General features: G+C 49.7%; 6 protein-coding genes and 1 long non-coding RNA gene across 11 annotated transcripts; 3 read left to right on the top strand and 4 right to left on the bottom strand.

Annotated features, from left to right (window-relative positions):
• Positions 1 to 9,492: 9,492 nt before the first annotated feature.
• Positions 9,493 to 12,095, bottom strand: Tff2 (trefoil factor 2). 2 transcript variants are annotated; one of them, XM_085680168.1, is made up of 4 exons: positions 11,963 to 12,095; positions 11,258 to 11,407; positions 10,186 to 10,374; positions 9,493 to 9,666 (listed from the first exon to the last, which is right to left on the bottom strand). In XM_085680168.1, exons 1-4 carry the CDS (start codon positions 12,039 to 12,041, stop codon positions 9,560 to 9,562), a joined length of 525 nt encoding a protein of 174 aa, XP_085536294.1. In that variant the 5' UTR covers positions 12,042 to 12,095; the 3' UTR covers positions 9,493 to 9,559. The 2 variants fall into 2 exon arrangements, with proteins under 2 accessions (XP_085536294.1, XP_048307030.1); XM_048451073.2 differs by having other exon boundaries at positions 9,493 to 9,683; positions 10,228 to 10,374.
• A 15,312-nt stretch (positions 12,096 to 27,407) lies between these two features.
• Tff1 (trefoil factor 1) lies at positions 27,408 to 30,742 on the bottom strand. Its single transcript, XM_048451092.3, has 3 exons — positions 30,578 to 30,742; positions 28,306 to 28,458; positions 27,408 to 27,611 (listed from the first exon to the last, which is right to left on the bottom strand). The coding sequence occupies exons 1-3, from the start codon at positions 30,651 to 30,653 to the stop codon at positions 27,595 to 27,597; spliced, it is 246 nt and encodes an 81-aa protein (XP_048307049.3). The 5' UTR covers positions 30,654 to 30,742; the 3' UTR covers positions 27,408 to 27,594.
• A 10,030-nt stretch (positions 30,743 to 40,772) lies between these two features.
• Tmprss3 (transmembrane serine protease 3) lies at positions 40,773 to 58,563 on the bottom strand. The gene is made up of 12 exons (XM_048451281.3): positions 58,361 to 58,563; positions 56,180 to 56,290; positions 55,191 to 55,307; positions 54,771 to 54,894; positions 51,758 to 51,883; positions 50,938 to 50,981; positions 50,485 to 50,650; positions 49,567 to 49,736; positions 47,244 to 47,339; positions 45,200 to 45,342; positions 44,413 to 44,565; positions 40,773 to 41,004 (listed from the first exon to the last, which is right to left on the bottom strand). The coding sequence occupies exons 1-12, from the start codon at positions 58,452 to 58,454 to the stop codon at positions 40,987 to 40,989; spliced, it is 1,362 nt and encodes a 453-aa protein (XP_048307238.1). The 5' UTR covers positions 58,455 to 58,563; the 3' UTR covers positions 40,773 to 40,986.
• An 8,215-nt stretch (positions 58,564 to 66,778) lies between these two features.
• Ubash3a (ubiquitin associated and SH3 domain containing A) lies at positions 66,779 to 102,412 on the top strand. Its single transcript, XM_048451282.3, has 14 exons — positions 66,779 to 66,962; positions 68,651 to 68,704; positions 72,549 to 72,735; positions 73,969 to 74,167; positions 76,864 to 77,033; positions 78,290 to 78,498; positions 89,146 to 89,272; positions 92,198 to 92,297; positions 93,097 to 93,219; positions 95,973 to 96,065; positions 97,594 to 97,738; positions 98,334 to 98,440; positions 99,308 to 99,417; positions 101,294 to 102,412. Exons 1-14 carry the CDS (start codon positions 66,850 to 66,852, stop codon positions 101,429 to 101,431), a joined length of 1,875 nt encoding a protein of 624 aa, XP_048307239.3. The 5' UTR covers positions 66,779 to 66,849; the 3' UTR covers positions 101,432 to 102,412.
• A 6,552-nt stretch (positions 102,413 to 108,964) lies between these two features.
• On the top strand, positions 108,965 to 111,602 carry LOC148119186 (uncharacterized). Its single transcript, XR_015735496.1, has 3 exons — positions 108,965 to 109,016; positions 110,075 to 110,270; positions 110,915 to 111,602. It is a non-coding gene; the product is annotated as an uncharacterized LOC148119186 (long non-coding RNA).
• A 1,431-nt stretch (positions 111,603 to 113,033) lies between these two features.
• On the bottom strand, positions 113,034 to 131,772 carry Rsph1 (radial spoke head component 1). The gene is made up of 9 exons (XM_048451289.3): positions 131,634 to 131,772; positions 128,108 to 128,221; positions 127,900 to 128,005; positions 122,718 to 122,808; positions 122,116 to 122,251; positions 118,518 to 118,589; positions 115,122 to 115,281; positions 114,332 to 114,466; positions 113,034 to 113,225 (listed from the first exon to the last, which is right to left on the bottom strand). Exons 1-9 carry the CDS (start codon positions 131,685 to 131,687, stop codon positions 113,182 to 113,184), a joined length of 912 nt encoding a protein of 303 aa, XP_048307246.1. The 5' UTR covers positions 131,688 to 131,772; the 3' UTR covers positions 113,034 to 113,181.
• Slc37a1 (solute carrier family 37 member 1) lies at positions 131,595 to 196,260 on the top strand. Of its 4 annotated transcripts, none has more exons than XM_048451285.3 (20): positions 131,595 to 131,734; positions 151,200 to 151,445; positions 158,068 to 158,149; positions 164,241 to 164,373; positions 164,961 to 165,039; positions 167,840 to 167,975; positions 169,856 to 169,932; positions 171,029 to 171,195; positions 174,562 to 174,599; positions 176,359 to 176,439; positions 180,450 to 180,581; positions 182,395 to 182,485; positions 183,927 to 183,989; positions 184,714 to 184,799; positions 185,846 to 185,894; positions 186,726 to 186,799; positions 187,470 to 187,548; positions 192,724 to 192,821; positions 194,798 to 194,862; positions 195,295 to 196,260. In XM_048451285.3, the coding sequence occupies exons 2-20, from the start codon at positions 151,390 to 151,392 to the stop codon at positions 195,308 to 195,310; spliced, it is 1,602 nt and encodes a 533-aa protein (XP_048307242.2). In that variant the 5' UTR covers positions 131,595 to 131,734; positions 151,200 to 151,389; the 3' UTR covers positions 195,311 to 196,260. The 4 variants fall into 4 exon arrangements, with proteins under 4 accessions (XP_048307242.2, XP_048307245.2, XP_048307244.2 ...); XM_048451288.3 differs by having other exon boundaries at positions 131,602 to 131,734; positions 151,270 to 151,445; XM_048451287.3 differs by lacking the exon at positions 131,595 to 131,734 and adding an exon at positions 147,143 to 147,813 and having other exon boundaries at positions 151,270 to 151,445.
• The last annotated feature ends 19,177 nt before the right edge of the window (positions 196,261 to 215,437 follow it).

Below are 215,437 nucleotides of genomic sequence, written 5' to 3'. Positions count from 1 at the left end.
AATACACAAATTAATAGAAATGGGTTAATTTAAGATGTAAGAGTTACTTAATAAAAAGCCTAAGCTAACAGGTCAAGCAGTGTTGTAATTAATATAGTTTCTGTGTAATTATTTCAGGTCTGGATAGCAAATGAACAAGCAGCCTCCATCTAAAAAATGGCACCCATCACGGGGCATAAATACACATAAGACCTAAAAAAAAAGCTTAGAAAAAAGAGGGTTTCTAGACCCAAGAAATGGGAACCAGCACAACCAGCATTGTTTCTTGGTAGCCACACTTTTTTTTCAGATTTTTTTTTCTTTTTTTTTTTTTTTTTGCTGGTGATGAGTAGGGGTGCTGTAGTCCATTAAGAGAGATCTTCCTGACTCAGCATTGGCAGTGAAGGTCATACAGCTTCTCTAGGGGAGGGCTTCCTGGTTCATGCTAGTTGCACAAACAGCTCTGGCTCTTTAAGGAGGCCAAGCACTTAAATGAGGTCTGAGAGCAGTGTGTTATAAGTTGTTTAATGGTAACAGACCCGATGAGACCCTGGAGCTGGGGCAGTATGCATGACTCTCAGAGGTGGTGAACATGCCTCCACCATGTTGAACTTGGCAGAGCCAACAGGCAGGGCTTCAGAGTTGGTCTTAGCCATGCCCGCTTAGCCTTAAAAAATAAAAGCGCTCCTGGTCAAAAAATAATTACAAATACACACATGATAAAGACAAATTCAAATAAAAAGACCTCTAAATGGGTTACAGCATTAAATAAATGTATGTAGGTTTGGGAGAGAGAGGAAAAAGAATATAGACAGTTATAAAAGAGTACAGACAGTCATAGATTAAAGGAGTAAAAATAAGAAAATAAATATTAAACTTGTAAAAAATAGTAATAGAAAAAGAAAAATAAGCCACATAAAGATGGAAAATCCACAGAGAGTCTGGATTATGTATATTATTGTGTTTTCTTTTAATTTTTTGACTGTGAATGAACTAAGTACAGAGAACCATTTCATCATACGTACTGCCAAGCTAAACCAACACATATATTTTAAAGATATCTTGACTTCAAAATTTGGGTCTAAGGATATGTTGCTTTGAAAAATAGGTTCTGCTTATGTTTCCACAGAGGATAAAAAGCTGTGGATTCCTTACCGGCTAATATGGTTTGATCAAACAAGATCCCCTAAAGCAATGGCCTAGATGGTTCAACATCCATGACAGGACTGGTGGCTGAGATGGACCAGCCACACAGGATACCCCATGAAAGACCTGATTGACAGAGCTCCAATCAGCAGGAAGTAGTCTTGAGAACAATGCCTAAGTTCCCTAAATGATTATCTATAAATGTTTGTTTACATTTAAAGGAGGATATGCTATAGAGATGAATGCTTTGCATTGGTATGGATCTTGGTTTATTGATACAAATTTAAGGTAAATTTCATTATCTGTATATTTCTGCTCTTGATTAAGGTATTATGTTTGTGCAACTCATTTAAAAATGTAATGTAAAATTAAAAAATACAGGTTAATAGATAGTCATTTATAATAATCAAGCTTGTAGTCATGTTAGTTAAGTTTTCTAGATGTACAGAGATATATTTCAGATGGTTATATATTCTTCAAATATTTCAAAGATGTACAAAATATGGCATTTTGATGTTTTAAAAACTTAAGACTTTTTATGACAGTGACACATGTCTGCTTCTGGCAGCACCAATTACTTCAGAGAGGTTGACAGGCATTGAAAAAAACCTCATGAAGTTTGCCCTCAATATGACAAGGCTAGCCATTTGGGCAAGAAACTACTCTCACCTGAACTGCTTGATGGTATGCTGTATGAACTGGACATGCAGGACCCACAGAGAAATGACTGCTGAAGTTGCCTAAAGAAGGTGAGACCGTCCTTCAAGGTTCCTGCTTCATGGAAGAGTCTGCCAGACATTCTGCAGGACACAGAAGAAAGTGACTGACAAACTGCCAATATCGGCAGAACTGTCTTTGAAATTTCCTGCTTCATAAAAAAGTCTGCCAGATACTATAGACTTGTGGGCTGAAGATGGGTGCCCGCAATGTTACAGACGAAATTTGGGTGACTGTCCAGGCAACAAGATATCACTGTCAATTCTAGAGTTTTAAAAGTTGCTTACAATGCACTTCCTGTTTACTTAGGTAATATTATATCCTTCTGGAGTCTTTAATAGAGTTTTAAAAAGATAGTTATAATTATAAAAAATAAATTAAATATAAAACTTTAGACTCACAAAGACAGGATAAATGATGAGTATTTTACTTAATTTGCCAAATGTAAATGGATGAAATATTGTAACTAATTCTTGCTTAATAAGTTGATTCCATGTAGTCAGATAAAATGTAATGGTGGTAGGCTGTGTAGAAAAGCCACGTGGTGGACAGGAGACCAGTACGCCACTGGCATTTGTCATGGTTATGGTCACCCTGTATAGCAAACTCCACATGGACTTAACACTAGGGCCAGTTAGACTTGCCTCACCATGCTGGTAAAGGTCCTCTCTTCCCGCCACAGTGACCTCCTTCTGTGGGCAAAGCTTTGGCCTCAGTTGTCCTTGAGTTCTCTCCCGAGCATCATCTACTGGGGAAGGGTGGAGCTGCTCCCGGTTCACCTCCCTAGTGACCCACAAGACAGAGGGTAGTCTTTGCAGAGGGTACAGTAAATAGAATAAATAAACATTGATGCCCTGGCCCAAAGCACACACATCAGAATTGTGTGCCCCCGTGGTACTGTCAAGGCAGACATTAGCTATCGGCGATTGCCTGCCTCTGGGCAGCCGTTGGGCTCCTGGGGATTAGAAAGTTGTCTCCAAGGCTGTGCAGTTGCCTGCTTCTCTGTCTTGACAGCCCCCGGCAAGCAGCAGCAGGCAGGATCCTGGACCAGCTCCCTCTGCTGCTATGAGGGCCATTTAGATTATAGTTGATACTCTTGTGTGCCCAGGCACATGGCAAACAATGCGACCATAAAGCAGAAGAGTTGATAAGTAACTCATGGGCCATTAGGAAGCTTCTGAGTGATAAGGACCGGGGAGCATGAGGAGCCGGGGTGTCCACCCTTCCTGACCTGGCATGCCTCCCACAAATGATCTTCAAACCCTGGCAGGAATCCCCTAAAGTCACATACAGGGACTTGTGCCACAGCATAAAGTGGAACAAAAAGAGTTCTGAGGTATTTCATCAAAAATGTGTTAGAACAGGGCCCTATGTTTCCTCCTGGAGACACTGTGTTGTGCTGTATAAGAGTTTTAAGTCAGTTCGTTGGAGTATGGGCCTGCTGGAAAATTCTAGGCGTCTCTTCGGTTTGACTAACAGAATGGTTACTGTCGTTCTCCTCACTGGGTCTTGTGTGTTTCCTGCCCTCTCTGTTCCTCCCAAGTTACGCTGATTGAATGGCATTCAGTGGGTTACTGAGCAAGTTTTGTAAAACATCCAATGACTAGTGGTGGCTTAGCTTCCAGGCCTCAGAGCTGGGAGTAGAGGCTGTGATTTTAATAGCAGACAAGACAGAAGTCAAGCAAACACAGCATGAAACATGACAAAGAGGCCGCTATGTGTTACTGTCTACAGTGATGGTGGGGCAGCAATAAGCATCCTGCAGTGGGGGCTGGAGAAAGCCCATCTGCCCCGTAGTCCAGGAACAATGGGGTTGAAGCAGAAATGGTCCAAGAGCACCCATCAACAGAGGAAGCACCACTGAGATAAGAGAGGCTGAGTGGACCAAACCTATTTACATATTTACAGAGTAGAATCAGAAAGCTGAGCGTATGGTTATGTGGATGAGGCTCTAATCCAGAAAGAACACAACCTCTTCATTAGCAGCATTTAATGGTGTATTTGTTTCCAAAGAAAACAGCAAATTCTGTAAAGTGGAAATGTTACAGTCACTTTATGATCAACCTTGACAAAACCAGGAAATGTTGACATTTAAAAGAACAACAGATCACTAAGATGGCTCAGCGGGTAAAGGCACTTACCACTCAAGCCGGGTAATCTGAGTTCGACCCCTGGAATCTGTATGTAAGGTGGAGGAAGAGGCAGGACTCCATAGTCTTGCCCTCTGACCTCTTGTCCATGCCATGACACACGTGACCCCACCCAATACGACAGTAGTAACCCCGAAAACAAAAGAATTGGGTGAGATGGACACATTCCTCAGAAGACAACGGCTCCATGGGATCATCCCAGCAGAGACTCAGGCTGAAGGAAGCCGGGCAGATATTCTGAGGAGCGAGCCCGTCAGAGTCCCCATGCTTAGAGTGTCCAAGAGTCCCGAAAGGGCTCCATACACCAAACAGTCCTCACGCCACAATGGCTGCTCTGGAGGAAATGACAGAAAAACCCACAGGTCTCCCCAAGTGGTGTCACACGGGAGATGCGGGCCTTGAAGTCATGGATCTCCCGGAAGAAATTTTAACAGAAGTGTTTGTGCCTTGGGTTAGGCAGATGTTTTTAGGCAGGACACAGAAAGTGAGACGCACACACACACACACACACACACCTGGATTTCATCAAAATTGTGATTTACTCTTTGTCAGAGAGTGCCAAAGTAAACAGAAGGACCAGGCATAGACCAGAAGAAAATGTCTGCTCAGCACACAGCGATAGGGGACTTGTTTGTTTCGCGGGTATAGACCTGCCTGGCCTGGCACTTGCTCTGCAGCCACCTCCCATCCTCATCCTCTCAGGTACAGGGATTACAGGGTGAACCACCACACGCAGCTCTGAGAGAGGAGCTGTGTGCGGGATGTAAGAACACGGACAGCCGGGCTGGAGAGATGGCTCAGAGGTTAAGAGCACTGACTGCTCTTCCAGAGGTCCTGAGTTCAATTCCCAGCAACCACATGGTGGCTCACAGCCATCTATAATGAGATCTGGTGCCCTCTTCTGGCATGCAAGCATACATGGAAGGAATGTTGTGTACATAATAAATAAATAAATCTTAAAAAAAAAAAAAAGAACACGGACAGCAAAGCAACAAAGCACCTGATTACAAAGCTGGGCCTGGCAAGACAGCTCAGTGAGGAAAGGCGCTTGCTGCCAAGCCTGAGGACCTGAGTTCAATCCCCCGGACCCACATGACGGAAGGCAAGATATGCCCCTCTGAACTCCACATACCTGCCCTGGTATATGCATGACCAAATAAAAATAAAAGTTTTTAATGTTAAGAAAGTAAAAATGAGCTATCTAGACTACCAGACTACTGCTAAACAGAAACCCCCTAAAAACAAACAAACAAAATAAGGTCATGTGATGCTCAACAGTATTTGCTAATTGAGAAAAGTGTATTAAGATAAAAGGGGGCTGTCCTGTCACATGCACTGATAACACCAAGGACTGGATGAACTCAGAGAGCATCCGGTCCCCTCACCCACTGCTAGTGGGCAGGAGAAACGGCCCAACTTCCCCCGGTCCTGACTGTTAAAGTTCAACATACCCTAAGAAAGGATGGGCGTTTATCCTAGAGATTAATTACCAAAGTAAGTCCAAAGATTAGACCAGGGAATCCTGGCAGCCTCCTATCTAACGAGGGAACAACTGGAAAGCCCATCCAAACACCACACCGCGAGAGTGCTACTCAGCTCAAAGCTCCCTTACACGTAAATGTGGGGGGAAGGGGGAAGAAGGCTCTGTGAGAAAGAGCAGTCACACAGCAGAATACACTGACAGGAAACTCTGAAAGAGGTGGAGCCAGGGAGAAAGCAAGTTGATTATTTGGTTCTTGGAGGGGTAGGCAGCAGACAAAGGTCATCAAGATATTTGGAGCAGAGTTGGGGGGGGGGCAAAATGATAGTCTACGCTTGACTAAAATAATATTTACGCAGTTGTGTGCATTTGTAGAACTTGTTGAATTCACTTAATTTTTATTAGTTTTGTTTATGAGACAAGGTTTCTTTCCGTAGCCTTGGCTGTCTTAGAACTCCCTCTGTAGACCAGACTTGGTCTCGAACTCAGAGATCTGCCTGCCTCTGCCTCTCGAGTGGTGGGGATTAAAGAGATGTGCCACCCCACCCCACCACTGGTGCTTACTTAAATGCGTATGACTCACATATCCAAACGTCTGATTTTAGATAAAACTATATGGTGTAACCCTTATGAGTTCCCCTAGTAAAAAGGCCCTGAGTTGGAGGCAGGCTGCTCCCTGAATTGGCCAGCAGAGGGCACCAAAGAACGGTGGCTGCGAAGTGGGACAGACCAGGCAGGAATGACCAGCCCTTCAGCTCGTTTTTTTTTTTTTTTTTAAATTGTGCTCCATGAATATCAAACAATTACTGAGTACTGAGCAATAAATAAATAAATGTGGGCGTAATTGGCCATGACTCTTTGGGGGAAAACCTGGCAGTTGTGACTGCGAACTGTGTCCTGTCCTCAGAGCCTTCAGGAGACCCAGTGGGGGTGGGGCGGGTCCTTCCAGCACAGCTCCGCAGCAAGGTAACCCTCCTTTCCCAATCTTTATGACTAACCTGTAAGTCGGAGTTGTCCTGTGGACAGCGAGGACTCCTTCCTAGGGCTGTTTCCACAGGCACGGGGGTCTGGGAAGTGGGAGGGGCCAGAAAGGGTGACAACCGACAGTATTGAAGGGCAAAGGCGGCGAGGGAGGGCTGTGACCAGGGAGAGGGATCACATGGGCAAATCCAAGACCCACAGAGCCAGGGCAGGGGAACTGAGGCTCTCAAACCCCTTGTTCATTTGCTTCTTAACAGATTGACGGCTGTGAGACCTTCCCACCAGGCCCTGCCTTCTTTGCTGCTTCTCAGAGATAGCCCTGCAATCTCAGACACAGTGGAGACCTCTGAAGGCAGGTGACACAGAACATGCAGAGAAGGCAGATGCCACTGAGGGATCGAGAATATTTGAGGGGGCGGAGTTAAAGGGAAAGAGAGGCCATTGTTTGTTTTTGTTTTTTTGTGTGTTTGTTTGTTTGTTTTTTAATAGTCACTATTGCTCCAGAGCCAGGAGGAACCTGTTGGTGGCCTGTCTGGGACAGGCAGAGGGTGGAACAATCTGAATACTGCAAGATGCCTCACAATCAGCTAAGTCATGGTGTAGGGCAAGCAAGCATGAGAGACCGAGCAGGCTCCAAGCCCGTGACTGACAAGCACTGCCCAGAGCTGGGAAGACGGCTGTGCTGTGTTTTGTCAACTTGACACAGGTCAGGGTCATTTTGGGAGCAGAACCTCATTTGATAAAATGTCACTACCAGATTGGCCTGTGGGCAACGCTGTGGGGCATTTTCTTGATTGGTGATTGGCACTGGAGCGCCCAGCTCAGCGTGTGTGCTGCCACACCTGGGCAGATGGTCCAGGCTGTATAAGAAAGCAGGAGAAGCAAGCCAGCACCTCCACATCAGTTTCTACCTCCAAGTTCCTGCTTTGAGTTCCTGCCCTGGCTTCTTTTCATGATGGACCATGATAGGGATGTATAAACCAAATAAAAACCCTTTCTTCCTAAGTTGTTTTTGGCCAGTGTTCTCTCGGAGCTACAGAAAAGCAAACTCTCACACAGTACTTACGGTCCCGCGGCTGAGTATGCCGGCTCCGAAGATGGTGCAAACATTTCACCAAAGATTTTCCCCAAAAGGATGAGGGGTTGGAGTGGGGCAAACCAGTGGTTCAGGCCTTAGTCCTGGAACTCAGGATTTCCCCCCATGCAGCAAAAATAGACTGCTGGGCGATGCTAACCAGTCGGCTTGGACTGGGGAGAAAAGAGATGAAAATTTTACCAGAAAGCCAGCCTCAGGCCAGCACTGCGTCCTCCTGGGCCCCAGCTGGGTACCACCAACAGCCCCTAGACCAGTGGTCCTCAACAATCCTAACGCTGTGACCCTTTAACACAGTTCCTCCTGTTGTGCTGACCCCCAACCATAAAACTATTTTCTCTGCTACTTTGTAACTGTAATTTTGCTATTGTTATGCGTTGTCATGTAAATGTCTTTTGGAGATAGAGGTTTGGCAATGGGATCGTGACCCACAAGTTGAGAACCAATGCCTTAGACAATGCAGTGAAGAAACGGTCCCTGATGGAGCCTCTCTGCCCTCAGCTGCCTCATTGAAACACTGTTTCAGCAACCATGCTCTCAGACCAAGAAACACAGTTCAGGGAGCACCCCCATGACCTAGGCCCTCCCTGCTGTCTGGGCCAAGACAAAGCGCTCTCCAGTCAATGCCAACACCTGTACCAGCTCCTGGGACTTCACCTTTGGTACCAACCCTATTGGATCAAGGACACCTACCCACTAAAATCTGGTTTTATCTGCTCTTGTGTCCCACTTATACACCCGAGTCTCACCTGCACAACCGGGGCACTTCTCTGTCCCATTCTTTCTGGCAGTTAATGACTCTTCCCATGACTGGCCCCATTCATAGGGCCAATAATATCAATATTTTTTTCTCCTAGCCACCTGCCTTCTCATCTCCCTCAGAAACAGCTGCCTGAGGTCTCCAGGATGACAGTTAACCGGATGCCATTCCAGCCACACCTCTCACTGAGCAGGAGCCCACCAACTCCCAGTGTTCCCGTCTCCCATGTTGTCCCATTGCCCACAGAAAGTAGCCAGACTTGAGTTAGCGCCCCTTTATCCAAGGAGTCAAAAATGTTTGGTTGAGGGGCTTCACCTCAGCTCCTGGCATAAGCTCCCTCCCGAGGGAGTTGCCTCAGTCCAAACTCCACCTCCAAGAAAGCCTGCCAAATGGTGACCCCTCCCCAGGGAGGGTCAAGACCACTCCCACAGGCTGTTTAAACTGCCCCCCCAGAGAATGAACACGTGGTCTCTGGGTTACCCATGATCTCTGGGTTACCCGTGGTCTCTCCTCTCTCCTCCCCTCTCCATAGTTTTCCCGGGCCACCCGGCAGTATTGTCATTCATTAAACATGGACATCTTTTAATTCGGTCTGATCTGCATCAGCAGAGAGGTTTGTTGGCCAGAAGAAAAATACTTAGCACACATCAGGAAGAGGAGGCAGTCAGTGGACAGTGACCCATGTCAAAAGTGAGCACCTTGCTGAGCATTTGGTAAAAGTGAGGGGTTTAGGGAACTGTAATCAGAGATCACATGTTACTCCTATAGGGTCTGACGTCAGAGTCCACTGAGCTCTGTAAAGAGACCTGAGTGTGGAGAACCATAGCGCGGTGGATTCTGACGTCTGCATGGGCAGGTCCCTGTCATTACTGGAGAGCCCTAAGAGTGTCCAGTGGCTTGCTGCTCTCAGAGGGCATGAAAAGGTGTTAAAAACGATACCTCTAACACGTGTGCCTATGCACACCTTCACACACTGTCGCTCACACATGCACATACCAACGTATTTGCAAACATACACACTTGTGCACACACATAAGCACATGCATGGATGGTGTATATGCATACCCATGTACACACCGTGTATTCACACCCAAGCACACACACACACACACACACTCCTGCACATACTCACACACGCACATACACACTGCCATCATATATCTTCCTCGATGAAACCCAAATACAATTTGCCGGGTTTAAAAGGTTTTCTTTATTGGGAAAAATGCTGTACCTAGCCATGGCTAGGCACAGGGTCAGGATGGTTTAAGAAAACCCAGAAATCGATGGAGTCCGATTGAGACTTTCTTCTTCTGGCTTGTAGCTCCCAGGGAAGCAGCGGATGGGCAGCAGTACCTCTCAGCTCTTAGTAATGACAGTCTAGAGGTGGAAAAGGAGGAGGGGAGTAAGCATGCCAAGGGACCCCGAGCGCCTGCGCTCAGAAGTGTGGCCGGCTCTGAACCGACAGAATGGGACAAGGATGACCCCCAAGCCTCAGCGTTCTCTGAGGACCTGTTCTCCCCAAACCACGAGCGATTTCTCAGGAGGACCTGCTGACCAGTGTGTTTGGCCACACAACCAACCGCTGGGGGATGGCTCGATCAGTGAAACGCCGACTGCACGTGCCTGAGTGTCTGAGTTCGGATCCCCAGAACCCACAAAAACAGGCCGGTGTGGTGGGCGTGTCTATAACTCTCGTGTTGGGAGTGGGCGGGGTGGAGAAGATAGACAGTGCTTGGAGCTCACTGCCTCAGCGAACTCTAAAGAGAGACCCGTCTCAAAGGCTATTGCGGAGAGGGGCTAACTCTGGCCTCCATACACCTGTGAACGCACGCACATACACGGGAGGGGCTCCCAGCAGGTGGGAGTGAGTGGGAGCAGCTCATGCCAGATCCCGAGTAGGCCCCCACCTGCAACCATTTACCTTCCACAGACTGTGGGAAGAAACACCAGGGCACCTCGAAGACCAGGTTGGAGAAGCAGCACTGTCGAGAGGCACACTCCTCGGGGCTGATACCCGGGAACCCACAGTTCTTGCGGGCTGACACTTCCATGACACACTGCTCCTCTGCTGCTCACGGGAGAGAACGGCATGCAAGGCTCTGTCAGGCTGGCTGCTCACTGAGGGCCACCAGTCCCGGCTTCCCCGAGACATTGGATTTGCAGCCTCAGTGGGTCCCGAGAAGCTCCTTGGGTTGGTATCTCTCAGGACAGTAATAGCTAGGGACTGGCTGTCCTTCCCACAGGAGGACGCTAAGGTTGGGAGGTCATCACAGGTGGGAACATCTGCAGAACCGGAACCTCGGAAAAAAACCATGTCACCCTTTCCGGACTCAGTGTTCAGCTCTGTGAATTGTGAGCAGCCCACTGAACGAAGCCCAGAAGGAGGCTTGAGGACACTGATCCCGAAAGGGCCCTTGCGCATAGCCACCCACCTACCTGGTTTTCCTTTAAAGTGCACTGAACACTGGGGGCAGATTCCACCCCGTGAGTGTGTCCTAACAGCAAAGGCCGCGCCTGTGGCGGGCACACACACCGCTAGCCTCGTGCATACTGTATTCAGTGTGGCTTGGCTTGGAACACATTCCAAAAAAAGCTGCCAGAAGCCTCAACGCCCTTCTTAACGTCTGAAGTCTGTTTGCAGGGATGGTACTGCCATCTCAGCGGATGCCTTTGTTTCCCTTCGGAAGTTTCTTTAGAATTATGGTTTTAAATCTGGCAGGGTGGGGGCACTTGGGTCTGCTCACAGGCAAGTGTAGATGCAGGGCAGGGTGTGGGGTGGGGGAGGGGGAGGGGGAGGGGGAGAGGTACAGAAGAGATGCTACAGCTTCCTTTTGGTAAGCCTGGGCTAGTCTAGACAAACAGCCTGACTTCCAAGTACTTGCTCTAGACTTTGCCCAGGGTCCGGTGCTAAGCTGACAGCTGGCAAGAGGTCCCAGATCACCAAAGTTTACCTTGGTTTGGAAGTGGCTGGAAACACCAGGGGACCCCACCGACGCTGGAGTCAAAGCAACAACCATTTTCAAAGCACTCGTCGCTGGTGATGCCTGGGAAGCCACAGTTTGTTCTATTCTTCGGTGTCATCCTGGAGCACCGACAGGGAGCTATGGACAGATCCATTCACGGTTAGTCCTACCCGGGGTGCTATATGCTTGCCCCAACCTGCTCTGGGACCTCAGGGACCTTCCAAACTCTAATGTCCAAAGGAGTGACATGGAGTCTTATTTTTCCCATGGTAGAGTTGTCTGATGTCCTCCTGAGGAAACCACAGACTTTTGTTGAAACAGCTTCATTTGTTAAAAACAACAACAACAACAACAAAACAAGGCCACATAAACCTTCTCTAAAAATGATGACCTTGTGGACCGGAGCAAAGATCAAGGTAGAATGTGACCAAGATGGCCCAGGGCAGCACCAGGCTGGCACCTGTTGACATGGCCCTTCTGAATAAGGGTCGCTGGGTGCATCTCACACAGCAGCACCCAGACTGTAGGGTGCCATTTAGCTCCTTGCAAGCTGCCACCCTGCCTGTGTCCTTTGAGCGAACACATAGAAAACCCCACCTAGTACAGGTGATGGATGAACCACAGCCCATCACTCACGCGGACTCATGCGGATTCACCTCCCACCCGCGGGGTCACCCACAGGCTTCTACTTACAAGGTTTCTGGCCCTCCACCAGAGCACACAGCCCCAAGACAAGGACCACTGCCAGGAGAGGAATACCTTGAGGTCTCATGTCTACGCCACTGTTCCTGGGCAGTCTGCAGAATGCCCAGTTGCCACTGGCTGGTGTTTTATTAGCTCCTGTCTGTTTGCTCAATGGGCCCTGATAACCACCCCCCCCACCAGTGGCCCCAGCCCGCTGGATCCTTTGTGCAGAAGAGCTGACAGCGCCACGTGGAGGCCCAGAGCCACACAAGGCTTTCATGTTGGGTCAGGCTGGGCTCCACAAGCACAGCTGTCTCTGGCCTGTGGCAGGAAGCAGGGTCTTGCCAGACTACTGACGTGGGGGAATGGGCCACGTGTGCAGCTGGAGCTGAACACCCTCAGGGTCACACCCAGGAAGGGATTAGCCATGGGTTACCCTGGATAAAGTTTGTGACTATCATACAGACATCTGATTTAAAATATATATATGTATTTGGAGTAAGGCTATTGGGAAAAGAACATTACATCCAAGAGCCTTTGGGGGAGGGAGCATGGAACATCTCACAGGACTGTGGGAGGCACCTCCAGGGTTCCTAGCTTGCAATCCTGATGCAGGGCACACCCTGCCTCACCTTGTCTCCTGCCAGCCTCAAAAACTGTGCTTCATAGAGACCAGTTGGCAGGGCTCAAAGGAGTAGTCGGAACAGGCAGGTTTTTTTATCAGCCCTGAAGATGGACATTCTCTCCCATGGGACTATTTTGCATTCCCTCAGATGGTGCCCAGCACTGAGATGCCCACAGTGAGCTACCCTGAAGAAGGACTCTGTAAATTGGACACAGAGAACAGAAGCCAGGGAATCGTGGCAACGCATAAGAGAAATGGCAGGGTGACGGAGAGAGGGCCCGTGGATGTATTCCTTGAGGCTGGAGGGACCTACCTAACTGTGGGTGGTAGGCTGCAGGGTCAGGGACCACAATACGGAACCTGAAAGTCTTGGCCTCATCCCAGGCCTACATCCTCAGTGCCTGGCCTGGATCTTACCCCTCGGTCCCGAAAACCCGGCAGAAGTCACTTCTCTGTAGCACACCCCGGCCACTCTTTGTCATTCTGCTTGTTAGGTTTTGTTGTTATTGTTGTTGTTGTTGTTGTTGTTGTTGTTGTTGTTGTTGTTGTTGTTTTGTTGTCAACTGGACACAAGTCAGGGTCACCCCATGAGAGGAAACTGTGGTCCTGGGTCCTGGTTGTATAAGACAGCAGGCTGAGCAAGCCATGGGGAGCAAGCCAGTGGGCAGCCTTTCTCCACGGTCTCTGCTTCAGTTCCTGCCTCCAGGCTCACTGCTTGGACGTCCTGCCCTGACTTCCCCCAATCACTGACGGCGGTGGGATGTGTCAGCCAAGTAATCCCTTTTCTGTCCAAGTGTCTTCAGGCAACAAACTAGAACTGTCATCAAATTCGCAAGCTTATCCATCACCCATTATCCAGAACGTTCCCATTCCTTCCTCCTCTCTGGCCCACACCTAACCCGACTCCCCTGGCCCTGTTGGGACTTCTGCTGAAGTCACCTACCCTGCTCTTCTGCTCCCCTTGAGCACCCCCCCCCATGCCCGTCTAGAAGCTCGTGCTCTGCCGATAACAACTTGCATCCGTTGTGATGGAGAGGGTACCGTGTAACAATAGATGGCCGTGTCTATGGAATCAGACCATGGTCCCACCACAGAGGCTCAGAATGGTCTCAAGGCTGCAGTTTCCACTTATGCAAAAGCTGGTGTGTGTGTGTGAGGGGGTACTGGACCACATCTATGGCACCTGCCCCACTGGGGTCCCTTGACCTGTCTCCCATGTCATGAACTCATTCCCGAGGTCGCTGGTTCAAAGCTTGGGACCGTCTTAAATGACTGCTCCAGGCATGTCACACCCAGCCTCATGGCTGCTCAGCTCTGTATCTTCCGTGCCTTCTGCCAGACTCTGGCACTTTCCCCTACCCTCTCACTTAGAACTTGAACTCCACAAGGACAAAACACGGGTGTCTTTTCAGTTCCACATGTTCTCACTTCTAGCACTTTTTCTGTGGCTACCGCAGCGGTTACTCCCTCTAAACTGGAGAAGCTCAACTATCCCTCTGTCTGCACCCCTCTAGCCTGGCTTTCACGGGACTCACATCGCTCTTCTGCCCTGGATGCCTCCCACCTTGGGGTTCACACCTGCTCTAGAACTTGGTTGTGCAAACCTCAAGCTGCTGCTTCCACGCATGCTCTCAGACCAGCCATGACTCTGCAGCGAGGTGATTCCTCTCTACTCTTCTCTTTCCCCTTCATCCCCCTGCACACCTTAGGGGTGATGGTGTCTTATCTATTCAGGAATAGCAGCTCCTTGGATCAGCCAGGCATCTCCTTCTGACCACACAGAAAGGGATCCAGGCCAGCCTCTCTGGTACAAGACTCTAAAACACTGTCAAACGACAGGGAGGCAGAGGAGGGGAGCAACAAGGCAAATCCCCCAGGTCCCCTGTTTGCTTCCTGGAGGTGGGGAGGCCAAATTTGTCACAGCTCTCCAGTTAAGCTGCAGAGATGGCCAGAACCAGGGTAGCTGGGTGGGAGGAGGAAGAAAATGAAGTCCCAGAACATGAACGGGAGTCCCGTGAGTTCTTGGTCATACCCTTAACTGCCTTGATGGGAAGACCAGACAAGGCGGATATTGAAGAAGGAATGGTTGCCAGGGGCTGAACTGAGCATGTACCATGGTCCTTACAGGCTGGAATCACGTGGCATCTACCCTGCCTGAGGAAGAAGGCTATGAGCTACCCAAGGATGGGTTAGAGACACGGAGGCACACCATAGGAACAGGCTGGCCCATTCCAGAGTGGGGTTGCTCCCGGCCTATGCTAATAGAACTTGAAAGACATGTCTGAGTTAGCTCGCTATGGCTGCCAGGACAAATGACCACAGACCCAGACTTTGACGACAGACATGTGTCTCTTTAAGCTCCTGGAGGCTAGAAGCTCGAGATCAAGGTTTCAGCAAGGCCAGTAACTTGTGAGGCCCTTCTTCAACAGGAAAGAGACAATGTCTCCCTGTGTTTCACAAGGCTGTCCCTTTGTAGATTATAACTGATACAACTTTACCTTCGGCAGTCCCCCCTAATAGTCCACCTCCACATGTAGTCACATTCAGAGATCACAGAGTTCAGGGGACAGAGTTTGACCAATATGTAGCCTGACTGAGCAAAACAAAATGCAGACACAACACAGTGACTATATGATGTGTGTGCTGTTATTTGTCTCATGGCTGTGACACAGTGTCCCACAGAAGCAGCTGAAGAGAAGGAAGTTTATTTGGCTCACAGTCTCAGAGGCATTTCAAGCCCTCATCGCAAGGTCCCACAGTGGCAGGAATGTGGGCAGAGCTCCTCACACGGTGATCAAAGAGCTCAGGACGGAGCCAGAAACAGTTTAACATTGAAGGTCTGCCCCTAGAAACCCACCTCTGCCAGCTAGGCTGCAAAATCCAAAGGCTCTGTGCCCTGCACCCCCACCCACAACAATGATGCCAACTGGGGACCCAGTGTTCCAACACATGAACCTGTGAGGAACGTTTCAAACCCAAGCCCTACATTCCACCTCTGGCCTCCCATAGGCCTAAGGCCGCCACATAATGAAAAACGCGTTCAGTCCAGCTCCAAAATGTCCCCAGAGAAGAGTTCCAACACTGTCTAAAAATCCAAAGCGTCTGCCAAGACTCAAGGTCCTTAGTTATGAGCCTCTGAAAAATTAAAAGAACATCACATACTTCCAATATACAGTTCCAGAGACTTAATACTTTCATTCTAAAATGGTGAAAGGGATATAGTCAAGAAAAAGTGGGCAAAGAAAACCCTAAAACTAGCATGTGGAGCATCTTTGTGCCTGGCACCAAGGTACCTGGTGTCATCACTGGGGCTCTAATAGGATTGGGCAGCCCATCTCATGGCCTTACTACTTAAAGCACACATATGTTCTTTCTTGGCCAACAGCGCTTCTTGGTAGACAGCCCACGTCACTAACGTTTCCAACCTTGAGGTTCTCCACTGTGACTTACATTACCCTGTCACCAGCCCCCTTTATAGCCCCTTGGGGGCCTCTCTTCAGAGACACCTGCCTGGCCTCATGGGCTTTTCCCTTGTAAACTTGGAGCAAGCCTCCGCGGCCCCATGACTCTTACATGCTGTGCTTTATAATAGTGACCAAGGCATTGGTCTTCTGCCAGAATATGTAGCCATGATCTCTGGGACCATTGCTACCATGAGCCCCAAGTGCCGGCACAGCTGAACCTGGGAACTGTTTTCTAGCACGGCTCTGTCTGAGCAGCAGGGCCTGGGACTCTGCTTCAGCTACTCCCTTTGTAGGGACTCTTCTTTCTAAAGAAAGTCTTTCAGGTGGGTTTTCAGTTTCACACCCAGCAATATTTGGAAGGTGGGATCCTGCCTGTCGGTCACCTTCTCTATTGTTCCAGGGCCGAGTGGGAGGGCTTTTTGGAATGGCACTAAACTCCTTGACAATGAGATGTTTCCTCCAACCTTGTCATGCGTAAAACTTTAAATATTATTGCATTCCTTCCTTTGCCAAACTTCACATTATTCTTACCCTTTGCTTTGCTTTTTGTTCTGGACTCTTGCCATAAATTTGGGTAAAAGCATTCAGGAACAGGCACGCCATAACCTGATTATTATCTTGTCTTGAGATTTCTTCCACCAAAGAAAATTAGTCCATGCTTTTGAACTCAGATTCACTTGATTGATTAGGACAGGGGCAGAATGTGTCCAGATTCTTTAGCAGAATAGAAACAAACGAGCTCTGGATTGATTCCAATACGGTTTCTTCTCAGCTGAACTCTCACGAGCATGTCTTGGCTGTTATCATTTCTATCTATCTTCTGGCAGGGATTCTGAACTCCTGCCAGAATGTCCCTTTCGTTTCTGCTGGTGGCATCCTAGCATTTGTCTAACGTTGTCTACAAATGCCTCTACGCTGTTTTCAGACAAGTGGCCAAGGCTGTGACCCATGAGGTCAAGTTTAATCACAATACTTATCTCCATATTAAGTCTCACAGGAGTTAATCTCCCCTTTGGAGTGATAACAAATTGACAGAAGCAACCCCAGAGAGTAAATGTTAATTTTGACTCACAGTTTGAGGAAGGTTTCAGTCCATGATAGCAGAGAAGACAAATGCAATGGAGTGGGTCCATGGGCGTAAGAGTGTGTGACAGAATTCTTCAGGTGACTTCCAGACCAGGGATCAGAGGGCTCAGACTAAAATAGAAGATGCCATTGCCATATGTTCTAGAGCCTCCAAAGCCAGATGTCCATTAAGTGTCCAAACGCTTGAGCCTGTGGGAAACATTTCAGACTCAAACCATGACACTGTGTAACACAGAACATCAAAGTCTACTATACACACAATGAAGCAAGGAAATGTACCCAAAAAATACACAAATATCAGAAACTCAAATAACTTTGAAGAAGATAAATTCAAAGAAAAAAAACCCCATCAAATTCCTGGAAAACAATAATTAAGAAAATTCTTAAACTGGCCGGGAAAACCATCACATAAATAATGGCTGACTTTTTCCTGAAGCAATGAAAACTAGAAGCGATGGAACCGTGTAAAGGGCTGGACACTCCGTGAAAACATCCCTCAAAACAGAGTGTTGTTTTTTGATGTGAAGAAGAAGTTGCTCTTTGCAAATCTGTCCTCCAAGGTATTTCACAGGGAATCCAGGCCGAAGTGTCTCCACGTGGCCCGACCCAGCCCTTCTCCCAACCCTCATGCTGGGCTGGCTCAGTGATGGCACCCGCTTGACTCTGTTAGCTTTCAATATACAGCTTAAGCTTAATTGAGTCCGTAAAGTTTCTTATTTGGGTTGTACATTGTGGAAAGCCAGACTGACCCATGACTTTCTCAGAGGGACAAAGGCAACTTAAGTTCTGTGTCCTTGTCCAGGAGTCAGTGCCTCGGAGAACTCAAGGCGTTAGTTTATCTCTCTGGGTTGTGGTTATCAGTCCTAAGGCAGCTATGTCTGGGGTATCCTGTGTTGTCTTTGCCAAAGTTATTTGAATTAGCTCTCTGCTGGTCTTAACCATCCCCCCACCCCTCACCACTGCAAATAATATATAGGCTGCTGTGTTTCTTAATAAACATGCTTGGCGTAAGTCATCAACTCAGGAGGCCCCTGTTACTGCTTTTGTTTCCTGTATCTCTTGTCCTCTTTATTTCTCATCTCCCTTTGACACCTTTGCCTCCCACTTGACACCTTGCTATTCAGGGCCCTGAGTACTGTGGGTTCAGGTCAGCGAGTAATGACTTGCCATGTCGCTGCAACCAAGCAGCTGGTAAAAGCAGTTTCCAGCTGGCAGGGTTTACCCGGCTCACGGTTCCAGGTCTTGCATAAGAAGGGCCTCCCGCGTGGCATAAGTCCTAAGATCAGTGCTCAGTGTTGAAGGATTCCATGATTCCAGGTTGGATTGGGGAGTTTTGACGGCTCAGACACAAGTGCCCCTGCCTCCTTCCTCACAGGCTCTTCCCTTCAAAGGACCGGTCACCTGTCCCTACTCATCCAGAGGTAGCTGGTTGGGTCTCCAGCCCACTGCTCACCCCCAGAACAGCTTACAGACATAATCCAGGCTGTTGACAGAAATGTTGGCCATCACCCCTTGACATTGTAGAGCCTGACCCCCATTCACAGCAGCATGCACGGCTCCCCGTGTGTGCTGTGTCATTCTCTCCCTACCATGAGTGTGAGTCACAAACTCATTGTTCTCACTCCCACTTTGGGTGAAAGGTTGTCTGACCAAGCCTGTACTCTGGGAAGGGTGTCCCCTCCCTCTCCAGAGAGCTACACAGTCTTATCTTTGGGCTATCTTCAAGGATGTCTGGGGAGCAGATAACCTTGGAAGGTAGATAAGACGTCTCTCTAAAGTGTTCCCAAGGGCAGGGTTCCAACCCACGACACAGTGCATTATGTATGGGGGTGCTCCCTGAGCCTGTCCTGTCATCTTAGGGAGGTGGTTTCAGGACCAAGGGGGCATCCCAAGCATTGTGCTGTTTGTGTGCTCGTTTGACAACAAGTAGCAAAGCCTTTGCCTCCAGCCCAGGAACAGCCCGGCTCCCACGGGGCTCTCAAGACTCTGACATGCAGATCCCACCATGCTGTCTTGTCAGCATACAAGACAGCCCAGAATATTGGCTCTTCTCAGGCTGAAAGGGTTCAGGTATGCCTTCTATGCTGTCTACTAACTCCGGTGTGGGGTTCACACCCTGCCCAGTACGTGTGCACGTGAGTGTGATGGCCTTGCCTAATTGAATCTGTCTGCCGCTCAGAAAAGTCCAGCTTGCTGTTAAGGACTGAGAAAAGAGGTTAAGACACACCTATTCCTTGTCCTTAGGCCCCAGACCACAATCGGCCTGGTGGCTGTCAAAACCTTCCAGGAAACTCCCTTGCCAGGTTGATGTCGTCCTCCTTAAGTTAAACTTTCCACCAGGCTCCCGAGCAGTAAACAGTTCGACATGTGGCCCCTCTCCAGCTCCACACAGCCACGGATGTTTTCTTAAGTGAGCGCTATCACTCTCCAGCGGTCCAAATGACCCTACAAGCATGATCAAAAGCCACAACTTGACTTCAGCGCTGGTTCCTGGTCTGACCCCCAGTTCAACACTGAATAGAAGCCCAGGCTTGTGTGGGGTGTTATCTGGATTCAGTGCTCCAGAGCAGCAGGGCTCACAGACCAAGCAAGGATAGAAGCCACCAGTGTGTTGTGTCTTCCTCAGTGCCCAGTGGGAATTGAGGGGACGAAGATGTTAACAGCCCTCTCTGGGGCCCAGGTGCCTGGAAGGGAACACCTGAACCCTTAACCGTGGGATCCTCATGGGTCCTTCCCTGCCACAGGGTTGTGATCTCAAGCACTGGAGTAGAGACTCAAGTCAAAGGTCCAAGCTGGAACACGAGCTATGCTCTCAGCTGACCTCTGCCTCAGGGGTGAGGATCACAGTGAACCACAAACACCGGATTTTACTCTGGACGTTAGGGTGAGCACATGTGGCCCTAATGCTGCCTCAGTGGATCCCAGGTGAGGTGGCCACAGGCAAGGCAAAGCTGTGATCCATTCCCTTCCCCACCCCTGTCCCCGTGCTGGAGATTCTAGGGCCCATCTATGTACCAGCCAAGCTCTCCACCACTGACCGTATCACAGTCTATGTTTTAGGTTTTATTTTGAGACAAGTCTCAGCAAGTTAGTTGGTCTGGTCTTGAACTCATTCTGTAGCCCAGATTAGTTGGTCTGGTCTTGAACTCACTCTGTAGCCCAGATTAGTTGGTCTGGTCTTGAACTCACTCTGTAGCCCAGACAGGACTCGAACTCATGATTCTCCTGCCTCAGTTTCCAGAACCGCAGTGATTACTGACATGGACCACCGGGCCTGACTTTTTGCATCATTTCTGTTTTTTCTGACTCCTTCCTTCCTTCCTGCTCCTTGACATTTGGCAACTCTTAGAGATGACCAACTCACTTGCCGTCCACAAGGGTCAAGTCTTGGGAGTGTCACTCAAGCCTCACGCACGTCCCTGGGTGCCCACTCTCTACACTGATTCGTCTTCCGTTCTACAGACTTCCCATTTACAGGAGAGTTAGCCAGCATAAAATAACAGCAAACAACCGTGACACCAAACCTTTGATGAGCGTATTGATCAGGGCCCAAGGGCTTCAACATTAAATTTCCTCGAATAGCCTTGCACTGGTGATCCTCCTGCCTCAGGCTCCTGAATAGCTGTGATTTCAGTTTTGAACCACCAGGCTGGATCAGTAAGGGCTGGGTTTGTCCTCTGTGGCCCAGATCCACGATCTAAAGTCCAACCCCAGTGCCTTTGAGCTGCCTGCATTTGGAGACAGTGTCTTTTTCTCGTTTATTGTTGTTTCCAAAGCAATTTACTCATGAAACTGTCCACGGAACCAGCCACCATCTCCCACGTGTGAGAGGCTTCAAGAAGACATAAGTTCTTGGCCTTTGGTTAAGATGAAGTCTCTGGGTCTGAGCTTATTCCACCATTGGGGTTCATATTTTCTGGCATTGGAGGTGTTTTATTTTGAACAGATCTTGGGCTTTTGAAAGTCCTAGATCCTGAGAATTCTGCATGAGTTGAATTGTCTTGTCGGAGTATGAATTAACCTCCCAGGGCAGGAGTCACTCCCCTCCACCAGGACCGCTGCTGTGGTATCTATTTAATTAAAGCATGCTGTCCCACCTTCCACGCACTTAATAAAAAAGTGGTATTACAGCCATTCTTTCCAACACAGTGACTTGCGTCTAAAGGCAGAATTTCCATTGGCATATGCAGCGACACACCCGTAAGTGCAAGGTGGCCGTGACCCACAGAGCACCGGGCTTCTACTCTGAACGTTAGAGTGAGCACACATGGCCTTAATGCCACCTCAGTGGGTCCCTCGTTCTATTCATAAGCTCGGCTTCCTTACAAAGTAGGGAACAGAAGCCAAAAGAACAGAGGGGCCACGAGTACAGGGCAGAGCTCTGTCCACAAAGGATGGGTGGGCCCCAGGATCGATCCAGCTACAGAGATTAATGACAGGGTGACGTGGCGATTGCACAAGGCGCTATTAGCTCTCATCATTAATAGCTTAAACAGCCCGGTGGCACTAATTGCTGTTTAAAGTCAGAGGATCTCATTTCTGCATCCCCGAGGAGGTGGCCTGTGTGTACACAGCCATGCCACCCTGTACTTAAGGGTGTGTCGCTGCATATGCCAACGGAAACTCTGCCTTTAAGAGAGAGTCACCGTGTTGGAAAGAACGACTGTAATACCGCTTTTTTTATTAAGTGCATGGAAGGTGGGACAGCGAGGTTTAATTAACTAGATATCGCAGCAGTGGTCCTGGCAGAAGGGGAGTGACTCCTGCCATGAGAAGCTAATTCATACTCTGACAAGACAATGAGCCCAAAGAGCAACTTCACTGAAGTGGGATTTTAAAATAAAAACCATTCCCAGGGCTTTGCATTAATGTGTGCGTTTATGCCAGTAATTCGCACAGGCACAGAGCACCTTAGGGCTCTATAGATCCTAAAGAAAATCAGCTAGGCCTGGAGAGCTGGGTGAGCAATAGGAAATGCTTGCTACTCTTGCAAAAGCTCCAAATCCGGTGCCCAGGAATCCAGTGCCCAGGACCCACAGCAGACAACTTATAACCACCTGTCACTCTAGCTCCTCTTCTGGCCTCCGCGTGCGTGTGTGTGCGCGCGTGCGTGCACACACACACACACACACACACACACACACACACACGCACTAACATCTTTTAGAAAAGAATCATAAGCATTTGTATTATTCATGGTCTTCACTAAATTTAGAAAGCTATCAAGCCCACATTTACCCCTCAGATGGGACACTGGCCTGCAGTGTGACTTTAACACCATCAATCACGTTGTTTGTACAAGGAATAGGAAATTCAAAAGCAAAATCCTAACACTGTTTCTTGGGAGTAGAGACTCTCACATCAGCCTTGGAAGGAGGACTCCGCATAGCACAGGTCCCATGAGCAGGCAGACCAGGATGCAAACAGTGCATTCCAGCCTCTCAAATGAGGGTCTGTACTGAGTGTGTCCAGTCCTAAGGAATCAGAGTGTCGAATGCCATCAGCTGCTCAGCTTGCTGTGTGATTGTGCCTTTCGAAGGTGTGGTGGCTCCAGCTTAGGTCAGTTTCAGCTTCCTTTTCTGCACAAGCTCTACAGTCTAAAAAAAAAACCCCAAAGTCTTCTCCCACGTTCACCCTGAGTCTGCACCATCAGACCCTTCAAGGTGCTTGAGTGTAGGAAGCCGACACACTGGCCCTATGCAAAAGAAAACACAATCCCATCTATTTTGCAACAGCTCAGAGAAGGTCAGGCTGTAGCTCTGGACTCTTCCTCATTATCACAGAATGGCTGCCTACAACATATTATACCTTCATGCCATAGCAGCCAAAGGCAGGCTTCAGGGCTGTCCAGGGAGCCAGAGGTGGGAAATTCTTGGAAATTCTCTCTCTCTCTCTCTCTCTCTCTCTCTCTCTCTCTCTCTCTCTCTCTCTCTCTCTCCCCAACAAGGTAGAAAATTCCAAAGTTCCTTCCCCACAGCCTTCACACAGACACCCCCTTGGATCAGGACTCCCTCTAGCTGAGAGGGTTTGGAAAGGGGGTGTTTTTCCTCATTCTCCATGAGTGAGAGCTAGGTGAGAACGGAGGGGAGGTGTGGGACATGAGCACCCAGGGACCAGACCAACTGCGAGACGTCATGGGGAGCCCCTTCTCGCCACTGAAGCGTGGCTGGAGGAGACAGCACGAGGCGTACCTGCTGGCTGGGCCTTAGACGACACTGGAGCTGTCACCTCATGCACGGCTCAGCAAAATATGGGAGGTAGGGACATGGTGCAGACCCTCAGCACTTTGTCCCAGGACTGTGCCCCAAAGAAGCTGGGCAGATTATTCCCAATCTGAGGTTTATGGGATCCTACCGAAGACAGTTCACCTCTCGCCAGCAGCAGAGGCTGCGGTGACTTGAATGAGATGTCCCCCTTTTGGATGTTAGGACACTTGGTCCCTAGTTGGTGTCAGTCTTTGGGGAGGTTTAGGAGGTGGGCACAGCTTTGCTGAAGGAAGCACAACACTTGAAATTAAAAGCCTGGGGCCACTTCCGGTTTGTTCCCTCTGTTTCTCGCTTGCCTTTGAAGATGGGAGCCCCGGACACCAAGCCGGCAGCTTGCTGCTATGCCAACCTGCCGTGGTAGACACATCCCTCTGGAAACGTAAGCCCAACAAACTTTTCCTTCTATAAATTGCCTTGGTCAGACAGCAATAAAAAAGTAATTGTCAACTTGACAGGATTTAGAATCACCATGGAAACAAGTCTCTGGGCACGCCCGTGAGGAAGTTTCAAGATTAGGTTAACCAACGTGGGAAGACCTACTATAACTGTGAGAGACACCATTCTCCAGGCAAGTCCTGGACTGAATAGGAAGAAAAAAGCTGGGTGGGCAGCAGCATGCAGTCTCTCTGCTTCCTGACTGTGCGTGCTACACGACTCCTCAAGCTTGCACCCCTGTGCCTTTTCCACCATAACGGGCTGTGTGCCCCGCAACTGCTAGCCCAAACAAAGCTCTCCTTTCCTTAAGTGGCTTTTGTTAGGTGTTTTGCTAACAGCAACAAGATAAATAGCTAATGCGGACATACTAGACAGAGAAGGAGCATCTCTCTGATCCTAATGGCAAGGAATATCTCTCTGATCCTAACGGCACACGCACAATACGGAACACACGATTTCAGAGCATGGGTGCTGTCGGCTGCCAGGATCCACGAGCGCTGAGTCTGCGCATGCGCAGAAGCCTTTTCTTCTGGTTTCCCCAGAAGACGTGGTGATACTGTTGTTTAGGACACACTTCCACTGTTGCTATTTTGAGTGACAGGTGATCTCATCCGTGTAAGAGGACTATGTAGGCTGCGTGCAGTTTACCCCACCATCTCACCTAAGCGTATTGAGAGTTCACAGACTGTGTTGTCTTTGGAAGCTTCTAGAGCTTGTCTCCCAGAGACACTGAAGGATGACTGTGTGCACTTGTTAAAGGGGACAGGCTCCAGTCCCAAGTACTTCTCCTGGCTGTTCTCATTTCTGCGCTCCTCATCCTGATGTTTGACTAACATGGGGTGGGGGGCACAACACCCAGTCCTCCTTTCTTCTTTCTGGGAATCATGTACAATAAACACTTAAGAGTCCTATGGGAAGATGGACCCAGAGCCCCAGCCTCCTTAGCTGTGCTCCCTGGAGGGGGCTGGCTGCCTTCAAAAGGCTCCTTCCCTCACTCCATGAAAGCCCTTAGAACTAGTGGCCCTGTGGTCCCTCCTCCATGAGGCTACTTATCTCTCAGGGCCATACTAGGCTGGCAGTGGCATTGGCAGCTATGGATGGCATTGTGTTCCATTATTTGCACTGTGTTGAAACTAAGGTGAGAAGGGACTTGAGCTGATGTGGGATGTCCTTCTGTATATGTGTTGCCTTTATTGGTTGGTGAATAAAACTGTTTCAGCCAATGGCTTAGCAGAGTAAAGCCAGGTGGGAAATCTGAGTAGAGAAATATATATATGCCACGGACCGGCTCAGGGGAACCACTCAGACCGTGGGGAATCAGGGCGAAGGCACAGAAGAAATCAGGATACGGCGAGGAAATTGACAGACAGTCACTCTTAATGAGATATACTGCTACAAGTTTATTCTTTCAGTGTGAGGTTTTTATATCTTAATCAAACAAAGAACTTGGTAAAGGCATACATCATCAGATTATAAAATAGAAAGGATCAGCACAAAACAGTTCTACAAAGAGAATCTTTGAAGATGCTTTGGCATGGGTACAAGGACTTTTGCTCCCTCATATTCTGTTAAGTCAGCCCTTTTTTCTTGTTATTAGAGAGGCCACTGTTCTTGAGTTAGGCCATCTTTATCAGCTTACACCAGGTGGCCGGCTTGTCTGAGCTAGGTGACCTTGTGCGCCTGGGTGGGAAAGAAGAAGGCTACTATCTTTCTGAGAAAACTTTCTGCTAGGAAATTTCTAAGACATGATCTCAACTCTCCTCCCTGATGCTCAGGTGTTGTTATCAGCCTAGGTTTTCTGGCCATAAGGAAGGCTGCATAGGCCTCCTGTTGAATTGCAGTAAATGTCTATTACTGTTTTTCTGTAGAAGGCTTCTAAGGTTTTTCCTAGTAAAATTAACTCCTTTTATTCCACATCATCAAGGAATTGTCCTAATGATGATTCTGGCAATTCCCAGAACTGGCTACTTTTTTAAGGCTTTAATTAATAGTGGAGCAGAATTCAAAAATGTCCTTAGCAGTCTTGTTTGTATCCGCAACTGCCTGAAATAGTCTGATCTGTTAGCAATATGCAAGAATCACAAAGAACACACAGACAAGGGGAAAAGACAGACATATGGCTCCAAGGACAGCCAGGTCGAGTCAGTACTAATGGCGACTCAGGTAGCATTACACCACAACTGATTGCCAAGGGACCGCCTGGAACACACAGCTCCGAAAAGCACAAATCCCACTCCTGCCGGCAATATTTGCCCATCCAGTCAGCATTTCTGCTACACTGGCGAGACAGCCGTGGATGTAGCATATATATATATATATATATATATATATATATATATATATATATGAGAGAGAGAGAGAGAGAGAAAGAAAGCAGAACCAAAGAGATGCTGTGTAGCTGCCAAAGGAGGCAGACGCCAGAACCTTACCTGGTAAGTCACAGTCTTGCAGTCTTGTGATGATACAGAGATTAATAGAAGTGGGTTAGTTTAAGATGGACGAGCTAGCTAAAAATATGCCTTAGTCAAACAGTGTTGTAATTAATATAGTTTCTCTGTGATTATTCAGATCTGGGCGGCCGGGAGTGAATGTGCAATCTCTGTTTACAGAGTCTCTGTATCTTTTGACTCTTATTCTAATTTCCAGTTCATTTGTTTGCTGGGAGTGGGTTTGATGCGTGACCACACCATCCTTTCCTTAACTCATTCAGACATGTGGCTGTGGGCTCACATCCTAAGCCAGCTTCTGTTAGAGGTAGTAAAGGCATTAGTGTGGCTGCCCTCTCAGAAGCGAAGATATTGGAAAGAGACAACTATGCCCTTTCATTTGGTGTAGATTAAGAAATACACCCCCAAGAAATTGGAATTCCCCCCAGGAACCTCATGTGGGGGAAGGAAAGGCTGAAGCTGACACTAGCCAAGCCAGGGTCTTGTCTCCTTGGAGGAGATTTACAACCTGACAGACCACCTTGGAGCCCAGACAAGATGGCGGATGGAATCACACTTTGACCATATTGCTTAGCTATGTCTACTTCTTGCCCTCTATTTAAGCCTAAGCTTCCTGTCAGGGTTCCAAAGATAGACTAGGGATGGAGGGCCACTAGATCTCCTTGTTCTTCTTCCCAGTGTGGCTACACTAAATGAACCTCTTTCTTCTGCTTTTTTCGTTGTTGTGGCTTTAGCGCTCCTCCCGAGGACCAGAGACTGATCCTGGTTTGTCAGAGTTTACAATATCTCTAGTGGCATTGGAAGATGGGTCTCAGTCCTTGATCAGTCCCTCCTCCCCTGGATGTCTGAGGACCACTCATGGTGGAGCACTCATGGAGCGCTTGTGCTGGAAGCTTGTGAGGCCCCTCAGCCTCTGCCCTTGGTCTCGACACCAATGATAACCAGCAAACCTGCACCAGCTATAGGATATGTCATTTCACCCTCCCAGCTACCCAGTCCTGCCTCCTCTGGACAGTTCCAGCTAAGAGTTGGTCCATGACAAAGCGTCATCAAGCAGAATATTGCATTTGACTATCAAAGAGAGGAAAATGGCTTGTTTTTTTTTAAAAAAAAAAAATGAAGAACACAGAATAGCGTTCATGTCTTTTAATTCTCAGGCCAAATTTGAGTTCTAAAGGTCAGAGAGGTTGAACTATGTCACCAGGCCAGATCCAGCCACAGAACAGGTGTATATCCAGTGGCTGGGCCAGATGGCTTCAGTGTCCAGATATGGGTGGTGGTGCCAAGTCTTGATGTAACCAGCTCTCTCGGATGGACTCTAGAAGGCACATTCCTCTAAAGGGAGAAGAACAGACAAAGGTACTCATGAGTGATGTCTTTCTCTTTCAACAACTGTAGGAAACTTTGACTCGAAGTATTAATAGGAAATTTCTTCGTGAAACACAAACTGTCAGGACTGGGGAAATGGCTCAGTTGGCCAAGTGCTCACCTTGCAAGCAAGAGGACCTGAGTTCAATTCCCAGGTCCACATAAGACCACTGTGGTAAATGCTTATAATCCCTGTACTGAGGAGACGGAGACAGGAGGGTCCCCAAGGCTTGCTGGCTAGCCCATCTGCTTATCCCAATGAGAGATCCCATCTTAAGAAGGAAGGCAGATGGCTCCTGAGTAATAATGACATATGAGGTTGACCTCTGGCCTCCACACATGCATACATGTGTACACGTGCCCCTGTGTGCACATGGCCACTTACACAAGTGCACACAGAGAAGCTGTCTTGGGGCATTGTCTTGCCATCCCCTTCACTCCTGCTCCAATAAGCCTTCCCAAGGATGTAGTTTGGGTTCAGACAAACTGTTAAGTAAAAGCAGGTCCCTCCCTTGCCAGACTTTCAGCCCTGACCTTTCACCCATAGACCAGGATTCAGCCATGTCACAGGCATCCAGGAACCGTCAGTAACACCTAGTCTCATTTAGTCCTCCCTACTAACTAACCCCTCATCCTCTACTGCGTTGAGAAGCGACTGTACCTTCTGGAGGGTTTTCGATGGCCATAGGATGGAAGCACCATGGAAATCCCCGGATACTGTCATCAAAACAGCAACCTCTTTCCTTGCACTGTGTGGCGGTGACGCCAGGGAAGCCACAATTTTTTCTTTCCCGAGGGCTCACAGTACATGTTTCTACGGTAAAGGTAAAAAGCAGAGGAAAATTATGGGCTAGATTCCTGAAGTTGTCCACATAGCTTCCTCCTCAGAGGAAACGGGACCTGACCTACTAGTAGCCAGGTTTGAATATACAAGAGGATATGGTCCTCGTTTGCAGATGCGGGAGGACTGGACCTGGGGGACAGTTCCAGGGCCCAGCTTTGCACAGCTGCACCTGCTAGGTGATAGATGTACCGTCCACTTACTAATGTCTGCGCTTGGTCAGTGAACTGTACTCGCCTAATGAATAAGCATTTGCTGAGCGGTATGTATCCTGGCTACATGTAGGAACTGGCTGGGCAAAAGCCAGGCACTGCCTGGTGACAGAATACATAAATGAAAGCAGGGGTCCTGCTGTCTCCTTCCTTTTGTGCCAAGAAGCTGGTGAACATTCCCAAGGATGTATGTATCTTTGCTTCAGATTCGACAAACAGCCAAGTAAAAGAGGACCCCTTGCCAGACGTTCAGGTCCAACCCTCTACCCCTAGACCTGGATTCAGAGGCTAACAGCCCCATGGAGGATGTGAACCACACAGCACAATCATCCCAGAGTGTGGAGAATTAACCCCGGGGATGGTGGTAGCACTTGTGCTGGGGTGGGGAGGGGGAGCAGGTGAGGAGTGGCGGAGGACCATAAGACTGAACAAAGCAGGGACAGCTTCCCATTAGAGGAGGCTGAGCAGATGACATAGGTGTCCCAGGCACAGATCAGAGTCCAGAGGCCTGGGCGTCCATCAGAGCCCACTCCCAGGGCTGTTAGCTTGTGTGGGGATCTACTGAAGCGTTCCTGGAGAACCAGTTCCTGTCTTTCAGAATAAGAGCAGGACCTACCATCCACTTGCTGGTGGCCTGTTATAAAGTGTTATAAAGCTAAGGTGACTACTGGACAATAGAGGTCCCGGTCCTTAAGCCATGGAGAATCAGCAGCCAGGAGCAGGAGGGATGTTTCTCCTCACCTGTGGCTTCCAACTCCCTTTCTTCCCCAGCAGGATTTACAGATCTCTGTCTGGCTCACACATTTGTGGTCACAAGAGAAAATTATTGAAAGCAAGCTCCCTATAGGATTGGCACAGACAGCCACTCTATTCTATAGGATATCTTTATATATCTACAGATCTGTCTCTATGGAAACAGGGTCAAGGACACCATGTGACCCTGGTCCAGGGAATGGGGCAGAGGTAAGCAGGGAGATTGCATGACAGATGGAAGTGGGGGGCTGGAGGGAGCAAAAGCAGCAGAGAGAGGCACCCCTCGCCCTTCACCATCTACTGCAGTCTTTTCTCCCTCAGGATCACCCCTGCTGGCTCCTTGTTCCTGGCCACAGGTTGGTACCAACAGAGGGGTCTAGGTACCCCTGCCTCCCTGTTCTCCCAACGATCGGTTCCCACTCAAGAGGCACAGAAGATGCTGGAAGGTGAGCAGAGTGCCCTTAACTCTTTTCTCATGTCCATAGAAATCCTTGACTTGAAAACTGTCCTGTTCCCTCTCCCTTAATGCTGTGTCTAAGAACCAAGACCTTTACAGCCAGGGAAGCACAGCTCCCACGTGGCCACTGTCACATATCTGGGCCACTGTCACACACCTGGGCCACTGTCACACACCTGTTGTTGAAACCCACGAATCAGGCAAAGCAGCTGAGACAAAGTCACGGGTCACAAGGAGGGATGAAAGCCAGGTGGATGAAACAGGACTTCAGGAGTGAGTTGGATTCTGGAGTTGGGTGCATCCTAGGGACCCAGGGGGCCAGGATATGGATAGATCTCTAGAAGGCCCAGTCCCAAGGACTTGGGCAGGGCTACCTGCCAGGGAGAGGCTGGCAGGGGCATCTGGAAGTGATGGGCTCACTCTAAACCACACCAAATGTTGCATTTGGAGCTAAGACTCTAAGAACAATGCAACACTGACATCGACAGGGGAAGAGGGAGCTCAGTGCAGAGGCTCCATTCTCCCGACACTCTCGGAGGCCCTGGGGCCCCACTCCACTGCTCCCTACTTCCCTGCTTTGGGGAATCTTATAAACAGGGTAATGACCTTCAAGGCCCTGGGCCCAGTGTCTATGGCTGTGGCCAACAGAAAGCAAGAGGAGTCAACTTACCTTCCTGGTCCTGGGCGAGGCTGCTGAGGGCCAGCATGAGGACCACAGCGAGGACACAGGTCACCTTGTGCTCCATGCCAGCTTCACAGGAAGACCACGAGTGACCAATGAGCCTCTGCCCAAGTTCTTGGCTTTATACCTCCAGCCTATTTGCTGAGAGTGAGAAAGCATTTGCCAAAGGAGGCTCCACGCTGAGTAAGATTACAAGGTGTTTCTGAGATGTAGTCACGGGCTGAGAGTGCTGATAGAGGAAGGCCAGTCCCTCTCATGAGATACACTGGGGAGTAGCCAGTGTGTCTCCCCCGACATGGCCTTGATCCAGATCCAGGTGGTATTAGTAAAGCCCTCCTTCTGGACTAACATTGCTTCCTCAGACTCACAGCAAGAGACCGCAGGAAGGGCCTATTGCCGCAATACCCCTTCCAAGGGATCCAGGAAGAGCTTCTTCTGAGAGACTTCTGCAAGCTTTCTGGAAGAAGGAAGAAACAGCTCTAAGAAGGTCCCCAAGAACAAGGCAAATCGTCGGCAAGGGGTCACAGGCAGGACAGCCATGGGCAGGGAGACGGGGGCCAGGGGTATACATCATATCCAGTTCACTCACCCCAAGATCTCAACTTTAGTGAGGAGGACATGAAACTGGGAGTCAAAGATGGGGTGTTAGAGCCTAAGCTTAGATTCACACCCCAGAAACCGCCCCCTACCCCAGACTGAAGTGGAGCAGCCTTCATCTACAGAAGTCTCCAGACGACGCTGTGAAATAGTCTTGTTGTGCTCCACGAAATGAGTCAGGCACGGACGGTCACACAGAGACACTGCACGCTCTCACAGATCTGCAAAATATCACAGATCTGTGGAGTGGCCAAAGGCTGGACTCTGGGGCAGAGGATAGAATGATGGTTCTGAGGGCCGGGGGGTGGGGAGGAGGGGGTGTGCGGAATTGAGGCCATGCTGGTCAAAGCAGGAGAAGCCTAAGCTGAAGAGATCATTGGAGCAGTGCTTATGATAAAATTAGCATGGGAAATTCTACATCAAAACCTAAGTCTGTCTGCCGATACGTATGTTAAATAACTTGGCGTGAGCCAGCAGGATGATTCCAGTGGGTAAAGGGTTCTGCCCCCAAGCCCAATGGCCTCAGCTTCAGTTCCAGAACCCACATACTGGAGGGAGAGAGGTGACTCCTGTAAGTTGTCTTCCGACCTCACACAGGCACCGTGGCGCACGAGCAGCCCTGCAAAAATATAAATACATGTATAAAAGAGCAGTTTGGCTTACTTGTCTGACAGGGTACACGTTTGTTTTGTATGTGTTTGAGGTAGCATATGTGTTGAGGTAGCGTAGGAGGTAGTGTTTGAGGTTGTGTATGTGTAGAGGGCACGAGGTCCTTGTGCGCACAGGCGAGCACTAGGGAAGCCAGGAATGTTAACCGCGCAGGCTTGTCCCTTCAGCAGAAGGGATGCGTACTGTTTTCCAGCTGGAGAGCGGGCCTGGGATGTCGTTAAAAGCCTGGTGACCTGTGTTATCTGTAGCGCCAGGCCTCGCCTGATTCCCCAGAACTATTATACTGATCCCTGACTCTTCCTGCCCAGGCCTCTATCCTGAGCATTGTGTCTCTGTCAGTAGAAGGCCTCCACGTGGAAAAGGTCAAATGTACTTTGCCAAAGACTTATCCTGTGTGAGGAGTTTTAATGTAAGCAAAACCTGACACTTTATTATGACAATTGTTCCTCGGAAACCTTCAAAGTAGTACTGTGTTTAAATGTGTCAAAAATAAACTCCCTGGGGTCAGACTCTTAAAACTCTGAAACAACACCACCTAACTAAGTCAGACAGTACTGGATTTTCTTCTTGCCTCACATGGACCATTTGTTACTCTGCTGGCTTTGGGGTTTGCCGAGACCCACACACAGCAGGGCTTGCACGTGGAGCTCACACTGACCTTGAACTTGTGGTCCTTGTAACTTGTTCTCCCTGGTGCTGGGATGACCGCCAGGTCTAGCTGTACATGGGTATTTTGAAATATTGTATTAGATATCATAAATGTATATAATTTTAATTCCTATATTTTAAAATTAGTAAACAAACTAAGATTTATCTATTTAAAAAGAAATGACTTAGGAAGGGGCCCACGACAGCTTTCTGAAGTCTTAAGGCTCCAGGCAGATTTGATGTGGGATCCTGAGTTCATCAGCTAGAATGGGGGCTAGGTTCCTGAGAAAGGGCCCTAGAGCAGTGGTTCTCATCCTGTGGGTCGTGACCCCTTTGAGCGTCAAGCGAGCCCCTTACAAAGGTTGACTAAGACCATCCCAAAACAAAGATATTAATATTATGATTCATAACAGTAGCAAAATTACACCTATGAAGTAGCAACAAAAATAATGTTATGGCTGGGGGTCAGCACTACATGAGAAACTATAAGGTTGAGAACCACTCCCTAGAGCGAAGCTGTCAGCCTGAAGCCTTAACCACCAGCAGCTGACACAGCGCCCTCATTTGAAAACAGGTCTTCACAGGTGATGGAGTTCAGGTGGAGGCATAAGGGTGGCTGTGAATGTTTCCCCATAAAACAAGAAACCTGGACACAGACCCATCCTGGGACTTTGTGGTGGCAACCCAAAACCAGTGCAATCTAAATCCTAGTGAAGAAAATTGTGCTGCCCTTCTGAGACCACCAGCGCTCCATCCAGATCCTCCAGACATGGACTGGAGCTGACTCTGGTCTCCCCGTGTGGGCAGTGAGGTCCCGTGCCCTCCTGCATTGTAATCCTCACTTGCAGATCTTGGAGGATTATCATCATACATGGAGACTCATCATACTACTGTGTTACATCTTAAGGAACTAACAGGTCACTGAGGTTTAAAACAACCCCAGAGGAAAGGAGAAGACTCAGCACAGGTGTTAGCCGACAGGATGAGAGAAAGAAGGTCTGTGGCCCTTTCTGGCTTCTGCTTCCCTAGTATCCGGAAGTGAAGGATTGACAGTCATCACAGAAAAGGCAGTATTTTATGATGCAATTCAACAATTTTGTTCTCCCCAAATCAAAAGGAGAGAAGCTACCTTCCTCTCCTGGCAGCTGAGTCAGAAGGCAAGATTCGGGGCTAGGGTTTGACTTTGGGGGGTTCCTTGGGCCCACACCCCGCTGATGTGCTTACATGGCAGCCATTTCCACACACCTTCCCTGAAGTCAAACACAGGCCTGAGGTGAGAGGTGAGCTCCTGTAATCTCTCAGATATCGGGTGCGGGTGAGTGGAACCACCCAGTCCTGCCCCGTGAGTCCTCCTTGCCCCACCCCATAAATCCCAGAGCCTCACTCCACCTGGGCCAATGAGGGGACAGAAGCTATCCAGGCCTACCAGCGGTAAAATGGGGCCTCGAAACCCCATGTCTTGTCCTTGCTGCCTCTTGTCAGCCTCCTCCTCTGCTTCCTATACCACCAGGCTTCATTAGACAAACAAGACAGGCCTCAGAGCCCAAAGACGGACACAGTCAGGATGTAGAGCAGGAGTCAACTAACTCTAGGACTTCAGTGCTGGCCCCGGCTTGGCCACCATCGCGGTACACGGGGGACTCCATGATTGTAATGTGTTTTAGTGGGAAGTGCGGATAGTTTCTCTGCAGCCTTCTTTGCAACTTTTGGTCTTTTTTTTTTTTCCAATGAAGAACGGATTTTACACCCACACAGAACAAACGACCATGAGAGGGAGAGCTAGTTTCTGAGACCAGAGCTCCAGGGACCCCGACTTTCCTCCCACACTCTATACTAAGTATCGTGAGGCAGTTGAATGTGGTCCAAATGGGGCAGGGGAAATGGGTATATATTCCATTGAGGACTTCAGGGTCCCTTCCCAGCAGCTGATAACAACAATGTGACTGGGTAGAGGATCAGCAGAAAAAAAATCAAAGAGCTGAATTGCCTGATGAAACCTAAGTGGTGTGTATTGGACACTTCAGCCAACAACTGCTGAATTCAGCTCTCCAAGACAGACCCTACAGAGATGAGACCACAGAACACACGTCAACAAAATAAAAATAACATAAATTTCCCAGACTAGTAGGGTCAAACTGGGAATTAGAATCAAACAACATGGGGGGAAGGGCTAATAAACACGTGGTACATTAAGTACTCAACTTCTAAACAACCCATGAAGTGTAAAGGGTGTTTCAAAAAAAACCTGAAAAAATATATAGAACTAAATATACATGAAAACACATTTCATTTCAAAACTCATGGGGCTCAGCTGAAGTAGGAGTGAGATAGTATAATAGCATTAATATATATTAGAAATTAGGACATTCTCAAATCAATAACTGATTCACTGATAAAAGATCAATAGGGCCAGACTTGGTTGCACACACTTTTAATCCCAGTGCTCAGGAGACAGAGGCAGGCAGGTCTCTGGGAGTTTGAGATGGACATTCTGGACTGCATAGTGAGTTCCAAGCCAGCCAGAGCTACAAAGTGAGACCTTGCTTAAAACAAACAAAAAGATCAATAATATCGACAAGTCTATATTAAAATTGACAAAATTTAAAAGAGATTAAGACATAAGTAGCTGATACCACTAATACAGCAACAGACATCACTACAGACCCTGCAGCCATCTAAAGAATCAGAGAAAATTACTTGTTTTGGCTCATGATGAAGTCAGATAAAAAAGAACAAACCAATTCTTCAAAAATTACAAACTACTAAACTCAGCAAATATGAAAAGTTTGCTCTAAATAATCCTATAATCTTCAGAGAAATTGAATTCATAGTTGGATTTCTAGGTTCATGTTTTAAAGTTAATGCTAATTTTATATGATTTCTCTGGAAAACAGAGAATGGTAAATCCAGTTCTCCCTCTCTTTCTCTCTCTCTCTCTCTCTCTCTCTCTCTCTCTCTCTCTCTCTCTGCTTTATACTGCATTTGAAGATGTGAGTTCTCAGCATCCGCTCCTGCTGCCCTGCCTGTGTTTCCTGCCACGCGTTCCTCCCATGATGGACTCTTATCCCTCTAGAACCGTAATCCAAAATAAACCCTTATTCCCCAAGTCGCCTTGGTCGTGGCGTTCTACCACAGCAGCAAATAAGTAACTGATGTGGAGGAGGTGTGTGCGTTTCGAGAAAAACCTAGTCTACGTAATCTCACAGAAGGCACAACTAAGCTAGAAAACACCCCAATTCAGGAAGGTGCTGCAGGACAGCATGTCTCTGCGTGCTGAGCACCCCACAGGCTGTGCTTGCACACAGTGGGGTCTGTGCTAAGCTGCAACCTGAAGCAAGCTAAGTAAAGCGTTCTTTTCTATGATGTGGGTGAGGACGAGGCCCAGCGAGGGAGTCTCTCTGAAGAGATTTGAGTTTACATCATTTGAAGGTTTATGTAACAGAGGGGTTGAGCAGATGGCTGGGTGGGTGTGGTGGTTTGAACAAAATGGCCCTCGTAGGCTCCTAGAGAGTGACACTATTAGGACCTGTGGCTTTGTTAGAGGAAGTGTGTCACAGTGGGGTGGGCTTTGAGGTCTCAAATGCTCATCAAGTCAGGTCATATAACAATCCCTTCAAACTGCCTGCCAACTGGGATGTAGAACTCTCAGTTCCTTCTCCAGCACCATGTCGGTCTGCACACTGCCTTGCTTCCCACCATGATGATAATGGACTAAACCTCGGAAACTGTAAGCCAGCCCCAAATAAAATTTCCTTCATAAGAGTTGCCGTGGTGATGGTGTCTCCTCACAGCAATAGAACACTAACTAAGACTGTGGCTAAGAATGCTTACCATACAAGTGTGAGGACCTAAGTTCAGATCCCCAGAACCTGTGTTAAAACAAACAAAAAAAGTTGGACATGGACACACATACTCGTAACTCCAGAGTTGGGCAGGGCAGAAACAGGAATGAATCGCTAGGACTTGCTGAACAACCAAACAGCAAACTCCAGATTCACTGACAAAGCTTGTCTTTAGAGAACGGGTAAGAGAGGGACAGAGAAAGACACTTGACATCAATTCCTAGAAAGGAAAGAACATGGCTACCCTGTTGAACTCTGCCCAGAGCCAGCCCATATTTTGGGGAAGACCAAGTCTTTTCCCAGAGCAGAGGTTCTCAGCCTTCCTAATGCTGCAACCCTTAAAATACAGTTCCTCATGCTGCGGTGACCCCCAACCACAAACTTATTTTTGTTGCTACTTTATAACTGTGATTTTGCTACCGTTATGAACTGTAATATAAATATCTGATATGCAAGATATCTGATATGTGACCCCTCTGGGGTCACAACCCACAGGTCAGGAACCACTACTCTATTACGAAAGCAACAGCTCCGTGGTTCTCAGCCTATGGTCCACTGCCCTGGAGGAAGGTGAAGTCAGTCAGGACCTGGGATCATGGGTGTCTCTCATGACTTTGACTGGGTGGCAGAATGTCAAAATGCCCAGTTCCACACTGCTTTCATTGCTTCTGGTATGGTGAGCCATTCTGAGGCCATACATTGCTGAACCAATGTGTGGTCTTGGGAAAGTGTATCCCTTCTCAGACCCTAGACTCCCCATCACAGAAGAGGGATCCCAGTAGTCCTGCCTCTTAGTATCCCTAGACAAACATCTGGGCATCTCACTTGAAAGCCAATATTTGGGAGACAAGAGCTGGTGGGATGCAATCAGGTTTACTCAAGGATCACCACCGCAGCCAACAGATAAAGCTGTCCTCAGAGGTCTGCTTTGGTGAAGCCAGGGACGCAGCTGATGGTTTACAAGGAGGAGGAGAGCAGCAGAGAGGCTGCCTCCCAGGGCAGTCTTGACATCAGCTGTTTCCTTCTGACCTGAGCACTGCAGTGGAGTGCTCCTGGGAGGAGTCCTGCACTCCCTTCACAGGGTACTGTGAGCCAAACCTCACAGAAATTCTCATGCTTCTTGTGAACGACTATGGAAAGGTGCGTGTTTTATGCTATATGAAGACGGCTAGATGTTCTAGATTCTGTGCATCTAAAGAAATATGATTTAGTAGTTACCATATTGATCTGTTAGGCAGGTTTCTTCTTTAGAATTTTGAGTGCCAGGCAAAAGGGAAGGGACCTAAGGCTTGAAGGGGGTTAGGGAGGGGAAGCAGACCTTGCAGTGGGGCAGATTTGGGGAGGGGAGCAGGCCTGGAGAGGGGCAAGAGGAGGGAAGCAAAGGTGACTCTGCCAAGAATGGCTCCCAGGGAGCAGCCAGACATCACTGTAGAAATCCAGTGACAAAAGGTGAGCATGCTGAAATGTGCAGGACTTGGGCCAGGCACCCAGTCTGTGCTGGTCAGCTGGGTGCTGTCTTATTATCCAAGACCTGAGTCTGTAAACACCAAAACAGCAGTGACCAGAGAAGGATGAGGTCACAGTAGGCTGGAAACGTCCTTCCGCCAACCTCACAGTCCGACAGTCTCAAGTGAGGTGGCCACTTAGGAAAACTCCTCATTCCACAGCTTGAATATGTCACGTGGAAACTAGCAGCATTTTCAAAGAGAATTTGGCGAAAGCCCACCTGAAATGAAAACATCCTCAGCACTTACCTAAGGTTTCTCTTTCCAGAGTTTCAGTTACAAGCCAATTGTTTGTAACCCAAAGATATTAAAAAATTCCAGAAATAAACTCCTGGTAAGTCTTTGGCTACACACTGGTCTGAGGAATACGAGGAGGTCTTGAGTCTTTCCACTCTCTCCCCCAGGACATAAATCACGCCTTCACCCAGTGTGTCCACACCGTATTCGCTACCCACCCACTTGTCAGTCTGTAGTTACTTCATTTATTGGGTAGAGTCTTGGTAGAGCAATGCTTGTATTCAAATGTCCCTTTCTTTACTTCATAACTGTTTCAGGTATAAAAATAAAATAAAGATAGTACAAGATTGCGCCTAGGAGCTGAGACAAATTACCCTTCCAAGGAGGCTTGCTAAGATAGTCAAGGCAGCAGGCAAGGTTCTGAAGGGACAGAGCCTCCAGTTTCAGAGATCAGAGGGAGTTTCTGGCTCCTAAATGTTGGGAGGAGGCAGGGTTTCATACCACCCTGGTGACCTAGCCCGAGTTTAGGAATCGGGCAAGAAATCGTTAGGTAGGAAGGTGAGGTTGTAGCATAAAGAACCTGTGGCTGCAAAGAGGAGAGAGAGAGAGACGCAAGTAGACCTCACCTGTCTGCTCTCTGCCTGGAGGGGAAAGGCTGTAAAGGACATGGCTTGACTTACCCACGGTTGTGATGTCTGCTTTCTTTATTATCCTGCCTAGCTTATGTCAATTTGACACAAGCCAGAGTCATCAGAGAGGACGGAGCCTCAGCTGAGAAAATGCCTCCATAAGATCTGTCTGTAAGGCATTTTCTTAAAGAGTGGTTGATTGGGGTGGGCCCAGCTCATTGTGGGTGGTGCCACCCCTGGGCTCAGGTTCCTGGGTTCTATAAGAGAGTGGGCTGAGCAAGCCATGAGGAGCAAGCCAGGAAACAGTGCCCTTACCCTCCTACCCCACCCATCTCGTGGCCCCCGCATCAGCTCCTACCTCCAGGTTCCTACCCTGTTTGAGTTCTTGCCTCCACTGCCTTTGATAATGAACTTTTATATGGAACGGTGAATGAAATAAACCCTCCCTAAGATGCTTTTGGACATGGTGTTTCACACAGCAATAAATCCCTAAATAAGATGTCTATTTTTTAAGATCAATTTTATGTTTATTTATGTGTATGTCTCTGTAAGTACATATAAGTACATGTGTGTCTTGAAGGGAAAAGAGGGTGTCAGATACGCTGAAACTGGGGTTCTAGGCAGTTGTGAGCTGGGAACAGGACTCTGTCCCTGCAAGAGTAGCCAGTGCTCTTAACTGCTGAGCTGTCTATGCGGCCCGGACATCTGGTTTGTTGGAGCCACAGCATGTAAGGGCTGCCATTGATGATAAAGACCTCCAAATACAAAACACAGTGTGGTGTCGTCTACAACTGGGGCAAAGCAGAGAAAAGCCCCATACCACCTCACTGAAGTGTGGTGGGATATTCAGGAGGCAGGAAGTCACTTGCACTCAGTATTGATCACCATATGTTTTCATGACTGCTGTGCTGTATTATTAGTTATGACTGTCCATCTCCTCCTGTGACTGATAGATGAACTACACTACAGGGGTGTGTGCTTAGGGTAAAAAGCATCAGCATAGGGCTAAGAGTTACCTGAAGATTCGGGCACTCACAATGGCTCTTGGGGCATTTATTCTATTCATGGAAATCTGAGTGGGGGCTCTGATCTGGACAGGGTTAAGTTCAAGCACAAGGGCTATGCGGCAGTTTGTTTCGGCGATGCCCCCCCAGCACCCCTACTCATTCTTTGTCTCTGTCTCTGTCTCTGTCTCTGTCTCTCTCTCTCTCACACACACACACACACACATTTATTTTCTGTTGCAGTCACAAAACAACTGATTCGTATTCTTCTGAAGACTTAATCTATGATAAGCTCAAATGACCAATGGCTACTTCCCATGTAACCCTCCTCTGTTAACTAGGTAATGTGGGGGCATTGGATTGTGGGTCACGCAGGAGAGGCCCAGACGCTGTCAACAATGGTACATTAGCAGAGTGCGTGGAGGGATGAGGCAGCCTCCAGTGACTTAGGACCTCCTATTCGACTTGTTTTGGTGTTCTCCGGTCTTGTCTTCTCCCAGACCTGTGTCACTTACTCTATGGTGCGATAAGGGATCCTTCTAATGTACTGAGAAACCTGTTCTAACAGGAAAAGGCAAACTCCTGACATGTGCAGGGTGTGCTTTCGACGTGAGCCCATGATTTCGATTTCTGTGAGCCGTCACAACTCATTCACTCAAGCCCAAGGACAAGCCGCGCTGAGAGAAGGGGCACCTTCCAGAAGCAAGGGCTGGTAACTCATCAAGCACCAAACGCTGTGAGAAAATAGTAGGGCAAGCCCGTAGGCTGAGTCATTCACAAGCTAAGCTGCCCACCTCCTGAAACGGGCTGTTGGGTTGAGAACTGGCACCCAGGGATAGGACAAATAGGTGACTCCATCTGCAACAATCTGCACCAGCAGTTCCTGACCTCATATCTGCACCAACTGGTGTCAATGGTTTTGCATAAAAGGTTGCCTCTGTTGGCAGTGGCTCCGAGGGGGAAAATCGAGGAGGACGGCAGGGAAAGGTGCCGCTAACGTGCAAGAGTAGGGGTGCTTTTGTCGCTGTGAAGCACAGAAAGTTCTAAGGTCATTTCATCCCACACCCCAAGGGCCAGAGGTTTTAGCAACAGGCAGCTCCAGGTATCAGGGGTAAGAAGGATGCTCTTCCTGCTGGCTCTGCCTCAGTGCAATGGGCAGAGCACTAAACGCTGGTACTCGCATCCACCATGCCCACACAGGAGTCCAGGGAAGGTTTGGGCTGCATTCACCCTCGGGAGCTCAGGTGCTGGTTTGTCCCCCATTCTTCAAGTCTTCAGGTCTCTCTGAAAGTCAAAACAGAGGTCACTATTTTCCTCCTGCAAGCCATGCCTTGAATATTGTGACTCCGTGGGCCCCTAGATTTTCCATTAAATGTTATCAATGGTCACTGAGGGGCTGGGACTCTGAGGGAGGATGCTGCTAGCTCTGGATGGCTCCCATCTAGAAAGACCTCTACACTCTTCATCTCTGCCTAAGATGGTCCCCAAACTGTTAGGAGATTGTCCCCAAACTGCTAGGTCTCAGCTGCATGCTCCTAAGGCCTAATATAAGACAGAACAATTTTGTTTTGCCCTTACTAAATAGGGAAACATGAAGGGTAGAACAAAGATGATGGAGTGGAGACTTCTGGGCCTCAGGTGGGACAGTGTGCAGGGGTGGTAGGACTCCTGGGAGAGCCTCCAGTGAGACAAATCAAACCTGAAAATCCTCCTACAGAAGGGAGGGGCTTCTGGCTCTTCCTTGAGCCGCTAGGAAAGAGACTGAAAAATAGGTGTGTCTGTCAGGTGACATCTCCTGCAGGTCCTCAGTGATCAGAGGCACCTGATGGCCAAGATGCACGAGCAACCCTCAGAAACCCTAGCCAGCCACCATAGTGAAGCCCCTCCGAGAACAGACACTTCCAGAAGCTGTCAGGCATTTTCCTGATTGCCAGGAACTCTTGGTACACCAGCCTTCCTAAAATGATGTTCAAAGCATGAAGATCACCTGGTCCCTACCCCAAATCTCCAGCGAGACTGACAGTTTTAGCAAACAGCCAAGGAAGTTTACTATCTGTTTATCCCTCTGGGCAGAGTCAGACCGAGGTCCTGGTCTGCGTTTGACTGTCTTCAAAGGTGTCCTTACTAACTTGGGAGCCCTCACTTGTCCAAGATCCCCGCCTATCATGAGGAAGATTGTAGGACCCATCACAATGCAGAGAGCACATCGGCTAGGACCACATCCCTGCCATGGCTTCCCAGTCTGAGCCCCTGGCTGCCCCACCTTTCTCAACAGTGTGAAGCGCCAGCACCCTCTGTGGTTTAGACTTTCAGGAGAAGCTCGGTCGCATGGAACCTGTGTCCCAGGAGCAGCTGCAGGAAGGCACACTTGCTTTCTGAGGTTCCTTGATCACTTGCCACCCCTCCCATGTACACATGGCCCGTCCACATCCTAGTCTCAGGCATGGGGTATCAGTGGCCTCTGCGCTGAAATCGCCCGCCCATAGCTAGCGAAGGGAAGACAAGTGTTGGCTACACTCTATACTGAATAAGCAGAGCCTGTGGTACTAACTGTACAGTGCCAGCAGACTGTGTCAGCTGGTGGCTTCCTGCTGGCCTGTGACTAGCCAGCCAGGCATACGCTGGGCCAGCCCCATGGGCTCCACCATGCACAGAAGATGGAAGTGAAGCTGCAGGAGTGATTAGTGATGCTGAGACCTGAACAGACTAGGCCACACCTGCCACTATCTCACCCCCACCCACAGGAACCGTGTTCAGTGTCCTGCCTCATTTAAGGCTGAAATTCGAACGAAGAAGCAGAGGGCTGGGGTGTAACTCAGTGGTGGAGACCCACTTAGTGCACACAAGACCTGGAGTTCAGGCCTCAGTACTGAAAAGAAAGAGAAAGTCGGGTGGTGGCGGCACACACCTTTAGTCCCAGCACTCAGGCGATCTCTGTGAGTTCAACAGAATCAACGCCAGTCTGGTCTACAGAATGAATTCCAGGACAGCTAGAGGTACACAGGGAAACCCTGTCTCAAAAACCAAAAAGGAAAAAAAAAAGAAGAAGAAGAAAGAAAGGAATGTGGGGGATTGAGAAAGACAGAAAAAACCTTGAGTTGAACCAATAATGAAGAAATAGTAATTAGGACTGGAGAGATGGCTCAGAGGTTAAGAACACTGGCTACTCTATATTACAGAGGCCTTGGGTTTGATTCCAAGTAGCCACAGTGGCAGTTTGCAACAGTTCCAGGGGAATCTATCTGACTTCCTCTTCTGACCTTTGAAGACACTGTACTTAAATACACACACACACACAGAGAGAGAGAGAGAGAGAGAGAGAGAGAGAGAGAGAGAGAGAGAGAGAGAGACCATCAAAAAATTAAAATAAGATCTTTAGTTAAATAAATAATAATTTTTGTAAAGTCTGTGGTGCAGCTCAGTGGTACAGTACCTGCCTAGCATGCCTGAGGCCCTGGGTTTGAATCCCAGAATCCCATTAACCAGGTAAGTTGGTACACATCTGTTATTCCAAAACTTGGGAGGTAGAGGCAGGAGAATCAGAAGTTCAAGGTCATCCTCAGCTACACAATGAGTTAGAGGCCAGTCTGGGTTTCATAAGGCCCTGTGTCAAATACCAGACACACTCATACAGTACAACCTTTATAAAGGTTTTGGAAGCCCACAGCTGATTGCTGGAGACCAGAGGGCAGGAAGGGACATGGCTTTCCCTTGGGATGATAGGAAGGTCTTTGAAACCGAGCAGAGATGGTGGCCGCACATATTAGTGCATCAAATGCCATGGGACTGTCATCTTTTGAGAGTTTGTCTGTGACATCATTTCACCCCTATTAAGTCAGGAGAAAATGTCTTTGACACTGGGCGAGGGGGTGGCATGAGGAATCTGTGATCAAGTTATTAAATATTTGCTTAGTGCTTGGTCCCTAGCTGGGCCTAGTCTTCCTGCAGCCCTTTCCCACTTGGAGGAAGAGGGGTTGTGGACACCTGGTACCCATCACAGCAAGGCCTGTGTCTATCGGAACATCTCTTTGCCTGGTGCCCAGGAGCCTCAGTTCCCTGGTGTCTTCCTCTTGCTGACCAGGGGCCTCTGCAGGCCTGTCCTGCTTCCCTCTCCCTGAAGCAAAGCTACTCAGACCCCTCTTGCTTAAGAACTCTTCCATAGCCGGGTGGTGGTGGCACATGCCTTTAATCCCAGCAGTTGGGAGGCAGAGGCAGGCGATCTCTGTGAGTTCGAGACCAGCCTGACCTACAGAGCGAGTTCCAGGACAGGGTCCAAAGCTACAGAGGAAAACCAAAAGAAAAAGAAAATCGGTTCTGGCTCTCAGCAAAGCATCAACTCCACGGGGGCAATTGGAGAGGGGGTTCACCTGGCTCTACCTCATCCAGACACAACCCACCTACCCTCTCCTCCCTGCACACATAACACCCTAAACACACCCCCATTCCAAGGGGACACCTCATCCACTGGTCAGTTTTTCTCCTGCTGAGTCAAGCAGGTTCACGCTTCCTGTCCCTCCCCTGTGTGCCTGGATAACACCCGTGGGATTAGCTGTGTGCTCTAGGACTGATACCCAGAGTCACCAAATCAATGCAGAATCAACATCCTTTCCATCCCTGTGGTCACACTGGGTGCAGGGAACACGTGAGCTGGAGAGTCACTCCACCCACCTCCCTCTGGAGCACCACACCCACCTCCAACTGCTCGTGAATCCAATCCAGGAAGGCGGTGATGCGGGTATACACCCCAGGCTTGTTCACCTCAGCACAGCCAATGCCAAAGCTTGTGGCGCCCACCAGCTTCCACAGTCTCCTCTCCTGGCACACCAGGGGGCCCCCACTGTCTCCCTGGAGAGCAGAAGGAGGAAAAGGGCAAGGGGATTGAGCAGCTATGCTGGGCTGGTGACACAGACTTCCCTTTTCAATTGCCAGTGGGTAACACCACGTGCACGCCTCTCCCCGTGTACTTCTAGAATGGATTCTGATATTCTCAAGAGGTGGCTCCTTGCCTGTGTGGGAAGGTGTCCCTCCAGCTGTATCTCCCTCCAGATCCCAAATACTAAACTTGGAAGGTCAAGTGTGGCCTGTGTAGCTCACAGAGCTGGAAGAAGAAGGGTCTGGATGAGGGGGAACTAATTCTGTGGCCACAGGGGGCACTCAGTCTCACCCCCTGTGGCTTTTGGAAACCTGGACCCATCAGCTCACACCAGCTTGCGGCTCTGGTTGGCCCCCTACACCCTGAGGCTGCAGAGGATTAGGGAAGACAACGCCCCATTCCCTGGAAGACTGGGAGCCTGGGTAAACACAGGTCGGGCCACCAGGAAAGCCACGGGTATCTTAAGCAAATATCTTCCTTGTGCCATGTAAATTTGCTTTTTGTTCAGTCACAGGGAAGCTGGCAGTGGCCTGTCCCATGGGCTGGGTCACTATACTGGGCCCTTGCCTGCTGCCACAGCCCCCGGGGTAATTGGCAGTCCTTTACCTGGCAGCTGTCCACACCGCCTTTCAGATAGCCCGCACAGAGCATGGACGGGGAGATGATGCCGCCGTATACATCCCTGTGGTTGCAGATCTTGTTGGAAATTAACGGGACAGCCGCGTGGTTCAGGACAGGGGAGGCGTCACCTGCCTCAAAGCAATGAAGAAACGTGTAGTGAGGAGCCTGGCTTAGAAAGCAGGGAGACAGAGACAGAAGAAAAGGGGGGGGGGGGCAAGGGACATGCCACCTGACAGTCGTGGAGCAGATGGGGCCCAGAGTGCCCCTACTGAGTGGGCCCTGTGTTCTCACCTCCACATCAGGGCCCCTTGCTCCCCTAAGAGACTCAATGTAGAAGTAGACATATGTTCCTTCCCACAACCAGCCAAGCCATTGACCCACCCTGGCCAATCCTCACTACAAAAGGGAAACTGAGGCTCCTGAAGGTCACACATATCTAGACAGAGACGTATGTGGTCAGCAGAAATGTGCCCCTCCAAACATAGGTACGGGCCCTGGACCTGTGGACATGCCACTAGCCAGGGAGGCGTTCAAGGGTACAGGTGTGAGACAGCCTTGATGATGTGGTCAGGCTCCTAAGAACTACAAGGGCTTAGCAGAGACTCGGAGAGGGCAACACCAGAGGAGCGGGGCGCAGCAACAGATCAGCACATTGGCCTTGAAGCTGAGGATAAGACCACCAGCCCAGAAGTGGAGAAGCAAAGGTCAGGGGGCAGCTGTCATCGGAGCCACCTGAGGAACAAGCCTGCCAGCCCCAGCAACCCCTGAGGCTGGTTGATGACGTCAGAGCTATAACGGAAAGGGTAACAAACACAAGCTGAGCACTGAATCCCAGAGTTTGGGAGGCTGAGGCAGGAGGGTAGCTGTGAAGTCCACGGCTAGCCTGGGCTACATAGTGAGTTTCTGGACAGCCTGGGCTGCAGTGAGACCCTGAATGAAAATGTCTCCCAGGGGAAACACTGACTTCCTACATGGGTTAATTACAACCCTCTTCTTATTTGTCTGACTGTAACCAAGACACATGACCCTCTTTGGACCAGGCTTTGCAGAGGCTGCTGAAGTACAATCTCAAGACTAGGTCAGCTCGCATGTAGGGCAGGCTCTAAATCCAACAACGGACTTCATGGAGACAGGGACCAAGGAACTGAGGAGATGAGTCAGTCAGTAAAGCGATTGGTTCAATACTCAGAACCAGAACCCACACTGGGGAGCGGGAAGAAAAACACATCAGCCAGTCAAGGAACCTGAGAATGGCTAGAGTCACCAGCTGCTGGGGAGGAGAATGGCTAGAGTCACCAGCTGCTGGGGAGATGCCGGGACAGGCACCACCTCCTCAGGCTTGCGGACACCTCCATCTCAGGCTTTAGAACTGAGAGGACTTGCCTCTGCACTTTGAGCTTTTGGAGTCATCCAGGCCATGGTAGTTTGCTACAGTTTTTAGTGAAAGCAGACTGGCCTGAGCCTAGAAAATGCACGAAGGAAAGCCATTGCTGGGAACTCTGAGCCTTGTGATCAAGTCAGCACTCTCTCCTGACACAAGGGACACAAACGTCTCTAGTGGGTCTGTGACCACGGCTGACAGTACTGCCATTTCCAGTGCCATCGAGGCTCCTGGGTAGCACCTTCTATTCCATGCTCCCAGGAGAAAACAGCTCACCCTGCCAGCTCTCACAGACATCAGTTCCTTACCCTGCACCCTACATGCTGGATAAAGCTTGGGGGTCATCAAGGTGGACTTTATACACTTGCTTTGCAGTTTAAAAGGAGGCAGGAAGACGGTGGCTGAAGGCCTCTCTGTGGACCAGTACCCCCACTTTTCCCTCACAGTCCGTTTCTCTCCAGAGAAGCCTCACAGTGTCACGCCGTCCGAAGATAAGCAACACCACGGTGGCCCACGGTTACTCAGCAGACCATTGTCGTGAACAGTTGGTCTGCGCTAACCCTGGGCTGGGACCTCCAAGCATCCTGAGGGGACATCACAGCAGGACGCTAGAGGGTCCCTACCAGCCTCTGGCTCCAGACCACTGACCTCCATCCTCCGTGGCCCCCCATCCTGATGTCCAGCACAGTTTCCCATCAGGAAAGTTCTCTTCCGAGTTGGGCAGACAGATGGGCTGGATGGTCTCTGTTAGAATGGGAACAATGATGTGAAGTCCTTGAAGTCACTGTCCCAGAAATCAGCTGACTTTGGGTTCAGGTCTCTGAACACATCCCTAGGGAGGGGTTAGGCCTTGGCCACTGAAGACAGCTGGCTGAGAGCTGAGGCCCCACCCACCCATCCCCCAGAGTCTATAAAACTCGAGGGTAGTGCTAGACTGTGGTGTGAGCCCAGAGCCCAGCCGCAAACGCTGGCTATAAAACCCAGACAGTAGATGGTTCAGGCTTATGGGCTATGTGATCACATGTCGTCACTGTTGCTGGAACATAGGAGATGTAAGCAAAAGGGGCTGGTGGATTTATGACAAGATTTTACTGCTCAAATGGGCATTGAGTCACACTTGGCCTTTGGCTCTAGTTGGCCACTCCTGGTCCAGACTTTGAATGATGTTCCTGCTGCCCCTGGTGTTTGTGGTGACAACAGGCTGGCCTGTACCTAGGCTGTGCCACTGAGGCCCTAGCAAAGCCAAGTGACTACATGTGCCCAGGACTTTCACGTGAGCAGCTCTTGAGAGGCCCCTCCCCCAGTCCATATGGTGATAGAGAAGTGAGGAGGGGCTGGGCAGTGGTGGTGCATGTCTTTCATCCCAGCACTTGGGAGGCAGAGGCAGGGGAATCTCACTGAGTTTGAGGACAGTCTGGTCTACAGACAGAGCGAGTTCCAGGACAACCAGCCAGGACTATTATACAAAGAAAGAAAAAAAAGGAAGGAAGAAAAGAAGGAAGGAAGGCAGGAAAGCAGGAGGGAAGGAGGGAAGGGAAGGGGAAGGAAGGGAAAGGAAAGGAAAGGAAAGGAAAGGAAAGGAAAGGAAAGGAAAGGAAAGGAAAGGAAAGGAAAGGAAAGGAAAGGAAAGGAAAGGAAAGGAAAAAAGAAAGATGAGGAGGGGTGGAGACATGTTTCACTGTTGAGCCAAGTGCAGCAACAGACATCTCCTTTTTCTAGAACCAAAGGCCATCAAAAATAATTAGCAAGTGGCAGCCCTCAACCCCACCCCGGCAGGCAGCTTCTTCTCTCTGTTGTGCTGGAAATCACACGGGCTGACCGCACAGCCCTGCCTGCCCTCCAGCGCCCATCCTTAGCAGGTCGGGACTTTCACTGATGGAGCCAACGTTTCTCTTATTGTGTCACTCACAGAATGCTGGAGAGTTCTAGCAGGGCTCACTCCGTGTTGGGGGGGAAGTGGGGGAAAAGAGGGCTGAGCGTGGAACTCATAGCCTCTGTCACTGGAGGTGACAAGAATCAGAGAGAAGGGGAGGTGTTGGTTCTAAGAATGCTCAGGGAGCTGAAGATGCCTAGAACCTTCCAGATGCTGAGGAAGAGGTAGACTCCTGCCAAGCCCTCAAGCTGCCCCAGGCTGGGACCTTGCTCTTTCCACTGGAGGTGCCCTATACAAGAGACTCCATGTAGCAAACAGCAGGACAGGAATGTGCCATCTGCTCTGGTCCCTAAGGGCAGGTGTCTCTCTTCCACCACCTAGAGGCACCAGCTGGCCTGGCCTGGAGAAGCTCTTACATGTACCTGGCACCAGACGGAGAGACCAGAGTAGAATCAGGAAGGCTGTGAAGGCACAAAACTTGGACTGGGAAGATGGCTCAGTTGATAAAGTGCTTACATGAAGGCCTGAGTTTGACTCTCTGAAACCCATGTGTAAAGCCAGATGTAAAGGCATTGAGCCTGTTACCTAATGCTGGGGAGGCAGAGACAGAAAGATCCCTGGGGCTCATGGGCCAGTCAGCCTACTAGGCGACTCTAGACCAGTGAGAGACCTTACTCCCCCTCAAAAGCAAGATGGAAGGTCCCTGAGGAACAACAGTAAAGGTCATTGTTAGTGTTTGCCTATGGCCTCCACGTGCATACACACACATGTTCACACATGCACACACACACACACAACTTCAATGAGCAAAGACAATGCACTGATGTCAGCACCCAGCTGAATCAAACATTGGGATTTTCTGACAAGGATAGTAAAGCAGCCGTTGTAATGATGCTTCAACAAGCATTGACCAATTCTATTAAAACAAATGAAAAGCAACCATCTGGCATGGAGACAAGACATACCATAGAAGCCTAGACATACCGCAGAAGCCTAGACATACGGTAGAAGCCAAAATATAACATAAAAGCCCAGACATACCATAAAAGTCAAGACATACCGCAGTAGCCTAGACATACCGCAGAAGCCTAGACATACCATCAAATGTGAGCGGCTCAGCCAGTTTCATGAGGGCGATGTCATTGCCTAGCCGCTTCGGCTTGTATTTGCTGTGGTAGATTATCTTCTCCACCAGATGGGAGGGCACGGGGCTGTCCATCAGGGACACAAGACCCACCTGGACGGTCCAGGACTTGGGGTGGTACAGGCTGAAATGCACAGACCAAAAGGCGGAGCTCAGGGCACACCCAGTCATACTGAGCTCTACTGTCCTAAGAGCCCAGGGAGATGGCGAGAGATGTCACCAGATGGAAGATGGCCCAATATCCTGCACATCTGTGCCCCACATTGACCATATTCCCAAGTCCTGCAGGAGCCCAGAACACACCCCATGTACATCCCAGACAAGCCATTCTCTCCACATCACCCAAGAGATACGCATTTGAGAGTTGGGCTCAGCTTTGCTCCCAGCAGAAGCTGTCCAGGCCTTTCTCCACTGGACAGTAACCAAAACAGGAGATAAAAAGACAGAGAATCAGTCGCTGGGTCTGGGATGCTTTCTGTGACTTCCTTGCCATCTGAACATTTGCCAGACCCAGCTTGGTGGGGGTGCAGTATTCTCTGGGTGCCCTGCACTTCCACCCCATGGTACCTTGCTATGCCATAACACAGATGACAGTAATGAGCTACAGGAAGGCCTGGGAGGCTTAAGGTTTCTTTCTGCCCCATCTTCCTCCTTTTCTACCTTTTCTGTGCCAGCCCAGCTCATGTCACTCCCACAGAGAGCGAGCGGTCCACTGTGAGGACTGACATTCGCACCCACACGTGGCTCTATGGTGTCTGGCTTCCTGCTTTCCTGTCTGCCCTCAGGCCCAGATCACCCCATCTCCATCTGACCCAAGACTAGATAAGGTTCTGTGAAGAGCAGAACCCACAACAGCAGGCCCAGGCACTTACTCGAAAACACAGTGTGCAGCGGTGACGATCCACAGAGGGGTGATGACGGAGCCCCCACACAGGTGGTACCCCTGGAACTGGAGGCTGACCTGCCAGGGCCACTGGGCAAGCGAGGACATGTTTCCACCCACAATGCGAGGGCTGTAGCCAGTTCTCAGGCCACAGGCTATAGAAGGAGAACAAGGGCTTATGGATAATGCTGTCAGCACCCTGAACCCCCTACCTGGCACTATTCCTGTTCCCTACCCACCAGGAGAGGGTCAGGCATACAAAAACTCAGAGGTATGTGGGGTTTGTGGGAGGCCACATGGCAGGCATGCTCACCCTGCCCATCAGGGACCTCTTGGTGCCTAGCCCCATACTGGCATCTAGGGGAGGGGGCCTTGAGTTGTCCCCGAAGGGAGGCCATGACTCCACAAGGCCAGGCTGCTCCCTACCTATTTAGACACTTACCGGAGCACTTCAAGGTGACCACGCGTCCCGAGGCACAGCCTTCCCTGCAGTGGAAAGAACAGTTTGTGAACAGCCAACAAGTGGCTGTTGGCAGAGCAGGGGTCACACATGCCGGACTGGGGGCCTGGGTGTCCAGAGGAAAGCCTGGCTACAGGGCACCTGCCGCATTTCCTCCCTGCTTCTGCCTGGGCTCCAGTTGAGATGTCTCAGGTCTGGGTACCTGACTGTTGCTAAGGGAACCTGGTTTTCCTTGATCAGAGTTTTGGGGTTATGGGGTGGCGGGGGGGAGGGGGCAACTGGTGAATGTGAAAGCACTTTGTAAAGGATGCTGTCTAACTTCTTCTTCCCTTCCCTGCTTGTTTGCTTACACACACACACACAAACACAGGCACACACATGCATGTACACACAAACACATACACATACATGCACACACATGCGCACACACACAAACACAGGCACACACATAAACACATACACACGCATGCACACGCATGCACACGCACGCACACGCATACACATGCGCACACACACACGCACACAGACATATTCCTTGCTGTGAGGCAGGCCCAGAACTGGCCTGATGACACACCTGCCTGTCATCAGGCATCACTGTCGTTCTTCTACTGCACTTCTTCCTCCCTCCCCCCCACACACATGCACAGAACCATGCTTTCCAGGGTTGGGGGTTCACCCCTGCACCCCAGCTTATGCACCACCATTCTAACCGTAGCAGTGAGCTCCACCATTACTTCCCCCTCGTGGAGCGCTGTGACTCAGCACCCATGCAGTCAGCTGTAGCACCTACCTCACTGCTTACCTCATGTACACAGAGTGGTGCAGCGTGGTCACCTTGTCATCTGGCAAGAGGTGATTGATGGACACGAAGTCACCCTGGAACTGCTCCTCAAGGGCGTCCACTCTGAGGTGGTCCGAGCTTACATAGCTGCAGGCACATCGGAAACTCAGACCCAATAGTCACGGTGACTCCAAAATATCAGTCACCCTACACACGCTCACCAGGTTACCAGCATCACACTTGGGAGACCTCACTTGGTTATTCCCAAAACCATCAAAGGCTTCATGTTGCTGAGGAAATGCAGACACCTTAGCCAAGCCTTCCAGGCTGGCTGTGGCCTGGGGGCTAGCTTGCTGTCCCACAGTTCACCAGCCTGGCTGGCCCACCCACCTAGCTCCAGTCACAAAGAAAGACCACTTCCTGCCACGGTTAGGAAGTCCCCACCCACCCCTCTCTGGTGCACTTGGTTTGGCTGGAGTCAAGCCTCAGGGGAGGCAGCTAGATGTCTAGCTCCTGAGGACCCAGAGTTAGGGAACTATGAGAGCCTGTCCCACTTTGTCTAACCCTGTCGTGGAAGGCAGTGACTTGAGGACCCTGGGAGCAAGCAAATGGGCTCAGTGTCAGGAGACAGGCATATACATCCATGGTGCAGAAGAGAGATATGAGGAGACCAGAACAGGGTAGAATAGCTCAGCATGTACCCAGAAATAGAAAAGGAAAAAGAAAAGTAGCACTGAAGGAGTCCCCAAGGAAGGTGGGGGGACAAAGTGTTCTGCAGGTGGCTAACTCCTCACTAACCCGGCAGTTTGTCGCGCAGGATGCCATTCAATTGCTGTTAAGTGCCTCAGCCACTCATGCAAGTACAGTGCAATGTTCAGCCAAGCATGGGTTTGAAGAAAATGCCATCAAGATGTTTTCCAGGCATTGCCTCCCAGGGGAGGCTGCAGCAGGCCGCCTTGGTGTGAAGGAGTCGGTTTTTGCTGGGATGTCAGGTGATGGGGAAGGTGGGCAGGGTGATGAGCGGGGTCTCGTAAAATGCGGAAGGAGCCTAAGTGTCACAGGTGGAGCCCACAGATCGCCTCAGAGCAACAGCCACCCCCATCACAGCCATGATTACTCCTACTCCCTAGTGACCACTGAGCTCCCTCAGCCTTTTAAGACAGGCACTGACATTGTCCATTCTAAGGGAGGAGACTGGGCAAGTTTCATAAGACTGCCTGGAATCAGCACCAATCTTCGAGCCAACTAGCTTGATTGTCTGATTTGGGTTTGGGTTTGATTTGTTGGTTTTTTTGCTTGCTGCTGCTATTCCAGATATGAGATGTAGCAGAGGAGAGGGAGCTTCGAAGGACAGAGAAGGGAAGAATAAACAAGAGCATAGAATAAAGTCAGAGAGGCCAGGGCAAGGGGCTGGTGCTGCGTTCCTTGTCTGGGAGAAAGGGTACAGGGTCAACTTGTGTCCCTACCATACTCTCAGGGAGAAACGGAGACTAGGGTGGGATTTAGAACCAGGAGCTGTCCGCCCTGTCAAGTGGCTCTGACATGCCTGAAGACCTGAAGTTCCTTTCCAGGGTCCACAAGGCACGCAGAGGATTTGAGCAGGGTGTGCCCAGGCATTATGGCAAAGGTTTGAGATTTGGAAGGGGGAAATATTCCAGAAAGAAGAAAGGGACTGAGAAAGAGATTGACAGGAAACAGAGATACCTGATGGGGAAACTGGGGCTGTTTGGTGTGTGTGTGTGTGTGTGTGTATCTGTGTGTGTGCACATGTGTGTACATGTCTGCTTGCATCCATGAGTGTGTTTTGTGCTGTTTGAATCTCCTCCTTTTATCTAAGGAGTAAACCTACATAACTTTCAACACTGTCTCTGAGTGACCTTCGCAACTGTCATGGGATTTTCATTGCACCTTGTTTGGGGACCCAGGAAGGCATGGTGTACAGAGGAGGCATGGCTGCAGGGCCTCAGCTGTGGGGCACCTAGGATGCCACTGGCTTGGATCCTCCACAGATGGTGGTGGTCCCATAGTTTTGAGGGCCTCGCTTTCTTAGTTACAAACTAGGATGCACTTCCGAGTGTGCCACTGTTGATCTTTGCTCAGTTCCTAGATGCACGTGGAAACTTGGGAACCTGCCTGTGGTAAGCTGGGACCTACAGAACTGAGAAGTTAAGAGGGAATGGGACCCTGAGAAACAAGGCGGGGGTCAGGAGGAACGACCATAAAAGAGAGGGAGCCCCCAGTTGGGCAAAAGCGTGTAGTTGCAGTGTGGACAGCCAGGAACTGACTCCCAACCCTGAAGATGGGAAGACACTGTCTTAGATGGTCTCCTAAGGCTACGGGTGTTTCTGAATAATGGTATCCTAGGGTCTCTTGAGGATGTGTGAGCAGACATGCACGTGACCAGCGTGACCATGTGCAATAAGGTTCCAACGTCTGCTCTTTATGCTGAAAAGCACCGAGCCAGAAGTTCTGGGCTTATAAACAGATATCTGTTACTTTTTTTTTTTAAGATTTGCATGTTTTGTTTGGCTGCTTTGGTTTGATTGATTGATTCATTGTTTCTGTTGTTGTTGTTGATTAGAAACTTACTATTCAGCTCTAGCCAATCCCAAACTCTCCATGTAGCCCAGGCTGGCCTAGAACGCACATTGTTCCAGGCTCTGCCTCCCCAGTGCAGGGATTGCATGTGTGCCACCGTGCCTGGTTGTGGCAGTGCTGGAACAGAACCCATGGCTTTGTTTATACTAGGTCAGTACTCTACCAGCTGAGCCCCAGGCCCAAGGAAGTCAGTTGCTTTTGCATCTAAAGTCCTGGCCTAGCCCTGAGAAGTCCCTTCACACACAACGTTCTGTGTGACTCAGAGTCACCTGGCTGCTCCGGCTTTGTCTTGCTCCCTGTGAAGAAAGACAGGGCCAAGTGCCACAAGGTTGCCGTAAGAGTGAAGTGTGACACGTTGAAGCACCTAGTTAGCTCTTGACTGTCCAGTAGCAATCTGTCCTCATTCTGTCCTCCTTGCCCTTTGGCCTTGACTCACCTGGGAAACCCCAGCTGGGCACAGGCAACCTTGGCGTAGTGGTTTTTCCAGTCATCGGAGCACATGGTCCTCCAGGCAGCGGCCGTGAACACCTGGAGCGCGGCTCTCTGGCCACTCACCCGCACTGGCCAGACATGGGGAGATGGACAGTGAGGACCAGTGCAGGCTGAGGCTGGGCAGAGATTGACAACAGCCCCACTCACTCCATGCACCCCCTCTTCCAATCTGACTGGCTCCTCCCAGAGCTCCTCCCAGACAAGATGCTGCAGTTCCCATGGCCTGCACCCAGAGACAGAACCTGTCTAGTCCCCCAGGTGAATGCAAACACACAGAGTAATCCTCCCAGAACCTAGCTAGGCACATCCCAGCTGAGGACAGGGCAGGGCAGTGGCTACGCCTCAGTGACGGGGCACAACTCACCGCATCGGTACTCATCCTCCCCGTCCTTGCAGTCAGAGACCCCGTCGCACCGAGCCATCAGTTCAATGCACTTGAAAGACGAATGGCACCTGTACTTCCCAGAGCAGTCGAAGTGGACTGGGGAGGGGAGGAAATGAGACCGCTAACAAGCGGCCCCTTGGGTGTACAGCACTGATACCTGTGCACCTGCCACGTGGCCTTGAACTTGCCCATCAATAATGAGACCTGCGTTGAAACTGCATCCCTGACAGCGGCCTGTTTCCTTCAGCCCCGTTTCTGGCCTGAACTCCGAGGGGTGATACTGTTGCAGCCATGGTATTACTACTTCCAGGAAGCACAAATCAGGGTGCATTCAGACTCTAAGGGTTCAAAGTCAGGAGCAAAACTGCATGGTGGTGGCCAACACACTGAGTCAGCCCAACAAGAGCCTCAGCTGAGACCTTTCAACCACCCTGCTTCCTTTCACTCTGAGCCTGAAGCCAATCAACTGTGGAACACACGCCTGAGCAGGAGGCAGTGTATGCTGCCCTGTGCTGCAGTTACTTCAAGGAGAAAAGGAGAAACTGTATACTCGAAGAGAGCCCCTTCCTCCCTATGACCCACTTTTTCAAAAGCCCCGCATACCTCCTTATAAAACTAGCCAAGGAATGTGGTATGACTTGAATGGAAGTCTTTGTCCATTCCACCCCATGCTCCCCCTTCCCATCCCAGAGTCCTGTTTCATCAGCTGCCTTTGAGTAATTCTAACTGGGCAGGTACCCTAGTGGCAGACCCCGGAGCACAGCCAGCAGCCCCTGCCTGTTCCCACACTGGCTTGACATTCACGCAGGCAGATGAACCCCATAGCCATCAAATCAAAAGGACATCAGCCACCATTAATTAAGGCCGGGCAACAGCAAGTACAGTCGGGGTGGGGGTGGCGGGACTCATGCAAGTTTAAATGCCGGGGCAGGTATTCGAGCGCCTACTAAATAATGGACGGTACTCACTGCCCAGGCCGATGGCCAGCGCCAGTATCAAGGCAATGATCCCAATGACGATGATCGGAAAAAACTTCAAGGGCAGCAGGGACAAGATCTGCGCAGCCACCGCGTCTGCATCTGAACCAGAGGAGTTGGGGAGGGTGGGAGCCGAGGAGCACCAACTTTGAGTGACATAGATCTTAGAGCTAGTCATGTGTCCCCGGTCCCCTCTGTACAGAGAACGTACCAGCCTATAGACAGCTCTTCATTAGATGAATGGCCATGTTGTCTAGGTCAGTCTCACCCTCCCAGCTACGGCCTAGCTCTCCATCCCAGCTTAGGAGACATTGCTGTGGGTTGAAAGGTATCCTCCAAAGGAGCCTAATCCCCAACAGCCAAGAATGGGATCTTACTTGGGATCACAGAGGGCACAAGTTAAGATGAAGTCCTTAGAACAGGCACTAATCTTGTACAACTGGTGTCCTTGGGAAGGGGGAAATTCCAACACAAATACGGACATGCATAGAAGAGAGATGACAAGAAGGGAAGAGAGGAACAGATATCCTCGTGAAGATGAAGGCCGAGGACATGTCCACAATTCAAGGAGCCCCAAAGGCTGTTGGCCAAAGGTCACTATCTACACAAGGCCTGGAGGGTCCTGTGTGCATCCAAGGGAACAAGGCCTTACTGACATGGGGGTTTTCATGCTTCCAGCCCCTACAAAGGAGGCAAGGAGACTCTGTTGATTGACCTAGCTGTGACATTTTGTCCCAACAACCCTGGAGAATAGTTGAAGGAAGTCCCAGGTCCCGAGGATTTGTCCAGAGAGGGTAGTGTGACTTGTAGGTGTTACACCATATGTTTGAAGCAAGAAGGGTACTGGGCATTCTCAAATTATCCGAAGCTGGCCTTTTCCCAGAAATAAACAAACAGAAAATGAACCTGAATTCATCCTGACTTCACAATGACTTTGCTGGTACTGCACCCATGGGTGCTCACAGCGGAAGGAACCATGGGCTTCTCACATGGTGCACGGGTGGGACACATCCACTTCCCAATTATATGAGATGGGAGCTGTATCTACACAGCTTGAAAGAAGACGCAGTTTTTGACCCAATAATGTCACTTCTGGGAATGTATCCTAAACGTTGTCATGGGTGTACGCAGATGCCTGTCTCCACACACCCCATGGAGGGTGCCGTTCCTGAAACTGGCAAACAGGAAGCAGCCTGAGCAGCCGACGAAAGGGCAGCAGGAAATCCGCAGCCTCGCTGTGGTACACGTGGGATGGACCTCCTAGGGGTCTTTTCCGATTTCACGAACCCACTCCTCCCACTCTGCCCTTCGTACTCTGTAGTCATCCAGATGGCTTAAAAGGAATCCTTAGGGGCTCCTGGATGCTGGCTGTTCAGAGCTACAGCCGGAACTGTCCTTCCCTCCCCCTGCCCCAGCCCCTCCTTGCTCCTGAGCTGGTCTCTCCAGACCAGCAAGCCACAGAAGACTCTCAGCACAAAGACCCCATAGAAACAGGAATCAGGGGGGAAATGCCTTACCTAGTAGGCATGTGATTTAAGGAACCAACGTCCCTTCTCTTGGTGGCTACAGCACTCATTTTAACCAGGCACTTAACCCTTGGTGACATATAGATTGCCTGAGTTGTCTGCAGGGGCTGTGGCCACTGTTTCTAAGGACTTCCTGGAGGGGCGTTTTCTAGCCAGCATTTGCCCTCCTTCTGAATGATTCAGAGCCAAGGTGAAGCTTGGGTCTCTGAAAACCTCCAAGAAGGGAAGAAAACAAAATAAACAACAACAACAACAAAAAACTGTCTCCAGGGACTTAGCAAGCTCCCAGTAACAAAAGGGCTCTTCCTCCTGAGCGCCCTCTAATTCTTGTGGTTTTGCAAGATCAGGAGCCAGAGGTGTTGGGCTCCTAATGCGAAAATACCCAGGGAAGGTGGGGGACCGCAAAGTCACAGAGTGCCCGTCTAGTGTGTGTGAGACCTGGTTCAACCTCCAGTACATAAGAGAGAGAAGGAGAAGGGAAGAGAAAAAGACAGAGAGGGAGGTGGGAGAGAGAAAGAAAGAGTGAGAGCGTGTACAAGGAGATTCCCGCTCTCCCCACTCCCCCTCCCCACACACACAGGCACACAGAGACCCTTGACCATATGCACCACTTCCGCACAAGCCCGCGTCGCCAAGCCCCACCTACCTGGTGCCACAGGACTTATTTTCAAATCATCCAAGCCAAAGAGTGATCTGAAGGAGAAGGGGGCTTCAGCTGCCGGAGGATCATTCTCCCCCATGGTGACTATCTCAGGGCCTCTGGTGCTGGCTTCCGGCTCCACCTCCACCTGCTTAGCCAGGAGTAGGCGAGATTGGTCCCTGCGGGAAGTGTGGGCGCTGGGGGTGCCTCTGTCCCATTTGAAATCCTTTCAGTCAGACACGAAGCCCACTCCCTGGGGGTTTGTCCCAAACACCGGTCTACTGAGAACACAACTTTCCCTGGGCCGCGGTCAATAGCAGAGCGGCTTCTAGAGTTGATAACAGGGCGGAATTTTGATTCCTCTCCAGTAACAACAATGGCGCCCTCTGCGTAGCCAATCTTAGAACCAATCAAGTGGCACCGTTAAAGACAAGCCCCTTGGCCAGACAGAAGCACTCGGTCATTTGTCTTAGAAGACCGTGAGTATGTGAGTGATTTCTGACGCTGTTCTTCTGTCCTTCAACATTTTGATTGTCTTTCTAGCCATAGGATTTGCCTGTCACAGACGTAAGATGTTCTGAGACTCAATTTGTGTAGGTAACACGAGAGGAAGGGCACAATCGCACTGTTAGTAGCGCCCCACAAACACAGTCCTCTCCTGGCTCATGCAGGCATGACCTGATTGAAAACAAAAGTATCCGAGCCCTGGGGACCTGGGCCACCCAGCCAAGCGAGGAGTGGCTGGGAGCCTCTGCCTCAGGCCAAACCCACACAGGGCTCTGGTTCCTACAGTAGAGACTTTTCCAGAGAGGGCTGAACAAGCACAGATATGCAGGGTGCTCCCAGGTGAGTCCCCGGCCAGTCCTCCCGAATGCACAGTCAGGGTGTGTAGGAATCTGCTTCCACCAACGCTGAGGTTGACAGAAGCCCCAGAAGGCTGGGGAGCTCCAATAAGGAATCTATGTCACCACCTTCCTGGCTACCTGTTGTGTTTGTCCGTATCCCAAATGGAGCTACACAGCATTAAAAACGAACCTTGTTTTTCACAACATTTGTAAACTCTAAGTTTTCTGGAAAATCGGCCCTGGGGGGGGGTGTATCCCCTCCCAAGCAGGCCTTGGTTGGCAGGTCCCACATAGGCAAGGGGAGAAGTAGCTCAGAGCACGTCCTGGAAGTGTCCCTCCCCGGGCCCCTCACTTACTATTTCTGGAGCCGCCATCATTTGAAGCAGTAATAATTTCCTTTCTCATTATAAACATGAGCGGGAGGGTAAGCAGCTGGCAAAGGGGAGTCCAGCAGGAAAGTATTGCCACCGAGTCACTCAGCCTTGTCGACTCTGTCACCGAGGCCAGCGGCATCACCGTGGTGCCTCAGTAACTCGATCTGGAGGTGGCGATCAGGTGGCCCTGGTGGTACGGCCACAGAGATGGAGAGAACAGCTTGCAACTGAGCAGAGCCAGAACCACAAGGGTGTCACCGAAGAACGGAGGGCCCAAGGACACTCTTTTTGTTAAGATGACCAAAGGGCCACCCCCAGTGCCAAGCAGACAGCCCCATGGAAGGGCAGGTCAGCACTCGGCTGGGCAGTGCCATCCACCTAGGTGACTGAGCCTCAGGTTTAGCCCTCAGCTGTTCTGAGGACAAAAGACAGAGACGAAACCATTTGCCTGTAAATTTCCTGATGTCATTGTTTTTAACAGCTGAGTAATACTCCACTGTGTTAACGTACCACAATTTCTTTATTCATTTTCCAGTTGAGGGACATCTCGGTTGTTTCCAGTTTTTGGCTATTATGAATAAAGCAGCTATGATAACCTATGTTTGGTTGATATCATGAGAGGCCTGCCCTCCTCTGAATAGAAATGGAGGAGGGGCGGGTGGGGGAGGGGTTTGTTCCTTGGCACAAAGGAGAGAGTTGGGGTGGGACTGAGTGGAGAGGAAGAAGGGGAAACAGAGGTCGGGTTGTAAAATGGATGAATAAATAAAAAGACAGGGACTGTCTGATGTGGTGGCACACGTTCTCAGTCCCAGCACTCGGGAGGTAGGAACAGGTGGATCTCTGCGAGTTTGAGGCCAGCCTGGTCTGCAGAGTGAGTTCCAGGGCAGCCAGGACTACACAGAGAAACCCTGTCTTGAAAAACCAGAGAAGAAGGAAGGAAGGAAGGAAGGGAGGGAGGGAGGGAGGGAGGGAGGGAGGAAGGAAGGAAGGAAGGAAGGAAGGAAGGAAGGAAGGAAGGAAGGGAAAAAAAGAAAGGAAGGAAAGGCAGAGACTTATAAAGTCCTCCATGCTTACAGGTCCTTCCTTACCTCTGACTACGTTTCTGATCCCATTTATTGAGATGATGATAGGAGACTTGGCTCTTCAAGCTTTCCTTTCTTTCTCCTAATTGAGCACCTTAGACGGTTTTCTAGAACGTTCTGTCATAACCCCCACAGTGACCAGGGTCATGAAAGGCTGATTGTGAACCTAAATGATTGGACAGTGCTGAACAGACCACAGACAATCAAAAGCCAACAGGAGGCAAAGCAGAGGTCAAACGGTCTCCCAGCATCCTCAGCACTGCTCGCACCAAGTGAGCGAGTGAGCGAGTTCTCTGGGGCAAGTGTTGGAGAGCTAGCCACCAGGAGGGCTTCCTTCCTCTGTCTAGCCTGAAAGACAACTTTTTAAGGTATATGAGGAAAGGAGTAAACAAGCTAGAGGATTTCCTGGCTGACAAGAATGAGCTTCCTCCTCCCTCTTCTCCTCTCCTTCCTCCCTTTCTTCCTCCCTTCCTCCCTCTCTCCTTCCTTCCTTTGTTTTGTTCTTGTTTGCTTGCTTCCTTTTGTTTTCCAAGTCAAGGTTTCATTGTGTAGACCAGGCTAGCCTCAAATTCTGCTGCCCTAGCCTCAAGTTCTGGGATTTCAGAGAAATGAGTAGGAACATTACATATATTATAGATATAAATGAACATAATTGCTCAAAGTTATTATTTGGAAGAGAAAAAAATCATATTTGAATAGAGCTATTTATCAGACCCCATGTTTACCTTTTTCTCCTCTGAGTAATGTGGAATGAAGCCCCTTGGCGCACACACCACACAAATCCTCACCTGTGTTGAAGATTTTATAAAATGACTAGACCCTTACAGGGTGCGGTGTGTGTGTGTGTGTGTGTGTGTGTGTGTGTCTGTGTGTCTGTGTGTCTGTGTGTCTGTGTATTGGAATGTTGCAGATCAAAACCCAAATCGTCTTGAGCTATCTTTAATCCCATAGTGGTCATTTATCACGTGCCTCTTGGTTGGACCTAATGGTCTTTCAGCTAACAAGCAAAGCCCTTGGAGTGTGTTTGCTTAGCAGACCACTGGCTTCTACCAACCCTAAAGCTAAGAATTCCCTCAGATAGCATCTGAGACTTGAGGAGCATTGTCTCCGCTTTCCTGCATCCCATCTGACTGCTGTCCCTGGCAAGGTGTCTGAAAATGCCTTCCTTTAGACTGCCCTTTGTTCTGTGACTATAAAAGTTCATGGAATGTTTCCACAGTGAAACGTTGTCATTCAGAGCAACTCGAACTCACAAGCCCATGAGACTCCCAGACTAATCACAATGAACTATCTCTTAATTCCCTTTGGAGCAAGAGGCGAGCTTGGCCTTGATGGCAGCAAACTTTGTCTATTTCTAACACCCAAATTCAAGAGAAGGAAATGGATTGGGAAATTCCTCTTGAGTTCCTCAGGGGAAAAGAATGGAGGTCTCTCCGGCAAAGGAAACAGGCCAGGTAAGAAAAAGACCGCGGAGGTGCTGGGCTATGCAAAGGAAAGAATGCAGCAGAGAACCAAACGGTGGTTGTGGGGTCAGGGTGGAGCAAGAAGAAGTGAGAAGAAGGTGGAAATTTAGATACGGAGAATGGGCCAGAGTCGGGTGTGATCTCACAGAGACAACGTTGCACTGAATGCTGGGAAATCTGGAAATCGATTTCAAAGAGCACTTGTTGCTCCTGTAGAGGATGGACTTTGGTTCCCAGCACCCATGCTGGAAGGCTCATAACTGCCTCTAACAGAGGATCCCAACACCTTCTGGTACACTCACACACGTGTGTGCACATATATACATACAAATAATTTTTAAATTTCTTAAATTTATTTATATTTTTATGTATGAGTGCTCTGTATGTACACGGGCATGCCAGAAGAGGGCATCAGATCCTTTTGAGATGGTTGTGAGTTACCATGTAGTTGCTGGGAATTGAACTCAGGACCTCTGGAAGAGCATCCAGGGCTCTTAACTGCTGAGCCCTCTCTGAAGCCCCCAAATAAAAATTTTTAAGTAAAAATAAAGAATGTGACTATTTGAGAAGTCATACATATAATATATATACACATATATGTGTGTCGATATATGTATATATATAGAAATTTCAAATTAAATAAAAGTTTAAAGATATTATAGAAAAATAGAATAAACTCGTTTGTTTGTTTGTTTGTTTGTTTGTTTTTCGAGACAGGGTTTCTCTGTAACTTTGGAGCCTGTCCTGGAACTCGCTCTTGTAGACCAGGCTGGCCTGGAACTCACAGAGATCCACCTGCCCTGCCTCCTAAGTGCTGGGATTAAAGGCAGGCACCACCACTGCCCGGTTTAAACTCACATTTTTAAGGAGAAACACTGGAGTCTCTCCTCTACAGCAGGGAGTGCCATGGAGATGTTATCACATAGATTCAGCAAGATCTTTGAATGTGAGTTCCTCATATAAAAGCCGGTTGTGCCTCTCTACTGCTGCCATACATAGTGTTTTAAAGTATCATTTACAGGGGACTGGAGAGATGGCTCCGTGGTTAAGAACACTGCCTGCTCTTCTAAAGGACCCCGGTTCAGTTCCCAAAACCCACACGGTAGTTACATTACCATGGTAGCTCCCAACTGGGTGTTATTTCAGTCTCAGGGGATCTGATGCCCTCCTCTGGCCTCCATGGGCACCAGACATGCATGTAGTGCACACACATGCGTGCAGGCAAAAACTACCATACATATAAAGATTATATATTTACCATTTACATATCATTTAAAACCAGTCACAGTGGTACACTTCTAAACTCCACAAATTTGGGAGGTAGAGTGCATGTGTGCACTCACAGGTAGACAACAGACATGTCCACACACACAAAGAAAAAAATCATAAAATATTTTAATTAAGAAAAAAACCTGAAAATTACAAAACACTACTAGGAGACATTAAGTCTATTCGGGGAATAGACTCTAGATAAACTCTATTCGGGGAATCAGAGACATAATGTTGTGGAAATGTCAGTTCTCTCTCAAACGATCTGCAGATTCAATCTAACCTCACAGATGGTTTCTGGCAAGAAAAAAACTAATGCCTTTGTTTTTGTTGTCTTCAGTATTCCTTTCATTTCTTTTTTTCTTAAAATCAGTTTTATTGAAATATACTCATTCTAAATACTGGATTTGGTAGTCCTGCAAAAAACGGCACTTACACAGATACCACTCAGTAGGTCTCTCAGCCCATAACTCGCCCCTACCCTACCTCAGGCAACCACTGACCACTCTCTGAAACTGTAGCTATCGTATCTCGCCTAAAATGGCATCTAAACAAACCCAGACAGCCAGTGTGATGGCGCCTGCCCCTGGCACTCGACAGGATGAGTTCTCGTCTGTTCGGTTGTGATGCAGGAAGCAGGGCTGTGGTTCTTCCTGCGGATGAGCACCGCTCCCTGAACTCCACCTCCACACGTCTGTTCGCGGATGGATCTCACTTGGACTATTTGGATCATTTCCCGTTAGGGACTATGATGAATAAAGCCACCAAGGACTTTTAAAGATGGGTTTTTATGTGGACACACATTTTTTGCTTTTACCTGGTAAAATCTCAGATCAGAAAAGGTCACGTAGTCAATGTAAGCTGGCTGACCTTTATAAGAGACTGTGTTAACGTGTTTTCCGAAGGGGTTGGACAAATCACGACCTCAGTAGCGGGTTGTTTTAAGAGTTCCCTCGCTTTGCTGAAGGTTGACCTTGTGGGTCCTTTTGACATGAGCTCCAAATCTAGCTGGCGCTGGGGAAGTGTGCTGCGGTCTTTATTTACATCTTTCAGTTGTGAATGAGGCTGGATCCCTCTCACAGCGGCTCCGGTGTCGTTTTCATCGGGCGTCATTTAGATAGTTTCCCAATTTTAAACTTGCTTATTGGTGCTCTCATTAGCTGTCAGAACGCACGCTTCACACACACACACTGTATATTCTGGGTATCAGACCAAGAGTGTAGGCGGGGAACATTTTCTCCCACGCTGTGGCTTACCTTTTCTTTCGTTTTCTTTATCATACTTTTCAAACAGTAGACGTTTACGACTTTGATGAAGCCCAAAGTGGAACAAGAAAAGATCATGGATTAAACTTGTTATGCCCTAAGAAAGTTCTATATAACCTAAAACACAACATACATTTTTCTTCTAGACTCTCTTTGGGGGGGATGGGTGAAGTTTCGGATTTTACACGTAAGCCCGTCTTCCATTTTGAATTAGCTCTATACAAGCTGTGCGGTCCCTGGGCCTTGCTAGTAGAAAGGACAGCCCTTCCCAGGGAATCACAGTGTCCAATTAGTGACGTTGGCTGACATTAATGAGAGGCATCGGCACCCTCCGTGATACACCTGCAGCCTGCTCTCTGAATCTATATTTTAAAAGCTAAGAATAAAGAACAGTATCACAGACACAAAACCAGAGCCCTCCAACACCATAGCGACTAAAGAAGGCACAGAGAAATGAATAAATCAGACAAGAGACCATGTCAGAGCCAGAAGCAAACTACACCTGTCAATCAGTCACGTGGCGACAGTCCGCTGCCGTGTTCTGGTCTTGTTAATGGGAAAACAGAGACCCTTCAGCCCTCACACCATACACAAACTGGTTTCTAACCGACACGGAGCTAAACAGGAATGGCAGCTCCAGCAAAACCTCCTAGGACAGGGAGGAAGACACCGTGTTCACTGAAGCAGAAAAACAACGGTTTCTGAAACGGGTGCAGAAGATGCCAACCAGAGTTTCCACAGAGTGATTTTTTTAAAAAAAAAAAAAATGGCAACCCAAGGAGGAAAATTAGCAGAGAGATCCAAGTAGACTCATCCCCGGAGAGGCTAATTCATGGCCAGCTGGTCTGTAAAGCAGCTTTGGTGTCATGGGCCTTCGATGAAATGAAAATTACAACCACAGTGCACAGTGAGATGCCTGCTTCTGTACACAGACCAGAGGCTGAAAAGGTCAGGCCCCCATCCTCTGCTGGCCAGAGGGCAGCCAGTCACCTCTGCCTGTGTGTGCATCAGCAAAAAAATAGACAGAGGAGGAAGTAGCATTGGTAGGATGCTACTCAGCAATGGCAATGCACAAACTACAGAGCGTGCAAGAACATGGATACATCCCAGAGACACAATTTGGAGCAAAGAATCAGGACGTGAAGAGCTTAGGAGAGCATTTGCCTAGCATGGATAGGACCCTGAGTCCAATCCCTGACACCACAGAGAGAGAAGAAAAGAAAAAAAGACACGAACAAAAGAAAGGAAGGAACGAAAAGAAAGAAGGAAGGAAAGAAGGCAAGAACACATCATACCATGGCATAGCACGAGTTCCAGTGTTCTAGTAGCATGAGACTTGACGTTAAAGTAAAGGCGAGTTGTGGGGGAGGGGGACGACCCACCAGAAGAGGCAGAGTGGGGCAGATTCTCTAAGGGAACGGAAAGTTCTGGAACAGGGTTTCGTAACCTGCGTGCTGTACAGGCTGTCCCGGGTACTGTGGCAGCTGCGGTTGACATCCATTAGCTGCCACCGTGTCCCCAGTCCTCTCAGATTTTTGACAATCACAGATGTCTCCAGACACAGCCAACTGTCCCTTTAAAGAGGGGGTGCAAAACTTAAGTGTCTTTGGTCTTCCGTCACTGTTTCATTGGTCCTGGGAGAGAGAGAATGGTTCACTCTGTGGATCATTCCTCGTGCTGCATACATCGCGCTGGACTTTAAAAGCTCTTACTTCAAAATAAAATAAAAACTAAAAAAAAAAAAAAAAAAAAGTTTTTCTAAACTTTTTTTAGAGCAAGCAGAGACAGTACGTACAGTAAACTTCAGTGTCTTGTTGCAGATGTTGTTGCTAAGGTCTTGGGTGGCTCAGGGTGGGTGCCCAGTGGAATCCATGAGAGAAGCCTGGTCCAGACTTCTGCTCCCTTGACTTTCTCAGCTATCCCTACTCCCAGATGCTTCCCACAGACACAGCAGATCCCAAAGACGGACTTCACGGCCGACCCTGCCGTGGAAACAGGTGGGTTTGGAAGACGCCGCTGTGGACCCACAGGGAGAACTCAAGCCCAATCATTGTGCAAACAGGATATTCGCTTGTGTCAGAAAGATCAAAAAAGGCTTGAGGTTTTTCTTCACAGCCTCAGCCTGCCTCCTTCTCCGCTCTCACTTTATCTGGTCCTTGCAGTGAGCAGGCGCCTCTTGCCCAGAAAGCAGGAAGACATGGCTGCGGGGGAGACGCAGCTGTATGCCAAGGTCTCCAACAAGCTCAAGGGCCGCAACACCTCCTCGATCCTGGACCCCCTTCTGGCCATGGGCTTCCCCACACATACCGCGTGAGTACCTGCAGCTGCCAAGGCCGGACAGCCTGGCTTCCCTGCCTGGGGTAGACCTCTCTGTTCCCCCTGCCATACCACTGGATAAGCAAGTGTTGCTGACTTCCTGCTAACGTGGTCACTTTATCGTGTGAGATGGTGGCTCCAAAGAGGGCCCCCTTCCTCCTGTTGATACATGAAATGATCTTGACCCTTGGAAGATTAGCTCCTCCCCCTGACAGACAGAGACCCTGAAATATGTGCACTTTAGGAGCCATGTGGGTCTCTGGCTACCCACTTGTGGGGTTTGGAGGAGAGCGCGGGCAGATCTAACTCTCCTGCGGATCACTGGCTCCGAAGGAGACAGACAGTTCAAGGAATCTAATATGAGCCTCCAGGGCTGGGACCCCTGAGAGAACTATCATTTGGGTTTCTACGCAGCCCAGGGAAAGCCATTTGTCTCCAGGGAAAGTATCTGGAATGTCCAGCGACCGAAGAGAATGAGTGGGCAATTCCGGGGACAGCAGGCTCAGCATCACCTCGCTCATCCAAGTCCCCAGGCTCAGAGAGGGCAGAGATGCTGCTGACCCCGGTCGCATCATCCACTGCACACCCGCTTCTCAGCTGCAGTCCTTATTTCCAGGGAGACACACGTAGGAAGCGTGCTACAGGGAGCCCAGGGCTCAGGGGATGAGCCAAGCGCTCCTTCAATGCCATAAAAAGACCCTGGCCACTGTGGAGGACATGGTATTGAAGCTAGTCTCTTCTGCTCCCAGTATCAGGGGGGCTTTGTTGCCACCAAATGGGGAACAGAACCCAGCCCGTCAGGAAGCCTTCGGTCACATGCTCACCATCCCACTGCAGACGAGAACACCGAGGTCTAAAGAATAGACTGTGGTGAGCCTAGATCAGGGACCGGTTCCCAACACCTCCCAGACCCACTCTGTTTTACTGCTCAAAATCCCTGCCAGCTTAAACAATAGACACCTGTGTCTTAGAGCGCTTAGTCAGGGCTCAGAGTAGGGCTCACCGCATGGCCTCTCTGGCATATAGTCCCTCCGGGTGACTACATCCTCACTGCTCTTCACACAAATAGCTGTAGTGCTGGGCAGCACTGCGTTGGGTTCCAGTGGGGACCACTGTGTCAGCCAATGATTGCAGGATCTGTGGCCCACTCTGGTCTGTTTGGCCCAGCTCAGCCAAATGCAAGTCCATGTATTTACATCCCAGGTCCCAGAATGAATAAGACATATGGAGCCATGAGGAAAGCAGCACTGAGCATTTGAGAGTGGGGGACCCAGGAGAGGGATGTGGACCAGTCTGCCCAGTGGTTGGGTAAGGGATACCTCCTGCTGAGCCATTGGGGTGGGGCTGCCTGTGTCCGGGAAGCACAGCCTGTCTCCGCTGACTTAGCAGGCACAAGTAGACAGGATTGGCTTTGTTGCAGAATAGCGGGGTGCAGAGAGAGAGAACAGAGGTCAGGTTTTGAGTAGGGCCCAGGAAAAAGAGGTGAAGCCATGGGAAGAGAGTGAGTGGGGGTTGTGGCATGAGTCACGGAGTCTCCTGGGTACCTGTCGGGAAGTCCAGCAGCTTGGCCCTGGTAGGACACAGCGTGGACAAGCAGCCACTTCACTACTAGATCTCACCCCTTCCAAGGGGAAAAAAAAAACACAACTGGGCCTTGACCATCCTGTGTTCACAATCCGCAGGCTCAAAGCGCTAGCAGCGACAGGGAGGAAGACGGCAGAGGAGGCCGCAGACTGGTGAGTGGGATGGGAGCTGCAGGCCTAGGGGGAGGGGAAGGTTGGGGTGGCACCACCTGGACTCTATAGCCCGGGTGGATCCTCTGAGAGCGATGCAGTATCTGTTGAAGTGAAGTAAAATGATGTCCACTCCCACCCAGCCCACTCTGAGCCCAGGGAGGAAATATAACTCTCCTTAAGACAGTTAAGAAGAGAACCTAGAGATTTTCTCACATAAAAGTCAGATTTGGGACTCTAGAAGGATCCTGCCCAGCATGGGTTCCATTCCCTAGCACAGAAGCATGCTCTCACACACACACACACACACACACACACACACACACACACAGAGAGAGAGAGAGAGAGAGAGAGAGAGAGAGAGAGAGAGAGAGAAACTGATTTAATCCAAATTTGACCTTTAAAAAGTTCTTGCTTATAATATATGTTAAATGAGTAGGAAGATGTCGTTTTTGTTGATATAGACTTCATGCTCTCAAGCCACTGAAGATGGGAGGAGAATTTAAACAGTTGAGAATCCCCAGAGTACTTCAGGATACACCTGGAAGAGGGGGGAAGGGGAGTAAGGAAATATGACCTTCCCTAACACCCATCCATCACCCTCAGCCTCCTGCCTGGGGAAAGGAGCACAGGGTTGGGGGTGGGGGGGATGCTTGTTCTTAGGAGCTCCTCCCACCCTTGGAGTAATTTGATGCCCTCCTCCCACCCAGCTGGGAAGTCCCTCCTGCTTTTATCTGAAGCATCCACAGTGCCAATCAAACAGTGAAAAGCAGATCCTGGATTTAGCTGTGGCTCCATGCTGAGGGCATGCCCTGAGAGCATGCATGGGGACCTGGGTTCTACGTTAGTCTCCTTTACTGTTGCTAAGATCAAATGTCTGACAAAGGTCACTTAAAGAAGGAACAGCTAGTTTGGGTGTGCCCCTCACCGTGGTGGGAAAGCCATCAAGGGCGAGGCTGAGGCAGCTGCTCTCTTCCTACCCACAGTGAGAAAGCTGGGAGGTGCCAGCCCCCCACACTGCTGGTGCTCAGCTCACTCTCTCCGTTTTGCTTAGCCCTATTCCCCTGCCCATGGGACGGTGCCACTCGTTCAGGTTGTGTCCTCCTTCCTCAGTTGACCCAGCCTAGAGGTTCCTTCATGGACGAGCCTGGCAGTTGGTCTTTAGGATTGATTCTAGAGTCTAACAAATGAACAATCAATATTTACCATCCCGGGTTCCATTCCCAGACCTACCAAAACAAAACAAAAGTTCTTCCAGCCCTGGGTAGAAGCCTGTGAATGGGTTTCAGGGTGCCGCGATCTAGGAGAACCTCTTCTTATAAGACCACAAGCCAAGGGTGCAGAGGCAGGGGACACACAGGCAGGGGTGCACAGGCAGGGGACACACAGGCAGGGGTGCACAGGCAGGGGCACACAGGCAGGGGCACACAGGCAGGGGTGCACAGGCAGTGGGCACACAGGCAGGGGACACACAGGCAGAGGTGCACAGGCAGGGGCGCACAGGCAGGGGGCACACAGGCAGAGGTGCACAGGCAGGGGCGCACAGGCAGGGGGCACACAGGCAGGGGTGCACAGGCAGGGGCACACAGGCAGGGGGCACACAGGCAGAGGTGCACAGGCAGGGGCGCACAGGCAGGGGCACACAGGCAGGGATGCACAGGCAGGGGTGCACAGGCAGGGGCACACAGGCAGGGGGCACACAGGCAGAGGTGCACAGGCAGTGGGCACACAGGCAGAGGGCACACAGGCAGGGGTGCACAGGCAGGGGCACACAGGCAGGGGACACATAGGCAGAGGGCATAATGGCAGTGCCTTCACCAGATAGGGGAATGCCCAGAGTCTTGGCAGTCTGACTGCAGACTAACGGTGGATAGGCAGGGCCTTTACAAGACGTGGGGAATGCCCAGAGTCCAGGCAATCTGGCCTCAGTGCCAGCCTCCAGATTCAAACTATACACTATAAGTCAAGCTCAGTGCTGGGAGGGACCTGGATGTCACCTGCCTGTAACTGCCTAGCCAATGAGACTCATCAAGGAAGGGGGATGAAGGCAGGTCCCCTACACTTAGCTGAGAGTAGTCCTGACATCTTACAGGAACCAGGGAAGCACAGATTAAGACACCATTACATCAAAAAGTAAATCAAGGGGGCTGGAGAGATGGCTCAGTGGTTAAGAGCATTGCCTGCTCTTCCAAAGGTCCTGAGTTCAATTCCCGGCAACCACATGATGGCTCACAACCATCTATAATGAGGTCTGGTGCCCTCTTCTGGCCTGCAGACATACACACAGACAGAATATTGTATACATAATAAATAAATAAATAAATAAATAATATTTTTTTAAAAAAAGTAAATCAAAGGGTGCTATTGCGAGAGGAAGAGGTGGGAGCGGCTCGCTGTGTTCAGTGTCTCTCAGCCCTGGGAACATGGGATACTGACCACCTAACTCCACGCAGTTTCACCCTCTGTATAAAGATCTTTAAAAAAAAATCAGATATACATGGAGATCTTGATCACTGTACTAGAAGCTTTGGAAAAATGAAAGCAATTAAAAACTGTCCCTGGATTTGGAAGTGGGTAAAAGCAATGTTCCATATGTGTAAGGTGGATCATGAGGCAGCCTTGGAAAGACTCACGCTGGCAGTGTACCCAGATGTCTGTTGTCCACATGAAAGAGCTCATGATTTTGACACATACACAGTGTTCCATGGACCTGCGGCAAGCACACCACTGGGGTGAACTCAGGAAAGGGGCCCCCAGGGAGTCAAGAGGTGCAGGCCCCATCCCTTTGCACATCACCATCACGGGAATTTGCTTACGCACAAGGTGTCGGCCCAGTGACAACACACACTTCCTAGCCTTAATGTGACATCACAGGCAAGGGCAGTCCCTGGGAGCTCTCCAAAGCTGTATCACAATGGGTGTGTGTGAAGGAAGTTAACAACTGCTTAGCTATTTATTGCCTTACAGAGATTTTTCCATGAAAACTTTGGCCTGTGCTTCTTGCTCTTCCGTGGGGAACAAATGTCTTGGAGTAGAATTATTAATTTAAGACCCTGAGTGTTTTTTTCCGCACATGCTGGCTGGTCACTCTGAGTAATGGTTGCACAGCTGAAGCCTGTGGTCTTGCTGCACTTTTGACACAATGGAAAAGGCCTTGACCCTCAGAAGCAGATGCCTATGCTAACTTGACCAATGAGAGAAGCTGTGTCTTTTCCATTTTTACCGGTGCTGTAGTGAACTTGTACTTGGTGCTGTGCACCAGTCTTGCTTGTATGTAGAGTGATTTCCTCAGCCAGGCGTGCTGGCTCACACCTGTAACCCCGGCAACGAGGAGGCTGAGGCAAGCAGAATCACCACCAGGCCTCCCTCCCTGGTGTGTAGACAGCGCTGTCTCAATAAATAATAAATAAACACTTTTTTAATCAAAATAAATAAATATTTCTTGAGTCAAAAGAAGACAGTGGCTTTCAACAAAATTTTGTCTAATCTTTTGTGGTTTCAATTTTTTCATTTAATCTGCAAGTTGGCAGTGAAATTAAAGTGTGAAAGTTTTCCCTGCATTTTCATAGCACAAAAGTACCTGTGCCAGGCCCCTCCTGAAGACTGGGGTCTGAGCCCCTCTGTCTTTGACGGCACTGGCAGACTCTAATGGGACTGAGAGCATGTGTGCATTGGTCTAGCCTAAAGCCACACAGCCCCACCACTGGGCACCACCTTGCAGGGTTGGCCACAGCCCTGACGTGTTTGTGTGAGATCAGCAGGCCCCTAACTTTGGGCTGGTGTCACTGCGGCTGCACGTGCTCCATGGAGACAGCTCCAGTTGGCATGACAGTGTTTTCTGTTGCAGGCTGCATGGCCACTGCAATGACCCTTCTCTGGATGACCCCATCCCCCAGGAGTACGCGCTCTTCCTCTGCCCCACGGGGCCCTTGCTGGAAGACCTCCAAGAGTTCTGGAGGGAGAGCAAGCGTCAGTGTGCGAAGAACAGGGCTCATGAGGTCTTCCCTCATGTGACACTCTGCGACTTCTTCACGGTGAGTCCACCCCAGAGGCCTTACATGCTCACCACTGCAGCTGATGTCAGCTGTCTCTGGTAACTAGGCAACAACAGAACATAAATGGTTTATTTTAATCAAGACATTAGCATAAGCTGGCTCCTTTGTGGGAATCTTCTCCCCCCCTCTGGACGACTTCTGTTCATCCTTCAGGTCCCAAAACATTTGAGAGTCTTCAGTTCCCCAGGCAGAAGGAGGTACAAGTACAACCCCAGGCTCTCTGCATCTTTCTGTCAGTTTCTCTAGGAGCACATTTGGGTGCTGTGAAGGTGATAGGCCCCTCTAGGAAGATAGATGCTGTCCTGGTCCTTGTCTACCCGGAGACTAGCAAAGTCCTCAACAGAACAAGAGCCCTCTGTGTGATGAGAAAATTGAAGAGTGCTGGTTTGGGCTGGACACAATCAGGGTTTTCCCTATGTCAGGGCCTGGCCCTCTGAGAAAACAAACAAACAAACAAACAAAAAATCATGGTAAAATCACCAGCCTCCTCAGTGAGCACTGACAAGGTAAGAGGATGCACAGATGCTGGACCAAGAGAAGAAGGCCTAAGGCCAAAGAGGAGAACCCAAAGCCATTTCCTCTCTACCTCTGCCTGGTGAGCTAGAACAGGGTCCACCTGCTCCTGGGCAGCAGGACAGAGACTTCCCCTGCCACTCCACACTGCTAGAGGAACATAAAGCACAATGTGCAAGGAAGAAGCTTCCAGAAGCTATCTCCTGGAAAATAATACCTCCCAAGCATCCACAAAGCACCCCTGTGCCCCTGAGACTGAGAGATCTCTGGGGACAGAACTAAACCGTTGCTTTCTGGAGGTCTGAGTTGGGATCCCGTGGGACACCGTGAGCTTCCTCAGAGTTGACTGTAGCTAATTTCCAGAAGGTAACACATTCAGGCTAAGGCAAGCAAGGAACACAGAAGGAAAGAGGACCGCCTCGGAAGGAGACAGGGAACAGTGACAGGGGAGTTCCAACCTAGGCACATAAAGGGGATCATGTTCCAGAAAGACTCATACCCAAGATGCCTCAAATAACCAAGCAAAAAAAAAAAATATGGGGGTTGATTGACTCTTTACTCTGTAGCTGTAGGGGCTGCACTGGGAGTATCCCAGAGCCTTGGATAGAGAACAGCCCACAGTGATTAAGCCTTGATTCTCAACAGGTGAATTAATTCAACAGCTCTGAGGACATGTATTCTCTGCTTCTCTTCCCTTAGTGTGAAGACCAGAAGGTGGAGTATTTGTATGAGGCTCTGAGGCGTGCAGGGAGCAGGATCCTAAACTCCTTCCCTGCCCTGGTTCCTCTTGTTCTCCATTCCTCCATCAGCTACCTCGGCTTCTTCATCAACGACAGCCCTGCTGACATCATCAGAGAATTCGCCGCAGCGTTTGCCGCTGAGGCGTCTGTCTTGGCAGGTAGGCTGCCCCAGCTATGGGCAGACACACTGTGCCCTTTGGGTCCCAGCAGAGTCATACCTACAGCCTTGATGGATTAGCTCCTGTCCACAGTGACGGCTCTTTAATGTCCGTCCTCCGAGGGATAGTTTGGTTTGTGTCCGGAAATGGCACACCAGTCACTCACAGCCTGTGCCCCCAGAGGGGTCTCATAGGCCTCGCCTTAAAAGGGAGAAGGAAATTCTAGGGGTGTGTCTCAGTTGGTAAGAGTACTTGGCAGGGTATGAGGGTTGATCCTCAGTGCTACATATCTCAGGCATGAGGTTCATATACCTGTAATCCAGAAAGGGGAGAAGTTCAAGGACATCCTTCACTACATAGCAAGCGAGTCGTACTTATATTACATGAAACTCTGTCTCAGAATGGAAGGAAGGAAGAAGGGAGGGAGGAAGGGAGGGAGGGAGGTAGGAAGGAAAAGGAAGAAAGGAAGAAGGGACAGAGGGAGGGAGGGAGGGAGGGAGGGAGGAGGGAGGGAGGGATAGAGGGATGGATGGAGGGAGGGAGGAACAAGCAAACAAAGAGAAAGAAGGATAAGGAGACTATACTGCCCAGCAAGAATCCTGTCCAGTATCCCTGTGCTAGGTTACACAAGGTTCCCTGCCACCAGGAACTTCAGAACGGGACCTTATTTAACAGTGGGCTCTTTAAAGACATAATTAGTTAAGATGAGGTCACATTGGAGGAAGTAACCCCCCAAAAACAAAACAAAACAAAACAAAATTTATTTCCTGAAAACAACACAAGGAGATACCAAGGAGGCCACTTGACCACAGAGGCAGAAATAGGCGGGATAGGGCCACAGCCAAGGGATGCCCGGGGCCACTAGGAGCTGGATGACACCAAAGGACCCACCCGAGAGCCTTCAGAAGGAATGTGGCTCTGCCCACACCTGGATTTTAAACTTCTGGCCTAGATTTCTAAGACAATACACTTCTGTTGTGCTACGCCACCCAGTTTGGCTATCTTGTTGCAGCAGGAAGTTGAGTGCCACGTTCACCCATCCTGGTGGCCTGAAACTGAGCATTTGCCTCACTGAATACTACCAGGGCTCTGATTGATAGGCCCCACTTCCCGGAGAGCTGGCTCTGACCTCTCATCCATCTCCTGAGCCTGAGCTCGTCCTTCCTGCCTTCCCAGGTCATGCCTCAGGCTGACCTGAGAGGCTATGAGTCCCTCCCGGGATGACAGCTCAGGAGTGTCCCGAGTCCCTCCCTGCCCACACAAGCCCTTCCTGTGAAACAGAACCCAAGTACACAGGGCAACGGAGGAAAAACAAAAGCCTGTTCAGAAGTCAGAATGACTCAGCCCTGGGTCTCTGGGGAAGCCAGACCAGGTCTTTTCCAGACCCTGCTGACTCACAAGGGGAGCCCACCCTCCCCAACTGCTAAAAAGTGTCACAAAAGGAATTTCCCGTCACCTACACACACCTTCGTGCCACCTGTCCTGGCTGCCTTCCCAGAAGCTTGGGGCTCAGGGACCTGGCCAGGGTCTAGCTGGTGCTAAAGGTTCCCCGTGTGAAGAATGCTGTGGTGTACCTAGCGTCATGTTGCCTTCCAGAACTTCCATTAGGGGAATAACAAGCCCTGTTTGCTTCCTGTCCTGCATAGAGAAGTGGCAAACAGTTTTAGGGCACTGAGAGTCCTCGTGGACTCCAGAGTCCCGGAACCAGCTATCTTTGTCCTAAGTCCTAGCTGTCATAAAGGAAACTGAGTCAGAGCATGGCACTCAATCAAGGCCCCTTGGTGACAAGGTCGAAAAAGCCTTGAAGTCAGGTTCCTCCACGGCAAAGCCTGTGTCATTCTTACGAAGACACTGGACAGTCTCCTCAGAGTCTGAAATGCTTTTGATCCAGCTGACACCAGACCTGGCTGTTCCCCTGATGCCAAGGTGTCCTCAAGGTCAGAGGCCATCACAAAGCCCTGGGCCTTAGCACTACCAGGGCCTCCGGGGAGGAAAGTCAAACAAACATTAGATGTGCTGCGGGTTTTACAGGCCATCACTCAAGAAATTTTCCTCCTGAGACTCTTCTTCCAGCAAAAGGCATTGGTCTGGAGTGAGGATAACTCAATGGGTGGAGCGTTTGCCTAGCAACAATGAGGCCCTAGCGACACATAAGCCAGGTATGGGAGTGCACACTTATGATCCTGGCACTCAGGAGATAGAGGCAGGAGGATCGGAAGTTCAAGGTTATCCTCAGCTACGTGACAAGATCAAAGTAATCTCTAGGACACATGCAATTCTGTCTCGAACCAAGACCTAGACCTAGCATGTAGGCCCTGCTGTTTGTGCAGCTGAGACTGAAGGGGCCATTGCTGCATTGCTATCATTCAAACTAGCTTGCAGACTAATCTCTGAAGACTTGGAACCACATCTCCGTGCCTACCTTTTGTTTTTCTTTAAAAACTCTACAAGCATCCAACCACATCCTTCCTAACAGGGAGAGCCCAGTCCTTGTCTTGTCAAGAAGCGCCAACACTAAGGAGCAGGCATGATAGAACAGAGGCATGACCAGAAAGGGTTTCTGCCTGGTTCAGGCAGGCATGGCTGATTCAGGAATAGGTTCAGCGCACCCCCAATCTCACCCAACATCCAGAATGGGTCCCCAATACCCTATGTTCATTTGACATTCAGCATCTTACATTTCCTTGACTCTACAGACTGCACCGTCAAGCCCTGCACCAAGCAACTGCACCTGACTTTGGCCCACAAGTTCTACCCTCACCATCAGAGGACCCTGGAGCAGCTGGCCAGAGCTATCCAGCCCAGTCACACCTGCCAGTGGACAGCTGCCCTGTACTCCCGGGACATGCGTTTTGTGCACTACCAGGTGAGAGGACCTGGCCTGGCTGGTGGGCTGGCCCAGTCTTCCCTGCTGGAATGAGGTGTATAAAGAAACACTCCTTGGCTGTCACTCAGTGCTATACCCCTCCCTGAAGGGAGGAGGGGGCTACCCTCTGCTGGATCCCTCTTTGTGTGCAGTTTAGAAGTAGCATTCCTTTCTAGATGAGTCATTTCAAAAGACAATTAAAGCTCTTACGTGGTATTAGAAAGGCCCATTGTCAAGATGGGTCAATCCATGGTTTGCTTATTCATTCACCCTGTGTAATGATTTTGGCGGGTTTCATTCGGAGGTTTCCTTTCCTAAGAGCTGATTAGTTGAGGAGGAAAGTATGCCACACAGGAAATAAGTATGAGGGAGTCTCCAAATTCCTTGTAGTAAGAGAGGTTGTGAAGAGCTTCACACCAAGGAAGGTGGATGTACACATTTGGTCACCCTGTAAGGTCTTTCCTATAAGAGAAACAGGGTGTGTGTGTGTGTGTGTGTGTGTGTGTGTGTGTGTGTGTGTGTGTAGATAGATAGATAGATAGATAGATAGATAGATAGATAGATAGATAGATAGATGAGTGAATAGATGGGTAGGTGGGTGGATACGTGAATAAGTGGATGGATGGATGGATGGATAAATGGGTGGAAGAATGAATGGGTGGATAGATGTCCGAATGTATGGGTAGATAGATGTATGGATGAAGGAGGAATATGTGGGTGGGCAGGCAGATGGATGAGTAAGTAAGTGGACAGATGGCTGACTGGACAGATGGCTGAATGGATAGATAAATGAATGGAAAAGTGAGTGGTCAGATTGATGGACAGACTGATGAGTGAAAACATGGATGGAGGGATAGATGGATAGGTGGATGAATAGATGAGTGGGAAATGGTTATGTGAGTGGATGGACAGATGAATGCATGGGTGGATGGGTGGCGGGTAGACTAAAGAATAAACAAACATGTCAGCAGGCAGATAAATGAATGGGTAAGTGGGCTGGTGGATGAGTAGGTAGATGGGTGCACAAAAGGATGGGTGGAAGACAGACGATAAATTGTATTGGTATTTGGCACTGTACTACACTGTTCCACGCTGGTTCCACACTGTGTATCATAGGCAAAGGCACGATGGGGCTTTGGAGACATAAGACCCATCAGAGAAACCAGAAGGCTAGGCAGAAGGTGATCTATCTTCCTACTGCTATGGCTCCCCAGCCAAACCCTCACTAAGACCTGGGTCTACCGCCTCCCTTCTAGACCCTGAAGGTGCTGTTCCAGTACAAACCCCAGAATGCAGATGAGCTACTCCTCAGTCCTGGTGAATACATCTTCGTGGACCCCACTCAGCAGGAGGAAGCCAGTGAGGGCTGGGCCATCGGGATCTCACATCGGACTGGCTGCCGGGGCTTCCTGCCGGAGAACTACACCGAGCGAGCCAGTGAGGCTGACACCTGGGTTAAGCACAGGTGAGAACTGTCCTCCCTCTGTCAGCTATCACCGGAAACAGTGAGCTTCCAGATGGTTCTGTCCTTAGGAAAACAGTCCCCATACTGACCACGTTATCCCTCTGTGCGCATGGTAGGCGTATGATCTATTTATGGTTTCTGAAGATAACCCTCCGGAAATCAGATTGCTTCAATTACTCTCCTGAGATAGCTCTGTGAAATACTTCCTTTTTATGAACACCAGACAGTGCACACAGAGGTCAGAACTGGGCCTCATAGTGTTCTAAGGAGGGTTAGCAATTTTCTAGTGTTCTAAAAGAAATGACACAGATTTAACTGGGTCCTCTGCTCGGGGTCCTATAAGGCTGTGATCCTGGCATGGCTGGCACTGGGGTCTCAGCTGAGGCTCGGGGTCCTTCCCTGAGCTCATGTGGTTGTTGGTAAAAATGTATTTCCCGGAAGCTGGCATACTCTTGATGGTTCATTTCTTCTAGCTCCGTTTTCCGATCTCTTTATTTCAGCATCTAGCACCATCTGTCAAAGCTAAGGATTTTCAAAATGATCAGAACTAGGGTGGTGGTGGTGGTGTTTGAAATGTTTTGACTCCTCCCCCATGGTACCTGTCTCCTCTCCCATTTTACTATGAGCGAAAGGGAGAAACTTGGTGATAGCTTTGACCCTGTGCTTAGAGTTAACCTGAGCTACTTAACCAACTTCACTCTTTCCCAGTTCTGTTCCCCACAAACAATGTTGCTAAGCATTTTTCTGCAACGCAGGGATCTTTCCCCAGCTTCCTATGTCTGTGTCTCAATCCTGTGGGCATCCCTGGGCAGCAGCGGTCGCCTTCACACTCTGTGTGCACTCTGCCAGTAATAACCATGACTTTTCAATTGCTTTTTCCCTGTGTGAGTGTTTACAAGCGCACAAGCATGTGTTGTACCTGCGCACACTTTGCGTGTTTGTTGGACATTGTCTGTGGACAGATTTTCTAGCCTTGCTGTATCTGGGGAGCTTTTTCCTGTCTCTCTTTCTGTCAAAGCTGGCTCACGAGGCAAAAATGTGGAAACCCTACAAAAACCATGTTTTATTTATGTGCCTATTGGAAGCTGGATAAAGAGTGTGGTAAAAGTTCTGGTAGCTAAAACTTCTGTTTAAATTAAATTAAGAAGCAACGTACTTTGAATATTTGAAGCAAATGATTGATTTTAGTCATTTTTACCAAACCATATTTTAAAAGTATAGCTGTGACTGGCAGAGGCTCATGGGGAAAATGACTAGACTTGGCAAGAAGTTATTACTTTTTAAAAATGGAGTTTTTTTTTAAAAAAAAATCGAGTGAGATCAGATGAGTTCTATACTACTGTTTCTTCCTGTTAATTAAGCTTACATTTGGACTGCATAACAAACCAGGGACAGCATTTGTGCCCTTAGGCTACCAAATGCAGTTGACAACAGAGTAGGTTCCCCACCACCCCTACCCAGGCAGGATCTCATGTAACCCAGGCTGCCCTGGGGCACACTAAGTTGCTATATAGCCAAGGATGACCTTGAACTTCTGATCCTCCCGCCTCCATCTCCAGAGTACTGGTATTACAGTCCTGTGCCATCACATGGGTTTCATGTATGCTAAGCAACTGAGATAACCATGGATTCGTATATACGCTTATGAATCTGTTATATACTCTGATATATAAAATAGCTTTTAAGATGCATGGATTCAGCCAGTTCTGCAGTGGGCCATTCCATGTCTTCTTAGTCTCATATGCTAATTCATAAGAGCTAAGGAGCACACCTATAAACTCGGGAAGGAAAACTCAGCTATGATTCCAAGGCTTTTATATCAATTGTCAGTTCATGAGCCACAGTCACACGGGCCTGTAGAGAGAGCTGAACACACCCTCCTGTGAAAGCTGAGCTCCCAGCTTGGGTGGTGAAGGGGAGACCAATGTCACAAACTCAAGGAAGCTTTTTACTTCCTACAACGCCACACGATCAGTTCACTGCTTTAGAAACAGGTAGCAGAACATAGGACCAGAGATGTTGGCATCAGACTCCAGGAGGCTGGGGGTCCTTTAGTGCCCCCCCATCCTTTTCTCCTTGCTAGGGCAGAAAATCTCACTGTGGTGGAGAAACCATCAGGCAAGGAATAGGTCTGGATTCTGCGGCTGCCGTGGCTAGCAAAAGTTTCACTTCCCTTTCCGTGTGTCACCTGCAGAAGGGTCCCGCCTTGTGACCCTGACCTTCCCACGAGATCAGATTCTGTAAGGAACCAGTGTATATTCCAAAAAATTGCAAGAAAAATCAAGTTCTGGCTGAATGCTATGGTGTACCCGATGGGGTCCCCCCTAATCAGAATCACCCCTTTCTCACAGGATAGCATCAAGTCCCCAAGCTGACTGAGGGGTGACTGTAGGCTGGGTTGGCTATGGTTTCTTTTTTTTTTTTAGATTTATTTATTTATTATGTATGCAGTGTTCTGCCTGCATGTATCCCTGCAGGTCAGAAGAGGGCACCAAATCTCATTACAGATGGTTGTGGGCACATGTGGTTGTTGGGAATTTAACTCAGGACCTTTGGAAGAGCAGGCAAAGCTCCTAACCACTGAGCCGTCTCTCCAGCCCTGGCTATGGTTTCTAAAGCTGCTAAACATTCTTTTAAACATTTAAAAATTGGGACATGGTGATGCTCAGCTTTCACCCCAGTACTTAGGAGGCAGGCAGACTTCCAAGTTCCAAGGCAGCCAAGGCCACACAATGAGACACTGTCTCAAGAGAGGTTCCGGTATATCTGAATATGTCATGAAAGTGTTAATCACTGGGGAACGCAGTCAGACAACTGTGTGCACAGATAGTTGGCCTGTGGGCAGACAGCTTGTTGTATAGGCATTTGACATATATCTCTCAAGGCCAAGGGCTCACACAAGGCTTGCTTGATACAAACAGCAAGAATCACTGGTAAGCCACCGCCAGAGAAAGATCTGCAAACCACGTGGAAAGGCCCCTTCCAGCTCAGAGGTCACCTTCCCAGCCCTGAAGATGTCTGCCATGTGAACACATTGTAACCCACCAGCACCCGTGTAACTTCTTCGGGTGGCTACAGGATTCTGAAAACCCAGGAGTCCTGACCCAGCACCCACCTATTACTTAGAAATCACCTGTTACTGGAAGGTGGGTGTGGTGGGGAGGGCACACTCCTGAGCTACCTCCGTTTCAGGCATCTTCACAGGGTGTGTATACAGCCTAGCTAGAGATCACAGAGACAAGAGCTAAGAACTAGAGCCCAGGAGGACCTGAAGCTGTCTTCCGACCACATGAGAACAACCCATCACAGAAGACATCAAACCCCACGAAGCAAGCTGGTGGCAGGAGTCTACTACATAGCAAGAGCACCGTTGCTGGATGAGAGGTGGCCCTCCAAACATACATATGCTGAAGCCCAGATGGGCTTTTTTTTTAAGAAGGACTTTTAAATTAAGGTAAAACAAGGTCTTACTATGATCCCTTACCCAACCTTATACTTTGTTCAGAGGAACAATCATCGAGGACACAGGCGGAAGATGCCATCTTATCTTCAAGCTCAAGACAGAGTCCCCAGATGAATCACAAGCCCCTTGACCTTAGACCTCCCAGTCTCCAGGGCAGAGAGAAAATGAAACCTGTTCTGTAATCGAAGCCCCAGTCTGTGTGACAGTAACCCTGGGACACTAACGCGGTTGACTTTGTCTTTGAAATGACTCACACCAAGGTGACCCCCTTCTATGAACAAAGGGGAATGGAAACCTCGATTTCTACAGCACAAGTTAACCACTAAGGGGCTCTCTTAGGCCCAAGAGATAAACAAAACTGACAAAAATGTCACATGCCCGCCCTCTCTCCCTTCCCCAGCAATGCTTGCCTTTTTAATGGAAAGACAAGCGGAGACTTCCTCTCTGACTGTAAAGTTCACAGATGTCACTCAGAGATAATAATGGCTTTTCTGTCTGCGTCGTGAGCCCCGGTTACACAGGTGTCCCTGCCTTGCCCTCAGGAAGAAGAAAGCCACCAGCACTTCCTGTGTCGGGATGCTTCCGCTGTACCTGCTCTGTGTGCCGTGCTTGCTGCAGAGGGGCAGTCAGTGGCTCTAGTGTGCGTCACTCTCCATCTTCGGGACCCACTCACGACTGCATTTCAACCCACTGGTGTCTGCAGTATGAGAATGCATGACAAAAAGTCCGTGTCATGTCTTTTGGGCTATGTGCCCAGCCTTTAATGACTGAGCCATCTCTCCAGTCCAAGACCATCCGGAAGAGTCCATAATCAAGACAGGACAGGACGCAATGACAGGCTCAGAGGACTATAACATGTGGGTAACCAAAAAATACATGATAAGACTAGATAGATGGCTCAGCAGTTAAGAGCACTGGCTGCCCTTTCAGAGGACTGGGGGTCAATTTCCGGCACCCACTCTGTGGCTCACAACCATCTATAACTCCTCACCCAGGGGATCTGATGCCCTCTTCCAGCCTCCATGGATATCAGGATATCATGATGAACAGTGAAATTACCTGGCACAAGTGAGAAGGAAACATGGAACACGCAACAAACCCGCTTAGGAGTTTATTGGTTGGGTGGGTACAGACCTGGTGAGGTCAGTGTGCAGAGAGAGAGCTGAAGATGGCGTGTCCAGCTTTTAAGGGCTGCCAAGCATGTGCGCACAGGGGGATGACGTGGTTACAGCATACACAGATGATAGATATCACACATGCCTGCAAGGGCTCATGCAGCTGCGTCATACATAGGTGATGCAACCATGCCACATTTGGGTCACGCCTGAGGGCTTATCTGCACATGTGTGGCCCTGAAACCTGGAAGTGTCAGCCATATTGTGGCTGAAATCATAACATTCCACCCTTTTGTTTATTATAAAAATTTGGAGAGTTTGGGATCTTTAATGGGTGGGGATGGGGCGAAATCTGGGGAGTTTGGAGTCTTTAATGGGTGGGAATGGGGCATCATAAGGTCTCTAGTGACTGCTTCCTGCTGATTTTGTGAGCATTGGAGAGGTAAGATGCTCGACCATGTCCTGGGGTGGCTGATTACTTTTGTGTTTTTTTCCGGGCTCTGTGGAACTGGCTGGCTGGCAGCTTGGACCTCACAAGATGCTGGAAAGGCAGAAAATTATGTCTGGAAAAAAATTTAGATCCTGGTGATTAAGGGAGGAGAGTCCCAAGATGGAAGATAGAAGGGGGATTTTGGTGGGTGAAGGAGGGAATTTCTCAGGGGTTCCCCAAGACCAGGAATGATAAGGGAAGAATTAAATGATACTTATTATGGACGAGTCTGGTCCGTTTAGATAGGTCCAATTGGCTCCCTGGAGTTTATGAAAAAAAAATGTTTGAAAAGAAATAAATTTTAGACATATTAAAAGCTTATGATTGCAATGGTATTGTGTTGAAACAAGACAGTGGGGAGGAGGGAGGAAAAGAAGGGGGAATTATTGGAAAGGGGAATTATTAGACCCCTTAATGTTTTACTTGAAGCAAATCTTAAGGCATTTGTTCTCTTTAGCATGTATTACCTAACATCCAGGGGACACTGCTGCAGTCAGCGATAAGCCTGTTTTATTAGTCTGTTTTGTGAGTTTTTGGAGTCTGGGGCTGTGAATGTCCCCAAACTCATTATTGTTTCTTACCACTGAGCTTTTGGCAATCCTTGTACCTCCAGCTCTATGTCTAATGATGGTCCCTGTAATAACAGCTGAGAGGTTAACTGGAAATTTAAGTGTGACATTGGAGATATAGAGAAGTTGGTAAAGCAGATAGGAGAGAGAGGAAGAGGGAGAGTATATGAAGTTTTTGGCACAGGAGGGTTGAGTGCGGTGATGAAACTTTTATTATTCTAGAACTGGAGAAATAGTGGCTGATCTTGGTGTCCTCTGGAACTTAAAGGAGCAGGGCCCTGTTTGGGTTACCGTATACGAGGGGGTATCTTGAGCTGGAAGAGTGAAAGGTTTAAGGAGAGACAGGTGGATTCAATGAGAGAGTCCCTCAAGCTTGGCAGCTGTGGGAGTTACAAGAATTACTTTAAAGGGGCCCTGCCATTTAGGGGAAAGGGGTGAGGGGCATTGGTCTGAGGGAGAGAACAGTATCTGATCTCCTATTTTAATCAGCGGTGGGCATGAATTGGGCACATGGTTGAGGGAATGAGTAGTCGGTAAAATCCCTTAATAGGGAGTGAAGATGGGATAACAGCGGAGTAAGCAGGTGATCAGGAAGGGGAGGGGTTTAGGTGAGAGGCCGGGGGTTAAAACAGGCCACCCATACATGAGTTCAAAGGGTGAGATGGAAAGGGGGCTTTTGGGGGGAGCCCTAAGCCTAAGAAGGGCCAGAGGCAAAAGTTTTATTCAGTCAAGGTGAAGCTCCTGTGACATCTTAACAAGAACATTTTTTAAGGAACAGTTAGTTTGTTCTACCTTCCCTGAAGACTGAGGATGGCTTGGGATATGAAAATGCCAGGGAATGTTAAGAGCCTTAGATAAAGTTTGAGAAATCTGGGAGGTAAACTCTGGGCCATTATCCAACTGAAGAGAGGTTGGTATTCCCAACCAGAGGATAATTTCTCGGAGAAGAACATCAGAAACTGTCTCAGCCCTCTTGCTAGTGGTAGGAAACGCTTCAATCCACCCAGACATGGTGTCCAGCAAAACCAGGAGATATTTAACTTGTCTGACTGTGGGCATATGAGTAAAATCAAGCTGCCAGTCAGTTCCTGGAAGGGAGCCCCTGGCCTGGTAGGTGGGAAAAGGGAAGCTATGATATTTGATCTTGGGATCTGACTTTTGACAGATTTTACAAGAGGCAATGATAGCTTTTAAAAACTCTAAGTCCTTCAGGGGTGAGTTGGAGGTGAACCATGACAAAATGAAATAGCTTTGCTATTAGGATGAAAGAGCTGATGTAGGTAGGACAGAATTTGCTGGATGTCAGGGTGTCTGTGAGAATGTGGGCTGTACTGTATGAACCCCTGAGGTGACTGAGGTAGGTTTGGGCTCTGGAACGCTGCTGTTCTAGCTGCTTGGTCAGCCGGTTATTTTCCTTGGAAATAATGGAACTGTCAGTCTGATGAGACTGACAGCAAATAACTCCTATAGCTTTGGGGAGATGGGAGGCTTTTGACAAGTCCACAATGTAACCTGAGTTAGTTACGGATCCTCCTTTCGCTGTAAGAAGCCCACGCTCCTTCCAGACAGCTGCGTGGGACAGGAGGGAGAATAGGAAAGGCGTATTTAGAGTCTGTGTAAATATTTAAAGATTGTCCCTTTGCTAACTGGAAGGCATGGGTAAGGGCTATTAATTCAGCCTGCTGATTAGTGGTATGGGCAGGGAGTGTCTGTGCCTCCACCACCCCAGAATCTGACACTATGGCATAGCCTGCTTTATAAGCTCCTTCACATAAAATGGAGCTGCCATCTGTGTACCAGGTATAAGTGGCCTGGGACAGTTTGTCCTCCTGTATATGTGAGGGGTGAAGTGGTAGATCCCTTAAGGTTTCTATGCAGGAATAAGTGTTAGATTGAGGTAGGAGATTTGAGATATTAAGGGGTGGTCAGAATTGAAAAGTGAGTGTGTCATAGTCTACTATGGAGGGAAAGAACTCGGGATGTGGGTAAGGTTTGTAAGCCTTTGTAAGTTAAGAGATGGGACAGATTGTGGTGGGAGAAGACAGTGGTGGGCGACCCAAAGATTAGCTTTTTTGACTCATGAGTTAGAAGCTCAGCGGCCACTAAAACACATATGCAGGGTGCCCAGCCCTGAGTGGTGAGGTCCAGCTTCTTTGACAGGTATGCAAAGAAAGGTCCCAGCTGATGTCCTAAGGTCCAAAGGGTGTATCCCTGCTTCTCTGTTACATAGAAGGAGAAAGGACGAGTTAAATCTGGGAGGTGCAAAGCTGGAGCCTGGATAAGGGCCTGCTGGAGTCTCTAGAAGGGATGGAGAAGGGGCTCATGCATAGAGCCCAGAGCTGGCTCGTATAATGGGCAGGCGAGGAGAGAAGGAGAAGTAGGCCCCCAGAATTCCCTCAGTACCGAGTATGTGGCTCCATTGTCCAAGAGAAAGGAGATGGGTCATCCTGATATCGTGATGTTTACCCGTGGCTCCCTGTTACAGATGACGGTTGTGGTTGGGACACAGCACCAATGAAATTACCTGGCATGAGTGATAAGGAAACACCCCAGGGCAGAACAGGATGCTATGGAGCCCACACTCCTATGCAAGGCGTCTGTCTGAGCAGGTTCCCTGTCTGAACCTCTCCTTTGAAAACGGCTGTGACTCTGGCCCCAGGTGGTCCTGAGTACTCCCCTAAAGCCAGCTCAGTGGGGCCATGTGCATCTGTATCTCACTAGAGGAGATCCAGACTTACAGCAGGCCAAGGGGGACTTCACAGACACCCCATCTCATTAAAGAGCAATTCACCCTTTCCTATCGCTCAGCTGGAAAGCCTAGAGCTGAGTTTGCCTACGTGTCAGTGGTAAATCACTTGCCTAATGAGTGAGGCCAAGGTGTGGTCCCTAACACTGCAGAGAGAGGATGTGGGGGAGAGGATGATGATGGAGGGGGGCAGGGGAAGGGAAAAGGGGAAGAGAAGAGGAAGGAGAGACATCTGGTGTGGAATCCTCCTCATTGCCCAGGCTCTGTATCCAGTTTGTCAAGAGTTGCTGTTCACACAGTCATCAAATCTAACTGCGCCTTACACTCCGAGCCTAAACCTCATGCGAACCTGTAGTATCTGGGTTCTGCACCCACGATCGCTGCCTCTCCTCCCTTGGCTCATTCTTTTCCAGTCACACTGGCCTCTGTTGCTCCTCAAGCCCTCAAGAGAGTTGAGCCCTTGCACATCTGCCCCCTCATTCTGCCCCTGCATCCCCACCTCCGTTCCCATCCACTTGCTGTGTCACCCACAGCCCTGAGGGGCTGGGAGAGTTGTCCCCACCCCTGCATAGCCAGAAGCTCACTCAGCCAGGCCACCTCTACCTTATCACAACCCATAATACTCTACCTCTTGTAACTCAACTATGCAATCTGCTGTTCCTGGAGAAGTGGGTCAGAGTCTAAATATGGGTGGACGTGGAGGAGATGAAGTGGTTGAAGTCAGTGGCTGACGGGATCACGGGTACCTTTTCTTTTTCCGTGTGCCACAACCATTTTCCATGTTTCTAGTAATGACTAGAATCAAAATGTTCCTTGTCCCTAAAGAAATTGGAGAGTCACCCTGCTGGGTTGACAGAAAGTGAGGGCAAAGGTTCCCAGATACGGAGGGTGGCAGGCAGGACTGCTTACAGAGTCTGAAACCCAGAGGAGCCCAGAAAGGCTGTCTAAGAACTGCATAAGCCATTAGCTGTCACTGGGGCTGGCAGTTATATTTGAATCATTTACAGAAATTTCCTTGTATGAAATGGCTTCTGCCCTGAGGAAAACACTTCTTTTCTATGCCAAGGAGGAATCACATGACCATTGTTCTATGTTGCTCATTCACCCTCCTCTCTCTTGCCACCCACCTGTTCCTTCCAGACAGGAAGGAACCCTGTGAGCACAACACCCCTCCCTGTTTCATGTCTTGGGGTTCTCACTCCAGTTTGCTTTGGCTCTCCCTCGCCCCACGTGTCCCCAGAGCTCCCAAATACCTGTCTACCTTGTGGCACTTTAAATGATTCTCAGTTTCCTGGTTGCCTGGTAAGTCCTCAGCTGCCATCAGTGCCCATTGCCCACAGAACACACACCCATGCCTCCACAGAATGTACCCCCATGCTCCCACAGGATGCACCCCCATGCTCCCACAGAATGCATCCCATGCTCCCACAGAGCACACCCCTATGCTCCCACAGAACGCACCCCCACACCCCTACAGAATGCAGCCCCAAGCTCCCACAGCTCTTGAGGGCATCTGGCAACCATTACAGTATCCCAACTACTTCCACCAGAACAGGTGGTAAACCGGAAGACGGTGTATGAGAGAAAAAGAATTGACATTTACCAGAGGCACAGAACCAGTAGGATGCAGAGATGGGGGTGGGTCAGACAGAGGGATCTGCTAAAATTTTGATTGGCAGATCCAAAGTCTTCATGGCAGCCCAGCAAGTGGGGCCCAGGAAAGACCCGAGGGCTACAGCTTAAGTCTGAAGGTGGCCTAGAGACAGAATCTGCTCTTCCGTGGAGACCTCCATCTATCCTGTTGTAAGAGTCTCCCCATACCCTACACATGTGGGGTCTATTTTATTCAAGGTCCACTGGCCTCACCACTAGCATCATCTAAAAGGTAGCTTCTTGGCAATGTTGAAAGCGTTAAGAGTTTGGCACAGTGGCGCAGATCTGCAGACCCAGCTACTTGGAAGGTTGAGGCGCAAGGCCGTCTTCACCAAGAGTTCGTAGTCAACCTCGCCAACACAGAGAAACTGCCATCTCTGAAATAACATAACATTTGGACAACACCTGGGCACGGTGTTGGGGCATCGTGGTGGTGCTAGAGCGATGGGCTTCAGTGTTATGTCCTAAGCACTCTGCTGACTTGACTTTATTTCGTGGTCTTGATCCTCACTGCAGAGATTGAGGCAGATATTCCCAGGAACATCCATGATCAGATACCATGGTGACGACATGTTATGTCTCTATTCACTGCCTCTCCTCTTCCCCCACAGGACATACACGTTCAGTCTAGCCATGGACCTGAACTCCAGGAAGGACGGTGACGCCAGCAGCAGAAGAAATGGGGCGTTCCAGCCTCCATCAATGCTGAGGAGCATCAGCAGCATACAGGCTCTGCAGGTAACAGACCCTGGGGTTTTTCTTGTTTGTTTGTTGTTTGTTTTGCTTTTGTGAGTAAACTGTGCTTGCTGGTTTAGCACCCTGGTAGACATGACTGCCAGAGTTTGACTTTTCTCCCAAGTGAGGATGGACCCCCACACATAGGCGCCCCTCCTGAAGAATGATATACCACTGCTAAGGCCCCTCGGACTACTCTGCAAAGCGCAGGACTCCCCAAGAGCACAGTAGGCCTCTGCCCTGGGACTGTGTGGTGCAAAGGACAACCCAAAAAGAAGGCCATAGACACTGTCAGGGAAGAATTCAAATAGAATAAACTATGGCCCCATTGATTCAACCGGGTAGGGGTGGAAAACATTATAGAAGACTGCCTCTTGTCTTCATCAGCTTCCCAGTGTTGCAACAGAATACCTAAAATGGCCAGCTTCACAAAATGAAAGGTTTGTCTTGGTTTGTGTGTTATGGTCTTAGAGTCTTCAGTACATCGTCATTGGCCCTGTGGCTTTGGGCCTGTGGTGGTGTAACTTACCATGATGGATGTAGACAGTAGGAGAGACTTGGTTATCTGATAGAGGCCAGAAGGCAAAGAGAGGAAAGGTCTGGGTTCCAATAGCTCTTCAAAGTCTCAAGTCCAGTGCCCTGCTTCTTAAAGGTCCCTGTCTTGGTAGTATCATAGGCTGGTAAGCAAGCCTTCTACTTGCAAGCCTTTGAGTAACATTCAAGACCCAAACTGTCTGTGGTGACATATATCTAATCCCAGTACTTGAGAGGTAGAGGCAGGAGAATAGCTATGAGTCTGAGATCATCCTGGGGTATATAGAAAGTTCCAGGGCAGCCTGGGCTAGTGTCAGAACATGTCTCAAAAGAAAAACAAGGAGGGAAGGAAGAAAGGAAGGAAGGAAGGGAGGGAGGGAGGGAGGGAGGAAGGAAGGGAGGAGAGAGGGAGGAAGGAAGGAAGGAAGGAACACAGTAGCTTCACCAGTACTGAATACATACAGACTTTCTCTGCCATTGTTCTCTAACAATACAGCATAGCTATTGTTCACATAGCATTAAATGGCATTAGGTACTTAAGTTGCCTGCAGATGAGTTAGAATACACGGGATGTGTCTCTGTTCAGTGCAAATATCATGTCATTTTATATAAGGGACTTGAGCATCTGTGAATTTTGGTACCTGCAGGGGTCCTCAGCCCACCTCAGGTGCACTTCAGGATGGCTGTCATACTCACTAAGACCACTTGGGCAAGCAGAGCTGGCCAGCTAGAGGAAGGTGATGAGGAAGAAGAGCAGCAAGGCAGATGAGAGGCAAAACACACACCTGGGCACTCTGAGAAAGCTGTCCTAGGACAGAGTCAAACATGGGTTGTCCTGGAGGGCTCCTCAGAGGAGGAAGAGCAGCAGTAAATGAGAAAGCTATCAATAGATTAATATATGAGAGAGAGAGGGGTGGGGAGGAAAGAGAGGAAATAGCAAGAAAGAAAGAGGGGGAAAGAAGAGAGGGAGGGAAAGAAGTAGGAAGTGAGAGAAGAAGGAAGGGAGTGAAGAATAAAGGAAGATGATAGATAGACAGACAGACAGACAGATAGATAGTAGGTAAGTTAGTAAGTTGATTATTGAAAGATGATAGATGAATAGATTGATAGTAGATAGTACATTGATAGGTAAGTGATTAAGTTATTATTTGTTTTTCTACTGCTGTGATAAAACACTACAACCAAGGCAACTTATAAAAGAAAGTTTATTTGGCTTATATTATTAGTCTAATTTCTCTAGAGGAGACAGACTGATCGGATAAATATCTATGCAGTAAAAGGGGAATTACTGATTCACAGACTGTGGTCCTGCTAGTTCACAATGGCTGTCTCTCAGCGGAAAGGCCAAGCATCCAGCAGGTGTTCAGACCAGGAGGCAGATGTCCAGCAGTCCCAGTCTGGTGCTGGGGTCCCAGAGGATTCCTAGAGAGCTGCTGGTCTGAGGTCTATCATGGTGGAAAGGCAAGGCAGCAGGCAGCAGGCATGGTTGGCAAGAGTAGGAAGCCAAATGTTCACATCTTCAAATGTAAGCACAAAACATAGAACACTGGAAATAGGGCAAGGTTTCATCTCTCTAAGTCCACTGGCATACTTCTTCCAACAAGGGTGCACTTACGGAACCCACTCCCAAACAGCACTGCCAACTGGGAACCAAGTGTTCAAATACATAAGCCTATAGAGGAGACTTATCGTTGTGATCACCATAAGTTGATAGATGATAAGTAGGTAGGTAAGTATGTAGATAGATAGATAGATAGATAGATAGATAGATAGATAGATAGATAGATGATAGAAAAAAGAAAGGAAGAAAAGAGAGAGAGGAAGGAAGGAAGGAAGGAAGGAAGGAAGGAAGGAAGGAAGGAAGGAAGGAAGATTTGGAATATGGATAGGTAGAGAGATGATGGAAAGAGAGATACATAGATGATAGATACATAGGTACAAAGATACACAGGTGACAAGAGAAAGAAAGGAAGGAAAGAAAGAAAAAAGAAAGAAAGGCAAACAAATAATATAAATATTCATTCTGACAAGTAGGAATATATATTTGAAATGTGGATAGATAGATAGATAGATAGATAGATAGATAGATAGATAGATAGATAGATAGATAGACAGACAGACAGACAGACAGATACTTGGAAGAGACAAAAAAAAGTTGAAAAGTATATGTCTGTGATGGGGTAAGTCCTCTTTTCATCTCCTTTATGATGTCATGGTACCCAGAAAATTAATAGGGAGAAATGGAAGCAATCCCCCAGCCTCATCACTGTGGAGGCTGGCAGCCTGACTCTAGTTGCTGAGCATCTTGTGAGAGAGTCTGTCTCTAGGCAACGACTGGTGAATACTGTAGAGGGAGTCTGATTGACGATTCTGTGTCCTGTTGTTTCCACCCAGGCTACCATCATGAGGAGAGGGGTGCTGGTAATACGCCATGGGGAGAGAGTGGACCAGGTCTTTGGGAAGTCATGGCTACAGCAGTGCACTACCACCGATGGTAGGTTGAGTCCAGATGACTCTAGACAGACTCTGTGTCCTCGAGTCTATGTGTCCCAACAGTCTGTCCTGTGAAGCCACCGCGGCAGAGCTGCTGTGGGAAATGGCAGTGTCCCAAGGCTTTGGTGTGGCTTGTATGGATATGAAAACCCACCCACATACACATAGGTCACATGTCTGAGCCAGGCCCTTGGCATCAGCTCAGTGACATGCGACAATTCTGGCTCCCCCTTTTCTCTGGTGAGACAGGTAAAGCCACTTGTTTCTGGTCCCACAGCTCAGAGCTAAAGGTCAGAATTTCCAACAGGTTGACAGATTTTAGAGGCCACTGTCAAATTCAAGGGGACCAGGGTGTCATGCAGCCCATATTCTGGTCCTGCATTCAAACACCTGACTGAAGAGTTCCAAAGATGGGGGCACCTCCAGCCAAGTGTGTACTGTCCTAGCAGCAACAATACACACCAGAGGCTTCACACTGCACCAGTTCACTGATACCACTCAGAAGCCTGTCCTGGAGAGACGTGTTTCCTCCCCTTGTGTGAGTGATAAGTGCTGAGAGGACAAAGTGGGCCCCTGGTCCCTGGGTTCAAACCTATGTGCTCTGCATTTGAGACTATGTCACAGGCCTGAAAAGCAATATTTGCTCTGTGAGCTGAGTTCGCATCATAGAGAACATTCTAGAAACAACAACACAAAATTTAGACAAGGATCTTCCCATGTGGATCTCGGCTTGGGGGTCTTGAGAGACAAATGGATCTGACTCAATGGTCCCAGATGTCCTCTACTTGTTTCTACCTTAGGAAAATACTACAGGCCAGACCTGAACTTCCCCCGCAGCCTGCCCAGGAGGAGCAGTGGCATCAAAGACTTTGAAAACGATCCGCCTTTATCGTCCTGTGGAATTTTCCAGGCCAGGCTTGCTGGTATGTTTAAGAGCATTCCTACCAGAGAGTAACAGTGATAATAATGATCATAGCTGTACACACTGAGCCCCTGCCATGCACCCTTTGACATCAGTACTGGCATTTTCCATACTCTGCCCTTCCAGGGACACAGAGATGGTCTTAGTTACTGTTCTATTGCTATGAAGATATGTGACCAAGGCAATTTATTAAAGGAAACATTTACTTGAGGGCTTGCTTATAGTTAGTCCATAAGCATCGTGGCAGGGAGCATGCCGATAGACAGGCAGGCATGGATTGGAACGGTAGCCGAGAGCTTCCATCTGATCCACAGGCAGGAAGCAGAAAGATCCTGGGCCTGACTTAAACTTTTTAAACCTCAATTTCCTCCCCCAGTGACACACCTCCTCCAACAAGGCCACACCTCCTAATCCTTCTCAAACAGTTCCACTAACTGGGGACCAAATATTCAAATATATGAGCCCATGGTGGGGGCATTCTCATTCAAACCACAGAGATGTCAGTGATTTTATCCAGGGTCACACAGTTAGGGACCAAAAGTGCAGCAATCTGATTTAGTAATGGATGGTTATTGATCCATAAAATATAGGGAGGGGGACACTGTAGGGAGAGGACAATCAATGAACACTACATACACCAAGAGCATCACTTACAAAATTAAAACTGAGCTGAGGAGATGGCACAGTCAGCCAAGGGTTTGCTGTGCAAGCACAAGTTTGATCCTCAGAACCTACATGAAAAAGTTGTGTGTGGTGACACGCCCTCATATTCCCCATGCTAGAGACAGGTTGCTCTCCAGGGTTCGCTGGCCAGCCAGCTCCTGGGCCAGTCAACCTAGCCTACACAGTGAGTCCCAGGACAGTGAGAAATGCTGTCTTAAAGAGTGAAGAGCATTCCTGAGGATGGCTTTGGAGGTTGACATCTGACCTCCATACACACACACACACACACACACACACACACACACACACTGTGAAGGCACACCCTTCACAGGTTATATTGCACTGTCCCTCAGAGCTTTGAGTTAAGAATAGGTATCCAGTCCTTCCACGAGATTTAATTTGGGGAGCTGAGAAGATTGCTGAACTTGTCTGGTTCGCATCTTATGAATTCAGAAAGCTGAGTCTAAGGAAACAAATGGACATCCCAGTCCCTGGCTGGCCAGCTAAAGGAACCCAGCAGAACCAGCTCTCCTGCTTCTCACCCTGAGTGAGTACACGTTGCTTCTCTGCCAGCTCTCTCGATGGACATGCCGTGTTCATTCTGTGACTGTTTCAGGCTCCCAGTGAGGCAACAGTTGGTTCTGGGGTTGGGACACACAAGCCACACACAGTTAAACAGGATCCCTTCTCTCTTAGGGCAATGTGGCCGATGAACACTTGTGCATGCATGTGTCATGTGTGTGTCTCCCAGAAGTCCTGTCTTCATGCCTAAACACTTATGGAAATGTTTGAACAGTTCTCAGTGTGTGTGTCTTCTATGGGTGGCAAGCATCCTCAGCACTTGTATTAGTGCCAAAGCCTGGGTGTTTTAAACATCATTAGTCACAAGACAATGCTAAGGTTGAAGTCCCCAAGGCCATGGTACCAGCAGATGGCTCCTTCTGAGGCTATAAGGAGACCTGTCCCTCCCTGTGGCTCCATGGGATCTTTGCCCCATGCCTTCCCATCATCCCTCTGTATCTGTGTCTCTACCAAGCCTTCTCCTTTACAGCAGACACGTTGGTATAGAGTCCAGCCTTATTTTTAACTTGTTCTCAATTGCCCCATGGGATGCTAGGGGATAGGTACCAGGATCCTCCATGGGCATAGTCAATGGGTACGCAAATTCTTTATATTTAAAAATAAAAACACATAAATTTTGCATGAAATCTGCATAGTCAGCACAGTCATGTTTTCTGATACTTTTGATCCCTATCAATCCTTGGATACAGATTCACAGACAAGGAGGGTTGACTAATGTTCCATCCTCGGGCACCAGGGGCCAGTACCCCAGCTTGCTTATCACTGACAATTCCCAAGCCTCCTGGCTTTCGGGCCAGATCCCTCTTGTGCCATGGAGCTTCCTTTGCCACCGCTGGGCTTCTTTCTGATGTCACACAAAAACAAAAAAAAACAAAAAAAAAAACAATTGGGTTACAGTTTGTAATTCCACAAGCCATGATTAGCCTTGAAATGACCAACTAAAGGACCTTGAATATATAAAGCAATGTTCACGCTGAGCCTATAGTGCAGACCTGACTTAAGCAGGGCATGGTGGGTCCTCAGCCCACAGAGTCACTTCTATTTGGAGACCAGGCCTCCTTCTAGACTCACCCAGGATGTAAGCAGAACTCAGGTCCTTAGGGACGCAACACTGGGACCTTCCCTGGCTGCTATTGGCCATGTTCTGCTTCTGAGGCCACACCCATGCCTCGTAACATGGGCCCCTCTTTCTTTCAACACAGCCAAGAAATACGGGTCATATGCCAAGTATATTACCCTTTGGTTTCCTCTTATTCCTGCTCCGTGGCCAGCTAGGAGGAACCTCCACTACCCATAGGTTCACTGACCCCAGGTCAACCCCATCCACCATACAATACAATGTAGTCACAAGAACAATTGCTGGTCACAGTTGCACTTTCTCCCCAAGCCTGGTGGGGGATCCTGCAGATGTGGACAACCATGGAGCCTCATTCATCCCCGCCCACCGCCATGACAAGCCCTCATCCTGGGCTGATGCGTGAAGGGTGTTTCCTACCTCCCGTTTTCCAGGAGAGGCTCTGCTGGACAGTGGCATCAGAGTCACCGCCGTCTATGTGTCACCGGCCCTGCGCTGTGTGCAGACAGCCAAGCACATCCTAGAAGGTGGGTCATTGATCTTGAGGCCACTCTCTGTGGGGAGCGAGGAGGGGGTGGGGTGAATGAGATGATGGGCAGGGAATGGCCACACCTAAGCCAATAGACAGTTAGAAACTGCCTTCTAAGGGTTGATTGAAAGAAATGAGGCACTAACATCCTAGAAGGCTAGGGTTGTAGGACCCACGGGAACTGCTGTCACAGGGTCAATGTCTGTCATCATACCTTGCTCCTCTGGCTCCTTTCCACAGGTGTCTCAGTACTCATAAAGGAACATGCACAAACCTAGAGAGCTGGGGCTGCTGTGGACCCTTCTAGATCCAACATGCATGACATCCAAGAGCAGGGTTGATGCTCAAAGGGAGCTGTCCAGCGTCACCTGACTGTCAGGGACCCGTTAGCGGACCCCCCTCAGTCATGCAATGTGATATAGCCACGTGGGCAGCTGGGGGTCACATGGGTTCTGTCCACTCTTAGGGAGTCACGAAAGTGTACACAGCAGGGGACAGAGGCCCTCCTTGTTCATTGCAGAACAATGTTCCCGTCCAAGGTCAGCAGTTAGGAGGCAGGGTCCCTGCCCCCAGTCTGAACCCCTCTCCATTACAATTTCATCCCAGAAGCCTTACTTGATGGGTCTTTCGGTCAAAATAGAAAATGCTTGGGGCGGGTGAGCTGTGAGGAATCGGAATGTTCCAGGTGTTTCTCTCTGACTCTTTACCTCTTGCCCACCAGGGCTCCCTGTTACTATCACCGTATCATTCTATCAAGGCTGTGGCATGGGTTGAGTGAGCTGCATTTGAAGTTAGAGTCATACCCTATGGTGGGCCTGCTCTCTATGGCATCCCCTAACAAAGCGGTGTAGTCCCTGCCTGGCGGTTTGGGTCTCAGAGACAGCAGTGCTGTGCTTACATCCCAGGATGCCGTTTGCCAGGCAAGAGACACGTTTGTGAAGGGTTTCCTTGGGCTCGTGTATAGGTTGGAGCCCTAGTTTGTTTTTCCATTACTGTGATAAAACACTAAGCAAAACCAATGGGGGGAAGAAGAGCCATATTTGACTTATACTTCCATGACACACCCACCAGTCAGAGAAGCTTTGATCAGTACTCAAAACAGGAACCTGGAGGCAGGAGCTGAAGCCATGGAGGAGCTCTACTTACTCCTGGCTTGCCCCGCCACACCCATGGCTTGCTCAGACTGCTTTCTTATAGCACCCCAAATCACCTGTCTAAGCACGGCACCACCCACAGTAATTGATTGGCCCTCCCACACCAGTAATTGATCAAGGAAACGGGCATAGTGGTGCACACCCTCAGTCTCAGCACTTGGGATACAGAGGAAGGCAAGTCTCAGAGTTCAAGGACTCTACATAGTGAATTTCAGGACAGCTAGGGACTTGCCCTGCAGACCAATCTCAAGGAGGCATTTTCCCAGATGTCTGCCTTGTGTCGAGCTGACGAAACCACTAACTAACATGGTGGGTCTAGCTATGAAGAAACTTCTTTAGGTGACGTCCACGCTTGTTTTCCGCTAACCCCAGAACTCAAACTTGAGAAGAAGCTGAAGATAAGAGTTGAGCCTGGAGTCTTCGAATGGATGAAGTGGGAAGCCAGCAAGGCCACCCCAAACTTCCTGACCCTGGAGGAGCTGAAAGAGGCGAACTTCAACGTTGACCCTGATTACAGGTAGGTTCCTCACCATTCTCCACTACTCACGCTTCTCTATTCTTCTTAAAGACAATCTAGCTACTAGGTGGGGCTCTGCAGTGGAGAGAGAGGAAGAATGAGCCGTGGTTGTAGCATGAGCAGGAGGGAGGCCATGGGAAATGGCTTGAGGGTTTGGTCCTGCTCGGCTAAACCAACAAAACTCCTGGTGAAGGCAGCTACAGCTACACACATCACCTGGAGGCAATAGAGGCTGGGAACTGGGCGATATGTGGGAGATGGGGTGCTCCTGCTAAAGCTGGCTCTGTAAGGATGGACACAGATGGACCTCATCCAGAAGGGGTCCCTGTGAAGGGGAGTGTCTTTGTCCTTTTCTGGGTAGACTAGGAGGTACAGTTTTCCTGTGGCTCAGTGAGCATCCATGCTGGGGGTAGCACAGTCCTCTGCTGGTACGGAGCACACCTAGGAGCCCCTGCTGGCCATGCACTCATGAGCCCTGCCTGGCAGGCCATCTGGAGGATCGTGGTCCCTCTTAGCTGCTCCAGTACACACACACAGCTGGCCACCAGAAGGCTCTAGGACAGCAGTCATGTTTCTCTCTCCCTCTTCCTTTCAGGCCTGCCTTCCCCCGCTGCTCCCTCATGCCAGCCGAGAGCTATGACCAGTACGTGGAAAGGTGCACCGTGAGCATAGGACAGGTCATCAGCACGTGCCCCCAGGACAGTGAGTGTCCCACTGGTTTGAGGACCCTCGGGGTTCTTTGGGATGGGATTGGCTGATTCTGGGCTGTTAATGTCCCCACCCCACCCCCAAGTTCTGGCCAGGATAATATCTCCTCTCCACCATGGCAGGGAGTAGATGCAGCACACATACCCCATGTTATTCAGGCCTGCACGCTCTGGTGCTGAGCACTGATGGGCCCCAGAGGACATCAGGATCTTCCGTGACTATCCATGTCCAAAGACTAGATTAATCTGAAGGGAACAAGAGAAACCCGCAAGGACAGAAAGATGGAGCAGCCGATGCCTACGAAAAGTGAGCCTAAGTCACAGTTCACCTGCCCTCACCACCAGCCATGGGCCAGGCTCTCCCGGCTTCACCTTGTCCAGCACAAAGACACACAGAGGTGCTGGGTCCCACACCACTCTCCAGCTGTCTGGAACCCATCGTGTCACCTGAGGAGGCTCCTGAGCCCATGGACACTGCAAATCCTTTTCTAATGCAGGCACCATCTCAGGGTCCCAGTGATAAGCCAGCTAAAGAGATTGGATTGGTCTGAATGGCAGCCATCACACACCCCTCCTATGGTTGACAGGACCTAGGCAGCCAACCACAAGAGCAGAGTGGCTCAGCTCCCCTTTATGCCATCTCTGAAGCTGGCACACAGGCACTGCGCCCTATCCCCAGGCCCCAGGTGGGAGGCAGGGCACTCCGAATCACGGACAAATGTCTGAGTGTACCCAGCAACACTGCTTCCCAGTCCACCACTTCACATGGGCACGGTAGCTGGACCTGCAAGACTCTGAGGAGCCCTCTGTCTTGCAAAGCGCTCTCTGTGCCTGCTCTGACCTTGGGGTGTCTTGTCCACAGTGGGCGTCACCCTCATCGTGAGCCACAGCTCAGCACTCGACTCCTGCACTAGGCCACTCCTCAGGCTTCCACCCAGAGAATGTGGAGATTTTGCCCAGCTGGTAAGAAAGGTATGTGTGCCTCTTACGCCTCCTTTACCGCCGAGTAAAGCAAGCACAGGGTGTGGCACTCTCTGTAGAAAGAAAACAAGCATCCAACTGAACCAGGACTGGCAGCACCATGCGAGTGTGCCCACCTGCTCCCATGGAGGGCATGTCTGCAGGAGCCGTGGGACAGGCCCGTCATTCTGTCACTGCATGGCGGTCTCAGATCTTCGCAGTCAGCGAAGTCAAGAAATGTCCAGATTTGTTCAGAGTCAGCCCAGAGCCCACCTCCTTGCAGCTCTAATGGGAGAACGAAGGTCCTGAGTGGAGTCAGGAATCCCTGAGAAAGAGGAGAAGCACAGGCATTGTATGGGTCCTGCTGGGGGGCTGGGAAGAGCACTGACAGATGGCAGGAACCTCCATCTGGGTACTCAGCTCCTGGTCATCTCTCAAGGGACAAATGTGAACACACTGTAGCTATCTGTCAGCATGCCCAGGTGCTGGGCCAGTGCTGGGCCAGTGCTGGGCAAACCTTAAATGGCAGGCTGGTGGAAGCACGCAGAGGCGTGGCATTGGGTGACCTATTGACCATACCCCAGCAGAACAGAGAGGGTGGTGACGGGTGACAAACTGTCCATCTTAGACCAGCCCTTTCTCCCCTGGTGACCTGCTCAGGGCCAGACTCTGACATTCATATTCTCATTCTCTCTCTCTCTCTCTCTCTCTCTCTCTCTCTCTCTCTCTCTCTCCCCCCCTCTGTCTCTCTCTTTTCGCCTCTGTCTCTCCCTGTGTGTCTGTCTGTCTCTGTCTCTCTGTCTCCCTCTCCCTCTGTGTGTGTGTGTGTGTGTGTGTGTGTATCTGTCTGTCTCTCTGATTAACCAGTGATCCTGCATCCTGACTCTACTAGTATAGAATCATAGATGAGGCACAATGACCACATAAGCTCATGAGTTTGATCCCCATCTAAGCAAAACACAAGGAACCCCAGTTCAATAGAAGGAGGGAGGAGAGAAGGAAGGAGGTGTAGGGAAGAAGGGGGGAGAGACAGAAGAGGAGGAATAAGGACAAGGTCAAGTTAAATAATGATACCCATCAACTTTGAAACTCTGAACTTTCTTCTGCTGACCACTTGGAGTCTGCTTCCGCCCCACCCCAGATTCAACAGCCTGCAGATCAGAAATGCAGCCGAGGTCTCTGCTGAATGATGAGTCTTCCAATGGGGATCAGCATGCAGGACCCAGAATATTCAAGGCCTTCCTTGCCCAGTGCAGTACAGCCTCCTGGTGTTCCCTGTCTACAGCAGGATGGCTGGGCCCTGAGGCCACGGCAGCCTCTGTTCAGGTTCCTCCATGCATCTTGGGATTTTTGCAAATCTTGGCTGACCTAAGAATTCTTAGACATTAAAAAGTGGGTGAAGTGGGGTAGGTAAGGCATGTGGACAGGAAAGCCTCCAACACAAGGATCCCCCTGCCAGATCCACTTACAGATGAAGGCATGGGGGCCTAAGGGTTCACTTTGTTCTTTGTTCTGTGGTCTGAAATCTCAGTCCTGAGCCTGCAGCGAGACAGGAATAAGGTACTTTGTAGCTAGTTGACAGGGTCCCTGCCCCATAGGCTTGTGAATCTGGTAATTCTGTAGGAAAGGACAAACGCATGGCTCCCAGAACACTTAGCAGCCCCACTCCAAGTTATGACCAATCTCACCCTAGTCCCATTGTTGGGAGGGCTGATCATCCCCAGATGGAAGTAACATGGTAGAGGTTGGCATTGGTTCCATGGCGCCCTGGAAGCCCAGGACCATCTGGTCCCCTCCATGATGTAGAAGCATTATCAGTGGGCTTAAGCAGCATCCCTATGTTGATTGACATGTAACAGAATATGAAAACATTTTAACCCTCTTTCAGATCCCATCTCTGGGGATGTGCTTCTGTGAAGAAGACATAGAGGAAGGAAAATGGGAGCTGGTGAACCCACCAGTGAAGACACTGACCCACGGGGCCAACTCGGCCTTTAACTGGAAGAACTGGATCTCGAGCAACTGAGCCAACCCCAGTTTGTCAGCAAGAGGTGACTGCGCCAAGCCAAGGCAGGAGGGGCTGTGATCATGATTACAGAGGCATCTTAGCCCCTCGTCTGCCGTGACTTGGAGAAGTACAAGGTACACTTGATATACAGGAGTATTGCCATGGCTCATACCTTGGTTACTGCCAACTGTGGATCTGCTGCCCTGCCAGCCTGACTTTGGAAGTCAGAGCGGAGGTCCGGATTAGCACATCACATTGCGACATGCGTGCTGGGCTGAAGAGAACAGAGGAACCGCCTTCCTTCCAGGAACTAAAGACTCCCCACCCCCACACTCGAAGATGCCACCCTTCTATTTTGTATGCTCTCAGGAGCCCTCCTTCCTTCTGTGGCAATCACTCTTTAGCCAGGGCCACACCAGTTGGAAGAGGAACAGTAATCAATGAAAGAAATGGCCCACCAGATCAAAACCAGGACAGCCGCCCGCACCAGCTTATGTGTATCGGCTCCTGCTGGGACACATTGCTGCCAGCATGGTTGTGATCTGTGATCGTAGCAGCACAAAATTCCTAACGCACATGGACTAGTGTGTGGCTCTGGAGGGCAGTGTGGGCTGTGTTCCTCCACGGACGATAGAGGACCCCTCCCCCAGCCGTTTCCAGAATCTAGAGACCTCTGTACTTCCTGCCATCATATTTATAATGTTCTATTGCAGATCAATCAATTTAGGGAAGCTCTAAGGCATGGTTACACAGCTCCTGCCTCAAACCTCCTGCCTCCTCCCCACAAAAGACCCTAGGACGAATTGTGATCAGTAACCTAGAATCTTCTGCCGTCTCAAGATCCTTGACAACCATGCCTTCAATGTCCCTTAGCCACAGAGGTCACAGAATTAGGACATGCATGTCTTTGGAGGCTGTTCTCCAACCCGCCTCAGCCTCTGTCCATCCAAGCACATTGTGGCTATTGCTCAGGGTCTAGACATAAAGATCTGAGCCCAATATGCACAGTTTGTGTGGGTCATTTTTGGCTTCTCTCTTCTCCTCAAGCTGGGAGGCTTGGGGCTTTGTGAGCGGAAGGAGTGTGACCCTTGCCTTTGCCAGCACAGGGGGATGTCTGTTCCTGAGTGGCTCTGGCTTGGGAAATCTTGGTCCAGTGGTAAGTGGGCTTCTCTGTATAGTGCTCTTCTACCTCACACTGCAGGGGCCATCCCATCCCCAAAGCCCATGCACAAATGTCTTACACTGCTGTCATCCCCCACACCAGGATGCTTTTTTTTTTTTTTAATGGGTCTTCTTCGCCAGCCCCTGTTGCAAAATTCTGGTTACTTTTCACTGTTGCACTCTGGGCTGTGGCTGAAGGCAGGAAGGATCTGGAAGGGAGGGCATGCCGAGAGGAAGAAACGGAGAGAGTAAGAAAGGAGACTTCTTGGTGCTCTTTTCCTTCTTCTCCCTGGTCGGACCCTTGATGTTTCTGAGCTCATCTGACCCCTGCTGGCCACATCTGGGAAGGATACCTTCCCCTGGACACTGCGCAGCCCACCTTCCAATCCACATTCTTTGACTTTTTCATTTCAGAGCCAACTTGAGTTTTAAAATAGGACTCCTATTGACGTGTGTCGTGGGCATAGCTGCAGTCCTTCCTCCCGAGTTCAGCCAGTAGGTAGTTCTGCGGGGTTCAGAGGTGCAAACCAAGAAAATGACCCTATCTGTGGGCAGCTCAAAGGCTCAAGACACTCCCCTACTCCTGGGGAAGGCTGGGGGAGCAATTTGTGGACTGGGCCACTTGAAGAGCTGTGGAGTCTCACTACTGCTGCAGGCCGAATTGATTATTAGTCACACAAACGTTCTGATCCTGCTGCTGTGTGAGACTGTATTGACTGTATTTGGAGACTGTGTGTGTGTGTGTGTGTGTGTGTGTGTGTGTGTGTGTGTGTGTGAGAGAGAGAGAGAGAGAGAGAGAGAGAGAGAGAGAGGGAGGGAGGGAGGGAGGGAGGGAGGGAGGGAGGGAGAATTATGTGTAAGTACTTGTGTATGCCAGGCTACAGGGAATATATGGATGTCAGAAGCAACTTTGTGAATTTGGTCTCTTTACCCACCTTTCTAGTATCTTCATCACATTTCTGTTACTATGATAAAGCACTGTGACCAAGGCAATTTAGAAAGCATTTAATTGGACTTACGGTTTCTGAGAGTTAGAGTCCAGGAAGGCAGAGCAAAGCAAGCACAGCTGAGAGCTCCCATCTTGATACACAAGCAGATATGGACAGTGTGCCCACCAGAAGTGGCACAAGGCTTCTGAAAGCCCACCCCCCAGAGACATACCACCTCCAACTTCCTAATCCTTCCCAGATAGTTCCACCAACAGTGGACCAAGTATCCAAATGTGAACTGTGGTAGTCACTCTCATCCAAACCAGTAGGTTCTGGAGATTGAAGTCAGGTGCCCAACCTTGAGCAGCAAACATCTTTACCTCCTCAACCATTTGCTGACCTGGAGACAGAATATTGAAAAAGACATCTGAGGTGAATGAGGTTATCAGGATGGGCCCAATCCAATCTCACTGACCTTATAAGAAAAGGAACTCAAGCTACAAACACAGACACACTGTGGCAGTTAAATAAGAACGGGTCCCATAGGCTCATATATTTGCCTGCTTGGTTATGAGGGAGCGCCACAACTTGAGAAGGATTAGGAGGAATGTCCTCATTGGAGGACATGTGATGCTAGAAGTGGGTTTTAGAGTTTCAGAAGCCTGATCCAGGCCCAGTGGCTTTCTCTCTTCCTGCTCCCTTCAGATCCAGATGCAGAAACTCAGCTACAATGTCTGCCTGTGCACCACCTCGCTCCCCGCCGTGTTGATGATAGACTAAACCTCTGAAACTATAAGTCAGCTCCAACCAAACGCTTTTTTTTTTAAATAAGAGTTGCCATGGTCGTGGTGTCTCTTCACAGCAATAGAACGTTGACTAAGACACACATACAGATGGGTAAGCCTGTGAAAACATGGTAGAAGACATTTTCTGCAAGCTTAGGAAGGAGGCCTCAGAAGGAGGCAGATTCGACATCTTGGTTTGGATTTCTTTTGGATTAAGCCATCTAGTCTATGTGCACTGTATGAGAGTCAGAAATAACTACTGTACTGCATGAAGATTATTGCCCAGAGCACCAAAACTGTACCACCCAGGAACTGGGCGCTGGGCAGGCTATGCAGTTATATGAAGTATATAATAAACAGTGCTATCAACTGGAACTGTCTACAGGGCGTGCGTAGTTGCATCAAGCATTGTAAACAATGTAGAAATGATCTGTGTTGTGTGGAGGATGTGTGCTGACTGTGTGCAAAGACAGACCCTTTCTATATAAAGATCCTGTGCATCCCAGGATCTTGGTATCTACAAGGATCCAGGAGCCTATCCACAGCAAATACCAGGAAGTGACTGCAGAAAGCACAGAGCAGACACTGGAGTGGGGGAAACCGGTCCAGCTACTGACTAGAGCAAAGGCTATTCTGAGAACAGGAAGTGGTCATATCTGACCACACGGTCTTCCACTGTCCCTAAGAATAGGTATGTCAACATCAGAAAGCTCTTCCCAGAACCTGGCCCTCACCTATACTTGTTGACACTTTGTGTTCCACTTCCTTGTCTGTGAAATAGGCAAACATCAGAAGCTTCTCAGTGGGTTGTTGCAGAGTGGCGATCAGCCAACTGGGAGACGGAACTGTCTTCTCTAGCTGCAGTAACGGCTCTGTTGCTGTTCATGTGGCAGTTGGATTACCCAGAACTTTCTAGAGTGCCTCTCTGCCCCGTGGACAGGTGCCTCAAGTCTAGTGTGACCAAATGCCAGCAAGCAGCATCAACTGTGCAGAGGGAGAAGGCTGTACCACCAGGGGGTTAAGAAAATTGACTAAGGTGGATTTTTCTACATCCTGGGATAAAAAAAAATCATATACCAAAAAGGCAAAATAGCAATTTTGTTAAAGTCAAAAATTCAGGGTAAGGAAAGGAAAGGGGAAAAAAAATCCAGAAATGGCTCTCAAAAAGAGGCAGACACCAAGAACGGTTTTCACAGACCCTGCTTTCCTGGTGTCGTTTTCTCCTCTCATCTCACACTTTTAACTCCTCGGGAACTGAGAGCAGCAAGCTGTGCCTCAGTCACACTGCTGGAATGGCTGGTGACAGGGACAGCCTATGCCAAACCTGTCCTGTACGGTGAAAAGAGAAAGAAGCAGGTCTAATATCCATAAAACGGGACCACAAGAGACAGACGAAATGATGTGACAGTGTGCCACAAGAGTGGAAAGGGGGCTACTGGGAATGGAAGGGAATGGGGGCAGGGGTAGTGGGGAGAGAGAAGGGGGGAGGTAGAATAAACATAGACTATCCTTGAAAATGCTGTCATGGAGGCCACTTTTGCATGCCAATTAAAAATATATGAGTTACAGAGGTGGAGAGATGACTCGGTCAGGAGAGCTCGTGCCACAGAAGCGTGAGGGCCTGAGTTCCACCCAGAACCCATGCCTGCGAGACAAGAGGATCACAGGTACCTGCTGGCCACGTTAGAAAATCAGTGAGCTCCAGGTTCAAAATATAAGGCAGGCAGCAGTTCACAAAGACACTTCTGGAGTCCACACATACATGCGCATACATATGCCTACACACACACACACACACACACACACACACACACACACGGTAATTTAAAAATAGTTTAAATAATATCAATAAGTAAATAACAGTACTGTCAGAAGGAAAAAGAAGTAGGAACTAGTACCAAAAGAGGATGGATGCTCCCAGCAGAGACAAGCAGATCTCTGTGACTTCAAGGCCAGCCTGGTCTACAAGAGCTAGTTCCAGGACAGCCAGGGCTACACAGAGGAATCCAGTCTTGGGGGAAAAAAAAAAGATGAATGACTTGGTGATTGACATAAGCTATTATCTTAGGAGCAAATCATCCTGAAGTAAAATGTACTTTAAACCTGCTGAACACAAGAACGCAAACATGTACATACATGCATCAAACTTTAAGTATAGGAAAAACAACAACAACAAGCCTCCTATGCTTTTCAAAGTGATACAATGTGACACCGAGTATCACATCAGCAACAGTAAGCAGAGGCTTTAGCTCTGAGACAGGGGGGTCTACAGGGACAGGCTCTCCTCTCCTCCCAGGAAAGTCCCCATAATGCCCAGGCACACCTCAGGCTGTTACAGGCTCTCACGCCGTCGCCACAAAGCAAATGCTGCATTACCGTGAGCCACACAGAATTTCTGGTTGCCCTCCGTACACCAAAGTTACGCCATACTGTTCTCTATTAGGAGTCTGATAGCGAGGTGTTTTAAAAGACAGTGGATATCCCTTAATTTAAAACATTGCTGACAAAGAAACAGTAACAGCCACCTGAGGTGTCGGGAAAGCGGTGTCAGTAGATCTCAATGGATTTGTGTGTTGTAAAATTGCCACAAACCCTGAGGGGGCGGGGGGACATAAAGAGAACCCCCCCCCCCCGCAATGTTCTATGGGCAGTAATAATGCAAATGAAACAGGACCTGCTCCTTGTGGTAGTTACTTTTCTGTGGCTATGAGAAAACACTCTAACCCCTGGTGTTTTAAATTCTGAAATATTTATCTATATCTCCCTTTTGTTCACATTTCTCCCCTCTACTACAGATACTTAACATTTTTGGATCCTCACATTTCCATGCCCATGTCCCTCCCACTCTTCTGTGATCTAGTGTGGAAGCCTGCCACACCAGGGAAGGTTTGACTCTGAACACTTGGTAGCTCCTCCTTGTTGGACTTACACTTCCAGGTCACACAGCCCGCCACTGGGGAAGTCGGGGCAGGAGCCTGGAGGCACACTGCTTGCTGATTCAATCTCAGGCTCACACTTGACTTTCTTTCCTTTTGCTTTTTTTATTGATTTTATTGAGCTCTACATTTTTCTCTATTTCCCTCCTTTCCTCTCCCCTTCCCGTTCAACCCCCTCCCATGGTTCCCATGCTCCCAATTTACTCGGGAGATCTTGTCTTTTTGTAGAAAAAGACAAGATTAGATCCATGTATGTCTCTCTTAGGGCCCTCATTGTTGTCTAGGTTCTCTGGGATTGTCATTTGTGGGCTGGTTTTCCTTGCTTTATGTTTAAAAACCACTTATGACACTTGACTTTCTTTTACGGCCCAGGAGCACCTGCCTGGGATGCTACCAGCCACAATGGGCGGGGCCCTCTTTATCAATTAGCAATCAAGACAATCTCCACCCAGACAGGCCCACAGACCAACCCAATAAAGTCAGTTACTCAGCCAGACTCCTCTGTCAGGTGACTCGGGGCTGTTAATGCTAAGTGGGGCATTCATCACAGTCTTCAAGAAATGCGCAGCAGGCAATAGAAGGCACTAAACCCTGTAGCCGCCTATAGAAAAATCTGCAGTTATTTTTCATGGGTTTTAATGTCTCTCAGTCACTAAAAACAGAAGGAAAGAAAATCAATAGACACATAAAAGACCCGACAGCACTACCAATCAACTTGTCCTAATCAATACTTGCGGAGAACCTCACCACACAACAGTATAATTCATTTCCTTTTCAAGTACAACTTGGCCTATTTGCCAAAATGACCACATCCTAGGCTATAAAGCAAATCGTAATAAATGCAAAAGCATTTGAGTTGTGGGAGTTGTCCAAGAAAGAACTAGTTTAGAAATGATAACAGAAAACGTAAAAAGAAAATCCACATATTTGTAAACTAATAACATACCTCTAACTAATTCCTGGGTCAGAAGGGCAAATAGGGTGGGTAAAATGGATCAGTCGTCAGAGGTGTTTGCCAACAGGCCTAATAACATGAGTTTGATCCTCAGTACCCACCTGGTAGAAGTGGAGAACCAACCCCCACAAGCTGTCCTGTGGCCTCTGCAGGCATGCCATGGTGTGAACACACACATTTGCACTCACACACTCTAAATAAACCTTTTTGTTTAATCTGGGGACATTTTAGAATGGATCAAGAATAAGAATACAACCTATCAGAATCTGTGGGATGTCATTGTAACAGGATTAGAAAAAAATTAATACCACACTAAAAGTAATTATTGGAAAAGAAACCTAAAATATTAGGTTCTCACCACCCTAACTAGAAATAACAAGCAAAATATAGTAATTCAATGTGAGCAAAAGAAAGGAATTCTTAAAGACCAGGGCAAATATCAATGCAATAGAAAACAGAAAAAAAAAAGATTAAAACTAAACAACACAAAAGCTAGGGCTTCAAAAAGATCAAGAAAGCTCGTCGACCCAGCCAGGCTAATCAGAGCTAAAGAAAGGCGGCCCAGATCATCAGAAAGGGGAGGGGCATCACCACTGAGGCCACAGATGTAAAAATATAACACCAAACAGAAATCTTTATGCCAACAAACCAGGGGCACTTGAGTGAGACAGACAGTCCCCTAAGGACACAGCTAACCACATCCACAGAGGAAAATAACGAGGGAAGGTGCGGGCCATAGGCCTGCCAATCAGAGCTTAGGAGGCAGAGGCCAAAGGGCAGCTACAGCTCAATCCAGGCTGCTCTACACCGGGAGTTCCAGGTCGGCCTGGCTGCACAGTGAGTCCCTGTCACCAAAAAAAGAAAGACAGGAAGGGAGGGAGGGAGGGAAGGAGGGAGGAAGGGAGGGAGGGAGGGAGGAAGAGAGGGAGGGAGGAAGAGAGGGAGGGAAAAGGGGAAGGGAAGGGAAGGGAAGGGGAAGGGGAAGGGGAGGGGAGGGGAGGGGAGGGGGGAGGGGAGGAGAGGGGAAGGGAAGGGAAGGGAAGGGAAGGGGAAGGGGAGAGGAGGGGAGGGGAGGGGGGAGGGGAGGGGAAGGGAAGGGAAGGGAAGGGGAAGGGGAGGGGAGGGGAGGGGAGGGGGGAGGGGAGGGGAAGGGAAGGGAAGGGAAGGGAAGGGAAGGGAAGGGAAGGGAAGGGGAAGGGGAGGGGAGGGGAGGGGAGGGGAGGGGAAGGGAAGGGAAGGGAAGGGAAGGGAAGGGAAGGGAAGGAAAAATCTAAGTGACTTGGTGGTAGAACACTTTCCCAGAGTGCCCAAGGCCATGGGTTCTACCTCAGCTCTGGAAAAGCAAATTGAAACATCCAACATTTGTTAGCAGAAAGCGTACCGCACAGAACGACAGGCCTGCGTGATTTCATTGATAAATTTTGCTTTGCAAACTGCTCCTGGATGGCAGATGTACTTTATTGTTTATAAAATAAGCTTCGGGATGCTGAGGTCCCCTTATCTGCGGTGTCAGTGTCTGTGAGTTTAGTGGCCACCTTTCGAGGACCAAAGATACACTACAGTATAAGATTCTGAAGGAGGTGGGGTGTCGCGTGCACCTGAAATAATACTGGGATTGTTCTGCATTTGGGGGGAGCTATTGTTAAACCCATTGCATGTAATTTTTAAGACCAACTTCGTTGTAGACGCATGTGTTAGAGTTAGCATGTATAGCTCTTGAGAGATATCATTATGGGATGGGGAGGGGTGTTACTGCAATGCTTCTGTGAAACTGAGTACTTGAAGGGAAGGACAGGTCTCCCTGTGGGCCCAGCAGAGGGCAGCGTTCAGCATGATCCGTGCCTCCCACTTGGAGAGGCACAGAGAGGTTCATTCCATGGTCCCATGCCCAACAGCAATGGTGGAGCCCACTGGGTGTGTCCATGACTGCCACAGTATTTGAATGACCACCTGCTTCTGAGCTATTTGGAGGAGCAGCTGGGAGATACGCTTGGAACCTACATGGGATTCCTACACGGAGCAGATTCCTACACGGGAGCAAGGTTCTGCCGTGGCACCAGAAGTTCAGGGCTGTTGTTCCATGGACTCCAGGTGAGTCATCCCCTCTCTTCCAGTGCTTGTCAGTAACTCCTGGGCCTCCACCCCGCCTCTCTTCTCCCATCCCACAGGCTCAGGGTGACACACACACGCGCGCACACACACACACACACACATACACACACACACACACACACACACACACAGTCACAGGCTCAGGATGCCCCATGCTGACTATGCATCTTCTGCCCTCCACCCCAACTCCAAACACTGCCTTTTGCTGACAGCCCGATTCATAACTGTGCTCACAGAATAAGCAAATAAGTATAACCCCTGAGTATAATTGCACATTGTATGGTCTCAGCTGCTGTTTTTAACGTGATAATGAAATTACCATAACCCGGTTACAGCGTGCTTTATGATATTAATGCAGCCTACAATCTGTGAAGTCCAGAACTTTCTTGCACTTATAAAAACCATTTCGTCTTATGATCTCCTGAGTAAATTGGGAGCATGGGGACCATAGGAGAGGGTTGAAGGGGAGGGGAAAGGCAGGGAGGGGAGCAGAGAAACAATGTAGAGCTCAATACAGTTTTTCAAGAAAAAATACAATTGAAATGCCGCTACAGAGGGGGACATGCTCTAGCCCCAGCAAGCAGCAGAACTTGGCAGTTTTGGTCATGCGGTTCTGGCTTTAGAGTCAAGGATAGAAGAAAGAAGTTATGGAATCTCTCTCTGTGACTAAGAAAAGCCTCTGAAGTCAAGTGTATGTCAGAGGTGTCTCTGCATGGAGGTCCCAAGGTTGAAGTCTGGATTGCCATGGAGATCACAAATGTTGGAGCTCCCAGCGCCATTGGATACCTGCTGAGGAGGGTGCTAACAGGGGGTGGAATCAGTCCTAGAGAAAGAAGTGTGCTGCAGTCACCAAGGCTGAAAGAAGTTGGAGATCTGAAAAGCATTCTGACATCAGACATGGGTATGCAGGATTTGGAGTTTTCCCAGCTGGCTTTTAGTCTTATTTTGGTCCGGTATTTCCTGACTATCTCCCTTTTCTCCATCTTGCAAAAGTAGTGTATGTCCTGCGCTACTATATGTTATAAGTATGTGATCTGTGTTTTATTTTTTAGGGGTCTATAGTTAAGAGATTGCTTGAATTTCAAAAGAGACTTTGGGACTTTTAAACATTGTTGAGACTGTGATAGACTATGGGGACTTTTGAGTTGGACGAAATGCATTTTACATTATGCTATGGTTACAAGTCTGGGGGGGGCAGGGAGTGGAATGTAGTGGTTTAAATAAAAATGGCCCTCATGGAAAAAAAAACATTTCATCTTGCATTTTTCATAAAACTCATAGAATCCAGCAATTTGTGTAATCTGTTTTTATATACTCTTAAAAGCCCAAATTGTAAAAAATTCCTCTCTGATAAATCTTTTACTCAGAGATGCCCTGTGGATCACTGTGAGGAGTTTGATGGAGTCACACGGTATCAGTAAATCTCCACATCTGTGTACATGCAGTGTTGTGAGCACTACACCTGCATTGCCTCACACAGCTTCTGAGTGTCACAAGGAAAAAAATTACACAACACACACACACACACACACACACACACCCAGCTGGCTTCCCACACAATGGGGACCTGAATCTGGGCTCTGAACCGTCTCAGTCTTTGGATTAGACCACAGCATCCTATGGAAAGTGACCTCCCACCCAGTGTGGCCTATGACCCAGAAACCTCTGCACCCCTGAGAACCTGAACAAATGCACACTCGGGATTCCCCACACTTGCTGAATCACAGACGCGGAGGTTTCCAGCCATCTGTGCTTCCTCTCAAGGTGAGTTTCCCACATGTGGAGGGAGCCTCCACAAGAGCTTCGCGTCAGCATGCCACAGTGTCACCATCCCTCGATCCCTCGGTCCCCCCGCTGTTCCTGGTGGCTGCCCATCGGGGAGGTCAAAGCACTGGCTGTCACAGCCAGCATGCCGGTTAGAGATTGTGCGGAATACAGAGATTGGGCCGGGTGACTTTAGGGGCTGAGAACCTGAGGACCTAGCGGGTACACTACTCTGACATGGCGACCTCTCCTGGGATTTAAGACTTACCGTGTGATGCAAATATTGAGAGAAACACATAATCATTGTTCATTTTGCTAACTGAGGCCTGAGCAGTTAGCAGTAAGGATGAATCAGCCCTATTGAAACCAAAATGCTTCAAAGGTCTGCTGCAGTGTCTCCAGGAAATGAGAGATGGGACAATAAATGGGTTGTTTGCAGCAGACACTGCCACTCCCTAGCACCCTGTCCCCCAGAGTCGAGGGGACAAGGAGAAGAAATGCACCGGGCAGTGCTGGGGAACTCTGGAGGAACTGACCGCCTCCGCCACGCCGGGGCGAGATAAAGCAATTCTAAGCAACTCAAGAAGAGGAGGTGAAACTGTGGGACGGGGCTTCAGGGCTTCTGCTTTAGTCCCCAGGAAGAATGCTGGGGAAAGAGGGAAGGGAGATACCAGGTGTGAGTCCATTGGGCACTGAACATCAACTAGGCGGGAAACTGCAGTTGCCAAAGAACCTGAAGGGGGCGCTCACGACCAACGCCTATGCTCAGCCTGTGGCCGGGACCGTGCTGGGAGAAGAAAGCCCAAGGAGAGGGCAGAGAAATCACGCAGATGGCCTTCTTACAGAGCCTGGGGCACACTCCAGATGCCGTGTTTTATGTGTGGTGCACACCAGAAGTCCACAATCCTTCATCCTCTCCACGAAATGATGCCCACAAGCAGCTGGAAACCAATCCACAGAAGCTGTGGCGGAGGCTCCTTCACAAACACTGAACACTGGGAGATTTATTTCCAATTGCAAAACAACTTAACTGAGAGAGAAAGATTGATGGCTGGTGGGCGGCAGCCCCAGCTGCCGGGAGTTAACTGAGGCCGGGCTGGTGTGCCCCCGTTCCTCCACCTCCGTCTTACTCCTGGAGGTCTGACTGCTCTTCATCAAAGTTTGCATTCCCTGGGAAGAAAAGAAAACGCAAGAGAAACATAAAAGTTAATGATAAAAACAATTACAGGTATTTAAGCATTTAGCCCTGTTTTCTGTAGGCATTCAGGTCCCTGGGCTAAGGGAGGCTGCCTCTTAGGTGTGTTATTACAACATTCACATTAGTTATTGCTGAAAAAGTCTAAGTCCGTGTGTGTATTTCCACCAGATATGTAGAAAACCAGTTTTGCCTGATTTTGTTGTTTCTGATATATTTTTTTAAAGAATGGGAAATATATTCACTCTTAATTTACAGTCAAAATCAAATCAAAAGGAGCGCTGTGGTGGTTTCGATGAGAATACCCCCCATAGGCTCATAGGGAGTGGCACTATTGGAGGTATAGCCTTGTTGGAGGGAAGTGTGTCACTGGGGGTGGGTTTTGAGGCTTCAGAAGCTCCAGCCTGGCCCAGTGGCTCACCCCTCCTGCTGCCTGGCCATTTGGATGTAGAACTCAGCACCATGTCTGCCTGTTCACCACTGTGCTTCCCACCGTGATGACCACAGACTAAACCTCCGAACTGTAAACCACCCCCAATTAAATGCTGAGGTCATGGCATCTCTAAGACAGGTCCTTATCCCATGCTGCTACCTTTAGCCAAGGGGAGCAGGCAACCTCGGGTGCACAGGCTGTCCCTAAGGCCTCTCCTAAGAACAAGATCAGATTTACCCTAGGAGACAAGAACCCCACCTGATTACATCAAAGGGGCCCCATGGGGAAAGATTTTTCAAAGCCTCTGGGAACCCGAGGTGGGATCCCCTCTCTGTGAACTGCAGAGGTGTAAGTTTCCAGGTTCTCTCTCTAAACCCCTGTGACAGAACTGCGCCCAACCACATCCAGGTCTGAGGGAGAGCGTTAAGAACCAGTCACACCAGGCCAGCTCCTGCCGCAGTCAGTTTTAACTCTAGCAGACAAACTGGACTTGAGCTGAACTTATGCTGGTCTCTCCAGGTTCATTCAGGTCCCTCAGCCTGGTCTGAGAAGAGCACAGTGGAGAAAGGAGAAGCCTGCCCCTCCTGCGGTGTGTGGCTAGCCTCGGGTACACAGGCTCTGTCCACCCCACGGGGCATGTGTTCTTACCCTGGTCCATGTCATAACCGTCCTCTTGACTCTCCTGCCTGAAGGTGTCCAATTCGTCCTCTCCGGCCCTCATATCCATCTCGCCCTCAAAGCCTTCCGCCAGAGCCGCGGCCTCATCTGAGGCATCACCCGTACCTGGGATGAAGTCAGCGGTGGATGACAGGATGGGGTCACCAGGGAACATGAGTGCAGGTGTGTGTGTCAAGTGGGTCCCCTGGTCCGCTCAGCAAGGTCTCCTGTTCCTGACCAGAGGGCCTCCTTTCCCGGCCTGGCCATCGGATCACCCTGCCCCATCTCCCAACTTCCTCCACGAGACCACTGTACAATGGACACAGAGAAATGCTGCCTCATCCTTCTTCCAACAGGGACATGTGACCCCATTTGTTATTGGCTGCCCGACCCCAGCCATGCCCACAGAGAGGCGCTGCCAAGGGAACTCTGGTTACTGGGGAATCCCCCAAGGTTGCTGAGGCCTTATGTCATAGCTGGACATTCCTTCCAACCAACTGATCTGCACGTTTCTCCTCTATTCCCTGGGAGACTCCCATCCCAAACACTTGCCCTTATAGAATCCTGCACCCAAACTGACCCGGAGGCAATTTTCCAGAGACACCAGCTGCACCAGGTCTGAGGACAGGTGTGTGTGTCCCTAACAACCCCAGGACGCTTTCCCTGAAAACTCCGGGGTGCTTGCCCTGATGACCCTGGGATACTTTCCCTGACAACCCCGGGGATGTTTGCCCTGACAACCTCGGGGTGACTGCCCTGACAACCCTGGGATGCTCTGTACCAGCAGCGCCCGGTGTTTCTTCCTGGCCTGGCCCCTCAGCAGGAGGCTGCTCCTCAGAGAGGGTTGGAGTCCAGAGGGCCAATTCTGTGATTTTGAGAGCTTTCCATTTTGGAACGATACTCACTAATGTCTCCTCTTCCTCCTCCTCTTCTCCTCTTTCCTATTTTAAGTGCAAAAATATGAAGTCATCAACATTGCTATCATTATTTGGTCTGGAATATTAAATGACCCCAGGGAAAAGGTGGGCTCTGAACTGGGACTTGAGGCTTTCGGCAGCACCATGCCTGACCAGAGCAATTGTGACTGCCAGTGGGGTGCTCTAAGGACCGAAGACAGATCCTGCATGAGCCAGACAAGACAGGAAGCCACGGAGCATAACCAGGACACTGTGAGGGGCTCTCGGGCTCGGCATGTAGCTCAACGGCTGAGGATAACCGAGGAGACTAGCTTTTCAAACCTTGCTTCACTCCAGTCCCAGGCTCTTCCATGTAAACCACAAAGCAACACCCACTTAAGAAAGCCCTAAGAAGCCCAAGATGTTCACATGGTGGCAGGGAAATGCACACACACACAGGGCACACACACAGGGGCACACACACAGCGGCTTTCCTGGTGTGGGTACAGAGGCCAAATTCAACAAAAGTGGACTGGGAGGTCAGCATTCGTAAACAGGTAATTCCTCCAGGGACTGGAGCTAACATGCCATTTTTTTTTTCAAACATTATCTGTCATCTCCTCATTTCTGTAGTTTTCTTAAAAGTTCCAAAGATCAGAACAGCGACCTAATGAGTCTACAAAACCTCATGGACACAGGTGGGGAGAGCTGTAGCTGTAGGCGGAACCCCAAACAACTGCTCACTCGCTCAGAAACGGCTTTCCATTCATCAGGACCATGGTGCCCAAGCCCGCCCTGCCTCGGAGTCCCCCAAAAGGCTCTGAAACACACATGCTGGCCCCACCCACACTGCTTCTAACTCCTCGGGTCAGGCTTGGTGTCTAATAATTTGCATAGGTTCCCAAGGGACCCTGAGGTTGCTAAGCCAAGGACCAAACTCTGAGAATGTGGTCAAAGAACACCTGTGCTTGGGTGATAGCAGTGGCAGATGTCTCTGCAGTTGCCAGCATAACTGATGGCTCCTAACTTGAGATCCTCCCAAGAAACTGACCTCCTCATGTCAGAAAAGCCACAGAGCCCTGGCCAGCACAGCACACCCTTCCCCAAACAGCCCACACCTGCTGCCTGGTTCTGGTTCAGGCTGGCCCTAGCTACAAGGTTATCACAGCACAGGTCACCTTCTGTTTCCCTCCAATCCTGCTTCCTTCACAGTGGATCCTAAGGCACCCTCAATGAACCCTGCGTGCGTGCCTCAGAGTGTTGAAGTTGACTTTCTCTGTGTTATGAAATGAACTGTACCTCTGACCGTGTGATATTTATTGTCCTAGCCCCCAGGACCTAAGAACATGACCTATTTGAAGATTAGGTAATTCCAGTAAAAATGAGATCATTAATACGGGCAGGATTTTGGTTCCTTTTGCGTGGTTGTGTCAAAATACCCGAGAGAAGGACTTCGAAGAGGAAAGGGCTCGAAGGTTCAGAGGGTTCAGACTGTCACAGTGGGACAGTTTACAGCATGATCCACAGGAAACGGGGACGGGAACAAACAAGAAGGGACCAAGGGGAGACCTAGCACCCTGAGATATACCCCCTGTAATGCGTTTCCTCCAACTGCGTCCCACCTCCTAAAGTGTCCAGAATTTCCCCAAATGGCTCCACCGTCTGGGATCAGCATGCATTCATGGCGGCAGGGGGCATTTCTCATTTAAACCACAACAGCTGATAATGTGGATATACCAGGAAAGGCCCCTAAAGTGCTTCCCTTAAGTGAAAAGCAAAAGTGCTGAGTCAAGAAAGGAGAGACCTTATACTGAGGTTGCTCTTCCTCTAAAGCCCCACTCCTTGCCATGGCGGACCCTATGCCAGCCTAGCTCAGACAACACCCCCACCTCCCCTCCATTCTGCTCTTCCGGACCGCGGCTGAGGCTTACAGCTTCACGTCCCTCGAGGCGGTTTTCTTTTAAACTCTATAATTAAGTTGTCCTTAATCATAAAAAAAATCTCCAAACTTCTTACAGCAGGAATAAATAAGTCCAAGGCCCCAAACTAGTACTAAGACCAGGAAATTTTACTAACCCTCCAGCTATCTCTAGGCATAGTCAGACATTATTAATACATACACACACGCACACACCTGTGCCCGAGTGTCCACATCAGGAGCTCACACAGACACCCCTCACAACCTCACACACATACACACACACACACACACACACATACACACGCGCACACACACACACACACACACACACACCTGTGCCTGAGTGTCCACATCAGGAGCTCACACAAACACCCCTCACAACCTCACACACACACACACACACACACACACACCTGTGCCTGAGTGTCCACATCAGGAACTCACACAGACACCCCTCACAACCTTACACACACACACACACACACCTGTGCCTGAGTGTCCACATCAGGAACTCACACAGACACCCCTCACAACCTCACACACACACACACACACACATGCATGCACATGCACACACACACACACACACACACACACCTGTGCCTGAGTGTCCACATCAGGAACTCACACAGACACCCCTCACAACCTTACACACACACACACACACACACACACACCTGTGCCTGAGTGTCCACATCAGGAACTCACACAGACACCCCTCACAACCTCACACACACACACACCTGTGCCTGAGTGTCCACATCAGGAGCTCACACAGACACCCCTCACAACCTCACACACACACACACACGCATGCACACGCACACACACACACCTGTGCCTGAGTGTCCACATCAGGAACTCACACAGACACCCCTCACAATCTTACACACACACACACATACACCTTACACACACGCACACACACACACACACCTGTGCCTGAGTGTCCACATCAGGAGCTCACACAGACACCTCTCACACACACCTGTGCCAAGTGGCTAAGCACGATGACACTAATGCCAGTCAGAGAATGCCAATCTGGTATTAACATCTGTGTCAAATGCAGCAAGGGAACGCATTTACTAGCTAGGCTTTAGGAGCGGTCGCCTATAGAATGTGAATAGCCACCTGACATTGGTGCTGACAGTTTCAGCATTCAGACGCAGTCTGGGACTGACACCTGCGGGAACTCAAGGTTAGCCAGTTCCTAGCCACAAAATCTAGTTCTGACTCCCGCAGGCCGTGTGAAATGATATCGATTACTTCAGCAGCTGAGCTCCTAGGAACTTGCTCAGAGCCAATCCCCGGTTACCTAGAGGGATCAAGGTGACCGGGCAGACATGTCTTCTTCACTTACCACGTCTGTTAGGCGGTACTCGCCATGCTGCTCACACCCGATGTCAAACACGTACTTTCCAGGACCAACGGGCTACGGGGAGAAAGGGTCTCAATGCACTTTATGGTCAACTTCATGGTGGACGTCGAACAGAAAGTACAAAACACTTCCTATGCCGGGCCCAGAGAGCCACCCCGAATGACACACCGTGCAAAGTCTGAGGGGGTCACAGATGCTGTGTCAACTGGCGGCTAAGGGAACTGCTGAAGGATTTGTTTTTGAAGGTCTCAGCCATGTTTTACTGCATTTAAAAAGAGTGAGAAACATCTCCACTGTAGAACCTGCAACAAATCAGTGCCTGGGGGGCAGATTAGCTAAAGAGAGGCTGGCTTCCAATGCTTTGATCTGTTTGTTGCAACACTGGATTTAGTGCAAAGCATTTTTAAATTATTTATTTACTTGGTGATGAGGGTGGGGTGTCTCAGCATGTGTGTGGCAGTCGGGGACAACCTGCCAGAGGCGGTTCTTTCCTGCCACTGTGTGGGACCTGGGTATCAAATTCAAGCTGTCAGACTTGACAGCAGGTCCCTTTACCCACTGATCCATCTCACCTCACCAGCCGCCCCCATGAGATTTTTTTTTACATGAAAACCTGGTCACAATGACACGCACTGTCGCCACTTTGACTTAGAAACTGAGTGTGAGCCACTCCCCAGATTTACAAGTGTTTCCCACACTATCTGCTGTCAACCTAACATTTGGCTTTACCTTGAACCACGAATTACGATGTGCCTTCCTTGTTTACCCACATTCACTGTTGCTATGCTGACACTGTTGTTTGCACAGGCAGTGGCGTGAATGTGCTGTTTTGCTGTGTTTTGACACTATGTCTCACTCCGTAGCTCAGACTGGCTCCAAGTCTCAGTCACTGTAGCCTATACCACCATGCTGGGCTGTCAATTTCCTAGTCATTACGCTGCTCCTTATGAAACTAAATCCATGTTTTCTTGGTGAGTCAGTTTTTTTTTTCATTTCTGCATTTGTAGATAGTCGTCTATTTTGATTAGTTCCATTCATGGTGACATTTAAATATTCCTTCCGGAAAAATACCTTTCTCTATTTGCTGAAGGGCAAACTAATTTTACTGTTCCTATCCCTTTTCTAAAGCGGTAAAGCAACTGAGACTTTTAAAAATACAACCGTGAGCGGTTCCCTTAGCCATCAGTTGAGAGCAGCGTCTGTCACCTCCCCAGACTTTGCCCGGTGATGTGATTTAGAGGGGCATATCTCGTTATTTATTCCTCGGCCCGTCACTGCCCCTCCTCTCTTCACCAGCCGCCAGCAGGGTCCTGACTTAGCGGTCAAGGACTTGCTCTCCCACTAGTCTGCCTCCCGCCTCCCGTCTCCATCCCTCCTGTCAGCAAGGACAGGGACAGGAGAATTTCAGAAACACAAACAAGTGCTTAGAGAATGAGCAATGTCTGACCTGGCTCGTAACCAGGGAAACACACAATTTAGAAAGAAAAAAAAAAATGTTTGCACATCAGATTTGGGGGAGGGAACAAAAGCAAAGGATGTAGCGGATAAATCCGATGTCATGAGGACCCGTGATGGGAACTCGGCTTCTGTTGGCGAGGGAGTAAATTCGTGCAGCTTTTCAAGACTACGCACGATATCTGTGGTGTTTCAGAACATCAGCCCTGTGCATCCAGCATCCCAGGATCTAGCTGTGAGGGTGCATCCTGATTGTCCACTTGGCACGCCTGTGAGGGAGGAGCCTCCAGTAGAGAAGTGCCTCCATCAGACCGCCCTGTGGGGCACGTCCGTGGGGCACTTTCTTAACTATTAACTGATGTAAGAGGGCCCAGTCCACGGTGGACAGCACCATGCCCAGGCAGGTGAGTCAGAGCTGACTAAGAAAGGTGGCAAACATGGCCCGTGAGCAAGGCAGTAAGCAGTGTTCCAGGCCTCTGTTTCAAGCTCCGGCCCTGCTGGATTCCCGACACCCTCTAGTTCCTGCCCTGGCTTCCCTCAGTGATGGACTATGACCTGTGAGATGAAACAGACCCTCTCCTTCCTAAGCTGCTTTCGGTCGTGGTGTTTATCACAACAGAAAGGTAACTAGGACTCTAATCTTTTTAAATGCATTTATCAGAATGGCAACCAAGTCTACTGGCTTCCATTCCAGGGTCAGGCACCACCTCTGCCTAGAAAATGGAGCATGCTTTCAGATGAGGTGAGCAGGGGTTTCTAACAGGAGCGCTAACAAAAGCAGACACAAGGAACTGAATGTAGATTAGGATGTTTCCAAGTACCTTTCCCTTTAAGGGTCAGAGCAGAGGGGATGCTCTCGCCCCACACCTGGAAAACCTGCTAGGGATTTGGTGTCTGGGTCAGATGGCTTGCTTGTGTTATGGAACAGAATGGCAGCGCGGAGGGTGGCAAGGCAGGAGCTCTGTCTAGACAACTGGACCTCCAATGGGTTTTATCTCACATGCCCAGATGTGCAAGATGATAGCAGGGGCACCCTTGTGTCCTGGAGCCTCATGAACGCTCAGAACTGAGAGTGCATAAGTTGATGTGTGTGTGTGTGTGTGTGTGTGTGTGTGTGTGTGTGTGTGTGTATAGCATACAGAGGCCCTAAGGGAGGAGGAGCAGGGGGAGGGACAGCAGGGACAGGAATGCTAACATAAGACACTTTATGATTTGTTGTTGTTGTTGTTGTTCCTTTCCCTTATTGGTTTTTCAACACAGGGTTTCTCTGTAGCTTTAGGGCCTGTCCTGGAACTCATGCTGTAGACTAGACTGGCCTCGAACTCACTGAGATCCACCTGTCTCTAAGTGCTGGGATTAAAGGCGTGTGCCGCCACTGCCCAGCCAGTTTGGGTATTCTTGAGTGGTTTGTGTAACTGTAAGCTTTTTAATAACAGACAGAGCAAAGCCTCCAGGTCTGCTCCCCCTTTTCAGACTGGCTGGTCTAGCCTATTGATTTCCCCAACAGTTGAGGTTCAAGTTACATGAAAAGGAAACAGGGCACGCGGAGAGTCTGAAGAGGAGTAATGAAGGAAGCTGACCGTACCCCATGTCAACTTCCGTATCAGCGTGCTCAGCAAGCTTTCTCTTTGCTCCAGCCCTGAGCAACGCTCTCACGGATGCCTGGGTAGAAGGCTTGCAATTTCCAAATTCCCCCTCATCCTCCTCACTTTGCACAGAACAGTCACCAAAGCTAGAGCCCACTGAACAGCAGCGGGTGAGCGTGCCGAGGTCTCCAGACCCAGGGCAAGCTCTCTGGGCCCTTAAAACCCTCCCAACCATGAGTGGCAGGCTGGCCTCTGGCATGAGGGGAGCTCTGGGATCCGCCTCCCATTAGACATGGTTTACCGGAGGGCAAGAGGGTACACAGTCAGCAAAAGATACCCTGGTACTAAGGGCACTGGCCTCAGTAAAGATACCAAGTGCCCCTGGGGCCCAGGGAGGCGGGGCCAGCTTTCTGCCTCCACCCCAGTTAAGTCCGTGCTCTGTGGACATTAGAAGAGCTTGGAGTGGGGCAGCTGTCCTCATCTGGAGGGCTGGAGGGGACCCTGAAAGTTTAGTGTTAATACATAGCACGCTCACTTACGTTTTTGTTCATGAACTTGCCCTGGTACCTGTGGTTCAGGTGGATGAGCTCAGCAGCACCCTCCTGCTGCCCGTTCACCCAGCTACCGACGTACTTACTGCCAGTGTCTGCATAGAAGTACGTGCCTTGCCCGTGCCTGGTGAGGACAAGACAAGGGCACTTGATCACTGTCCGACACAGAACACTGACCCTAAGTCTGAGGGGGACCTAAGTCAGCTCACAGGGAGCTTGTTTCCAAGATCCATGTCCACTTGAAGGCTTGATCTGCCACCCACACATGGGACAGATACAAGCTTGGGACCAGCAACACCTCGTGCATAGAGTTTAGCTGCCTGCACAAGAACCCATTTCTCTGGGCAGAGGCAGGAAGGGTTGTTTGACCTCTCTCCACTAGACTGACCCTCTGTGTCTTCATTCCCTGGGGCTGTGGATGGAGGATCCATGTGCCCTGACCCACCGTGAGGAGACGGTAGTCCTTCCTCTGCTCCTCTCAGCGGCACCTCCCCTACACACCTGACCTACAGCATGGAACTACCTTAAGTGGGCATCATCCTGTTCTTCCACCACGAATGGACCCCCGAGACTATCAGTAGAAGCCAAACCTTTGATGAGCGAACCAATCCCCCGTGTAGGTGTCATTATTGATGTAGTAGTACACGCCGTGGCCGTGCCTTTGGTCGTCTGCCCACTCCCCTGCAGAGGACAAGACACAGACACAAAGCCAGATGAGAAGACCAGACTGACGCCATGGTCCCCCGCTAGCCCCGCAGGATTCAAGCAATGTGCTCTGCAGAAGAGAGACCTTTGTAACCTTTGTAACCTCAGAACTGAGCCTGCTGCCTCTCTCCTGGTGTCCCTCCACCCACCCCCACCCCCTTCCTCTTGTGCCAGCTTCAGGGAGCACTAGCTAAGGAGGGCCGAGTTAGGAGCCCGGGGACACAGAGCTGGAGGGTGTACGTATGTGCTCTGAGCCCCAGCCGCTTTCACCCTTTCACAAGTTGGTGGGCAAATGGTCAGGATTCAAGCCAGCCTCTGTGAACCACTGCCAGTGATCCCCGCCACACCCTGTCAGCCTTGCAGGTGCTTGGCCACTCAGCAACATCTCCAAGGCTTGATGGTCTAGCCTCATTCTGTGCCCGGCCCGAATACCTGGTCCTAAGGCTGCCCTCTTGCCGACTGCCTCACCCTCCCTCACACATTCCCTTTCCTGGCCTCCGTGGCCTGCCCACTCCCCTCCTTGTGGGTGGGTCCTGTTAATTTCTCATGCACTTGACAGAAGGCCCTAACACTGGAAAAACAGCGGGAAGTTTGGAACACTTGGGTTGACAGCAAGGTCAGCAACAAACTGTGTTGTCAGCCAAAGGGGATTTGAAGTCAGTCTCTCAAAAACTCCTCAACTCTTACAGCTCACACAGGAAAGAAACCAACCAGGGAATTCTCAAGGTGGACATTACCTAAAACCTCACATATGGCTGACAGCAAATCAGCACCCAGATAAAGCTTTCTAGAATGCTACTTACTAGCATACTACCCAGACGGAACTTGGAATGGAACTAGGAAGAATTTAAAACTAACTGAGATCAGTTTGTTTAAAGAAAAAAGGAAGATCCCATCTTCTATTCTCGCTACTGAAAACAAGGCAAACTGCTTTTTTCTGGAGAGAATGTTGGCTAGCCCGAGCAGAGGATGCCCGCTTTGCATGGGGGAGGCCCTGGATTCAATCCCAGGGCTAAAGAAAAGCCAAGACAGTGGTGAGAGAAAGCTACTCAAGGCCACGACGAGGATGTCTGCCATTAATTAAAACACACCCCAGGATGCCTGCTTAAATTCTGGGCTGTTTGTGGTAGTTATTTCTTTAATTTAAGAATGTTTAATTTATTTCCTTCTACAAATGAAGATTCATTTTTATAGCAACTTTATATTCTTTTCCTTAAAGAGGACCCTAGGATGTGTGTGGACTTCCGGTTTACACAGACGCTAGAGACATTTCCACATACACTGTAAGAACGCACACAATGCTGACAAAATGTTAGTTATCCAAACTGTCTGTTCCCATGAACAAGCCCCAAAGTTTACCCAAAACTGGGAATCCTGTAGAATTTTCTACACTTCTCCAACATTTACTTAACAAAACATTCTTGCCGCCTTGTGAGCTAGGAGAACAGCCACACAAATGGGCAGCACGCGGCCCTCATGAGCTTACACCTGGTGAAGACAGAGGCCAACCACAATGTGATCAGCAGCCTGGGGCAGAGGCAAGAACAGGACCTCAAAGACGAACGACGGTCCGGCACAGAGCAGCCTGGCCAGGCATACACAGAGAGATGGGGGTGGTGACAGCCACAGGCTCAAGAAAGGGACGAAGGTACCACCATAAGATGTGAGACAGGGACAGGAGCAAGGGAGATGGGGAATCCAAAGATTAAGATAATTGATTGTGGGATGGTGCACAGCATGGCCAAAGATCTGGGGGTTGTCCTGGATCTTCAGCGGCAGTACCACTGCGTCTGCGCCTGCAGCGTCCGCCAGTTTCTATGGTGGAATATTCCCACTGAGGCCAATTTGGAGCTCTTTATGGAGCTGCAAAGAAGCGCAAAATTGGCTTCTGCGAGCTACTCAGAGCTGCTCCAGCACACCCTGGGGCAAAGCGGCCACAGCTGGAACCGTTGCTTCAGAAGGTTTCCCTCCTCAAAAAAGACCATCATAAAAGGAATCCATCTCTCTCCTCCTGCCCTTGGGAGCCCGGGCTCCAGACTGGCGTGACAAGAAAAGCGTGTGTTTTGCAGAAACGTTTCAAAAGTGAAAGAGGACACTTAAACTGCAAACATACTAAATTTCATGTGGGTGAGGCCCCAGGAGCCTGTGCAACACCACTTGCCCAGGAAACCCTGTGCCAGGTGAGTGGGACTTCTCAGAGGAAGGAGGCCCGCACCTGCCACAGGCATCGATGGCTGGGAGTCAGGGCTCCTGAGTGGTTTTTAGAAACCTATTATTCCTGCTTTGAATTTATATTTAACTTTTTCTGAATTTTTAAAAACCATTCTTTCCTACTCTCTCTTATCATTCTTGGTCTTTTCACCAGACCTGGGATATGTGGGTGGGGGTGTGTGTTCCAATTAAACCCTTAAGACCGTGTGAACAGTGAGATTTAATGAGATAGGGGGTCACGGAAGGCATATGTATGCCAACATGACCATGCACACCAACTTCACAGGAACAGAGGCTCACACTGGACCCTTCTAGAACTCACACTACATACCCATTCATTTGACTAGTCGTCAATATTATTTGTGGTTTCTGTTATAATAAACAATCAACAGTGCTTTTGTGAGTTCCACATGCCATAAGAGAAGACCACCAGACAGGAGACAGGGCTAGGGGAGCACCTCATTAGCAATGAGCTGGGCAGAAGTGTGACAGCCAGGGAACTTCTAGCATGACTAAGCCTTGGGAGGATACGCCGGCCCTGAGGCTATGGTAGCTGGAGCCACAATGGAACTGACTCCTTGGAAAGGTGTGGTCTACAGACGACAGAGGGATGCTTGGTGTGAACACCCATGCTTGAGCTCATGAGTCTTGTGTGCAGACTTTTCTCTTCAGCTGGTTCCTCTCCATGTTAAGAATTCCCGATGCCTCTCTCTTCGGTGGGGAGGCGCTGTATCTGCACTTGGGCAGGATCATCATACCAAAGTCTATATTAAAAGATCTTTAATAAAATCCCCAGCTCTGCCTCAAAGAAAGACTTCCTTAGCCCCTCCCTCCCCTTCTAATGTACTTTATATGTAACCTAAATTGTATTAACAGCTACACTAAGATCAAAAGTGACAACAAGATTAGGCTCCCAGGGATCTGGGAAGGATTAAATTAAGCCCTGAATCAAATTGTTCAAAGCTCATTAAAAAGCAGATGGTGCTTCTGGTCAACCAAGCCTGCTAAGGTTTAGGAACAAAACAATTTAAGTCCCATGTCTAATGCAGAGGCTCAAATGCCTCTGCCCCATCTTGAAGTTTGGAATAACCCTCTTTCTTTGCTACCTATTATTTTTAGTTTTGTCTGGAAGCAGGGTGGGTAATTGTTGTGGTTTGGATAGGTGTCTCCAAAAGGCCATGTGTGGAGGCTTGGTCCCCAACTATAGTACGTTGGGAAGTGTGGAATCTCGGAGAGACAGCACCTAGTGAAAGAAGTAAGGTCATGGGGAACATGCCCATCCCCCCTCCTCTGTTTCCTGGCCACTGTAGGGTGAGTAGCCAGGGCTACAGAAGACTCCCACCATGATGCTCTGCCTTGCCATGGCTCACACGTCTGTTGACTAAAATCAGGGGCTAGAGAGACAGTTTAGTGGTTAAGAGCATTTGCTGCTCTTACAGAGGACCCAATTCATTTCCCAGAACCCACAGGTTCACAACCATCACAACCAGCACCAGAAGCTCCGATACTTCTTCTGGCCTCTGTGGACAACTTATGCACGTATTTCATTGGCATACATGCAGGTAGAACAACCATGCATGTAAAACGCCCATGCACATAGAATAAAAACAACCCAACCGCAAAACCTCTAAAAGTCAAAATAAGCCTTCCTTTCCCTGAAGATGAATATCTCGGGTATTAGTGGTGGGAATACAGCCTGCATTTTAAGGATATGTCACTGTCATTTGAAAGTGATGCTGCTACACAGAGTTCATCATGGTTCTTGCCAACAAACTCTTCCCTCGAGGCAGGGATATAGGCATTACACAGATATCAATCTATTCCATCTGCATGCTACAGATAAGAAAGCTCAGACGAGAAAAGGTGACACAAAGAGTCATACCTACTGTCCCCACACTCAAAGCTGAAGGCACAGATATTTTTAGAAATCGGATGGAAACTAGAAAACCCTTTCCGGGCACAGGAGGAGCAGAGAGTAGAAAAAAATCCAGACATGCAAATCAGCATACATTTTCTGAAGGTCCACAGCCTACTTCCTGCCTTCTCCCACCCTGACTCTGAGATTAGACTTGTACCCACCAGGTGACAGTGGTACATAGACACCAGAGGTTCTCAGAAGTAAGCTGAGTCTTCCTGAGGCATGACCTTAGCATGTAAGCAATTGGAGACTGGGAAAGACACCATACTAAGGCAAAATGCCTGGATAAAGGACTCCAAGGTCTAAAATGAAACATGACCATCAGAAGATGGATTGAGCAAAAATAGAAAACAATGAAGACAGCTTCAGAGGGAAGATGTCATAGGCTATCATGGGTCTAGGCAGCACCCAGAGCTTCAGAGGGAAGATGCCATAGGCTGTCAAGGGTCTAGGACACACCCAGAGCTTCAGAGGGAAGATGCCATAGGCTGTCATAGGTCTAGGCCACACCCAGAGCTTCAGAGGGAAGATGCTATAGGCTGTCATGGGTGTAGGCCACACCCAGAGCTTCAGAGGGAAGATGTCATAGGCTGTCATGGGTCTAGGCCACACCCAGAGCTTCAGAGGGAAGATGCCATAGGCTGTCATGGGTCTAGGCCACACCCAGAGTCTGTGCTCACCCAGGAAACTCCTTTCATTTACTCTAAGTCTCTGGCTTCCATGAGGGCATGTGCTGCCACGGGACCAGCCATATGGTTAGATGTTAGTTACTTAAAAGACTTCTAGTCTTTATGACAATAAAGGAAAGAGCACATTTTGTTGTTGTGTTATAGATCTAGTGAACTCCCTTATACACTTTAGTATCTACAGACAGTCTCGATGGCAGAAGCAGCCTGCACAACAGGACCAAGAATCGTCTTCATGGTGATGCATGTTACCTTCGTATCTGGATCCATCTGGATAGATAAAGGTGCCTTGACCGTGCTTTTTATTTTTAACATATTCTCCGATGTACCGGGCACCGTTCTTAAATTTGTAGACCCCCTGAAACACACCAATGATACGGTTCCTATCAGTCCTGAGTCCCACACACACCAAGACAGTATTTAATAGAGAAAACCAGCTTCCTAAGTCACCAGTTCTGACCTGGCCATTTCTTTTTCCAAACTCATAGTGTCCTTCGTATGTGTCTCCATTGGGCAATCTCGCTTTCCCGTTTCCGTGCCGTTCTCCCAGTTCGTTTCGCTCCCCCTCATATTCCTGGGCAGAAGAAACCAAGGTAATTGTGACTGCTGTTCAGTGGCGCCAAGCACAAGCCAAGCGTTTTAGAGCTATCACATCATTGAAGCCTCCCGACCGTGGGCACTGTCACATCGCCCTGGTGAGACAGGTAGCCAAGCCTGGTGGGCAGAGCCCTGGTCCAAGGTCTCACAATCAGTGCGAGTGTCCATGATGGGAGCCTCACTCCCCACCTTCAGCAGCTAAGCCTGTGACTAATTATGCCAATCCTGACATTGTAAACGTGAACCAATGCATGGAGAATGCTAGGTGCAGTATGTCATCACACTTAAAGAACACACGCAGGAGGGACAGGTCCCCAGCCTTCAAAGACACCTCCCTCTTTACTTTCTCCAGTCATTTAGTACTTAAATGCCCTGAGAGAATGGCTCTTCCCTGATGGGCTTCCTGGAGAGACTGTGGTCTGCAGAGGTCTGTGTCCTGCTGGGAAGTTACGCTGTGAGGGAGAAGGGAAGGAGTCACGGAGATTCCAGTAATCTTATTTTCAAACTCCCTATCAAAGGACTTACAGTTCAAACACTTTTGACCCTGGAACTGGAGCGATGGCTCAGCAGTTAAGAGCACCAGCTTCTTCTACAGAAGACCTGGGTTCAGTTCCCAGCACCCCACGGTGGCTCACAGTCATCTGTAACTCCAGTTCCATCGTATCCAATGCCCTCTCCTGGCCTCCTCATGTACTGCACGCATGTGATACACAGATATGCAGAAAAAACACCCATACACACAAAATAAAATACTCTTTTTAAAAAAGGAAAAAAGAAACAATTTCTAACCCAATCTGAAATAGCTACTAATCTATCTTGTCAGTAGGCCAGATTGGGGTGGAGCTCAGTGGTAGTGGGACTGCCTAGAATGTACAAGACGCTGGGTTTCACCCCTTACACGTGCACACACACACACACACACACACACACACACACACACACGAAAGAGAAAGAAACATATACAATAGACACAGAGACACACAAATTCACAGACACACACACAGAGAAACACACACACAAACACACACGAGAGAGGGAAACACACATACACACAGACACAGAAGCACACACATTCACAAACACACACAGAGAGAAACACAACACAAGAGAAAGAGAAACACACATACACAAAGACGTGGAGACACACACATTCACAGACACACACAGAGAAACACACACAAACACACACACAAGAGAGAGAAACACACAGACACACAGACACACACACAGAGAAACACAAACACAAGAGAAAGAGAAACATACATACACACAGACACGGAGACACACATTCACAGACACACACACACAGAGAAACACACACACAAGAGAGAGAAACACACAGACACACAGACAGAGTCACAGACACACACATATACACACACAAACACACAAGAGAAACACACATATACACACAGACACAGAGAGAAACACACACACACAAACAAACATACACAAAGATGTGTGCAAGCAGTACCACTTGTAAGGGCTGAGGCAGGAGGATCACAGGATCATTTGAGTCATCGAGTTGGAGGCCAAGCCTGAGCCACATAGCAGACCTCTGCCCCAACTCCAAAAACAAGTAAATAAAAAAAAAGGTAATACAAGCTTGTAATTCTCCTGCTTCTCCTTACTTTGTAAAATAAATGTTCTCTGGTTCATAAACAAGGATGTGTAGCGCCTATAATGTAATGTAATGGCCAGAGCATTCCATAGTGGTGCAACAAGGCCAGCTTAGAACATCAAGCTACGTACTTTAAACATACACAATTACAGACTCATTTAAACATTTTAGAACATAATATATGGTCTTGAATCTGTGTTTATTACAGGCACAGGACATCAAGTGGAAGACTTTAGGAGCAAACAGGTAGGCATTTCTTGCCGTCTTCTAGCCCCCTTTAAAGCCCAGAAATTCCTGCCTGGAATATAAGAGTGTGACCTTACAGATTGCTTTCAGGGCTGTTCCAAGCCACAGTGTGGTGGTTTGAATGAGAATGTCCCTATCAGCTCAGCTATCTGAACACTGATTCCCCTCTTGACGGCACTGTTTGGGGAGGCAGTGGAACCTTCTGGGGGTGGAGCCTTGTTGGAGGAAGTTTGTCACTAGGGATGGGCATTTGAGTGTTGCTAGTCTCCCCCGACTTTTGCAGTCTGCTTTGTGCTATCATTTGAAGAGGGGCACTCTCAGCTTCCTGATCCTGCTAGCATGTCTTCCCCTATGCCTGTGGTTTATTTCTAAGCCTCCCCCACCATGATGTGCTCTTATCCCTCTGGAGTTGTGAGTCCAAATAAACTCTTTCTTCCATATGTCACGGTGTTTTATCACAGCAACAGAAACGAACTAACACACACAATATGCAGAGTCACTGTTCCCATCCTAGAGGCCTCCCCGGATGGCCAACCCTGAGCCAAAGGGGTGGATCCCTGCTCTCATCCCAGGGACCTCCCAGTCTGCCCCTGACTGAGAAATCCTTTAAGCTGATCCACAGGTGGTCTGCCATCATACCTGCATGCTTAAACATGTTACAGATCAGTAGGACCAGGTAGGGGACAAATGAGAGATTTTGATAGTCAGGGCTGGAAATTGGATGTGAGCAGACCATAAATCAGTGACCTCTGTGCATGTGTGTGTGGTATGTGCAATAATGTACATGTCCCAGCAGTTATTTGTTCGTGTGCACATTCATACCCATCTGTAGGGGCCAGAAATTGACAGGCACTGTCTTCCGCAATCCTCTCCACTTTAAATTTTAAGACAGGGTTTTTTCGCTGAAGCTGGAGCCCACCCACGTAGCTAGGCTGACCAGTGAGCTCCAAAGATCTTCCTGTGCCCTGCTTTTTACATGGTAGCGGGATCTAAACTCAGGTCCTCATGCTTCACGTGGTAAGCACTTTACGGACTGAGCCATCGCCCTGAGGACTGGTCACCCTCTGATTTAAGGAGGAACAGCCGGCTGCAAGGCTCTCAAGAAAGAGCACAACGCGGGCTTGCGAGTCTCTCGCCTCCCCTCTAAGGTCTGCACTAGAAAAGTGATTCCAGTGGCTTGTGACAGTTCAGAGAAACGGATTCAGACCTACGTGGTGAAATCTTGAAAGTCCTGGACACCCCAGCACCGTGCAGGAGTTGCCAGGAAGCAGCCTTCTCCATCCCTTTTCTCATGCCCTCTGCCTAGAAATCTTCGCCTTTAATGGGAGGCGGGATGGGAGCGGGGAGGGGGGTGGAAACAAGACGTCACGGCGTTTCACCTTTCAGAGCGACTTCCTGGACGCACCGCCGTTCGTGTGGCCGGCGTGGTCCTGTCCCCGGCCTCTCGGCGCTTGGTCCCCACGCCTCCCGCTCCCGAGCTGCGGCGCACCCCAGAAGTCCCTCCCTGGCCAGGAGCTCTCACCCCAAGATCGTTCTCTCCTTCCTCCTCTAACTCCTCGGAGCCCAGGTCCGACATGATCTGGTCTCAGCCAGGATCTCTGGAGTAGCGTCTGTTTCAAGCAGGTACCAGCCACCCCACCCGCGTCCCGCGTCGCCATGGAGACGCTGCCCGGCCCGCTTGGCTCTCAGCCTAAAAGGGTGGCGGGAAAGGGCGGGACGAGAGGCGTGGGAGGAGCTAAGGGTTGGGATAGTGTCCTAGCAACTGGAAGGGCATCTCTGCCAATCGCCGCCGGGAAATGGGAGGAGCAGGTGTGGGGGGGACTTGGCGACTTGGTATTCACACAGATCTGGCCCTCTAACCTAGACAGTGTCACTGGCCTCTGGAATGTCCTCAGTGATCTGGTTTGTAGACGCCACAAGGAACCATCTATAAAGCGGACCCCCAGAAGGACGAGAGGCGCGGTTCAACTCTGAGCCCCGCCTCTCGGTCCCTTGGGTCCTCCGGTGATGCTGCAGAACCTGTCTAGGTTTTACGGTTGAGATGTTTGTGGTCTTCAGAGGCCTGTGCACTCGAGTCTTTTCTGTTTTCCGTCAACGCGTCCACACTGGAGCGGTGAGCTCTGTCCTCTTAAGCGGATGCTCACTGCCTGGGGCCAGGGTTTCAGTATCTCAACCAACCTCTGCTAAGGTGACTCCTGGTCTCTCCCTTGCCAGTGACCCACATTCTGCTCTGTCCTCAGGTGTCTCCTCTAGTGCCTCTGGCTTCCTCTCAAACGCCCAACCTGCCATGCCACACACACAGGCCCACTCATTCACATGGGCTCTTCTTGGCTTCTCCTCCTGGGAGGGGGTGTCCCTCCAGTGCCATACTCCACCCTGCAAGACCCCACTGGATCCCCTTCCCACTCTCATGCTCAGGCTCAGACCTTCCTACTCCTCCGCTAAGCCAGACTTTCTGTAATAGTGTCTGGCCTCCTAACATCCCCACAGCTTCCTCTGTTCAGAAACCCAAGTGCACACAGGCTCCCTTGTATATTCCCAAGCTCCCCCTCCCCTCCCCTGCACTAACTACACCGCAAACAAATCAAACTACCCAATCCTCCAGTTCCCTACTTCTGGCTTCAGCCTGGGTCAGCCTAATTGACTCCCTGGGATTCTTGCCTTCTCCACACTGGGAAACACACCAGTACACTTTTCTTCAAAGATTGGCTAAGGGGCTGTCTCCCCAATCAATGTCAGGATAAAGATATTCTGGAGGAAGGAAAGGGAACTGGAGCCTGGAGCCTGGGAAAAGGACCCCAACACTATCTCCCATTCATTTCGCCGGCAAGCATGTGATAAAATGTGAACCTTAACTTGAAGGCAGTATGCAGTGTACTGATCGGCACACATACACACTGGGTGCCGGTCTCTACAGACACGGCCTACACACACCCACTGTAACCGCCCGTGTGTGCGACACTTAGAATCTGCTCTGCGCGCCTCACGTGAACCGTCCTTGTCGTTGTGATGGCTAGTTCCGGTGGTCAAGCTGACACACTCAGGAAGAAGGACTCTCAGTTGAGGAATTGCGGGGTATTTTCTCACTTGCTAATTGGCAGATCAGGGTCCAGCCCGCTGTGGGTGGTGCCATCTCTAGGCAGGTGGGCCTGGCCTGTGTAAGAAGGTATCTAAACAAGCAGGAGGGAGGGGCCGAGTAAGTGGTGTTCCTCCTGGCTCTCAGCTTTCTTTCCTGCTCAGACTTTCCATAATCGATGATCAATTAAGGTCTGCAACCTGTAAGCCAAATAAACCACCCCTGCCCCTGAGTCAATTTGAACCATGCTGACCCTAGCAACAGAAAACCCAAACACAACAGTCACCATGCTGTGTGGGGGTTTTATACCCGAACCTCTGTCCCCTTTGACTGGCATCCTTGTTGAGTTTAACCCGTTACATCCCACAGTGCTGGGGTTTAAATAGCTCCTGCAGACTGCAGGTGTTGTTGGTATATGCTGGTGACTTTTCCAGCACATCTTCACAGTGTACAGAAGGGTTATCCCACAGCAATCACCACAACCCTGGTCATAAGGTCTGCCTCTGGGTGTGAACGTTTGTTTGGATTAAGTGCAAAAACGTAGAGTATCTACAGAGAAATAGGGAAACAAATTAATTCACGTTTTTATCCTGAACTATGGAGAGAGAAATTCTCAGTTTCTCTGCGTCAGTCCGATAATCATGTTACCATGTACAGAAAAGATAAGGGAATCTGAGCATGCAGATCAGCCCTGGGTCCATGTTACTAGAACTGAAAGGTGAGGCTTTATCCAGAGAGAATCCCAGCTCTGACACCAGGACTCCAGAGCACGGCTTGTCCTCACCCAGCATAGAATATGCTGAAAAAATCGAACCCTCATGGTCCCCTCCGTTACATCTGCATGTCATGTCACAGTGAGAACAAGCTGCAGAGGAAACCAGTCATAACATAGGAGCCCCTTTTAAGGGCATGCCCCAGTGATCTGCCTGCCTCCAGTTAGGCCCATCATTTTAAAGGTTCTACCACCCCAAACTAATGCCGCAGGCTGGAGACCAAGCTTCACCGTATGAGGCCTTATCAACAGCATCCAGGTCATTACACAGGAAGTTCCTGAAGCACAGGATCTGCCCTGGCATCTTTCACCGTGTAAACACATAGCAAGGAGACCATCCTGGGAAGGCCTCTGCATCCCTGATGAGATAGAAACAGGGTAGGAGTTGAGTCTGTGAGTTTCAGAATATGTATTTTTATGAGAAACTCAATCCACCACAACTAGGACAAGCAAACGCTATTTATTTCGAGTCTGCTGAGGCAAGGGAGCCAGGGGCCATCGCCTGCACGCCAGGGAGAACAAGGGCAGACAGAGAAAGATAGCCAAAAAAGAAATGGCTTGACCTCGGGCTCCTGGAGCCTGTGGTTAAATACTGGTCACGGTGCATATTTGGCCTTCTCAGTTGGTCCTAGTTTAAAATGGGGATAAACATTAGGAAAGTTGCCTGCTATTAATCAAGTCTTGATCATTTTGGTTGTTATATGGTTATTGTTTGACTTCCTGCATTTTTGGAGAGAGAGCAGGTGATGTCCTCCAAGCCTGGCTTAGAGACAGTGGCTGATTCGTCAATGGCAGACATTGTTGGTTCTGTTTGTGTTTGAGACAGGAGGACCCAGCTGACCAAAAGCTTGCTCTGTAGTTGTCCTCGAACTCCCCATTTTTCTGCTTCCATCCTCCAAGCTCTGATTGTTATCTTGTACCACCATGCCTGGCTCCGTGTTCTGTTTGGATACTCGGTCTGGCCATTGCCCATTTCTGTATCCAGCCTCTTACGTGGTTTTGCAAATTAGAATTTGTATTAACTCAAAATATTTTATAGTGCTCTTTATTGCCCTGGGAATGTAATACTCTAAACAATGATAACACAATCATCTTGTCCTATTAATCTAAGTTCACCTAGAAGTTTGGTCTAAATGGGAAGAAAGAAGATTGTGAAGTAAGCATCATTTGATGGAAACATTAATTCCTGAAGCGACATTAGATTCTGGGTTCCCATTGCTGGTTTTACTTTGAAGCACCCTTAAGACACCACCACCCCACCCCCAGCCCTCCAGCCTCAGTTTCCCGGAACACTGTAAACCAGAGCTAATAAGCTTTTGAGGGTGAGAGATGATGCCTGACTAGTGTGTTATTGTTATAACAGCCAGGTGACGTAAGCAAGGAGGACATACAAGAATTCTCACAGCACCACTGCCCCTCCCACTCTGTGCCACCGGGCTGCATGACCACCCATGTGGACAATCACCCATAGCCTTCCGGAGCACACACTGCAGACCCTTCCATCCACCAGGGTCTCCTCCAGAAGGCTGAACTCAGCTGAACCCACAGGCGCAAGCACTGGACGAATAGACAAACCACAAGCAATTAACATACAAGGCCCTAAAATTATAGTTTCTTAGTTCCAAAGATGAGAAGATTATCAACACATGTTAGCAGCCTCTCCAGGAAGGAAAAAGCTGGGCGTGGGGACACCCGGGTGAGCACCACTGCATCTGTATTTGTTGGCAATTTCCACATCTGTTTCAATTGAGTATGTCTCATTTCAAAAGTGAAAAGCGTTTTAAATGTCGGAAACCTGGAATGGCAACATAATCAAGTATGTGCAAACAAATATTAGCTTTTGGGGCCATCCAAGTGTCAGAAACTCAAGTTTCCTATCGGTGCTAACAAGGACAGGAGCAAACACGAGCTAAGTTCTGAGGCTCGGCTGGCTCCGTGTAAGCCCCGCTCATGCATTATCTTAGAAACTCTGGCTGCCACTTCATCATTGTAAAGATAACTACGAAGCCAACGAGAGCCGGGATCACTGTCGAAGATCGAGCAGCCGCTGGGTTCAGACTGAGCTATCTACTTCAAGAACGGCTTCCACTAAGCCCCTGATCTCTGATTAAAGGCGGCTAGGATTCGTTTCGACCGACCTTCATCTGTCTCCCAAGCAGGCACCCACTGGCTCCGAGAGCCTCCCACTGAAACTCTTGAGAGTGACTTAAGCAAACCACGGGTTAACAGTCTTAAGCCATGGCTACTCTGTCAAGTCCTGCGCAGCGGGTACCAGCAGTGTGGCAGGGCCCTAAAGCGTGCTGTTTTATTTTACCCGTAGAAATAAGTCATCTTCTCAAAGTTTTCAGGCAGCTTAACAGAAATTTTACCCAACTGCATGAATAGCAATTATCCACATAATTGACGAAGGCACCCTGCCCCCCTGGAAATCTGAGACTCTTAATCCTTGGGCCCCTGGAGAGAATTTCCAACATGCACCAGCAGGGGGCGCCCATTGTGCCGTGTGAAAGGCTTCCCATCAAGTCCCATGGGCCCTTGCTGTGTCATTATCCCCAGTTATAAGTACAGCAAGTGCAGCCCCCGCAGGGATATGCCCAGATGGCCAATCATGTGATGAGAGAGGAGGGGGCTCCTTCTGCTCCACTTCCCCAATTGAAATCTCTTGACTCTTTACCTGTCTCCCTTTCCACTGGAAAAGAAAAGAAAAAGAGGGAAGAAGAAACATCCCCACTGACCAAGCTCTCTCTCTCTCTCTCTCTCTCTCTCTCTCTCTCTCTGTGTGTGTGTGTGTGTGTGTGTGTGTGTGTGTGTGTAAATGCTGGTGAGAGTGCCTTGTCTTTCTGAATGAGATTGCCAAGGAAGCTGGTCATGAAGTCACCTACCAGAGCTCTACCTGGGTCTCTCCACCACCTTTCAGGCCCACCTCCCAGCAGGAGGCTCTGTCTGCCTGTTGTTTGCCATGGTGACTGACCAAGACCTGAACGTACCCCTTCTGGGCTCTCCTGTGGAGAAAAGACCTTAAGAACCCAGGAGGTCAGAAAAATGTAACTGCTTAAACAAAAAGCAGGTTTTCAGCAAAATCAATTCCTATCCGCCATAAGGTTGAACGTCGTGGTCTTGTAAACTCAGCAATGTGCGTAGCTATATGCCTTATTGGCTAAACATGCAGTGACAGAAAATTCTACTGTAAAAAGTGGTTTTTTTTATAGCACCACACATTTGGCCTGTGGCAGGAATTCAATCCAAGGCTGAGCCTCCCTGCAGTCTGTCTAGGAAATGGTAAAATGAGGACCATGGTGTCGTTGCCCTTTAGGCTGCCACAAAGCCTAAGACACAAAGCCTAAGACGCTTGTAGTGAGCTCAGCACTGTGATGGGCACAAGCCAACCTGGCATAGATGGCACCTGCTATTAATGATGCTCATGTTATTGGCTGCATTCAGTACTTTTCTGTAACATGAGGGCCGGCTTGTTGGGGTTCTGTTCCCGCCCAGTACCCCACAGTCGGCAAGTCCCAGAGAAAATCAATCACACAGAGATCTCTATAAGTTATAAAGCTGATTGGCCTATTAGGTCAGGCTTCTTGTTAACTCTTATAACTTATGTTAACCCATTATTTTCATCTATGTTAGCACATGGCTCCATACCTTTCTCAGCTGGGCAAGTTACATGCTGCCTCTTCGGTGGTCTGCGCAGGAGTGGCTGAGGAAGTTTCCTCCTCCCTAGCCTTCTCCTATTCTCATTGCCCTGTCTCCACTTCCTGTCTGGTTGACACACCTATACTTCCTGCCTGGCCAATCAGCGTTTTATTAAAATACATGATTGACAGAATACAGACAATTCTCCTGCACCACTTTTCTGTTGTTTTGATAATATATATATGTATATGTATATACATACACACATATATACACACACATATATGTATATGTATATACATACACACATATATATACACACACATATATGTATATGTATATACATACACACATATACACATACATATATATGTATATGTATATACATACACACATATATATACATATGTATATATACACATATATATGTATATGTATATACATACACACATATATACACACATATATGTATATGTATATACATACACACATATATACACACACATATATATGTATATGTATATACATACACACATATATATACACACATATATATGTATATGTATATACATACACACACATACACACACACACACACATATATATGTATATTCCAACCGAAGCAACTTAGAGAAGGAAGAGCTTGTTTGGCGGCCCATTCTGGAGGCTAAGAGTCCATCACGACAGGGAAGCCTGGTGACCAGTGGCAGGAAGCTGAGAGATCACACTTCAACCACTAACACAAGACAGAGAAAGGAAACTGGCAGAGCCCCGAGGCTTTTCATCTCAAAGCGGCTTTCAGTGACCACCTAAACTTCCCCAAACCGTGACACTAACTTCCACCGCCCAAGACTATGGGGGGACATTTCTCATTCAAAACACCGCACTGCTTTTCTTTGGGTTTGTTTTAGTCCTCACCCATGCTAAGTTAGCACCCTCCCACTGGGCTGCACCCAGTTCAACTGTTGTCTCCCTAACAGTGGGCTGAGGACCTTTGGTTTGTCAAGAGGTCGCTGGAGAACTTTCAATGCCTTCATTGTTTCGGTTAGGTTCGTTTATGCCGAAGATCATCGGACCCGGGTGCTGTGACAGTCAGAGGTTAGACTGTCATCCCTGCCCATGAGCATTGGCACCAAGATTCCCAAGAGTGGGAGGTCGAAGTTTCTAGAAAGCATGGACATGTACATTTTAGCTGTTTGGCAATGTTAGGTTTCTTAAGATTGGAAACAATGTTAAGCATATGGAAACAATGGAGCTATAACCAAATCTCCCCCCTTCTCCCCCCCTCCCCTCCCGCTCCTGACGCATATGGTTTAATGACATTAAAGCACAGCTGTCAAGAGAGAAAGGCAAAGTCCCTTCTACCCAGCAAGAGATTGTACAGTAATGCCAGAACCAGCGGGACGAGCAGCTCGGCAGCAGTCAGCCAGGGTAGAGACAGGAGACGTCAGGTACCCTTGACTTCCACACCAGGCAACAGCTTGGCCACATGCCACATGGCAGGTGCCTGGCATTTAGGAACTAATCAGCTCACATTTGTCAAATAGAATTTTAGATTTTTAAGACAAAACTAAACCTAATGCAGCCCTTTTGAAAAGAGACTTGTTTTCTCTTGTCGGGCTCATTTCCAGGAGCTTGCTCATTACTTAACTGCATCAGAATGTCTGTTGCCTCCTAAGCCAGAGATAAGAGGGAATGAGAAAGAAACTAGAGAGCCACGTGGCAATCTCTGCAGTAATTCACACCCTGAAAGCACTACCAAACACCACGCTTTATGACTGTGTGTTAGTCCTTCACTTTTAAATGAGCTGAGCATACCACTTACTAACTGGATAGTGGTTCTGCTTTTGATGTTGGTAGGAGGGGACATAGGAGGAGAGTGTGAGTGTGTGTGTGTGTGTGTGTGTGTGTGTGTGTGTGTGTGTGTGTGTGTTGCTGAACACAGAACTCAAGCAGCCTTCTACTGAGCCACACACCCCCAGCCCCGGTTCTGATACCACATATAAATAACCTTCTCGTGGCCCATGGTGGTGGTGCAGTCATGTGGTACATATGGCTGACTCCACCAGAGCCTAAGAATAGACTGGGTTCCCTGACAGAGGGCCAGAGAAGGAAACAACAAACGACGAGGCTGGTTTACTATTTGCCCAGAATAGCTCCCCTCCCCAGGCCTCAGGAAGGTTGTGAGGACTGGAAAAGATAACAAGGATCTAAATGACCCAGAGTTTCTATAGAAACTTAACGGGTTTCTATAGAAGTGAAACATTTAAGTCCTTAAGTGCTTGAGTTATGTGCTATTTGATATAGACAAAGGAACAGATGTTCGCTGATCTCAGGACAGGGAGAATTTGAGTTGTTCTTGATCAGGAAGCTTCTCCCCTGCTAGCTAGCTTTCAACATATTGAATGCAGGTTGCTGGTATAAGGGGTTGAACCTGTCATCAATAGTCTTACGGCTGTGAACCCTGTGGACCGCGGTAATGACCAATGCGGCAAGATATGCCCATGGGTGCAATAGTGGCATAATAGTGGATTTCTGATTGGGTTGAGGCCCACGCTACCACTCCACAGGAGGAAAGGAGTGCCTGGTATATAAATCTGACCAAGAATCCATGGGTAGAGAGCTCCCAGGTCCCAGGGGTGAACTACTACTATTATGCTGCTAAATGGAAATTTAACTTACACCGTTGGAGGGAAAAAAGATGTTCATGTATGCCAATGATTCAGCAACGCAATGGATGCAAAGATGTTCGTGCATGCGAATGATCCAGCAATGCAGAATATAGCAGGCAATTGTGAACCCACTATCCCAGTAGATGAGCTAGTGTGTGAGTTCGTGGGAGTGTGTGAATACACGAATCTTGTCTTCATCTCAAGAATTCCGTCTTAGCCAGGCGGTGGTGGCACAGGCCTTTAATCCCAACACTCGGGAGACAGAGGCAGGAGGATCTCTGTGAGTTCGAGGTCAGCCTGGTCTACAAGAGCAAGTTCTAGGACAGGCTCCAAAGCTACAGAGAAACCCTGGCTCGAAAAACAAACAAACAAACAAAGAATCCAGTCTTAGAGAACTGAGCCTCAAAGGTCCAGAGGTGGGGAATCTTTACAGCTTGTTAGTTATTTCTCTGTGAGGAAACATCTGACCCAAGCCATTGGGCAGAAGGAGGAGTCTTTGGCTTATGGTTTAGCAAAGGAGGAATCAATCTCTCACGGAAGAAAAGCATGGCAGTAGGAACATGAGGTGCTGGGATCACGGGTCTGCAGTGAAGCGCTCAGCCGGTCTTTCCCTCCTTTCTTCTGTCTGGAACTCCAGACTGTGGGCTGTTACTACCCCACCCACATTCAGGCTAGGTCTTCTCTCCTCATCTAATTCTGTCTGGAAACACCCGCACAGTCCAGAGGCGTGTCTCCTAGATGATTTCAAATCCAGTCAAGCCTATGAAGATGAATTATCACGGGATCTAAATACCATCACTGCACTGACTCCTAGGATGGCAAAGCCCATCCCCCACCTTCCATCACAGGGCCTGACTCACTGCTCTCTGGCTTCCTAGAGGGGCTGTTCCTTCTTTGCTGGTCTAAAAGGTAAGAGAGCATCTCATGGTGATTGTAGTTTGTATCTTAGTTACTTTTCTGTTGCCATGACAAAAAATAGTTAAAAGAAAAATGGCCAAGCATGTAATGGGGGGGAGGGGGTTACGGTTCCAGAGGATTAGAGTCTATGATCATCATGGCAGGGAGCAGGGAACAGTAGCTGAAACCTTACACCTGATCCTTAGGTAGAAGGTGAAGAGAGCTAACTGAGAATGGTAAGGGTTAAAAAATGTTCCCAGTGTGACATACTCAGTAACGGCTGATGTGGGCACAGCAGTGATATTGAGTGTATGTGTGGGGGGTGAATGTGGGTGTTGGCCTCCTTGGCCTGGCTCAGGGTGGGTATGCCCCAATGGACCGTGTCCTTGTGGGGTTTGGATTTATTGGGGTTTTTGTTGTTGTTATTGTTGTTGTTTTGGTCTGCTTTTTTTGGTTTTTTTTTTAATAATCTGTCTGTGTGTATGCCTGAAGACCAGAGGGCACCAGACCTCATTACAGATGGTTGTGAGCCACCATGTGGTTGCTGGGAATTGAACTCAGGACCTTTGGAAGAGCAGGCAATTCTCTTAACCACTGAGCCATCTCTCCAGCCCTTTTTTTGGTTTTTTTGAGGCAAGGTCCCACAATGCACCCACACTGACCTCAGACCCAGGGCAGTTTTTCTGCCTCAGATCTCCTGATTGCTGGTATTATAGATGTGACTCCCTCGAACAGACGTTCATTCATCCGTCCCGGAAGGCTGGCTAAGAAATGATGCATTGTAACTGTGCAAAAGATCCAAACCTTATTGAACAGCACTGACTGAAGGTGGTGGTGGGAGGTTCAACGCCCATTTCCTGGAAATGCCAACAAAATAAACTGATGAAAGAGACTATGGAATTCCCCTCCCCCACACCGTCTCCGCTGGCCACGTGTGTCCTCTTCACACATACCTGTTTGCCAGTCATTAGCATGGCCATAAGCATTTAACGCTGATCCGCCATTCCCATAGAAACCTTGCAGTGCTCAGTCAATAGCGAGGGTTTCTTAAGCTTCTAGAGTGTGCCAAGCACAAGGCTAGGCAAAGATTTGCAGATGGATAGAAGAAGCTGGAAAGTGTCTTCCAACCCCCATTCGCTCTACAGTCCCACAAGCACAGAGCAAAGTGGCCTCCTCAGGGTCCCGGGAAGTGTGGAATCAAGGTTTGAGTTGGAGACCCAGCTGTGCCTCTTCTGCTGGGGTCACCACACCCTGGAGTCATAAAGCGATGTTCAGAAAGGATGACCCTGGGTGACGGTAAAACGATTGCGTTTGTCACGGACTTAGACAAGGCTGTTCTTAGAGAGGGTTCCAGCTTTAAAAGGCTTAAAAAAGGAAGACTCTCAGTTGCAGAAGTTGAAGCAATAAGCAAAATAGGAAGGAACAGTTGCGCAGACGAGTGAACCCAGGGCCTAAACCTTCCCATGACCACCACAGTGAATGCAGAGGATGATGTGTGGGTCGGTGAAGCCGGGGATAGCCACCCGCTAAGGAGGAGGGTCAGTTCGGCTGGTGGAACATAGGGCTTCCTCTGAAATCACCTTTTCCCTGTACTCCTCTTAGGCTGGAAGCCCTATGAGACAGAGGATATGAGTCACTGCGCTGTCCCACCAAGGCATTAGCAAACTGTGTGCGGTAAAAGGACTCTCTCTGCGTAAATCATCACACAGAGCCCCAGAGGGAACTTTCAAAGCATAACCTTTGGATTTGAGCCACATGGTTTACCAAACCACAGTTGAAGGCTATTGATCCTTTTGGGGACATCTTGTAAAAATTGCCCAATTTGCTTGTCACAATTCATCTGCACATGCTCTGTGGCAGGAATGACTGCTCCCACGTGTCTGGCCTCGTCCTAACGGTAAGATTTAAAATGCAGGGCGCTGCAGCAGATGATGCATCAACAGGCTGGCCCCGGAGGAGAGCTCAGCGGCAGAGGAGACTGCCACCAAGAGCTGTGACATTTCAGGCCCCCAAATCTGATTCCAGACTTCAAATAAGCCTCATTCCATTTGGGATTCAGAGTTCCCTGAGCCCCCTCTCTCTGTGACCACCTCCCATACCCTACAGATAGGAGAAAAATATTAAAGCTATTCTGCTGGAAGACATTGTGAAGGGATCTTAGAAGCAAGAACACTTGTCCAATCTCTCTTCTGCAGGCCACTTAACAAAATGACTGTTTTTGGTTTTTTTTGGGGGGGGGGCTTTTTCTGACAGGGTTTCTTCATGTAGTCTTGGCTCTCTCTCCTGGAACTTGCTCTGTAGACTAGGCTGGCCTAGAACTCTTAGAGATCTGCCTGGCACTGCCTCCCAGTGATGGGACAAAGCCACTCTTTTAAATGCATAGTTTAAGCCAAGAGTGGTGGCAGACGCCTTTAGTCCCAAAATCTCTGTGAGTTCGAGGCTACAAAAAGAGTTCCAGGACAGCCAGAGCTGGTACACAGAAGAAACCCTATCTCAGGAAAATAGATAAAGATAGATAAAGATAGATAGATAGATAGATAGATAGAGGATAGATGATATACAGATGATAGATAAATGATAGATAGATAGGTAGATAGATAGATAGATAGATAGATAGATAGATAGATAGATAGATATAGGATAGATGATATACAGATGATAGATAAATGATTGATAGATAGATAGATAGAGGATAGAGAGAGATAAAGAGAGATAGATAGGATGGATAGATAGATAGATAGATAGATAGATAGATAGATAGATAGATAGGATGGATGGATGGATAGATAGATAGATAGATAGATAGACAGACAGACAGACAGACAGACAGATAGATAGATAGATAGATAGAGGATAGAGAGAGATAAAGAGAGATAGATAGGATGGATAGATAGATAGATAGATAGATAGATAGATAGATAGATAGACAGACAGATAGGATGGATAGATAGATAGATAGATAGATAGATAGATAGATAGATAGATAGACAGACAGACAGAGGATAGATAGATGATATACAGATGAGAGAGAGAGAGAGAGAGAGAGAGAGAGAGAGAGAGAGGAAGGATAGACAGGTGCATGGCTGAATACCAACTACATCAAGACCCTTGCGGAGCCCTTCTCTCTAAACTACATCCCTAATAGTATTAGTGTCTACAGTGCCGTCACTAAAAAGCCACTGCCTAGGGCAAACACAAACTCCTTTATTTCCTTCCTTCTCTCTGTCTTCTCATTACTGTTTGCTTTTAATTTGATTTAAAAATGACTCCTACAGCTGGGTGTAGCTCAGTGGTAGAGTATGCTCCTTCCGTGTGCAAGTCTCTGAGTTTTAGGGGGAGGAGGGAGCAGGGGGAGACAGTCATAGTGGGGTCCACCTGCAATCCTAGCACTCAGGAGGCCGAGGGAAGAGGACCATGGATCACAAATCAGTCTTACTTCATGGTGGGTACATGCAATCCTTTATCATAGTCTCCAGCATAAAATCTGCCATCCTTGTGGCCACAATCACAAATTTCCATTTCAAAATACAGATTTATTTTGAAGTTTTACACACACATCCCTCCTCACTGCATTTGAGTGTTCCTTATAAACATATAAAATATATATTATGAAACATTAACTTACTCTTCTAAGATTGACATCTTCAGCAAATATTCTACATAAGTCACCAGACTCCCTCTGGTTGATTCCAATATCTGTGCAAAGACTTGTCGTTTTTGGTGACCGAAGTTTCTGTCCCACCTGGTCCTGCAGCCGTTCATCCTAGAGAAATACACAGAGGTCTACTACATTAATTATAACTGGTTGACCTATTAGCTCAGGCTTCTTATTAACTAATTTTTACATCTTAAATTGGCCCATTATTCTTGTCTATGTTAGCCACGTGACTTGGTGCCTTTATCAGCAAGGTGTTCTCATCTTGCTTCCTCCGCGTCTGAATGATGATTGCAGGCTGACTTCTTCTCTTCCCAGAATTCTCCTGTTCCCATTGCCCCACCTCTATTTCCAGACTAGTTGCCCTGCCTGTACTTCCTGCCTGACTACTGGCCAATCAGCGTTTTATTGAAATACAAGTGACAAATCTTTTTTTTTTGTATCAATAACAATATCTTTATTTTCTAACAGGTAATTTCCCTATTGCTTCGGCATTTTCCTCTCAGAAAACACAAGTTTTAGAACTGGATCACTTGGCCTTTTCTCTTCTTGTCTCCTCCCAGTTCAAAATGCTTGCGCCTCTTAATGGCCAGCATCCTCTTGGACCTGCAGTTGCAGCATTTTTTTTTTTTGTAAGAAAAACAAACATCTATGATGGTCACTCCTGAGTTTTAGAGAGGCTTTCTGAGCTAGGACTCCGTCCTGCGCCTCCTAGGGGCCGGAGGTAGACTGGCATCACTAGAACTTGGTCGTTTTATACAGAGTCCCCAAATACAGCGACATATTTGAAAGAACAATCCCCAAAGTCCGAGCTCACTCAAGAGCCCCAGGCTCAGGAAAGACAAATCCCAACACTCAGGTGTGAAAAGTCACGTTCTTGGGAACTGAAAAATTCCGAGAAGCTTTGGCATGAGGCTCTTCAATTGTGCCAAGGCCTCAGGGTCCTGTCTCCACCTCCTCATGAGCTGCTGCTCTTTGTTGCGGTAGCGGGCCCTCTAGAGACTGTCAACAAATTGTGGAGCTCAGATTTTGTTTTGGGGGGAAGTTTGATGCAGCTACAAAGATGGAACACGGGCAGAAGAGCAAGGGACTCCTGCACAAACTTGATGGTAGACGCCTGGAGGAGACAGAGTGACGAGAGACGACTTGAGACAATGGAGGAGTCCTCCTGAGTTGTTACCGTGCTCACAAAGACTGAGTGTTAGGGAGAGGAGAGGAGGCATCCAGCCCAAGGGTAGGCCAGCCAGAGTTTGCGGGCCACTTCCCATGTGAAGTGTGGGACAGCAAGGTGCAATTGGCTCAAACAGCAAGTCAACTTTGTTTCAAGGGTACAAAACACTTCCCAAAAGCCCATTGCTAGAGAATGGCTTGGCCCTACACAACTCAGCAAACTGAGGGACCCCAGGGGTAAAGCTGTAGGCTTTCTTTACCCCAGCCAGTCTGAAGAGGGCGCTGCAGGGTGCTGCGTTGGGGACCTGGCTCTGTCCAGACATGGTTTTACCCGGATGCCTGGCTGTTGCTGAGAAGTTGGTTTTCTGCCTGATTTTGCCATTCCAGGCAGGTGCTGTTCTGAGAAAGGGGGCTGAGCAGGAGGGCTGGTCTTGGATGCCAGGCCTGGCTGTCAGTGAGAGGTTTGAGGCAGGTGCTCTTTAGAAATAATCAGGCCCTCCCTGACTTCCAGGGTCAATTCTTGGCGGGAGGTGAGGGGTTTGGAAAATAATTATCCGGGACTGAAAAGGAAGCTATGTGCTCGGGCACCTCCCCATGACTCGGATGCTGCCCTTCTGGGCCTAATCATGCAAACAAGCCGTTTGTCACAGTGGCACAGGTGCGGTACCAGAATGTTCCATTTGCAGCACGCCAGTGTTTTTGATTCTGACACTTGACTAAATGTGGTAGGCCGAGAAAGGCCGTCTTCTGTCCAGGGCTCCGAGGGAGCAAATCTTTAGTTCAGAACTTGTCCATTTTGCTGGCATTATTAAGGTCCGCTTTGGGGACAAAAGCCTGGTAGTGCTGAAAGTCCCTAGGAGCCGGCTGGGCATCATGCCAGTAAGGGCCCAGCGCCCTGCGGGACCTGGGAGGGCATGAGAGGCAGGTGTGGGGACCCAGGGATAGCTAGAGGATGCCCCAGCCGAGCATCCCCGGGCTGTCTGGGTCCCAGGGCGCGCGCGGGGCTGGGGTCAGGGGGCGCGCGGGAGAGGGAGGAGCTGCTCCGGGCCGGCGACCACAGGGTTGAGAAAGTGAAAGGGCGGCTGCTCCAGGAAGTCGAGAGCAGGAAGCGAGCGGCGCGAGCTGCCGAGCGCAGGTAGGCGCGGGGGCGACAGAGGACCCTCCCCAGCGGCGCGCACCTGCCAGCGGCCGCGCACCTGCCAGCGGGCTCGTGCCCCGCGTCCTGCGCCCTACGCCCCCGCTTCGGCCTCTCCGCCGTTTGTCTCTGTAAGCTGTGGCCGGAGAACCCGGGACCAGCCAAGTGCTTTTCCTAGAGGGAAGTCTTTGAAGTAAAGGATCCTAGAGTGGCCTTGGGCGACAGAGCCGGGCGATCCAGGGCGACGCCGAGTTCCCGGGGAAGTGGAAGCAGAAGGCTCCCCAAGGCCCGGGGCTGGGATCGCCTAACTGTGTTGCCGGGTCCCCTCCCAGACCCGGGCCGCGGTGACAGCTGTGGGGAGCCGGCTGCTGGAGACCCAGCGCTTTGTCTGCAGCCGCGCGTTGGGGACGTGGGCGTGCCCGTAGCCTTCGCCACCCGGCCAGGAGGCTGTACGACCGGGGAGGAGCCGGCTCGCAAAGCCCTTGGGAAAGCTCGCAGCCAGCACCCTGGGTTCTCTGGTTGTTTGTTTGCTAAAGAACTGCTTCCTGGAGCCCGGGCTCAGTGACCAACGCAGTGACAGCTAACCTTCTGGCGGTAATAAAAGCTTTAAATCACCGGAAAGTCTCTCAGGCGCATGCACCAATCTTCCAGCACTCGGGGTCCACTCTGGGATTTTGGTGACCTTACAGGTAAAGATTTACATCTGAACTGAAGACCCTTCCTTACCTCTGTCTGGGTTTGCATTCCTAAACTGCCTTTTCCTAGTCTTCAGAGCTTTCTGCACCTGGGCTCCCGGCTGCCTGCCTCGGAACTTAAATTGCGTGAAGTTGGGCGAGTTGGTAAAATATTGACTTAGCACATTGATTTCTTTATTCATACCTGGTTAGAGGATACCTGGATATTCCCTCTCTTGGGGGATCTGGTTTGTGCCCTGTGGTCTTGAGAGCACAGGTCCAGTTTCCTGGGCAACACTTGGGTTGCCTTGTTCGTTGTGAATGGGCTCAGAGCAGTGGTGGACAGAATTCTGACTCCTACTTGTATTTACCCCCAGGACAGTGAAAATAACTGTTTCTGTTTATCTCCCGTGGGAAATGGAGTCTTTAAATGCTTAGAAAGTGCTTAATTGGAGAGGCTGTAATTTGTCTTGGTTTAAAGCAAAAACTCTTGAAACTTGGAAGGAGTTGTTTGGGTCTCAGGTTTGTCCTTAAAAGCCCTCTTTTTGGCAAGTTGCCTTAGGGTGCTGTGATTGTGTCCCTGTGCTGGGGGAAACCCTTGAGGCATCACTCTTTCTTTTGCTATCTTCTAGCCCCTTCTGAGCCTCCTTGAAGGGTGGGCGGACCTTGTTCTTGGTGGCTCTAGCCCTGGGGCTGGAAGGACAGTTCCTAGCTGTCTGTTCTTCTACCCTTGGCCAGGCTCTGTGGGAAGGGCTAGCCTGCACAGCTTCTGAGCCTGGTAGGGGTGCTGTGTCACAATGCAGTAGTTCCTCATTGTTGGTTGTCCCTTCCCTGTCTGATTACACTGCCTTCTTAGCTTTTTCTTTAATGGGCTGAAGTTCACTGGGAGCTTCTAAGAGGTGACTTTTAAAAACTACTTTTCTGTGTTTAGGCTATACGCCAGAGCCAGTCAGCCAAGCCACGTGTTCCCCCTCTGGGCGCTCCCCCTCCATGCAGGGATGGGAAGGAGGAAGTGTACTTGTGCCTGAGAAGGTGCCCCCAGGCAAATGGAAGGCCTGGGATTAGACTCCTAGCTGGGCTAGCCCATCTCTCCTCTTGGAGCAGTGGTTCTCAAACTTCCTAACTCTGAGACCCTTTAATACAGTTCCTCATATTGTGGTGACCCCCGTGAAGTTACTTTGTTGCTACTTCCTAACTGTAATTTTGCTACTGTTATTGCAATATAAGCATCTGATATGCGACCCCTGTTGGGGTTGCCACCCACAGGCAGAGGACCCCTGTCTTGGAGTGAAAGAAAGCTAAGCCTCGGGCTCCAGGAGAGTATGTCAGTAGCCATCCTGACCCAGGACTTTGAGGGAACAGATTTTGGGGATGTTGTCCAGGCCAGCAAAAAAAGGGCTTTGTTAAGCTGAGTTCTCAGCACCCCAAATGTGGAATCACCATCTGTCCATCCCAAGGCACACTTCCTGTGAGCATGGATAGTATGTATACACACACACACACACACACACACACACACACACACACATGTATGTATGTATATGTACATATGTCAGGGAAAGCCGGGAGTTTTTTCCTCTTTAGACCTTCTGGAACTTTGCGGTTGGACCAGGTTTTGCTGGATGACACACATAGATTTTGTTGGTAGCAAAGGGTGAATTTTCACTATTTTGATAGAGGAAAAAAATTAGACCCCATTATCCATTTTCAAGCCTTGTACAGTTGAAACCAAATCCTTTAACCCAGAGCAATCATCGCAGTTAATTCACAGGCACACTCGAAGTCTATATAGGATCAAACACAAAGAAATCCTTTGGAGCAAACCTTTTTTGAAAGATAATCATTTACATATGGAGATTTTAGGCAAAGTCCTATAACTTTTGATCTAATCCAGAGGCAGGATCTTGCTACTAGCTCTAACTGGCCCGGTACTCGCTACGTAACCCTTACTCTGGACTCCAACTCAAAATGGTCCTCCTGCCTCAGCCTCTTGAGTGATGGGATTACAGGCATAAGCCATCAGGCTGGCTCCAGCTGAGCTCCTTGCTCCTGTTCTGTCCTCCCAGTAGCCCGCAGAACCACCCACATTGGTATTAATGGACTGTCTGCTGTGTCCCAGGCCCTGTGCCAAGGCCTTCCTGAGATCACGGCTTTGTATAACAATGTTGATGCCATTAGGTCATCACCCTCATTTTTGAGCTGGAGAAGTTAAGGGAACAGACTGGCCAGTGGGCCTAGGCTTACTTCACTGTAGGTCTGTGTAGGATCAGGAATGAGTGACACTTGCTAAGGCCCCATGGGACCCTGAGAAAGGTGGAGCTCTCCTGGCCGGGGTAGAAAGGGCCTCTACACCTCCACAAGGTCTGTGGCTCTGGTTTCTGGGCTAAACTGTCTGCAAGGTTGTTGGTTGTCTGCAGGTGAACTTTGGGGTTTGGGACCCAAAGCCTCTGTCCTGCGACTCCACTACTGAGCTACACCCCCAGGATATTTGCTGAGGCAGAGAAGTAGATTCCACTTTGGAAAAATACAATGCCTTGTGGAAAACATGCCCTGAGGGTGGTATGGGGAATCAGACTAGAAGACCCGCCTGCCTCAGCGCCTGCCTCAGCGCTGGGCCCCTTATCAGCTCTCAGGCTTTGTTCTGTCCCACCTAGCATTGCCCTTGGTCAGCCCAGCCTTCAGAGCAAGCTCATTTTCCAAGCTAATGACGTGAGCTCAGGAGAGAGAACCACGGCAGCTGCTGAGAAGTTCATCCCCAGTGTTAGGTGTGGCAGACTCAATTTCGGAACCACAGCCTAAGCAACTGACGGTCCATCCCTTCTGCTGTTTTTTGCCCAGGCCCATAATCCTCTCCTGCTCACAGGAGTCCAGTGCCCGCCCCCACCCCATGCTCTGGTAATTGTGCGTGTGACTAAACAATAGACATATGCTTTGGGGCAGACTGGCCAGACTCGTGTCTGGAAGCCTGAAGGCAGCGGCAGCGTTAGTGCCCACTTCCCTTCAGGAATCATTAGAGCATCCCGTGAGCTCCATTTGAGCATTCCACCCCATGGTGGGAGCTTCCTCTGGTAGAAGTGTAACTTTGATCAGATGTGGATGGCCTCTCCCCATCTGTGGAATGACTTCTGCCTGCCAGTGTCTCAGAGGTATGAACATCAGGACCGCAGCTTTTTTGTTGTTGTTGTTAATTTTTATTTATGTATTTAGTTAGTTAGTTAGTTAGTTAGTTTTTTGAGACGGGGTTTCTCTGTGTAGCTTTGGTGCCTGTTTTGGAACTCACTCTGTAGACCAGGCTGGCCTTGAACTCAAAGAGATCTGCCTGCTTCTGCCTCCTGAGTGCTGGGATTAAAGGCGTGCACCACCACCCAGGACCTCAGATTCTTAATGTCTTTCTCCCATAGAGCTCGATCGACTCAAATGGAAGGAAGAGGGGACATGACTCAGTAGGACATGTTTGCTGTTACTCTCCAGGCTGTGTGAACTGCAAAGCTGTCGAAAAGAAGAGAAAAGAAAAGAAGAGAAGAGAACCTTAACCTGTTTCCTGAAGCATCTGATTTCGGGACTGGAGCTCCGAGGTCAGGGGCAACGTAAATGGCTCGACTCCCCGTGGGCATCCGCTTCATCATCTCCTTCTCCCGGGATCAGTGGTGAGCTCCGGCGTGGTGATGTCTGGGGCCGAGTGGCAGGGTGCATTGGGTGGTGTTTTCACCCATGTTTCATTATGGAGTATGAGCGTCAGGCTTTCTCATAGCTTTGGCATGGTGGCCCTCAAGAGTCCCGTGCTTTGGTGGTGACATCACAGACAGTATTTGGACTCCTAATCTGCCAGGAACAAAAAACTCATCTTTTCTCTATTTATTTATTTATTTGTTTGTTTATTTATTTATTTTGAGACAAGGTTTCTTTGTAGCTTTGGAGCCTGTTCTGGAACTAGCTCTTGTAGACCAGGCTGGCCTGGAACTCACAGAGATCTGCCTGCCTCTGCCTCCCAAGGGCTGGGATTAAAGGTGTGCACCACCACCACCACCACCACCACCCGGCTCTTTTTATTTTTGTGGTGTGTTACAATATAAAATAGTTTCCCACTACCCCAGAATGGAGTATAACGCAGGTTTATTTATTAGGGGGAAAACTCACAGAAAGAGTAGAGACCTGCAATCCTCTGCATGTGCGGGGGAACTGGAGCCAAATCCAGCAGCCAAGGGGGTCACGCTCGTCCCTACGTCTCCATTTATAGTACACGAGACTATGCTCAAAGTGGGCTAGCATACGAACGGCCAAGGCTGAAGGACTTCCCACAGCACTGGTGTTGATATCGAACCCAGGGCCTGTGCGTGCTAAAGAAGCATCTGTCACCGAGCTGAGACCTCAGCTCTGCTCCTCCCCTTTTACGTTGAGTGCTTGGGCACTAGCAAGTTAAGTGGACAAGACAAGTGAGCAAGAAAAGTGGTTTTCCTTGTACCGTCATGGAGGTTCAGAGAGACATGTGTGTCCCACGGTGTATTTAGAATCTGGGGCTTATTATCATCTCTGATAGGAGACGTGGGAAAGGGCACTTATCAGGAAAACAAATGGCTTTTTTAAAAGAAGAAAGGAAAAACATTAAAGAAAAGAAAAGGAAATTCTTCAGAGCACAGGCAACTGGAGCCGGTAATGCCTGTCACCAGTGGAGGAGCCACCTCGCCTTTCTGGTTGCTTCTGTGGAGACAGTTCGTGCAACTGAGGTTTTCTGTGGTCTTTCTCGGGAAGCTCGGCTCTCCCTCTGCTCAGCATGGCGGTCGTCTACACAGTCTCGTTCTGGTCCACTCACTCACTCACACGGTGCACGGGGCTCTTCCAGAAGCTCTCAGGGCGGGTTTGGGAACCCCTGCAGCTGGCTTTCCTCGACAGCTCTCCCTTGAGGTCAGCTAAGGATCTAGTCACAACCCTTTACACACTCGTACTGGAGACGGTTTAGCTTGTCTTGTAGACCTATGGTGTGCTCTTGTGTCCTCAGATTGCTACTGTTTACTGTTTTTCTCGTCTGTTCCTCCTGCTTTTACGTAATGGGTGTGGTAGGCATTGTACAGTTGTTATTTTTTTAGCTATTTCTACGTCGATTTTGCCTTTTCTGGGCATGTAGCCCAGTGGTAGAGTGCTGGTCAACATGAGGCCCTGGGTTAAGGCTTTAATCAGTGGTCATGTTAAAATACCATGTCCAGTGTCCAGCAAGATCTTTGATGGTTCCTGTTCCATCTAGAATCTGACAGAGGGTCGCATGTTGCATTTTGCCATCTTGTGGTGTTTGCCTCCTTCAGTCTAAAACTGTCCCATGGCCTATCTGTCTTTTATGACCTTGAATCATGGAAAGGTTCAAACACCTGTTTTATGGGTTGTCTCTCATTTTGTATATGCAGGTGTTCTTGGCTAGAAAGTCAGACGGAGCCTTTTTGGCAGGTGCGGCTGGGGAAGAAAGGGGCTGAAGATGCCGTGGCGGGAGGAGGAGGAGGGACTAGATGTGTGGAGGTTGTGGTGATATTTTGTTTGTGATCTAACAAAGCTTTCTTGAAGATCAGAGTGCGGAGCTACTAGTTAGCCATGGAGGCCAGACAGTGGTGACAGACACCTTTAATCCCAGCACTTGAGAGGCAGAGTCAGAGGGGTCTCTGAGTTCAAGGCCACCCTGGGCTACACAGGTCTATCCGGTCTAAAAGAGAAACAGAGCCAGACGGCGGTGGCTCACACCTTTAATCCCAGCACTAGGGAGGTGGAGACAGGAAGGGATATGGCTGGGCAGAGAGAGGAATATAATAAGGCAGGAGGAGACAGAAGCTTAAGGCGGTCAGCCTGAGGATTTGTGGACACAGGATCTTGCCCCCTTCAACCCGAGGATTCAGTAGAGTAAAAGGTCTCTCTAATGGCTGGCTCCTTTACTTCCCTGATCTTTCAGCACTTAACCCGAGATCTGACTCAGGTTCTTATAATTAAGACCAATTCAAATGCACACTGCAGGCGGTGGAATGAGAAGGGACCCCAGAGGCCCAGAGCAGGTATGCACGCCTAGATCCTGATCTCCTTCTGTGTGTGGCTGGTCTGCATACCCGGCTCGGGGTCTGTGTGTGCCTCCTCCCACTGACAGGAATCAGGGCCTCAGAGACACACTCATGCCTCGGCTGGCAGGAGCAGCAGAAGTTGGGTGGGAATGCCATGAGTATAACATGAAGGAACTGTTGCTTGCTGACAAGATCTAGAACAACTTGAGACTTCCAATAATTGATCCTAGGAGCAGATGGTGGCCCCCTGACTGAGAAAAGTACCCTGATGCATCCTCACAGATGTCCCAACCTGTGAGTCACTGGACAAGACCGTGCTTCCTTCCTCAGGGCTAGCCTCTGGGATCAGGGGCCTGGTAGCCAGGACCCTCTCCATCATCTCGTGCATGCTTCTTCAAGATTCTTATTCTCTACTTAGTGTGGAAAACAGTCCAGTTGCCAAGGCAGGCGGTGTCTTAAATGACCAGTGCCAATCTCAATGACATCTGTCTCCTGATCCAGGCGCTGACAAAGTCATGGCCTTCCTTCCGTATCTGGTTGTGTGGTTTCTGAGTTCAGCAAGGGTTAGGATTCGTTTCTAAACCAGCCACACTGATGAGTAATTCTTAAAAAAGCACTTGTTGAGTCCCTATGTGGCTGAGGCAAGTGACACCCAACCAAGACCAGATGATGCCACAGTGGCTGCCACTGCTTCTCTGAGGATCGTGACACTCAAGGACACTGTATTAATTACTCGTCTCATCTCTGTGACCCTCAAAAAAACAGCTTAAGGGAGGAAGGGCTTCTTGTGCGTGTCTGAAGGTACAGTCCCTCGGTGCAGCGAGGGAAGCTGCTGTGGGCTGCTGTGACAGAAACACGAGGCTGCTTTGCTCTGATCTCCGGGGTACAGGAAGTAGGGCCAGTCCGTAAGCCTCGAGGCCCCCTCCCCACACATCTATTTCTAAGACCCCTACCCAAAAGGTTTTACCACCTTCCAAAGCAGCACTTCCAGCTAGTAACCAAATGTTGGAGCCATCCATACATGGGATTGGCAGTCAAGGATAGCAGTGAATACAGTCCAACACAAAATCATAGATTGTCTTAAACCATGAGGGGTTTTTTTTGTCTGTTTGTTTTGTGGTGGTGGAGTGTGGTGTGTGTGTGTGTATGTGTGTATTTTGGTTATTGTAACTTAACTGCATGGTTCTCAAGTTAAATAGATGACAGTGTTGTATTACAATGTCAAATAGTTGGGCATGTCTGAACCATAGCAGATACCCCCGAGGAGAGTCTGGGAGTGCATCCGGACCCTAAGCTGGCATTGATAAGATGTGCATTTTTTTGCTAGAAACTCGGGGTTAACCCAGGCTCGATTCTTGTATTGACATGTACTATTTGTCGTAACCGCATAAGCGGAGGGCACTGGAGAGAAAACGCTGGGGCTGTTGGCTTCTCTTTGTTTACTTTGTCTCCCCAGGTCCACCATAGCATCACATAAAACCAAAGTTGTGCTCCTCTCCCGAAACAAAACACCATGAACCCGGTTCTCAAAACACAGAGGCGAGTCCCTTGCAGTTCGAAAGGCTGAGGATCCAAACTTTAAAGTGCAGCAGGGTCATGGCCGCCTGACAGTTCCAGGGATGTCTTCCTTTCTTCCTTCAGATCTTTGTGCTACTGCATTGCCAGCCAGCTAGCTACGTCATGCTTCTCTCTCCCTCTCTCTCTCTCTCTCTCTCTCTCTCTCTTTCTCCTCTCTCTTGCCATATGTCCCCCTCTTTGTGTGCTTTTTCTCTCTCTGTAGCTCAGGCTGGCCTCAAACTCACAGAGATCCACCCGCCTCTGTCTCTTAAATTCTGGAATTAAAGGCATGCAGCCCCATTCCCAACATCTTCTTTTCTTAAGAGGACACCAGTCGTTGAGTCAGGGCCATCCAAACCTGACAAGACCTCATACTAACTCATGACATCGTCAGGACATTATTTCTGAATGAACTGATGCACAGAAGCCCTGCTCCTGTCCATGCAAAATGGTTCAGTTTTGTGAATGGTGAAGAGGATACCGATAAGCCATGGGTGGTGGTGGTGGCGCACGCCTTTAATCCTAGCACTCGGGAGGCAGAGGCAGGCGGATCTCTGTGAGTTCGAGGCCAGCCTAGTCTACAAGAGCGAGTTCCAGGACAGGCTCCAAAGCTTCAGAGAAACCCTGTCTCAAAAAAACAAAAACAAAAAAGAGGATGACAGTGAAGCTGGCAGGTAGAACAAGGGCTCCTGAAGAAACCTGAGGGACCTCAGTCTCATAGACCAGGATTGCTCTTCCGTGAAAGCATGGGACCCACTTCTCCCAGAGACCAAGCGGGGACAGATGGCCACTAGCAGAGAGCCGCTGCTACTTGTAGACCCTCCTGGGTGGAAGTCTGCAACTACTGCCTTTCCCACATCCCAGGTCCTCTAGGAAGCTGAGGCCTAAAGGAAGAAGGGTGACTTTGGAAATTGAGGAAGTAGGCTGGGCAGCACGGGACTTGTAGATAAAGGCTTCCTTTTCTGCCTTGGGAAATCCTGCCTGTTCTTCTTCATTGACCTTTGACTCCAACCCTCAGGCTTGTGAGCCCTGCCTCCATGAGGCTCTCTCTTTGAGAAGAGTCCATTTATGGCTTCACCAGCAGGAGTGTGGGCTGTCCCGAAGAACCCCTTTGCCTGCACACTTTGTACCACCTTCTCCAGCCGCCTGCAAAGGGGCCTGGTGGAAAGAGCGGTCTGTCCTCCTCGCCTTGACTGAAACCTAGTGAGGACTGAAGAATGTAGTCTGTCAGGGCCCGGCCCTCCTCATCCCTTATCATCACAACGGGAGAGTTTCAATTCCGGCAAGGGGTTGACAGAAAGCCTGAGGCCACTGAATCATCCTTCCCTCTACTCTGTAGAGCCTTAGTCAGGCAGCCCTAAGCAGTGATCACTGGGAGGTGTCCAGGCTCCTGAGTCCAACCGAGAGCCTCTGAAGGGAAACCCATGCCCAGGCTGCCCTGCCTTGTGCACTGGAAGAAAGTGTCTGGGGAGGAGCTAGAGCCTGGCTGGGAGCTGGAAATGGCGCTGCGGAGGTTAGTGGGTGGCTCATAACCAGCCTCAGGCTCAGGCATGGGCCACGTTAGCAGCTTTGGCCAAAGGATGAAGAGAACCTGTTCTGCCCCAGGGAGGTTTTCAGAGACAGAGATGCAGCTCGTCCCTTGCTGGGGCCGACCCAGCTCTGTCTCCTGAGTGCTGGGATGAACTCTGTTTGCATTTCACAGGTTTACTTTCTTCTTGTCACCTTGTGGGCTGGGAAGAGTGTCCTGTGGACTTTCCACTCGGTTTCCCCAGGGAGAAGAGAGCTCAGACGATTCCGTATTCTGAAGCCGGTTTCTACATGTGGGTTCTTTCCCACAGAGTGACCCCCCCCTCCTTCCTCCACCTTAACCAGAGCCTTTGTTTAAGTCTGGGAATGCTAATTTTAGCCTCTAATTTTTTTTTTAAAAAAGCATCTGTTTATTACTTTCGTTTATGTGTGTACGGGTATGGGTTTGCTCCTGTCGTGATGGATTGTGGAAGGTCAGAGTAGAGTCTGCAGGAATAGATTCTCTCCTTCGTTCTGGGGTTCAAATTCAGGTCATCGGGCTGGGTAGCAAGCAGCTTCATTCACTGGGCCACCAGCTCTCTTCCCCTGACTGGCCCAGGCTTTAGCCCTGCTCTTCTCCAGGCATGAGCATCCTAGGGAGACTCTCACTTCTTGGGGTTCATGGTTTCAGAAATAATGTAGTCAGAGGAGAGACTTGTTCCCCCAGCATCTCTATGTTCTTGTCAAGCAGGCTGGCTCCGTGGGTTTTGAAGTAAGTGACAAATGCAAGAAAGGGTTTCTCTGGGTGCAGGGAGTCACTCAAGCAAATGAACTGAATGGGAGACAGGGCCTGTGGGGTCCATGTAGGGGCTAGAACCCTCAACCCATGGTCTCTGCCTTTGTTACTGGGTAGACGGCTGGCAAACATGCCTTGAATTACAGAGCCCTAGGAGGAATCCACTGAGAACTGTTTGTTGTTGGGACAGAGTGATAGAGCGGAGGCTGGGGCCGAAGAGGTCGGCGTCCCCCAGCTTCTACAGGGCTTACAATCAGGGATAGCAGTGTTTTAATGTCCTGAGACTGTCATGAGATTGTGAGTGGGGTTGGTGCGTGGCTAATGCGCAGACGACGGAGCGTGACACCTCTCGTGCCCCGTGTGCTACATGTGTTCCAGGTACCGGGCCTTCATCTTCCTGCTGACATTCCTGCTGTACGCAAGCTTCCACTTGTCCCGAAAGCCCATCAGCATCGTGAAGGTAAGAGATCACACATGGGGCTTTCCGGTAATCTACCTGAAGACTGGGGACTCCGGGAGCCGGAGAGCAGAAGGATGAGGGCCGGGAGATTGTTAGAGGCTGCTTATTCCAGCATCTTCCTTTTAGGGTCTTTTGCCGTGGCTTGCTTTATTTTCCTTTTTCAGAAACTCAGCTCTTTACAGTGTTTCATGCTTTATCCCCTCAGGGGCACATCTCTATCTAACTACAGCTCCAGAATCCCCAAAGTTAATTAAATATTTATGTTGTCTGGTTTTCTTTCCTGGCAAATCCCATCTTAAACACTTTCCCAAGCAGCTCCAACACTTGGTGCAGTTTGACCCCTTGCCTGGTTCTCTCTGCGGCTCACACACTGAGTGTACATGGGAGAGCAGGGGAAGGGCCGGGGACAGGTGTCTCACTGGACATCAAGTCCTCTCTCTCTATTGACATCAGAACTAGGGAGGAAGTGGGTGTTTTCTCACCCACCTTACCTGTGGGCCAGTTGCAGGAGTGAATAGCTTTGACTGATGTAGAAGAAACAAGGCTGCTGCCTTGGGCCAAGACCCACCTGTTTATGGCTCTGTGATGCACTTGCCTTCCATCTGCCAGTAGGGACCTGGTCCAGGACTCTGGTACTGTGACCTTCCAGCTGAGCAGGGCTAGCTGCCCTCGAAGGGCTCCCAGCATTGGAGACAAGGTAGGGGCCTGCTGCCCCTGGGCGCCTGGGCACCTTTTCCAGCATGTTCATTTACTAAGAAGGTTCCAGAGTTTTTCCTTGGCTCCTGGTAGCCAGGAGTTTGCCATGGAAACAAAACACTCGGAGACTTTTAAGAGAGGTTTCAAAGAGACCTGAGGGGGGTACGAAAGCAGTCAGTGGCATTAAAAGCTCCTGTGTATGACGTGTGACAAGGGCTCTGACATGGGCCCCAGTGACCAGCCCTGGAAATTTGAATGCTGTCTCTTCCTGCTTAGAGAAATTCCTCAGTGGCCCTAGACAGCGACACATCACAGAAGGCAAATGGCAGGCTGCCCCTGCAGGGACCTGAGTGAGCCCTGAAGACCTGGGGTCAAACAAAGTCAGGGAGCCTTCCTGGGGCTTCAGGGACTCAGCTGGAAAGATTGGGCCTGCACAGTGAGGGAGGGACCACCTCCAGTACCAGGGTTGAAGGTGGGGTGTCACCAAAGAGTCATTGCCTGTATGACAGGTTTGGTGAGTGTTCTGGGGCTGGTCATCAGAGGGTCTCTGGGGCACCTTCTGACCCTTGGATTCTACCTGCTAAGCGGGAGGGGTTTTGCCAGGAAGGGTGTGAACAGGTCCAAGGTCATACTCTCCTTGCCTTAAGTCACCATTGGAGCCTCTGAGTTTCTTGAGGAGGGGTCTTGTTTTGAGCCAGAATCCCCTAACCAATGGTCTGTTGTGTTCACTGTCTAATGCGGACCTCATGGCAGCCCTTGGGGTATCATGGGGAGTAAGTGAGCTCATGTTAGTGTCTTCTACATTGGTCCTCTGGTCCCAGGGTCTCTATTATTTTTTAAGGCCTATCTATTTTTATTTATGTGTATGAATGTTTTGCCTACATGTGTGGATATATATTATTGTACGCATGCCTGGGGCCCTCAGAGGTCAGAAGAGGATGCCAAATATCCTGAAACTGGAATTATGAACAATTGTGAGCCACCATGTGGGTACTGGGAACCACGCCAGGGTCCTATGCAAGAACAGTCTGTGCTCTTAGCTGTTGAGCCATCTCTCCAGCCCTGGGTCTCTGTTCCTGACAGTGCTGGCCTGGAATCTCCAAGACAGCTAACTACTTGCATATGGTCAGCATCTCGTGTGGTTCCCTTTACCGCCCAGACTTTCCAGTGTCCCTGTGTATGGATTAGCCTTCTGCCGAGTCCTGCAGGCTGCTTTGCCTCTTGTCTTGATACAGACAAGACTGTCTGCACGTATGATGTAGATGTTACTGAACTTTGGAAAGCATGCACTCGCTGCAGCTCCCACTGTAAATGGGATGGGAATGATTCTATCAGGGACCCCATGAGTCACCATCTGCAGTCTGTATTTCCCGGAAGGTTGTTAACAAAGCTGGACTTGGACCTGGCGACTGAGACTGAGCTGGGTTTCGCCAGTGATCATGACTCACTTCAAGTGCTGCTGGGTCAATCAGGGCTACACTTGTCCTGAATCATCACTGATTACTTTTATTTTTCTCTGATTTTTTTTTAAATGTGCCTTTAAAAACACAATGATAAACCTAGGGCTGGGAGAACAATGCTGTCCCTTCCCATGATCCTCCACCTGTAGCCATCTTTATTTGAGGCAGATGTCTTCCCTGGCTGGTAGACAGATGGGGTCTGTGTCCACGTGGAGGGGAACTTTGGGGGGCTCTCCTCCAGGCTGGGCCAGAGCAGAACCTGTAAATAGTTGGTTCCTCAGAGAATTACTTTTGCAGGGTCCCTCCCTGGAGTGTGTGTAAACGGTTCTCTTTGTGCACAGAAATGAAAATGGTAGGAACCCCAGGGCAAACAGTAAACAGAAGTCAGAAGGGCCAGAGCCGTCAAGGAAGCTGTTTTCTGAAGTTTCCTTTATAGACAAGGTCTCAGGATGTGCCCCTCGCTGGCCTGGGACTCACCAAGTAGAGCACACTGGCCTCGAACTCTCGGAGATCCGCCTCTGCCTCCCAAGTGCTGGTGATGTAAAGATTCCCAGGGAACATTTTAGTAAAAAGTTAGGACACCTGTAGCTAGGATCCACTGTCCTTTTGGTCCTTGTAACTTTCTAAGTACATTTATTTCTTTATGTATGGGGAGTGTGCACCGGGAGGTCAAAAGATGTCCTGTGGGAGTTGGGTCTCTTCTACCTGGCTCCTCAGGCTTGTAGCAAGCACCCTTGCCTGCTGAGCTGTTTGCACCAGCCCTGACATACTCTTTTGACTGGTCAGTTCTTTTCTGTGTGTGAGAAAGAGTGTATGAGCATGCACGTGTGAGCATACATGTTCGTGTGTATCTTGATGCACACATAGGTACATACATGTATGCAGAAACCAGAGATCAATTTCAGGTGTCATCCTTAAGTCTTGTTTTATCCTGTTTGGAGTCTGTGTCTCTCGCGGATCTAGAACTCACCAAGTTGGCTAAACTGTCTAGCCATCCATGCTTAGAGATATGCCTGTCTCTGCCTCCCCAGTGCTAGGATTAAAAGCACTCACTACCATACCCAGCCCCTCCCCCATGGGTTCCAGAGCCCTCCTGCTCACAAGGCAGATACTTTAACTGACGAGGCTAATCTCCTAGCCCTGATCAGTTCTTATTAACCAATTGCTGTAACAAGCTGATAGATTTTTTCTGTGTAGCTTGCTGAAAGATAATCCTGTAAATGTTTGCAAAGGTCTGCTTTGACATAAACCGTGTTCCTCTCTCCAAAATGCCTCTTTGGCAATCAGCCCGTGGGAGCCTAGTATGTTTCACTGCAGCCCAATGTAAGAATCGCTTGATGTGGCTTCAATTTGCTTAATTGCCGTGCCCCTCACCGAACACCTGGTCTTCAGAACAGACGTCGTTGGAGTATTAAAATAGAGCAATGTTACTGAAAACTGATGGGCTTATTTAAATGGCCTCTGAATCCTTCATCCTTTGGAGGCAGCCTCCCAGCGGGGCTATAGGAGAGGCAAAGATGGCATCTCTGACATGAAAGGCTGGGAGGGGGTGTGAGATTATGGTGTCCAGGGAGCCTGGAGGTTAACTGCTGGAGCCATGCCCTAGCACCCTGGAAATCAGTCTCCAGATGCTGGCCCCGGGGGCAGGCAAGGACGTGGGTGGTGCTCTCTGTGTAAAGTCCATCCTTCAGCCACCCTGGGACTCCAGCCATTGTCCTATTGGCTTCAGCGTTGGTGGCCAGGGGATGTGACTGAGATCAATCAGTTACAAGCAGCCACAGTCGTCTGTGATCCCAGCCCATACCTGTCTATGACCAAGAGCCTGTGACCCTAACTAACCAGGGTGCTGGGTGCTGCTCACCTTGGGCAGGACCTGAAAACTTCTCTTGTGGCTTATGGAAGATTTTGGATCATTTCTAATCTGTTCTGGTTTCCATGGATGGTGTTCCCCAGGCAGGTCAAGTCCCAGAATTCTATTCTGAGTATGGCCTATAGAATGCATGTTCCTCACTTCCATGCAAGGCTAGCATACTCGCTTAGTCCTGCAGATGATCCTCCAGGCCTGCGACTGTCATCAATGAGCAGCAATGGAGACGCCCCCTTAGGTGCAGTGTCCTTGAGAAAGAGCATAGTAGGGGAATCGGGAATTCACACCTATGAAGTAGTCAGAAAACTGAGGTCTTGGTGGTAGAATTGGGACACACACACACACACACACACACACACACACACACACATACACACACACACTCAGCAGCCCTGGCAGCGGCAGCCAGGAGCTTGAGTGGGGAAGGTCCAAGTGACCAAATTCTATCCGGCATGACAGAGAGGTCAGAGCCTCTTTGGCCTATCAGTGCTGCCAGTGGAAGCTTGCAAGAAGATAATCAGTTCATAAGGTGGTGAGCTTTGGGGTGACACTTAAGTCAGCTTTTAACAGCACAGAGCTATGCACAAAGCCAAGCCAATGATGTACAGAAGCTATGTCAATGTGCCATGCTGTGCCTTGTGTCCAGCCAGGATGACCAAGGAAGCCTTTCAGATAACCTGTCTCACAGTAGCCACCCTGTCCTGATAGAGATGGACGAGCCTGCCACCTGCATGGTGGCCAAGTGGCTGCTTGCCTGATGCAACAGCAAGGCCAACTTTCTGTACCAGCCTCCAGGCCCTATGACTCTCAGGATCTGGCCCCAGGACACTGGAAGAATTCCTTGTCTCCTGAGGGACATTCCCCCTGACCAGAAGGTCCTCCTTGCCACCTTCACCCATACCTGGTGGGCTGCTTCATCTGAGCTTTGTGTGACACAGGTCCTTTATGAAATTTAGTGCAGAAGACAAGTGTGAGTTCACAGATATAAAAAAGTGAGTTCCCCACTCCTCGGTTCCCCCCAGGAGATGGTCCGGGCCTACTCCTGATGCAAGTGTGGCTTCCTCCTCTGGGTGGCTCCATCCCACACACTGTGTAGAAAGTGTGGTATTCGGTCTCACAATCTCAGTTCTTTAAGTGAGCCGCAGCCTCGTGTGCAGATGGGGAAACCAAGGCAGGACACTGTGTGACTTGTTCTCAGAGTCTCTCCTCACACTTGCCGGCTGCGGCATTCCCTCCCTATCTCCGCCACCTGTCAAGCACCTCCATCCTAATACAGCTTGCTGGACTGTTGGCCACCTGACTTGCTGATATATGTATGTATTTATGTATATATGTATATATGTGTGTATTATATATACATATCACATATGTGTATTGTGATATATATGCACATACACACACACACACATATATATATGTATGAATGATCTGTGCACAATAAAGTGATTCATCTTAATCATCTGGTTTGACCTATCTTTGCCTCTGACCTGAGGACCCAGCATCTAAGTTAAGGTGGAACTTTTCCAGCCCTCTATGCCAGACCCTATCATCCCCTACTAAGTAGCCATAAGATTCATCCACAAGCATGTCTCTCTTCTGTACTTGAACTCATGGAGATGAAGTCAAGCAGCCTGTGTTCCACTATTTTTCGAGTGTCGTGTTTGGAGACTCGGTCCTATTCCAGCAGCACCTGAAAACTCATTCTTTCCTTCCTCTGCAGTATTCGGCTGTCGGTATCGAGCACTTAATCCCTTCCTTTCCCTGGGGCAGCCCGTCAAGGATGACTGGCAGTCGGTCCTCAGCTTGGAGCTTTCTTGCCAGATGCCGTCTCTACTGTTAGGCCTCTGGAGGCTGGTGGTGCTTGGGTTGGCTGTGCGGGTGGGAAGTGGAGTTACTGCAAAATACTGCTGGAGCCACCTGTCTGTGGCAGGAACTCCCGTGGGCTCAGACACCTACCAGAGGCCTCCTGATCAACAAGCCATTGCTCTGTGAGGAGGGGAAGCCTCTTTACCTGGTTGAGACATCCCAATAAATTCTTTATCTGCCCCACCATCCCTGTCTGCTGTAGGGCGAACTCCATAAGCAGTGTGCTGCTGGGGTTGAAGCTGAGCCCAGATTCAATGGTCCGAGCAGCAGTACCAGGCATGGCCCCACCCACTGGCTCCTGAACAACGAGACCGACTGTGGCTGGGCCCCGTTCGGTGAGTTTAGTCAAATGTTCTGTTGCCTAGGGATCTTGACAGCCATCCATCCGGGCTCCTACAGCCTGGCTGGTCTCAGGACAGGACAGTGCTGCCGTCCTCAAGATGTGTTTCGGTGACAACTGTCCCCTAGCAAACATTACTTGGCAACCACCAGGTCTTCAGTGCCTACATTACAAAGGGGCCACCCCTTAAATAAGCATGTCTGTGCCGGGTAAGTCTCTAGAAGAGAGCCTTCAGTGTGTTCATGTCATACTCGGAGGTTAGGGCTTGCCACGCAAAATCTGATGAGGGTACCACGAGCCAGCCGGGTGACATTGAAACGCAAAGTCACACTACAGCCAATATGGTTTATGTCCAGTCTGAAGGACACATTCAAGGACAAATTGGGAAAAAAAAGGTGGCAGGCATTATTTGCTTTCACAAGAATCTGACCAGCACCTGGGCTGCCATGTTTTTTTGTTTTGTTTTTAATTAGAGTCCCATTCGGAGGGACTTCCAGAATATAGGATTTGTATTTTATAGCCCAACTCTAGAACCTAAGTAAATAATTCTGAGCCCTTCTGTTGCTTCTCAAACCCACACAGATAAGAACAACTACCAGCAGCTACTTGGAGCCCTGGATTACTCCTTCCTCTGCGCCTATGCCATTGGGATGTATCTGAGGTAGGGACGCCCGTCCTCTGACCCCTCCCAGTCTTCTGGGCCCTTCAGTACAGAAAATGTTCTCTGCTGTCATTGGACGGACCTAGGAAGGAAGTAGCAGAGGTTCCCAGGGTCAGTGAGCGAATGAGTGACTGGCTAAAAACTGGTTGACTTTGTCATTCCTGACGTATTTAAAATAACACTGTAGAGAGATCACGTGGTGGTCGGGTGTTTGCCTGGCATGCACAGGATGCATGGGAACCTGGGCTCAGGCCCCGAATTGGGGAGAATTAAGGAAAAACACCATAGAGGCTTAACAGCCTTCATCCCAAGAGACTTTATTTAGACAGCCCAGAGCCCGGGAGTCTCAGGGAATCCCTGCACGTGTTTAACTGCTTCTCTGAGAGCCTCCCAACATGTGGAATCAAGACCCTTTCCAGCCCAGAGACCCTGTGACAGGTGGCATCCGGACAAGTCATTCCTGCCAATGGTAAACACAACCCCCTCTATCAGGTGCAAATGCCACATGAAGCTCAGCTTGTGTGTATGGTGGCAGAGGGTGCTAAAGCACCAGGGTATGAGGTATGCCTGGCAAAGAGCAATAAGGTGTGGGCCTAGTCTCCACCAGCTGCCAATCACACACTCTCCTGGGGGGCAGATGCTCCTGGTCTATCTTTCTGCATCCAAACACTCTGCAGTGTGCAGAGGGCTAGGGGTTCCTCAGTTACTAGAAAATGATGCTTAAACTGGCTGGGGCCAGTTTTATCCGCTAGAGAACACAGCAGTGTCTGGAACATCTGCAGCTGTCACAGCTAAGGGAAGGGCATCTAGCTAGCATCGTCTTGTGGGCAGAGATGGAAGGCTTTGCTAAACACCCCAGGACACAGTCCCATCCTCACTCCAAAGATGCCCGGCCCAGGAAACCTGGCTTAGTAAATAAAGTGGGTTTCTGGTTGCATCTTTATCAGCAAAGGTAGTTTCTCGTGGCGCTCAGCAGTGAGTTTATTGAAATGGGGTTCTGTTGGACGTGAGGTTCGTACAGACATCTCAGAAGGGAGGCACGGACACCTGCCACTTCACTGCTAGGCTTTGTGCCGTGTCAAGCAGGCATGACAGCACAACCCCACTGTGCAGCTGCCGCTGAAGTCTTGGTGGTGGGTGTCACGTGACTCTAGCTGGACTAGAAACATGGAGATGGCTGCACCCAGGTCTTGCCTGGCAGGATCAGCAGGTGCAGCGTGGGTGTGAGTCCTCTGTGAGTCAGACATGATGTGGGGTAGTGTCCATTCCATCAGAATTGCTCCTTAAATTCATAGAGAGGAGGTGCCGGGTGGTGGCACCAGGCGGCCATACTGGAGGACACCTCTCAGTGGTAGCCAGTGACAAACGCTCTTGGGAGCCCACAAGATCCAGCCCCTTGTCCTGTGCCTAGGCAAGTTAGCAGCCTCTGAGTTGTCTCCTAATCTCTGAAGTGAGCAAGGCGCAGCAGATAAACCTGAGCACTAGAATGCTCTCCAGTCCCTGTGGTTAAGTTCCACTCAGCTGAACATGTTAGCCGGGTGTACTGTCCTGTTTAAAGGTCATTTGCATGGCTCCTGTTTGGTGAGGGCAGGAGGGAAAGCTTGCTGGCAAGCAGGTTCTGGAGAGGACCTGGGAACAATGACACCTTCTCCAGGGTGCTGCTCTCAGGCAGGCAGGTGTCTGCCCACGTTCTCTGCTTGTTGGAGTCCTGGGCTGGTTATGTGGAAGGAAGTGTGACTTGTGAATTTTCTAGATTTTCTAAAGGGGTGTGTGTGTGTGTGTGCGCGCGCGCACACACGCGCGCGTGCGCGCGCAGGCATCCATAGAGGCCAGAAGAGGGCATCCCTGGAGCTGGAGTTACGGGAAGTTGTGAACCTCCTGACATGGGTGCTGGAAACCAGATCTCTGGTCCTGGACCTCTAGAACATAGTGCCGTTAACCAATGAGCCATCTCTCCAGCCCACATTGAGTTTTGAAAAATCACAAAGGATCTTTTGTATCTGCTAAAATCACGTGTGTCCTTGGTGGTGCTGTGGGTGAAGCGATAGGGCATGGTGTCATGGTGATGGCGACCCATCCTGTGCCTGCCCTGGTAGGAATCTGTCTGCTCATCACCGCGACAGAGCCGACCTAACATGTGGATGTAGCTCATTTTCCCCTCAAACAGCCCAAGAAGGTGAGACTCCAGAAAGTCAGCTCACTGGGCCTCTTTGTTGCTCTCAGCACTGGGGCTCTGCTCCTCTTGATGGGCCTTACACACCACATAAGAAAACCTGTCTTTCAGTCAGGCAGCAGCGGCTGTGGCAGGAAATGGTTGGCCAGGCAGGGGAGTGTGGTCCTCGCTGACCCACCCAGTGGGTGTGTTCACACAGGTTTCTTGGTTACCGCGCATTGAATGGGCTGCTTGCTCGGGGTCACAGTGGTCCCCTTTTCAAGTCCCCTTTTGCAGCTTAATGATTGACATCTTAAATAGCTCGGTACACCGGCCGCGTGTTTTTGATATAAAGGGAGACTTAACGAGCAGGGCAAGCCCTGCTTTGTGAGGCAGTATTCGCGAGCCCCAAACGGGTGCTTTATGTTGCTTGGCGGTTGGTGGTTTTTATGACAGGTGACTCTAAGGGGTCCCATGGGAGGGAGGGAGCTCCACAGAGAAGCATTCTGTCCAGTCTCCCGGGAAATGGTGGGCCTCGGAGGTCTAGACGCACAGAGCATGGCACAGGACATCCGGGAGACGTGGCTGTGGCTGTTGGCCGTGTGCTGTGTCGTTTCCTCATGCCTGCCTCTTTCCTTGTTCCCTCAGCGGCATAATAGGGGAACGCCTGCCGATTAGGTATTACCTGACTTTCGGGATGCTGGCCAGTGGTGCCTTCACAGCCCTGTTCGGCTTGGGCTATTTCTATAACATCCACAGCCTGGGATTCTACGTGGTGACCCAGGTAAGGACCTGCTCCAGGTTCACTGTGAGGAACGGGATGGTTCGGGTCCCAAAGCAGATGTTGGTGAGGGGCAGAGCAGAGCAGCGCCCCTTCAAGGTCATGTCTCCAGCTGCTGGCTTAGGAATGCCCTCCTCCCTTGGCACCTGGCCTGCTACTTCCTGTTTCAGGAGCTGTCAGCGTGGCAGGTCAATGAGGTGTGAAGCTTTAATGATCACTCCATAGAGGCCATGGGGTGGCCAGGGTAGGAGTCACTGCCAGCAGAACACAACTGTGAGACCTTCAGCTGCAGGGCCCCGGGGCAGAGGTGCTGAAGGCTTGCAAGGGTGGGACCAGAAGCCCAGCTTGCCCTCCTTGAGAGCCCAGCCTTTGTGGGACCTCTTGGCTTTTGTCCTCTCCCACAGTCCCGTGGGTAAATATTGACTAGCAAAGGAAATGGGGCTGCCCGACTTCTCCAGATGGCCAAGGGCGGGGAGGTGCGATAGAAAACCAAAGCAGCTCTTGTTTAGTTTGGCTTTTCATGACCATGCCATCAAGCTTGAGAAAGCCTGGCCACTTTATGACAAGCATGATTTGTTCTTGCCTGCACTTGGTTACCCCTGGCATCCTTGGAGAAATCATCTCTAGGACTCCTGAGCTAGCAAAGCCCATGGCTGCTCAAGTCCCGTGTATTAAGCGGCATAGCACTCGCATAGATCCTGTGCACATCTTCCTGTAGATGATTTGTCTTTAGATCATTTCTAATATCTAACAGTGTGAGTGTTATCCTGGTTAGAGAACGTTGACTGTCTGGTATGGATGCTGCCATTGTAGGCCCAACAATGCATTTGATCCTTCTGCCTTGTCTCCTTGGATGCAGAAGCCTCAGACTATGACACACAGAATTAGCAGGGAAGGAAAGCAAGTCCCTGGGGTTGCAGCATGCTCCTCTAGCAAAAGCCCAGCTGTCAATGCAGAAGCAGCAACGGGGTGGGAGGTGGGGGGAGCTTGCCGCCCTCTCTGTGCCTCTTGGAGAATCCACTGTCCAGTGAGACAGCCTGCACCGGGCTGGGCTTTTTGCTAAGGCCTCAGTTCTGATGACACCAACGCCAACCTCCTGGTATTGGTCCAACACCTGCTTGGAGAGAACAGGAAAACATGCCAGAGTTGATCGCGGCTGCGTTGGTTTCTGAGAAGGAACCTTCTTCGTGGGCAGTCAGCGAAGACATGCCATTTCTGATCTGCATTTGCTGCCATTTATAAACCAGTCTGTGAAGAGAAAAGTTCTTGCTTTACAGAATGTTTAGATTCCAAGGAGTCTGGAACGCTTGAGGCCGACCTGTCAGGGTGTTCCTGGCTGAGGGTTCTGGCTGGGTTGGCTTTGTTTTTCATATTTTTTAGGCCACGTCTCATATGTAGCCCAGGCTGACCTCAAACTCATAACATTCCTCATAAGTACTAGAGTTGTAGGTTTGAGCCACCATGTAAGGCTTGAGTTGACTTTTTTTTTTTTTTTGCTTTTCGTGTATGTGTGTGTGTGTGGTGTGTTTGTGTGTGTTATTTTATTTTTTGGAATGGGGTCTTGTGTTACCCAGGCAGATGTCAAGCTCCTTGAACGGTCCTCCTGCATCAGCCTCCTTAGCAGCTAGGATGGTAGCCATGCACCACCATTCCTGGCCTATATATATACTTTATAATAGATCGTGTTTCTGTATCTTTTATGTATATGAGCTACGTATGTATTTTAAACTTCATAGCTAATCTGTATGTAAATATAAAACTTCCTTCTCACCGTTAGTGGTAGAGACTGACTTAGAGTGCTGTCGCTTCTGTGCGAGTCCAGCACAGGGAGGATGGGGAGGGACCAGCATCTCCCCTCAATGAGCCTCCCTTCCCACCTACAGATCATTAACGGACTGGTGCAGACCACAGGCTGGCCCAGCGTCGTCACCTGCCTCAGCAACTGGTTTGGAAAAGGAAGGTGAGGAAAGCATGGCCCCTTCTTCAACAGCTTTTCCTTTCTTTCTTTCTTCCTTCCTTTCTTCTTCCTTTTTTTTTTTTTTTTTTTTTTTTTTTGATTCTGATAGAAACTGGACCACATTACCTTCAGCTTCAAGACATTTTTTTCCCAGTCTATTTCAGGAACCTTAATGAGGCTCCTCTTGGACGCAATGTACTGAAAGCTCTCAGATGGGGGCTTTACAGTCCCCGTGAGGCTACAGCTCCAGAACCCGTGTACCTAAAGAGCACAGCCTCCCCCCTGGCCACTCAGGCAGGTCCTGTGACCTGGACTCCACACCTGAGAGCTGTGTGGCCCTTGGCCTCAGCTTCCCTCACACTTGGGTGACATAGAGCGCCTGGGCCTTCAGGCCTCTTAAATTGGAGTCTGCATCTGGCCGTGGGGTTGGCAGAGGTCACCCAGTCCATAATTAGCAGGCCTGGCCCAGCTCTAGCAATCTGACTACAGTGCAGTCACTTGTGGTCCCTGCCTAGCGGAGCTGGGGTTAAGTAACCATAGAGACGCCACCCAATATGGAGAAGCTAAAACGGGAGACGGACTCTGAGGCCCAATTTAGAAAGCCTGTTTTAGTCATTTGGCGTGTGCACCAGTGTGAGCTTCTGTCACCATGATAGCCAACCGACTGCCATGTTTGTAGAGGCTTAGATTTAAATTCCGAGCCTTCCAGGAATCGTAGGAAAAACCCCCCTTCCCTCTTTGAATCATAGACTCAGGATCTGTGAGTGAAGGTGGACTACAGGCTGATGCAGCCTGAGGCAGAATGAAAGCACAGGTCTCCAAGGAGCAGCTGCCTATAGACAGAGCCTCTGTGGGGGCCATGCTGGCTCCTCTGGGCCCCAGCCCTCATGCTGGAGCAACTGCAGTCTGGTGCCTATAGATGGAGCCTCTGTGGGGCCATGCTGGCTCCTCTGTGCCCCTATAGACGGACCCTCTGCGGGGCCATGCTGGCTCCTCTGGGCCCCAGCTCTCCTGCTCTCTCACTCTTGCTCAAGTTTTGTGTGCAGATCCCATTTTGACACGACTGTACCATTCCCTGTCCCATTATGCCGTGTTGTAGGCGAGGCCTGATCATGGGAATTTGGAACTCCCACACATCCGTGGGCAACATCCTGGGGTCCTTGATTGCCGGCTACTGGGTGTCCACGTGCTGGGGACTGTCATTTATCGTGCCCGGGGCCATCGTGGCAGCCATGGGAATAGTGTGCTTTCTCTTTCTCATTGAACGTAAGTATACATGGCCCTAGGAATGGCCACCTGGGCTTTGGTCTTCAGGGCGAGTTAGTGTGGACTGCAGTGTTGTGGGTGCCCGTCTTCACCCCGGCCCTGCACAGACTTTCCCAGCAGCCCATTCTCTCCTAGCCTTGCTCAGTTTTTCTGCTCTTTCCCAGTTTCTTGGGTCACTCCCGTGGGAATTCCTTTCCCTTCATCTTGCTATCCCCATCCTCAGCACCACGTGTCTGCATCACCAGGGAGTCTCAGGTCCTCCTCGAACATACACCTGAGGGCACAGGCCCAGCGACATGGCTGCACCTGCTCCTTCCAACCACCTCCACCTGCTGGCATGGACTTTACCAGCTTGTATACCCTGCGATAAACTGCATCTCGGGCAATGCCATAAAACCATGGTGTGACTTAAAGCCATATCTTATTAGGTAGAGTGTCTCAGAGAAGACGAAGTCCACATTCTATTCCCGTCAGCCCCAGACTTGTGGTTCAACAAATTTGAAAGTAACATTTAAAGCCGAGAACCTGCATGTGAAAGATTTGAGCAGCCTTGCTGCGGTCAAGAAACCAGGCTGTTCTGACCCTCGTCTTGGCTCTGGTCTCGTAGGTAGGCTGGCCATTTAGTTCTTAGATCACTGCTTGAAGCAAGATGAGTGCACATGGCTGTGGAGCATCATGTGGTCCCCAGCCTGTGCTCTGCCCTCATCTCCAGGGCTCCAGTCCCCGGAGTCTGCGCACACTGACCTCGCCCCCACCCTGGCTTCCACGCTGTTCTCTCACCTGAGAAATGAACTTGCATTCGTGGGTTGGGGTTCTCACTCCTCCCCCCACCCCACTGCTCAAACCAGTCTTGTTAGTTTTTCGGTGACCTCCATATTGCCGAGCTCGGGAGCTGTGGGCCTCTGGGCCAGCCCTCTGGGTAGGTGGAAACAGAGAGGGACATTCAGACCTGGAACTTAGATGTGCGGTCTGTGAGCAGAACGGATGTGGGACACTGCTTTTGTCCCATTTCACAGTGTCCTCCATAGTCCCAGGAAGTGGCAGGCTGGCAGGCTGGCAAGCTGGCAGGCCAGCCCCAGCAAGTGCACCGTGGCATAGGCAGGGCCTTGTGGCTGCTGTCCTGAGGCAACCGCTTAACTAACTGGCAAGTCACTGGAGTTCTTGGAAAGGCCACAGTGCCACCTGTCTTCCTGGGCCTTGTCCCCTCCCCTCCCCCAGGCGGTCACCCTCTACCAGCTACCTGGAGAGGGCCAGTTTGTCCTCACTGAGGCTCCGGGCCCTGCGTCTGCCCTGTCCCACTTTAGAGGTCCCCAGGGTGTGTGTTCTCTTCTTTAACTGATGGAGGAGCTCATTCAGGGTAAGGAGGATGGGAGGAAGCACAGAGGGTGCGGCAGTGGCTAGATGGGTTACATGTTGCCATTCAGCTCCACCGGGGACAGGGCATCGTCCCCACTTAGGACAGACTTACCCAGAACAGTGAACCCCTGTTTTCACCAACCCAGAGCCTTGTTCTTATGAGCGCCCACTCCTGCTAATGATGGACAGGCCGGTACCGAGAGGACTGTCCTCCGTCAGGTTGCTTGGATCCTGTGCCCCATTCCAGATGACCTAATGTCCTTCTTGCCTGTTACTGCCATGACCTTGGTGCCGTTCTTCCTCATCCCTGGGGCAGTCGAGCTCCACTCCTCAGGCCAACCCAGCCTGGCAGAAGGCTGACTGGGCCAGGAGCCACAGGCCTAGTGTTGCCTGTTTCTCTGGGAAGTTTGGCTAGAGCCGATGTGGTCAGGACCATTCCTCCGAGCTGGTCTGTGCCTCCTGCCTACACAGTCCTTCTAGGCTCAGGAAGGGAAGGTAGTTTGCTACTGCTAGTGCTGTATCCTAGTGCCAGGGCAGAGAGAGACAAAGCTGGGGCCCCGAGCCTGGTCTCAGGATTGGCCTCTGTAGTGGTCACGCCTCCCCAGTTTCTGGGGTTGTTTCTATGTAGTATATCAGCCTTTGGTGGTCACTGCCAAGTGCAGGGAAAACCAACTACCATCTATTTTTAAAAGCTCACTGTGTTGCTTGCCTCATGTCTCTCCCCCTTCCTTCCATGCTGTGCCCTCCTGATGTGGGCCCCAGTTGACACCAGCTGATTTGCCTCATCAGCCACCCCCCACCCCTGCTCCTGCCTCTCTTGGGCACTTCACTGAAGTGCCTTGTCCCCATACATGTCCTAGGTCACAGACCTGGTCATGGTGCTTTGCCAGCCCCTCCCCCTTCCCTGTTCAATACAAGACTGTCTCAGGGTCTGGTGTTCAACTGTGTGCACTTCAGTCTGGGCTTGGCTGTGCTCCTCATAAGGACGGTTCCCCTGTGCTGTGCCAGCCAGGCCTGAGGTCACCTCCACCTCCTAACCTTTCACAAAAAGACCTGAGCTTGCCCCTGCTCCCTGCCTTGGAATTGAGACCCTCTTGCCCCCTGCGTCTTCATCTGTCATAACTGGGACCCTCCCCTGGGTGGCAGGCAGAGAATGTCCCATGTGGAGTGCTGTCCGCATCCCAGACACCGTGTAAGGCCCCAGGGCTGTTCTCAGACATACTCTCTAAAGTACGGAGGGTTCAGGAACAAGCTGCTGCTTGCCTGGGGAGCTAAGTGACCACCCAAGGCCCAGGAGGCCACTGGATGGGTTTCAGGTGGCAGGACAGCAGAACCTTCTCGTGACCCCTCTCTTCCTTTCTGCAATGCTGGCATTCTGTTTTCTCCTGGGAAGCGTCTGGTTCACACACTTTTATTTCTTAGAAGTTTGTCGCCCCTTGCAGATGCTATTCTGACAGTGTTCTGGCATCAGCCTCGGGCTTCGGTGTTTGGTCTAACCGCTCCGTGGGTCCACCGTGTCCTTGGCTCAGACTGACTTACCACACCATATTCAAAGTCCTGTCCACCACACCTATGGCCTGGCATTTCCTGGAGCGGGCTGCCACGTGCCCATCAGAAATCAGCGGCAGAATGGGAGGGGAACAGGGCTGCACCCTCACCTCCCCAGCCAGCCCCTTGGCCTGGGCTGTCTTTCTTCCTTAAACTTCCGTTTATTTAGTGAGAGCAGCTCTAAATGATGGGGTCTTGTTCTCTTCAAATGAGCCTTATTGCATAAGTTCAAGGACACACGCCTAATTAAAGTTACAGTCGTGAAACACACCCATCTGCTCGCTTAGTCCCCTCTTTTGTTTCTGTGAGGAGAGACGCTGAACCCACTCACCTATCAGGAACGCCAGGTGAAGAGTGGTTTTGTTGCCAACAGTGCCCTAAGGACCGCCTAGGGCCCTGGGTGGGTTCATTTGCCGTGGGCGGCTATGCTTAACCACCCTGTCTCCCTCTTTGCTCTTTCAGATCCAAAGGACATCAAGTGTTCCTCCACCCTGCCCACGGTAAGAGCTGCTCCGTCTGCTGTTACCCTTCCAGAACAGCCTAGTGCTCTTTGCAGCCCACACTGCCCGAAGGGAGAGGCTGCCCACAGCTTCACACATGACAAGAATCTCTCTCAGCCCACGCCACCACCCACCAAGCCCTTCCGGCTGACCAGCTCCCAAGGCCTCAGCTCCACCTGCAGAGGCTACCTGAAACATGTCACCACAGCCTGGCCTGATATCCCTCAGTGGTCCCCATTTCTGTCAACATAAAATCCTCATCAACCTGTGTCCCCTTTGCCCTGTGAGATGTTAGGACCTTTCTGTGGATAGCCTGCAGACCTGCCGTCTCAGCTCTGGGGACAGTGCCTGAACCGTGCAGCAGAGGGCGCGCCAGAGCCCTTTCCTGTTGAGGCTCAACAGCCGTGGGCTGGGGGTGGGTTGGTAGGGGCGGGGTCATTCTGGTACTTTATAAACCAAAACAAAAGTAAGCTAGGAAGACTGTTGTATTCTGGCAGAGTAGCTATGGTTGATATTTGAAAGTGCTGTCAAAGTCAATCCAAGCTTACAGAGCCCACAATGTTTCTATTATGAGCGGGCGGTGACGATCTCTAGATACAGTAGAACCTGAACATTTGCTTCCATGTGAAAACATCTGTTCCTCTGAACAACTGTGGCCACACCTGGGGAAGCGAGCCGTCTTAGAACCTAGAAGTGGCTTCTCCCTCACAGCCAGCTCCAGACATACAGCAACCAGGCCAGGCCCAACCTACAGGTGTCTGTGTATAATGTAGGGCTGGCCAAGTCTGCCTGATTCTCCCCATATACATGAGCTTGGCCGAAAGGCCACAATGCATTTTAATCGTCTCCTTTTCAAACCTCTAATCTCTGAGCCAGTCCCCGGGGTCTCACAGAGCTCAGCTGTCCTGAGGGTTCTCCAGGAGGCTGGGCAGAGACCATGAACAGAACAGCTGGTATTTCCACCCTCTTAATGTTTCACAGTGGGGTTCAGCCTTAACACATGAAGTCACGGGGGTGATCAGCCATAACATAGCAGAACTAAAGTGGAAAAATGTCAATTAGGCTTCATCAGAATTCGAGACTTTTGTGTTTCAGGTGGTACCATCCAAAGTGAGGCAGTCGCACAGAGTGGGAGAAAGTGCTTGCAGGTTGTGTTTGGGGCAGGACCTGCATCTGGAGTAGACAAGGAGGTCACTGCTAAGTCGTTAGTGAGGCGAGCCTTAGTGAAGCAGCCAGAAGAGCATGATGCGTCTGTGGAGACAAATGAGTCAGTGGGTTGGTGCTGGGGAGGGCACAGAGTGACAGCCTCCTGTCTCTAAAGGTGAAGAAATGTTCCGAGATTGCGGTCAGTGTTGGGATCACTGAACTCTGAGCTTTACGTGACGCGGTGCCATGTGGGTGTTTGGAATTGTCCCAGGATGTCAAGAAACAGCGGCATATTTCTGAGCTTTTGCCACATTTTTTTCCCTCATAATTTTTCTATGGTGATTGAAGTGTTCCTTTAAAAAAAAAAGTATTAGTTTTTAGCGTGTAAGCATCTGTCTGCATGTATGTATATGCACCATGTGCGTGTGCTGCCCGTGGCGGCAGACGAGTACATCAGATCCCCTGGAACTGGAGTTACTAAGGTTGTCAGCTGCCATGTGGGCGCTGGGAATAGAACCCGGGTCCTCTGGAAGAGCAGCCAGTGCCCTTAACCGCTGAGCCTTCTCTTTGGCCCCAGTACAACGAACTCTCTGATGAGGTGCTTTTCTTCCAGCATTCCAGAGTCTCGGAGAACGGCATAAACAGGTTTAGACTGCAGAAGCAAAGTGCACACAGCGAAAAGAATGGACCTCTGGTGAGTAACACATGGCTTCCGCCTGCTCGGGTGGCAGCAGGGACTCAGGACCAGTCTTCCGACCCTGCGCCCTTGTCATGTCTCAGACAACCTCTAAGTCTGCTTGTATTCCTGAAGGGCTTTTGAGGTACTTTTGTTGACTTTCTCTGGATAGTCAGCTAAACTTCCATGTCTTCAGTCAACTTTGAAAGCCATTCACTCATCCAGTAGCTGTTTGCTAGCCTAAGGAGCCCACCCCTCAAGGTCATTAGGGCTGAAAGGTTAGGTGCAGGTGGGAAGTGAGCAGAGAGAGGCCTAGCGACATGGTACCACACGTGGAGAGGTGGACAGACAGGTGCTGTCCCAGCTGGCCCCAGCAGGTGTCACTGCAGCACAGCTGTATGGCAGGTGGGTCTTGCAGGTCCTGGAGCACAGGGCAGGAGGGAGCACACAGCGAGCAGGGGTACAATGTGATGTAAAGAGTTCATGTCACAGGCCTAAGAAAAGGTGACTGATGTCATAAAAGGTCATCTCTTACTTCCCTCCCCCCCCCACTTTCTAGATGAAGACACTGAAGGTGCTAAGTTCCTGATTCATTCTGCCCATACCCGGCCCTTCTCCCTGCCCTCCCCTCATGAACTTCTTTTGGATTCAGTTCCTCGGACGGTTCACTGAATGAGCCTTCTGAAGTAGTTTAGACTCGACCTTAGTCATTGAAGTTATTGTCGTTTTCTTTTCATTTTGAAGTCGGGTTGTTTGAAGGATCGATGCACTAAGCATGCTATCACTTTGTTTATCACCCAGAGAAATTTATGGTGTTTGAAGGGGGAGGAGCAAGACACGTGCTATTCCATACACCCTGGTCTTTGCACTTTAAAGAGCGTGCGGGCTGCGACTGGTTAACCAAAATGCTTACAGATCTGTCCACCCTGCAGCCCAGAGGCCGCATGCATGCACCATACCCCAGCGTAGTATGAATGCACCCCGATGCACGGATCTTGAATATGGGCTTTGTAGCTGACAGTGCTGTGTCTCAGTGTCGAGAGGTTGGGCGTGCCTGCAAGAAATTTCGGCTCACTTGAGTTTCATTTCTCAATATCACATCTTGATTAAGGTTCACACCTCCGTGACACTCCTCCGCGGTGACTGTGAAGGCTGACATTTTGCTCTTTGTGGTGACTAACCTGGAAGGGCCCACTCCGGCTTCAACGTGTGGCTTCCCTCTCCCCTCTGCAAATCTGTTCACTGCTGCCAAGACGCCACCACAGCAGCTCGGTAGCCTTACTCAAGCTGACTGTGGTGGGGACTGGCCCTGCTCACGTGGTGTCTTGAGCAACCCCTGCTGCAGGTTAGGATGCGTAGTGGGGTGTCCCCTGAGCTTGACAGGAGCCCCCAGTTGTCCCCTGTCCCAGGGCGGTCTAGCCTGACTCCAGGTGCTGCTTACTGCTGCTCGTGCCAGACACGAGGCTTAATACAGAGGCCACGTGTGGCTGCACAGGACAGGGAGCCCGTGGGCTTTGTGGGCTGATGATGGTTGCCTAGAGGTGGCCATAATTCCCATCCCCGTGGCCACTTGTCCTCGTTGGTGTCTCTGACTGGCCAGGGCTCAGACACTACCAAGACCCCATGTGAGCATCAGAATGGCAAGCCATTCGCCTGTGTTTTCCTTACCCAGACCTCACCAAGGACAGGATTCCCACAATGTGACTACAGGCACATCCAAGTGAGGCATTTCGGTGACAGCAGTAGCCTGTGTGTGCGTGCATGTGTGTTATGTGTCTCTGTGTGTACGGGCAGGAACAACCTTTGCCCTTGGACAAAGGGCTTCAGCTGAGGAATCCTCATTCATCCTGCAGTCCCTCAGGCTGGAGCACACATGGAACCTGCTTCCTGAGTGTTTGAGGCAGGAGCCCCCTGCCCCAGGATTTGTCTCTTGTTAGCTGGTAGCCCCTTGTTCACTCTGAAAGGAAATACCAGTCCCTTTTGCTTGCTTTGGAAGACGTACCACTACCTTACTTTTACAGTTCTTCCTCCCAGCAAAGTCTATGTGAGTGTATACTGGTGCCTGCTTCCAGAGCAGTCTGAGTTTGCAGCTTTCAGTCAGCCCAGCAGGTGGCGCCGCAGGACACTTCACACTCCCAGGCATTCCCTGTAGGTCCGCTTTCTGTGTGCCTTCTTGGTCTCCAGGTCACAGACAACCCCTCTCCTGGCCAGGTGGACTCTCTGCCCTTGCACTGCCTCGTGGCTTGCTGCAGCTTACCCATGGCAGGGCCTCTTTCCGTTTGAAAGAGCCTGTGAAGTCCTGCAGGTCTCTCAGCTTGGTCCCCAGGAACTAGCCTGAAGCCTGGAGCTGTCCGGAGAGTTCTGAGGCTCAGCCAGTCCAGGATTGAGGTCTCAGAGTAACCAGTGTCAAGTATGATAGAGAACTAGTGGGGAGTGTCCCAAACTAAGTGCCAGACTTGATTCATGAGAGAAGAGCCAGTTCCCAGTGTGAGTGCCAACCCTTTGTTCCCTGTGTCTGTAAGGAGTGGAATGTGACCCTTCACACCCAAGATTTTCATGTTCCTTCTTAAGTATCGAACACAGGTTCAGTGTGAAAATGTCCTCCTGGTCAGTGAACCTGGCCCAGCTGATGTGTCCGTCTCAAGCTCACACACGGTGCTGAGTGACTGTCCACGTGTCAAGCCTGCCACCTAGCTTTTATCTTTTTTTTTTAATCTAATATGGGTGCCTGAGTGCCTGCTTATTTATGTGAAATGTGTGTGCAGTTCTCACAGAGGCCAGAAGGGGGCACTGGATCCCTAGAGCTACAGGCATTTGCATGCAGGAAATTGAGGCTGGGTCCTCAACTAAAGCAGCAAGTGCTCTGATCTGCTGAGTCATCTCTCCAGCCCCATCATCTCTCTCTCTCTTTCTCTCCTCTCCTCTCCTCTCCTCTCCTCACCTCTCTTCTCTTTCTTTTCTTTCTTTTTTAAGTCTATTGTACGGTAAGGCAAATAAAATGTATCGGTGGCCGTTGGATCACACGGCTCATCCGAAGTACATAGGAACACTCCTTTTTAAGCCCTTAGGACTCACGGTTCATACAGGGAAAGCCTTTTCATATTGCCCTTGCTCTGACTTAAAACCCCATGCAGAGCTGGGAATCTCTTGGCTTTGCTCCAGTGGGCACGAGTTCTGTCCCTTAGGAATGTCCCTGGTATCAGAAGGCACAAATCTCAGAACTGGATTGTACATTTTAGAGTATCATCACTCCTGGCAGTGTTTGTCCACTGTGAACTCTGTGAACTCCTTGCAAGGTCCAGGGTCCTGTGATAAATTTCTTACTAGCAAAGCCATGAAATCACCTCGTTCTACAGCTCAGTGACCACATTGCCGTTTTAGAGTTTAGCTTCTCTCTTTCCAGAAAACATCCTGTCGATGGAGAAGAATATGTAAACCACCCCTCCAGGCATGTTCAGCCATGTTGTCATCTGCAAGGTTCATGCAGAAAACTGTGTGATTGAGTTAAACAAACAACAAAACCACACAAATACACACACACACACTTGAAAAACCTTACTGTTTTAAGTGTGTTTATAATTTTGTGTTGGGTGCATTCCTGAGTTATCTCTGGACACATGTCAGCCCTGTGCAGCAGGCTGGACATACCTGATTAGATCATAATGAAAATATAATCTGATTATATTAAGAGATGCTGAGAATCTTCTGTTACCAGAATCTTCCAGATGTTTGGGTACAAGATACATCATCCAAATGGGTGTGCTTTAACCAACTGATCTTTCTCCACATGTGGGATTTATTTCTCTGTTCTTTTTACTCTCTCTGAACCAAAGAGTTTTATGAGTTAATGGCATTTCATTAGCCAGGTGGATACTGACAGCTCTTGTGACCATGGGGTTGACGTTGTTACCCATATGTGTCCCTAAGACTTTTTAGCGGGAAACCAAGTGACTTACTTGCTTAGAATTCTAGCCTGGCTTCAGCCGGACACCCCTGGTGACGCCTGCTCCTTTTGCTTTTGTGTCCAGGACCCGGAGCTGCAGTGCTTACTGCTGTCTGATGGGAAGAGCTCCCTCCACCCAAGTCACATCGTCGTCCTCCCTGGGGACAGCAGTGGCAGTATGGCAGCCATCAGCTTCACAGGAGCTCTGAGGATCCCAGTGAGTCTGCACACCGTGGGAGAGCGCTGGGCCGCGGGGAGTTTGACGGAGACCAGTGGCCTGTGTGTTCGTGGGTCAGGCCCTCCCGTCCTGTGTTAGCAGTGTGGCTGGTCACTCTGGGCTGAATGTGGCTGTGTGTGTGATCTCTTTGTTTTCTACTGTTCCCATCATTTTGAAATTAATTTTTCCACTCTGAAATTTCTTAGACAGATTAAATTTGACGAATGTTTTCCCTTGGAAATGGAAAGCTGGCTGCTCTGGACTTGTGCCCATGATGCCTTCTGCCCCTCTTGACTCTCCATCCTCCCAGTCATTTGCCTTCTGGCTCTGAGGGCATAGGGTGCCTCCCGTGTAGTGCCCTGTGCTCACTGTTCTGTGGCTCTGCTGAGTCTGCTCTGTTTCCCAGCACGGTGAGGGTCTAAGTGCCCAGTGTGGCATGTGGCCACAGGGAGGGCCAGACATGAGGGAGTAGAGATTACAGAAGACTACCCCACAATGCACCAGGGTCCTAAGTGGCTGGGCCTGATTATCCTCTTTTCCTTGGTGTCAGCTGGCTCCCACAACGCCCTGAGTTAGCAATCTCACAGTTTATAGTTGTGAGCCCTGGCCAATCTCCACAGCTCGGGCTCAGGCCTGGGCACCGGCTTCCTGAACAGGCCTCACGGCCAGCCATTGGAAGATGACAGTTTTAAATGAACCTCATTTCTAAGACTGTATTCTTACTACTGGCTAGCCGCCCTTCTGTGGTACCTTACTGCTGTAGGCTGCTGCCCCAATATTTCTGCTGGCATCAGCTGGGGAGCAGACCAGCATGCAAATGCCAACCATGGGGCAGTGTGGGCAGGACAGACTTTGGAGGCCTGGTCCAGCTTTCACGCTCCCCTGCTCCTGCCCAACTGGTCGGCCTGAGCATCCCCTCCGAGCTTCTGTCTGCCCATCACTGGACTCCTCCCTGGTGCACTGCCATCTGTTGATCTGAGTGCAGAGCACACCAGGCATGCAGCAGGGTAACGGTGGATCACACGCTCCCTTCCTCATGCCATGCTAACAACTGGAAACCGCTAAGGGTGGTGGTGATGGGGTTCGGTGGGCATGTGTGTGGGTGTGTGTGTATGTGTGTGATGCTTACGCAGGAGTACGCAGGTGCATACACCATTGCAGAGGCCGGAGGAAGATGTCGGGTGTCTTCACCTGTTGCTTCCCCACTTTACTACTTTGAAGCAGGGTCTCTCTCTGAACTGGAAACTTGCCGGTTAAGCTAGATCGCTGACCAGTGAGTCCCTGGGAATCTGCCTCCCTCTACCTCCACCGTCCAGTGCCGGAGTTACAGACACACACAACTGTGCCTGGCTTTTTACGTGGGTGCTGGGGATTTGAACTCGGGTGTGCTTGCACAGCAAGTGCTCTTACACACTCAGCCATCTCCCCCAAGTGCTCTTACACACTCAGCCATCTCCCCCAAGTGCTCTTACACACTCAGCCATCTCCCCAGCCCACTTTCTGAGTATAAATGAGCATCCTTCTTCCCCCGAGGAGGAAATCACTGGCCATCATTTGGCATGTTTACCTCATCAGTATACATTCTCATTGGCTCTTGTTGGGTGTGGACATCAGGTTTCTGCCTTCCAGGCGGCTAGGCGAGTGTGTGCTTCGGATCTCCCGGGGCTTGCTTCCCCATCATGTCCTCCCCTGCACCAGGCTCGTAGAAGCACAGCACACCTGCAGGGGCATACTCATTTGTACCCAGTCACACCTGGACACACACTGCCCATCCCACGCTTGGAGCTGACAGTCATTACCCTCCCTCTTCCAGGGCGTGATCGAGTTCTCTCTGTGCCTGCTCTTCGCCAAGCTGGTCAGCTACACCTTCCTCTTCTGGCTCCCGCTGTACATCACCAACGTGGGTGAGTGCTGGCTGGAAGTGAGGTTCCAATCCCTGCACTGACCGCCCAGGGACCACACGTGGCGAGTGGAGAGGGACAACGTGGCTCAGCCAATGGGATGGGTACACACACACTTTGTGGCTCTTTAAACCTTCACTGGGCTCATCGGGTACATCCCGACCCCTTTGCAGTTCTCAGAAGCTGCCTGCTTTTCAATCTGGGCCACGTTGGGCTTTGGAGCACAGCAGCCAGCAAGCAGGAGTGTGGCCTCTGGGGATTGAGATAAGACAGCCTGAGAAATCTGACCTAGAAACTGTTTCTGGGGGTGTATTCTGATTTGTGCGAGGGCTGACAGCCTGTCTTAGGTTCCCAGAGTCCAGGAACATCTGAAGCTGTGGATCCGATAGGATGTTCCAGGAAAATAGTACTAGATAGCTGTGTGTCGTCTGTGCGTAGCGTGACAGGAGATCAGCAGTTCCTGGGGACCAAGTAAGGGCTGTCGCAAGTTCCGTACTGATGGGGCGGGGGTCACAGTGTGTGCTGAACCAGGAGAGGGAGGAAAAGCAACAGGGTTTTGTAGATACAGCCTGGGCCTTGGGCTTTGGGGACAGTACAGGAAGGGGGCCTTTGAGAATGGAAGAGTCAGATTTCAAGGGTGTCATAAGGCCATAACAAGGTTGACCAGAGCTCAGAGTTGGAAGGAGTGTCACCTCAGCCGGTGAAGCTGGGAAGGCAGTGAGAGGACCTTCTGGGGTGCATGGCTAACAGAGACAAGCTGCAGAAGGAAAGGGGGTGGATGAGCAGGCTTCAAGAAGCTCCCTCAGGGTCCAGAGCCCTGCCTCACGACCCCTACTTCATCTCAAGTGCAGAACACAGTCTAGGAGGGAGTCTCAGCTGGAGTGTTGGATTTCCTGGATGCCCAATCTGCGTCTGGGTTTGAGCCAAACCCAGTTCCCTGCAGGTGGCATTCAGGCTGAGGGAAATGGGCCTGAGGAGTCAAGCACTGTCTTCCCAGCTGTCTCCTCTTACTGGTCAGTATCCATCAACTGGAAGCGAAAGGAACATGAAGGGTACCCTGCTGCCTAAGCACAAGAAGGCTCTAGTCCCCCTGGTATCGGGTAGCACAGGGGTACCACATGCTCAGTTTCACTATGCGACTGACCGAGTGTTCCTGGCCATTGCCCCGGGGGAGCTCTACCTATGACCTTGAACCATCTGCACACTGGAGAGCTTCCTAAACCGATGCCCCCGTGGTGGGCAAGCGAAGGGTGCAAGGATGGCCAGGGAATGCCAGGCTGTGCCAGGCTGGGGCAAGATGCGTCAACCAGCCTCCTTTTTAAATCTGAGTTCAGGTGATTTTTTATGGTGTGAAACCACTCGTGGAAGAGAGTCCTGCGTGGGTCCCTCTAGGGTAATCCCTGAGGACGTGTCCTCATTAGGCCATATGCTGGTCATTCAACAGATCACCTGGACGCCAAGAAAGCGGGGGAGCTGTCCACACTGTTTGACGTGGGCGGGATCTTTGGTGAGTTCCAGACCATTTGCTTCACTCTGTCAAGAACCTAACAAGAGGGGGCTGGAGAGATGACTGAGAGGTTAAGAGCACTGGCTGTTCTCCCAGAGGACCTGGGTTCGATTTCCAGCACGCACGTGGCTGCTCACAGCTGTCTATAACTCGAAGATCTGACACCCTCACACAGACATATGTGCGGGCAAAATGCCAATGCACATAAAATAAAAATAAATTATACACACACACACACACACATATAAAACCTAACAACAAAGCTGGGTGAGTGGCACACTCCTATCATTTAGTACCCTGAGGCTGTGGCAGCAGAAGGGCAAGTTTGAGGCTACCCTGGCCTACACAGTAAGACCCTGTCTCAAAAAACAATCTATCTATCCGTGTTCAAGTTAGTGTTGCTGTTGGGAGGGCACCGTGTGATGCAGTGATCTTGAGCCAGCTGCCCTCAGAAGTGACATGCACACACCCTGGAGGTGGTGGCATTAGTGCATGCCAGGTCAAGGGGCTTTGGGGCTGCCCTAAAGCCTGACCCTAAACCACCCTGTGACTCCATGGCCCTTACGGGATGAGTCCTGTTAGGCAGGCCCCAAGCGGCCGCTCTCTGCTGCCCAGGTGGGGACAGACTCGGAGAAGGCTGCTGCTGTTGTCCCTGTGACTTGGGTCTCCCCCAGAGAACACGTGCCAGGCATCAGCTCCTGAGGCCATGCCCTCTCTGTTCCAGGTGGGATCCTAGCAGGCGTGATCTCCGACCGCCTGGAAAAACGAGCTTCCACCTGTGGCCTGATGCTGTTGCTGGCGGCGCCCACGGTGAGCCCCGGCTCTGCCTGTCAACAGGCAGTCGCTTTTGTGTCCTCCACCAGCCGCCACTGCCCCGGGCCTGTGCGCCACATCCCTAGCAGTTCAGCTTGTCCCTGACGGGAAACACAGGGCTTCCTTCGGGCTGCCCCACCTCAACTCCTGGGCTGTGCACACAATGCTCCTCCCTCACCCTGAGTTTCTCATGGGCTGCTCATATCTTTGGGGCATCGCTCACACCCAATGCTGTCCCCCTTCCCAGTCATGCTCTTGCCTGTCCCTTAGAATCTGTGTGCCGTCCCTCCCTTCTAGGCTCAGTGAGCCCATCCTGGCAGGCTCATCCTTCTTTAAGCATTGAGAAGCTCGTGACCTTGGGCAGGTGACTTGATTCCCCATCTGGTTGGCAGTCACATCACCCTTCAGTGCGGATGTGCAGAGTTGGTGTGGTACTGACCTGCCATTGCTCTTTGTGATTGAGGGGCCATTCTGTTGCCACATTGCCTCTCTCCCCAATACTGTCTCTATCCTTGGAGCGTGACTGAATTCTGAGGCCTCAGGCTCTATAAAGCAATCCTTAAGACATTATGAACTGGGCAGTGGTGGCGTGCACCTTTAATCCCAGCACTTGGGAATGGTGGCGTGCACCTTTAATCCCAGCACTTGGGAGGCAGAAGCAGGTGGATCTCAGTGAGTTCAAGACCAGCCTGGTCTACAAAGTGAGTTCCAGGTTGGCCAGGACTGTTACACAGAGAAACCCTGTCTGAAACAAACAAACAAAAGACATTGCAAGCAGCATGGCCCCATTGCTGGGAGCACTGCCTCCCAGGGTACAGTGCTCGGACAGGTAGCTTCAGACCTCAGAGGAGGAGCTGGGAACTATTCAGTGTCCTGCCCACGAGCCCTGGTCACGCAGAGCCCCATCCTGTGAGTTCACTAAGGCCCAGAGCTAAGTGTTCAGCATGGAGGTCCCTGTTGGCTCCCTTTCTAAACCACAGGCTTCCAGCAGCCCTGCAGCTGCCCGTGCTGAGCCATCTTCTCCTCGTTCTTAATCCCTGCAGCTCTACGTCTTCTCCTCTGTCAGCAAAATGGGACTAGAAGCCACCATAGGTGAGTAACATGAGACTTTGTTACTAATTCTCTCATGTGTGTCTGTCCATATGACCTCGTGAAAGCCAATCTAGAGGCATTAAACTGAGGTGACTGAGCAGTGTGGCCCCATGGCCCTCTTGGGGAGAGGCCAGGCTCCAGTTCCTGGACATGGACCTGAACAGTTGCACATACGTGTGACAGTGTGGACACACTGGTCCAGCAGTGCTCTCTCTGCTCTGGGTGTCAAGAGGAGGAGCTGCTCAAGGGAGCCTGTTCAGCCTGGGGGTGGGGCCTTAGCCACAGCCCTGGAAGCCATGTGTAGAGCCGAGAGCCAGCCTTGGAGACTGGACGGAGTAGGGGAAGGTCCCATCGCAAGTAACCAGAAAGCACTCTGCCCATGAACGTGGGGTTTCCTTTGGACCCAGAGTCTCTTCAGGAAAATGAGCTTGTGCCATTGAAGTGAGGGGCCACGTAGTTCAGCATCCCTGTCTGTGGTGAAGAGAAGCAGTCTCCTGTGTGGCTGAGAAGGCTGTGGCATAGACCCGGCAGACAGGGCACAGGCCTGACCTTGGTCTACCCAAGCTCTTACCCCTCCCAGTACCTTCATCAGCGGCAACTGTCCATGAAGATCGGGGGAACTTGAGTCTTAGGTCCTCTGAACAGGGGGGACTCTGAGGCTCTGGGGAAGCGTGGCAACACATCCCCAGGCACGGGTGCAGGATCCGTTTGTACTGCGCCCTGGAGATTGCCCGGGCGGAGGGGGGGGTGGGGGGGGAAGGGGCCCCTGCCCTCACCAGGGGACTGCTGGGCCAGGCAGGCTCTGTTCTGAGCCCCCTCTGTTTTCCACAGCCATGCTGCTCCTCAGTGGGGCGCTAGTCAGCGGGCCCTATGCGCTGATCACCACCGCCGTCTCCGCAGACCTGGTGAGTCACCGCTGCCCGCCACTACTCAGGGCCAACACTGCCTCGGTGGGCAAAACTTCATTCACAGTTGTGCCTAGATAGCTTGCGTCTTGAGAGCTTTCTAGCGCTGCCTCTTGTCCCCCTCTCTCAGGGTTCTTCCTCCCATGAGGGGTTTAAATCCTGTCCCTGAGTGGCCCACAGAGAGTGCCCAGCGAAGAGGCCCAGGAGTGGAGCTTTGACCCTCTCTCCACCTCTCTGCACCCTGTGTCTTCTGTCCCAGCAGCAGGCTGGCCCTGCCTGGGCCCGGTCTTATGGGTGTTTCTGAATCAGCACGTAGGAAGCTTATCCCTTGGGTGGGCATGAGTGTGCAGACTCAGCTAAGTAACCGTGAAATACTCTGGAAGGATCCATACCAGACTGAACAAAATGGTTACCACACAAGGGGAAGAAGCAGAGGAAGGATTTTAACTGCATTTTTTAGACTGAATAAGAGAGTCACAAATAACTAAGCATACTCAGTTGGGTATGGTGAAGGGTTTCTCTCGTTCAAGCCCTTGAAGCTTTGCTCAGGGTGGGTAGGGTGTAGACTTCCTAAGGAGTGTTCTATGTGATGGGCACATGTATCAGGAGCGAGTTTATTTCTCACTCCTTCTCCGCGTGTGTTTCTCATCCTTTTCCTCCACTCTCCCAGGGGACTCACAACAGCCTGAAAGGGAACTCCCACGCCTTGTCCACCGTGACGGCCATCATCGACGGCACTGGGTCTGTAGGTACGCAGAGAACATCCTCTCCCTCCCCGAGACCCGCGTGGGGGAAGGAGGGAAGCCCTTGCTCCTAACTGGCGGGGACCCAAGGCTCTGATGCCAGCATCAGGACCGACTGCTCCTGGATGTCCAGGGGAGTCGGCCGTGGAGGCTGTAGCACATGACTTCAGAGGAGACAGCTGTGGGTGGCTGGATCTGTTTCCTCGGTGGGCGCGAGTGTACCGTCGGGTTCTAACTTGACCCAGCGGTTGGCAGACTTAGGCTCTGTCGTCACTGTCTCTCCAGGAAGGACAGGATCTTGTTTCGATTTATATTATGGGAAAGCACACGATTCCGGCACACCCACCTCGCTGAGGTCTCTGAAGAGACACGTTAGCACATTCTGGTGTGACAAAAGGTGGCAGTGTGTTCGACTCATCCCTGTGTTAGTCAGTTTTGCGTGACTGTGTCAAAATACCACAGATGATCAGCTTCAATAGAGGGAAGGATTGTGTTGGCTCACCGTCTAAAGATTGTATTCCTTGGCCAGTTGGCCCATTGTTTGTGCCTGTGGGAAGGAAAGCAGCATTATGGTTACACCGTACCACTCCCCCTCATGGCAGAGAGAGAGGAGGGGTGGGCATACACTCAGTGCCCCAGCTTCCTCTCACTAGCCTGTGCCCTGAATGTACCACCAACTCTTAGCAGCACCAGAGGCTGGTGACCAAGTCTTTATATCACGTGGCCCCTTTGGGAGCATTGCAGATCCTAACTGGTCCTGTTCAGGGCACAGAAAGCTAGGATCAGGTAAAACACCAAGCCTGGAGCTCCCAAGAGCCTTCTCCTTTGGACCATACCCCTGCCAAGTACACCCTGAGCCTATGGGGGGCAGAGACCCTTCGCTGCCCTACTGTAGGTGGGAGTTAAGGCTCCCGCCTAGGTGGCATCAGCACTGAGCTGCACTGACTTTGGTCCAAGGCAGCTGTAGTCACAGGCAAGGACTCAGAGGTCTCCTGCTTAGGAGGCGGGGCTTCTCAGACGTGGTTCCCCCGGGATCAGGACCGTGGCAGAGAGGTTCATCAGGGTTGGACTGCCAGCCTGAGTTACAGGAACTTCATCTCTGTTCTGTTCCCCCACTGCCACTTCCAGGGCTTCTTCCTGTGAGAGTTTGGTTTGTTCTGTGAGGCATGCGGGAGGTCACTGTTGTCAACAAAGCTAGGCTTTGGCTTAACCTGTCACCAAGATCAGACCCAGCTAGTCCTCGGCTTTGGTACCTTCATTTTGCTGGATCTGGAGGTGATACAGGTGTCTCGGGTGGCATGTGTGGTTGCTCGTCTGATGCCTTTCAGGCCCCCTCTTGGCCCCTGCAGTGAGCTTGTCTGGGACATGGGGGAGGGTGGACTGGGTTGCTGTGCCTGGTGATGGGTCTCAGAAGCAGCGCAACCCTTCCTGTGAGAATTGGTCCACCATTCTCCCAGTTCACCCAGCCCAAGAGAGACTTCACACAACTTTAGATACAGGCCTGCCCCCAAGTCTCCCCTCCTCACTCTGTCCCACAGAAGTCTGCTGTTCCCAGGACACCATGCTTAAAGCTAACATGGAGTCCTGTCAGCAGCCTGGGCACTACAGCAAAGCAGAGGATCAGAGGAGAAAGAAAAATCAGGAAGGAGGTGGAAAAACCACTTCTCTTGACGTTCACCTCAAATACTAGGCTAAGTGGAGAGAGGCTGCCTGGGCGAAGAGATGAACCTCGCCACCACACGCTGGGCCGCGGAGGAGGAATGCACCATGTTCAAAAAACAGAAGGGCAGCAGGCCAGTGAGCCTTCTCCACCCTCCGCATCGTGTGCTGCCTCTCCTCAAAGCCCGTGCCCACCTGGGCTTCTACGGCATTGCCACTGAAATTCGATGGGCTGAACTTCTGGACCCCAGCCCCCCATGCTTCCTTGCTTGCTCAAGAGCACAGGGACGCAGTAGCCAGTCACCATGGAAACAGCATGAACACTGGTCCTCCACCGAGTCCCAGCTTTGTCTCTCTCATACACGCTTCCCACAAGACGAAGCAAGAGAAGGCTCGAGGGATGGCACGCCACTTTAGCAGAAGCATTACATGGGAAGTGTTTGCCCCAAGTGCTTGTCAAGTGTTCGTGCCCATTAGTCAGTGCAGGTGTAGACAAAGTCACGGCTTAACCCATCCCAAACCAGCCAGCACCTTCTCCCATGCTGGGAGCGCTTTATGGCTCATGTATGTACGGAGTCCCGAGTGACACCACAGTGGGACCCAAGGCTGTCCTCATGAGGTGTGTACAGAACAGTCACATAGTGTCATGGGTATTTTCAAGGTCTTATTTTAGCAAAGTAATATGTAATGTAGCCCCAGGGGCTAGATAGTCTAAGAGCTCTTATGACACAATGTGACAGGCCCCGGCTCTGCCTGCCCAGGCCTTCTTCTCCCAGCTGTTGCTGGTCTCACTGTTTGTGTTAACTTCCTGCACTTATCAGTCTAGACCCGACCCCCCCCCCCCCCGCATCACACTGGCTCGGCCAAGAAGTCAGCCCTGTGGGTCCTCAGACCTGGCATCCCCTCCCTGACCTAACTGTCCCTGTTGGCTTCTTGTTTGTTTCTGTCCCGATTGTCCCTGCCCTGACGCCACCACCTTCTTAATCCCTCTCTTACTGCCATGTTCAAACACTTACCAGCCTGGTGACGGGCCACGCAGCTGCCCTCCAAGCCACATAGACTGCTTCCTCTCCGTCTCCCACACTGCCTCCTCCTCCCCTCTTACATCAAAGCCCTGTTGGCTAGATTCTTGGTCTCTGCTTCTCTGTGGGTGGGACGTCAGTAGCTTTCTAAGACTCCTGGAGCTGGCCAGGCTATGGTGTTGGGGGTCCATCTTCACTTAACACCAGGTCTCCTCCAGAACCCCAGTGTCTCTCAGGTTCCATCGCTGGCAGCAGACTCAGCTGTCACTCTCTTCTGCTCTCCACGCTGACCTGGCTTTCTTGCTCTGGATCTTCAGGTTACCATCTTATCCACCCTCCACCCACCATGCTGCCCCTGGCAGGCTTCCATGTAGAAGCAGGTCCTGCATCTTGGGGGATGGGCACCGTTGTTTCTTTGCTGAGTTTGGCTACCCTTTTCTCTCGTGTTTTCTGGAAAACATCAGTGAAGCATCAGGTTTCCAGATTGTTCCTTCTTGCTTCTTTCTCTCTACGTTTGTCCTTCCTGCCTCTCCTGTTCTCTCTCAGGTGCCCTTGACTTTATCTTTCAATCTTTGTATTCTTATTTTAGCTGTCATATTTTCAACACTCGTTATTTTTTTTTTTACAATGCCCTTTTAGTGCCGCAGACACTGTGTTAGGTGAGAATTCATTGCTGATAACTGATCTCCAGCTACAAAAATGAGAATTGTGTAAGATTCCAGTTAGTTTTCCACGTTCACTTGGACAGTATTACCCATGCCTGGGATTTTCTTTTCTCTTTTGGATGGGGTGGGGGTGGTTCAAGACAGGATTTCTCTGTGTCACAGCTCTAGCTGTCCTGAAGCTAGCTCTTGTAGACCAGGCTGGCCTTGAACTCACAGAGATCCTCCTGCCTCTGCCTCCTGAGTGCTGGGATATGAGGTGTGAGCCACCACTGCCCAGCTAAGGATTTTCTTCTGGCTTAACTGTCCCTGGGTTTCCTTCCTCACAATTTGGATGTGTTCGCAGCTGGGTCTTCCTTAGCTATGGGTCCTCTAAGCTGCTCCCTTGTATCTTGGTATTTAAGAATAAACCACTAAACTAGTGTGGTCATGGAGTCCTTTCTCTTGGAGAGCACCCCTGGCTTTTCACAGATCAGCCTAGAATCTGCAGGAATCTTCCCGTCCAGAAGGTGCTCAGTGCTGGTGTTCTGGCCATCTCTGGAGCATGGGTCACTGCTTGGAAGCTGGTCTTTACGCTGGGTCCCTGTTCTCCATACCCTTCCTGGTGTCTGCTGTCCCCAGAGGTTAAGATACTGCTCTTTTGTGGGATGCTACTGAGATGCTGATGAGAAGGGACCTGGATTCTGGGGTAGTGGAGGGAACAGATGATGGCCCTTTGCCTGCTGCAACCGCTCCCCCGTGTCAGCTTCTTGGCCAGCCTAGCTGTGGGGAGAAGTCCCCAGGTTGTACCCATTGTTGTCTTTTAAAAACAAAAGCAAAACACAACAAAAATGTGTTTTCCTCTCATCTGCCCTCGACTTTGTGGATTTACAGTTTTTGAAATCTCAGCTGTGGTCCACTCCGTGATCTTGGGGGAGTGCAGAGTAAACTCACATGAGGAGCTGGCGTTTGCCCGACCCTTTGCTGAGACGTGGAAAAGGTCTATCAGATAGCCTCCCAGGTCACAGAGTAATGTGTGTGCTCACACACCCTGGGCTAGCCTCAGGTGCTACACTGCAGACAGTAGCCCAAAGGCCATCCCCCAAGCTCCTTAGGGCGCAGCTGCTGGATAAGCCCTCTTCATGTCAGGTTCACCCACCCTCTGTGAGGGGAATACCAGACCCTGCAGCAAATGTTCTTCTGCAGATGGCTTTTGTTTGTATAGCTTTCAAAGTTTATTTAACGTAATTTTAGACTTGAAAAAAAAACCCACAAATATAATGCAAAAAGAGTTCACAGGATCTGAGTTTTCTTGATCCCACGCCTCATTTCACACATGCATGCACACACACACACTTTGCACACTGCCCTCTGCAAATAACTGGTCAGCAGCCCCTTCAAATACGGGGAGTTTCTTGACTTGTGGTGATCAAAATCAGTTGGTTGACATCAGCAGGGTCTGAGTCCTGTGTTTCTGACACATTTATTCAGTGACATTTTCTGAGCATGAGGGTGTCTGCAGTTGTATGTTGGGTTCAGGCTTCTTTCCATAAGTCCATGTACTTATTGTTTGGTTTGTTTCTTTGAGGCAAGGTCTCTATGTAGTCCTAGCACCCACTATCTCATCAGGCTAGCCTTGAACTCACAGAAATCCTCCTGCCTCTTCCTCCTGAGTGTGCCACCACACTGAGCTCATTTATAATGATGGCATGTCAGACAGAGTGGACATTTCAGACATCAATACCTACTTTTAGAATGGGTTCCAGAAGATGTTTATGGCAGTTGCTCCCTCCTCAGCACTGAGTCTGTCTCCCCTTTTGTTAGCCTTCCTTAACCAGCCTCCGTGTGCCTTATTTCAGGAGCAGCTTTGGGCCCCCTCCTGGCGGGGCTCATCTCCCCTTCCGGGTGGAGCAACGTGTTCTACATGCTGATGTTTGCAGATGCCTGTGCCTTACTGGTGAGTCACTTTGCTTCTAACCCATGTACCTTCAGTTAGCCCTGGGGCGGAGTGTCTTCCCGTGGACTCCTGCAGTCCCTAGCAATGAATGCCATGCTGCCTTCACTGAGCACACATGGACTGAGCCTTTTTCTGTCTCCAGTGGGCAGTGAGTCAGAAGCAGGGGAGGCTGGTCTTTGTAGGCTGTTGAGAGTCAAAGGCGAGGAGATCCTTGACTTTGGTTCTGTCTGGCTCGTGGCAGGTCACTGAGCCTCTCTGTGCTTGCAACATTCACATTTTAAAAGCTTTATTTATTATTGTATGTGTACGTGCATATGAATGAGTACATACATGTGCAGAGTTTGTGTATGGGTGCAGAGGCCAGAAGAGGGCATCAGACCCCCTGAAGCTCAAGTTACAGATGGTCGTGAGCCCCCTGATGTAGGTGCTTGGGACCAAACCCAGGTCCTCTGGGAGAGCAGCCAAGGCTCCTAACCACTTAACCTTCTCTCCAGCTCTCGCGCCCACATTATAAAATGGTGTGATGATAGTGATGGCGGGCCTGTTGGGGGGGCGCTAAAGCAGATGGTGACAGAGAGAACCCCACCTACTCTGCCCGCTGTGTCAGTCACTATGGCAAACACCAGACAGTCAGGGTGAAAGGTTCAGTTTGGCCCACAGCTTTGGGTATTTCAGTCCAGGAACAAAACAGAGAAACAGGAAGGAGTTGGGACCATAGTCCCTTCAGAGCCTGCCCAATAACCTACAGACCTCCCATAATTCCAGCACTCAGAAAGCATACAACTGCCACAAATTTGAGGCTAGCCCTAGTTGTATAATAACTTCCATCCCTAACCTTGACTGCAGAATGAGACCTGTCTTGAAGAAGAGCCAGAAATGATGGGGATGTAGCTCAGCTGGTAGAGTGCTTGCCTAGTGTACACAAAGCCTCGGGTTTAATCCACAGCACTATATTAAACTGGGAGTGGTGATGTACCCCTGTAATCTCAGCACTGCACATCTGTAATCCCAGCCCTGCACCCCAGCACTGCACACCTGTAATCCCAGCACTGTACCCCCTGTAACCCCAGCACTACATACCTGTAACCCCAGCACTGTACCCCTTGTAGCCCCAGCACTGCATACCTGTAGCCTCAGCACTGCACATCTGTAATCTCAGCATTGCACCCCAGCACTGCACACCTGTAACCTGTAATCCCAGCACTTGAGAGGCAGAGGCAGTAGACTCAGAAGGTCAAGGTCATCCTGACTATGTAAGACTGAGGATATGGCTTAGTAGAGAGAGCTTTGCTCTACACCCTGCCCAGCATGGCACTGAAAACTGTTAGGCTGCCTGAGAGGATTCCTCGAATTACACATACACAAATAAATGCCCTAAAGCTCGGGTAGGCCCTTCCTCTTTCCAGTGTTTTTGTTTTGTTTTGTTTTGTTTCCTTAAAATAAGCCAGTTTTACCCCCCTCCCAGTCAGGGGTCGAGGGCTCAGGGACCTGAGCTCACCTCCTCAGGGATGCTAGGGGACCACATTCCTGCTGCCTGGGTAGTGGAACAGTCAGGCTTGTGACCGTTAGTCTCCTGTTCAGCTCATGCCACTCAGGCCCCCATCATCTTGAAGGCAGATGCTGGGAGTGGGCAGTCCCCTTCCTCTTGGTCACTGCCCCTTTCGTAGGCATCTCCCCTTCATTTTCTGTCTTGTTTCCATTGAGCATCTTGTGGTTGGCTCGGTTTTGAAATCTGTGCTGCAATCCAGGTTTGGGGCAAGCATCTGAATTATTATCCCGAGGACCTAGTAAAAGGCAGCCTTCACCTCAGGCCAGATGGCGGCATGGTCTCTGCTCTGATGACAGTGTCTCCATGAGGCATGAGCCTGTGGGTGCTTCAGAGGAACCATACAGTCCAGCAAACCTCAAAAGGCCACACCTGCCCTCTGCTTCTGTCCTCACACGGTGAGAATGTCTTTTCTCTGTTTTGGGTGCAGTTCCTGATACGCCTCATCCACAAGGAACTGAGTTGTCCCAGGCCGACTGCAGGAATCCAGGCTCCGTAAGTCCACTGTGGCCTCTTTGGAGTTAAGGCAACTCCAGGCAGCCTGACAGGAAGGAAAGAGCTAACCACTTGTCCCGGTTTGGGCACACATTGTCACTGTCCTTCCTTGTCTAATAAGTGCCTCCGTGTGGGTGTGATTCCGTGAATGTCTCCTCAGACTCCCGGTGAGAGGGCTGTGAGGAAATTGCCTTCTTGGTGGCATTTGCTGAGCTGTGGCTTCACAGCCACAAGAGTTTCTCCAGGGAGTTTCTTCCCCCTTCCTCCTCGCTCCCTGCCACCAAGAAGCCGTGGGAAGGGCACGTCGTTGGCCCACCAGTTAGCAAGGCATCTCAGGAAGGGTACAGGGCTGTCCCTGCTTAGGGTCTGTGCATTTTGTGTGTGCTTGGCGTCTGCTGTGTGGCCCTCTGTCACCATATCCTTTGCATTTAGGCTGAAGGAACATTGACCACGAGCCCTCTGGAGTGCCTGGACCCATCTTACACACACTGTCCTTGGAAAAGCTGAAATGAAGGATCCTGTCCTAAGAAGGAAAATTCACCTTTGCACATGCCCCCTGGGAGCGACTCACAAGCCACCCTGGGACTTGCTGGATAGACAGACATGGAGCTCAGAATGACAGTGGGGAGCCTGCCTGGGCTGTGTCCCACTGCCTTAATGGGCCGAGGTCCAATGGCCCAGCCAGCCCCAGCCTGACAGGTGCACGATGCCCGCTAACCACTGAACTCTAGCCTGCATGGTGACAGGCAGGACTGGGCTGCGGCACCCAGACGGCCCACCCCTCTCAGGTACCTAGTGCAGAATGTTATATAGCCTGTGAGCCCAGGTCATCCTGCTCTCCTGCTTCCCAAATGTGCGGGATGAAATGACAGAACGCCACAATGTCCCATCCACGAACCAACAGCCGCAGAATAGCAGGAGAGCGCCCGGTCATGGATAGAAACTGAGATGGAGTCCCCCACCCCCAGCAGTTACAAAGACCCATTCTCAGAACCAACCAGGAAACCGTTCCTGTCAAGAAGTAAACGACTGTGAAGCAATAAGCCCCAGCAGGAAGGGGCACGAGGAAGGCCAGTCCCAAAGCACAGACCGGCATGTGCTGCCATCCCCTGCAGGATGGAGAGAGCAGAGGCTGGGGAGGGGACTTCATTGGGTACCAGGAGCAATGGGTCCCACCCATCCCTCTTACCCTAGACACCTGGGCTGTGTCTAGACCCACAGGGATTATTTATTTTAAATGTATAATGTGTTATATAGATTTTAAGAGATATAAATGGGATTTTGTTATTTATTAAGACAAACTATGATTGTTCCGTGGCCATTTGTCGTCTTGATTGTATGTATCTGCTCTTTGAAATAAATTTTTATTTAAAAAAATAAAACCAAGTACAACATAAATGATTATTTCCAGCCAAATCTCCTTTCTGCTAACAAAAGCCTCCAGACAGTCCATGTCGCTCCGGATTTCTTAGGACTGGAGACTGTATCAGTTATTTTACATGTTGCTGGGGCACAATACCTGACCAAGAACACTTCTAGGAAAGGAAGGATTCTTTCAGCTCCTGTGGCAGGGAAGGCATGCCTGCGGGAGCTTGAGGCAGCTGGATACATTGCATTGGCAATTGGCAAGCATTTGGCTCATGCCCAAATGGCCTCTCCTTTATAGATAGATGAGATGAGATGGCAGACCGTGAAATGGTGCTGCCCACATTTAAGTGGATCTTCCTACTCCAGTTAACCCAATCTAGAATATTCTTCAGTGACATGCCCAGAGGCTCGTGTCCTTGGTGACTCTAGAGTCTGTCAGGTTAAAAATATTAACCATTACAAGGACATTTTTGCTGACTTTTGTGACGGGCTCCCTATCAGAGTGTACCCCAGCTCCACACAGAAACCCCAGTAAACACCAGCTCTGGATCTTTGGTAAGTTGTGGAATATAATGAATATCCCAGCACTTGTCCTTGACGGTGAAATGGCACTCGGTGAGGGTCACACATCCAGACTCTAAAAGAAGCACTTGGCCGTTCAGTCCTCAGGACCTGCAGTGGCCCAAGTTCCCATGATGCTTGTTCTCAGAGGAGGGTGGGTGCTATGCTTTAGGCCCATTCTGCTGAGGTATCCATAGCAACAGGCCATGACACAACACAGGACCTCTGGAAGAGCAGTCAGCGTTCTTAACCTCTGAGCCATCTCTCCAGCCTCCTTTATTTACTTATTATATATACAATATTCTGTCTGCAGACCAGAAGAGGGCACCAGACCTCGTTACAAATGATTTAGAGCCACCATGTGGTTGCTGGGAATTGAACTCAGGACCTTTGGAAGAACAGGCAATGCTCTTAACCGCTGAGCCGTCTCTCCAGCCCTTGTTGGTTTATTTTTAATGTTATTTCCACATGTGTAATTTTTTTTTCCGCAAATGAAATCTCTACAAACATTGACTTGTTAGTTTCTTACACACAGAGGTTGCCAGCCCTGCTAGTGATACAGGGAATATAGGGGTCCCTTTTGAGGTTAGTCTTGTTAATAAAAGAACTTAAGGATGGATTCAAATGTTAGCACTCGGGTATTGTTATTGGAGGTTAAAGGAAAAGCCGCAAGGCACACAAGCTGTAGAACCTCAGCCCCTGCCCAGCAGAGAGAAGGGAAAAGCCATGCCTTAACCTAGCAGAAAGGGCAGACACATAGCAGGGAGAGAAACATTAGAGAAAGACCAAGGAAGCCCAAACTGTTGGGGGAATAGAGAACTCAGTGTTAGGAAAGTACTAGAAAAGAGATAGAAGAAAGGAAAAGGAAAAACAGGCAAACTGATCACAAACACACACGGCTGTGGTCTGTAAGCTGCTGTACTGGGAGCAGTCACACACAAACACACACACACACACACACACACACACACATGGTTGTGGTCTGTAAGCTGCTGTAGTGTCTCATTAAAGGGCTAATTATTCTGCCCACCCTTTCAGCATGGCTTAAGGTGAACCTGCCGCCTTTGTAGGGATAGTCTTGAAGTCAAAATGACTGAACCAGCCCAGCCAGGATGCTCAGCTCCGCCCAGGCTGGAGGTTCTGTTCTTGTGGAGCTTTTTCTCTTCCAACACTGGCCTCGTTTCCATCTCCTGGCAACTCTCTATTGCTCAAAGCTTCTCAGCTGGGGCTGGGGCTTCTCTTTGTGCCCACCTCCTGTCTTCATGACAGCATTTGGTCCGTCTTGTAGCTCTGTGCATCCTGTCACAGTCGCTGTGAGTTCATTTGTACAGCTTCCCTGCTGTGAGATTTTTATTTTCAGTGCAACCCTGTGTAACCCTGGCAATCCCGGAACTCTCTCTCACTCTCTGTAGATAGACTGGCCTTGAACTCAGAGATCTGCCTGCCTCAGCCTCCTGAGTGCTGGGATTAAAGGTGTGCACCATCACCACCCAGAGGAGATTTTTTTTTTTAAATAAGCAAACTCTTTTATAAACCCACCGTTCTCTGTCTATAGAAGGGGCCTCTGAGGACCCCCATGAGGACTCCCATGGGGCAGCGGCAGTCCCAACCCATAGCTGCCAGGCACTCAGTGTGGGAAGCCTCAAGGGGTGATGGTTCCACTCCTAGCTCAATGAACCAAAGCACTGGAAGAAAATCTTGCATGGCCCGTGAGGGAAAGCTGTCCCACATCCCTTCACCTTCCAGGCTGCGCCCTGCAGATGGGTACCTTGAGAGACCACCTGAAAACGTGCACACATCGCTGCTTTTCAGAGCGGTTTAGCAGGAACTCAATTCATGAATGAAGAAGACTTTGTCACGACTTTGAAGGGGAAAGTGTACAGTTTCAGTCTCAAAAATCGTCTTCTTCTCATCCAGCAGCAGCTGAGATCACTGGAATCTGAAAATAGCGGCTGAGACCCACGCTGCATTTACATGGAAATGTGCTGGCCTGTGACTCCCACTCGGTTCTGTAGACAGCCCCTGCAGGGCGGGACTGCAGGCAGACACAGGGCAGTCAGGGAGCCTGGGCCAGGGGAAAAGAGCCATTTATCAACATCTCCTGTCCCTTGGCCCTGAGCCAAAGGTTGTCAGTGGGCTTTTCTGTGTGAGCGTCGGATTGTCCACAGCAAGGACCACAGCCAGCCCTCCAGACACCAGCCTGTAACTCTAGTCAGAACAGAGCTATGGGTGTAGCCTAGTTGGTAGAGTGCTTGCCTAGCATCCATGAGGCCCTCGGTTGGATCCCCAGCCCCCCTTAAACAAGGTGGTATATACCTATAATCTCAGCATTCTGGAGGTAGACAGACGGTCATCTGGGCTACAAAATGAATTCAAGGACAGCCTGGGCTAAATGACAAAAAAAAAAAAGTCTAGCAAAATAAGTTCCAAAAAAATGAAAGCTTAGTGTCGTGCATGTGTGTGTCTTTGTCTCTGTGTCTGTGTGTTTGTGTGTGCCTGTGTGTGTTTCTGTGTGTGTCTTTGTCTCTTGTGTATGTGTGTTTGTGTGTGCCTGTGTGTGTGTTTCTGTGTGTGTCTTTGTCTCTGTGTCTGTGTGTTTGTGTGTGCCTGTGTGTGTGTTTCTGTGTCTTTGTCTCTTGTGTATGTGTGTTTGTGTGTGCCTGTGTGTGTGTTTCTGTGTGTGTTTTTGTCTCTCTCTGTGTCTGTATATCTCTATGTATGTGTGCTTGTGTGTATCTGTGTGTATGTGTGTGTGTGTGTAAGGATTCCAGGGGTCTGAGCAGGTACAAGTATTTTCTACCCTGACCACATATCTCTCTGTGGGGTGCCTACCCTCCATTCTTGGGTGACAATCAAATAGTCAGTTGTCCTGGGACCCCCAGAGGACACATTTGTGGTCTTATGAAGTAGACAGTAGTTGACTTCCTGCAGTCATTCTGCTCCCAGACCCCTCCTCGCTGACTGACATTCTAAGAGAAAGGGCCTATCGGGTGCTTTTCTCCTTACTCTGGCCAAAGCAATGACAAGAAGGAAAGACTTACAAACCCAACATGGCGGCATGGTAGCAGGATCCTGAGGATGCTCATATTGTCTACAGTTAGGAAGCACAGAGGGATGAAGCTGTGGCCCATGACGTAGGGTGGGCATTTCTTCTGCAGTTAAACATTTGGAAACCCCCCTAAAGATACACACAAGGGTATATTTCTGCGGTGACTCCCAATCCAGGCAAGGTGAGAGTCCGGATTAACTAACTAACATGGGGCAAGTGACAGGAATCCTTGGGGAAATGAACAGGACCACAGCCATGCCCGTCTCCTTCTACCATGGTGACTGCTGACACTGGAGAAGGTGACTGCTCATTAAGCTAGCCCAAAACACCGAATATGAAGCAGAACCCCTGGGACCTTTGCCGCAGGAGATCCGTGAGGAAAGGCAGCTCATTTAGTCCCACTGTCAGTCTGAGGGAGACTGCGATGGTACCTTCTTACTGCAGTGTCATGATAGAAGGGGTGAGCGATCCCTCTTGAGCCTCCTTTGTTGGGGTCCTAATCTTACTCGTGAGGGCTCCTGACAGGCACCCCCAACTGCACCGTTAAACAGTAACCCAGACTAGCTCACACAGTACTTCCTCGTCACTCCGTGCAGGTGACACTCCCCTTCGTGGCAGGAGCAGAATATTGACACGCAGCATGACTAGTTCTGGCTTTACCCTAGTTTTTGGACCGGCCACAGGACCACCATTAGTCTCCTCATCTGGAGGAGGGAGTCACCAATGTCTCTCAGACTCAGGGAAAACTGCCCTTGACAGCTTCCCACACACAGGAATGCCTGTGGGTGTCTCAGTTCAGCTCGGCTCTAATGACTCCCTCGCGGCATGTAACTTTCCCAGCGCATCTTGGTACAATCTTGGATATTTTCCAAAAAACGTTACCTCCTGGAAAACTTTCGCAAACAATACCGAACAACTTTAGTGGCTCCTCAGAGTGGGTTCCGGCTGTATTTGAAGAAACTTTTTTCTTTTTTCTTTTTGGTTTTTCAAGACAGAGTTTCTCTGTGTTGTTCTGGCTATCGTGAAACTCACTCTGTAGCCCACACTGGCCTCGAACTCAGAAACCAGCCTGCCTCTGCCTCCTGAGTGCTGGTACTAAAGGCGGGCACCACCACTGCCCAGCTTGAAAACGCTCTTGCTGAAGAGCCTCTCCCTTCTCATTGTGGTGCATCCAGGGTACAAGGCATTTAAATATCTAATGATATTACACTGTGTGTAAAATGCTGAAGCCTTATTCGCAGACAGGATCTAGGTGAGAATTTATGAGAGTGTACATAACATAACAAGCCTCCCCAGTCACCTTCGTGCACAGTTCTGAAATGGAAAATCTATTCATGAGCCCTACGAAGATGGAGCTCTTGAACAGTACCTGTGACCTAACGGAGCACACAATTCTCTTAGGGCAATGCTCAGACTAGAGCTGTTGCCTTAGTGAGGTGAGCTGCAAGGAGGTGGCTGTGAGGAATCTATTTTTGCTTCTTTGTTTTGTTTTGAGACAGGGTCTCTCTGTGCAGCTGTTCTGGATTAAAGATGTGGTATATTCTGCCCAACCCCCATGAGAAGTCTTAACTCAGTCACCCGGAGGGAGTGGCTTAAGCCACAGGTCACTGAGCAAAGCGCCCGCCTGAGTGGAGGTGAGCACCGCTGTTGTGTTGTGCACCGCTGAGATGCTTGAGTCAAATAACCTTTTTCTCTGGCGCAGTTTCATGTTCTACGTGATGCAGATGAAGAACTTGACATTCATCCCAGCCCAGGAAAGATGGTAAGGCAGCCTCTGGCAAAGGGAAACGAACAGAAAGAACAGACTTCCGGAAAAAAAATGTAAACACCTGCCACACAGCGGCCGTCTCCATCTGGAAGAACAGGAGTACATCCCACATTTAAAGCATCTTCTTTTGTATTAATAGCCTAATGATCACAACTCAAGGTTAAAAATAAGAGCAATACCTACCATTAGACTTCAGACATTGACAAGCATCTGTACCGTCACCGACAGAGCATGCGTGTGCTGGGGGAATGAGGTTCTTCTAGCCAGGGCCGGCTTTTAACTGAGACTTGCCACAAACTGCTGAGTTAGAAGAGGTGACGAGCTGGAATCGAACGTGGCTCCCCATCCTCAGCCAGCGCACACTGCAATTGACAGGTGCCAAGACAAACCCACTTGTTCTTGTCACACAACCCTTGGAGTCAGTGACACCCTGAGTGCTGCTGTTGGGGGTGTATGTTTAAGGCTACCTCACCATGAACTAGGACCATACATCCCTTTTGATAATCCTGTTGGGTCCTTCACACTTTCTAACCGGGTGCTTTTTTCCCTCACTCCCTAAAGTCAAGACCACTTGGCCAGACTGTGAAGTGATCCCACAATCAGAGAGCAGAAGGCTGCCCTTGCCCTGACTCTTCTGGACAGAGACGCTCCATTGTGGCTGCTCCCTCCCTCGGGCAGGGTCTGTGCATCTCCTCTGAGTCTTGGAGTTTCTCAGGTACCATCTTTTTTTTTTAAAATTATTTATTTAACTTTATTTTATGTGCATTTGGTGTGAAGGTGTCAGATTCCCTGAAATGGGAGTTACAGACAGTTGTGAAGTGCCATGTGGGTGCTGGGTCCTCTGGGAGAGCAGCCAGTGCCCTTAACCACTGGGCCATCTTTCCAGCCCCTCATGTACCATGGAGTTGGAATTTTTCACCCAAGTCTGTCTCCGTGCTGGATGGTATCCTCCACCTGGGAGGCAAGCCATGGCTGCATAGCCTTGTTCTCAACACACTACCCACCACGTGTGACATTCCAAACATTGCTGACAGATGAGGGAATCAAAGGGGCCCTGACATGTTTGCTTTCTTCCTTCGAAAAGGCTTTGCATAGAGATCTTACTTTCAAGACAGTCATGGCAACACACCTCTTCCCTTGAAGACACAGCTTCCTTCCGCGCCCTTTTTCCTAACTGCCTGAGCTCAGAAGAGGCTACCATCCTGTCTGCTCTTAACTTCTCCCTCCCATCTCCAGGAGGGATGGGAGGGGCCTCTCAGTAGGTAATGGCTCGTGCCTCTCATTAGCCTCAATGAGGCTAATGCCATGGCTGGCTTGCCTCATCTCTCCTGAAAAACCTGGCAGTTGAATCCTGATTGTGCCTTGCATCCTGCTGGGTGCTCTGGCAATCACTGGGGTGTATGGAGCCGGCACAGGATTCCAGGACCTCACAGTCCCGTGTGGGGGCAGCGGTGTCTAGACTGCTATACCAGCGGTGAGTTGCCCCGCCCCTCAGGGCTGCTGAGCCATCTAGCGGCAGCTTGCCTGGGTCAAGGCCACTTGGCTTCTTTTCCTGCCCAGACTGAGCTTCTCACGTGAGGTCTTAAAAATAATAATCCCTGGGCTATTTTACGAGCAACTTCTGTCATCTGCATTTCCATTTTGGGACAAGCTGTCAGTCACTGCTTCCCTGACATGATTATGGCTATGCACGGGCTAATTTAGGGATGGCGGGATAAGTGACTAATAGGGAGGAGGAGCCAGTTAGCAGGCGTCTGCCTTGAGATGCTATGGAGATGGGATGACCCAGTTAGTGCTCCTCAGCCTTACGACTCTCTCTACGGAAATCTGTATCGGGGTCACCAGAAGGCCTGTATCGGGGTCATCAGGAGGCCAGATTCTCCTAATCAGGAGGAAAAGGAACTTGTCGCTCCTTAGCTGAGGGGTCTGGGGGCCCATTTCTGGGAGGTTCCACTCCTTAGCAGAAGCCTCACTCCCTCCAGCCACAAAATCTTGCCATCAGTTGGACGCTGGGTTTGCACCCTAGACGAGACTTCCTTCCACGCCACACAAGTGCTCTTGATAGCTCAGGTCCCTCCACCCTCAGAATCTGATTCTTTTGGTCAAGGACCGGCCCAGGCATCTGTATATTTTCAGACGGGATCTCACTATGCACCCCTAGCTAACCTAGAACTCACTCTATAGGCTGGGCTAATCTTAACCTTGTAGAGATCCACCTGCCTCCACTACCAAGTACTTGGGTTAAAGACTTCACCACGCCCAATATCCTGAGTGTTTTTAAAGTTCCCGGGCAGACACCTGTGGGCAGAGCCTGCTGGAAGAACTGGTCTAAGGATGCAGAGCCCAGGAAGCTGCTTCTCCTAGACCCTGTCACCCCGGTCTAGAGAACAACCCTAAAAACATCTGTGATTGAATTAAAATCTTGAATCTTTGTTGTTGTTTTTCAAGACAGGGTTTTTCTGTGTAGTCCTGGCTGTCCTGGAACTTGATCTGTAGACCAGGTTGGCCTCTGCCTCCCGAGTGTTGGGATTAAAAGGTGTGAGTCGCTACTGCCCAGCTGAACTTTTTTTTTAAATCCCTCAAATAACTTCATTTATTCTACAGGAGAACTTACTCTTTTGCCCCAAACAATGTAGTAAAATGGCCATGTTCCATAGTCATCAAGTGTAATAGTTTCCTCATTGCTATAACCAAATATCCTACAAGATACACCTTGAGAAGGGGAGGCCAAGTTATCTTGACTCCTGGTCTGAAAAGATACAGGCACTCATGATGGGGAAGGCATGGTGGCAGAAGACAGCTGGTCAGTCATGTTGTATCTGCCTGCAGTCAGGAAGCAGAGGGTGCAACAGGAAGTAGGGCTGGGTCAAACCCCCAGGACCCACCCCTAGTGATTTACTTCCTCCAGCAAGGTTCTACCTTCTAAAGGTTCCAGCCTCTCAACTTCCCAGTACAGTAAGCTGGGCACCGAGTGTTCAGAGCCTGTGAGAGACAGTTTGCATTCAAGCTGTATCATAAAGTTAGAAGGCAAAGTCTTCATAAAATATACAGTGAGCTGTGTGCCATGATCCATATCTTCTGCTACCTACCTGGTTGTCTTCTTTACATCCATGCAGTGATGAGCATGCCCACGCAGTGGTAAGCATGACCATGAAGAGGTGAGCATGTCCATGCAGTGATTAGCACATGCAGTGATTAGCACATCCATGAAGAGGTAAGTATGTCCATGCAATGGTTAGCATGACCATGAAGAGGTGAGCATGTCCATGCAGTGGTAAGCATGACCATGAAGAGGCGAGCATGTCCATGCAGTGATTAGCACATCCATGAAGAGGTAAGTATGTCCATGCAATGGTTAGCATTTCCATGCAGGATGAGCGTGACCACGCAGTGATGAACATATAGATGCTCTTTTCCTCGGGAGAGGGTTCTCCAACATGGTACTTGCTTATACAACAATAATTTAAGTTCCTCAGACTCTGCAGAAACCTGGCTCAGGGATTTACATCCCCTACAAGTCTACAGTGAGGTAAAGAACAGAGCAGCACAGCAAAGAGACTGTCATGGCTTTAGCAGCAGAAGTTCCTAAACTAACTGTGCCCCTAGAACAAACATATAGCCCTACAGTGACTGTGTTTGAAGAGAGAAAGTAACAAAAGTTAAATGGGATCCTAAGAGTGAAGCTCTTATAAGGGATTAGAGCTTTCATAAGGAAAGACAGGATAGGGCCAGGGGTGTGACCTAGCCCGAGTTGACTAGCACACATGAAATCCTGGGCTAGACCACAGCGCTGCTTAAACCAAGGATTGTATGCATCTATAATCCCAGCACTCACAAGATAGAGACTGGAGGATCAAAGTTCAAGGTCACCTTCAGGCTACACCGCAAGTTCAAGGCAATATGAGCTACATGAGACTCTGATATTACTACTACTAGGAGCAATAATAATAGTAATAATTTTTCTAAAGAGTCAATGGGACAGAGCCCTCTTTCTGTCTCTTGCTTTCCTGGGGTGAAGTTGGGACCTTAGGAGAAGGAGATGTTGTTTATGTCTCCCTCAGGGAATGAATCTTTTTGCTGTGTTTCGTTTTGTTTTCCAGACAGGGTTTCACTGTGTAGCTCTGGGCGTCCTGGAACTCACTCTGTAGACCAGGCTGGCCTTGAACTCACAGAAATCTGCCTGCCTCTGTTTCTCAAGTGCTGGGATTAAAGGCTTGCGCCACCACCGCCTGACTCCAGGGAATGAATCTTAACGTTTTCAGATCCCTCCTCCTTTTGACTTTGAGTCTTCTCTCTTTAGGGACGCTTGTCAGTTGGATTTAGGTCTTATTCAAGGGCGACATAATCTCATCCCAACATCCCTCAGTTTTAAACTGTCAATTTGACCCACAGCTTTGAATCACCTGGGAAGGACGTCTCAATGAAGTTGTCTAGATCAGATTGGCCTGTGGGCAGCAAGTCAGGGGTGGGGTAAGGGGATAGTCTGAATTTATGCGGGGAAACTAGCCTGAAAGGGGGAGGCGCCATGTGGTGGTTTGAAAGAAAAGGGACCCCAAAGAGTGTGGCACTACTAGGAGGTGTGGCTTCGTTGGTGTAGGTGTCAGCTTGTTGCAAGAAGCGTGTTCCTGTGGAGGTAGGCTTTGAGGACAGTTGATTTCCTGTTGCTTGCAAGATGCACTGACTCTCATCTACTTCTCCAGCACCATGTCTGCCTGCATGCACCATGCTCCCGCCATGTTGATAATGGACTTATCCATCTCTGAAACTGGAAGCCACCAGCTCAGTTAAATGTTTTCCTTTATAAGAGTTGCCGTGGTCATGGTGTCTCCTCACAGCAATAGAAACCCTAACTAGAATACACCATTCCCTGAGTTTGGGTCCTGGACTGTATAAGAGGTGGGAAAGTGAGCGCGCTCTTCAGTCTGCTCCCTAGTGTGGATGTCACATGACCAGCAGCTTCAAGTTCCTGTCCCCTTCACTTCCCCACAAGAATGGACTGGCGCCTGAAACTGTGAGCTGAAACAAACCTTTCTCCCCTAAGTGGCATTTTTGTCCGGGTGATTTAGCACGGCAACAGAAATGAAACTAAGATACTAACCTACTACCTCCACCTCTTTCAAGACCCTTTCTCCAAATGGCTTCACAGTCACAGGCCAGATGGACACAGGAGGCTCCAATTCAACCTGCTGGCATTGGCTGTTCTCTTCCCGCAGAGTTGGCAGTGACCCCTGGGAGAGCTGAGTCCAGATGGAAGTTTGACTTTCTCTGTGGTCCAGGGGTTTCCCCAGACACCCAGGGGCCGGCTGCGTCCACAATATGTCACTGCCCTGCCTTTTCATCCTGCCATCTGGAACCCATTTATAAACTCAGAAAGGAGACGTTTAGGCCGCTTTTAAGAGACTCAGCAGGGGCCCAGCTTAAAGGTGAAAGCTATTCAGATTACAGCACTGCCCACGCTCTTACTTAAAACCTTCTGCCTCCCTTCTTCACAGCCCCAGCTACCACGGCTTGCTGTGGGGCCCACCAAGCCCCATATGGGGTCCAGTGGGCAGGTGCACCTGTCTTCCCAGCTCCCGAAGCCTCGGGCCACAGTGACGTTCTCACGCTGTTCTAAGATGCCAAGGTGGGAAGTCTTTTCCAGAAGTCCCCACGCCAAGGAAGATGGGAGAGGCTGCCAGCGCCCCAGGACTTGCAAAAACTGAATTCATCTCCAACCCAAACTCCAACTGTGGGTGGTCACCATGGCAGAGGCTCTGAACAAGCCCTTCCCTGTGTCGCCAAGGCCCACTAACCAAATGTTCTGTGGCCTGCACCTCTGTGTTGACACCTGGGCATGGCTGTGCTGACCTAGTGGGACAGGAGGAAAAAGAGGTAGGTAATTTATCCTCTGTTTGTGTCTTGAGTTTTGTCTATTTTGTTTTGACGATGCTAGGCCTAGAACCCACCCATTCCCACAGAGGCTCAACTCCACCCTGTATATTTGAAGTGTTCTTTTACCAAATCATTTAAAGTGGTTGAGAGAACACTGGGAGAAAGAAAAATCTGGGTTACTAAAACATTCTAAAAGGTTTTCATCTACTCGCCAGCGTGGTAAGTCTGACACAGCAGAGCCAAGAAATGGCTGTTTCGTGGGCTAAGGAGAGCCAGCCCACAATAAATCATAATTAGGATCTTGGACCCGCAGCATTCAAACCTCTCCACAGTCAATTTTCGTGAAATTTTAGTCGGTCGGTCAGCCTCGGCAGACACAGTTTCCTTCCAGGAATCCTTCATAACCGACCACGCTCAAGACAAGCCGTCTCCCACGGAGACCGGACCGCAGCAGGCACATGTGCAGTTTCTCTTCGCCGTCTTCCTGGCTGAATTTAGAGCCACCTGTGAGACTGGGGCGCGGCGATGGGTGTGAGAGCTTTTCCAGGGAAAACTAGTTAAGGTGCCTCATGGAAATGGAGTGGAAAGGAGAGGGCTGGCTACTAGAGGCGTTCTCTCGCTTGCTCCGTCTCTTTCTTTCTTCTCCCTTGTCACCAGGATATGAGGTCCCCTGTGCCCTACTGTGCCCTCACACAATAAGTTAGCCCTTCATCCCCCACCCAGTTGATTCTGTCAGGTTTGGTACAAAAGGCAATATACTGCTTAACTTAACTGCCTGATGATCAGAGCCCTGGGATCTTGGCACAGGGGCAGGGAAATCTGAGCAATTTACTCACACTCAAAGGTCTCTGTGTCACGCCCTGGGGTTCCACTGTCCCTCGCTACTGCCCTGACCTCGGGACTGTTGACATTTGAGTTGGTCAGTTCTGTGTGTGTGTGTGTCTGTCTGTCTGTCCTGTGCACTGGAGCGTAAGCAGCAGCACTCCACCCAGGAGTGACAACAGGCATATCCCTGATCCCACTACACGTCCCAACGGTGCTCCATCATCATCATCTGGTCCCTCAGCCTTGGCTTAGCCACACCTTCCTGGTAACTAAGCTGCCCCTTCACTCCTTAGGTGCGTGACCAGTGGGTTTCATTTTTCCTTCTCCCGTGTGTATAAACTCTCCTCAGTCACAACCATTGCCATAGCAACGCCAGCATCTTCCCAGGGCTTCACCTTCCCCTCTCCTCCTTCCATGCTGACACTAGTAATGATCTTAGTCATTGAGATGCCACTGCACCCGTGTTTCCTCACGTCCCATTGCCCTAGCAAGGAGATCCTCCTACCCTGTTCCTATAAATGACAGCCCACCCCAGTCCACACCGAGGATGTGTTTCCTGGCCAAGGTCTTGATAGACCCTCAGTCAAGGTCCCCACAGGACACAAAGCTCAAACTAAAACCACTGAGGTGTGCTATGTGGCAAGGGCTGTGATAAAGGCATGAGCAGGAGATCTGGGCTGCTCGGAGGAGGTGTGGCCACCAGGGGTCAAGTGCAGTGGATCTGGGAACCCCTGGGTAAAAGGGACTAGAGCTTGAGTGTTTAACAAGTTCTGAAAGTCTCCAGTCACAAGCAGGAGACTATTTGGGACAGTTGCCAGAGGCAACTTCCCAAGGACTTGAACTCCACCCCATCTCTTAGCTCCCGATGGAGCTTCCCGCTGGCTGAGCCCAGTCATAGTTTGGTGTTCCTGTGTGGGTCAGTCTCGGAGTATATAGAAAAGAAAGTGGGTCTGGAGGCATCTGCGTGTGTGCTGTGTCCCCGGGGCCCATGTGGACTATCACACTGTAGTTTTTACACGGTGGAATACCCTGTCTTTATCTCTCGGTGTTTCTCTCTGCGGTAACACTCTGCCTTGTGTGAAGCTGCTCCTGGCTCTGTCTCAGGCCAGATGTCACCTCCTCAGAGGTAGTGGTCTTTACCCCTTAAAAGGATGTCTCATCAAGGAATCTCAGGCCCCTAAGACCCTAAATCTGCCCCATAGTAAGAATTCAGGGCCTGTGTGTCTGCCTATCTCTGGACTTCTGTGAGTGGAGGCACTGACATTTATCTGACACAGAGCAAACATTTTTATTTTCTCAATCATCCACATACATATATGCATCTGGGCATCCATGCAAGTATACATCCATCCATTCGTAGACACACAGATCTAAGCATCATGCATGCATCCATTCAGCATTCACATGTCACCCATCCATTCATATATTCACACCTCCATCTACCCATCTGTCCATCCACCTACCTGTCCACATATCACCCATCCACTCATATGTCATGACTCAAGCCTATACATCTAACCATCTATCCATCCACTTATCTACCTGTCCACATACCATCATCATCATCATCATCACCATCATCATCACCATCATCATCACCATCATCATCATCATCATCACCATCATCATCATCACCATCATCATCACCATCATCACCATCATCATCATCATCACCATCATCATCACCATCATCATCATCATCACCATCATCATCACCATCATCACCATCATCATCATCATCACCATCATCATCACCATCATCATCATCATCATCACCATCATCATCATCATCATCACCATCATCATCATCACCATCACCATCATCGTCGTCGTCATCATCATCATTTATGCCCAGCAATGCTTAAGTGTGCATGGGCAGCTTGTTTATGGCGGTTCTCCAGTTGTTTCTATCCTGGGAAGTTCTAGATGCTTGTATTATTGTCACGCCCAAGGTCCCGCTGTCTTTTTTTATACTGTCTGTCCAGCATTTTTTGGGCTTCTTCTTCATTTTATCCCGTGCACTCCTTCAAGCAGTGCTGTCTTCAGGTATCTGGTGCCATTCATTCTCATAACATGGCCGAAGTATCTCAAGTGCTATTGCCGGAGGCTGCTTGCTCCTTCCCAGCCACCCAGACCCGAAATAGCCATACAGAAACGGTGTTAATTAAAGCACTGGTTGTCCAATTAGCTTAAGCATATTGCTAGCTAACTCTTATATCTTAATTAACCCATCTCTATTAATCTGTGTATTGCCATGTGGTTGTGGCCTACCGGTAAGGTTCTGTTCTGTGTCCGTCTCCTGAAGCAGCTGCATGGCTTCTCTCTGACTCCACCTACTCTCTCTCTATACCTTTTCCAGCCTGTTTATATTCTGTTAAGTCATTAACCAAAAGCAGCTTCTTTGTCAAAATTACTTATCAGGGTAGGGGCATGGGACTTTTAGAAATATAAGAATGTGATGATGCATAAAAAAATAACAGGATGGAAGTCATAGAAAGTATCGGGAGGGCATTTCAGTGACTAAAATCCACCTACGTTTATTTTTCCACAACTTTTATACCCAACATGAATGGGTGGGGGGAGATAACAAAAGACTTTATTAACATGATACAAAGGATAACTCACACAGCCAATCTGAGAATCATTAGCGTTCTGTTGTCTAGGTAGTGAAGGTGTTCTAGATCACACGTTCTGAAGACCGCCCATTCCCAGGTGATCCCATAGTTACAAAGAAGAAGCAGAATATACATTTGCATATTCTGACTACCTGTCAGGATGGCCTGGAGCTATCTTAATGTCAAAAGAGCCAAGGAATCACATCCTGAGTTGGGATGTGCAACTATGCTTGTCAGTCCACAAACTCTCTGACCATCAGACAAGGAGAAAATGGGCCTGCACTTTTGGGTCTCCCTGCTTCTTTATTAACCAAAGGCAATAAAACACACTTACAGCATACAGAGGAGAATCCCACATCAGTATCCTGCTATTTACTTCCTTCTGTAGATGGACATGTTTCTTAATGTCATCGTTGTGCAGCCTGTCTCTTCACGTGTCACCTAGAATCCTCCCGAGACATGCCATCTCTAATACATTCAGCCCCTGTTCTGAGGAGCATTTCCTTGTCCAGGTTTCGGAGTTGTAAGAAGGCCACTCAAGACAAGTGTCTCATACACTTGCGATTTTGTTTTGTTGTTGTTATGTCTCTGGCTGACCAAACTTTTTCTAGTGCCTGTGCACGGAATGCAGCCCTTGCTGCACATACCCCCGTCCACATATCAACATCCATTCATATATTCACAACTCCATCTTCCCATCTGTCCATCTATCCACCCACCTACCTGTCCTCAAAGTGTATCTCCCCCTTGCTTTCAGCATCAGCATCCTTCCAAACAAGCCTATGACACAGCATCAGCCTGAAAGCCTTTATCGCCTCCCCTGGCTTCTGCTTTGCATCCAGGTTGTATGTTAAAGCACACCAAATGCTGCTGAGACAGAACTGCAGGCAGAGATAACTTTGCCTTTCTTGAAAGGCAACACAGGCCGCCTGTGCTGGTTAGGTTTTTGTCAACTAGACACATGCCAGGGTCATCTGAGAAGAGGAAGACTGAGGAAATACCTCCACTAGATTGGCCCGTGAAGAAGGCACAGCCCACTGTGGGTGGTGCCACCCCTAGGCAGGTGGTCATGAGGTACAATAAGAAAACCATAGCAAACATAGAGAGCCATGCTGTAAGCAGCATTATTCCACAGTCTCTGCTTCGGTTCCTGCCCTGGTGTCTCCGGAGGACAGACTGTGACATGGAAGTGGAAGCCAGGTTGTTTTTGGTCGTGGCGTTGATCACAGCGACAGAGAGCAAACTAGAACAGCATGGCATCTCCACTGCAAAAATAACCGACAGGGTGGAGTGGACATCTCACACGCAGGAGGCAGAGGTGCTGTGTGGTTGCAGCCATGCTTCTCACCTGCCCGTCAGTTAAAACAGGATGCAGCGCGCCTTGAAGCGTGCACCCTGATGTTTAAAAGCAAAGTGTCTGGAGCAGGCACACTGATGTCATTGAGCTTGTTTAAGAACAGCACAGTTTCTGCTTCCTAAGTAGCTTTAACAGCTATGCACCAAAACTGCAGACCCTCAGGCGGGTTGGGGAGCTATTTAAATGCACTCAAATACCCAGTGCGGTACTCCAAAGTGACAGGTCCACCATCCGCCCCAAGCAAGGCAGTTTCCCTGCTCTGCAGCGCCCGCTGCTCTTCCAGGTACCACTGTGTAGCGCGTTAGTCTCGCCGCTCAAACATCTCGACTCTAAAGTTAAGGAGCTTTTCTAAAGCAAGCCTGGCCTGTGTCCCAAATTGCTTTGTGCGTCCTCACGGATGCCAGATCTTGTGTCTTTGTCCTTTCTCATTAAAGCTGGGAAGTGAGCAGGAGGCCAGAGCCTAAGCCAGCCTGGAAAACAGCAGGCTGCTGCATTCATCGGGAGCACAGGTTGTGTGAATTTCTTCCATGTACCTAGCTACACCAACTCATTCCTCTCGTAGGCTGCTCTCAAAGAGACACACAGTGTGGCAGGACGGAAGCATGTGTTCTTACTCGAAGAAATGGGAAGAGCTGGAGATGGTGGGAAAAGCACTGATCAATGCACAGGGCTTCCGTGTTCCCACATTCACATCGTGCCCTAGAAAAGTGTGATAGTGGGGACACAAATGTCCTTGTGCCCACAGGTCACTAGGGAAACCAGGAATGTCACACACATGGGGGTTTCTTATCAATGGAGGGGATAAACTATCTGTTTTCCCACCCAGAAGGATGGAAGTGGGTTTTGTTGATGACCTGCTGACCTTTGGGCTACCTGTGGAGTTAGAACTCATCTACCTTTTGCTAATAATAATCATACTCCAGAATGATTATCCCAGACTCTTCCCTCCCTAGACTGTCACCCACCCTTAGGGGAGATGTCACTTGCACATTGTGGCCTGCTGACCGACCTCTATACTATCGGTCCAAGGCCACAGTAGATTCTAGGCCTTTTATCTATAGAACCTACCCCCCATGGTCACATGTTCTTTGTAAAGGAGTTTCTATGGAGTCACGCCTTAAGCTTTATTGTGTGCTTGGAATTGGAATGGCTGTTGCCTGGAAACCTTTTCCCAAACCGACTGTGTCTTAAATACGCTGACAATGAACTGTTTGGCATTAGATCCAGGTTGATAAAGTCCATCTGAACTGGGTTTTCATTCTCGTCTCTTTGAGGGTACACTTCCTTTACCTGCAGGGTCCCCCTGAGTGTGAGGTTATCAACTATCAGTCAGTCTGATGTAAATGGAAACTGTGCGTTCATTTGGGAGCTGGGAGCACTAGTGCTTCTCCCGAACCCAGGTGTCTAGGTTTGGGTTCCAGTTCCGAGAGCTGGAATTCCAATCCCAGCTCTGGCCTGGGCTGGTGGTTAAAAGCCTCAGGCAAATGATTTTTTCATACAGTTATGGCCCAAAAGTTGGGTGCCATATGTAAACAGAGACTGCGTTCATTTCCAGGCTTCCCAGATCCAAATAATCCCACAAAAACTGTATTAATTACAGCATTGTTTGGCCAATAGTTCAGGCTTATTCCTAGATAGCTCTTACATCTTAAATTAACCCATTTCTATTAATCTATGTATTACCATAAGGCTGTGGCTTACCGGTAAGATTCCAGCATCTTTCTCCTTCAGCATCTACATGGGGTCTGCCTGACTCTGCTTTCTTTCTGCCTGCATTGTTTAGTTTTCCTGCCTACCTATATTCTGTCCTGTCATAGACCAAAGCAGCTTCTTTGTTAACTAATGGTAATAAAATGTATTCACAGCATACAGAGGAGAATCCCACATCAATCTGAGGGCCCCAAGAGAATTGTTCAGTGGTTAAGAACACTTACTGCTCTCATAAAGGGCCTGGGTTCAGTTCCCAGCACCCACATGCATGGTAGATCACAACTCTTTGTGACATAGGTCCAGAGGGCCCAACATTCTCTTTTAGCTTCCAAGAACTCTTACACATGCTGCACACATAAACCCAGCAAAGTACACACATGTAAAATTAAATCATTTTCAAAAATCTAGGGAAGCGGGCTAGAGAGATGGCTCAGCGGTTAAGAGCACTGCCTGCTCTTCCAAAGGTCCTGAGTTCAATTCCCAGCAACCACATGGTGGCTCATAACCATCTGTAATGAGACCTGGTGTACATGCAGGCAGAACACTGTATATATAATTAATAAAAAAATAGGGAAGCCTTAGAGAAAGACTGAGGAAGCCCCAAATGTTGGGGAATAAAAAGCCCAAAGTATTAGGAAAGCACTCCAAGAAAAGAGATAGAAAAGAGGAAAATCAGGCAAAGTTCACATGTATGTGTGTATGTGTGTACGTGCACACACACACACACATACACACATGCAGTTGTGGTCTGTAAACTGCTGCCCTGGGGGCAGGAATTCTCAGAAGGAAAAATCTCAGTTTCTCCTTAAAGGAATGATTGTTCTTCCCACCTCTTTAGCATAGCTTAGGGTGAGCCTTCCTTTCTAGGGGTAGTCTTTGTCTTAAGTAGGATATTTATTGCTGTGAAGAGGCACTATGACCATGACAACTCTTACAAAGAAAAGCATTTAATTGGGGCTGGCTTACAGTTAGAGATTCAGTCCATCATCACCACCATGGGACATGGTGGCATGGAGGCAGACATGGTGCTGGAGAAGTTTGAGAGTCCTATATCTTGACTCACAGGCAACAGGAAGTAAACTGCATCACTGACTGTAGCTTGAGCATAGGAAACCTCAAAGTTCACCCCCACAGTGACACACTTTTTCCAATAAGGCCACACCCACTCCAACAAAGCCACACCTCCTCATACTGCCACTCCCCGTGGAGGCCATTTTCTTTCTTTTTTTTTTTTAAGATTTATTTATTTATTTATTTATGTATACAGTATTCTCAGTATTCTGACTGCATGTATGCTTGCAGGCCAGAAGAGGGCATCAAATCTCTTTACAGATGATTGTGAACCGCCATGCGGCTGCTGGGAATTGAACTCAAGACCTTTGGAAGAGCAGGCAATGCTCTTAGCCACTGAGCCATCTCTCCAGCCCGGGCCATTTTCTTCAAACCACCAC

Source organism: Myodes glareolus, chromosome 18 (assembly GCF_982192425.1).
Source record: "Myodes glareolus chromosome 18, mMyoGla1.1, whole genome shotgun sequence".
In the NCBI taxonomy this organism is placed as follows: domain Eukaryota; kingdom Metazoa; phylum Chordata; class Mammalia; order Rodentia; family Cricetidae; genus Myodes; species Myodes glareolus.
This window is presented reverse-complemented; position numbering and strand designations above follow the sequence as displayed.

Coding starts and splice junctions, on each gene's coding strand:
- Tff2 (XM_085680168.1), bottom strand. CDS start 12,041: ATGAGACCTCAAGGTATTCCTCTCCTGGCAGTGGTCCTTGTCTTGGGG. Junction 11,408..11,962: donor GGTGGAGGGCCAGAAACCTT/GTAAGTAGAAGC, acceptor ATCTGTCCATAG/CTCCCTGTCGGTGCTCCAGG. Junction 9,667..10,185: donor CTACTCGGGATCTGGCATGA/GCTGCTCCCACT, acceptor CATTACTAAGAG/CTGAGAGGTACTGCTGCCCA.
- Tff1 (XM_048451092.3), bottom strand. CDS start 30,653: ATGGAGCACAAGGTGACCTGTGTCCTCGCTGTGGTCCTCATGCTGGCC. Junction 28,459..30,577: donor CCTCGCCCAGGACCAGGAAG/GTAAGTTGACTC, acceptor CCTTTACCGTAG/AAACATGTACTGTGAGCCCT.
- Tmprss3 (XM_048451281.3), bottom strand. CDS start 58,454: ATGGGGGAGAATGATCCTCCGGCAGCTGAAGCCCCCTTCTCCTTCAGA. Junction 50,982..51,757: donor CACCACTCTGTGTACATGAG/GTAAGCAGTGAG, acceptor TTTCCACTGCAG/GGAAGGCTGTGCCTCGGGAC. Junction 47,340..49,566: donor TGAGCCGCTCACATTTGATG/GTATGTCTAGGC, acceptor CCATTCTAACAG/AGACCATCCAGCCCATCTGT.
- Ubash3a (XM_048451282.3), top strand. CDS start 66,850: ATGGCTGCGGGGGAGACGCAGCTGTATGCCAAGGTCTCCAACAAGCTC. Junction 77,034..78,289: donor TGCGTTTTGTGCACTACCAG/GTGAGAGGACCT, acceptor CCTCCCTTCTAG/ACCCTGAAGGTGCTGTTCCA. Junction 89,273..92,197: donor GCAGCATACAGGCTCTGCAG/GTAACAGACCCT, acceptor GTTTCCACCCAG/GCTACCATCATGAGGAGAGG.
- Rsph1 (XM_048451289.3), bottom strand. CDS start 131,687: ATGTCGGACCTGGGCTCCGAGGAGTTAGAGGAGGAAGGAGAGAACGAT. Junction 128,006..128,107: donor TTGGAAAAAGAAATGGCCAG/GTCAGAACTGGT, acceptor GGTGTGTTTCAG/GGGGTCTACAAATTTAAGAA. Junction 122,809..127,899: donor AGATGGATCCAGATACGAAG/GTAACATGCATC, acceptor TGTCCTCTGCAG/GGGAGTGGGCAGACGACCAA.
- Slc37a1 (XM_048451285.3), top strand. CDS start 151,390: ATGGCTCGACTCCCCGTGGGCATCCGCTTCATCATCTCCTTCTCCCGG. Junction 158,150..164,240: donor AGCCCATCAGCATCGTGAAG/GTAAGAGATCAC, acceptor TGTCTGCTGTAG/GGCGAACTCCATAAGCAGTG. Junction 192,822..194,797: donor CAGATGCCTGTGCCTTACTG/GTGAGTCACTTT, acceptor TTTTGGGTGCAG/TTCCTGATACGCCTCATCCA.